The sequence below is a fragment of the Lemur catta genome, chromosome 14 (assembly GCF_020740605.2).
Source record: "Lemur catta isolate mLemCat1 chromosome 14, mLemCat1.pri, whole genome shotgun sequence".
NCBI classification, from domain to species: Eukaryota; Metazoa; Chordata; class Mammalia; order Primates; family Lemuridae; genus Lemur; species Lemur catta.
The window spans coordinates 25,408,130-25,694,132 of record NC_059141.1 but is presented as its reverse complement, the minus strand read 5'-3'; the positions used below and the strand labels follow the sequence as shown (position 1 = coordinate 25,694,132).

Here is a 286,003-nt window from a genome sequence, read left to right as displayed (position 1 = left end):
TCCCCCTCTTGCCCCTGCCTCACCGGCCCCACACAGCCCACTGCCTCTGTCCAGGGCCCTGCTCGGCCTCCTGCAGGCTGAAACGAGAACTCTCTCCTTCTGGAAGCTCCACACATCCTGGAATTCCCTCCTCTGTCCTGTCCTATTCCCTGCCCCCCTCGGCCTGGGGTCCTTGTTGGGTTCATGTCCATTTTATCTGCCCTAGCACCTAGCTCAGGGCTGTGACTAATAATGGTGTTAGCAGACATTTGTGTGTCGGGGCCCTGCTCTAAGTGCCTTATCATCTCATTTAACCCTCTTGACAATGCCGTGAGACACCTGCCATTATTATCATCCCGTTTACAGATGAGAATCAGAGGTAATTGAGTAACCTGCCCAAGGTCACACGGTGGAGGCCGTTCTGATCTGACCGGCCTCACACACACTGAGCACTGGGAGGGCAGCCAGCCCGTGCTCTGTCTGGGTTTTCACAATCGCCCCTGGGTGAGTCGGGCACGGTGCTGTTATCAGTGGTATTAATGAGAACCTGATAGGCTGGTCCCGGTGGCTCACGCCTGTAATCCTAGCCCTCTGGGAGGCCGAGGCGGGTGGATCCCTTGAGGTCCGGAGTTCGAGACCAGCCTGAGCGAGACCCCGTCTCTACTAAAAATAGAAAGAAATTATCTGGACAACTAAAAATATATATAAAAAAACTAGCCAGGCATGGTAGCGCATGCCTGTAGTCCCAGCTACTCGGGAGGCTGAGGCAGTAGGATCGTTTAAGCCGAGGAGTCTGAGGTTGCTGTGAGCTAGGCTGACGCCACGGCACTCATTCTAGCCTGGGCAACAAAGCGAGACTCTGTCTCAAAAAAAAAAAAAAAGAAAAGAAAAAATGAGAACCCGAGTCTTAAGTCCTCCCAGAAGTTCGCGCTTAAGGAAAGATCTGGGTCCTGGGGAGAATAACTCATCTTTACGGGGTGTTCGGGAGTCACAGCTGCTGTCTTGTTTCATCCTCACAGCAACCAGGGAGGCGTGCATGGACAGTCCCCATTTCACAGATGAGGAAACTGAGGCTCAGAGAGGTTGACTCGCTCAAGGTCTCCCAGGCAGTAAGTGATGGAGCTGGATTTGAACAAAGCTCTGACTCACCCGCTATCCCATGATTTTCCCATTGCCCCATGAGTCAAGATTGTGCCAAAGTCAAGAAAACTAAAAAAGCCTGCGATTTGCCACTCCCCAACCCTCCCTGGGGGGCTCTGAGGCCAGCTCAGGGTCTGATGGAGACAAAGAGGTCTGTGCCCTGTTGACCTAGTTCTGTGGCGAGGCTGCTGGGGTCAGGGAAAGGTGCATTCTTCCCTCGGCTCACATTACCCAGCCTCTGGCTTCCTGGAATTTTTGTGCAAATTCCAAATCACTTGGCAATAAGTTCTCTTCCCCACACTGTCTGCAAACAGGAACTGAGCACCCTTCCACTTCCAGACCACACACTTCCACACCCTTTTCTGCTTTAAACTGGTGCCAGGGCCCTACTGGGGGAAGGCAGATCTGATAGGAAACCGAGAGTCAGAGTGTGGGCAGAAGAGCCAGCCAAGCAGACAGGAGTTGGGTAACGCCGTCCCAGCCACACTCATCCCTGAGAAAGGACCTTGGACCCAGTGTAAGTCCCTGACCTGCCACTTCTTGTGCCACCGTGGGGTTGCATTTCCCCTTTCTGGGTCCCAATTTCTCCACCTCTTAAAGGAAAATGATAATGCCATCCTGGTGACAGGGTCAGGTGAGATAATGTATGTGAAGAGGTTTCATCACTATAATTATTTGACTACCTGGAGGTCAAGTGTGTCTGGCAGTGCTGTTTGGTAGAATCTCTGCGATGATGGAGAGGCTTCATATCTGTGCTCTCCACACGTGGCTACTGAGCACTTGAAATGTGCCTAGTGCTACCGAGGAACTGGATTTTAAATTTAACTTTGTTTAGTGAGGTGAAACTCATATAACATAAAATTAACCATCTAAGAGTGAACAGTTCAACGGCATTTAGTATATTCACAGTGTTATGCAAACATCACTTCTGTCTAGTTCTAAAGCATTTGTGTCAGCCCCCAAAGAGACCCTGAACACATTAAGCAGTTGTTCTCTAGTCCCCCCTTCCCCCAGCCCTTGGCAGCCACCACAATAGTTTCTGTCTCTATGGCTTTGTCTATTCTGGGCATTTCATATAAATGCAGTCATACAGTATATGACCTTTTGTGTCTGGCTTCTTTCACTTAACATAATGTTTTCTATGTTCTTCCATATTGTAGCAAGCATTCCCCCTTTTTTTTTCTTCTTAGAGACAGGGTCTCGCCTGGTTGCCCAGGCTGGAGTGCAGTGGCTTCATAGCTCACTGTAACTTTCAATTCTTGGGCTCAGGCAATCTTCCCACCTCAGCCTCCCAAGTAGCCGGGACTATAGGTGCACACCACCATGCCCAGATAATTTTTAAATTTTGTTTTATAGAGATGGGGTCTCACTATGTTACTCGGGCTGGTCTTGAACTTGTGGGCTCAAGGGATCCTTCCACCTTGGCCTCCCAAAGTGCTGGGATTATAGGCATGAGCCATTGTCCCTGGCCTGCATTATTTTTTAATTAAAAAAATTTTTTTGTAGAGATGGGGTCTCGCTACGTTGCCCAGGGCAGTCTCGAACTCCTGGCCTCAAGTAATTCTCCCACCTCGGCCTCCCAAAATTCTGGGATTACAGACATGAGCCACTGCATCTGGCCATGCATTCCTTTTTAATTGCTTCATTTTAGTTCATTTTAATTAATTTAAGTTTAAATAACCACGTGTGGCTGGTGGCTACTGTGCTGGACAACCAGGAAGCTCTGGTACCTTCTGGGTGTGAGGCCTCCCAACGTCTGCTTGTGCCCAGTTCCCCAAAGCAGCCCAAAGCTTTGGCCAATGACTGAGGCACATCTAGCACGTTCTGAGGCCACATGCACTTTATATGTCAACTCACTGAATCCTCGCAGCCACCCTGTCTGCTGTCATCCCTGATCTAGAGAGAGGGAGACGGAGGCCCAGAGTGATGAGGTAACTCACTCAAGGTCACACAGCCTGATCCCGGAGCTGGCCGGTGAAGGCAGACGAGGGCCCCAGCTGCACACACACAGCACACTTTGAGGAAGCACTTTCTAGTTGTGTCTCATGCTGGCCTTTCTCAGCTAAGGACTCCCTGGGACCTGGGTGCCTCTTTGAGTCAGGAAGGGGTGGCCGATAGGATCCCCGGAGCAGGATTAGGAGTAGCGCCCATCAATTCCCCATGGTTCGTAAATGAGTAACCCGGCCTGTCTGGGGTCCCGGTGCCCTCTGTAGTCCCCACTATTAATTGATCTGGGAAGGGGACTCTGTTAATTGCCGACCCAGAGTAAACAGGGCTGGTTAAAACGGGGCTGATAGCAGATAGCTTTCCTTGGCTGTGCTGCCCTTTGCCCTTGGGGAAGGGGCAGTGGCAAGGGGCCAGGGAGGGCAGAGGGGAAGGGGCGGTCCTAGGAATGTCTTTGCAGTGGGGGAGGGAAGATGGGCTCCTTGGGGCCCCGGGAATCAGTCTGTGTGGCCCCCTGGAAGCAGAGTCCTTGCTGGGCTCCCCGTTTGCTGTTCCCCACCAGAGGGATGGGGAAGGGGCCCGCAGGACTGACATCCAGCTCTCCTCATCCCTCCCTCCATCCATCTGTCCGTCCATCTCTTCATCCTCCTTTCAACATCCTTCCATCCCTCCTTTCTTCCATTCGCCCATCCTCCCCTTTTATCCATTCATGCATTTCTCCCTCCTCCCTCTCCCCTCCAATTCATCCATTCTTCTCTTATTTATTCATCTGAAAGTCCATGCCTCCCTGGTTCTTCCCTCCCTTTCTACCTCTTCCCACCCCGCCATGCCACACATTCCTCTTCCTGTCTTCCCTGTCCCTGTGTGGTGACCATACTTTACCAGAAAGCTAGGGAAGAGGGGGATAGGGGTTCTCTGGTCCCTCAGTGGCGACCAAGCCCAGCCGTGGGGCTCTGAGTCTGGGCCCCTGTGGCCCTGGCAGAGCTACCTGCCCGACCGCAGACATGCTGGCCACTCGCTCAAGGTCAGATGGAGTCCCACAGTCCCCGAGGGAAGCATAAAACCTTGTTCCTTCAACCTAGGGACCCTATAACTTATTGTCCAAACAGGGACACCTTGGAGAGTGAAAGTGACGCTATTAACACTGGGAGTTACCACACCTGGGCAAGAGGAGTAGCCTGGGACCGCCCAGGGCAAAGAGGGACATTGTGGCCTCCTTCAGCCCCGGCCTTGGGAGGACCTGTGACTCAGGCATCCCTACTCTCCCAGAGCTGACCCGTGAGTAGAAATACACAACATCAACCCCTTGGTCCGAGTTTGGTGTCTGACTCCTCTGGGATCCCGAAGCCCATGTTCCGGTATGACGTGGAATAGTCCCTAAATGGCTTTCCAGAAGTTATCTCACCCAACAACCCTGTGTGGAGGGCAGCGTGGAGATTATCACACCCCACAACAATGGGAATGGGAATGCTGAGGGTGAAGGGATTTGCTAAAGCCTCACAGACCCCTAAGCCCGCCCTCAGCTTCCTCAGTAAAATAACATAAAAGAAAACGAGACCTACAACCCCATGTCCAAGTCCCAAACGGGTGCCTGTTTTATAGAGGGGACACCTGAGGCAGGAGTGGGGAGGCGACTTCCTAGTTACACCCCACGGGCTGTGCAGGGATCTTGCCTTTGTCTAGCGAGTGAGACAGCTCAACCCCAGGGCAGCCTCTGGCCCAAGGACTCCAAGAACCAGTAATAGTGACAGCAGCTGCCATTTATTGAGCCACTTTAAGTACTGGACCTGTCCCAGTGCATTACATATTTTGCAGTGGCTCAGCCAGTTCAGGTGGGAGAGCAAGGTGGCGGCTGGAGAACAGCCCGATTTGGAACCCTCTCTTCCTGCTCCCCACCCTCCCGGGGAGCTCTCAGGTTGGTCTGGGGGGCAGAGTGTGTTCTGCCCGGGCCCTGCCACCTCCCATCAACCCCTAACCACTGCAGCTGGGAGATAAGATAGCACTGGCCCATTAATCAAGGCTGCCTGGCAGGGAGGGCTGGGGGTGGGGTGAGACAACACTGCATCCCAGGTGGAGATAAGCCCCCTCCTCGGGCCCCCTCGGGGGCTGGGCCAGTGGAGGTTGCTGGGAAGTTTGGCCCAGGTGCGGTTCCCAGGTACCTGGATCGGGTGGGTGGGGCCTATGGCGGGCACTGGGGCAGCCGGGGCGCTGGGAGGGCAGCAGGCAGGCTGAGGTGAGAGGAGCCAGGAGGCCTGGGCTCTGGCCTCAGTGCTCTTGCAGTCGCCCGTGTCCTTAGCTAACTCACTGCACCTCTCCTGGCCTCTGTTTTTACATCTGAAAAAAATGGGGAGGGGAGACAGGGATTGGACTAGATGACATGAAGGACCCTTATACTTTAAAGGTGCTCAGTGGCCAGCACTGGGGTAGGTGAGGGGCAGACTCACCTGTCAGTGGGGAGATGAACAGAGGGTGTGTGTGGGCAGAGGTGCCCCCTGACTAAGGGACAACAGGCTGGATGGGATTTGTCTCAGCACCTGTCTTAGTCACCCTCCCAGGAGAGCAAATGGGTGGTGGCGGTGGGAGAGCCTGGGGGGGCAGGAAGGGAATGGGCCCTGGAGCCACTGTGCACTTCAGGGGACCACGCCACACACTGGCTAAGCACCCAGGCACTGGAGTCATGGTGTTTAATTGAAATCCCAGCTCTGTTACTGCCATGTGTAATCTCAGGTGGGTTATGCAGCCTCTGGCATCTCAGTTTCCCCATCTGAACAATGGGCATGACGATAGCCTCTACCTTGTCATTTCTGGGAGGATTTGCTGGGAAGATGAATGCAGAGAGCTTAGCTCAATGCCTGGCAGATGGCAAGTGCTCTGTAAATATTAGTTCTCACTTCTTTCCTGTTCAGTGCACATTCTCCGTGGCCACAGCTGTGGCAGAGATGGGGCAGCTCAGCCTCAAAGCAATCGCCAGCCCAAGGATGCCGATTATGAAGTGTGTTACAGTTTTATAACTAATAAGTGACCCATTTAAAATGACCAACATTTATGATTTCACAATAATATAATACATAATTATAATAAATAATAAATAATTCCGTGGATCAGGAATTCGAGTGTCTTAGCTGGGTGGTTCTGACTCAGGGTCTCTCATGAGGTTGACATCAAGCATTGGCCGGGGCTGTCTGGTCCCACAGCCCGGCCATTCCCACCACACCAGGACCTCCAGCTCCTGCCACAGCCAAGCCAGCCTTGGCCTGGAAGCCACTCAGGACCAGCTGGGGTAAGGGACCTCCTTGGCTGTAGGATTACAAGTAATGTATGAGGCACAGGGCACGGGCAGAGCAAGGACTCTCAGAGCCACACAGACCTGGGTTCGAGCTCTGACTCCAACATTTGCTTTGTGCCTCAGTTTCCTCATCTGCATGTCAGAAGCAATGTGATCCACCGGCGGGACGGCTGCAAGGATCAGACGAGGGATGTATGCAGTAGGTGTCAGTGCTGGCTGTTACGATGGGATGGGCCAGGTGGCTCCAAGCTGGGCTGATAGAGGGCTGCCCTCCCTCTGAGCAAAATGTTCTCTTGCTGGGAGCAATGTCCCCCGTCCTGGTCTGGGGGCCCCAGTCCAGACCTTGCTCAGCAAAGACAACATCTGAGGCAGGTAGCTGCTTTGCCAGCCCCGTGAGCAGGCCGAGGCCAGGCCCGCACCCCTCGGCGCAGGAGCCCCTCGCTGCGGCAGGACTCAGGCCAGGCTACCAACTCCCCCCAGCCCTCCCCACCTGCCTCTTCGTAGGCTCAGGGGGTCGTGGCTGGGAGCTCCCCCAGCCCTTCCTTTCTGCCTTCCCAGCGCCTTCCCCTATTTCCAGCCCGGAGGGATCTGCGCGCACTTGTCTGCTTCCGCCAGCAGAGGGAGCACGTGCTGTGTCTGGGAACGCGGAGGCTCCAGGTGAGGAGACCGCGGGCAGGGGGTGCTCTTGTCCCGGACTCAGCCCAGAGGCTGGCTGGAGTGGGTGACTTGGAGCAGAGCCACGGTGGGGGCTGCATCCTAGACCTCCCCCCCAAAAGACCAGTCTCAATTCCTTAGAGACCTGGACAAGGAAGAGAAGGGATGGAGTTTCCTGGGCCTGAGGTCTCAGATCTCGCCTCTGCCTTGCTTGCGATCTAGGGGAAGAACAGAAGTCATCACGTTTTACTCCACGATCCGTTCTGCAAAGTCACTGAGTGCCTACTGTGTGCCAGGCATACAGAGGGGAACAAAGCAGGTGCCAGTGGATTCAGTGTGTACAGGAGGTAAACAGGAGGCTGAGGTAGGCAGTACCTGGGGGTCCCACTCGCTCACCTGGATTATCAGGTGGGATGGGGTGGAGCAAGTCTGTGAATGGGAACTGCCTTGTCTGCAATGCCCTTCTCAGCTTTGGGCTCCTACTGTCACCAGAAATCACCAAGCGTCCCCATAAGGACCTGGCAGTGAGAGCAGGGAGGGATTAGCCCACCAGACACCTGCAGGATCATCATGGAGCAAACCTGCTGGAGGCCCTGGCTCCTGGCCTGGCTCAGTCACTCACCAACTGTGTCACCTTGGCTAAGACACTTCACCTTTCTGTTCTGGCATCTGCAAAGCAGTGATAAGGATTCCTACATAGTGCAAGGACTGTGATGTGTTAATCCTGCCTATGCCCTTGCCAGTGTGAGACCTTAAACACCCGTGTATTGGTTTCTATTGCTGCTGTAACAAATGAGCACAAGTTCAGCGGTTTAAAACAACACAGATTTATTATCTCGCAGTTTCCATGGGCTGGGAGTCCAGGCACAGGTTAGCTGGGTCCTCTGCTCAGGGTCTCACAAAGCTGGAATTGAGGTGTTGGAGGGGGCAGGTAGGGTCATCTGAGCCTGGGAGGCTTCTTCCAAACTCATGTGGTTTTGGCAGAATTAATTTCCAGACAGCTGTAGAGCTCGTGGAGGCTGCATCTTCAAGGCCAGCTGGAGAGATCTCCCTGGCTCATCACCATCTTTAAAAGGGCCCACCTGGTTAGGCCACACCCTCTCAGGGTAACTAACCTCTCTTCTGATTAACTTAAAGTCAATGGATTGTAACATCCCATTTCACTCCCTGGTCCTGCCCACACCCAGGGAGAGGGGATTGTGCAGGGATGTACACACCAGGGGGCCAGAATCTTGGAGGCCATCTTAGAATGATCGATATGACAAAATGATTTTCACTAATAATCATGTAATAATCAGTAATTATTTTCATAACTTGTTCTTTAGTTTTGAAACAAACATAAAGGAAGTGTCAATTTTAAAGATATTGTCCAAATTCAGTAAAATATTTCATGTTTAAACAAAAGTTGCAGCTGGGCATGGTGGCTCATGCCTGTAGTCTCAGCACTTTGGGAGGCCGAGGTGGGAGGATCACTTGAGGCTGGGAGTTCAAGACCAGCCTGGGCAACAGAGTGAGACCCGTCTCTTAAAAGAAACAAAACAAAATTAAAAATTGCACTTACCAGGAAAATGCATTCTATTTTGCAGTTCTCACTCTACATCCCAGTTCTCCCATAAGCTTTTTCTTCCCTCCTTCTGGATCTTCTATTAAAAATATGATGAACCTTCTCTATATTCTAGGTCTTTTACTTTCGCTTCTATATTTTCCATCTTTAATTTCTCTGTGTTATATTCTGGATAATTTCTTCAGACTTAACTTCCAGTTCACTAATTCTCTCTTCAGCTGTATCTAATCTGCTATTAACCCCATCCCTTGAGATCCCAATTTCATTTTTTTTTCAGAGCTAGAATTTCTATTCAGTCCTTTTTTAAGTCTGCTATGTCATTTTTTTATAGTCTCTAGTTCCCTGTCAATTTTTTTTTTTTGAGACAGAGTCTCGCTTTGTTGCCTGGGCTAGAGTGAGTGCCGTGGCATCAGCCTAGCTCACAGCAACCTCAAACTCCTGGGCTTAAGCAATCCTCTGCCTCAGCCTCCCAAGTAGCTGGGACTACAGGCATGAGCCACCATGCCCGGCTAATTTTTTGTTTCTATTTTTAGTTGACTGGCTAATTTTTTTTTCTATTTTTTTTTTTTTTTTTTTTAGTAGAGATGGGGTCTCACTCTTGCTCAGGCTGGTTTTGAACTTCTGAGCTCAAGCGATCCTCCTGCCTAGGCCTCCCAGAATGCTAGGATTACAGGCGTGAGCCACCACGCCTAGCCACCTGTCAATTTTTTTTAAGCTTAGAATTTTATTTTTTTCAACACAGTAAGCATAGTTGTTTTTAGTTTGTGTCTGATAATACTAATATTTCATGTACTTTTGGGTCTGTCTCTGTTGTCTATTGTTTCTTTTATTTTAATCATGAATTGTGGAATAATATCTTGATGCCTAGGATTCAAAATCCAGAGAGTATTTTTATTTGCTTCAGCCAAATGCTTGGGAATGTTAACGTTCTGGGGCTGTCACAATTCAATTTCAAGACTTGCTATTTCCTGGGTGTAAGTCTGTGTGAGGGCTCATTTATATTAGTTTCCTTCCCTGCCTGCCGTGCACCCCATCCAGGGTGTGTAGCCTCAGTTTTGTGCAGAGCATGGGTTTCCAGCATTCCCACCTTCCACAAGCTCTGGGTTTTCACTTCTTCCCCTCCAGCCCTGAGAGGGATGCCCAAAGCACAGCCCTCCTCCTGTGTTTGTTTCTCCCAGGCAAGCAAATGTCGTTTGGACAAAAGCAGCCTTGCAGGCTGGGCTTATCTGTCTGGATTCTTGTCTTCTCCCAGATCTTAGCCCAGCAATTCCTCAGTACTATGTAATCCTTGGTGTTTTCAAGAATTTTTTTTGATCACTTCCCTTTCATTGTCCTCAGTGGAAAACTGGCCTGAATTACCAGGAACACCACAACCAAAAGCTTACACAAAGAATGAGTGACAGTGATTTTCCTCCCAGAGAAATAGCAACCATGGCCTTCTTCTCTAAAGGGGGCTTTGCTGCCTTCCTGGGCTTATTTTCATCACAAAAGTCCCCCATATTGGCAAAGATCACACCTGCCTTAGTCATGCAGGCTGGGTAGCACCGTCCTCACATAGTTATTCTCTCAGCCCAGATTCTTCTCTTGCAATAGCCCAGGAGTCCGAGATTTGGTTTCAGTGCTGGTTTGCCACTTATTCGTTCCTTGCCCTGGAGGAGAAAGTTACTTCCCCTTTTAGGCCTTTGGTTTTTTAAACAGTTTATCTGCAACGTGGGATGAAGCATCAGCTTTTCTAAGATAACACCTGTGAACATCCCCCTCATGCTGCTTGACACATCTAGATGCTCAAAAAGTGTTTGATGAATATTAACATGAACCAGTTACGTGACTATATCAATTTAGTTTCAAATACTAGAAAATCCCCCAAATAACAACGGCTTTCAACAGAGAGTTTATTTCTCTCTCTCTCTCGTGTCCCTGACATCTGAAGGCAGGGAGTCCGGGGCTGGGGTCACCGCCACTTGCCAGGGCCCCAGACGCCGGCCACCTTGCTGTCCCTCCGTCCTTAGTGCAGTGCCCCGTGGCTCAAGGTGCTGCTCAAGCTGCACCTGTGCTTTGGGCAGGGGGAGGAGGCAGGGCAGGAAAAGGGCACCCCCTCCCGCTCAAGGGGACTTCTTGGCAGTCCTGCACAGCACTCCTGCTTACTCTCACGGACCAGACCTGTGTACAGCTCGAATGGCACTGCCAGGGAAGTGGGGAAATGGAACCTCCGAGCTGGATGGCCCTGGGCTGATGGTGGAATTCTTTTTCTGAGGAAGACAAGGAAAAGGGGAATTTGTAGGCAACTGGCAATTTCTGCCACCATGACCTTGAGTGAATCATTTTTCCTCATTGGACTTCAGTTTATCTTCTATAGAAAGTGGTGGGGAGGCACTATGGGCATTTTGGGTGGCACAGTCCTTCACTGTGCAGAACTGTCCTTTGCCATTTAGTGTGTTTAGCATCCCTGGGCCCTGCCTAATTTTTTTTAATTTTAGAGATAGGGTCTCACTCTGTTACCCAGGCTGGAGTGCCGTGGTGAGATCACAGCTCACTGCAGCCTTGAACTCCTGGGCTTAAGGGGTCCTCCTGCCTCAGCCTCCTAAGTATCTAGGGCTACAAGCACCTGCACCATGACTGGCTAATTTTAAAATTTTTTGTAGATATAGGGTCTTACTATGTTGTCCAGGCTGGTCTCAAACTCCTGGCCTCAAGTGATTCTCCCGCCTCAGCCTCCCAAAGTGCTGGGTTTACAGGCGTGAGCCACCGCGCCTAGTGGCCCTGCCTGTTAAATGCCAGTAGCATGCCGAGGCATTGTCACACCAAAACAACCTCACTGTTTTCTAATTGCCCCTAGGGGACAATACTACTCTCTGTTGAGAACCTCAGGACAAGATGATTCTAAAGTCCTTCTAACTGTGGCATTCTGTGGGCCTGTGGTTCTGTAATGGTTGGGTCTCAGCAACGTCATCTGTCAAGTGCTCAAGGGAAGGGGAGAGGCTGGGAGTGCAGATGTCTGTCTCTTCAGCTCTCCCTGCCTTTGCGGGAGAAAGGAATCACTATGCAGCTAGAATCAAGGTCGCTGGTCTCCAGGTGGTCAGAGAAGGAGAAAGGACAGAAGGATAGAAGGGACCAGGACAGAACTTTCCAGGGAGTGAGAGGGAGGGGAGGCAGAAACCAGAACACCCAGTCCCAGCAGGGGCCCACTGCCCCTCCGCAAGGCCCTTCCCGTGTCCCTGCGTGAGGGATGGAGGGAGAGCCATCTCCCGAGACGCTGGCACACTGGCCTTCATCTGTCATGATGCCCTTATTAGTGGCTCCCACATCCATTGGCGGGACCTCATAAGTGGGGCCTGCCTGACCTTTGGGGCAGCAGATGCCACGTCTGGCCGGGCTGATCAAAGAACCCCGGGGCCAGGAGGCCTCAGGCCTGGGCTGGTGCCCAGGGCTCTGCCTTCTCTCCTGCAGGCTCTCAGCCCCTTCCTGCCGCTGGTCCTCGCCGTGGTGGGGGCAACTAGGTGGGTCATGTTGTGCTCACCCCAGTGGGTGCTGGTGGAGCCAGAGGGGAGGAGGTGGGTTCACGCTGCCTGGATGCCAAGCTGGTCCCCACACTTACTTGTATGACTCTGGACAAGCTGTTCAACCTTTCTGTCTCGTTTGTTCTCTCATCTGCAAAGTGAAGATATGACAACCCATCTCTCAGGGTTGCTGTGAGGCTTACATGAGGCAATCTGGGTAGAGCATGAAGAGTGCGTGCATACAGGAGGCGCTCAGTGAGTGGTAGTCCTTGCTATTCTGGGTGGAGCCCCACCTCGCCTTTTGTCCCTGGCCCTGGCGATCCTGGTGCCTACACTGTGGCTTGGAGGGTTCAAGCCGTTTGCTGCAGGTTCCACAGTGAGCCAGTGCGGGCAAGGGCCTGCCCGCCACCCTGCAGCGAAGAGAGGGGCTCCCTGGAGGGAAGGAGCAGCCTCAGCGTGCACCCTGAGCCCCAGCTGCCCCAGCGGAGTCCATGGTAGAGCTCAGAGAGCCCCTCCCTGCAGACACAGGTACAGACTCGTGCACTGTTAGGGCGTCGTCTTCGGCTATACCATGGAATGTGTGCTGGGAGCCGGGTAGAAGCATTGGCCCAACCCAAAGTGAGATGCCCTTGGGAACTGCCCAGCCTTAGGGAGGTGGGGGGAGTCTTCCCAGGCCCACGAGTGGCTCCCTGAGTCAGCCAGCAGCTCAGGAGCCCGCCCTGCTCCATGCTGGGGAAGGTCGCACACAGTGCGAATGCAGCGGGTCTCGGGCCACAGCTAGGCAAACAGAGCCACCACTGGGCCCCCTCACTTCCCCCCACAGGATCCACCGCTGCCTGCCCGGCTCACCGGCTTTGCTGGAGGGGGAGAGGGAGAGTGAGGACTGTGGCAGGGGGACAGAGGGGCTTCTGGCCAGTGTGCTGGGTCTGAGGTCAGAAGACCCACGTGCCAGTCCTGGTTTGGGCATTCATTATTATTGAGTATAATATTTAAGCTAACATTAGTTATGGTGCTCTCACTACAGATGCCAATGAATAATCAATATGAATTAATAATGAGAATAACTATTTTTTAAGTGCTCACCATGTGCCGGGCATTGTGCCAAGTGCTGTCTATGAACTATCTCCTTCAATCCTCTCAGGAATCTTATGAGGAATCTCCCTTTTCAAAGAGGAAACTTCACTGTGACAGCCGGTGACTTGTCACAGTCATGCAGTAGGCAAAGGGTGAAGGCTGGGACTGGATCCCGCGACGTCCACTCCACAGTCACCCTCTGCGTCAGGGACACATGTGCTGTCTATTATCTGTGAGCCACTCTACCTCTCTGAACTTCCTTTTGCTCATCAGCAAAATGCTTTTAAATACTTTTATCCTGGTTACGTCACAGGGTAGCAGTTAGAATCACTGAATGAGGCATGTCAGGAGTACTTGTAAGTCCATTCATTATTTAATCAGTGGTGACTTTTGGAGCCCCTATCTTGTGCCGGTGGCTATTCTAGGGCTCAGAGATACTGCTGTGGACAGGACAGGCAAGGTGCCTGCTCTCGGGGGATCTAAACTCTAGCATGAGGGTGGGAGATGTACGAGCAACAAATCAATGAATAAACAATATGGTGTTTCTTTCTCAGAGTGCTCCGTGCGCAGAATAAAATAAGAGGGTGATGGAACTCAATGTGTATCAGACGGACTGGCAGAGAGAGGCGGTCTGAGTGGTTACACTTGGAGTGGAAGCCTGTTGACACAAAGGGGCCAGCCATGGAAGGAGCCTTCCTGGGGAGCAGGGAGCGAGGGGTCTGCCCGGTGGCTGGAGCCCAGCAGGTGGAGGGACAGCAGCGCGAGAGGACAGCCAGGCAGGCGCTGGGCTGCAGGCACTGGCGGGGCGTTTGGATCTTGTTCTCAGGGCACTGGGAGCCGGGTTGTGTTGCAGTAAACTAGACCAACAGTGGCATAAACAAATAGGAGTTTATTTTTCTCACGCGAAAAGAAGACTGGAGCCAGATGGCTGTTGCTCCTGGCTCGGTGGCTTGACTGTGTTTGGGGTGACATTTCCGTGGCTCTCTGCGCTCTCCTCCTCCTGCTGTAAGTGGCCAGGGCAGCTCTAGGCGTCACAGCTACGTACAAGGCAGACTGGGCTGGCTTCTCCTTATTCAGAACTGCTCTTAGCTGCAAGGGAGGCTGGAAAATGGAGCCAAGTACAGGAATGAACTTTTCTGGCCCCAAGGTAGAGACAGGAAGGAGGGCTAGGCCGGAGGGTGGGAGAGGGTGAACCTTGGCATCTGCTGCACCAGCGCGTCTCAAACTTTCAGGACGCAGGATGTGTCGGTCCGGGCTGGAGCCTGAGATTCTGTGTTTTAGATACGCTTGCAGGCGATGCTGCTGGAAGAACACAGGTGGATGCCACTGGGGAGTTTAAAGTAAGGAAGTGCTCACCTGATGTCTGTGGCTCTGGGGAGAGTCCAGTGTAGGGACCTGGGGGAACGCCAGGAAACCAGTTAAGAGACCAGAAATCACTTGGTCACTTGGGTTAGGGTGGTGGCAGGGGAGATGGAGCTGGTGGTAGGTTTTTTTTTTCCTGAGACAGAGTCTCACTCTGTTGCCCGGGCTAGAGTGCAGTGGTGTCAGCCTAGCTCACTGCAACCTCAAACTCCTGGACTCAAGCAATCCTTCTGCCTCAGCCTCCCAAGTAGCTGGGACTACAGGCATATGCCACCATGCCCAGCTAATTTTTTCTATATGTTTTTAGTTGTCCAGCTAATTTATTTCTATTTTTTTTAGTAGAGATGGAGTCTCGCTCTTGCTAAGGCTGGTCTCAAACTCCTGACCTCGAGCGGTCCTCCTGCCTCGGCCTCCCAGAGTGCTAGGATTATAGGCGTGAGCCACTGCACCTGGCCAAGGGTTTTAAAAAATATATTTTTTAACTTTTTAATTTTTAAAATCATAAAATATGCATAACATAAAATTTACCATTTTAACCACTTTTAAGTGCATATAGTTCAATGGCATTAGGTACACTCACAATATTGTACAACCATCACCACTGTTCATTTCCAGAACTTTTTCATCACCCCAAACAGAAACTCTGGACCCAGTAAACAATAACTTCCTGTTCTCCCTCCCTTCAGTCCCTAGTCACCTCTGTTATACTTTCTGTATCTATCAATGTGACTACTCTTGGTGCCTCATGTATTAGAATCATACGATATTTGTCCTTCTTTTGTAACTGGCTTATTTTACTTAGCATAATGTCTTCAAGGTTCATCGTTTCCTTCCATGTTGAGCTGGGTGATATTCCAGTGTGTGGATACACCGCATGTCCTCTGTCGATGGACATGTGGGTTGTTTCCACCTTTTGGCCATCGTGAGTAATGCCGCTATGAACACTGGTGCACAAGGATTTGTTGCATCCGGTGGTTGGTTTTCAGCTGTGTTTTGGAGCAGGATCGTCAGGACTTGCTGACAGGAGGACGCAAGGGCAGGAGGAGAATTAAGAATGACTCCTGGGTTTCTGGCTTGGTAGTGATGGTGGCGTTTACTAAGTTTGAGAAGAAGCTGTAAAGTGCTCTGCAAACATTGGGTAGCAGTATTTTATTCAGAACTGTTTTAAGGATTTATCAGCCATGAAACTGCCTTAATAAAGGGACCAAAACCTCCCTTTAGTAAGTCACGCACCTGGGGCCTGGGCACTCGGGTTTCCATCCTCCTTCAATAATCACCCGATTTGAATCAGCAGTTGGCCAAGTGCGGCCCACGGAGCAAATCCAGCTCACCACCTGGTCTTGTGCTGCCCGAGCTAAGAACAGTTTTCACATTTTTAAATATAAAATGTGAAGAAAAAGACTGTGTAGCCCTTCAGCTAGAACAGCTGGTCAGTTTTGCCTCTTGGCTCTGCAGAGCCTGAAATATTGAGTCTCCGGCCTTTGGCAGGCAGCGTTTGCCGGCCCCTGGGCTACGTCAGCGGCCCTGGCTCCGACTGGCGAAGACAGTGAGCCCGAGTGGAAATAACAAGACGACAAAACCCCCTCACCACTGCTGACCTACTTCTGGAGAGGCTTCTGTTTGGATGAGCACTTGCTGGTTACAAGACACGGGAGCCCCACCACCCACCCCGGCCCTGCCGTACTGCCCACCCCGTACCGCCCACCCCGGCCGGGTCCTCAGTGAACGGCTTCAGCCAGCTGAGCCCACGGAACCGGTTCATGCCAGCACGGTGCTATTTCCCAGAACGAGTGATTTACTCAGCTTCTAAATTTCAAATGGTGCCTGTGTTTCCCAGGAAGCTGTCTGGTTTAGAAAATTGCCTATAATAAATCCATTTTTGAACCTAAAGAAAGGTGTTCAAGTCTTATAAGAGACAAGCAATTTCTCCTCATCCTCGCTAAATACGTGTTGTGTAAATAATTACAAATAACGATTTGAATGGGTGCTAAATTATCAACTCGCCACAATGTAATTGTGTCTCCTATTTTTCCAATTAATCATGCAAAAAATCCATTTGCTGGTTTCTCTCTCCCTGGTGAGGCCTCCTTCCCACTCCTAAACGACCCAGGAACCCGTGGTGCTCGCTCAGTGCCGGGGGCTCAGTCGTGCTTGGAAACGCGGAGCAGAAAGATATCTGGAAAGGGCAACCCCTCCACGCAGGGTTTGCAACTGCTGGGACCAGGCCCAGGCAGTCCTGTGATTCCTCACTTGCTGTTGCAGGGGTGCTCTGGTCTGGTTTTCATGCAGGTTGTGGGGCTGCCCGATTCTCAGGCTCTCAAAGTTCTAGTTCTTTAAGTTCGTGTTCACTCAGCTCTTGAGGGGCTGAGTCCTAAGAGGTCGTGAGCTTTGGTCCCAAGCCACACCCCCTCCCTGACACTTCAAGGCCAGGGATTAGGTCTAGACCAGGGCATCCACACCACCCCTCTGCTTGGAGCCTGTTGTGATTTCTATCAAATTGATCTCAGTCAGCATCAAACCGCTTCACTGGAGTGAAGCTTTTCAGACTTTCAGGATGTGGGATGCTATGTCCTGACATGTGGATGTCAGCTTATCCCCCTTTGAGTGCGGGAGTAGGGCAGGGCGCCCTTCCAAGTTTACTCACCTGGTCTGCAGTAATTACTTCTGTGTACCAAGGGAGATGGGGAGCAGAGGTCTTTGTGGGCCATAGGAGGTCTTGGGCCATGAATGTCCACTCGTCCCACCTTTGCATAACCAAGAGGGGTTCCTGGGAGTCTCTTCGCCCAGCTGAGAATATTGATTCCAGGGTGACTTGCTGGTTCACAGGGTGGCAGTGGCCAGCAGCCTCTGTCCTGTGAAGTCTATGCATTCCACAAGTGTTACCCAGCACCGCCCACGCACTGGCACTGTCCTAGGCACTTGGGGTACCCCAGTGAGCAAAACAGACCAAGCTCCCTGCCCCCGTGAGGCCGCAGGGCGGTGTGTTAAGTTCTGCTCTTGCATTCGGTGCAGTGCCGGGGGCCCAGAGAGCTGTGGGCGTGAGTCCAGGGCGCCGGGAAAGGCTTCCCACGAGAGGAGATGTTTGACGGGGGTCTTGAATGCTCGGTGGGATTCACCAAGACACACAGGGGCAGGGCAGGGGAGGGGCACACCTCTGCGAAGGTCTGGACATGAACAAGAGTTGGGCGAGTTCAGACTGGTAGGATCCACGCGGTGGGGGCCGGGATGCTTTGGGAGCACAGTTTACCCACAGAATTCCCAGAGTTTTGCAAATAAATCAGCTCCAGGAGGAGCCGCTCAGGGAAAAGGCATCTGCCTGTAGGGTGGCCCGGGGCCTGACTCTGAGGGGCTTTGAATGCTTCGCAGAGGGTTTGGACTGTGTGTGTGTCGCCCGGGTCTCAGGGTCCCCAGCAGTGAGCAACTTTACAGAGTGCCGTTCACAAAGACCTCAGGGCTAGTGGTGCCCCTGTGGTTGAGTCCTGCCCCCTTCACATCCACGGTTCCAGGTCTCCCCAAGTCTCCCTCCCAGGGCTGGCTCTGTGGGTGCCTGTCCCAGAGGAGCACCCTGACACGCTGGCTCATCCCCGACTGTTCAGGAGATCACATTGAATAACTTCTCTCCTTCCTAGGTGCTGCGTGCCACACCTCCTGATTTAGGTCCAAAATTCATTAGCACCTGCTTTGTTCTTGCTCTGGGCACCTCCAAGGGTGGGGATGGTACCCCCCTCCCCAGCTTCTAAGCTCAAAGTGGTTCTTTGTGTACAATGTTTCTAACTGTGGACTCAGCCCCAACCCTCGAGTCTCTGAAACAGCAGCAGGTGGGAGTTTAGGGCAGGGGTCCTCACGTTTGGTCCCAGTAGGTCTGAGCTGAGGGTGTGCATTTCCAACAGATGAGCAAATGCAGGTCCAAAGAGGTTGAGAAACTTCCCTAAGTTTACATGACTAGTTTGTGCCAGAGCTGGGATTTGAACCCAGGTCTGCTAGAACACCAAGGCCAGAGTGCTGGCATGACCCCCCACTTTATAGACAGAGGAACTGAGGCTCAGAGAAGTTAGGACTACCTGAATCACACCGCAGCAAGTGGGAGGGCTGGGACATGACCCCACAGCCTGCATTCTTAATCACGATGCCAAGTCCTGCCGCCCCATGTGGTGATCATGCCATGTCACAGGCTGTGCTGCTGGACACAGGGGCCGGCAGGCACGCAGTGAGCTTCACAGAGGAATGTCGGTTAATAGGATTATCGATATTATTCTCAGAGATTGACACTGCCCTCACCTGATATGACTTATATATGTACCTGTCACATCAAAGGGAATACATTTTTTAACTTGACATACTATAAGATGACTAAAATCGCTGTGGCTTGGTGGCAGAGAGGCTGCTTCAAACCATGCTTGGGAGTGACTGGTGCCACTCACTAAAAGCGGTGTTTACTGAGCAGCTAGTACATGCCCGGGTGCTGAGGGCCCCCGTGGCAGGTCCTGTGGCTGTCCGTTCACAGTCAGCCCCCTCCTTGCAGACGGAGCCGTGTTTTGTTCTGATGTCAGGCAGCCACGCGTTGCATGACCCTTCTCCAGCTCCAAAGGCCAAATATACATTAGCCCAAACCCGTCTTCCCTCTGGGTACACATACTTCCAGTCCCCTTGCGAGGGGTTGCCTTAGGTCTGGGCATGTGGTAGGTGCTCCGTGGCCCAGTGACTGGCCAGTGAGCCACCAGGAGAAGCGTGTGTGGGGAAGCACCCCAGACCAAGGCATCCACTCCTGTCTTTGGATGTTCTTGTGTGAGCATGAGATGTTTGTCACTGTCACAGGCCTCTGTGACCATGTTGGGCAAAGCCAAGAGAAGGCCAGAGGTAACCCAAAGCCCCGATTTTGTTGAACACTGAATTGACATCATCCAGAAGTCCTCTGCCTCTAGGTTTCTTGGATGAGATAATAAATGTCCTTATTACTGAGCCACTTTTATTTGGGCATTCTGTAACTTGCAGCCGAAAGCATAACCTACATTCTTACAGTCCCCAAAGAGCTTGCAGGGCTGCTGGGGAGACAAGGAACACTCTCAGGTGTCAGTAGGTCACCACGTGGCAGCAGTAAATCTTGGCACCAACCACTGTGTGGCAACCACCAACCACACGTGGCAGCAGTAAATACCAACCACCAACCACGCTGTGCACCATGACACGCTGGGAGGGAAGGGTGCGACCTGCATCTGGGAAGCACTTGCAGAGCAGGAGGAGGGGAGCTGACGAGTGGGTGGACTTGGGATTCAGAGTGATTCAGAGCTTGGGCTTTTGAAACCTGCCTCTACCACTCACCAGCAGTGAGACCTCAGGAAACAGACTTAAGTCAGTTTGGCCTCAGTTTCCTCATCTGTGAAGTGGGGATAATAAGAGGGCCTAAATCATGGGGCTTTGTGAGGATTTGAAAAGACATTTGGCATGGCGCTGGGCACACGGCAAGCTCTTAAGTGAAATCATTGTGATGATTGTTCCCAGGGTTTGAACCACTGTGAGGACCCTGGCTGCGGCCACACTCCTGCCACCTGTCCTGCACCAGCCAAAGTGCTTTCCTCCCTCTGTGGGTCTAGGCTCAGGCAGGTATGAAGAAACTTCTGGCAGAGATCTTTCTCCAGGATGCTTCTGTTGCATCTTGCTTGTGCTATGGTCTTGTTCTATGTGGTTCTAGATTTCAGGACTCAGCTCTGACCTGGAACCCAGACTTCTGGCTTCACATTGATCCCGAACTGGCCCCAGATTGGTGGCTTTTTTCTGGCCATGAATTTGGAATCCCTGGTCTTGAAGATCTTGAGTTACCTCTCTGACCTGCCCCTGTTGGATGCTCTGAGGATAGACGTCCTCGCTGATGAATTGGCTCATAGGCAGCGTGGATTGGTGCTTCTTTACCCTCTGCCTGCAGGCAACATGGACGCCAGAGGAGTGTGAACGCTGTTTGTGTCTGCCACAAGTGAGAAAAGTTTCTGAAGCCTCAGGTCTGATCTTTAATTCATGTGGCTGTTGCAGCTTACTTCCTGACTTGAACAAGTTATTATAACACAAGCAGTTTAAAATAACTTACCATCAGGAAGGAATACAAAAAGCTGCCATAGCTGCCCTGTTCATTAATGCACGGACGGCAGTTGCATTGAATCCAGCTATTTTTTAGTATCGGGTTGAATTGAAAAGAGATCGCCTTGCCTAGCAGATCAGTTTCTCTCTTCTGCCCAAGTTACAATATGATAAAGACCCAGATCCATGTAACTCTGTGGCTGTGAGGGGCAATGGCTCTTTGTGCGCTAGCTTTGGGTAATCACTGATGAGAGACTCCTGGAATATCGTCAGAGCAGTGGGCCATGGTTTGGCTTTTGTTGGCAGGCCAGACAGTCCAGGAAATGATGAGAATGCACTCCTTGGCCTGGTGATGCCACAGAGCTATGCCTCCTGCTGCCCTCCGGGCCTTTCTCTGGTCTGCCCCAGCTTCTTAACCTGGTCTCAATCATGTGACTTGAATCCTGCAGCCTGTGTCTGTCTGGCTCTGCTCTTTGAGTCAGATAGGATACAAGTAACAGAAGACCCAGGGGACAGTAGCTTAAATCATAATGACACTGAATTATCTTAGAAGTCTGATCCAGAGTTGAACAGATGAAAAATGTCAACAAGGACTCAGGCCCTTTTGATCTCTCTGCTTAGCCACTCTCATTGTGCTTGCTTTTCTTAAGCTTGTTACCTTTTGATGGCAATCTGGCTGCCATAGCTCCAGCCATCATGCCCTCACTCAACCACATTTAAGGCAGAAAGGAGGAGGAAGGGGCAGTTTCTTCCATTAAGTGTCTATCTCTTTCACCAGGAAGCAAGAAGCCCTACAGCAGATTTGTCCTTGTGTCTGATTGGCTAGAACTGTGTCCTGACTGCAAGGGCAAATGGGATAGTGAGGCTCTGGGAAAAGCAAAGGAGATGACAGTGTCAGCTTTAGCCCAGTCATGACTCATCTTCTGGGGCCTAGAACAAAAACCAGAGTCTGTAGCAATGAAGAGGAGGAAATGACTGCAGGGTGGGCACTCAACAGCGTCCACCACATCTTTCTAATTCCTGTGTCACCAAGCACCAAGCACCACCCCGTGCCTGTCTGAGGAGACCTCAGGTCCTGGCCAAGGGGTAGAACATCCCCTTCGTTGTCAGACCCTCCTTTGTAGCTGCTGATGCCCTCTTTGGGCCTTATTATAAAACCTGTCAAACGGAAGAGATGTCCTCTCTCCTCTGACCTTGCAGGGTTGCACTCTGGGCTGTCTGCAGGCTGCAAATGAACAAGACGGAGACAGCTCTCAACCCAGCACATCCCAAAGACTGCTGTCTCGGGAGAGCACAGGTTTTTCTGAAGAAAAGGCTGACCACAAGCCTCCCACACAACGTTATTCCCCAAAGCAAGTTTGGGTAAAATAACTGTCCCTCGTAATTGGCTATTGCTATAGACAAATAATTCCATGCATCTGCCTTGCTCTCAAATGCAGGGTGAACTAGGAGGGGCACGCTTTCTTCTGCAGGTAGAAGCAAGGGCACAGATTTGGAAAGCGAGGTTTGAGTTGCCAGCGTGACCTGGGGCAAGTCCTTGAACTCCCTGGGGCCTCTGTTTGTGCCCCTCTAAATGGTAGCCACCCTTTGGGGTTGCTGTGAGGATGATCCGGGGTGACTGAGGCTGAAGGACGTAGGGGAAAGGGCTGGAATGCTCTAAGTGCGGCGTTACTGCCTGCCTTCAAGTCTTCTTCCATGAGTACATTTTCAGTTATGTATTTGCACTTGAACTTGGGCCACCTGCTGGCCAACTAACTTTGTTAGAAATCAGGACTATGGCTTATTTGGGAGTGAGGTTCTTACACATCGCTGGCCTTTGTTCCTCTTTTTAAGCTTCCCCGCAGAGCAGGTAAGCAGGTCTCCAGCTTCTTGGTTTATGGGTGTCTGCGGGAGGCCTTTCCTCTTCTTTTTTCCATTGCTATTTTTTTTATTATTGAGGTGAAATTTACATAGAGTGGGGGGGAAGCGAAATTTACATACAGTCATGTCCATAAATATTTAAATGCACTGTATAGTTTACATATTTTTTCCTACATGTATACACCTGTGTAAGCAACAGCCAGAAAAAGGAACGTCTCCATCACTCCAGAGGCTTCCTTGGCCCCACTCATCAGCACCCTTCCCTGCCCCTTCCCCACCAATCCAGCTTGTCCTCAGGTGCCAGGCTGGCGCCTTAGGGAGGGAGTGGATGACACTGGTGGCCCCAGAGAGGTCTGCACCGTAGGGGGTGCTCACAGAACACCCAGGGGTGTTGGAAGCGGCAGGTACCAGGACTGGTGAGTTAGGCATCAGCCTGGCCCTCCACCGAGAGTGAGGGCACATGGGACTTTCAGACAGGACCCCACTATGCTGACTGGCAAGGCTGATCTCAGGTGTGGTAAGCCAGGAAGTCCCCCTTCTTCACAAAATATCCCTCTTGCCTGCCTGCCGACACCATGCTTTCACCTACTTGTTTGTGTGGTGGGCCTTTCCCGGGCCCCGGGTGTGCCGGGTAGCAGCTAGTGCCGGGTAGCAGCTAGTGCCGGGTAGCAGCGAGCGCCAGGTGCGAGGATGCCCTCAGGGCCTGTCGTCCTGAGGGGCTCGCTGTCCAGACAGGCTGCACGTGGGTGGCCGCAGGGCAGATCTGGCCCTCAGGTGTGCTCGTTTGGCTCCCATGGTTTACAAATGTGGAAATTGCCCACACAGATCAGATTTGTCTTCTCTCGACAAATCGGGAGATCTGGCAACCCCGGTCTACATTCCTCCCGGGCAGCAGATGGCGCCACTGTGGCCTTCCCAGGGGGGCATGCCTTCTCGAGTTCGCTACAGTCCCCACGACTCCTTCTGGCCTCAGCCCGCTGGCTCTGCAGGTATTTCAGCTCCTGGGATGGGTGGGGAGAGCGGTGCAGGTGCACAGGGGAGGGAATGCGAGGTGACCTCCTTAGAGGGTCCAAGTCTTCTCAGGCTCTCGGGGGGCAAGTGCATCCGATCCTCTCCCGAGAGAGGACTGACAGTGTGTGCTGGGGAGATGGAGGCAGAGCAAGATGCTGCAGTGGCGGCACCAAGGCCCAGGGAAGTGGTTCTCAAGGTATGGACCACCTGGGTCAGAACTCCCTGGGGTGCTGGTTCAAAACGCAGACCCCCTGCAGCAGCAGCATATGGAGGGCTGTCCCCCAGGTGGCGGCCAGCTGGCCTGTATGGAAACCACAAGAGGAGGAGGCTGGGGCTGAGAGGGCTGTGGGGTCAGACACGAATCTTGCGTTCTAGGGCAAAGCCGGGGACCTGACTCCACCTTTCAGTCCCCTCGGGGAGCCTTGTTCTGAGCGCCCCCATTCTGGGCACAGCTGATTCCCCACCAGGCTAAGGGCATGAGAAACATCTCCAGCTTTCTGGCTCCTGCACCTGGAGGAAAGGTCACGCTTGCCTTTGCCAAGTCTTGCCATTTCCCAGAATCTTTGAACTGTCCCCCTAGGCAGTGAGCCAACTGTGGGGCGTGGGATGGTGGCTGGCTGGCCTCTGAGGGCCACCTTGTGCCCGGTTCCCTTTGATGTGTGTACCTGGTTCTCGGCCAGGTGGCCTGACAGTCCCTGGGCTCTGTGCAGGGAAGAGGGGAGGCACACTGGGGGTGGCCGGGCAGGGAGTGGGGAGTATGGAAGGGGCGCTCATTCTCAGGTTCCTGGAGCGACCCGAGAGAGAGGGCTCTTTAGCAGTGCAGTGCCTGGGGAGCAACAGGTAACAGACCTTCATTCTCAGGGTGGGGACGTGCCCTCCTGCTGCTGCCAGAACCTGAGAATGGGGCCTCCTGAGTGTCGCCTCACCTGCCCCCTCCCCCTGCACCCTGGTTAGGGCACTCCGGGAGCCTGAGACGTGTGCCGGGACTGAGGTGGAGGACGGGGTGGGGCATGGGGAGCCTTCGGGACCCCTTGGACAAGACCACTGCTTCTCAACCTTGGCCACACATGGGAAGCTTCTGAGGAGCTTAAAAACTTCCTGACGTCAGGACCCCATCCCTCAAGATTCAGATTTAACCAATCTGGGGTACAGCCTAGATATTGGGGTTTTTAAACAACTCCCCAGGGGATTCTCATGTGTAGCAGAGTGTGAGAACCTCTGATCTAAGCAGAGTGGGGTGAATGTTTACTGGGTTTCCTTTCATTGGTTTTAGTTGTGAGCAACAGACTGACAAGCGGGACACAGGCTTCAAGGGCAATGCCAGAAAACACGCGGCCAAGTGCATGGAATACAAGGCGAGCGGAAAGAAGCCTGAGACCCAGGTTCCCAGCCTGTGCCAGATGCTTCATGTTTGTTACTTAACAACCAATCCCAGGAGGTCGGTATTCTCAGGCTCAGTTACAGACGAGGAGCCCGAGTCTTGGCTGGGTTAAGGACGCTGCTGTGCCCCACTGCCGTGGCATAGTAGAGCCTTGCATGAAACTGTCATGTGGCAAGATGCGGGGAGGAATGAGAGCCAGTACTGTTGCTCTCAGACTGATTTCCCAAACTAAGTATTTTTGGGGTCAGCTGGTGGAGGAGAGGACGGGAAGAACTGAGCTCCCACCTCCTCTCTGCTTGGGGAACAGAGGGTGGGGTGCCAAGGGTGCAGGGATCGGCTTCCCACGAAGGTACCCAGTAATCCACAATATGATGTAACCAGTTGGACATCTCCCCCATGTACTCTCCCATGAGTATCTTCTGGTTGAATCTAAGGAGGTGAAGGCCCTCCCCCCAGCAGATTCTGCTGGAGTCTGGCCTGAGCCAGCTGTCCCAAGTGATTTTAAGGAAAGGGGCCACTGTCTTTCTCTCTCTCATTAAAGCCAAATAGGTCCTTGAACCTAAAGCAAGTTGACTAGGGTGAGAAAGAGGGGACCCCCTTCTTATCTCCAAAACAACACACCCCCTGGTGCACACACACACATGTGCACACATGCGCATGCTCAGAGTTGTGCAAGTCCACCAGCTGGGTCATTAGATTCAGCCAGAAAACACTCACGGGAAATGAGTGGGTAAATGAGGGAGATGGTCCGATCAGTCACAACACATTGTGGATTCCTGAGTGTCTCTGTGGGGAGCCCATCCCAGCATCTGTGGCAGGTGGGTGCCTCCTGGCAGACAGCAAACACCACCACAGGGCATCTGAAGATGCAAAGAGAGCATTTAAGGTGAAGCTTGAAAGATGCAGAAAGTTTCTCTTTAATCGGTAACTTTATGCAAAAGAATTGTCATACTGGCTTCCAAAGCAGATGACAATGGTGTGAGCAGCTTTTTGCTGTGGTGGCAAAAGTCCGCTTGTCCTGCTGAGAGGGCTTTCTGCTTTCTCGGTGGTTCACGCAGGAGCCGTGGGGCAGGGAAGAGCACCAGGTCTGGCTGGAGTCCTGCCTGGCCGCTTACTAGCTACCTCACCTTGGGAAGGGCCTGGCCTCTGAGATCGGGCTTCCTCATAGACATAATGGGGACTGGAGTTACCTTCCCGCCTGAAACAATGAAGAAAACCCAGACAAAATGCATAAAGTAATTGTTTTCAAGACACTAGATATCAGGCCACAAGGTTCAGGGACCCCAGAGAGCTCTGTGATTGTCCCTGCTTATTGCCTTGAGAGCATTTCCAGGACACGGCACCGAGAGGGGAAACTGAGGCCAGGAGGGGAGAAATGGAAGTAACTGTTGTAAGATTCTTACACTTGATGGGAAGTGGTACAACATCACCTGTAGGTAGACTGTGAAAAGGTCAAGATGTATATCACAAATGCTAAAGCAACCACTAAAATAGCCAAGTGTTATAGCTACTAAGCCAACAAAGGAGATAAAATGGAATCATCAAACATAATCCAAAAGAAGACAGAAAGAGAGAATAAGAAACCAGATGGGACAAATAGAAAACAACCAGCAAAATGATAGACTCAAACCTAACCATATCAATAATCACATTGAATGTAAATGGTCTGAACCATTGAATTTACAGGTTGTCATACTGGATAAAGGAACAAGACTCAATTACGTGCTGCCTACAAGAAACCCACTTTAAATAGAAAGATATATATGTTCAAAGAAAAAAGGTGGAAAAGATATACCATACTAACACTAGTCAAAAGAAAGCTGGAATGGCTATATTAATGTCAGACAAAGTCAATTTCAGAACAAAAGCTATTACCTGGTAGATCTATTTTATATATCTGTATCTAATCTATGTTTATAATATGAGGAAACAATGATCTTTGCCACATTGGATTTTGGTAAGAACTGAGTGAGGTAATACCTGGCAAAGGGCTTCACAGGCTGTAAAATGTGATATGGTGTAACTGGACCTTAGTTCTTAGAAGTAGGACCATCTGAATCCTTGTAAAAACTCAGAGAGCCAGGTCTGAACTATTTGGGTCACATGAAAAAGGAAATCCTAGACAGCAGCAGCTTGGGGGAGGGCAGGGGAGGGCTGGCTGGAGTAGCCAGGGCCCAGAAACTCCACCAGCACTTCTTAGGTCCAGCAACTTTACCAGAATCTACGGTAGTAAGGAGGCTTCCTTCAGCTGCAGGAGGAAAGACGGGGCCGGCCTGAGCCTGAATCCCTAGGACCCCAGAAACTTTGGTAACCCCAGCAGATGTTTGGCTAAAAAGAAAAGTGAGACATTGAGCAGTCACTATGCTCAGTCTTTTCTGAGCGTTTTCTCATTCGTTAGTCCTACTTGGTGGGGACTGGCATCATCATCCCATTGAACAGATGGGGGCGTGGGAGCTCAGTGCCACAGGGCTGTCACACCACTGAGCTGGGACTGGGGCCCACGCAGTCTAGACCAGAGCCGGGGCCCTAGTGGCTCCCTAACCCTGAGATGAGGGATGGGGCCTCAGGCAGCCAGAGGATTGCATCCAGACTCCCACGCAGGGAAGGAGAGGGGCAGAGCTAGGCATCCTCCTTCGCCCTCCGCTCCAGGCAGGGCCTCCCTCCTCCCCATGCCCATGCCCCTTACCCACCTTGCAGGGGCCAGCAGGTGAGGAGCGGTGAAGCCAGCTGGGAGGAGCCCGTGCTGGGCAGCAGTGGGGAGCAGGCCTGGGGCTGTGCCAGGTCCCCTGACTGTCCTCCTCCTCGGAGTCAGGGGGCCCCAGCCCTGCCTTCGAGCCACACTGAACTTTGGTTTTCTCATCTGCAGAATGGGATCGAGGTACTGACCTCTCGGAGATGCCTGGGGGTCCATGGGAGTGCTGGCACCTGGCGCAGAACGGTGGCCGTGCCTCTCCTCTCTGCCCTGCCCCGCTACTGCCCTGCTTGCCGCTCTCTCACTCGCCATATTTGTTCTCCTCCCACCCTCCGTGGCCTTCTTGGAGCCGGCGGCTCTGCCCTGCTAGGGGCAGGTGGGAGGGTTCTACTCCTTGACGCTCTGGTTGTGAGGGGTAGGGACAGGGTGGAGGGGACATAAAGGCTGAGTGAGACTGATTTTTTCTTTTAGTATTTCAGTGGTCTTTTTTTTTTGAAGTGAAATTCACATAACATGCAATGAGCCATCTTAAAGTGTACAAATCAGTGGTATTGAGTATATTCCCAATGTTGTACATGCTCCAGGTTCAAAGCCACTAGTTTCAGAATTTTTTATCACCCCAGAAAAACACCCTATACCCATTAAGTAATCAGTCCCCATTCCCTCCCTCCCCAGCCCCTGGCAACCACTAATTTGCTTTTCCTCTTCATGGATTTGCCTGTTCTGGTCGTGTCACATAAAAGGAATCATATAATAGGTGGCCTTTGTGTCTGACTGCCTTCACGTCACATGTTTTCAAGTTTCATCCACGTGGTAGCACGTGTCCCTGCTTCATTTCTTTCCTCGGCTGAGTAATATTCCACTGCATGTATGTAACACGCTTTGTTTATCCATCCAGCCACTGGTGGCCCTGTGGGTTGTTCCCACATTGTGGCTATTGTGCATAGTGCTGCTACGAACATTTGTGAACAAGTATCTGTGTGAGTTGTGTTTTCAATTCTCTTGAACCAAAGGGTGGAATTCTTGGGTCATATGGTAATTCTATGTTTAACTTTTTGAGGAGCCACCAAACTGTTTTGCACAATGGCTGCACCTCCCTTTAGTTTTAAGATTATATTATTCTAAGTGCAGAGATAAGACATGTTAATTAAAAAAAATTAATTAGTGAGGTCTATACTTTGGAAAAAGGAGAGATTTGTTTCTCATAAAGGGTAGCAAACTGCTGGGTGGCCATTCCAGCAGGGTGGGAAGCCACACGTGCTTCAAAGAAGAGACAGAAGGGAACAGGATCTTATCCTGAGCAGGGTGGTGAAAGGGACATATTTAACAAGCAATAGGAGGAGTCATGAATATTTATGAAGGGAGATCATATGCATGTAGTGTGTTTCACCTCTCCGGCCCGGCATGCCTGGAAACTCAGTTTCAAGGTGTTTCTGGGGTCCCCTTGGCTGAGAGGGGCCCATTCAGTTAGCAAAAGGCTTAGGATTTTTCGTTTACAGACAATACCATAGAAAATTTGGAAATTACTTATTGAGCAATTAAAAGAAGTTTTAATTTAAAAAAATTATAAAATTATATGTAAATACATGCTTATTGTAATAATTCAAAGAAATTTCTACAACAAAAAAATCTCTTTTTCCGCTCTGCCACCCGAATCCTACTCCCTTCCTCTGGGCTGAGCAGTGTTAACCCTTGAGTGTATATCTTTCCAGACATTTTCTAGGCATGGAGAGAGCTTTAGATTTTTATTTTTTACACAAACAAGTCATACTATCCATATTATCTTGCTCTGAAATCTTTCTACCTGTTTCTTGGGAATTTCAATTGTTCCAGAGACCGTCCAAGGGCCAGGCTGAGGGTCCCAATCTGAGACCTGTCCTTGCTCTTTTAAAAAAAGTCTGGAAGTTTGGGCCTCAGGTATGGACAGAGCTGTCCCTGAATGGTTGGATAATGAGTGTATTGTAATTTTCCTTTTGTTATCTGCATATACAAATTCTTTGTAAAACGAATATGAATTGCTTTTATAATAAGAAAAAAAAGTAAAGAAGAAATTAAGGGTTTACAGGCTCAGCGCCCAGCTTATACCTTAATTTAGCACTTACTTCATTCTTCCTCGTTGCATAATGAGTTGTTTGTGCCCTTGAGGGCGGGACAGGCTTATTCATCTCCCTGCCCTCCCCACTGCCCCCCACAGAGCCCAGCCCTACGCCAGGCACACAGCGGGGTTTGGTGAACAAGCTGGTGGCCCCTCCAGGGTGGTGGTGGAGCCTGGAAGGAGAGGGCGGGTCCCAGAGATCCCCACGTGCTCTCAGCTCAGGCTCATAAAGGGATGTGCACGGCCTGGGGAGTCCAGGCCCTGGGACGGCCAGCTCTCTGCAGGGACATCTGGGCCCGGCCTCCGTGGGAAGCTGGGTGTAAGCGCAGGTGCATCTATTCCTGGTGGCCTCAGCCAGGGTGCCCATGGCAGGCGGCACCCAGCTGAGGAAGTAATTAGAGCGCTGCCAGGAGCAGGCAGTGGGTGGGGTGGGAGGCTTGGAGGCTCAGGCTCCCTTTCCGGAGTGATAGAAATAGCTGGTCTCTTGGTGGAGGTGGAGAGCCGTACACACAGGAGCAGAGGTGGGGGCAGCCAGCGCCTGGGGCACGGGGTGGGGTGTCTTCTTGGGCTGGTGAGTCAGTCTGGTCTGGGCAGGTGAAGGGGAGGGGCTTGTGGTCTGCGCCGGGAGGGTGCCTGGCCTAGAGCCTCCTTCCCCTGCCTGGGGCTCCCCCATCTGTCCCCACAAGCCTGGCCTGCCAAGGCGCCTGTTCCTGCTGCAGGCTCAGCCCACTCTGGGGGGCATCACAATGCCCCACAGCCCCTTGCCGGTCCCAGCTTCCTGCCTCTACCTTTCCACGGGGAGCAGGCTACTAGGGGTCGGGGTGGGGTTCCAGAGCTCAGGGTCATGATGGCATTTCTGTGGGCACAGTCCCTGAGGGTGCTGGGCAGCTCCGTGCCTGACTCATCTGCAAACACTTTATAAATAACCTGGCGGAGGGACGTGGGCTGTCCACCCCCATCCCCCACGTTCTCTGAGCAGGTGGTGGCACCGAGGTCCTGAGGGCTTCAGAGGCGTCCAGGGCAGAGTTCTGGTCGGGAGCCGGGGCCAGGGATGCTGCGGGGGAGTGTTACTGACCTCTGTCGCGTGGTGCTGCGGGGGCGCTGGGCCACCGGGAGTCCCCCATTCAGCTGTGACGTTGTCAGTGCCCCAGCCCTCCACGGGAGCACTGGGGATTTCTGGCTGGACAAACTGAGCCACTCTGGTCTAAACTTCCCTTCTCTGGGTCTCAGACCCTCGTTTGTAAAATGAGAGGGTTGCACTAGGTGAGTACTAAGGTCCTGTCCGGCTGTTACATTTTTGACTCTGCTCAGTGGGCACGAGTTGGCTTTCCTAAACTAACCACCACTGCTATTTACTGAGCCCCCATGTACCTGGCACTGTGCCAGGCACCCCGTGCTAACGTATTGCACTAAGGCTCGTGGCTGCTAGTTAGTCCGCTGGCCAGGGACCCGTGCAGGCCAGCCTACATCAGGGTCCTATGCCAGGGCGACAGCTGCGTATGTGTCACTTGTCCAAAGGACCAGCAAGGGGGTGTGGCAACGGGTCAGGCAAAGGCAGGAAACGCCTGGCACTGAGAGGGAAGGGCACTGTGGCCTCTGGTGCTTGTCTGAGTTTCTCCCCAGATGGGCCCAGTGACTTGCTCAAGGTCACAAAGCCAGAGTGGCGGAGGTCGTATGATAATCCAGGTGGTTTGACTTCAAGCCCAGTTTTCTTGGGAGGAGGGATCGTTGTTTCTATCTTCTCCATTTGGAAAGATCTAAAGTTGACAGGATCGTACCAGGAGCCAGATGGCAGAGAAGGCAGGGCCCTGCTTGTCCCTGATCAGGGCCTGCTCTGGTCTCAGGCTGGGGAGGACACAGTCTCCTGGCGCTCGCCACCGTGTCTGGCACGTCGTAAGTGTGACTGAGGGACTAGACGTTCCCACATGGCAACGTGGGCGTGTGTGGGGCTGGGGCAGACGGAGCCCGTGTGCTGGACAAGAGGTCTCCAGGCCAAGGACAGCACCGGGAGGCCAGGGGTCCAGAGGGTGTGCTCAGGCGGGGCCCGATCATTGTCCCTGAGGAAGAATGGCATGTCGTAAGAAGAGATGTTTGACTGGTTAGCCACAAGAAGGTGGGCTGATTTCAGCTTGGCACAGCCTGGGCACCCACTGCTGGGCATTTCTGACTTGTGAGGTAGTGAGCTCCTGGTCCCCGGATGAATGCTCTTCTGGAAGGGTGAGGAGGAGCAGGGCCCTTCCCGACGGGAGGGCGGAACTAGGCTGGGCCCAGTGTGCAGTGAGCCAGAGTCCCTGCGGCGGCTTGTTCATAATACGGTTCCCTGATCCTCCCCACCCAGCTGGCTGGGGCTGCCCAGGGCTGGGCGTCTCCGGCCCACACGGCTCCATGTCAGCCCCACGGTCCTGATGCTGTGGTGTGACCGCGAGGGGCTGGGGCTCACTGCGTCCCAGCCTCCCTTGCCGTCGCCCCTGCCTTACGCCACTGCTGTAGTAACCATCCACAGACAGAGAACACAAGCGCAGGGACCAGGAACGTGAGAAGCGCAGAGCCCGGACAAGGGGCTTCCTCAGAGGCCACGGAAGGGACTGATATCAGGCGTCGTGCTTTTTGGGATTGGGACTCGGGAGGGTTTTGGTATCTTCTGAGCCACAGGGCCTTCCACAAGCCTCTGTGCTCCTCTGGCCAGTCCGGTTCAAAGCCGGCAGCCTGGTGCAGCAGGAGCATTGTCACGGGCAAGTGCAATGCCCCATCAGACTCTGCTCCTCCTCACTTGCTGTGTGGCTTTGAGCTAGTCTCTCAGCCCCTCTGGGGCTCTCATTTGTAAAGTGAGGGAGCTGGACTTTCAAATCCTCCCTGACCTGACACGTTACAATATCTTGAAAGACCAGAGCTGGGGTATTTGCCAGTTCCTGGCACCAAACATTGTTCTGACCTCTTTCACTGCCGTGGAGTCTCCCCTCCTTACTTACTTCCCCAAAAGAAGCCCCATCCCTCTCCTTTTTTGTTTCCCACTGTCTGTCGGAAGTTGGCTGGCTTGGCCAATCTGGCAGGAAGGCCTGGTAGCAGCGGATACAGGGGAATTGGTGGGAGGGAGGGAGTGAGCATGTGGACAGGCTCAGGCAGTGGGGACAGGCCAGGGGCCCCTGTGAGGTGGGGGGGCTCTTCGGGAGGGACCAGAGCAGGGGAATCTTCCAGGAAGCTACAGGCCCTGCCTCGGAGCCAGGACTGGGGCCAGAAGGGGGGATTCTGGGTTATCACACAAGTCCCCGAGTGGTGTGAGGCCTCGCAGGAGCATAGTGGCCAAGTGTTAACGCACAGGACACTGGGGGGTTAGGAGCGGGTGGACAAGGGGGCATTAATGCCACCTCCTGAGGCTGTGCCCAGGGCTAGGCATTGCCTGTGCACTATTTCCAACTCTCACAAAGCTCACGGGAGAGGACATCATTTGCCCCAGTTTATAGGCAAAGACAGAAAGGCCCAGGTTGAATAATTTGCTCATAGCCACCTAGCTGGCGAGAGGCGGAGCAGGATCTGAACTTGGGTCTGGCTGATTCTAAAGCGCACAGGGCTCGCTCCGCACCAGGCACCTCCCCTTCTGTTACAAGCGTCATTCTCCTAAAGAGAATGTGGTGGTGGCACCGCTCACCCAAGGTTCTGCGTACATCTGTCCAAGGCCAGGGGTATGTGCACAGAAATGAACATGCGTGAAGGAATTGTGATTGAGACTAAGATTGCACTGGAGAAATTTGAGATGTCCTAGGATAACCCAACAGAGTGTTGGCAGGATTTGAACCTGATACTTACCTGGTTGCAAAGCTGATTGCTGGGGAAACGGAGGTGAATAAGCTCCGGCCCTTGGCCTTGAACTCATGCAATGTGTGGGAGGCCGGCTTCAGGATCACTGAAATGCCTCGTGTTTCCGGGGAAGAGGGCATGAACCACTGTGCTGGAAGCGATCAGGGAGGGGTCCCCCCAAAAGTCAGGACTCGAGTTGTCTATCAAATGATGGGTTGGAATTTATGTGGCAGGTGTGGGAGAAGAGAATTCCAGGCAGCTGGAGCAGCGTCTGCAAAACAATCAGAGGCCTGGAAGGACATGTGCAGTTGGGGACACTGGGAGCAGCATCCTGGAGCTGCAGGCCAGGGGCAGGACAGGCTGGACAGGGGAGCGTGGCCAGGCTCTGGAGAGAGTGTGTCGGTGTGACTTTCTGCCTTTGGCTGAGCCTCAGTTTCCTCAGCTGTAACATGGGAAAAATAAGCCCTTTCTCTGTGCGAGGTTGTTGTGAGAGTTAAACTAGGTAACAACGATAAAACTGGCAGCAATGAGCCCGACACAGGTGCAGTAACTGGTTGTAGCTGCTATTGGTGACGATGACAGCAGTAGTAACTGGGCTTCCTAGTTCCCTTTTAGTGTGTTCTCAACACAGCAGCAAGAGTGATTCTGTTAAGACATAAGGCACATCACAGTCTTCCTCTGCTCACAAGCCTCCAGGGACTCCCCTTTTGCTCATAGGAAAAGCCACAGTCCTTGTGACAGTCTTCGTGGCCTGACCTTCCCCTCTCCTCTCTCCCCTCTGTCTGATGCTGCTCCCCTTCTGTCACTCTGCTCTAGCCACACCAGTCTCTTTGCTGTGCCTGGAACTTGCTGGGTGACTCCTGCCCCAGGGCCTTTGCACTCGTGGCCCCTTGGCCTGGGATGCTCCTCCTCAGGTATCCAGGGGCTCACTCCCTAGCCTCCTTCAGGCCTTTACTACGACGTCACCTCCTTAGTGGGGTCTTTCGGGCATGCCATCTAAAACTGCAAACTGCCTCCTGCCCCGCGCCAGCACTCCCCAGCTGCCTTTCCTCCTTTGTAGCCCTTGTCAGCATTGATCACCTTCTAACCTATTATGCATCTGTATCGTGTTGCTTGTCACTCCCATTAGAATATAAGCCTCACGAGAGCAGAGATTTTGTCTGTTTTGTATCCTCAGTATCCTCAGCATCTAGCTGAGAACTGCTGCTCAGCAATATGCATTGTCACCTTCATGTTACCTCTGGAGGACAGGTGGGCCAGCCTTCCCTGCTGGGTGTGGCCAGGCCCATGCCCGGGGGCCTCCAAGCTTGCTCCTTCTTTGGAAAGGCTCCTGTCCTCAACAGGAGCTCGGGAGCTGCAGGCTCCCAGCTGACACCTCTCCCTCCCTGCAGACATCCCTGCTTATTTCAAAACACAGCCCCTCTGCTCTGGGCTCCCTCCCTGCTAGGGAACTCAGTGAGTACTGGTAGCCCATGTGCCATGTCATTCTGAAGGAATTTCCCCCGTTCCCAAGGCAGCCCAGGGCCTGGAGCCCTGGAGCCCAGTGGCCAGATTTAGATCCTGGGAGCAGGGCCCCAGCTGCAGGCTTCCCTGTCCAGCTGGAACCCGCTCTGCAGCCTTCCCTCCAAAGCCTCTCTGGCCTTATGCATCCCTGCCCCAGGGAGCTGCTCTTTCTAGATCACTGGGCTGCACCCGAGCATGGGAGTAAGGTACCGGGGTCCCTCTGTCACACTGCTGGGCCAGGCTCCTTTCTTTAGAAGCACCTCTTGGAGCCACCCTTGGGTGTCTGCAGGCCCCTTGTCCCCCAATCGCACACTGCTGTGGGCTGTGACGTCTGCTCTGGGGCCTCCCCAGCAAACCTTATGTGCCCACATCCCACTTGCTCATTGCCTGGCCTGTGGGAGTGGCTGGCAGTCCCATGCATTCCCCATTTCTTGTGTCCCTTCTGGGACCTTCAGGAGATGCGGTGCTTTAATTCTGAGGTGTGGCTAGTGGAACTGCAGGCTGGCAGGGGTGGGATTTTGGAATGGGCTGGTCTTCGGTCTCCGAACTCCCACCAGGGGAGTGGAGGCTTCCTGGAAAGAAGACAGTATCAGGTATCAGACAGACTGGGCTTGAAACCCTGACTTTACTGCTTAGCTGTGCCACCTTGGGCAGGTTGCTTGCACACCTGTGAAATGGGTGTAGCAAAGGTACCACCCCCTCCTGGGTGGCTGTGAGGATTAGGCGAGATGAGGTGCATGAGGCCCTTAGCTTAGAGCCCGGCCCCGAGTACGGGTTGGCCAAATGGCAGTGGCACTGCTGCACCGGGCTGCGGGTCAGGGCTTCTTCCTGCTGCGTGCTGAGCCATCGGCAGTGTCCAGCTACCCCAGGCCTGTCTGAAGCAATTCAGGAGACAGCTGGTCCCCTGGAACCTGCCCTGGGCGCGAGGCAAGGGCCCCTCTCCCTGGGGCCCAGTTTCTGCCTGGCCGCGGCTCTCTGTGCAAACCTGCTCCTCCCAATTGCTCTTTCTGCCTGACCAGGCGGGGACCTGAGGAAGTGGCCACCCTGGAGCCCGCGGGGGATCCCTGCCTGTTGTGTTTGGCAGACGCTCTGGCACGCAGGGACTTCAATTTCCCAGAGGCCTCTCGAGGATCCCAGTTTCTCGCTGCCTTGTGGATAAAGTGACTCTAATGATGGAGAGAAACCCAGACATAGGTGAGCAGCTAGAAGGCAGGAGAGTTTGCAAATCTCAGGGTGTCAGGCCTGGAAGAGCCCGTAGGGTCATGAGGTCTGCCCTCCTCTGTCAGTGATGGAGAATCTGAGGTCCAGAGAGGGCCTGTGACCTGTCACATGTCACACAGCTAGTAAGGGACCCAGCTGGGACTCAAACCTGGGTTTTCTGACTCCCCATCCAGTGCTTGGTCCATTGCACCCCACCAGCTAGGACAGCCAGCAAGCTGGTGAGCCCACGGGGAGCCCCACTTTCACTTCCTGCCTCTGCGTCTTGACCCGCACCCCTCTACTAGATCAAATTAGAAGGTTACAAGGAGCCATTGACACCACAGGGGGTGGCGAGGATTGGATGGTCTCTGATTCCAAAGGGGCCAATTACAGGAACTGGTCGGCTGCCTTCTGCCACACTCTGTCCGTGCACTTCGTGTAGCCTGGTGTGCTCTCTCTGGCTCTGCTGTCAAAACAGGCTCCGCACATCTCAAAATCTCACACCTCCCGGGAAGCTTTATCCCAGGCTCCCTGCCCTCCCCACCAGAAAGGAAGGATTGTGAACTATTCTTTTGTGTCCCATAGTACACTTCTTAAATGCTGCTTTGATGACACCGGCTTCTATGTGCTAATTGTTGGCTGCAGGCCACCCTGACTTTCAGGCTAAGAAGTTTGGGAGCCAAGTCAGTTTCAGAGGCCACAGACAGGGAACCAGGGATCGCCTGTGTCCCAACCAGAGCTGAGCCTTTGCTGGCCTGGCTTCATCCCACGCTGTCATCCCACTCAGCCACGCTCTCACCTTCCTTCCCCCAGCCCACCGGAGATGGACCCATGCAGCTCTGGAGTCTTAACAGGTACTTTACACTAGGGACTGGGTCCTGCTGCAGCCTGTTCTTGTGCAGATGCTCGCCGACAAACCCTCATCTCTGTCGTAGCAACCAGAGAGGACAAAGGCACAGGTCCTGGGGCCGGAGGGCCTGGTGCCCACTGTGCCAGCAAAAGGCTGGAGTTTGGTTCGTTTCTCCTGCCTCAAAAGTAAAGGAGAAGACGTGGCACCTGCCTCCCCAGGCCCTCCTGCCGAGAGGTTCCAGTTCTCAGAAACCTCACGCTGCTGTGGGCTGTGGGGTCTGCTTTGCATCCTGTCCCACCTCTGGGCGGCACTTCCTGAGTAGCTCCTGCGGGAAGTTGCGCCTCAGGGCCAATCAAGGCCTCTGCATCCCGGGAATCGGACCGTATCCTCCTCCCAGCATGGACCAGAGATCCCAGCAAAATCCGAGTGTCTCCACGCAGGGCTTGTGGTTGACACCTAGTGCGTTCTTTCTATTTACCTGGCCCTGTGACAAGAGGTTACCTCATGTAAGCACCCCGGTCAACTTTAGCACAGGTGGTGGTGTCACTATTTCAAAGATGCAGAAACCGAGGCCCTGGGCCGTTGAGCCACATGCCCAAGGTCACACGGCTGGAAGGCTGCCGGCTGGGACTGGAATCCAGCTCTCTGACCGCAGAGCCTGTGCAAATGACCACCACACCACCCTGCCATCAGGTCACCTCTGCCCCCCAACCCTGACCCCAGCCTTCTAGGATGAGGCCACCCTACTTGAAGAGTCTCCAGGTTTGGCTTAAGATGAGCTTAAATGCCACTGGGGTGGCATCTCACCCCTTCCGTTAGGAAACTGCTGCCCAACCTCAGGGCTTTTGCCGGGAGGAAATGGTTCCTGCCACTAAGCCTAAAATTCCCAGGGATTCATCTCACTCCATTTCACATAATTATACCCTCTCATGTCGTCCCCAATGCTTCCCCTCCCTCGAAGGCCTTCACGCCTCTTAGAGCCTTGCACACAATTACCTTATTCTGCTTCACCTGGCAAAGCCCAGAATGTGGGTCCTTTCCTGTGTTATAATTTTTCCACTTCCCCCATTCCTGCATTGTTTCAGCTATTTCATCTCTGAACATCCTCCAATTTCAGGGTATATTTCTGAGCGGTGGTTGCCAAGAACTCAGCGCTGCGACCGGGAAGGGCTCATTAGGAGCAGATGGAGGGAGGGGGCGTCCCCACTGGGCCCAGGTGTGCCCGGGCTGCCAGTGCGAGGCCATCTGGGAGGTCTTACCTCCGCCCTTCCTGAGCATCCAGGGCTGCCGGCAGAGGGGGCTTACCAAGTGCCCTCCCTGGCACAGAGGGGGTGGCTAGAGCCTTCTCTGAGCAGGGACCTGGGTCTGACTCTGTCTGCATGTCCCTCATCTCAGCCTCCTTTCACTACTGCGGTTCGGCTTTTTATTCATTCAACAAACATTTATTAAGCACCTGCCATATGCCAGACCTAGATCTGGCAGCGGTTGAAGCGCAAGGAGGGCAAGGGCCAGTATCTAGGGAAGGAGAGAGACAGAGGGGCCCCAGCTAGTGGCCACAGGGGACCTCTGTGCAGGTGGCACTGCAGCTGAGACCTGAAGGTGGGAAGGACCCTGCTGGGAAAGAAGTGGATGGGGGTTTCTGGGAGAGGCGGCAGGGTGTGCCAAGCCCTGGGCAGGAAAGGCTTGGCTGAGTGGAAGGGTGGATGGAAGGTCCGTGTGTGGGGGCTGAGGCTGGAGGGGAGGCGGCCCCGACTGGGAGGAGTTTACGTGTGGTTGCAAGTGCCTGGCTTCCCACGGACTCGCTGTGTGACACGCAAGTGACTTAACTTAGGTCAGCCTCTGTCTTCTCTTTGGTGAAAGACAGTAATTCCGCCTTCCTAAGGCACACCCTGTTGGATGTGCTGGGCCCAGGACAGTCAGGAGCCCTGGGTGTTGTGGCCTCGGTGAGGAGGGGGCGACACTTTTTAGCCCAGGAAGCTATAGGTCCAGGGGAGCATCAGGGGGCCCACAAGGAGGGGTAGATGACATGGAAGCAGGGCACGGTAAACAGCCAGTAGAACTCTGAGGACAACGGAAACGTTCCAATTGCTGGAACCTGCCCTGTGACCTGGCCAATGGTCAGATTCCAAAAGCTCTGTGGCGCTGAGCAGGAAGGGCATGGTAAGATAGAAGCCACAGAGAGGGGCACGGAAGGCCCTGTGTTTGGGGTGGGGTGTTGCACGAAAGGTATCTCAGCACTGAGGGACTTCAAGATGCACGTGCGAGGTGGGTCTCACAGTGCTGGGGTGGGTGGGGGTAGCATGGCGTTCTCTCCTTCCTGCCAGTGCCCCGCACAGTGCCTGGAACACAGCAGATGCTCAATTTCAGCCCATGGCTAAGGGCTTCTGGCCTGGGGGCCTCTGGTGGCCCAGTGACCCCTGGAGAAGGCACCTCTGCCTCTCCTTGCCACAGCAGGAGCTATCCTTGGGGGGGGGTTGGCAATGGCCACTTCCTTGACCTCCACTTCCTTCCCAAACTCTACCAGGCTAACGATTGGAGCATCTTGTCCAGACATGCAAAGCCAACACGTGGGTCTGAACTAAGGTCTTTATCTATTATGGCCCCACCTTCATTGTCCAGAGTAATTTTGTACCATCTGCAAAATGAAATTTTCATTTATACTCCTTCCCATAGAACAAATCAGATATAAAATGATTGATTCTAACAGTTATCTCAAAGAAGCACCCTTTCCAGAGAATTCTGCTTTAATTGATTCAACAAATATTTATTGAGTCAGACATTATTCTGGGCATTTGGGCTGCAGCCGTGAACATAATAAAGATCCCTACCCAAGATTACAATTTAGCAGGCAGGACAAACAGAAGACATAATAAGGAAATTACATAGTTTTCTAAGAAAAGGTGATGAATGGTATAGAGAAAGAATAAGAATGGAAACTAAACAGAGAGTCCTCTTCTGCACAAGCCGACCCACCTGAGTGGGAAGGAGGAAGGGAAGGGCAGGAGGGAAGGAAGAGATAAGACACAGCTTCCGTGTTATGGTGCCTAAGCCAGGTTTCCCAAACAAGACTGAAAAGTCCTTTGTGATTGGAACGTGCCTCTCCCAGTTGGAAGCTTAACACTGGGGGACTAAATGGAGATGTTCCCTTTCCCATAAGTCAACCCACCTGCCTGTACAAATATTAAGTGAGCATCTACTATGTTCCAGGTACTATTGTAGCTACTGGAAATGCAATTGAGGAGACAAAGTTCCTGCCCTCAAGGGGCTTATTGTCTAATAGGGAAGACAAAAACATTTAGAAAGGCTACCTGTATAAGCCTTTTGTCCTTGGCTGGAATCTGGAATTTTAAACCAATTGCATGTATCACTTTGATAAAAATAAAAATTAAGTTCCAATAGTGATGTGACTATATTGGGAGGTGAAGGCAGCAACGTGACCCAAGTTCTCTTCTGTCACTGCAGAAAACAGGACAAGGTTTCTAAACTTAATCAACCAAAAAATGGAAGTACAGGCATAATACTTAGCAACGTAAAGATAACTAATCAGAAGAATTTAAAGCAGAGACCACTAAAAGAGTGAGAAGTCATTTCTTCTAGAGGAAAATGACAGGGTGGGAAGATGCAGGACAGAGTTGGAGGTGGACTCTTGCCTTCTTTTTTAAATAATTCTGTGTATTTGAATTTTTAAAATCATAGGCATGTGTTATTTTGATGATTAAAAAAAATCCTAGGCTGGGCGTAGTGGTTCATACCTGTAATCCTAGCGCTCTGGGAGGCTGAGGTGAGAGGATCACTTGAGCTCAGGAGTTCAAAACCAGCCTGAGCAAGAGTGAGACCCCCGTCTCTACTAAAAATAGTGAAAAAATGAGCCGGGTGTGGTAGTGCACGACTGTAGTCCCAGCTACTCAGGAGGCTGAGGCAAGAGGGTCGCTTGAGCCCAGGAGTTTGAGGTTGCTGTGAGTTAGGCTGACGCCACGGCACTGTAGCCTGGGCGACAGAGTGAGACTCCCCGAGGATGCATAGTGAGGGGAGGTGCCTAGGGGGCTTCTGCAGGGGGCAAAGGGAAAGGGGAAGCCAAGCAAGCAAGTTCTGTTTCCCTCCATCCAAAGCCACTTTCTTTTATTTGTTTTATGTACCTGACTTCCACCTGAGATTTGTTTCAACAAAGGGTTCTGCAGCTGAAATTGGTTTGAACTCCGTGATCCCTTTTGGCTCTGATAATTAATGATGTGTTATAAGCACCTGTTACCCTTTGTGCTCATGCCTATTTACTTTGTGCTCAAGCCTATTTACTTCCTGAAGTCATTTCCCTAATTTAGCCAGAAGCCTTGCAGTCTCGCCCAGTTGGCTGTGGTTTGAAGGGATTGGTGAATTTGTTGCCAGTTTGCTTGGTGTGGAAGTGAGGCCCTGCGGTCAGTCATTGGTGACTGCTACTCCGTTAGGAGAGGGGTCCCTTGGGCGTTCTGTCTGGCCTCCAGCACAGTGGCTGTTGTAACAACAGGTAAACATTTTGGCCAATAGTCCCCTGATGTCATCTCAGTATCTGCAGTCTCTCCTGGGGTAGCTAGGAATCTATTTATAGAACCTTGCCTCCCACTCCACTTCCTGGAGAAAGAGACGAGAGAGAGAGAGAGAGAGAGAGAGAGAGAGAGAGAGAGAAAGAGAGAGAGAGAGAGAGAGAGAGAGAGAGAAACTGACTATGAATGAAGTTTAGAAAGGGAGGCAACCCTCCTCTGGCTTAGTCACCTCCTAGCGACTGCATTTCCAGACACGTGTCATGGTCTGCCTGCCCTGGTATTATTCTTAGGGCAGGTCCCCTCCATTCATTCATGTTTCTGGGGCCTCTGCAGTTGTCCCTATTTCTGCCTGGCAGCTGCTTTCTTGAGTTTGAGGCTGCAGAGGTTCTGTGTTTTTGGGCACCTTCGTGCCTCCCTGCCTTTGCATGCCATATCCCTTTATCCACCACCTGGGGACATGACACTAATCCTTGAAGTCCAAGCTCAAATGCCATGTAGTTTGTGAAACTCTTCTGGGTCCCTAACTCCAAAGAATCTGTCACCACTTTAGCACTTATCACAGACCCTGGTCATTACTCGATTACATACTGGCATCCTTGGAGGGTTGAAAACATCACATGGGCATCTTTCTGCAGCATACAGTGGGTGTTCAGTAACTGCTCACCGAGTGAAATGAAGCATGTTTGCTGATATCTCGTCTGTGTTTTAGGAAATCCTGCTGGGCCTGGAAGAAATGTCAGTGTGGGAAGATCTCCAGCAAGACATCTCCATAAATCTTTTCCTGTTTTCCGCTTGAAAGACCAGATTTGAAAGAGTCAGGTAACATCTAGAGGAAGGCTCCTATCTGGGGAGGGATCATTGCCACCATTTTACAGAGCAGAGCACTGAAGCTCAGAGAGATTGAGACTTGCTAACGATCACGTAGTAAATAGCGGAGCCAGAGGTGGGAGCCCATGTCATCTGACTCCAGAGACGCTGTTTCCTACCACACACTTCCTCGCAGTCTCCGCAACGTGCTGTGAGACGACACCATTTAAGACCTTCCAGACCACAGTTTCCCCCTGGAGCTTTCATGCAGCTGTTTTCCGTCCAGACCCGAGTGCTCAGAATCCCCTGTCTCCCCTGCTTCTGCTGCATTTCCCTGGGGGTTACTAGCTCTCTCCCAGGCTCCTCTGCAGCCGGCAGAAGTTCATTCTTCTCTCATCTCTTTCCAGATATCATGGTTTCCAAATCTTTCAGTTGGTTTCTTTTTCCGGCTGTGGTCCTTTTTTGGGATGCTTTCCAATGCCGCCGCAGATTGGAGGATGATAACAGTGAATTAGTTAGTGGATCTTCTTTGATGTTATTTTGTGGGTGAGCTCATTAATTTATGACAAAAAACATCAAAGAGCTAGGCTCTTCCCATAGGGCTGGGTTGTCCTGAGGCAACTGGAGAATGATGATTAGTCAGATGAAATCTCAAAGGCCTCTCTGCCTCAAATATAGGAGTTAGAGTCCGGAAGACTGAAGTGTGGGGACATCCCATCCCACAGCACCCGACACAGCCTTGAGTCAGCACAGCGTGAGACTGTCCCCATTGTGGATGTGGACCTCTCTCCATGGCTTCCACTTCGATGCCTTGGGGTCTGTCTGTCAAGACTGTTTTAACGACCCTGGAGACAACGTAGGGACAAAGGCTGAGGCTGTTAAGGTCTCTTTCCCATCTGAGGAACTGCATACTGAAAGGGATCATTTGTCCTTGCGTGGATGACCTCAGAGCCCTAAACCTGTAATGTCAGTGGGAACAACTCTCTCTGGGCTGCACGGGGAAGTGGCAGCACCATGCCTGGCACATAGCAACTTTCTGTACGTACGGGTTGAATGCACCTGTTGAGTAGTCATGATGCACAAAGTCTCTGGCTGGTTGAGGTGGAGCGGGGGGCGCTCAGGTTTGTGTTTATGGTACAAAATCTCCTACCCACTCACATCTGTGGCCATTTACCATGTTGCTTTCACCTCCATGTGGAAAATTGTGCTCCTCTGCAAAGCCATCCTCTCTGTGTTCACCCCGGCTCCCATTCCCTGCTGACCTACTAAGGGCTTGCTCTTGCAGCTAACCCTTTTTCCTGAACCATCAGTGTTTCCCTCTCTACTAGACTGTCCCCCTCAGCGTACAGACATCCCTAGTGTCTGCCAGCTTCAAAAGGACCTCCCTTCCTTCCATGTCTCCCTCAGACCACCACACTAGCCTTTGCCCCCTTTACAGTGAAGTGCCTCTAAAGGGTTGTCTACACGCTCCGTATCTCTACTTTCTGTCCTCCATTCGGACTCTCAAACGCACCTTAATCAGCATCTCATCTCTACCCACTGGAATAGCTCTCATCAGAGTCACGGGTGACCTTCTTGCTGCCAAGGCCAGTGGTGATTTCTGGGTCCTCCTCTTATTCTACCTGGGAGCAGCGTTCAGCACAGCGGGCAGGGCCCTCTTCCCAGCCTTCTTTGCTTGGTTCCAGGACACCACCTTTCTTGGGTCTCCTCCTACTGGCCGCTCTCCTCTGTCTCCCTTTGATAGAGTGACAAAGTGTCCCGAATCAGTTCTTGGGCAACTTTTCTAGCTGTGCCCATTCCCTAGATGATATCCTCTAGTCCCATTGTTTTAAATACCATCCACATAATGGTGGCTCCTGAAGTTTTATCTCCAGCCTCTTCTCTTCCCCTAAATCCCAACTGCCCACTCCACTGTGCTGCTTATAATATGTACATCAAACTTCAAACCTAAAGGTGGGAAGACCACCCAACCCTTAGTCTTTCCCCCTCAGTAAGTGGCAACTCCCTTCTTCCAGTGGCTCAGGTCTCAACACCTGGAATCATCTCTGAGTGTCTTGTTTCACACCGTACATCCAACCCATCAGCAGATCCGGTCAGCATTACTTTCAAATTATATCTAGAATCTGCCCACTTCTCACCACCCTCACTGCTACTACCCTGTTCTAAGCCACCAGCAGGCTTCTCAGCTGGATTGCTCTGACAGCCTCCTAATTGGTATCACAGCTTCCAGCCTTGCCTCCCCTCCAACACTAGCACCCAGAGTCATATTTTTAAAACTGCAATTAGATAATGTCACGTCTCTACTCTAAGCCTTCTGAGGCTTGCCATCTCATTTTATGAGTAGAACCTAAAGTCCTTATCATGGTGTACAAGACCCTATAAGACTTGATTCCTGCCTCCTTTCTGGTCTCAACTTCTACCTCTCTTCCCCTTGCTCACTCCAGTCTAGCTGCCCTGGTCTCCCAGCTTGCATGTCCCAAGCCCACTCCTGCCTTGGGGCCTTGGACTCTGTCCTCTCTGCCTCCTCGCACTTTCTCCAGGCATCTATGTATCTAGTTCGCTCTCTTCCTTCAGGCTTCTTCCCAAATCTCATCTTATTAAAGAGCTTTCCCCTGACTATTTGTTCTAAAATAACCCCCGTCTGTCAATCTCGATCTCCTTACCATGCCTCGTGTTCCTTCCTAACATAGTCACAACTTGACATATTTTATACGCATTTGCTTATGTTGTGGACCATTACCCCCATTTAATATGTGAGTTCAAGAAGAACAGAGTCTTTATGTTTTTAGTCCTTGCTGTATCCCAAGCCCCTAGAATAGTGCGCAATACACAGTGGGTGTTCAACAAATATACATTGAATGAATGGATCGTTGAATGGCCCCATCCAGGTCTCTAGTCATCAGGTGAAGAGAGCAGTTTCCAAATGGTTACCTAAGTAATATGATCAAAATCAAGTGGGAGGAACTGTGAGGTGTACACGGAGATCATCGGATTATGTGTTCACTTATAACCAGTGACCACCATGGGGTCACCCATGTTCTGTTTGCTACCTGGTGCCAAATCATATGCTGAACTATAAGGTGGAATGAAACATGAGATGTGGTTACTGCTCTGCCAGTTCATGGTCTACAAGGTGCTGGAGGGAGACAGTGCAGTTCAGAGGATCAGCCGCACCGGCTCCGGAGTTTGACTGCCCGGGTTTGAATCCTGCCTCCATTTCTCACAAGCCGTGTGACCTTGGGCCACTTACTCAGTCCTCTTGTTTGTAAAGTGGGAATAACAGAAAGATAACAATAGCATTTAACTCAAAGAGTAATAGTGTCAATTCCATAAATAATACATGTAAAATGTATAGTGTAGGGAATTGGCACATAGTAAGTCGTCAATAAATGTTAGCCACCATGAACAATTCTGGGGGAATTTCTGAGGGATTATTGCTATTAATGTGTTTTAGGGACAATAAACTACCCCAGAATATTAGATGACATGGATATTTTAAAGATGTGATAATGATATTGTGCTTATGGAGGAGAACGCTCCTATTGTTAGAAGATACATGGTAAAATACTCAAGGATAAAACCTAATGATGTCTGTCACTTTCTGATAATCTAGTAAAATACATCTCTGTTTCTATGTCAATAAAGCAAGCATGGCGTCATGTTAACATGAAGCTAGGTGGATAGTATAGTTTATTGTACTGTTCTTTCAACTTTTCAGTATGTTTAAAAATTTCAAAATAAAAGGTTTGAAGGAAAAAAGGAAGGACCCTAGAAGGAGTTTAGTAAGGTCCAGCCTCATATTTTACAGAGAGAGGGCCATAAGCTCAGAAAATGAGACATTTGCCCAAGGTCACACAGCTGGAGAAGCGGGGCCAGAACCCAGGCTCCTGTGCCCGGGAGTCCCTCAGGACAAGGCAGCCGTGAGCAGCAGAGGACCCACCCAAGGGGTATTATGCAGGTGTAAAGAGGTGCCTGTGTGGGTGTTTTCTTTTTGTTTATTAAGCAAATAGACAAGTCATTTGGTTGGAAGGAATGATGTCAAAAATATGCAGGCAGTACCAGGGCCAGTCCTGCCATCCCAGGAGGCTGAGCCATACTGGTTTAGCACCACCTGGTTGTGATTTATGAGCGGTGGTAGTGGGGGGTGGTGTGTGTGTAAACTCTGGGGTTGCAGAGGACAGCGGCATCAGTGAGTGGTGGGGCCAGAGCCAGGAGGAGCAGCAAGGAGAGACTGGCTTCAATTCCGGAGCTCCCTGAAAGAAGGGTCCCCAGTGTGGCTGGGAATGAAATGCGGACACGTAAAGAAAGGAAATGATTTTCTGCGGTCTGCAGGTCTGCAGCCGTCTTTGTCTGGCTAATGGGGTTCAAGGAAGTGCAAAGGAGAGAGAGGGAGAGCAGGACTGTCCGTGCAAGCCTGGCTGTGTGTGTGGGGAGCTCACGGAGAGGAAACGGGAGAGAAAGAGAAAAAATACTGAAGAGGCAGCCTGGAGTGGGGTGGGGGAGGGGCTAGCGCCGGGCTGTTGGGGTGGTTGGGAAGGTAAAGAGGCCGCACCTGCGGGCCTGCGAACAGGTCGGGGACCGTCTGCCCCCGCGGGCTGGAGTGTCTTGCCCCAGAAAATTCCTGCCCCTCTCTCTTTCGGGTCTGGAAGTCCCTGGGGCCACGGTAGCGAGCGCTTTTACTGGGGGTGGGGTGGGGAGGAAGGAGAGGCGGGGCCTCCGGGCGGGGCGGGAGCGGAGCGGGTGGCCCGGGCGGGGCTCCTCTCCGGCGGGCGCCGGAGTCCGGGGGCCGCGGCGTCCCCCTCCCCGCCCGCCCGCGGAGCGCCTGGCCCCTCCCCCCGCCGCCCCCACCCCCGCCGCTGCCGCTGTCACAGCTAAACTCGGCCGTTGCCCGCAGGAGCGGCGGCCGCGGGCGATCGGGCCGTGCGGAGCCCCGGGCGCGGCCTCGCCTCCCGGCCCGGCGCCCGCATCGGCACCGCCGGCAGCGCAGCGCCCCTGGCCGGGACGTGGCCGCCGCGCCGCAGCCCACCTGCGCCCGGCCCGCGGCGGCCGCATCAGCACCGCGGACAGCGCCCCGAGCCGCCCCGAGCCGCCGGCCCGCCCGCCTCGCGAGTCAGCACCGCGGACAGCCCCCCTAGCCGGGCCCGCGGCCGCCCCGGAGCCGCCGGCGCCCGAACATGGCCACCGAGGTAGGGGGCGAGCGCCCTGCCCGCGGCAGTGCCCGGCTGCTGGAGCAAATCCCAGGGGCCGGCTGGGCGGGAGGGGAGGGCAGGCCGAGGGCTGGGGTGGGGGGATCCCCTGGCTGGGTTGGAGGGAGGAGGTGGGGATGCAGCGGCAGGGTGGAAGAGAGGGGCTCTTGGTGCGGGCTCATCGCACCCCTGGCCGTCAGGCTTCCCCGTGTCCCACCTGAGCCCCCAGGCTGCCCACACCACTTGTTGGCACTAGCGCCAGGGTTGCTCCAGGGCCCCAGGCTGGGGTTTCCGCTTCCCCTGGACTACACAAGTCCCGAAGCCGCTTTCCTAGAGGATCGGAGGCGCGTGTACGCGCGTGTGTAAGGGGAGGGGAGGCGGCTGTCTGCTGTTGCTATGCAGTCATCCAGCTTCTGAACCCAAAAGCTGGGCTGAAGGATGACAGACTTACCTCTACATCCGCATTTCCTCTGGGGGAGGGAGGTGACAAAGACATCCTCAGGCAGAGAACCCAAAGGGTTGCTTTCAACGAGCTGCCTGCACCAGTCCCCACTTTTGCATATCACTCCTTCCCTTTTCTCCCCGTTCAAGTTTCCTGTCCCAGGATGTCCAAATTTCTCTTGTGTCTGATGGGAGGTGCTGCTTTCTTCAAGGTGTGCCTATAGGTGTGTCACCTTCAAGGACTTGAACACTGAACCAAGGGACTTGTTAGCTCACGGGGACTCGAGATCAGGGATTACCCTCTTTGCCCCTAGGGATTTCCCCTCCCCCTCATTCTGTGAGGGGGATGGGAGCCCTTTATGTTCCCTCTCTGCACCTGATGAAGCGAACGTGGGGGGGGCATGTGATACTCACACAGCATGTCAGCAGCAGAGCCGAAAGTTTCCTCCTTTGTATACTATATCTGGAGTGGAACCTGGACAACAGGGTCTCCCCAGTTCTGATGCTGACTTCCTTTGTGGTGTCTCCCTATTTCCAATTCAGCTGGAACACAACCAGGGGGAGAGCAGAGGCCTTTGAATAATTCTATTCAGTGCCTCCGGGCATCCTGGTGAGCAGTGTGACACCAATGCCAAGTGTTATTGTCGTTATTCTGCTGAAGTCTCTGCCACAGAATAAGGTACAGTTGCTTGGCATTGTTCTGCTTTCTGACAAGGCACGAGGTTAGCTAGGAGGAGGGTTTGCCCCCTAGGACCCGGTGTGGGGGCAAGCCCTCGGGAGACCCCTGGAGCTCGGTGTCTAGAGTGGAGGAATGCACAGTACTCAGAAAGTGCCAAAGATACCGAGCAGAGCCGAAAGAACAAAGGGAGAAGTGGCCAAGGAGCTGGTTCCCTTCCAGGCAGGGCTGCCAGACTGCAGCAGACGCTGCTGGTGTTGGGCACAAAGGGGGAACTTCAGCTACATGAGCTCAGCTGGGCCAGCAGTGTGGGCAGAAGGCAGCTGCCTCTGAGAAGTGATCTGACAGATTCCAACAGGCCCGTCTGTCCCAGTATATCTCCCTCCCAGGTCTGCTGTTGTCCCCAGATTCCAACTGGCAGCCTCACCTCTCTCGACTGAGGCGGTGTTTCCAGGAGGCTGCTGTTAGGCACACATGACTCTTCCCCTGGGAGAGGCTCTGCTCATAATGCCTCTGTGTACAAAGCACTATCACATGTGTGATCTCCTCTGAGCCTTAGAACAACCCTGTGAAGTGGGCAAGGATGGTGTCATTATCCCCAATTAACAGATGAGACAACTGAGGCTCAGAAGCTTGCCTCATCCCTGTGAAGGAGCCAAGGAAGCATCATTATCCCATTTTACAGATGATGCAACTGGAGTGTGTTATTCAAGAAAATATGGCTAAAAGGTGGCAGGGCCAGGATAAGAACTTGAGTCTTTTGCCTCTGTGGCCAGTGTTCTTTTTTTTGTTTTGTTTTGTTCTGCATCCAAGGTTAGTGTATCCAGTTAGCCAATCGTGTTGCCTAATAGAGAGGAGGTGCTCAGGGTCTTGACATGAGGCTTTGATGGGGAGAGGGATGCAAAGGAAGTCATGAGAGCTGGAGTGTGGGGACTCAGGCCCCGTGACTGGCCTGGCTCCGTTGGTTTGAGGGCAGAGGGACAGGAATGTCCAGAAGAGATGGGGAGCTGAGGACAAACATTTGCTGCTTCACAGTTTGGCCTTGGGTGGGCTCTGGTGGCAGTTCTGAGGGAGGAAGCTTCAGCTGTGCCAAGGCACAGGACGTGCACATTATCTGGGCTGTGGGGTGAATCATTCTCCCCAGGCTGTGTGTACTATGAGGATTGAGTTGCCATTACCAGGACAAACCTGTCGGGAGAAAGAAAACCCCACTCAGGTTCCCACGCCCATTCCCTTGGGATTCTGGAAAGGAAGTCCTCCCCGCCAGCAGGTGTACTGAGAGGAGAGAAGGGGGGAAAAGGGAAGAGAGAGAGAGAAAGAAAGAGAGAGCGAGCTATGAGAGATATCCCTGGATAGAAACTTGATCTTTTCTGCTCCCTAATTTCTGTTTAGGATTTAGCATTAGGGGAGGGTGTGTGCGAGGAGCTCAGAGGAGGGATGAAGCCTCCTGAGCGATACACTGACCTCATTAGGAAAGCTGTAATGAGCCCATTCCTGAGCAGCAAACCTCTGCGAATGTGTGTCACCGAGAGCAGGGTCTGCCCCAGGACACAGTCCAGATGGCCAAGGACAATGGGGAAGTGTCTGGCTGGGAGGGGCTTCTCTAAGTGGTGGAGTTTGGTTTCTAAGAGACATTTAAATACACCCAAGTAGCCTTATCCAAACAGGGCATTTGGAGGTTTGATCTTCAAGGCATGGAGTTAACAGCCAGCCCACAATGAGTCGGGCATGCGTGCTGCTATAGGCTGAGAAGAAGGACGGTCTTGTGCCCAGTTTTTCATCCTTAGGTGCAACCTGGCTGCCTGTGACTCACACACCCCTCCTCCACATGCTAGCCAGGGAGCAGAGTGCTGGCACATCAGTGGAACCCCCTGATTCCTGTGTAGAGTCTCACATGCATCCTATAGAATGAGGGGGCTTTTTAAAAGATTAATTTTTTTCTCACATGCCACTGGATTTCATGGAATGGGATGGTTTTTAAAGAGGATGGAGATGTGGGCCAGGTGGGACCTCTTGTTGGTCTTGGGCAGACTGGGTCTGGGAGCTCCTTTGCTCTCCAGTGTATGTTCCTCCCCAGCCCAGCCTGGTGACTGTCGGGTGGACAGGCTCTAAATGTGTGACCTGTGGTACCCAGCCTCCCCTTCCTTGTCATGCTGCAGTTTGAAAATTGGAGCCTGAGGGTCTCACCACCAATTTTCTTCCTCATGAAATGCCTCTTGGTCCTTACTCAGCTGCCAGCAGGCCAGGGGCTGGGGATGGGAGAGGGGCAGGATTGGGGAAGGTGAGAAGTGGGGAGAAGCTCAGGTCTCTGGGTCAGTTAAGAAACTCCTGGGGAGCTGCCCAGGGGAGGCACAGGAGCTGCAGCCACAGAGAGAGGTGGTCACAGACTTTGGGATCCCCCTAGAGGATTTCTGAGCATCATGGGTCCCTGCTGAGAATCCCCACCAGCTTCCTGAAAGCCAAGTGGCTGGCCAGTGACCTGGAGCCTGGCTTCTGGCTCTTGCCCAAGGGCCCCGGCCGTGGGATTCCTTATTCAGAGGTTCTGAACTAGCAGCTCTAGGGATGAGGCTGGTGTACAGGTGTGCCTTTTATGGTCTTCTTCGTGCTCATACATTTTTTAAATGTATTGGAAACATTTTAAAATGAGGATATTTGATGTTAAGATTTGTTGCTTCTTTTGAAAAATCAAAAGTGCTGGCACCTGGGCGCACATTCTCAAATGGCAGTGCCCAGCTGCTGCCTCGAGACAGGGCACGTTCTCTGATCAGCCTCAGGCCCCACCTGGCCCACTTAGTCCTTTGCCCCTGTGAATATATGTGTTCATAATCCCTGATAAAGCCTCTAGAATGTCAGAGCTGGAAGGGGCTCGAGTGATTACATAGTTCCAACTTCTTAGTTTCCAGTTGAATAAATGGAGGCCCAGAGAAGGGAAGACTTTCCCAGGGTCATGTGGCCCAGGGTAAGGTCCCCTGGGTCCAGGTCAGTGGCCATCTTTCCACCTGGGCTTCTTGGTACTTCACACCTGAGCCCCCACGGATGGAGAGAGCCAGGAGACCCTGCCTTGTCTTGAATCTTGCTCTTCACCAACTACAGATGAGTCTGTACTGTGTGTCCTTTACGTAGGTCTGGGAGACTCGGGCTCTGTCATATAAAATGTGTCTAATACCACCCTCTAGCATCTCAAGACCTCTACAAACACTCTCCAGGGAGAGGAGTGTCTCTCTAGTCACCCAGAATCTGAATTGTATTCTAAGGCTCCAAATATTGTTGAAGTTGGAAAGGGTGTTGGCCCTTCCCATTCTGACCATTTTAGAACCCATGGTTCAAAGCCAAGAGGACATGGGACTGTATTGTGTAAGGCAGCATCCTAAAATCTCGGTGGCTTAATACCATAGAAATTTGTTTCGTGCTCAGTAAAGTCCCAGACAGGTGTTCCTGATCAGTAGGTGAGTCTCTTCCAGGTGGTTGATTCAGGGACCCAGGCTCTTTCCAACCCGTGGTGCCTCTGTCTTCAACACATGGCTCCACTGGCTTCCATGGAAGGGGAAAGAGCAGGGAGGAGTGGCACAGTTCTATGAGTCAAGCCTAGACCTGGCCTTCATCACTTCCACTCACATTCCACTCGTTCAGGTGGCCACACCTAACTGCCAAGGAGGCTGGGAATTAGTCTAGCTTTGTGCCTAGGGGGAAGAAGAAACGGCTCTGGTCAGTAGCCAGCTGTACACTAGAGACACATGCCTTCATGACAGCACACGCGTGTGTATGCATGTGTACATTTGGGCACAGACCAAGGAGGATGCTGGAGGGAGGAAGCTGAGGCTGTGTCAGAATGGCTGAAGCACTGTTTCTTCCCTTTCTTTCCATCCTCACCACCTGTTTTCTTGATTTAGACCCACTTTAGTTTTCCCCTGGACTTCTCCAAAGACAATCATCCCTCTAACTGGCCCCTCACCCCAGTCTTGCCCACTTCCCACAAAACTGCCAGAATGATCCTTCTGGGACTAGGGAAGTCCATCCTCAGGATCAACTGGCTCTTGTAAGTTGGTTTTAGAAGGGCAGAGGAAGGCCATAGCCCCTTCCTTTTCCTTTGAAGATACAACATTACAAAACCTTAACCAGACAGAGCAGACACATTAATGATTAATGTGCTTGTATTACCAAAGCATTCTTCATTTCTAGATGTTACCATAGGATCCTACTAGGTGTCAAGGGGACTTCTTCCATGAAAACCTTGATTAGAGGAATCAAGGAATATTAAGCCTAGAGGGGCGCTTACACATGATTTAATCCAACCACAATACTTTGGAATCACATTTCTTACATGGATCAAGGTTCACCTGGATTTGGGAAAGTCATCTATAGTATTTTTGGATTCCCACCTTTTCAGGACCTTGATGCATCAATTATTTGCTCCTTCTATTTTTTTTTTTTTTTTTGAGACAGAGTCTCGCTCTGTTGCCCGGGCTAGAGTGAGTGCCGTGGCATCAGCCTAGCTCACAGCAACCTCAGACTCCTGGGCTCAAGCGATCCTACTACTGCCTCAGCCTCCCTAGTAGCTGGGACTACAGGCATGTGCCACCATGCCCGGCTAATTTTTTGTATATATATTTTTAGTTGGCCAGATAATTTCTTTCTATTTTTAGTAGAGACGGGGTCTCACTCTTGCTCAGGCTGGTCTCGAACTCCTGACCTTGAGCGATCCACCCGCCTCGGCCTCCCAGAGCTAGGATTACAGGCGTGAGCCACCGTGCCCGGCCTTGCTCCTTCTATCTTATTGTATTTTATTTTTTTTTGAAACAGGATCTCATTCTGTTGCCCTGGGTAGAGTGCAGTGGTGTCATCATAGCTTACTGCAGGCTTCAGCTCCTGGGCTTGAGTGATCCTCCAGCCTCAGCCTTCCGAGTAGCTGGGACTACAGGCGTGTGCCACCATGCCCAGCTAAGTTTTCTATTTTTTGTAGAGACGGGGTCTCACTCTTGCTCAGGCTGGTCTCAAACTCCTGGCCTCAAGCTATACTCCTGCCTTGGCCTCCCAGAGTGCTAGGATTACAGACGTGAGCCACCGTGCCTGGCCTCCTTCTACCTTATTGACAACCTTTCTCTCTCTCTTCTTTTCCCCAGCTTTTAAGCAAGTTTAAGTATCTTCCATCTTAAAGAGGCCTCCAGCTCCTTGGGATCTGACCCTGCCTCACTGCTCTTATGTAATCTGCAAACCAACTCCAGTCTGGCTGAAAGCTGCCTCAGGCCCTTGGCGTAGACCAAGTGCTCTTCTATCTTCCTCACTTTGCACAGCTGCTCTTTTTGTCTGGGCTACATTTTCCTCCGTCTCCCCACTCCCCGCCTGTCCCCTACCACTGTCTTCCTTCAGCACTCAACACAGGCCTTAGGAAGCCTTTCTGAGTAAGCATTTCTGGGTAAGATGCTACTTCTCTGTAGCATTTATCACTGTCCAATTCATTATATATTTACTTGTCTTCCTCCTGGAGCTCACAGGCTGTCTTTTGTCGGCCCCTCCAGAGCCTGGCAGTAGCAGGGACTTCATCAATGAGTGCCGAGTGACTGAATGGATTCAGCTTAATTACACGGGATGGCCTGGCTGTTCACTCTGCCTCTGCGGCCTGGGCTCCATGTGGCTCCAGCGTTGGGTGGGATGCTTGTCTCGAGTGCGGGTGACAGGCTGGAGAGGTGGAAGGAAGGGGCCTCGTCCTTCTGTGGATTTGAGTCCACAGCCCCAAATGCCGGAGTCTGTATCAATGTCAAGTCCAAAGGAGTGCACCAGGATGGAAATCACCCCAGGCTGTTTCTTCAGTTTCTGGCCTGAGTCCACTTCATCCACACTTCTCTCTGGGGAAGTTTGGACGCTCACGGGCCCTGTCTTTCCTGTGCTGAGGAGTGCTGGATGTGGGGAGCATCCGTGGTGCTCTCTGGCCGGTCTCTGAGTTCAGTGGCACGTCAGGTACTTCTCTGTCCCACCTGGTCCCCGCCCCCAACTGTGTCCTAAGATCCACTCAGCAGGGTCTGAGGGTTCCGTCTTGCTCAGCGCTGGGTTCCCTAAGCACGGGCCTCATGAGTTGAGAACACTTGGTTCTTGGTGAATGAATGAAAGCATGAAAGGTCCTGCCGTGTGTGTGTGTGTGTGTGTGTGTGTGTGTGTGTGTGTGAGAGAGAGAGAGAGAGAGAGAGAGAGAGAGAGAGAGAGAGAGAGAGAGAGAGAGAGATTGGGAGAAGAGTCTGGGTTGGCCACCAGGAGGTCTCATTCCTCTTGTTAAAATTTGTTTCTGGCTCTGTTGATGGACCTCTCATTTTGGCTCAGCTTTGGCCCTGCTTTAGGCTTTTAAAAGATCTTTCTGGGATAGCTCAGGGCAGCTTCTCGGGTAAACTCCGCAGTCTGCTCCCCACGGCCCTCTGGAGCACTTGCGGTGTGGCCAGATCATTCCTGTGTGCCAGCGACTTTCCTGGTTTTAGTGCTGAAAGACGCACATTCTGGGAAATCCCTCAGTTTCAGATAGACCGAGACGGATGGTCACCCTCCACGCGTGTCTCCTGTACATATCCTCAGGTCCACAATCTGCAGGAGCTCCGGCGAAGTGCCTCGCTGGCCACCAAGGTCTTTATCCAGAGGGACTACAGCGATGGGACCATCTGTCAGTTCCAGACCAAGTTCCCCCCGGAGCTGGACAGCCGGGTAAGGACGCCTTTTTCTAAGCTTGAAACCCAGGGCCATGACGGAGCTGAGGGTCTCATTGCATGTGTTTTTTTTTTGTACCAGGATCATATGACACATAATGTCATAGCACACATGAGTTGTTCAGCCACTTCAAATGGAAGGATAAATGGCTGTCTCCCCGTACAGAGTTAGAGCTGAAGAAGCCTCAGAGATTATTTTAGTCTAGCAGCTCTCAAATTTCAGCTGCGTGAGGATCATGTGGAGAGCTTGTTAAATAAATGGAAATTCCTGATGACACGTGTCATCGCGAGGTGCTGATGCAGTTGTTGGACTGAGATTCAGGAATCTCCATTTGTCAGCAGCTGACCTCAACCGTGGCTGCACATTAGAATTTCCTGGGGAGCTTAAAAAATCCTGATGCCCAGACCTCACCCTAAACCAAATAAGTCAGAATCTCTGGGGGTAGGGCCCCACATCAGCATTGTTTTAAATATTAATTTTAAAATTATTTTAAATCATAATTGTTTAAATCTTAGTGTTTACTGAGGAATCCCCAGGTGAATCGGAATTGCGTGATTCATAGAGCGCACTTGCAGACCTGCTGGGCTTCTAGCTTGGTGCTGCTTCTCACCCTGGGCTGCAGCTCAGAGGCACCGGCAGCTTTGAAAAAGGAGCCTTGCAGGGCATCGGCTTGGGGAGGGTCGGGCAGCGGTGGCCTTTGCTGCCCTGATCCATTCTCCCCTTCTCAGACCGTTTGACTCAGAATCTCTCTGCAGGGAGAATTGGGCGTCGCAGGCTTTAAAAGCTGCTCAGATGATTGTAGTGTGCAGCTGGAGTTACTCTAAGTGTGGTCTGTGGACTGACCATGCAGCATCACCTGAGAGCTTGTTAGAAATGCAGACTGTCAGTCCCCACCCTGGATCTACTGAATCCAAATATGCATATTTTTTAAGAGAAAGGATCTCGCTTTGTCACCCCAGCAAAGTGCAGTGGTGCCATCATAGCTCACTGTAGCCTCGAACTCGGGCTCAAATCATTCTTCCACCTCAGCCTCCTAAGTAGCTAGGACTATAGGCGTGCACCACCATGCCCGGCTAATTTTTAAATTTTTTGTAGAAACAAGGTCTCACCATGTTGCCCAGCCTGGTCTCGAACTCCTGGCCTTAAGTGATCCTCCTGTCTCGGCCTCCCAAAGTGCTGGGACTACAGGTGTGAGCCACCGCACCCAGCCCAAATCTGCATTTTTAACCAGATCTTCGGGTTATTCATATATGCATTAAAGTTTGAGAGGCACCGCACTTGTCCATCTCTCTCAGTTAGAAGAGGAACCGAGGGACAGAAAGAGGAAGTTACTTGTGGGAGTCAGGAAGCAGTAGAAGGGTCTCAGTGCCCGGCTTCTCTGCTTTTTCCCAGGACTCGTATTTTCTTACTGATGCAAGTGCATCCTTCATGGTACAGAGAAAACTAGATGCCTTGGTAACCAGAGTCTTGGCAGGGAAAGCATAGAGACCCAAAGGCAGAGCTAGAGGCTGCTTTCCCTCCTTCCCTGCCTTGGGCAAAGGGGAGAGCCCGACATTCCACCCTGGAGTCTGCCGGGTGTCATCACAGGTAGCCAGCCCAGGGCTCTGCCCATGGCCTCTGCCTCTAGGCTCAGCTACCTGGGTGACACACCGGGCACGGGTCCCCTGCGAGGCATCAGCTGCTCCTGGTTCTGAGGGTGCACTCAGCCCTTGTCCCAGGCTGCCCTGGATGGAGCTGGCCTGGGCTTGGGGAAGGCAGGGCAGATCCTGACCCTTCCATCCTGCAGCTCAGGCAGATCTGAGTGGGTCTGGGAAGGGGGGACAGGGCTGGCCTTTACTGATCTGACCCCCAACCAGCTTTTGGAGAGAATGTAGGTTCCTTTCTCATCTTAGCATGCCTGTCCTTTGGGGTGGATGACCCCCAGGTAGAGCAGCAAGGCTTGTGGCCTGGACCAGATGGGCCCTCAGAGGGCCTGGCGGGCACTGTAAGGGCTTCTTGAATTTTAATTGGAGAGAAATGGGAAGACTTTGGGAGCCCCTGGAGGAAGTTAGGGCAGGGGCAGGGCCAGGCAGGCCAGTGAAGAGGCCAGAAATGGTGGTGGCTGGGACCAGGGGGCACATGGTCCATGTGGTCTTAGAACCTCAGAGCAGTCCTCACCTGTAAAATGGGGATGACAGTATACTTTTCTGATAGAATTGTTATGAGGATTAAAATAAAGAGTATATAAAAATGCCTGGCACATAGAAAGTGCTTAATATACATTAGTTACTATTATGGGTACAGGCAGGACAGCTCCGTTGTCCAGGTACACGGGCTGTGGTGCTCTGGGTAACCTCTTAGCCAGGAAGAAGTGCCCCCGCTGGAGAGACACTCCTGCGCTCTCACCCAAGCAGTCTCATGCAGTTGGAGTCCCATCCAAACACAGAGAGCCTCTGTGAATTTGGTCCTGAGCTCTCGCACCACCGTCAAGATGGGAGGTGTCAAAGTCAGCAAAATACTTGTCTGTCTGCAGAAAACATCTAGGATATAATGGGAGTTTCCTGTTTCCAAGGGAGGCCAAGCAGCCATTGCAATTCCCGTGTTGTAGATGAGCAGACTGAGGCCGATGGTTAGGCCCAGGGTCACACAGCCAGTTGGGGGCCAAGCCTGGGCCGGCCCCAGGGCTCCTAACTCCCAGACCAGTGCTCTCTCTGCTCTGCCTGCAGCCTCTCTGCTCCTGTGTGCCAATATGTCATCTCCCCTGACCCACGCGACCCCACCACTGTCCCCTGAGCCCGGCCTGTGACTGTCCACACTCCAGGGGGGCTAACCTCAGCCTGGCTCTGGCCCTCTCTCCCTCAGATCGAGCGGCAGCTCTTCGAGGAGACCGTGAAGACCCTCAACGGCTTCTACGCGGAGGCTGAGAAGATCGGGGGCAGCTCCTACCTCGAGGGCTGCCTGGCCTGCGCCACGGCCTACTTCATCTTCCTCTGCATGGAGACCCACTACGAGAAGGTGGCCCCGCCTGACACGCTCTGCGTCCCCTTGCCCGGGGCTGCCCTGCTGCGTGCTCACCCTCCCCCCACCCTGCTTTTGCAGGTTCTCAAGAAGATTTCCCGCTACATCCAGGAGCAGAATGAGAAGATCTTTGCGCCTCGAGGCCTCCTGCTCACGGACCCCGTGGAGCGTGGGATGAGGGTTGTATCCTTCTGGGCTGTCCTGTGCGGGGGCACAGGGTTGACAACCAGTGGGGTCCCTGGGGAGGCTGCCAGGAAATGGGGGCTACCCTGGGGGCCTCCGCTCAGGGTTTTCCCAGGATTCCCCACATCAACGCGCCCCCTCCCCCATCATAAGTTATTGGGGCTTTGTGAGTTTCAGGGTTTGCACTTACCGAGCTGTGTGCAGCCGGTGCCTAGCGTGTGCCAGATACCACAGTAAGTACTCTGACATACGAATTCATCTACTTCTCACAACAGTCCTACAAGGTGGGTAGCTCTAGTGCCCTTTATAGATGGAGACGCTGATGTTAAATAACTGCCGCAGAGTCACGCAGCTGGGGAACATCAAGGCCAGGTTTTCAGCCCAGGCTCACTCTTAACTACAAGAACCCCTCCAGGAAGATGCAAATCACCACATTCGTTTACAGTCCACAATTTCGTGCCAACCTCATTTCATCTTGTGTCCCTTTTTACAGATGAGAAACATGAGATGTAGGATGAGGTGATGTCCCCAAGGTCTGAGTCCCAGTGGCAGTCAGGACCAAGGGTGGGCCATGATTCTGCTGACTTTACCTGGTGTAGTGTGACCAGGTGTGCACATCTCACACCTGGGGTAGTGTGGCCCCAGTGTGCACATATTCCCCTTGAATAGTGTGGCCTAGGTGTGCATGCCTCTTACATGGGGTAGTGTAGCCCAGGTGTGCACATCTCACACCTGGGGTAGTGTGGCCCAGGCGTGCATGCTTCTTATGTGGGGTAATGTGGCCCAGGTGTGCACACAATCCCACTAGAATAGTGTGGCCCATGTGTGCACACCCTCTCGCCTGGGGTAATGTGGCCTGGGTGTACACACATCCCACCTGGGGTAGTGTGGCCCAGGTGTGCACACCTCTCACTGGAACAGTGTGGCCCAGGTATGCACACATCCCACCTGGGGTAGTGTGGCCCAGGTATGCACACATCCCTTCCCCTATTCAACAGCAAGAAGAGTAGAATTGTTAAAATATAAATTTTGCTGGGAAACTGAGGAAAAGAGTAAAGAAAACAAACACCCAGAATCATGTTTACAAAGCCCAGTGATAGATGCTTCTTTTTATTGAGCCTTTACTATGTGCCAGGTATTGAGCTTGGTGCTTTACATACATTATTTTATCTAATCTACACTCTAACCCCAAGATTCTATTATTATCCCCATCTTACAGATGCCGTAGTTGTTGGCTAACAAGTTAAGTGATGGGCCTAAGGTCACTTAGGTGAGTGGGTGAGTCAGGATTTGAATTCAGGACACCAAAGTCCTCACACTTCCCACGCAGTGACACCACCTCCCTGGGCACATCGTGTCCTAACATATGGTCATTAGACCCACTAGAATGTAAGCTCTGTGAGGGCAGGGACTTCATCCCATGTGACCACGGCTGTGCACCCAGCACGGTGCCTGGCCCTGCAAATCTCCATAACTGTTAGCTGAGTAATGTGCACGGATGGGCTTGGGGAGCCCTGGGGCGTCCAGCTCCCAGGCCACCACATCCCTGTTGTCTAGGAACAGCCCAGCCCAGCCTCCCACACCCCTGCACCCCTGCACCCTCTGGTTCCTGGCTGACCCCTGGTCAGCAGCTGGGCGGCTTCAGTGCTCCTTGACCGCCGACCCCAGATTGAGATCTCCATCTACGAGGACCGGTGCAGCAGTGGCAGCTCCAGCAGCGGCAGCAGCAGTGGCAGTGGCAGCAGCAGCGGTGGGGGTGGTGGGGCTGGGGCCCGGTGACTGGCCGAGAGTCCCTGCAGGGAGGTGTATGGCCGGAGTGAGGGCCTTGCAGACCTGCGGCGGCTGCGCTACCAGAGCACCCGCTTCTGAGTCATTCTCTGGGCCTGCCCTGCTGCCCGGGGTGGGAGGGAGGGTGACTGGCCTAGTGTTTCCTGCAGGCCATCAACCCCCGTCCCCTGCCCCCCACCCCCTGGCAGGATCAGTCCACTTCCTGACCGGGGGGCTCTCCTTCCCTGATAGGGCTGGTCTGGGCCACAGGGAGCCAGCCCTTCCTAGGGAAGGCTGGGGTGGGGAGAACACGATCTAGACAGCCCCCCTCTTCTGCAGCCCCTCTCCCAGCCCTCCAAGGGGGTCCCAGTCTGTCACGCAGAGAATTCCCACCCTGCATGATTCCTTGTCCCAAAGCCCATGTCCACCCAGACTCTCTCCCCTCCGGCCCTGCTCCCCGCGGCTGTCTCCCAGAGTTTGCTCCCCCAGTGCCATGCAGGGCCCCTGCCTGTCTGTGATCCTGCCTCTGCCGTGTTCGAGGTCTGGGGAGACGGGTGCCCTGGTGGGGACCCCTTCAGCCCGCTCCTGACCTCTTCCAGACCTGTGGCTTTCCTGTCCTGCACCCAGAGCTGGAGGCCGTCTCACCTTGGCAAGAAGGGTCCAATTCTGAGACTCTGAAGGCCACCAGACACTGGTCGGGGAGCACATGCCCTGGGGCTCTGGGAGGTTATATGGGGCCTGGAGAGATGTAGCCTTGGGGGGTTTGACCCTCCTGAACCGGAGCCAGTTTCCTGAGATGAGAACCTGTGTGTTCGCGAGAATGAGTGTGTGAGTGCACGTGTGAGTGCCCCGTGTGCATGCATGTGGGTGCATTTGTGAGCACATCTGTGTGAGGGTATGCATATGTGTGTGTGTGAGTGCACGTGTGAATGTGTGTGTCTGTGTGTGTGAGAGCACCTGTATGTTCCCCTTGGCTGCTAGGCCAGTGACTGTCCCTCTGCATCCTGCGTTGTCTTTGCCACATGATGGTCTGTGGCTTCTTCCCTGCATAGGTCCAGCCTGGTCCCCTATACATAAATGTCCTAAAGCCCCTCGCCCCTTGCCTGGGGCTGCCAGCCTGGCTCTTCTTCCTGGGCTCTCCCCCACCTTCTGACTCTGCTGTGTACATTTCAGCAGAAGAGAAGCAGGGGTTCTAGGAGAACAGAGCCAAACTTGGGTGGCCTTCGGTGTCCCTCTCCCAGCCCCCTATGACAGGATAATGGGGCCACAGACGTTGCATATGCAGCCTGCCTAGGCTCTGGGGCTCTTTGAGTCTGTGTAGGTGAGGCTCCCTTGGACATTCAAAGGAGCTGGCAACCTGCAGGGGCAAAGGCAGACCCCCTCCTTGCAAGCAAAGAGGGGACGTCCAGCCAATGATGCCCTGGCTCCCAGGGCCCAGGGAGTCTGTGGGAAGGCAGCAGCTCTGGGCCTGGTGCCCTGCAGATGGACAGAAAGGGCTGCCTACCTCAGTCGGCAGGAGGTGCTAGAAGTGGCTATGCAAGACCAGCCACTGCAGGTAGCTTTCTGGAACCAAAGAGGGGCCAGGTTTTTTAGTGGACATGGGAGCAGTGTGTGGGAAGCAGAGCCTACCCTGAGAGCTGGAGAGGGTTGGCCCAGTCCCCGAGGCCTCAGGAAGTCCTGAGCCCAAGTGAGTCCTGGTTCAAGGATCCCCCTGGAGAGCTGCAGCCCCCTGGCCGTGGCCCGTGCCCACCCTGGCCCGCTGTGTGGCTGGGCATTGTGTCTGACCTGCGCACCTCCCATGGGAGGCCTGGGCACGGGCAATGCTGTGGCCTTTTATTATTTCTTTTTCCAATAAAAGGATTTGCCCAGCCGGAGGCTCTGTGCTGCTTTCTCTGCCCCATGGCGATGGGGGGCCAGCTCTGTGCCACAGGGTCATGTGAGGGGACACTCGGCTGCCTGAGCTGGACCTGGCACAGGGGCAGGGTGGACCCTGTCTTCTTGGAGCTTATCGTGCCCTGGGGAGGCAGACACTCCAGCGCCTCTAATCTGGACTCTCTGGGGCTCTTGCAGCCGTGGGTGGGGGAGCAGGTTGGGCTGAAAGGCAGGCCGGAAGGAACTGATTAGTTACAGATGCTCGTGTCTTGAGCTCTTCCCCTGGGTAGGGCCCTGTTAGGGGCTGGAGCACATGGGTCACTCAGTGCTAAAGTTGAGAAAGTGGTGGATATGGGAACCTTGCAGAGTTGTGTCTTGAATTTTATTATTTATTGAGCACCTACTGTGTGCCAGATACTTCGCTAAAATCATATGTCAGAGTGGGGAGGGGATTTAAAGATCACCCGAGTCCTCTTATAGGGGTGGAACAGAGGCCCAGAGAGGGTGAGCGACTTGCCCCAGGTCACACAGCTGGCTGTTGATGACAGTGCCCAAACTTGGAACCAAGGTGTCCTCTGACGCCATGGGGATGGCACCCAGCTGGGATGTTGCCTGAGGCTACCAGGAGGCTGGGGTCACACACTGAGGTCTGTGGGCCAAGGCTCCATTTCCAGGGAGGATCTCAGCAGACTATGGGAACAATGTCTCCAGTCCCTTCTGGGTGGTGCTAAATGGGACTCTGGGCGGCTGTCACGCTTGTGCTCACTGTCCCAAGAGGCAGCTTGGTGCTTGCCCGAGCCACGGGCAGCCTGGACTCACTACCTCTGCTCAACCCGGCTGTGTGTGGGTTGTCACAAGCAAGCTTGTTTTCTAACGTGCAGGCAGGTTCATTCTGTTTGGGGATAGGAAGTTTGTGCTATCCTGAGGCCACACATGAACCTGAGCCCAGCTGTCCTGGGGAGGGGGTGAGGATTTACCAAATGGGGAAAACCAGCTCTGAGTGCTTGTCTGGCTGACAGACACTTAGCCCTTGCACTTGCAAACAGTAGCAATAGTCACCACCATCATCAATAACAATTGTAGCTCCACTTATTTAGCACTTACTATATGCCAGGCAGTAGGCTAAGGCTACATAATTCACCATTCAATCTTCACAACATCCCTGTATGGTGTGGACTGTTATTATTCCCATTTTACAGATGAGGACACTGAGGCTCGGAGGAGTAAGTAACCTGCCCAGAGTTACACAGCTAGGAAGTGGCAGAGGTTGGCTCTGAGTCTAGGCATCTGGTCCCACTGCTGGGAGGAAGATAGATCCAGCTTCAGAGGCTGCCTCAGCCCCGTGAGGGCCAGACATCCTAGGCTTATGGTCTGATTCCCAGGGAAGGGCTTGGAGCTGTGCCTGGGCTCTGAGGCAGGGCTGGTACCTCCATGCCTAGGGCACCACAGGAGTGTGGGTGGGTTGTGTTCGTGGGCGTGTGGGACCCCCAGGGGAAGCCTGGTGAGGGACAGTGGGGGACCCGACTCACTGTGGTCGGGTGAGGTGTGGCTTCTCTCTGCCAGCTCAGTTATGGGGGAAGTGGCCTCTCTCCTGGGTCTGGTGGCAGCCATGTCCCTGTGTCCCCCTTGCCAGCCAGGGACAGGCCCCATCAGGACCCAGGGAGCAGAGGAACCTTGCTCCTGCTCAGCCAGGGGGTCCCCCAGGTCCCATCCGAATGTCCCAGCCTCACAGGCATGCCCGGGCAGCTCTTGCTGCGCTCTGTGCCCCTCCCTGCCGCCAGCCCTCTGCCGTCTGGCTTCCTTCAGCTGCAGGCAGGGCCTGTGTGAAACCACAGGTTTACAGAAGCTCGGGGTGCCACTGAGCGGAGGAATCGAGCACTGCACCCGGGAATCAAAGGTGGCGGGGGAGGTGGGGAGAACTAATCAGCTGTTGGGAAACTTGCCCCTGGATCCCACACTGGCAGCTGCTGCCATGTGCAAGGAGCTTTCTCTGCCTTCCAGAGGGGCGGGGCCAGGGCGGAGGCCAGCGTTGGCGGCTCTCTCCCCGTGGCCAGTCCCCGTGGCCCTGCCGTCTGGCACCACTAGCCTGGGAACCCCCACCTCCGTCTGCGAGGACTCCCAGCGAGGACGGCCAGCAGCAGATAGGGCATCCCCGCCTGGTGCTGGCTTCACTGTTCGCCCAGGGATAAGGCAAGGCAAGGACCACTCTGGGTCAGACCTGGATTTCAGCTCCGGCTTCATGACATTAGCACAGGGTGGGGACTCCTGGAGCCTCCGTTTCCTCAGCTGTAAAACAGGGATCCTGAGGGTTCAACCTTGGCTTTAATTGGTGTCACCTGGGAGGATGAAAACCAGCAATGCCTGAGCCTAGCCCCAGAGATTCTGATTTAATTGTTTGGGGGCACAGCCTGGGCTTCAGGATTTTAAAAAGCTCCCCTGGTGGTTCCAATGTGAAGGCAAGTTGAAAACTCCGGGTACCAACAATACCTACAGCTGTGAGCCTGTTACAGGCCTCTGAAAGTGCTGAGACCTGAATGAAAAGCTCACTGGCTCCACAAAGGCAGCCAGACACAAAACGAGTGTGAACTGTTTCATTCCGCCTGCAGCGAATTCACAGGCCACAGCAATCTTTGGTGTCAGAGGTCAGGGTCGAGATTGCGCTGGGTGGGGGCAGTGAACGGGGAGGGACAGAGGGGCTTCCTGACCAGAGTGCCAGTGACACAGGGGCGCTCACTCCTTGGAGTCTCACAGACTTAAGATCTGTGTATTTTTCTGTACTTGTGACATATTTCAGTAAAATTTACTAAAAAAGTGTATTGGCTCCAAAATAGGAAAAGAAAGTACAGAATTGAAATATCTGTACTGATATTCATTAAATATCTACAGAGATGACACGTTATGTCAAACAGACAACTACAGTTCTACGTGACTCTGTGTATTTACTGTGGGGTTGCGGATGTATCTGAAAATGTTTGATACGGTATACGGTGAGGGCAGGGCTGTCCCTGGTGCCCAAGAAAATCTGAAAATAGCCCAGGTTGCAACAGGAGTCCTTAACCTTGACCCCTGCACTTGTACACGTAATACGTACCTTTATCTGGAGGAAGAGAGTCCACACTTTCTGCGGATTCTCTAAGGGGTATGTAACCCCCCCAAAAGGTTAAGCACAACTGGTTTTGAGGAGTCAGTGAGAAGCTGGCCGAGAATGTGCTTGGTATGATATCGGTGCCACTGTCAGTTTATGTCCTTCCTTTCATAACCCAGCCCTCGGGGGTTTCCACATGACCCTTCTCGGGGACTTCTAGGAGGATTTATTCTCCGGCAAGCTCGAGGGCAGCCTGCACGGAGCTCATGGCTCTTCCTCCAAGAGGCCGTTCAAAGGGCCTGTCATTTCAGCCCCTGCCAGCCGGCAGAACTCAGCAAGCGGCGCCTGGCGCTGCACAGGGGCTTGCGTTTGGAATCGGGGGTGAGGGAGGAGGTGGGAAAGCGTGAGGGGAGTCGGAGGGCTGCACCAGCCGGGGGACCCCCAGTAATTCACTTAACTCTCCTGAGTCTCAGCTTTGTCATTTGCAAAATGAGAGCATTATGAGAATGCATAAATTTGTAAGTGACAATCTGTTTCTCCAATGTAAGGTGTTATTTCAGAAGTGACACCAGGACCTCATTACACGGTGGCCTCACGATATAGATTTATAGCAGGTTTCAGATTCTTACAGAGAATAAACAGATATTTATCTAAGGGTTCAATGACTTCCTAGGAAATGCCAGGAACATTCATGAACATTGTTATTCCACTGAGTTCTCTAGCACTCTGGTGGGTGGTTATATTTGAAATCTTATTTTATAGATGAGCAAACTGACTTTCCAGGAGGTTAGGTAGCTTGACAAGGGCCCACAGCTACTGTCAGAAGGGAGACTTGAACCTAAGTCTCTGACTGTCCCTCTGCCACACTGTGTCACAGTCAGATGAGAGACTCGCGGTACCTGGATTGACTCGTAAAGACAGATTCCAGACACAGAGAGAAGCACGTGGGCAAAAGCAAGACTCAGAAAAATTAGCTTTGCAGGGGCATGAAGGTGCTAGTTATTTTGGAGTAATTCACATTATCGATTTCTGTAATGGAAAAGTGATTGGGGACCAGCCACCACCTGAGTGCAGTGCTGTGCGAGGCCCGGGAAGGGGGGAACGCTACGCACAGCTTACAAGACCTCGCAGATGGTGACAGTCCTTTCCCTGCTGCCCCTAATTGACCGGTAACTCCTTGAGGGTGGGGGTCTTGTCTCACTCATTCTCGCCTTCTCCCTCCCCGACCCCAAGTGCTTGTCACAGGCCTCACCCTGGGCAAGTGAACAGAGATGCACTCATCGCAGCCTGGCGGGAGGAGGCGAGACTGTACAGACATGTCACCCGCAGACCCCGGGGCAACATGCCAGCAAGCAGCAGCTCAGACCAATGCACAGGCAGTGGTCACCGAATGACACAATTCACCTGCACACGGTCACCTTATAACTCAATAAAGTGACCCCAGGCCATGCCCTGTGCTGGGCAGCAGCTGCCAGTAGCATTGCTCTGGCCTTGTTACTGTGGCTCTGCTCATGGCCCCCACCTGCCCCGGGAGGGGAGGGGAGGAAGCGAGCACCCCTGCTCAGTGGCCCCTGAACACCACTGTGTTGAGGTGGGTGCTTTGCCTGGGAAGTGTGGGCCTGGGGCCCTAGGGGGTGAACTACTGTGGGTGGGTGGATAGATGGCTGGATAAGTGGATAGATGCAAAAAAGATGGGTGCAGGGAGATGACTGAGGGATCAGAGATGAACGAGAGGCCTGCCTGGCTTGAGACGGACGCCCACAGAGCCCGGGGAGGCGGGTGAATGGATGGGGACCCATCGGCCCTGGGCTCCCAGTGCAAATCTAAATACAGGCCAGAGCTCTTCAAAGGGGAGATGCTGTGTTAACCCAGTCCCAAAATGAGCTCCACACCTGTAACTCTGAGTGATGGATGGGTCTTGTTGGGAAGGATTCTTAGAAGTCTAATATCGCCCCAGTTAATGACTTACGGATTGGTGTAAAATCAGGCCCTGTTAGAAGTGAAACCAGGAGGTTAGCGGGCCTGGAACAGGTTTTGTGATAATCTCCGTATTTCGTCAACCCAGGCACTGCACTGGGTGCTCCATGGGCTGTATCTCCACGGAGACTTGCAATGACTCTGAGGGCTTTATTGCTGCCTCCATTTTGCAGATGAAGAAACTGAGGCTCAGAGATGAAGTAACTTGCTTAAGGCCACTTCAGAGTGCACGGGTAGGGTGTGTGGGATTCACGTCTGGCTGACCCAGAGTCTCTGGGCGAGGAAAACATTTTCAGCGTGGAAGGAAGGGAGGAGGGAGGGCCATAGGGTTTTTGCACCGGCTGAGGAAGAACAGGGCATTTTGGCATGTGTGAGATATTGCCTGCAGTGGGGTGAGGCACTAAGACTCCCCATTGACCGAGGGCCCTGGAGACAGCCCAGGTTTCCTTCTCCCTCTCTCCCCTCTGTGTCTGCCTTTGAGGGCTGGAAACCTTGAGCCTGGGGACCTCAAACTATAGAGAGAGTGTATATTTGGGTCACCTTCTTCCCTTTTGCCTAAACCTGTCCCTCCGCTGTGGTGCCCGCGAGCAGTTGGGGAACTGGAGAGTACTTTTCTGTTTCCCCAGGAGCTCTGCACCCAGGTCTGGGCTGGAGGGAGGAAAGTTAGCCCTTAGATTTGGGGGGATGCATTAAATGCCCCTGGCAGATAAGATCCTTCATGGCTGCTCTGCAGCTGACCTTGGAGAAGGAGCTACCTTTACAGGAGTTATTCTGGTCCCAGACGGCTTTCCTTCTGGCGGGCAGGGGCCATGAGGTTCTGGGAAGGGGCCACACAGGTTCTCCCTCTGCCCGGCCCTTATCTTCCCTGCTCCTGCCGCCTCTGTCCTCCGCTGGGCAGGCCCCTCCCTGCACCGGGTCTCTAATCACTCCCATCTCTACTCCCAGCTGCGTTCCAACAGCCCACGTGGCTCTTTTGTTACTTGGTGGGCAAGTACCCTGACTCAGTTTCCTCGTCAGCAAATGGGAAGAGCAGGCACTACGCCCTTATTGCTGAAACTGCTCGTACACTGCTGCTTCTGGAATACTTGGAGCTTTCTAGAGAAGGGGGCTGAGCTCTTCCGAGCAGCAGCGGGCAGAGTGGGCAGGGAGGAGGCAGATTCCTGGCTTGGCTGTGGTCCTCGGGAACGTCACAGCTCCTTTTTGGGCCTCGGTTTCCACATCTGAAAAGGATGGGGCAGGACCAGGTGGGTGCCTCTGGGTTTTATGCTTTAGAGTCCTGTGATTGTGAGGGCTGAACCCCCAGCTGGGTTCCCTAGTTCCCGGTGACCTCTGCTCTGTGGAGCCTGGTCGGTCCCACGCCACCTGCTCAGTTCCCTTACTTTGCGACGGTTCTCTCTGGGAACCGCACCGCGTGAGAACCAAGCTGCGCACAGACAGCCCGGGCCCCAGGAAGAGTGGCTCTGCCCTCTTGTGGCCATTTGTGGTCTTGCTGTCTCTTTCCTGCTCACTGTCGGCTCCTGGGTGTCCGGCCAGAGCAGGGTGTGCTCGGAAGCACAGGAGCTTTGGCATTGAATTAGGTCCAGGGCTCCATCTGAGCTTGCTACTTAATAATAATACTATCTCTTATTGGGCGCTTACTCTGTGCTAGGCACCATGTCGAGTTTAATACAATAGCCATGTGACGTATTATCCCATTTTACAGATGAGAAAACTGAGGTTCAAGGACACCCTGCCCACTCTGGATCTTTGCTCTGACCCGCCCTATTTAGAATGGTGTCCTGCCTCCCTCTCGGCACCCCCACATCGCCTCGCTGCTGCTCTTCTCCCAGCCCCACCGCACTGACCACCGTCTAGCATGAAGATGCTCGGGATGCTTATTGTTGGCTGCCACGTGTTGTGAGGGCAGGAGTCTTTGCCAGTATTGTTCGTGTACATCCCAGGCCACTAGAACAGCACTGAGCACACAGGGCATGTCCAATCAATGTATGTCGCGTGAACACCTGGTTAAACGACTTTCCCAGGTGTCAACTACCGGGACATTGCATAGCATAGGGCTTAAGAACCCAGGCTCTGGAGCCAGGCAGTTGTGGGTTTGAATTATAGCTTTTGCCACTTTAGCTAGCCGTGTGGCCTTGCGTAACGTATTGTTTCTGAGCCTCAGTTTCTTTGGTAATAAAATAGATTCATAACATTTATCTTGAAGGATGGGTGTGAGGATTCATGGAGACACGTATGTAAGTTCTTGGCATATGGCAGGCATCTTGTAAATGTTAGCTCCTTTCCCTGAGGATGTTTTTCTTCTCTTCTTGCCTCTCACCTTCCCTCTGCTGGCCTCCCCTTTGACCACGGCCCTGCCCTACAGCAGCTCCTTAAGAGGACGAGCCGCTGCAGGAGGTGCCAAGGCATTATCTGTAGTGTTAAGCAGCCCCTGCTCTCCTGCCTTCCCCTTCCTCCTTCCAGGATGTGCCTGTTGCTAAGGAGACACAACAGCAGTCCCTGGCGGGTTCCTGGCCCCTGTGGCTGGGTTCTGGCCATAGAAAAGGCTGAGCCTGGGGAGGTGGAGGAGGGGAGGGACTCTGCTTGGCTGCTGGGCCGGGAGTCTGGGTGGGGGTATCAGTATGGAATATGCTGGAAAAAATTCAGCTGGCTCTCTGAGAAAATGCAGTGTTCATTCTCCCGTCTCCATGTGGCTCTTGGAGGCTGGAGTGGAGTTCCTGCTTGGGCCAAGGTCCAGTGGCACTGGTCTGGGTGTGATGCCCAGACCCTGGGAGGGGGCCATAGCAGCCAGAGTGACACATAATCAAACTCCTGGCCCTCAGAATGGCACCTTCCCAGAGCAGGGCTGGTGACTGTGTAGATGCGTGCAGAGAACTCGAGGATGATTTGCCATTCTGCCTGGCAAGAACGCAGCCATCTCCCTATGAACACAGCCATCTCCTCTTGCAGGTTTGAACATGACCGTGGGGAGGACTGTCTCAGATCACTAGCCCTCTGGGGACTCCATTTTCCCCTCCCAAACCCAGCCCTGGACTCTGGGCAGCACGAGAGATTGGTTTTGCATAAGCCGGCCGGCCACCCCGAATGAAAGGAGTGTAGTTGGGAGGGCGGGCTGGGAGCCAGACTGTTGCAATCCAGTCCTGCCTTTGTCTGTCCCAGTGTGTGACCCCAGACGAACCCCTTAGCTTATCTGTAAACTTGGGATAATTATAGCACTTTTTTCTTCAGACTGTTCTGAGGATTAAACGAGCTGATTCTTGCAGAGTTTGGACCCGACCCAGACACACCGAGGTCACTAAACGTAAGCTATTATTGTCATCTTAAGGGGCACCTTCCTGCGAAGGGGGAATATTCTTGGCCAAAATAAAAATGTTGTTGTTGTTATTATTATTGTTATTATTATTGGGCTTTTTTTGAAAAAGGGAAATCTGGCAACACTGGCAGAGCTGTGGCTGCCTGGGTTGGGCCTGGCACCAGCTCCTGCATTTGCAGAATCCCTTCCGGGGCCCATTTCATTACTTGCCTGCTCCTGAAGGCATTTACTATTTTTGTTACAAATTCAAGCCCAGCATAAGCCAACAAAGATGTCAGAAGCCCGAGTGGGGGTAGGGGACAGAGAAAAGACAGACTTATACCAGCTTAGAAGGGGAAGACAAGGGTTCGAGCCCCCATGGCTCTCAGAGGAAGAGGAATTAGAAGAAAGAAGGGGGTGGGCATGCTGAGCCTGGTTAGCTTGGGGGTGCCCTGGCACCCACACATCTGTGCTGGTGTAGCACAGTCCGTACCTGCACTGAACTTGAGGCACCTGCTCCAAAAGCCTGGGAGGCTCTGGTTTTGGGGGCAGGTAATGTTGAGTTGCTCTAGTACCCACCTGTCCCCTGTATCTTTTAGCCTTGTGTTTCTTCCACCACAAGCATCTTGGTGGCAGGGGATCTGACCTTCTCCTGGGAGGGACCTAGTGCCTGCCATACAGGGAGTTCTCAATAAACGCTTGCTGAATGAATGTATGAGTGAATGAATGCATAGCCTTGCTTTCTGGAACAGCAACCCAAGTATTCAGCCAGACCTTTCAGAAAAGCCCCTTGGTGTGCCACTCCCATCCCACGTACGAGGCTAACTCCATCTGGCTGGAGGGAAGGCAGTATGGGGGCGGCAGCCACGTTTCCTTCACTCACCATTGTATGCCTAGAACCTAGCTCAGCACTTGGCTCACAGTAGGTGCTCAACCAATACTTGTTGAATGAATGAATGAATCAATTGGAAGCCTTCTTACCCTGGAGTCCAAATGCTGTAGCTGTGTTCTTAGCAGCTGAGGGTACTTGGAACTCCTCTTTGGTACTCACCTGACTCCACCCACCAAGTAGGGTAAAATATACTCTATCCACAGATATACCCTGTTAGAGAAAACTCAATGTACAAGGATTCATGGTTATCACTTATAAGGCATCCTCTGAAGTTTGTTGTCACCATGAACCTCCTAAAGTCCTTGGCAGGCTGTCTCGATAGTTGTCCTGTCCCTTACTTCTCATGCTGTTACGTATAGCCAGTCAACGGGCACTCCTATCTTGTCATCTACCACTGCATGTGGGACCATTCCTTGCAGGTTTGGGTCGTACCATCTCACTATCTTAGATCCATTTGCTCATTTTTAAAAAGGCAGCAACTTCCAGAGTGGCTGGGGAATAGTCTGAACCGCCGCAGAGCTGCCTGTTACCCCTCTGACGAGGAAGGTGTGCTGGGAAAGGGCTCCAGCCCTGGCCTGGGGACCAGCTGGCTCTGTGACCTTGGGCAGAGTGACCTGGATCACGTCATCTCTCTGAGCCTCACCTCTGGACCCCTTTCAGATCTTTAACTCTGCGTCGATACGCAGGAGTGGGCTTTCTTTAGAAGTGGAATGATTTTTAAGTTGGTATATGCTTTTCAGGGAAATTGTAGCTGTTTTCATTTTAAAACTTTTCATTTAAGCTCCTGTTCTGAGTATAAAAACAGCATTAGCTACAAGGAATTCATATTTTGTGATTTATTGAGAGTATTATTTTGATATCAGAAAATGGTAGTTTTTCTGTTAAATATGTTTTTAAAAGGCTTGCTGCATTCTTAAGTGTGATTTTATTATATCTTGGGGTGACTTTTTTCCCCATGAAGAATAGAGCTGTGTTTTATAACAAGCCTTTACTACCAAGGCTGGTCGTGAGCACATTCTGTGGCCTTACATCATCCCCAAAGGGTGCTCTGGCTATAGGAGCTTTCACTTTCCTAAGCATATTGCAGAGGCCAAGTTGCAAGGTTCTTTCTAGGAATCAGGGTAACCTGGGATGAGCCACGCCTATGTCCAGCCACACATTGAGGAGTCTTGCAAAGGACAAGGCCCTTAGGGATATACCAGCCCAACTCCCATGTCACTTAGATTAGGGAACCTGAGTCCCAGAGTGGACAAGTGACTTCCTCCAGGTAAAAGGCCCAGAGCACAGTCTCTGTGCCTGCCCCTCACTCATCTTACCTCCCTCACCTGGTCCCAAGCCTGGTCCCCCAAATGTGAACATTGCTGCACATACACAAACCACTGGAGGGGGTGCTGTTCCCATAGCATGATTCTCTTTCCAAGCACCCCAGATGTAAGGGCTGCTGCATTCCCACCAGCATCTACTTGCTCCAGGTACTTTTTCCCACCAGCTAGGTACTAATATCTAGCAGAGAGTTTATTGGCATAATTTCTCTAGAAAAGAGGCTGGAAGACTCAGCAAGTTCAAACTTTAACATTTTTATCAAGAGTCCCACAGGACCACCCTTTTCCCTCCCATCATCACCACTGACCCCAATAAGGCTTTCTCTAGCACAGGAAGTCGGGGCGCACAAAGCAGAAACAGCAGGCACATGATACATTATCGAATCCACCGGGCAAGCAATCACTTGGGAGCCATCTTTGTTAAGGGCAAAATAAGAAGCTCACAGGACACTGGAGGATGCAGTGCTATCTTGATTCTTCTGAAGGTGTGAGGGAGGCTGCATGGGGCATTGGGGAGACTTTCCTTTTCTGTTTTCTCAGAAAACATGCAAAGAAAGGCTTCGCAAACAATTAAAGTTGCACCAGTATCTCCCAAACTTCCCTTTTCAAAGATGGCCACCCTGCCGTCCACTCAGAGGGAGCAGGCGGCAGATTCTACCGGGCGTGGAGAGAGAGACAGGCAGCAGGAGAGAGATTTAGTTTTCCACAAAGGTTGTTAGTTTTGTTTTGTTTTTTCCTTTATTGATAGGATTTAAAGTGCATATAACTGAAGGCAAAGTCCAAGGCCTAGAGAAAGATATGAGGCCTGAGAGAGAGGCTCAGAGATTCTAAAGGCGGCAGAAGAATACCCACCTAAAAAGGCCACTTGAGCTGCAAAAAGGATGGGGCAGGGAGATAGAAAATGGGAAAGAGAGAAAGGGAATGGGGATGGGGTCGGGGTGGAGGAAGGAGTTTGGGAGGAAGAAGACAATTACCAGTTCAGAAATTCAGCCAAAGATGCTTAGCAGGCACTAGTTTCTATCCCAGCTACCAAAATACAGGCTGACTGCAAGGTAGGAACACTCGTTTTAGGAAATGAAAGAAGAGGGATAGCCGCAGGCCAGGACATAGCACCCCGGGGTCCTTTAGGTGATGGCTGCAGTGAGGGGGCGTCTCCAAGCCTCTGTCATGGTCTTCCCTGGAGACCCCGTGTGGGTCTAAGGAGACTCTATCCAGCCAGGAGAAGGCAGGGGCTGGGCCCTTGCTCTGGGGCCCACCCAGAGCTCCCCAGGGGAAGGCGCGTCCCTCTGCTGCGGGTCTGCACCTGGGCCCCACTCACCTACGCAGGCCGTGCCGTCCTCGTTGGGCTCGTAGCCCCGACTGCACTTCTTGTTGGTCCTGCACTTGTAGCTTCCGTAGGTGTTGACACACACGGGCTTGTCTCGAGGGCACACGAATGGGAACTGGATGCACTCGTTGGTGTCTGAAAGGTCAGGGCAGCCACTCACCATGGAGGTGTGGGGCGGTGGGGCGGGGGGTCCTAGCTCAGGCTCTGCCTGCCCACCCCCTGTGTGGCTCTGGGCATGTTCTCCCTTCTGGGCCTTGGTTTCCTTCAGTTCCTTGGCTGGCTCCTCCTGTACTTGGCCTCTACACGTCGGGGGGTGCCCAGGCTTGGTCCTGGGACCTCTCCTCTATCCACCACAACTTCTCCAGGTGATCTCTTCCAAGCTTCCTGCCTCCAGCCACAACCGCACACCGGCCCCTTCCTGCCCCTCGGCACCGAGCCCTAGTCCTGCCCCCTGCTCCTCGCTCTTCCCTCAGCTCCTTCTGGGCTGGGTCCTTTGCATCCTGCAGGTGTCGGCTCAGAGACCCCCCTTCCCAGAAGGCCTCCTTGACCCTTGTCTGACGGTCTCCGGAGAGCACGCTGCCTACTCGGCTCTTACACTGCCTTGTCCAGCTGTGTGCTCACGTGATTGGGGTTTGTCTCCCCCCATTAGCATGAAGGCCCCTCCAGGGGGGCGCTCGGCTGGCACCCCAGCCCCCAGCACGCTGCCTGGTGTGCGGGAGGCACAGAAACGTCTGTTGGATGATGAAGAGGCAGACGGACTGGGCCGGGGATCTCAGGGGGTCCCTTCCAGTGACCAGAGAAGACTCTGGAACTTGTCTGTGTCTGCACTGTTTGGAGTGGGGCCCGCGTGGGGACGCGGACCACGGAGGGGAGTCATTTCCTCTTCAAGCCGCCCTTAGCACCGCGCCCCCCACTTCCTCACCTGCGGTCCTCTGCCCAGGCAGCGCCTGCCACCAGCACACTGTCTCCCCTCTCTGTGCCTGTCCCACTCTTTGTCCTCCCTCAGGTCCCAGCTTAGAACTCCCTTTCCCTGGGGCACCTTCTAGGGCCCCCAGGCTGGTCTAGGGCCCCCGCTTCGTGCTCCCAAGCCCCTGCCCTCCCGCATCCCGGCCCTGATCACACGGTGGCCATCGGCCATTTCCTCGTGTGTCTCTCCGCAGCGGTCAGCTCCCTGAGGGCTGGGGTTGTGTGTCTTGTTTGTTCTCCTCTCTCAGCAGCCAAGTCCTCAGCCAGGCTAATGAGCAGCTGCAGGGTGGACTTGTACGCTGCCCGAGGGTCTAAGGAAGGAGGCATCCTTGGCCTGACCCCTCGTCACTGGCCACTGGGATGGAAGGCGTTGGGTTGAAGGTCGTCTGGACACGGAGCCTCTAGGCTGCCCCTTCCCATTCCAAGGAGGCCTCTGGACCCTCCTAGAGCTGCCGTCTTGGGAGTGCTGCAGCTGCCTGCCTGCCTGCCTGCCCCAGTACTGTGCCAGGCTGTGTTCTCCCTTCTGCACTGTGACACTCCGCACCCAGTTCTACCAATGCCCCGGAAATGCCCACCCTCGCCTGCCAGCCCCCTTGCTTGCTGCCCTGCGCCAGGGTGAAGCACGGCCACCCCAGCCACCACAGTCCCCAGCATCCAGGTGGCAGTGTGTCTCCCTCGGTATGCACGGCAGGGAAGCCCCGGCCAGTTCCCAGATCTGCAGTGATTCAGCCTGTGGTCACTGACGTCACTCCCTCCTTGGTGAGTCTTGGTTGTCTTGGCATCTGGAGTGCCAGGGACCAGCAACACCCTGCCCTCTCTGCCTTTCTGCCCCTGGGCTGCACCCTGGACCTGGCCATGGGTCAGGCTGACGTTGCCCAGGAGACCCGGCCTCTGCCCCATCCCCTGGTGCCTGCGGGCAACTCACCCATGCAATGGCCATTTTCCTGCTGGGAGAATCCTTGGCCGCACTGCAAGGTGGGCAGAAACAGAGACACTAGTGAGCCGAGAAGGTGTCGTCTCAGGTTCCCTCCTAGTTACAGCCACAGAGCGCTGTCATCTTAACACCAGTATGAGGGGTGCTCTTAGCTCTGGCCCGGCCACCCCCCTGCAGGACCCCTGAGAACAGAGACTGGGGAGAAGGCCACAAACGGATACAGTTCAAACTCCTGCTCATTTCCCTGTTCATGGGATCCACACGCCCGAGCTGGGACACCTAAAAGAACCTGTCCCTCCTTAGTCTCACCTAGACACACAGACTGGGTTTGTCAGGGCAAAGTGTAAGGAGGGCTGGGGTGCTTTTTGAGGGGTCTGCTCACTGCCCACCCCCTCTCTTCTGGGAGACCCTCCCCTTCACAGGGTGGGCACCTGCAAGCCATGTTTGTGTCCCATCTCCCCGGCCGGGCTGGAGGACGAGGGGCGGACACCTGGCGGGAGGCATGAAGCAGAGGCTTTGTGGCAAGAGCCTGAACTAACTGACACAGAGGCAGAGCTGGGAGCTGGCCGTGCCGGCTGGGGGCTCCACTCTGTCTCTGCGGAGGTCCCAGAGACAGCAGCCTGGTGGTGGGGTCGGGGGACTCGAAACATAACACTCACACGAGATGGGCAATGTCAGCCATCTGTACTGATGAATGGGGGGCAGGTGGGGGTTGCTGGGGAAGGGTAGCCCCCCAAAATCAGTGCACTAGTGACAAAAGTCCTTGTGCTCCTGGGGCTGAGGCCATCAAGCTGCCTCTGTTCCTACTCATCCTGAGCTTCCCCTTGGATTCTGTGAGCTACCCTAGGCCCTCCTTATAAGCCCCTGCCACTTGTGTGACTTTGGGTGGGTTCCTGTTACTTGCAACCGAGTGAACGCATCAGAGTTGGAAGGACACTCTGGATGTGGGTCCAGAGCTGCTCCTCTCAGAGCCCCCAGAGGCCCTGGTACCGGGTCCGCGCCCCACCCTCAGGGCAACAGGAAGCATCATCAGAGACTTAGAAAGAACTAGGAGGAGAGCGGGAGACCTGGGGTCAATTCCTAGCTCTGCTTGCAACTGGCTATGCAGCCTCGGCTGGCCTTGGTGGGTTCCCTCTCTTGGCCTCTGTTTTCCTCCTCTGTAAAATGGGTGCAAAAATACTTGCCCGGCCGATATGCTGGGTTTCTGTGAGAAGCACAAGAGATGTGGCTGTGATAATGTCATGCAAACTCCAAATGCAGGAATTGTTATGACGCCTTCCCTTTGCCAAGATTTCCACCATTCTAGAGGCTAAGTGTGCCTGGGAACCCAGCTTCAGCTTGTGGGGTTGAGAGTGGAGCCTGCTTTTCTGGCAGTGAGGCCCAGACACCCGTGCCCACCTCCAGTGGGGCTGCGTCCTGGAGTCCGACCTCATCCCGGGGGTAGAGGATCTCCAGCACCGAGTTCATCTCCCCACTGGCCACGTTCCGGCTCACCATCTTGCCGTCTGGCCACATCACCTCCACACTGCTGGCTTCATCCTTCCCTGTGGGACAGAAGGAGAGAGAGTCAGCAGCAGAGGAGAGCGGGAGGCCCTCAGCCACAGTATCGGCTTTAATGTATTCATCCATTTAATAAAAATATTAATTGAACACTGTTCTACGTGCTAGGGAAATGGTGAACGAGACAGATTTGAGGGCCCTCCCCTCCAGAGCAATGCTGTCCAATAGAACTCTCTGCAAGGACAGAAATGTTCTGAATCTGTGCTGTCCAGTACGGTAGCCTAGACTACCATATGTGGCTGTTGAGCACGTGAAGTGGGACCAGCGGGACTGAGGAACTGAATTTTAAGTTTTGTTTAATTCTAATTAATTTACATTTGAATAGCCACACATGGCTAGTGGCTACCACATTGGATAGTGCAGCTCTAGAACTTACATTCTAGCAGACTGGCCAAGCGGCATGAGGTTGCATGTGGGGAGAAGGTAAGGGCTGGTGGTAAGCAGGTTGACTTGGGCGTCCGGGGTTCAAATCTTGGCTCTCCCACTAACCTGGCACGTTGGAAAGAACGTGGCAGGGAGTGGGCTGCTGCGAGGCTTGGAAACAACTCCCAGCTCTGTAGCTGCTCACTTTGTCACTTTGTCATGCTTCCGATATTTACAGTTACTGAACTCTGCTAGGGGCTGGGCTGTCTTTTGTCACTGGGGATGTCCCTGTTCTCACAGAGCTTCCACTCTAGCGGGGAGATAGGCAAACAGACCAACAGGCAAGTCATGTCAGATATTGACAAGCTCTGTGAAGAAACCAAAAATAGGGCAATAGGTCAAGGGGAGCCTGGGGTTGGCCGGGTCTTTTTCTAGTCAGGGTGGTCAGGACAGCCTTCTGGGGAGGAGGCATTTGAGCTGAGCCCTAAATAAAGAGCCAGGTGTGTTGGTGTGCACCTGTAGTCCCAGCCACTTGTGGGGCTGCGGCAGGAGGATCACTTGAGCCCAGGAGTGCGAGGCCAGCCTGGGCAACATAGTGAGACCTCTTTCTCTAAAAAAAAAAAAAAATTAGAAAAACAACTTAGAAAAGATGTGGTGATGAAGAGCTGGCGGATGGGGGGCACAGGAGAAAGAGCGTTCTGCAAAGCTGGGATGTTTACAAAAGATAACGCGAAGCTCAGAGAATATTTACGGTGAGCCCGTTCACACACATCCCTAAAGCGACATGTTACAGCATGGGCAGAGAGCAGTTTGGAAAGATTTGTCGGGCGTTTAGGCACTGTCAGAGCCTGTCCCGGCTCCCTGCGTAAGAAACAGGCACTGTGGCCGGGTCAGGCTAACGGTGATGGATTGGGGGCTGGGCCTCACTGGCAGGAAGGAGGGCAGCGTCTCTGTATCAGCCACCAGGGTGATCAGCTGTGGGGGCACAGGGTCCTGCAGGGGCTCCTCAAATCCATATGCTCCCCCAAGCATCATTCCCGGGCTGCATAAACAATACACCCCCCATGTGTATGCACTGCTACCTTTCCTAATGTGTGTAGATACTGTTAGAAAACAAATTAAGCTTAAAAGTGCTATTGAATGTATATTAGCCTTTGGCCATTCCTATCTACCAGTGGATTTTACAGGGATTACTATAGGGGCAGAGGGTGGGCTACAAAATATTTTCATGTATAAACGGGGCTCCCATATTTTAGAAAAGGGGGTTGGAAGCCACATGCAGACCTTGAGGAGAATCTGTGTGTAGATGCCTGTGTGCTGCGGGGGTTGGGCGGCTCAGATGGCATCGTGGAGGGACAAGACGTCCATGGGGACTTCCAGAGGAAGTGACACCTCGGGGGCCGCACCACCCAGCTTCCTGATCCTCCCTGTGTTGGGCTCCCTTTTGCTCTTGCCCCCTGGCCTGCAGAGAAGTCTCGCTGGAATGTTCCAGCCTTGCTACTGCTGTGCTGTGAGTTAATGAGGGCAGGGACCAGCTGCCACACTCTGGAAGAGTGGCAGGGACAGCAGTCACTGCCGCCGTGGGCACGCAGGGCTGCAGTAGGGGCCAGGCTTGGAGGGCAGAGACTGTACTCACAGCCCGGTCTCTCCTCCCACAGAGACCCTCTCGCTACTGGCTCTGGGTTTTGCTTTACGAAGCAGAAATTGTTTCCCAGCAGTGCCTAGGCCTCCGCTACCTCCATCACAGCCAGCCCTCCTGCGGAACGGGGTGGAAACGGGCTGCCGACAACAGAGTTTTTTTCTGTTGTGAAGTAGAATCTTGAAGTGCAAGAGATTTGGCATTTTTAGGGTGTACAAGTGCCCCAGGTAAGTGGCACATGTAAAAAGTAAACATTTTCCGTTAAAAAAAAAAGAGAAAAAGAAAAGCAAATGTTTCTCACCTAAGACAACAGAACAGCGACACAAATACATTTTCCAGCCTGACTGAAGTGCCACAAATAGCTCAAAAGAGTTGCGAATATTCATCAACAACTGCAAATTTACATCTGGCATTTGCTGTACCCAGTTCTGAGTCCTGCTGCCTCTCGTCCTCCAGGCCCGGGGCTGGGGCTACGAGGTGGTCTCCCTCCTCTGCCGCTGAGGACAGTGCTGCCCTGGGCATCCTCTCTAGGCCTCAGTTTCTTCATCTGTAAGATGGGTGCTGGCCGAGAGCCCTAACGCTCCCGGGAAGCGCAGCCCTTCTTCATGGAGTAGGAGCGCCGATAATTCACGACCCTGAGCATCCCTGTAGCGTGGGCTCTCAGACACTGGGTCTCCTGTTGTTCCCGGGGGGCTTCCACTTGTTGGTAATGACAGCGAACACTTACAAGGTGCCCCACGCTGAACCAAGTGCTTTACGGTGCTAACCCATCAAATCCCCACATCTCCACGGGGAAGGAACTAGTTTTATAATTCCCATGTTGGCGATGAGACAGCTGAGACTTGGGGGGGTGAAGTGAATTGCCCGAAGTTACCCAGCTAAGGTCCGCCTGGTCCCAGAGCCCACCCCACCCCCACGCCCGGTGCCAAGCACTGCAACGCAGGGGTGTGGGGTTCAGCAGCGAATGGGACAGGCCCAGGCCCCATTCTGGAACCGCTGATCCCCGTGGGAGCAATGAACACAAGTGCCTGGGAAAGGGCAGCAGCAGCACTGGTACCACTCGTTGAGAGAGGTGGGTCATTTCATTTGGGTGTTGCAGGATGAATAAGAGTCTGTGAGGCAGAGAAGGGAAGGAAGGAGCATTCCAGCCAGAAGACACAGCAAGGGCAAAGGCACGGAGGTGTGAAGGGGCGTGGTGTGCTGGAAGGTCAGGGAGAAGTTCAAAGTGGGGGAAGCAGAGTGTGAGAATGTGTGTTAGGTGGGGTGGGCGGGAGACGAGACTGGGGAGGGACTTTAGAGCCTGTGCACCTACAAGGTGAGTGTTTTATCCCCATTCTCCAGATGTGGACATTGAGGCTGGACGAGGTGGAGTGACTTGCAGGTGTCTGGGCTAGGACTGGAACCCAGTCTCCTGTCCTCAGCTGACCCCTCTGCCCCAGGCTGCCTGTGAGACATCTGAAGTCTTCACGAGGCTGCAGGACCGAGGGGCCCGGCTCCCAGACACCACGCAGCAGCAGCCTCCCAGCCGGCCAGCGGGGCAGGGGCGCAGGGGACACCCCATGAACCAGCAGAGACGTGAGGTCAGGCGCTGCGGCGGGTTACCTCCGGCAGCCTTTAAGGGACAAAGGCCAAACAGGCACAGAGAATTGTGCTTTTCAGAACAATTACAGGCAACACAGATGGTGGGAATACAGTTGGTAGAATATTTTTGCACTTTAATAAAGCAGTTTTTATGTGGGCCACTGAATTTTCCTTCCTGAAACGAGCACCAGCCGGCTGGGAAGCAGCTCTGAGTCACCGGCAAACAATTAGCTGAGAGGAAGGTGGCTGCGGGGGTGGGGCTGGGGGCACGGCCACGCCTGCACCCAGCTGCTGAGCATTGACCCCTAGTGGGCTGGGAGGCACGCAGATTGGGGGTGTTTTTGTGGTCTGGTTTGCCAGCGAGCCGCCTCTGCCTGCTGCGGGCTAGGAAGTGGAGATGGGTGCGTGGGGCCTGCAGGGAGAGCCAGAGTTCAGACCAAGAACAAATCCCGTGGCCTGGCAAGGCAGCCAGGACTGGCACTCGGGAGGGCTCCCGACCAGGGGCAGCGCATACAGCCCTGAGCGTGGGGGGCAGACAGCCCAGAAGGGGTCGTCCCACCCTTGATCCCACCGAAGGCCCAGCCAATGCCGCCCAATTGAGGAGGCAGGTCTGTCCTCTGCAGGGACAGACTCTGGCCAGAGAAGGGACCCAGTGAGGCCCACAAAACACATCTTAAAATAGCAGAGGCTGCCGATGGGACGTGGGGAGGGAGAACCTCAGCCCGAGTCCTGGCCTCGCCATTGGTTTTCTACGTGCACCTCAACTTCCTTTTCTGTTCAGTGGGGTGGGGTTGATGGCCAACCAGACACCTGGATAGACGTTCCCCCCGTGATACTGTGCCATCACCTTGGTGCTTGGTTGGCATCACTGGGGTCACCTGGTAACTGAGGGGATGAGGACGTCCAGTAAGAAAGAAGCATCGCGAAGGGCCCTGCCTGGCTGCACGCACAGCAGCCACAGGACGTGGTGATGGCAGTGGTCACAACTCAGGCCACCGTGTCCAAGGAGGTGGGGTCCAAATCCAGCTCTGCCTGTTTTCTGGAGTGATTTGGGGCAAGTTACTTGACCTCAGCCTCAGTTTTCTGGATGCGGTCGTGATCCATCATGTGGGCAGTATGTGCCAGGCACTGGGCTCAGTGCTCTGCATAAGCCACACCTTGAGGAATGCCGGCCACTGCCACTCTGCAGGCGAGGACTATGTATTTAAAAGTCATCTTGTGCCTTTAAAGCCAGCAGAGCCAACGGCTGACTTGGGAGTGATAGATGCTCCAACCCCAGGCTGACCCATCAGGGTGAAATAGCCCGAGAACACAATCATATAACCAGGCCCTGGGTCCTCTAAATATTTATTGCTTCTTTTTCAGACTACACATAAATATTATGTGTTCCATATACTATAAAAACTGGAGTGCACACACACACACCAAAACACGTGGAAGAAAATAAAAATCACATACTGAAGGAGGCCTGGATTTGAATCCCAGCTCTGTCATTTAAGTGACTTTGGGCAGCAGGTTTCTTAATTGTTCTGATCCTCGGTTTTCCAGTTTATAAGACGGGATAACAACACCCATCTCACAAGTTAGTTGTGAGGATTAAATGAAGCACTAAGAGCAAGGTGCGTGGCACTGTGTCACTGTGTCTGGACGAGTGAGAGCTGCTATATTAGTCCAGACACTCAGAATGGTTGTTCTTACTTTTTGCATTGTTTTTCCAGTTTTTTCTGCACATACGATGTGTGTATAATATTAACATATCTATTTATTAATTTGAGACCATATTGCCTACTCTTTTTATACTAAAATTATAGCACCTCATGCAATGCTAACACATGGAGAAGGTGTCTGACTTTGAACCCAGCAATATTTGACTCAAATGCTTTCTTAACCATTGCATTTTAGTAAAGACCCTCCTGGCATCTCTGGTGTTTCTCAATGTTTTTTCCATTATTATAATCCTCCTCTCCTGCCAGAAGACTTTTCAGACTTTTTTTGCTAATCCCATCCCCCACCATGCATTTCTTTAAAAATATTTTATTTTGGAATAATTATATAATCACAGGATGTTGTAAAGATGTATACCTTTCACCCGGTTCCCCTCAATGGCCACAGCTCACATAACTACGGTCTGACATCAAAACCAGGGATCTGACCCTGTGTGTCACTGTGTGTAGAGTTCCACATCACATGTGTAGGTTCCTGTAACCACCACCGCAAGACACAGAACTGTCCCATCACCACAAAGATCCCCTCCGGCTGTCCCTTTAAAGTCACACCCATCCCTCTCCCCATCCCCTCTAACCCCTGGCAACCACCAATCTGTTTTCCACCTCTGCGATTTTGTCACTTCAAGAATGTTTTTTTTTTTTTTTTTTTGAGACAGAGTCTTGCTTTGTTGCTCGGGCTAGAGTGAGTGCAGTGGCATCAGCCTAGCCCACAGCAACCTCAAACTCCTGGGCTTAAGCAATCCTCCTGCCTCAGTCTCCCGAGCAGCTGGGACTACAGGCATGCGCCACCATGCCCAGCTAATTTTTTCTATATATATTTTAGTTGGCCAGATAATTTCTTTCTATTTTTAGTAGAGACGGGGGTCTCACTCTTGCTCAGCTGGTCTCGAACTCCTGACCTTGAGCGATCCACCTGCCTCGGCCTCCAAGAGTGCTAGGATTACAGGCGTGAGCCACCGCGCCCGGCCGACTTCAAGAATGTTTTGTAAACAGAATCATACAACCTGTGACCTTTGGAGATGAGCCCTGGAGACCTATCCAAGCTGTTGCGCGTATCAATAGTTTATTCCTATCACTGCTGAGTAATAGTCCACAGTCCTGATGTACCAGTTTGTGGAACCATTAACCTACTGAAGGACATCCAAGCTGTCTCTTGTTTTGGGACCCAACTCACCCAGGCCAAAGTGTGCCACGGGCTCCATCTCGCAGAGGTAGCCCGAGCCCCCGTCGATGATCCTCAGGTGGGCCCCGCTCTTCCTGGTGTAGAGCACGACCTTGGCCCCTCTGGCGAAGGCCCCAAACCGGGTCCGAGGCACCACTCGCAGCCAGTTGTTGCTGAAGCCCTGCAGGGAGGGAGACAGGAGGCGCGGGGGATCAGCGTGGTGGGGGAAGAGCAGGGAGGACGGGAGGACAGGCGGGCGGGAGGGTGGAGGAGAAAGAGGAAGAGGAAGAGGGCTAGGAAGGTGAAAGGGGGAAGACAGGTTGGCTGAAGGAAGGCGAGGCCCTGGGAAAACAGGAGGGAAAGCCAAGAGACCAGGGAAGCGAGTTTTTGGCTGGGAAGTGACAGCAGATGGCCAAGGGGCTGAGTGCTTGTCCCGGGAGGTGGCCCTTCTTGAGGTTTACTGCCCCGCCGGGAATTCATCCGCTTCCTCCCGGCCTAGGGATTCCGTTTCCCGCCACACAGGCCAAGCCAGACCCGCACCTTGCCCTCGCCCACGAAGACAGCACCCGGGCTGGGGTTTGTGGGTCCAGAGGCCCCTGCACACCTGATTGCCGCGGAAGACGGACAGCGGCTGAGCCATGGACTCTCCGTGGGACACGATGAGGTCCAGCATGCCGTCTCCATCGAAGTCGGTCACCACGCCCCCTGCAGGCAATGCAGATTCCACCTCTGGCCATTGGTCAGGAGACCCCAGGGGAGAGGGGCTCCCAACCAGGGCAGTGTCCGAGCCGGGCGTGGGAGGCGGAGAAGAGCACAGCGCTGGGGCTGGGGACCGGGGCTTCCAGCCTGTCTCCTCTCCTGCCCACGGGCTGGCTCGAGATCGGGACTCAACGGAACACAAGTTCCCCTCCTTCCCCCAGACCCACCATGGAGAGGGTGGGTGCAAATTACTCGGACCTTACAGACTTCTTTCTGGTCTTTCTATTACGGTTTGAATAATGCACACCTGTTATTTTTGCACAGCTTTTTGTGAATTTATCAAGTGTTTGCCTACACATGTTCTCCTTTTGGTCCTCATTATGACCAGAGAGGTGAGGAGGGCAGGTGTAATTTTCCCCATTTTATGTATGCGCAGGACAAGACCCTGAAGATAAAGGAGCTTTTCCAGGATGGCAGAGCAGGGCAGCGGCACAGCCAGGTCTTGGGACTCCTGGCCCAGTGCTCTCTGACACCTCGCTGGGTGCCAAGGGGAGGGCTCAGATGGTGGGGTCCCCTGCCTGCGAGCAGGGGGCGGCTCACTCCTCTCCTCTCCATCCCCACCAGCAAGGCTTGGCCAGAGAAGCTCCTGCCCACAGACCCCCAGATTCCCATGGCCCCGCCCCCACTCTAGCAGCCTGGGGTTGGGGGAATGGACCGTCCCCTCCTCTACTACCTGACTGCGGTCCCTGGGGCTCCCCGACCTCCACTCTCACCTCTGCCTTTGAAGCTCAGCCCTCAGGGATTGGCTGTGGGATCAGCTGCCCCCTACCCCCACCCCCATTCCTCCCGCCCTCACCCCAGGGTATGGGCGGCACAGGGGAGTGTGCGCTGGAGCCCCAGGTACCCCTCACCTGTGCCCCGGCCCTCAGGCTCCAAGGCGTCACCAGGATTGAGCTCCTCGATGAGGGGGTCTCCGTGCTCCCTACGGATGACGCTGCAGGAGAGCAGACGGGACGGTTCTGGTGGGTCCCAGCTGGCCCCCCGGGGCCTAAAGACCCACTCGCTCCATTCCGTTCCCCGAGTGTCCCCAGGTCCCCACGTGCATGGGCTGCCACCTGGATGCCCATGGAGCCACTCTCTGCTCCAGGCCCTGCCTGCACCCTGGCTGTTCAGGTTTTAATTTACGTTGGTAAATATTGATTTTCCCTTCTCTGATGGGTGAATTATAGACAGCCCGGGGAGGGCAGCTGATGGATGGAGAGGGGGCAGGGACGCGACTACCTTCAACCGACCTTTGCTTTCCCTCATGTGGCCCCTGGGCTTCCCAGTTCCGGATGCCGCCCAGGACCCAAACCCCAGCCACATGCTGCTCCTCCACGCCCTCCCTGGTTGTCCTTTGTCACTTGCTGCCCTGATTAAAAGCTCTGTAAGAACGTGTCTCGTCCCCCTGGTCAGAGGGCGCTCTGTGCAGGCTGGGCCCCTGCCTCTGTCGTCTTCGCATCGCTAACAGCATCTAACACAGCGTCCGGCTCTCAGAAAGCTCCAGGCACGTGTCTGTGGGACACGTGGGTGAATTCCAGGGGCGCAGCAGAGGCAAGGGGCCCCTGGGTCGCAGGGTTCTGTCTATTTTGAACTCTGAACCTTGAGAACGTCTGCTTCAGAAAGGCTGCTGCACAAGTCCCGCTCCTTCTCCACGCCAAGCTTAACTCTGGTGACGGTGGAGAGCTTTCCGCTCCAGTTGTCCTCACTCGTTATGCTCTCACAGCCCGGGGTGCTGTGGATGTGCGGGCCAAGGAGCGGAGGCGGGAGGTGGGGAGGACTGGCGTCACCCTCCCTACCGCGTTGCAGGTTGCACGTTGCTGCTGTCTGCCCAGATCACAGAGAAACACCCAGGCTGTGATGTGGCCAGTGCTTTCAGGAGGGGGTCGGGGTCCCCTGAGCTGGAGCCTTTGGCGGCTGGATGGCGGAGGGAGTTGGCAGAACTCACAGAAGCCCTGTGAGGTGGACTTGGGGGCAGGCGTGCGTGGGTGTGATGCCTCAGCTGCTGACAGCCACCGTCCCTTTGACCATTTGTGTGCTGCAGACTCTGCCACAGCTGGGCAGAGACACCTCTCGGTTCAGGCGACAAAGCAGTTAAGGATTCTTAAGGACAACATCCAGCAGTTCCCTGCATTCCTGTGTTCACTGAACACATCTTAGGCAGCAGCTACTGTGTGCCGGGCCCGGTGTGGGGGGCCGGGAGGCTGGGGGCCCCAGGAAAGACGGAGCTGAGTCCACGTGCACTGCAGGGTGCTGGAGGCCCGGGGAGGGGGGGATGTGGGCAGTGAGTGCAGGGCTGGGCATTCAGGGAGGGCTTCCGGAGGAAGGGCCAGCTAAGCGGAGACCAGGACCGTGAGTGCCCTTATGTCACTCCGATGAAGAGGGTCCGGGCCTGGCACAGCCCAGAACCGAAAGCTCGCTGTAAACAGGGACGTGGAGGGATCCCAGGGCAACGGGGAGCTTCTAGAGGGTGTTCAGTGGAAGAGGGGTGTGGCCAGACGTGCGTTTGCAACGGCTCACTCTGCAGGACTAGGGACAAGGAGGCCAGCTGGAGGGGCGGAGGAATCTTGAGGGTGCTGGGTGGAGGACAGATCCGAGGCATGTCTAGACATGTTAGCGGGGTGACCAGCCACACCCCAGTTGGCCTAGGAGAGTCCCGTGGTGATTATTAAGACGGCTCCCTTTCACTCTCAGTCACCGTCTGGGTGAATTCCCTGGTTGTCCTACTACGTATCATTAAAGGACTCGCAGCCTCAAGCACCCCAAAGCTCTGGGTCCCTAGCGCCTGACATGCCCCGGGAGAGCACCAGGGCCAAGGAGCCCACGGTGTTCCGTTCAGCAACAGGTGAAAATCCCATGCAGTATGGGACAGGCAGGGGTTAAACTTCCAGAGCTTCCAGCTGAGTGGCAGTCCCAGCTGTAGCCCCTCACAAGCTCTGCTGTGTGCTCAGGACCCAGCCATCTGCCACGGGGACTGGTGGCACAGCCACGCACCTGGGAAGTGGCTTCCGCTGCTGCTGCACAGAGGCAAACACACTCACCCACTGGGCGGCCACGTGGTGACTCACTGTCCACTCAGGCCAGCCCGCCCTGTCTTCCCTCCTAGCCCACCCTGGGAGGCTGGAGGGGAGGCTGGGGGTCTGAGGTAGGCTGGACAGGCAGGCAGACAGGGGAGATGCCTGGGTTCTCGGGCCGCAGAGACAGAAGCACTAGAGTCCCCAGTGCTCAGGGGCTCTGGCAAGTGACACTTGATTAGGCAGGGAAGGAAAGCAGTGTCTCTGTTAACTGGCAATTGATCTTCTGCAATTAATCTGGAAGTTGTGAATAAGCTCTTTGCAAGGCACCTAATTAGTAAATCTGGTGCCTTCGGGGGGTGATTACATCCAACCAGGATTGATGCTTTGTTAATAATTATATTTTAAAGCATGCTTAGTCACAGGTCACGCCTTTTATTAATAGCTGGGCCCTCCTGGGAGACAGGGCAGGAGGCTTTCGGGGCTGAGCAGGTGATCTGGCCCACCCTCCTCTCCCCTCTTGGTCCTGAGCCCCGTTAGAATGCTTTAGGCCAGGACCAGGGACATCTCAGGCCGCAGGAGTCCTGAGGTTTGTTCCTCAAAGTGGTTCTCAAACTTGAGAGTGATAAGAATCACCTGGCGCCTACTGCCCACGCGCTTCCTGGGCCTCAGCCCCTGAGATTCTAATCCCGAGGCCTGGCATGGGCTCTGGGATTCTGTGCTTAAGCACTCTAGGAAATGCTGATGCCAAGGGTCTCTGGAGGCCTTTAGACAAATGTTGCTTCAGAAAATTCCTCCCTAGACACGCTGCTCAGATGCCTGCAGATTCCTTCCATTTCTGAGACTTCCTTTTCCTCGTCTACCAGGGATGCTTGTCACCCGGCATTTCCCAAAGGATGGTTTACAGACCACCAGTCCCAAGAGAAAAATCTCTGAAGGAATTGTCCCATGGTCAAATCTATTTGGAATACTCCATCCATCATTTGGGACGTTAAAATATTCATGATTATTTTAAAGGCTCTGAGAAGTCCTGCAGTAAATAAACCTGTTTGTTTTGGCTTAACCTGGGTAACCCCCTTTTGTGGTGGTGTGCATTTATGGGCTCTGGGCACACTTGGGCCCTGTCCCTCTGCCATGTCCCTGCAATACCGGGAACAGGGTGGCCCAGTACTCTCCTTCCGTTCCCGCAGCCTCTTGCTCAGCCCCTGTCCTTTCTGTCTCTCCATCCTCAGCACCAACTCCCTGGCCCTTGAAACCCTCCCTTCCTGATTCCTAAGCCCTCCTCCCTGACCCCTCCTCCCCACCAGCCATTAAGGGTGAAGGACCACGAGCCAGGCTGGGGCATCTACCGGAAGAGGCGGTTGGCCGAGGAGCTGCGGTAGGCGATGTTGTTGAAGAAGATCTCCAGCTCCTGGTCATTGTCGAAGTCGGCGGCGATGACTGTGCGGACAGGGGAGGGCATGGAGAACTTGGGCGAGGCGATGTCCTGCAGGGGAGAGGCCTGCGGTCAGCGGACGGGACAGTGTGTGTGGAGCCATCTAAGGCAAGAGGCAGCCCACCCCTCGCCTCCCCGTAAGGGACCTGGGGTGGCTGCCTTCAAGACCACAAGAACCTCAGGTTGCTTGTAGGGGAACAAGGAGGGGAGAACAACAGCCACCACAGAGGCCAGCAAGGCGCCGAGCAGCTCCCCAGTCAGGACCACACCAAGCCCTCTCAGCAGGCCCTCGAGGCAGCACAGACATAAGCAGGCCCATGTTTCAGGGGAGGTAACTGAGTTCTGGAGAGGAAGGTGAATCACCCAAATCACAGCTAACGAGTGGGGGCAAAGCCAGGGCTTCTGATTCCAGATGCTGTGCGCTTTCTGCTACGCATCCTTCCTCCCGTGGGAAGCTGGGTGGGCACTGGGCTCTGTGCACTTGAATCCAGGCTCCAGCACTGACCGGCCGTGTGATCTTAGGCAAGTTACTAACCCCCTGGATCACAGTATCCTCATCAGTAACATGCCCAGGTTGTGAGGAGTGCATGTAAAACGCTTGGCCCAGAGCTGGCACGAGACAGATCTCCGGCAACCTGTCATGCCTTGTCCCGCCGTCAGCCTCACGGAGGGCGGAAGTGGCTGCCCGTGGCTCTGCTTTTTGCTGTCTCTACTACCTAATGTTTCTTGGGAACCTTTTGATTTTTTTTGTGACATTTGCTTTAAGGAGGCTGCAGTATCAGCTACACCTGTCCAGGACTCATGGGGAGACCCCAGACCCAGGGGAAGTCCAGCTGGGACTCCAAAGTGCTGGGAGGGCCCCGGGTGGCCCTGGCAAAGGGCCCTAGGTGTGGGCTTGCCTTTGAAATAGAAGCAGAGCTGTGCAGGGCGACCTTTTGTTTCTGAGCAGAACATCCCCATTATAGGTGGGTTTATCCCTTAAAGACCCAGGAGCCTATCCAAGTCCCAGGGTCCGTGGAGAGGGCTGGGAAGGGCACACTGGTGCCCCCTCCTGCTGGTAGGAGCCGGCTGGGTCAGCCGGTGAGCTGCCGGTTGTGGGCAGGCCAGGGAGGAGGTGGTCCCCATCAGCGCAGTAACGAGGTTGATTAAGAGCCTGGCCAGCTGGTTGGGATGGGCCGAGCAGGGCCTTAAGAGCTAGGGAACAAAGAGACCTCAGGCTCTCTCAGATGTCATTATTCTATTGATCCTGTAAAAATGGAAGCCTCCATAGCCCCCTTGGGTCACCCCCCCCCCCCCGAAGCCTGGGCTTCCAAGATAACGTGCTTTGGCTCTAGCACAGTTCCGGGCACACGGAAGGCACTTGACAAACGGGGCGTTTGCTGTCATCATTGCCATTGCTCTCATGAGCTGGGAGGAGCCGACAGAATGGTCAACCTGGTCTTCACCCTCGGCCCGTCCACATTGGGGTGGGTAATTCTCTGTCGTGGGGGGCTGTCCTGTGCACCGTAGGATGTTCAGCAGCATCCTTGGCCTCTGCATGCTAGATGCCAGCAGCACCCCCTTCCCTAGTTGTGACAGCCCCAAAGGTCCCCAGACATTGTCAAATGTCCTGGGGGAGGGCAGCAAAATTGTTCCTGTTGAGAATGGGAGCTGAGTGAGGATGGAAATCACCCACCTCAGTCTTCGCCAAGGTCCCAGAGGGATCAACTGCGCTGCGCTCTGGGCGTGCCCTCCCAATGCCTGAGAGCCGGGGCTCAGGCCTCAGCCGGGAGGCAGCACTGGGTCCCAGCACCCCAGGGTGGCGGCCTACGATGGGGGGGGTTGTGAGGTGGCCTCTCCATTGTCACACAGACATAAGGCAAACCCCGAGGTTTCATGGTCTCAGGGATGTCTCCAGGAATGTCCTCACTCACTCGGTTTTTTGGCAAGACCGAGGCACCTCCAGAACAATCCCTGAAATCAGCTTCGGGGACCCCATGCCTTCTGCTGCCCTCCCCGACGAAGCCCCAAGCCCGAGCCAATCATGCTGGTGGCACTTCCATGACTGTCACGAACAGTCCTCTCGAATTCTCAGCCTCAGTCTATTGACAGTTCAGGGAGGAGGCACAGAGAGGGTCTGAGGCCACCTTGCCCACCATTCGCTGTTTGTCCCTAGGGGTGGCTGTTGGGAATTCTGTGGCCTCAACCTTCCATTCTCTCCCACCATTTGCCTTTGGTTTGAATCTCAATTTGAAAAGCTCAGGCTGGCTGCAGGTGAGGTTTTTCAGGAGCCAACAGGAAAAGTGGCCTCGATCCAGAGAATGAAGCCCACCTCACAGGGGCCCAGCCCACCTCGGGAGGCTGCGCTTCCTCCCCTGCCCACCTGGCTCCCTCTGGGCACTGGTGTCTTCACCGAGCCTGGGCGGAGCCCGTCGTTCCCTAGCTGTTACCTTCACTGTCACCCCCATCCCCTCCAAGCCCCTTCTCAGCCTAGGGGGAGGCATAGGCCAGGGTGGCAGCTCCTATGACGTGCCAGGGCCACTGCAGTGCAGGCGGGGGGAGGGAGGGAGAGGCCCCTTCTTACCCGAAAGCGGACCTTCCCGTGGGCGCTCATCTGCAGATAGAGGCGGTGGGGGCCGTTCCAGTTGCCATAGACGATGTCCACTTTGCCGTCACCATTGAAGTCGGCCAGGGCGACACCTCGCCCATGCTGGTGGGGGTCGTCCACACCTGGGGGCAGAGGCAGAGACCCTCAGTGTGGCGACCCCACACCCCACACGTACTCACCTTGCTCGAGCTCTGTGACAAGGAACAAAGTATGGTGGCCCTAGAATTGTTCCTGCCCTCCCAGGAGTGGAAGGGGAGATACGGCAGCGGTCTCAGAAGTTGTCACAGGGGCAGGAGGTGGGAGGGCCACCCGGTTGCAAATAGACCGGAGACTTGTCCTCAAGTTGCGTCTGCCCGGCAGGCACGTTATTTCTGCTCAGTCTGGGGGCAGCAAGGGTGGGAGGAGGGAGACTGGGGGGATTCTGGAGGACCAGACCCCTCCCACCAGCCCCAACACTGCCACCGGGAGACAGCAGGCTGGTCACGCCACTCCTTTGCTTAAATCTCTCAGTGACTTGTCAGTACTCGTGGGTCAAGTTCAAACTCCTGCCTGGGGAACACGAGGCCCTGCCTGGCCGTGGCCCTGCCCAACTTCTCTGGTCTGGATCTGCTACCACTCTCCCCGCTATTTGCTGAGCTCTGGTCCTTTTACTCCTCAGATGACCCAGGCCTTTTTCAGCTTCTGGGCCTTTGCTCAAGCTGGTCTCCCCACCTGGCCCGCTCTCCCGTGCTCTAGGCTACCTGGCTCCTGGTTTTCCTGCTCTCAGCCACAACGTCACCTCCTCAGGGAAGCCCACCCTGACCATGAATCTCAGACAGCCACTCCACCCACCCCGTCACGGTCCCCGACAGCCTCCATCCTCCTGATCACCCTGTGTGGTCATGTTCCTGTGCGGTTTCCTTGCTCAGGGTCTGGTTTTCCCACTAGCTCTGACACTCTGTGAGGTTAGGACCGTCTTTTTGGTTCCTCTGGGTTTGCACACGCAGTGTCTATCTCAGGGCCTGCGGTGGCCCGGCAGTTGCCAGTAAATACTTGCTGAATGAATGGAGAGACATAAATAACGTGACAGAAAGCAAAGGTAGGTGACAGCAGAGGAAACGCCGCGGGCAGTGTGCCTGGTGCGATCTGGGAAGGGAAGCCTCTGTGCACAATGCCCACCCCCCACACCACCCACTGCTCGGTCCCGGGGGAGGATGGAGGGCGGCGTTGCCCAGGTGACGGCCTGACTGGCTGCCCCAGGCCAGTGCAGAGCTGAGAGACAGCGGCTCTAGGCGCCCACCCACACTGACCCTTGCCGAGGACAAACAGCTGTCAGTCATCAGGCCCCCTGGGATGTCAGGCAACAGGACAATATGATGGGTGGTGGGGATCCGAGACCCCGGGGCACACACAGAGAGCTCTTGCCAGCTGCAAACACAGAGATCTGAGGGTGGGAGCCAGGAGAGGGTGTGGGGGGGGGCCCTGAACACCTCAGAGGCTAAGTGTCGTCTTGGGGGAAGAGGACGCAAGGAGAGAGGGGAAGTGGGAGAAGAGGCAGTGAGACCCAGGCTGGAGGAAGAGGGTTTGCAAAGGACTGGGGGCAGCCTCCAATCCCTAGGATTGATACCCCATTAATTCTCTGCAAAACTCCTGGCCCGAGTGTCGGTGGCCTTCTGCGTCGGCCCATTTCTCTCCTATCTATGAGGCACCTTGACAAGGAGCTGGTTCCCTTTCACGGGAATAGTCGGTGCCAGGCTGCATTTCACAGCAGCATCTGTTTGGGTGATGAATGCCCTCTTGACATGTCTTGTTAAACCCCTGCAATCACTCTGACTTTCAATTACGGGCCTAGCACCTTGCCTCTCTCCTCCCGCCTCATACCTTCTCCCACTCCAACTTGTTCGCTCACCTCTGCTTCCATCTCTTTAACACCTTATCAAATCCTCTAGGTTTTCTCCCTTCGCTTTATGATTTCTCAGCAATGAGAAAATTTGCTGCCAGAGTACAGCACTGGGAGGGGTGAGCTGGTGGGAGGACAGGCCAGGGGAGCTGCCCCCATTTCGGCTTTGCCAGGGACGGAGAAGCGGTGAGGCAAGGATGAGGGCTGACGGGCGACAGCTGGGGCCGGGAGGGTGTCGTGGGCCAGGAGCTCCCCGAAATGGAGCCTCCCAGGCCGAAAGCCGGTACTCTTAATTCGGAGAGTGGACTGGCACACGCCCAGGGGTTTGATGCTGGCTGTTGGCAACAGCCAGAGCTTGCGGGACGTTTGATCTATGTGTCTAGATCCCAGTCACCTCTTCTTTTGGAGGCCACAGCTCCCCTCAATGCCTCCAGGAAGAAGGTGAAGTCAAACCTTCCATTATTCAGCAAGGCAGGGGTGGTGGGATGGCCGAGGGGAAGTAGCTGAAGGGCAGACGTGGGATGTGATCCCACATCTGTGGACTTTTCTGAAGTGCTCGCTCTGTCACACAGCAGAATTTACAGGATGGCCACCGGGTGGCAAGCATTGTGTCAAGAATGGATAGATCAGGGCCCCGGTCTGTGCAGAGCTCCTAGACAATCCACGATGGCCACGTAGAAGCCTGCGTGAGGGGTACGAGGGGTGGCGGGAACGTGGAGAAGGAAGGGCCAGTCTCCGCCAGGCGGCGCAGAGGGCGGCAGGAAGGGCCTTGCAGAGGAGGCATTTGAGCAGGGTGGGGAAGGGCACATGGAGGTTCTGCAGGCTGTGGGTGTGGGGGGCAGTCCAGGCAGAGGGAAGGGCAGGTGCAAAGGCTCTGAGGTTGATGAGGGATGAGCACAAAGCTGGGAGCCTGGGCACTGTCTCGAGTGGATTTTTGTCCTGCTCATTCTAGCTGTTTGTGTATACATCTGTTTCTAGAATGTCAGTGCCGTTCTGTGTGGGGGGTGGTCTTAGCTTTATTCGTGGCAGCATCCCCAGCTCCTAGCACCAGCCTGGCACTGTGCAGGGGCTCCGTGAATGGTTGCTGGACTGAACTGAATGTTTAAGATAAACGTGGGAGGGGGCCACGGCGGGAGAGGCAGCTCACAGGGGAAGTTGACGCTGAGAGACACAGCAGGACTCAGAGGACCGTGGGCCACTTCCGCTGTCAGAAAGTGACACTGGTCCGGAGTTCCAGACTCCCTCTCCCCAGCAGCAAACATTTCTTGTGTCCTGAGCCACATGGGGGATGTGGAATTGGAGTGACAAGCACTGTTCTCGGTGTGGTGCTGATGATGACTTGTCTCGCTCTCCCCGAGGCTGGAGGGGGCAGGGCGGCCCGGTGTTCCCCGTGGGTCTGGGGGCTCAGGGGGCTCAGGGCGTGCAGCGCGGCGGCTGCATCCACTTACCAACACTGGCCGCAACATCCACGAAGGTGCCGTCACCGCGGTTGTGGAAGAGGAAGTTGGGCCCGTTCTCGTTGTCGCAGAAGATATCTGAGGCGCTGCTGCTGAGGATGGGGCCCACGCTGACGCCCCGGCCTCCTAGGAGAGGACAGCGGCCCACAGTGAGTGGCGGAAGCAGAGCCCCAGGCCCAGAATTCCAGGAGGAATTCTGACCTTCGCATGTGTCCCTGAGCCTGGGCTCACCGTCCCCATGAACCGGTGTGCAGGGCGACAGCCTGAGGGAGCGGCCAGGGAGGAGCTAGAGCCAATCACTCTGTGGCAGAGGGTGATTCCATGCGCTAAGGAGCACAGACGGCACAGCCCCCCAGATGCCAACACCCTGCCCTGCCCTTCTGAGAGGGGTGGCTGAATTACGATAATCCTAAACCCGGCTCTGCCAGGCCACTTTGGTGAAGTCACAGACCTCCCGACAGCCTCCCCGACTCCCTCTCTGAGTCACACGTGTGCTGGTCAAGGCCACTGGGTATGCTCCTTTTAAGAACCTATAGGAAGAGGTTCCAGCCATAGGCACAAGGATGCTCACTTGGCTTTGTTTGACGTAGGAAACAATTACACACATCGATAGCGAACGGGTTGAACGGATTACGGTGCATCCATATGACGGACCATTCTGCAGCTACTAAAAAGATGGTGTAGATCCACAGGTACTGACTTGGAGGAGTGCCCGTGATACAGTGTTGAAAAATAAGCAATTCATCAAGTAACAGTATCCTGTGCTCTTACTTTTATATTAAAAAAACATAGGAAAATACATGATATTTCTGAGTATACATGTTTGTGCAAGCTTACTCTGTTTGAAGAAAAGTGGGAAAGGCCACACCCCAAGTGTCAGAAATACTAGGCAGGAAGCAGCCCCACCAGGGCCAGGCCACGGATTCTAGTCCCAGCGTGGCTTCTTGCAAACTGTGTGCCCTCGGGCAGTTTGCCTTACCCTTTGAGCTTCAGTTTCCTCATCTGTAAAAGGAGGATAGTCTGACCTGCCTTTTCCACTTCAGGGTTTCTGAGAGGACCAAATGAGGTGAGATATACCCGTTAGAATGGGTATTATCAAAAAGACAAAAGATTACGAATGTTGGTGAGGATGCAGAGAAAAGGGAACAAATGCACACGGCAGGTGGGAATGTACATTAGTAAACCCATTATGGAAAACAGTATGGAGGTTCTGAAAAAAGTTAAAAATAGAACGACCAAATGATCCAGCGATCCCACTGCTGGGTGTACATCCAACGGAAATGAAATCAGCGTGCCTGAGACGTATCTGTGCTCCCCGTTCACTGCAGCGCCACTCACAACACCCACGATACCAGATAAACCTGGGTGTCCATCAGTGGATGGATGGGTAAAGAAAATGTCCATCTATACATGATGGAGTGTTATTCAGCCTTAAGAAAGAAGGAAATCCTGTCGTTTCAACAACATGGATGAACCTGGAGGACACTATGCTCAGTGAAATAAGCCAGGCACAGAGAGACAGATACTGCATGATCTCACTTATATGTGGAATCTATAAAAGTTGAACTCACAGAAACAGAGACTAGAATGGGGGTTACCAGGAGCCGGGGCCAGGGGTGGGGGTTGGGAAGATGTTGGTCAAAGTATACAAAATATCAGTTTAACAGGAAGAATAAGAGATTATTGTACAACATGGTGACTATAGTTAATAATAATGCACTGTATACTTGAACTTGCTGAGAGAATAGATTTTAAGCATTCTCACTACAAAAAAAATGGTAAGTATGAGAGGTAATGCATGTGTTAACTGGCTTGAGTTAGCCATTCCACGATGTATACTTATTTCAAAACATCATGTTGGATACTACAAATTTATTCAAAATATCGTGCCGTACACCATAAATATATACATTTTATCAATTACAAAAATAAGGTGAGCTCCACATGAAAGGGCTTTGGGGACCCCCCAGCCTTGCTGCTCAGAGTCAGGCCTGTGGGCAGCTGCGGGAGGGGCACCTCGGAGTTTGTCAGAAATGCAGAATCTCCGTCCCCTACTGAACCAGACCCTGCATTCTAACAAGACCCCTGGGTGGTGTGTGTGCACTGTACAGTTTGAGAAGAACAGCCCTAAAGGGCTGTTCCGTATGATAAGAGTTATCAGAGCACTCCAGAAGAACTCAGTTTTTTTTTTTTTTAAATCAATGAGAGCTCAGGCAGAGCTGTGTCATGATGGGCCAGCCTCCCACCCCCACCACCGCCATCCGCAGGTCTCTGGGGCAGAGGTTTCCCCGAAGTGACTGTGCTAATTAGAGACAAGGGTTCTTTTGGTCTCTGGGCTCCTCCCACCCCCTGAGAGATGCCCCCAGAGGAAATCACGGGGCCTTTATCACCTGCCCACGGCCAGGGAGATGGGGGTGGGAGGAAGGTGGCACTGTCACTCTTATTGCCGTCATGGTTGGACTTCTTGTTAACACACTCTGGGCCCTATGCCTCCCGCTTCCTCCCAGATAATCTGATTAGCTCTCAAAGGGAGCTCAAGCCTCATGAAAATGGGGCCACTAACTTCACATCGTTCCCGTGGAGCATCCTCCAAGACGTGACATCTGCTTTTCATGAGAGCCGTGGGGTACAGTGGGGTGGCTTTCAGAGGCCTTTCCTGAAGCCAGCAGGAAAAGGTGCTGGGCTACAACCCGGGCCCTGCCTGTGCCCATGAAAAGAGGAGCCGTTAAGTGGCTGCTGGCAGCTGTCCCCGTCCTGGTCCTGCCAGACGCCAGCCGTGGAGCAGCTTCCCTGAGAAACCCTCCGCCTTGCCTAGGCCCCTGGAAATTCCAGGTGGGACCCAGGGGCCGGCCGCCATGCGGCTCCATCCTTCTTCCCCTGCTTCTGCATCCTCCAATTTCCTCTCTGCCTCTGGCTCCCAAGCTGTGACACATTCCCTTCATTTTCTACAAAGCAGGTTATTTCCTTTTTGGACAAATTTCTAAATCTTTCTAATTAACTAATTGGGTTGGGTTGAAGCCTTGTACCATTTGTAACCTGTAATTACTAGAAAATTGCCATGGTAACCACACTACTAATTAGCCACAATTTATTGCCATGGCAACCAGACCATAACAGAGATGTTACCCACAACTCCTTGGCAAGTTGGCTGCACAGTTGGGGAGCAGGTGAGTCGGCAGTCAGGGAGCTGGCCTCCTGGGCCCCAGCCCCAGCCCCTTACCCTGGGCGGCTGAAGGGGGGTCTGAGGCAGGGGTGGCCAGGTGTCTGCACCCCTTGCTGATGCCATGGGGGAAACTCTACTCGCAGGTCAACATGCAAGTCCTGTTCAAGCCAATAAAATCCACCCCTTATGAATGTAGGCTGCCCCTTCTATGCCCCTCCAGGACACTGACAAAGACCCCTCATTCAGTAGGTGTCTTCCACTAGGACCCTCCCCCTCCTCTTCTTTCTCTTGCCCACCCTCTTCCCCACCTCCTAAGGCTTAGCACACAGCATATGGGCTTCCCAGGGGGCAGGTAGGAACATCTTTATTTAGACTTGGAGAATGATGTTAACTCCACTTTATATCAATTAATTCTTTTACATCTGAGGCCAACACATTCTCTTGGGGACAAACAGTTCCCCAGGTGAGGCTGGAAAGGCAGCACTGGAGGTGGGAAACCACAGGACTGGAGATCAGAAAGTCCAAGTTTGAGCTGTGTGACCTTGGGCACATCACTGAACCTTTCTGGGCTTCTGTTTTCTCAGCTATAACATAAGACTGATCATATAATAATGGCTCCTTTTCAGGGCTGTCATAAATATTAAGTGAGCTGGTTTTTGGAAGGTACCTTGGAAAATGTCAGGTGCCACATAGTCATTAGCTGGGACAATTTGCCACCTGCTGGGTGAATAATATCCCTTTATTTTTCTCTGCACTTTCAAGCTTCAAAGGCCTCCTAGTTCTGCTGTTGGAGTGTGAATGCTCCTCCCTGCTCATCCCTCCCTGAAGGCTTCTCACTCTGCCCACCTGGCTGGGCAGAAAGGGTGGGGTTACAGGGGAAAATGCCCTTCCGTGGCCCCCATTTCCTCTGGCCACGTTCCAGCATTCCCTCTGACGCTCTGCTCATTGGGCCCAAGCCCCATAGGGCAGCTTTGGTTGTCCTCAAGAACAGCACTCCTTTGGCTGGGTGAGGTGGCTCATGCCTGTAATCCTAGCACTTTGGGAAGCTGAGGCAGGAGGATCTCTTGAGGCCAGTTCGAGACCGGCCCGAGCAACACAGTGAGACCCCATCTCTGCAAAAAATAAAAAAATTAGCCGGGCATAGTGGCACATGCCTGTAGCCCCAGCTACTGGGGAGGCTGAGGCAGAAGGATCGCTTGAGGCCAGGAGTTTGAGGTTGCTGTGGGCTTTGATCACACCACTGCACTCCAGCCTGGGTGACAGAGTGAGACCTTGTTTCTTAAAAAAAAAAACCGTACCTCTATACCTCTGAACCCCAGCACTTGGTGATATAGACTCAAGTACAATATTTCAGGTGCAGGTGACTCAGCTCTCAGGTAGCACCTGGGCCAGCCCTCAGGGACTGGGGAGTGGGTGGAAAAGGCTGCGGGGACGGGGTGCGCACGCTGCTGAGCTACTTCCAACTGAGGGCCCGGGGCCCAGGGACGAGGCAGCACGGGGTTCATGGTGCTAAGGAAAGACTTCGAGCTCTTGCCTGGCCTCTGCTCTCTGCACCTGCAGGATCTCGGGACATGCGCTGCCCAAGCCTCAGTCTCCATCCCTGTAAAGTGGGTGGGAGAATGAGAAGATCTCCAAGGCTCCTTCCTGCTATACTTCTCAATGAATGCATCCTCCAGCATGGGCCACAGGATAAGTGTGTTGGGAGCTGTTCCAGCGCCCGTCTAGACTCAGCACCTGTGAAGACTCTGAAGTGAGGCCTGCCAGCCAATGTGCTTGGGCCCGGGGGTTAATCTGCTGGGGCTTTGACAGAAGCAGGATTCTGGTAGAAGCCAAGGTCTGTAGGCTGCCAAGAACATCTGTGATGTAAAAGAGCAGGGCAAAGATGCTGGAGACCGTGGGATGGAGGAATGGGCGGTGTGTGTGTGCCCGAGTGCGTGTGTGTGCGTGTGTGCATGCGTGTGCATGTGTGTGTAAAGGGCAGGGTGGTAACAGGGGCTCCCATCCTAAATTTCCTGAAAAATGCTAAAGCAAAGTAACACTGTGTGGGTGCTGGCGTGGCCACTCCCAAGCCCTCTGGAGGCTTCCAGATGCCGGGCAGGGGTCCGGCTGTGTGGAGGGGAGGGCGTTAGACAAAGACAGCTGTTGCCCCCTCATTCCTGCCCTGTCTCTACTGAGAGTTAAGGGCAGGGAGGGGGAAGAAGGACAGGCCCCATCATTTGTTCCCTCGCAACAGAGGAAGGATGTGTACTGGCAAGCCTGGGCGTGTAGCCTGGAGTGGCCAGCCACAAGCTTGACATTTCTGTAAAATCTCTTGTGTTAGCTGAGAAAGATGCATACAAAAATTACATTTCTATTCTATAGCATATCTGTGTCTGTTTTAAAAGAAAAATGATGTTACCCACAACCCTGATTGAATGTGTCTGCCCCGGGCAAATGGTCCCTGTGTATCCTGGGCTTTGGGTACCCCTGAGAGGCCCGTGCTGCACTCCCTGGGGGTCCTGAGCCCTGGCTGAGGAGCCTGTCACTGCAGCTCTGCCTGGTCCCTGGCTCTCAGATCTGGTTTTGCTCCCGACAAAAGGCCAGCGCCTGCCTGGGTACCTGGGAGGCTCCCACTCTGCGGCCCCTGGTCAAGCCCGCTAGTGGGTATCTGCCAGGAGGCCTCAGCTGGGCTTTAGGCATCTCTGTCTCCTCCAATAATGACTTCCTATAAATCAGATCTGCCCTCTGCTTTGTTCCACACTGCTCCCAGCCAACAGCGAAGCTCCCCGCCCGACATCATAAATCCACCTTCACTTTCTTTCCAAATTTCTTTTAAGCCTTCTTTAATCACCACCTTGCAGCCTGGACAGATGCTCCCTCAAAGGGCGAGGCCAAAATGGCGAGTTCCTGGGAGGGGTGGAGGCCTGGGGGAGGCAGCATCGGGCGGGAAGGAGGGAAGAGAGATGGGGCGAGTAGGGAGGGGAGGAAGATGCCCCTGCCCTTGTCTGGGGCTGGAGATCAGGCTGGGGACACGCAGAGAATGCCTGCAGGGCAGGGGCCCCTCCTTGTGTGCGTCCCCCTGTGCCTAGCACAGCACTCCCTGCATCCAGGCGATGCCCAGCAGAGGGCCCTGGTGTCGCTCTGGCAGCGCCTCAGAGCAGGAGAGTGTTGGTGTTTGCTACGCTCCATGGGCACTGCCCATGTGCCAGGCATGTCCCGTGTGTGCCTCCTTTCTTCCTCACAATGCTCCCATTTTGAAGGCGAGAAAACCGAGGCTGGGAGAGGCTAATAGTTTGCCATTGCTGCCTGAACCGGAGCAGGATGTGCACCTGTGGCCTGGTTCCAGACCCTGTGCCCTCAGCCACTCCTAGACTGCAAGCTCAGGGTGCTCAGAGAAGCTGAGGGGCGTGCCCAGGGTCACAGGGCCCAGGGCCACACGGGCAGGGCAGGACTCTCGGCTTCCACCTACCCTGCGCTGGTTCTATGCCAGGCTCTGCCGTGGCCAGAACCCAGTTCCTAGGATTCCTAGGCAGGGCAGCTGCCCGCACTGTCCTGGCTCCAAGAGGTCTCGGGCAGCCTCTTGGAAATAGGGGCTTGGGATTTTCAGGGAACCAGGGGGTGGGGAAGTGGTCGTCCTACTGCCCCAATTTCTCTGTCTCTGGCTTCGCCGCCCTCCAGGGTCCTCAAGTCCCCTGAGAGCAGGCATGGTGGTCGCTAGATGGCACTGTGACCCAGCAGAGCGGAGGCGGCCGCCGGAATCGATAGTGTCTGGAGAGGAGGCCTCTCCTCCCCCTCCCGCAGAGCCCGACAGCCGGTGCACCAGCAGCGCCCTTGCCCGGCTTGCCCCGGGGTGCCCGGGCCTCTCCCTGCTGCCCGGAGCACCCCAGCCGGGCAGCTGCTTCCACCACGACAACCTGGGGCTGCAGTTCAAGGCCTGAGTGGCAACCTCGGGCTGCTTCCCAAGGGGTGCAGGGCTTCGCCTTCCCCAGCCCCTCCTGTCCTGCAGGCTGGAGCAGGATTCTCGAGCCGAAGCTCAGCAGAAAGGCCAGCTGGCTGTGGCAGCTTAGGCATCAGGAGATGGGGCTCTAAGTGATGGTTCCCTACAAACTCCTGTGTGACCTTGGAGGGTCCCTTGGGACCTCAGTTCTTCAGCAAGACGGGAGGTTCTCCCAGGTCACACAGCTGGCCAGCGGGTGGGTGCTGCGAGGCTTGGCTCCAGGGACCTTCAGCTCCCTGGCTGCACCCCCGGCGGTGGCCTGCTTCCCGCCTGCCTGCTCAGGGCCCTGGCACTGGCCTGCACTGAGCACTGGCCACGTGCCCAGAGCCTCAGCCATCAGGCGGGCTCAGCACGGTGGCCTCTATGGTTGGGGTCCATCCCTCGGGCTCAGGGGGGGACTCTGGGCTAGTTTTGCAGCCGGTTGTCCATGTGTTGTTAGCCGCGTGACAAGGGGAGCTGCAGGGTAGTGTTGGGGGGCTTGGCGGGCAGGGAAAGGGTGGGCTGGGGAAGGCAGGCAGACAGAATAGTAACATGGTGGGCCAAATGGGTTCTTGTCAGCCAAATGGCTCTTGGAAGTCTGCGGAGCTGCTCTAACGTGTCCTCTGGGCACGCCAGCTGCCCAGCCTCCCTCCATGCCTCTGCTGCCGCCTCCTTGAGCTGCCCATCCTTCCAGCCCAGCCGGCACAGTTGGCTGGGGCTCCCGTCCCCGCCGTGCTCCTCAGCTGCCTCCTCTGGGTCCCCGCCGTCCCCCTGCTCAGTTCCATGCCAGCCCAGCCAGTGTGAACAATGTCCCCTTCATGCTCACCCAGCCGCCACCTCTGAGTTCTTTTATTTCGTGTCTCAGCCGCTCTCCCAGTCGGAGGCTTCCTTCTATCTCATCATTTTCAAGGGATTCATTCCCCGCCCCAGCCCACCCGCCTTCCCCTGCAAGATCAAGGCACTTAATTGCCACGCTAACCCAGTGCACAGAACTGGGAACTATTCAGAAAAATTGACTGAACAAATCCAGGCTGAAGCGCCTGCATGTTTATTCCCTTTCCCAGGGAAACGTGGTTTATTACTGACACGGCCTTTCTGTGGCACATTCACGCACGGAGCTCTCAGGCACTCTGAGGGGGCTTGAGCTGTGCAAACTAGCTTATTGTCTAGTCATTTATTTCCACAAACTTTGCCAGACAGGTCAGCATTCATCTCCCCCGTTCTCTGGGGTGGAAAGTTGGTGAGAGGAAGGCATCATAAACTCAGGGGAGGCAGTGACAACCCTTTCTGGGCAGGACTTTGAGATTATGCCACCAGCCAGGTGTCTGGAGGCGAGGGGATGCCCCACGTGATCGCTCAAGGATGCTTTCGGCCCCAGCATTTGGACTCAGGCCGGCTGCCACTTTGGAAGTCTCTGTAAGAGCAAGAGAATCTCTACGTCCGAAGCACAGGTCGGGCGTGAGTGGGGCTGAGGTTCGCATGAGAAGTTGTTGTGCACAGCTCTGGCTTCCTGATTTTTGGCACCCAAAACAGGAACTGGATTGCTCTGCCATCAGCAGTCTATTGGCAGATTATCAGAGTTTAGTCAGCAGCCGTGCTGGAATTAGAAAAACAGCCTTCCCTAGAAAGATCTCCCTGTCAGAGACTCTGACAATAGGTCCTCCATCCAGAAAGATGAGGGGGGAGCGTGCCTTGAAAAAAAAGTGCTGGAGAGGTTTTGGAACAAGAACACAATTCTTTGAGCTCAGTTATCTGAGACAGGACCCAACTGAAGCTTAGGGATTTAGCACTCAATTCCTGGCTGCATATGTGTAAGTAAATAATTTCATCTGCTATTTGGCAATAAATAATGCTTTAAATCTCGGCTTTTGTGATTTGTCAGTTTTCTCCTATAGAACCTGCTCACCCATCGTTGGGGTTACAGCTGGGAATGGGGCAGGGGTTCCAGGGAGAGGTTGATGTTGTGTGTCCCCACACCCCACTTTCCCACAAGCCACTATGCCTGATGTCTCCCATTGGGCACCCCAAAACTCCCACCTGCCAGATGTCTCCATAACCCTTGGACAGGCAGGCAGCATGGGAGGAGCCTTCTGTGGGTGGTGGGATGGAATAGAGCCTCTATCCCCCTCCACAGGGACATAAGCCCACCCTCTCCTCATGGTAGTTGCTGAACTAGACTCAGCCTTGCCGGGTGCCAGACCCCAGCCCCAGACCCCATCCCCTCCGCTGCACAGCCTCCCAGGTGGCCCTGCATACCTGTGTATTTGCTGACCCCGGCCTCAGCAGCCACATCTCTGAGGGCCAGGATGCCCTGGGACAGGTCACTGGCCTCGGGGTCCATTTCGATGAGCGCATCGGGGCCCACGTTGCCGTAGGCGTAATTGGCAATGTAGATAGAGTAGCGTCCAGAGCCCTGAGGAAGAGGGAAGGAGGTGGGTGAGTAGGCCCCTCTTGGCTCATCCCAGTCTTTCCCCAGAAACCCCCCCTGCCCCCTGCAGGGCCACAGCTCTTCCAGGGGGTTGTGTTCTTCTCCCCAGGCCTGTTCAGATGGCCTTGCAGGCTGTGCACGGCACACCTCCAGAGGGGCTTTGCACAAAGGCTACCGTGTGAATGACACCTCCGGGAGTCGTACAGCAAAGCAGCCTGCTTCTCCTTCCATCCTGTTCCAAAAGAACACATCCCTCCCTCTCCCCCACAACCACCTTTTTATAGACAATTTTCTAATGTGCCTCCCTCCAGCTGAGCTCTCTCCAGCTGCCAGCCAGGGTAGCTGCTCAATAAATATTTGCTGATTGATTGATCTACCAATTCCCATTATTCTCAGTCTCTCTCTCTCTCTCATTCAGGCTCACTCCAGCCAAGATGACAAGCAAATTCCTGAGCCACCTCCCTCTCCCCCTTCCTGCCCTGCGCTTCTTCATGCCTCTATTTTGGTCGCACAAGAGGCGCAGATTCGCAGGGGTCCTCCCTCCCTCTTTCACTCCCTTCTTTTCCCCGTATTACCAGAAAGAAAGATTATATTGCTTCTGCCTTCATAACACTGTCTCAAATATTTTATTTTTCCTTTGCATCCAGTGGAGGCCCTGGGCATCGGCTTCTCTTTGCTACAGTCATTCTCTCCTCTAGTCCGAAACGCTGCTGATGAAAGATGCTTCTTTTCTGCCTGTTACTGGAGTGGTGTTATTTCTTCAATGGACGCCTTCTTCCCAGGAGACCCGCACAATTTCTAAATCAGTTGTCTAGCTTTCCTTTTCATCACTTCCCTCCAATTAATCAGGCGGTAAGTACTTCTTGAGCTCCCACTCTGTGCAAGGCGCTCTGCTATAAATGTACTTAAGACAAAGTCCCTGTCCTTAGGTTGCTTCTAGTCTAGTTTGAAAGGCAAGCCATGAGCACAAAAGGACACCAGAGAAACAGCTGAGCTCAAGGCAACAAAATTGTGCTGTCACCTCTTTCTCTCAGCCGGCTCTGCCTGCTTCTACTCCTTATCCAGTGGCCCAATGAGCAGAACCCTTGCCCCACCTAACTGGTCACTGACTTTGTGCCTGCTGAGGGACCCTCTTCTTTGAGGAAGCTGATTAGGAGCCACTTGAGTCTGCCTGACTGGGGGCTGGGGCCAAGGAAGGAGCTCAGGGTGTCCTGGGGGTGTGGATACACCAACAAGCATAGACGCACACGGCAGAGAGTACACACGGGATTTCCCGGGTGCGCAGAAGAGGGGCTCCTAGCCCAGAGGAAGGGCACCGAACTGTGGGGAGTTCAGAAAAGGTTTTCTAAGAGGAGTCTCAGCCGGGTGAAACGGAGGGGAAAGAACCTTCCGGGCAGAGATGAAAAAGGGAATGATGGATGTAGGGAAACCACAGCAGTCATGTTAACTGCATGTTGCTGGAATGTACGATGCAAGACAGTGTCAGGGGACAAAGCCAGAGAAGGTGGTAAAAGCTGTTTCCCTACAGACTTCTCCGCGCCTTCTCTTTTGGTCATCTGAGTCTGTCCCCTGCCACCTGGGAGTCCGTGCTTTACAAATCTTGTTACTCAAAGTGGTCCCTGGACCAGTGGCTTCGGTGACATCTCGGAGCATGTTAGAAAGACAGACTCCCAGGCCCCACCCCAGACCTGTTCAATCAGTCTGCATTTTCGCCAGACTCCCACATGGTTCCTGTGCAAACCTGCAGTTTGAGATGCTCTGCTTTTCAACACGGCTTCCTGATCAGGGGAGGACTTTGAGAGGTTCTCAGCCAACCCAGGAGCGTGGTGTATGTGTGTGGAACGACTGGCTGAGGAGTGAGTGAGGGGCCAAAGGGGAAAGTGTGCCATCAAGGACCCTTCCCGACCCCACCAGCTGGCAGCAATCACACCCACAAATGAGCAATTAAGCCCAATGGACTGAAATGCACTCTGCTAGAAATTGGGATGTTTATAAAATTCAGTTATACCTAGTACCTTACTTCAATTTATTGGGCTGATAAAACTGAGAAACATAGATGTGTTTCGGTTGTAGATTGCAGAAATTCACATGTACCCTTGACTATAAGGATTCTGGGCGGGTGACTTGATTCCAGGGGAAAGATGTTTCTGCAGTTTTGGGTCCAGGGCAGTGGTTCTCACCCTTTCCCTACATCAGGGCCACCTGGAGGGCTTGTGACAACACAGATCCTGGGCCCTCTCCCCGCAGTTTCTGAGTCAAGAGGTCTGGGGTGGGCCCTGGGAATTTGTATTTCTAACAAGTTCCTGGATGCTGTTGACACTCTTGGTCAACACACTTTGAGAACCGCTATTCTAGGGCTAGTCGCCTGGGTCCCAGTCCAAGGTCTGCCTCTAACTGGCTCCTTGTCCTTGGGCAACTCCCTCACAGCCTCCAAGCCGTGTCCCCTCATGTGTTAAATGGGGATCATGTTCCCCCTGCTTCCTGGCAGGGTTTTTGAGACGATGAAATGAGACAACGTATGTGAAAGGTCTTTGAAGAGATAAAAATGCTATATAAACATGAAGTATAATCATTATCGATCAGGGAACGCTTCTTGTAAGAGACCAGCTTTGAGCTGGATCCAGAAGGGTGGGTGACTGATGAGTCCGCTGAAGATAAAGGACAAGCAGGGGCTCCAGGTTTGGGGCAGAGAATGAGCGAGGGCAGAGGGAGAGGACGGTGCACGGCGGGGGCTGAGACATTCACCTGGCGTGACGGCTCTCCGAATTCACACGCATCAGCATCATCTGCAGGGCTGGCTGAACCCCGGATCGCTGGGTGGCCCCCGCGGTTCTGATTCAGGGGGGTCGGGGGGCCTGAGGATGTGCATTTCTAACAGCGCTGACGCTGCTGGTCTGGGGGCCACACTTTGAGAACCACTGACCAGGCGCACGGATTAAAAGGCCCCAGGTACAGGCTGTGGGGCTGAGTCAGGATGACTAGGGTGAACACATGGTTCACCCTAAAACATAAAACCTGTGGTTGGCAACTTGTGTCTGATACCGTTTCACCCAGAGGCAGGGTAGCCGAGGGGTAGGGAGGCATCTGCTTCCGTCCGTTTCTGGCAAGCAGACTCGATTCCTGGCTTTGCCTGCCACTTCGTGTGTGACCAAGGTCAAGTTGCCTAATTGCTGGAAGGCTTAGGCTCCGTATCTGTAAAATGGGATAATGATAGCACCTACCGCACGGGCTCATTATTACAAGGGTTCAGGAAGATGATGCATCTAAACTACTTAGCACAGGGCTTGGCATGTTGTAGTTTAATCAGCCTTAGCTGTTGTTTTGTTATTCTGCTCTTGTGTTTTCCTGCATCGTGCTGCACTCCTCTTGCTCAGCTCCCAGGCTGGCTGCAGCCTCTCTCTGTCCCTCCCCTCAGGGAGGGTTCTCAGGCCACAGGGACGGCAAAGGTGGTGGCTGGACGCAGAAAGTGACCCCACTCCTGGTGGCAGACCGAGGCTTGGGAGCTGAGTCTGGGGCTGAGCATGGGGAGCCCCGGCCTCTGATCGCCCGCCTCCGGGTGCAGTGCCAGTTCACATGGTGCCTTTGTCCTGTGGTTAAATGCGTGGGTGTGCAGATGACCTTGTGAGGACAAAGAGCACATCTCCTCGTGACTAACCTGCCCGCCCCTCCCTCCAGTTCCTGGCGAACTTCCCACCGCAGCTGGGCGTGGGGAGCCGGGGTCCTGGAGGAGAGAGACGGCTCCTGAAGGAGGAGGCTGGGCAAGGACCCGCAGGCGTGCCCAGGCCTGGCACCCCCACTCTCTGGGGCTGTTCACCGCGCACCTCCCTGTCCCCTCCCACCAGGCAGGAGTCCAGGTGGCACAGATTCAGGTCAGGGCTAAATGTGGCTTCACAGCCCAGCTTGGCTTCTCTTCCCAGCACCAGCTTGTTAAGAAATAAATATTTATACCTGGCACCTGCCTTCTCCCAAGGCCTGGAGGCCCCTGCTGTGAAGATTCACGCTGAATCCCCAATCCCCGGTGCCATCTCAATCCCAAAGTGAGCCCACCCCCTTGCCCCTGCCCCCAGAATGGACAGCAGCTGGGCCCCTGATTTAGAGATGACTGTTTACTCAGCCAAGAAGGTGGGCGGCAGGGGAGCAGGTGACAGGAGGGATAAATCACCTCCACAGCAAGCCTCCGGCTCTGGCTGGGTCTGCTGGGACCTGGGCCTGGGTGGGTGCCCCCCCCACACCCCCGGCCCCCAGGGCAGATGGCTGCAGCTGTTCCTGGCCCTCCCCACTCGGCCTTTCCTCCCGTCCACTTTGGGTGGGGCTACTGATACACTACAGTGCTTGTGTATTCAGGCACCCTCTGCCCACCCACTATGAAGCCCCCACTGTGCCTTCATTTGTCCCATAAGTATTTACGAACGGGCCCATGGCTCAATGCCTGGCACACAGGATACACTCTGTAAATGTTAGTTGAATGAGTGAATGAGCACAGGATTCAGAGCTAGAAGATTTTGACTCATGTCCTAACCACACCACTAATCCATTCCGTGTCCCCAGGCAAGTCACTGCTCCAAGCTGGGCCTCGGTCCCTCCAAACGTCCAGTGGACACAATGACCCCCCAGTTGGCTTCCTCACTGGTTGCTGGAGGGCTGCATGGGAGAAAGGATGTGAAAGGTCTACTGCAGCTCATCCTGCAAGGCTTAGTTGTTAGCATTTAGCAGCCACTCTGTGCAAGCCACTGCGAGCCACCATGCTGGTGAGAGCCACCATTCTGCTGGGGGATGTCTCCCTGGTGGCTCCTCTCCTAGCTGTCATTGCTGTGTGCCCTCTGCTTCTCCCTGGCCCCCCTCCTCGCGCCCCTGCACTCACCTTCCTGTCCACACAGGCCACAGAGCGTCCGGCAAAGAGGCTGGCCACGCCACGGGCCACATTGACCTCGTCACTCAGGATATCTTCCCACCGGTTATTGCGGAACTTGAACAACTTGTCTGTGTACGTAGCCACCCCTGGAGACAGGAAGAAAGGGAGGGAGGGCTGATGGACAGCGGACCAGGGTCCAGGTTCTGATCTCTGTGCATGTCTCGTAGCACCTGCCACGAGGTGGTTGGGCCAGAGGTGGATGGGCCATCTGCTGCAGGAGACCTCAAGCAGGTGAGGCTCCTCCCTGTATGGGGGACACTCAGATGTTTTTAGCTGTGAGAGACTGAAGCTTATGAAGGTGGCCAGCCCAGGCCTCAGGAGCTAGGGAAGAAATGCTACTGCTCTACGTGTCTGGGATGACCTTCAGCAGCTGGATTTCACGCCTCGCATCTTGTGCTCCTCCAACATCATGAAGAGCCTGGGACTGCCCATTTTCAACATCCAGACCCAACCCAGAGCAGCTGTCCCTGTGTCCTCTGCTGGATTGTAGGGCCTGGCTTGGGTCTCAGCAGAAATGGTCCTGGTTGGTGGGGAGGCCTTAGTCCACACTGAGGAAGGCACTGGAAGTTGAGCTCTGAGAGGGTGAGAGGTGAGGGGTGGTTCTGCCTGGGCTGTGATGAGGGCCTTGGGCAGCCCTGGGCGGCCCTGGTCTCAGGACTGGGGAGCCCTGGTGGGCAGCGGTCTCCACCTCTTTTGGATGACTGACCCCTTTGAGAACTGGATGGAGGCCAATGACCCTCAGCACCACACCATGTGCTGTATGTAATGTCAGGAGATCTGTGGCCTTCTGAAGCTCGTTCGTGACTAAGAAGCCTGTTCTGGGGAAGTGGGAAGAACCCCCAGTGGCTGGAGCCTCAAGCCTTTCCAAGCAACTGTGGAGGCAGAGCTCTCCCCTCCACCGTCACCCTTAGTTTATTTTCTACTAAAGCAAGACCCAGAGCATTGGTAGCTTAGGAGGGGCCATGTCCCACCCTCAGGGCCCAGCACAGGAAACACAAGGAGGGGAGCAGCTGGAGGAATCGGGGAAGGTGAGAGTGGGGAAGAGTGGACTTGGGGCCAGAACCCTGAACTTGACTGGCGGGCTGGCAGGGAAAAGGCAGTGAGTGTAGACTGAAGGGTGACCACATGGCCCAGGGGAGGAATTCCAGGCTTCCAGGAGATGGGCCGGAGTCCCAGTCCCAGGGCTCCCTAGATTCTCCGTCCAGTCTCTAGACTTCAGGCAAGGTGCTTAGCATCTCTGAGCCTCAGTTCTCTTATTCGTGAATGGGGATGACAAAAATAACTGCATTCAAATTTATCTTGAGGAGTAGATGATGCACATTAAAGGTTGGCTTCCCCCCTACCCCCAAAGTGGTAGCTATTATTAGGCAGAAATGAGTTTTCCTGTTTTATAGATGAGCTACTTTCTAAGGTCTTTTAGAGACATCAGCTCTGCACTGCAGGGGCTTGGTGAGAGTCGGTGATTCCGTGAGTGAGTGTGTGAGTGAGAGTGAGTGTGCACATGCAAGCGAGTGCATGGGAGAGGGTGAGCATGAGAATGAGTGTGAACTGGGTAACAGAGTGTGAGCATGACAATGAGTGAGAGTGTGTAAGAGTATGGGTGAGGATGTGTGAGAGTGAGTGAGAGAATCCATGAGTGAGAGTGTGGAAACGAGGGAGTGTGAGAAAGTGAGCGTCACGTGAGAACACGGGAGTGACTGTGTGAACACTGACTGCAGGTGTGTGTAGGTGGGAGCAGAGTAATGGCCCCTCAGGTGGCTCAGCCCAGGAGAGGGCAGAGGGTTTGGTCCCAGGGGCCTCCTGCTGGGCCTCCTGAGACCATGGGATGCCCAGGGGTGGGAGTGTCATTGTGGGCTCTGGAGTTGGCCTCAGGGATGCCCACCGGACACCAGGGAGCAGAGACCCCGACCCCGGGAGGAGGAAAAGGCCCTTCATGGGGAGGGGCGGGGGGAGGCAGACCCAGGAGACCTGCCGGTGTCTGGGTGGCAGCGTGAGCTCAGGCCCATCTCTGAGGAGCCCAGACCGGGATCTGTACAGAGCTGCCGTGCTTGGGGGGACGTCCACGGGGAGACGGAGGAGCTGGTTCCCTGGACAAAAACGCAGGTACCCGACCCAGTCAGCCCGAGTCTCCTCCTGTCAGCTGTGAGGTCTGGGGCAAGTCCCTGACCCTCTTCCCGTCTTGGTTGCCACTGAAAGTCGTGCATAACAGCTGTGCCTCCCTCCCAGCGTCGCGTGGGAATTACACGAGAAAACGCACGTCGAGAGTTGGCGACAGCCCCGTGAGACCCCAGGCCCACAGCCCCAGGCCCACCATCCCTGGGGTCCAGATGTGTTTAGAAAGTTGGATTTTTTCCTTCATGCTTTAGAACGTAACATGGCGCACTCCGGGTATTACATAACAGCCCCGGCAGGGACTGGGGCAGCACCCTGTAATTAAACACGTTAATATTTCTGCAGTAAAACATGAATATTCACACCAAATGGGATAAATAAAGCCTATAAATAGCTCATATCAGCGCAGGACAGGTTTTTCTATCAAATGAGTTTCCCCCAAACTTGAAAAAAGCACTTGAGGCTTTCAGACTGTTCTGGATTTCAGGACTGTGGTGAAGGGACTTGGACTTCGGCTGCTGTCTTCACGGCTGTCCCAGCGGCAGTGGCAGGCTTGTCATTGCTTCCAGATACCTGGGGGGCCTCCGAGGATGGCCCCCGCAGGCTTCTGGTTCCCCAGCCTTCCCCCACAGCAAGCAACTCTTGCCCATCTGTCCAACCAGGTCCCCTTGGCCCTGTACCTGCAGCCAGCCTAGTCCCTTCCTGAAATACCCCGGCTCCGCTGCTGCACAGCTTGGGCCACAGTGAGAAAGTGGCCATGGCAGCCAGGGCTCCGCAGAGCTCTGATGGGCACCTCTGGATTCAGTGGAAGAAATTTCTCAAGCCACTGAGCTCCTGCCTCAGCTAGGAAAGGGTGACCCGCTTTGTTCACTTCCTCACCTCCAACTCCCTCTGTCCACCCCAGACAGCCTTTCCCAAAGTGTGCTTTGTGGGACCCTGGTCTCTGTGAGCTGCCTGGAGAAAGGGTTCCATGATCATCTGCTTCTTGGAGATTCACAGTGACGTTGGTCTACCAAAACTTTGCAAAGTCCTGCAATAATTAACTGCTTAATTTTTTTAACCCAGTCCTACCCAAATGTTCCTTGGCCATGGAACCCCTTTTTGCAGACCACCTACTAGCACCCTGAGGAACCAGCACTATCCTTGGCAAATTGCTGTCCTATGGTGCTGATGTCCGGCCAGGCTCTGGCTTTTTGGTCAGAGGGGTTAGGGTGCCTTGTGCTCCTGGCACCACCCCTCTTCAGCCTCCTGGCCTCCGAGCTCACCAGGGACGCCCAGAAGAATAAACTAATTAAGGTAAAATGTGCAACAGCGATGCGGAGCCTTGTAGATCATAAATGGGAACGGCAAAATCAATGGCAGCCCTTCTGCAGGCAGAGGCCCGGAGGCCGGGGCGGCAGAAGCGATGGGAGCCCGTGATTTAGGAAGAGCAAACGCTCTGGCAGCTGCAACCTGGGTAATTAGGTGTGTCAGGAAGACAGATAAACAGCGAGCTGTGCAGGTCGATGGCACAGGCAATAAACACCCAGCACTGGCCCCCGGCCCGTGTCCGCGTGTAATCCTGCCTTCTGGCTCCTTGTAGCTGCATCCCGCCTGGGGTCCCTCACTGGGTCAGGGGGCAGCTGCTCTGCAGGAGGAGAGGCTGTCAGGGGCAGGAGAGAGGGACTCTTGAGTCCCTGGGGGAGACACTGGGAGGGTGGAGGCCTGGGAGAAACAGGGGGGGACTCGTGGGGAGGACAGGGGCTCTGGGGGTCACAGCCCCCGTGAGCGGCAAGTCTGGGAATTCCCATGCCCACCCTGACTCTGGCATCTTGGCACTAAAGGAGCCTCGGAGGTCTCAGAGTGCAGTGGAAGTGCCAGTTGCTGCCAGGCAGCCGGGGGAAGGTGCCACCCTGCTTGCTGCGGCCAGGCGCCATGCCAGGTGCCGTGGGAGGCCACGGGAAGCGCCAGCCTGGGTCCCTGCCTCGGGTGCTAACGGTCCATTCACAACCCAAGGAGTAAGTAAAGGAGAGGCCATGAGGTGGCAGGGACACTAAGGACACCTGCCACCTCCACAGCACTTTCACGTGCATTCCCTCGCCCTCACCACAGCCGCGAGGTGGGTGCTGTCTCATGCCTCCTTTACACACGAAGTGCCTGAGCCACGAGAGCGGCGGGGCCTTGCCTAGGAGCCCACAGCTAGCAGAGCCCAGCAGGTCAGGACGGGACCGTACATCCAGGAGACGCCATGAAATCAGGACAGAAGAGGTTGCTGGGATCAGGGAGGCCTTCCTGAGGGAGGAGGTACCTGACCTGGGATGCGAAGGGTCAGAGTAATAACAGCAATGACTCCCGTATGTATGGGGCACTAGCATGGCTAGGTTCTGCATGAAGCACTTTCTGGTTTTTACAACCATTGTCTCGTCTAAACCCTACAGACCCTGAGAGGTGGTATAGCCCCATTTTACAGATGGGGAAATTAAGGGGGGAGAGGTTAAGTCAATTACCCAAGGTCACAGATCTGGTAAGGGGTAGAGAGAGTCAAACCCAGGTCCTTCAACTCTGAAGCCTGCATCAGCGCTGCACTCCACAGCTCAGGCAGACGGGAGGAGTGGTGTCCTAGCAGTCAGGACGGCAAGAAAAAGGCACAGAGGGGACACTGAGCTGGCCTAGAGAGGAGGAGAAACATGGCGGGGCAGGGGAGACCCAGCAACCCCAGAACTGAGGGCAAAGGAGCCATTCACTGGTGGCTTCTGATCTGGGGAAAGTCAGGGGAAGACAGTGTTTCTAGGGGATTGAGCTGGCTGTGGAGTGAGCTAGCAGGGGAGAAAACGCAGTGAGCAGCCACTTTAGCAGGAGCTCGGGCTTGACTGGAGTGTTGACAGTGGGGGTGGGGAGGAAGCGCTCAGTGCAGGGGCCACAGCAGGAGGCCGGGAGGGACTGGCTGGGTGTGGCTGCAGAGCTGTCCACAGTGTGGGGACGGTGACCCAAGCAGGGACACTGGGCCAGCTGGGGCTGCGGAGCAGGAGCTTGGCTTCAGAGAGTTTGCATTTGAAGTGGTCAAGAGGTAGCCAAGAGGTCACTGGCCATTAGGGGTGGCAGCAGTGGGGCTGGAGCTGGGGAGGGAAAGGACCAGGCCAAAGACTGAGTCCCAGGGAGCAGCCACATTGGGGTAAAGGAGGGAGAAGGGGCAGAGCGGGAGTTATTAGACAAACAGGGAATTAGAACTAGAGGGCAGCCTGGGGCCACGGCAGGGCGAGGCTGGGTCACAAAGAGCTGCTCCTCAGGACCACTGGGGGGAGTGCCCCTCCCCAGGGGCTAGCCCCACCCGGGAGATGGCCTGACCCATGGTCTGACACTGATGACACAGGGAAGGGCGGGGAGGTGTGTCGGCAGGGCAGAGGCCTCAGCCTCCAACCTCACTCATGAGGCAAACAGCAGGGCTGGCGGGGTAGCCAGGAACATCCCTTCCTCTAGGCTGACCTTGGGCAAGTCATGAACTTGGCGCTTTTCTCATCTGGAAAATGGGATCATGAGAATGGGAACCTATTTACCAGATTGTTGTGAGGGTTAAATTAGATAACGTATGTAAAGCACTTAGAAAAATGCCCGGCACACGGTAACTCCAATAAATAATAGTGCCATCCTCATCCTCATCCAGGGAATTACAGGGCATGACCACAGCAGATCCTCAATGATCCACACCCCAGGACGCAACAGTGACATTAAGTATAAAAGGCTTTACAAGGCTCAGTCAATGGAAAACCAGCAAGGCAGCGATGGCTCCAGGGGAAGAAAGTAGCTCGGACAAAGGACACTTTAGCAGAGAAGGCCAGGCTCCCCTGGGTCCCCTATAATTGCTGGCCCCGGCCCTCATTCCTCCATGCCAGGGGGAAGAGGGAAACCCCTTTGGCTCCTGCCGGGAGCTCTGCCTACATTGGCTCCTTTAGTCCTGTCCTTGGTCACACCAGGAGCAGGGAGTCTTCCTTCAGCAGAGCGAAATCAGGGCTCAGCAGGTTCAATCATTTGCCTAAGGTTGCACAGCGGTGGTGAGGTGGCAATGCTGTGCTTCAGACAATGATCTGCATCCTGCAAAGCCCCCTCACGTGGCATGAGAGAGCTGGGGCCACTCGTGGGGGACAGTGCATTCTTCGTCAGGACCATGGACGTGGCCTCGGGCCCCGACTCCTCACTGCGCTGCGGTGGCCGCCTCCCTCCCTCCCTGCTGCTCGCTGGGCCACGTGTGTCGAGGAGCCCAAGCAGGTCCCCAGGCGCGGCTGTGCTGGGACAGCTGCAAGTCAGGATGCTGCATCCACGTGAAAGCTGGTTGGGAATCAGGAGACCCTAGAATCCGATTTAGGACCTAGAGGAGCCTAGGAAAAGAGGGCAGAGACTCAGGGCAGTACATCTCAGACTCTCCTGGGCACAGGAAGATTAAAATACAGATTCCGGCCTAGGCGCTCTGGGGGCCTGAGAGTCTGCATTTGTAGGAGCTTCGAGCTGGTCCCAGCACTGCGGGTCCGTGCATCATACTTTGAGTCGTGACGTGTATGGTACCTGGGCGTGGCTGGCACTGGCCGTGGGGGAAGGAGCCGCCGCACGAGGGATGCTTCTCTCCAGAGCAGACGGCTCATCTGCTGTGAAGGCACAAGAGGCTGGAAGTGCCACCACCCGAATCCCCCTCTAGCACAGTAACTGACGCAGCCTCTCTTCTCTAGGAGGTCACAAAAGCCCCTGCTGAAGGCCTCTCTAAGTATGACACAGAGCCCAGAGCCATAAAAGAAAATAGTGATAAATCCAAGTCCATAAAAATGAAAATTTTCCACATTACAAAACCCACCATGAGCAAAGACACAAGAAAAATGACAAACAAGGGAAAACTAACTATTTGCACCTTGTATTACAAAGGGCTGATTTCCCTAATTTATAAAGAGGTGTTACAAATCAATAGGAAAAAGACCAATAATCAATAGAAAAAATGGGCAAAGGCTAGGAGCAGACAAGAGATTCAAATATATAAAAATATTCTCAGCCTCACTCATTTTAAGAAACGTGAAAATTAAAATTATACTTGGATATCAATATTTTCCCATCAGATTGGCAAATACTAAAAAAACTGATGAAACATTGTGCTGGCGAGTGTTGGAAAGCGCCCGCTCGCATGTGTCCCTGTGCAGGGCAGTCTGGCAAGGCCTAGCCAAGCTGCACACTCCCAGTCCTTTGGTGCAGTAATTCCATTTCCAGGAGCGTATCTTACAAATACACCTGCCATTGTGGAAAATGGTGTGTTGGACACGCTTACTCATTTGGTGGCACTCTTTGTAAGGGCAAAAGATTACAAGTAATCTTTCATCAATACAGGACTGATCGAATTAATGGCAAATCTATATAGTGGAGTACTACACAGCCAGGAAAAGAATGAGGAAGCTCTCTGTGTACTGCTAGGAAATAACACCCAAAATATGTTATTAAATAAACAAAGAGCAAGGAGAGGAACTGTGAGTAGGACACGCCACTGTTTGTGCAGGAAGGAGGGAGGTACATGTATTCTTTTAACAGGGCCCTGGACATAGCAGATCTTCAATGACCATTTGCTGAATTGAGTGAAAATAAGGTAGTGGCGGGGATCAGGGTTCGAGCTGACCCATATGCTACCCACGCTCCCCTTCCCCAGGCCAGGCCACGTGGGCAGGGCAGCTTGGGCTGCCCAGTGGAGCAGCCGGCGTGGGCTGGAGCCCAGGGGATGGGCTCTGACCAGCAGTTGCAGGGGATCCTGGGGTCCCCTCTGCCCTGCACACTCTCTCACCTGGTTTTCACTGACTAGTGCCGCCTGAAGTACCGGGCTTGTATTTTTCCAGGTCAATTACACCATAAGCTGGTTTCCGGGCCCAGGCCTCCTTGGATGGTGGTCAAGCTTCCTCCTTTTCCTTCCCCTTCCCTACGTGCCAATTCCTAACCCTTGACCCAAGCTCACCTGGAGCCCTCGTCTGGGCAGTGTCTTGTTCATACATGGTCCTTTTCTCTCTCTGCTCCTAGGGCCTCTCTCCCAGGGGCCAGCAGGACGGCCAGGACACTTTTAGAAGCTCGGGCCTTCTTCATAGCCACAGAATGACAACGGCTTTTGTTCAGAGTGCATAAGTCTGAGGCACCATAAGTGCTTTTCATTCATTATCTCAAATGTTTATTCAACAATATGTATTTAGTGCTTGCTAAGGGACTAGCACTTGTTTGGGTCTGGAGCAGTGAGCAAGACAAAGTTCCTAGCCCTGTGCAGTTAAGATTGCAGCAGGGGAGACGGACGGCAAACAGCGTATTTTCAGATGAGTGCTGGGTGCAGTGAAGGAAAATCAGCCAGTTAAGGGCACGGGGAGGAATGGCGCTGTGACTTTAGATCAGGTGCTCAGGGAAGACCTCCTCTAAGCAAGGCCCTGAGTGAAGTGAGCCTTGAGGACATCAGGGGAAAAGCATTTTAGGCAAAGGGAACAGCAAGTACAAAGGCAGCAGGCAGGAATGTCATGAGCGAGAATGAATGGGGGGAAGGGGGCCAGAAAGGCAGGCTGGGTCACACCAGGAGCGACGGCAAAGACTTTGGACATAGTCTCCCGGGCCATTGCAGGGAGCTGGTGTATGAAGTCAGGATGTTTCCTGTCCTGCAGATGAGGGAGTGGAGACAGAGAGGTCAAGTATCTTGCCCATGGTCACCCAGTAAGGGGCAGACCCCAGGTTTGTACAAACTGACTCCCGCAGGACACTGCCGGGAGCAGGTTCTCAGTCCTCTTCTGGGGACTGCAATGCCAGCTTCCCTAAGGCTGGCTGAGGCAGGGGAGAGGGACTGTCCTTCCATAGGTCCCTCCAGCACCCTGGCGCGGGCTGCTGAAGCCCACAGCTGAATGCCACAGCTGTGCCTGGGCTGGCCGGGGCCTCCGGAGAGGCTCTCAGGTTCCCCACAGTGGGCAGAGTGTCAATGGCTGAGCGCCGTGCCAGGGACCGAAGGAAGTGCTGACGCGACACAAATGTCCCGGCTCCACACCCCACCCACTGTCGATGAGTCAATGGAACCACTCAGCTGAAAAATTAACTCAACCCACAGACATCCCTCAAACCCACAGAAGGGCAGCAGGAGGTGTGGGCCTGGGGCTGAGGCTGCCGGCCACTGTCACCCTTACCCTGGCCCCGGCCAGCTCCAGCCTGTCCAGATGTGCCCTCAATCCCAGGAAGCCCAGGGCCGAATGTCAGCTAGGGCCAAAGGGGACTACAAAATGAACAACACAGGGACTTTGCCCTCAAGGAGCTTAGAGTCCAGGGGCTTGGGAGAGAGGAGTCGGATACCTGGGGAGATGTAAGGGACAGAGAATTGGGGACAGAGAGTGAACTCCACGAGGGCAGGATCCTTGTGTTTTGTTCACTGAGGCTTCCTCCGTGCCTGTGATGGTGCCTGGCGCATACTAAGTGCTCCACACACGAGTCGGGCTATTGCTGGGCTGAGCGTGGAACTAACGTGATGCCGAGTTAGTGGCCTTTAACCTCAGCTGCACATGGGAATCACCTGGGGAGCTTTGCGATCCGGTGACAGGGTCTCGCCCCCAGGTTCTGAGGGGACTGACAGGAGTGCAGCTCAGCTGGGATGGTTGACACCTCCCAGGTGGCTCTGATGTGCGGCCTGGGTGGGGAACCGCTGCTCTCGGATCCCCAGTGGAGCACACTAAGAGCGTGGGAAGGGCTGGGCTTCGGAGACGCCTGGTGGGTCCTCTTGCCGGGGCCCCACGCTTGGTGAGAAGGGGCAAGTGTGCCCCTTCCTCTGGCATCCCGCCTGCCGGGCCACACTCAATGTCCCCCTTCCACGGTTCTCGTCTCTACTTCCCAGCCCTCCGGAGTCTTCCTTGGGACTCACCCCTTCTGTAGGCAGCCCTTGACACTGCTCCCTTCCTGACCTTGTCCCACATTAAAGAGTTTATCAGCCCATCAATTAATTGTGTCCTAATCCAATCTTGGCTTGGCTGGAGAGAGGGCAGTAAATCCAGCTGGGTAATCATGCCCTGATATTTGTGTGGGGATAATTACTATCGCTCGGGCCTCACTTGGTGGCACGATGAGATGAAAACCCATAAAACACCACTTGGGGCTGTGGCTCATTGTTTCTTGGCTGCACTGGGCTGGCCGCCCGCCAGCGTGTGGCCCCTGGCAGGGGCCCCAACCTCGTCCCCTCCCATTCATGCAGCTGGCAAGGCTCAACGTCACGACAGTTGAGGGGCTGGGTCCTGGCTGAGACTTGACACTGTGACCCAGGGGAGAGCCAGTGTGTGTGGTTGGAGGGCAGGGAAGGTGGTCCCACAGCCAGGCAGTCACTGGCTCCAGGAGGCTGGGAGGTCCCAGGCGGTGACTGCTCGGGTCTGAAGCGCAGGTCTCATCCAGAGCCAACACAAGAGGCTGCTGCCATCTGGAGGAGTCCAGTGCACGCCCGACCTGGCCCCACAGGGACACAGGGACCTCTGTCCTCCCGGGGGGTGCCATGGCCTGGGACTCCCGCATACGGCCCCACAGGAGTGGACTTCAATCTAGAGGGCCGAGATCCTGGGATCTGAGCCTGAGAAAACGTGAGCATCGGGGCAGGAACCACCTTCATCTGCAGCCCCAGGGACACGGCCCCCCATTCACGAGGCACTGAGCGAACACTGTGAGTCCAGCTCCTCACTGGGCTGAGGACACAGGATGGGGGAAAGCCACAGTGTCCTGACTACAAGGACGGTCTGGAATCAGACTCCTGGGTGTGAATTCTGGGACTTAACAAGCTGTGTGGCCTTGAGCCTCTTTGTGCCTCAGTTTCCTCAACCATGAAGTGGGATTTACCAGTTCCTCCCTAATCCAGGGAGTGAGACCTAAATGAAATAGTTAACGTCAACACTTAGAGCAGGGCCTGGCACAGAGTAGGTGCTTACGGATTAGTTGTCATCACACTGTTACTATCGTGTAGGCTTCTGGGCATCAGTTTCCCTCCTCCACTCCTCGTGTGCGGGACCTGGCTACTCAGAGTGTGGTCCCTGGCGCAGAGGCACCCTAGCCTGGGAGCGGGGCAGAAACGCAGGGCCTCGCCCCACCCCCCGGACCTGCCGAGTCAGTCCTGCATTTACACGAGACCCCAGGGGACTCGGGTGCACACTCCAGCGTGAGCAGCTCTGGGCTAGAACAGGCTCCATGAGCTCCCGGTCTGTCTTCCTCAAAGTTACATCCCCAGCGCCTCTAGTCAGGTACGGAGTGGGTGTTCGGCAAGAATTCGTGGGATGAATAAACGAGCTCAGCTGAAAGTAGTGGGGGGGCCTTGAAGGATTTCCAAGCATCTTAGAAAGCCCCCTGTGAGCCAGTGTGGGGTTCCAGGGCGGCTTCGGTTAGGGCATAACCCAGGGGACAGTGGTGAGCGCCCGCACCAGGGCGGGAGCAGCGGGGCGGAGGCGAGGGAGGGGTCACGAGGGCTGGGGGCTCGGCCTGGGAGGTGAGGAAGACAGTCTGGGAGAGCACTGGCCTCCTCTGGCCACTCCACCCATCTCCAGACCCCGGCCCTGGAGGTGAGAGCTATGAGCTCAGGCACAAGAGAAGGGGTCGTTCTGGGACCAGGGCAGGTCCCGGAGGCAGCAGGGACTGTGGCTGCGGCCAGGATCCCCAAGGCCCTCCCCCTAGTTGGTGCTGGGAGGGAGAAGGGGGGAAGCAGGAAGAGGCCTGAGGCCCAATCCCTACCTGAGAAGGCGTTGTTGGTGTTGAGGAAGTAGATCTCCTCACGGCCATCCCCGTCGATGTCGCAAGCTGTGACGCCGATGGCATTCCCCTGCCGGTCCCGCAGCGCGTAGTAGGGTGAGCTGCGCTCGTCCACCGCGATGTTCACCAGCCGCTTCTGGGCCCGGTCGTACTTCAGAACCAGGTTGGGGCCGTTGTACCTGGAGGGGAAGCCGGCAGCGCATGTTGGAGAGGAGCTGGGCCCACCCAGTCCCACCTGGCCAGAGCACTAGGCTCAGAGTCCTCCTGGACACACTGTGGGGCAATTCAGAACCAGAGTGTTCCTGGCGAACCCTCCCCAGCCTTACCTGGGGGGGTCCCTGAGTCCCTGAACCAGACACCGGCCCAGGCAAAGTGAGAGCCAGCTGTGCCTGTGTGGGACATGCTATAAGGAGCAGGGTGGTGGAGGGGAGTGGGCAGCTTGTGACAAGCCCTCACCACAGGCTTCACTGAAGAAAATAAAAACCTCCCTGACATTTACCTTGCCCACTTCAATATATAATAAAAATCACTTTCAACATTTGATCTTGTGAATTTAAATCTAACAATAACTAATGAGGTTCATCAGGGAAACTGAAGCTCAGAGAGGTTGAGTGCCCTTCCCAAGATAACACAGTAAGCAACAGGTGCTGGGACTTGAACCCAGGCCCTTCCTGCTATGCCAAGAACCCTTGTGTGAAAGAGCCACGGAGGAGCAGAAGGCTTTGCTGTTAAGGTTTGAACAACTCTTTTCTGCCACAAACTCCCAGCATTTAAACAGTAGCTTGGAGTTAGCATCTCAGATGGGTGAATACGAACACATCTGAAGTTATTAGATGGAGCTGCTGGATCTTTCTCCAAGGCACTCAGGACAAAAGATTACCGAGCCCGTCACTCCTCATGTCTCCTGTTATCTCCTGTGTCTATACCACCTCCTCGCTGCACTGAAGCCTCAGGTATGATCCTGCCTCAGGGACTTTGCACTTGCTGTTCCCTCTGCCCAGGATGCTGTCCCTCCAGATATGCCCAAGGCTGGCTCCCTGCTCCTCCTTCAGGCCCGTGTTCAGCTGTTCCTTCTCAGCGAGGCCTTACCTGCTCCTGCTCTCACAGTGTGCAAGCGCCACGCCACCCTGCACTCTTCGTCCCTCACCACTGCCCTCTTCCTGCAGCTTTGACCCCAGCTGGCAACTCTCTGTCCTCTTGTTCATCTCTTCCTTCTCTGTCTGGTCCCACAAGAATATCGGCTCCAGGAGGGCAGGACTTTTTGTCCATTTTGTTCCCCAGTGCCTGGCACACAACAGGTGCTCAGTAAATATTTGCTGGATGATTGAAAGAATGAAACCTCAGAGCTCACGTCTGAGTCATAAAAGCTTAGATATCCCACGGTCGACTTCTTCCCGTCACCTTTGCCTCTGGAGCACTGCAGGAAAGCAGTGTGCCCAAGGTCACCCCCGGGTAGCACAGTCACAAATGTCTGAGGCCTCCTCCTGTCTCCTGGGAGCATCAGCTTGCCAGGCTCTCCAAAGGAACCCGGCCAAATCCCATCCACGCAGTGCCCGACCTCTTGCCCACGGTTCAGCCTGAGTGTGCTCTTCCTCAGTGAAGCCCAGGTGCCGGCCGGCCCCTGCACCGCTCCCAGCTGGGAACACCTGGGCAGGGCAGAAAGAACTCTCCAAGGTCTTGGAGACAAATCGCTTCTTTCTTTCCTGAAACACATCCAACCTGCCCTTTCCTTCGTCCCCAGGATGCAGAAGCCGGTGAGGTTTGGGGGATGCTAAGCAGCTGGCCGGGTGCCTCCTGGCACCCTCAGGGTGTGACAGGAGAGAAGGAGCTCACCGGGCCGAGTCAGCGCCCACTGATGGAAGCCTGTGCCTTAGGCACTCTGACAGAGTGTCTGAGGGCTGCGCCTCGAGGGCGCGGCGTGACCTATGGAGACCTGTCTACGCCGCCCGCTGGGGAGACAGAAAGCTTGGGTTCCAGCACTGTCAGCAGCTGGCTCCAGCCCTCGGGGACAGGAAGTGCCTGGTGAGGGCTAAACACCAGGCCCGAAGCCTCGGGTCTTCTGTTCCTCCATCACTGCCGCCCCTCGTGAGACGGCTCTGTTCACAGAGAGCTTGGCCTTGTTAGGGGCACTTTCACGTGCATCGTCTCACTTAAGCCCCGCATAATCCCAGAAATAAGGTAGGGAAGGCGTTTTTCTAGAAAAGGAAACTAAAGTGAGGTCCAAGTTTACACAGCTCGTAAGTGGCAGCGCTGGGCCTCTGTCTCCAGGGCCCAAATCCTTTGTTCTTTCCACACTGCCTAAGACACCAACACTCAGTCCTGCGACCCTGAGAAATGCCCGAGAACTTCATGTAGATGTAGACGGTGGAGATAATGATAATCCTACATCTCCACAGCACTTTACAGTTTACAAATCACTTTCTCATCCTTGATCTCATTTGCTTCTGAAGGGTCCTAGCTCTGCCAGAGGTTGGGTTGGTGGCCTTGGGTGGGTCAGTTCCCCCCTCCCTCTAGGCTCTGGGTTTCTCTTCTGTGAAATGAGAGGGCTGGACTAAATCAGAGGGTCACAAAATGCATGCACAAATGCGGCCATCGGTGTGGCGCTGGGCCCTCCACTCTCAGTTTCAAGCAGGGCATTTCTGTGCTGACGCATTTTATTTTATGCATCACATTCCACAGCACTTGTTTGAGCAAAGGATTCCAGAGCCAGAGTTTAAAGGCTCTGTGGGTCCCTGAGTCTGTACCCTTCTGAGATGAGCAGAGCAGGTGTCCCCTCCCCCAGGCTAAGCTGGGGAGCTGCTGCATGAAGCCCAGCATCGACACCCCTCCTTTACACCCTCTGCCCCTTGGCTCTCCCTGAATGTCTTTACCACCCCTGAAGCCAGCTCCCAGCGGGAGGCGAGGGACACGGCCTCCCACATGTTGGAGGCCAGGCCTTTTGCCCTGCGTCTGGGGTGCTGGGCTACACACAAGGTTCCTGCATGTATGGCAGTGACCTTGGGGAAGCAGATGGCCCTGGCTCATCCCTTCTTGAAGAATGTGGGGGGTAGTTTCAGGGCACCCACTAAGGGGATCACAGGCTGGGTCAGATTCTTCAATCTGTTGCAGAGTGAGCACATGCCATAGAGGCCTCCCCAAATCTACATGGTGGCCTGGGATGAATCCTGACACTCGGGCCCTCCCCCGAACCCCTCAATCAACCCCTAGGGACTACAGACACAGAGCCAAACCAGCAGCTCCTAGGCTGGGGTCTCAACACCCCATGGTGCAAGGCCGGGGGCAGAGCATGGAGTTGCCACTCCCTGCACCCACCCAGGCCGCCCTTCACTGCGCCTGCTGGGCTGACAGCCGGAGCCCTCCCAGTCTTCTCCCCCAGGAGGAGCAGCCTCACTCCCTCCCCCTCTTCTGCAGGAGCTGACGCTCCAGTTTGCTTCCTCGCCTTCCGCTGAATACTCTGTCCTTTCGGGCTCTTGTGGCTTTGCTCAGCTGCAGCCGCCCTCTCCCGTGCAGAATGTTCTCCCACCCTCCCTCCCGTCCTCCCACGAAGCTGCCCCGGCTGCCCCGGCTGGCTGTGACCTTCTCTTCTCTGGATACCCACAGCGTTTTGCGCCGTGTTTATTCCTGCGAGGGCAGAGCTGTCTGTGTTCCAGCATCGCTTCCCTCATTAAAACATATGCTTCTTGCGCCCAGGAAAAGTGGCTGCATCTCTGCATTTGCCGTGCCTGAAGCCACGGTGGCACACAGCAGGTGCTCACCCAGCGTCTGCTTGATGCAAGAGTGAGTGAGCGAGCGAGTGAGTGAGTGAAGGAGTGAAAATAGCCGTGGGCAGCAGTAGGAGAGCAGTCGCCATGTGCCAAGCACTACTCTAAGCACTTTATACCCACTATCTCATTCCATCCTCACGACAGTCCCAGCACACGGGTTTTGTTGACATCCCCATTTTACAGATGTGGAGACTGAGGTGCGGAGGTTCGATGACTCGCCCACAATCACTGCAGCGTCAGTGCCCAGCTGACCAGCCTGGGGAGATGGAGCTTCCTGGGATTACAATTTCCTCTCCCTGACACCTGCCAGAGATTTGGGGCCACTTGTAGAAATCCAGGAGGCTTTGAGGCTCAGTTAAACAGAGCAAGGAAGCAGAACAAGGTCCCGCATTCCTGGAAAGCAGTTGTGGCTTCCTAATGTCAAAGGATGGGCCAGCAGGCAGAGGGACTGGCTTGGTGGCAACTGTAAAATCTGCTTGAGAGACACCATCAAGGGCACAACCGGTGCTGTGAGTGTCAGTTCACGGGGACAGCGCTGCTGCTGGGAGGATGGGGCCTGGGGCCGGGCCAAGGGCAGCTGGGGGTGGGGTCCTGGCCCTGCCACTGCCTGGCTCTGACCTTGAGCTCGTCACTCAATTCCTCTAAGCTCCAGCGTACTCACCTGTAACTGGGGCTGCCATACACCTCACAGGATGGGCGCAAGGACCAAGTGCAAGAGTGTGTGTGACAACACTTGGTAAACTGTGAAGAGTCGCACAATCCGAAGTTATCATCATTATTGGGAAAAAAAAAAGCAACCCCGAGGCACCATCTCTCACTGTCTGCTGATCATGCTGACAGTTTCCAAACACACTCTAGTATTTCTCCTCCTGAAGTACCCACCCTGATCACTCATCCTCCGCAGGTATCTTTCCTTAGTCCCTTTATAACCAAGCTTCTCAAAGCAGTTGTCTTCACGAGGCGTCTCCACTGTCCCACTGCCCCTGTCACTCTTCCTTTCCCCCAACTCTGCCAACGCCGCTCTTGCTACTGTCATGGGAGGCTTCTGTGTGGCCACATCTCAGGGCACTCTTTCTGTCCTTATCCCCCTGGCCCCTCAGCTGTATTCGGCTCATCCCTGCTCCCCATGCCTCTGCCCCGCTCTCCCCTCTGAGAGTACTGTCCTTGCCGGCTCTAGCGTGCCACCCTCTGGTTCCTGCCCTCTCCCGGCTTCTGTCCTTTCCCCTCTGCACCCTCGCACTGTTGGCATCCCCAGGCCTGGCCCTGGGCCCTCTTCTCTTCCCTCTGCTTTCACTAGGGGACAGCAGTCGTTCCCACGACAGACAACTCCCAAATTCATGTCTCCAACCCAGGTCCCAGTCCCAGCTCAGACCCACATATCCTACCGCCCGCCTGACGTCTCTCCTTGCACGGCCCACAGCCGTCGCTGCTGGGACATGTCCAGATGGGACTGTTGATGGCGCAACCCCTCCCTCCCCGACATGAGCACCCTAAGGCCGGGAGCCTGGCGTCAGCCTTGGTTCTCCCTCCCCCCACCCCGTGTTCACATTGAATCCGTCAGCTCATCCTGTCATTTCCACCTCCTAAGATATTTCAGACCCTTCTCTTCTTTCCTCCCTCACCACCACTGTGTCTGGAGAGCTTCCTTTTTCTGTTTCCTCCCTCACCTGCCCCTCCCCAAATCTAATTCCACCGTAGCCAGAGCCATCCTTTTAACACATAAATCAGATCATTCCATGCTCCTGCCTAAAACCCTTTGGTGGCTTCCCATTGTGTGGGAATGAAGCCCAGACCCGTTATCTCTCCTTGCCCCTCTCCTGGCCCGGGAGCCCAGCGTGGTCTGCTCCCGGCCTCCTCCAGCCATGCCTCTCCTTTCCGCTCCTGACAGCCCAGCGGGCACGTCCCCAGGTTCTTGCAGAACTGCCCCCTGCACCCGGCCCTCTGCCTCCACTGCCCTCCTGCTCGGTCCTTCTCGCCCTTAGGTCTCGCCCTCAACGCCCCCCGCCCCCAAGAGACCTTCTCCCTCATTGTATTCTCATCACTGCACCCATCCAGGCCCTGCTCTTGCTTGTTCTTGGATTCATTGCCCGTTTCTCCCAGTAAACTGTGGGCTTCGGGAGGGCTGGGGCTGTGACTGTTCTGTCCACTTTTCTCTCCCCAACCCCCTGCGAATGCTGAGCGCTCAGTAAACACTTGCAGGGAGAACAGAAGAGAAGCCTGTGGAAGGTGCAAGAAGCTGAACAGAAGGTTGACTGAGCCACCAGTCTCTCGTTTGGCCTTTGAACCTGCACTCTCATTAACTCCCGAAAGATATGCACGAACAGAGTAATGACGAAGAGCTGCCAGCACCAAGAATTGGTGTCCCGGGGGAGGGGAGAGAAATAACAAAATGTTAAGGATACGGAGGATCGACTTCTGTTCTGTTTAGAATCACTGACCCATGGCAAGGAGATCACACAGACGACCACATAAGGGGAAGCCAGATAAAAGGATGCAATAATTGAGTACCAACTTATATACCAGATGCTGTGCTAAGCAATTTACATATGATATCTCACTTATATAAATAGAAACTTTTTTTAGATTTGAAAGATATGTTAAATATGCCATTTTGAAAATTAAGAACAGGAATATTATTTTCATTAAAGCATTCTTTCATTAAAAAGTTAAAAAAAATTCAACATAGTAGTCAAGGGAGAGAGGCAGGGCAGAAGAAGAGCTAGATGTGTGTACACGAAGAATGCAAGATAGAAACACACGGAATACACAAAAAGGGGGAATAAACCCTATAAGCCAAGAGAGGAAAACAGACATAAACACAGATAAAGAGGCAGACCCACACAGAAACGGAGACCATGGAGAGGGGGTCTGCAGAGCTACAGAGGCAAATGCAGAGACCCCAGGAAGACTCAGTCTCGGACACAGCAACAGGACTCCAAGATGTTGTCACAGAGAAACAAACCCATCTTGTGGCCATTTGGGGCATTTCCTCTAAAGATTTTTTAAAGATGGGTTGCATTTTCACAACTAGGGCATAAAAGAGTTTTTTAAAACTTGGTCACTTTAATACTCTTATTTTATACATAAAGAGAGTTTTAGGCTGGGCTTGGTGGCTCACGCCTGTAATCCTAGCACTCTGGGAGGCCAAGGTGGGAGGATCGCTTGAGTCCAAGAGTTTGAGACCAGCCTGAGCAAGAGTGAGACCCTGGCTCCAAAACAAAAAAAAAGAAAGTGAGTTTCAGAGAAAAGCCGCTTTATAAAAGTCAAACATCTAATCATTAGATAAAATAAACTAAAAGACAAATTTATCCCTTGCTCTAAAGCAGAAACCAGCAAACTGTAGCCTGTGGACCAAATCTGGCCTGCTGCCTATTTTTGTAAATAAAGTTTTATTGGAACATAGACAGGCTCATTCATTTACATATTCTCTACGGCTGCATTGGCTAAACAACAGAGTTGAGTAGTTGCAACAGAGTGTATGGTCCCAAACCTGAAAATATTTACCATCTGGCTCTTTACGGAAAAAGATTGCCAACCCTGGTCTAAAGGGTTGTCAGCCTTATCTTTAAGAGTGTGTTGAAAGTTTTAAGTGATCATTATCGAGACAGAACAAAAAATCAGAATACAGTTTAGTAAAAATTAATTTGGGGCCAGTACTTAGGAATACACAGTTTCCTGAAACAAGTATTTCAGGGAGAAATGCTTGGATGTGTGGAAGATGTTAGGTCTTAGGATGGACATTGCGAGGTAAGATAACCTTCGGGGAGTAAAGGGACTGAGAAGAAAGAGTCACTTAAGATGAACAGTGTTCAATCGAAGGCTAAGAAATAAATAAGAACATGTGCACTCCAAGTGAGGTAAGTGGTAGATCGTCTCTAAAAATGGTCACTGCCATTTCCTTTCCTCTCTGTATGCATGTGTGTCTCCACCATCGAGAGGTGGAGTCTGTTTCTCCCCCTGTTGAATTTGGGCTGGCTTCGTGACTCGCCTTAACTGGCAGGATGTGGTGGGAGTGATGTTGGGCCATTCAGGCCTAGCAGTTTCCACTTTGTCTCTGGGGGAAGCCAGTAACCACGTAAGCAATTTGACTACCCCGGGGACTGCTCTGAAGAAGCCCAGACTAGCCCCGTGGAGAGGCACATGGTACAGCGCCGAGGCATCCGACGCATGAGCAAGGACTTCTCAGACCTTCGTTCTAGCCGGTCGACAGTCACACGCAGCTGCTAAGTGCAGCCAAGTGAGCGACACCAGCTCTTGTCACGTGCAGCAGAAGAGCCACCCGCAGGAGCTCTGCCCAGATTCCCGACCCACAGAACTGTGAGAAATAATAAATTGTTTTTAAGTCTTTAAGTTTTTAAAAGAGAAAGCAGATAATGATGACCTATCATCTCACACCTAAGGGGAAGAGGAATTTATACCTGGAAAGTAGGAAAAAGGATTATTCAAAAATCAATGGAACTCTCCAGACTACCATTTGACTTCACAGTGGACAGGTCGCCCTCGGGGAGGCCTGGACCCAGCTGGGTTGGTACTTGGATCTCAGGGTATCTGTGCAGAGCCTGCGGGAGGAAGGGTGGGAAGAAATACAGGCATTCCAGAAACTCCTATTTTCTACTCCTCCTTATCTTCCTTCTTTCCTTTCTAGCCATATCTAAATGTTTCCCATTTTGAATGCACACCCTTAAGCATAGATCATTTCTTTGGAAATGTGTATAATGCTCTTTTTTTCCTTTTTACACATTTCATTCTTTGAGAGCCATTGAAGTTAAATAGGACCAGAAAACATATGGGAAGACATTCAAACAGGAGAGTCACAGATTGTATCCTGGAATAGCATCTATCCAGAGGCCACATATTGGTTTAGAAAAATAGAGGCTTTGGTAATGGGAGGGCCCTGGGCACGATGAGGAATCTAGGGTGGGGATTCCATAGGGAATAAATTGGGTGAGGTTGGAAAAACAACAACAACAACCAGAGTTGATCCTGATTTAGGACCCGGCCAGGGTGGACAAGACCCCATAAACAGAGGGCTCTATTGAAAAAGGTAACTTTAAGAAAAAAGAGGAAAACCTTTTATCCTAAGGGGTAGGTGGTTTTTTCAAGAATGGGATGTTTGGCACCGAAAGGTCAGAATAATCTGCAGTGATTAGTGTCTGTGTTCTGTAAAAACTCCACGCAGACTGATTGATTTATGCCTTGTTCTAAAAAAGATCTGTGCTCAGCATGTGCTCTGTGCCCTTGGAATTTCTTATATTTTGATGATCATAGAAGCACCCAGAAGGCAGAGACTATCACATGCAGCTGTACCCGCCACCACACCTAGGACAATGCCAGGGAAGAGCAGGTGCTCAGTCGGGTGTGTTGATCACGATGCAGACGACCATTCCTCAACATGTGTTTCCAGGAAAAGAGGAAGACAGGGAGGCAGGAATTCCATAAACTGTCAAAGAAGTGATTCCGGTGACAGATGGAGGCTGTGTTAATCAGGATTCTTTGGTTGCAAGTGACAAACACTCAACCTGAACTAGTCGAGGAATTTATTGGCTCAGATGTCCATACTGCAGGAGCGGCCAGGGTGCAGCTAGGCCTCCGGGGTGACTGGGACCTGGAAGTGGTCAGGACTTCCTCTTCCTTCTCTCTCCACCTGTGGACCTCATTCTCTCACACCATCCTCCTTCCCAAGGTTTCCACGGAGGCAGCACTCCCAGCCTCACATCTCAGCTTCAGCACCAGTGGGGAAGATGCTTTCTCTCCTCAGTTGCAATGTGAAAAACCCCAGGGAAGAGATCTGATTGGCTCAGATTGGGGCACCTGTCCATCCCAGAGGTAAGAGCTGGGAGCCTGTGGTTGGCAGAGCCTTTGACTAGTAGCAGAGCCACTGAGCGGCATCTCAGGAGCCAAGTATCTTTAGGAAGAGAAGTGCCAGGAAGTCATGATGGATGTGTCTCTAGGTGCCAGTGACTCATCTGGGTATGTACAATCTGGAGACAACCTGACCAGGGCTCCTGATGGAAGGCAATGCTTTCTTGGCACCACTGGGTCCCTGTATCCTCCAGACACTTCTCAAAGTCCCCCCCATTCCCCTCTGGAATCTCCAGAAAGAGGTAAACACAGAAAGTAGAGCAACTGTTTGACCCAGTGGGTTCTGTAAATGGGCCTGGTTATTGGCTTCCTGCCTGGTCCTCAAGACTGTGTTCCAGGAGCAAGCTGGGCTGCAGGGAGGCAGGAGGGCACCGAGAGTTGACAGCAACGAGGCCAGCAAGTTGATCACAGCGTCTGGCCAGAGCTCATCCACCTGCTGTGGATCCAGGCCAATCACTAACTGCGTGGTCACAAAACTTTAAATCTCTGCTCAAACTTTCTTTCCTTCATGCTGTGACTACCTAGAAGCTTCTAGCTAATAAGCTGTTTGTCTTTGTCTCTCTTTCAGTTGAGGAGGTCGGCCAATTTAGGGCAGAAGCCAATAGATGCTTCATTCATTCATTCATTCATTCTTCTTCTTTTTTTTTTTTTTTTGAGACAGAGTCTCACTCTGTTGCCCAGGCTAGAGTGCCATAGTGTCATCATAGCTCACTGCAACCTCCAACTCCTGGGTTCAAGGGATCCTCCTGTCTCAGCCTCTCAAGTAGCTGGGACTACAGGTGTGTGCCACCATGCCCGGCTAATTTTTCCATTTTTTTTGTAGAGCCAGGGTCTTGCTCTTGGCCAGGATGGTCTTGAACTTCTAGCCTCAAGAGATCCTCCTGCCTCAGCCTCCCAGAGTGCTAGGATTACAGGCATGAGCCACCATGCCTGGCCTCATTCTTCTTTAAGAGTAAAAAAAGATAAGTCTATCATTAACTTCATTCCACCCTCTAGGATCCATTTCTAGGTTGGCACATGGCTAGGTACTATGAAGGATACACACAGTGGCGTATGTTACAATTCTTTGCTCAGGGAGTCTCCAGCCTAGTCCGGCAAATAAGGAGTGACCTCAATCCTAAGCTTTCAGAGGAGGGAGAGGTCACTTTTGCCAGGGTAAAGTCTTCATAAAGAAGGTTTATTTGATCTTGAGCTTGAAGGAAGTACAGGATTTCAGTAAAAGATGTACGGGTCAGGCATTAATAAAAGCAATGGTGTGAGGAGGGAACAGAAAAGTACGTTTAGGGAATGCATAGGGGGCAGCGTAGCCGGACAACATGGAAATGTGTGTTGGACAGAAGTGGGAAATAGTGGGAGGCAGACCGGGAGGGCACACGGCAGCTAGGACTGTGGGAGATGTGGCATGCAAACTAAGGCTGCAGAATGCATGTGTAGGAAGTGGGGGGCCACTGGCAGAATCTGAGCAGGGTGCACTATTGTATCGATGCACTGTTTTGGAGAGCGCTGTTGGCTGTGGGCATGAAGGACTGGCCAAGGAAGAGAACTGAAACAATCGTGCATAATAATGGAAATTGATTCTGTGACATTCCCCTGAGTGATTCCAAAAGGCTCTTCTGAGCTAACTCAAGCAGGTGTCTGTTCCTTACAAGCAAATGACTCCTAAGACGGAGTAGAGGCAAGAAAGCACAGAAATCAGGAAAGCAAGGGTTAGAAAGAGAGGCATGGTCAACTGTCAAACGCCTTTGAGGGGTCAGAAAGGCCAAGGGCTGGAGGCAGCAGGTGGATCTGGCAATGTGGAAGCCACTGATGACCTCCCAGGAGGCTGTCTCCTTAGAGAGGAGAGGGGAGCTAGACCCAGGCACGTGGGAGTGGACGGGGCCGCCATGTGGATGACTCGCTGAGGACGAAAAGGACTCAGAAAATTGGCCAGGGGACATGGGGTTAAGTGAGGGTTTCACCAAGCTCTGAGGCCCGTGCATGTTTGTGGGCGTGAGGAAAAGCCCAGCGGGGCAGTGGATTCTCAGGGCACCAGCAAGATGCATAGGGGGAACGGGGTGTCATGTACCAGCTGACAGGTTAGGCCTGGAATTAAGAGGACAGGAAGCCAGGATGGGCAAGAAGATAGGACGATGTGAAAGAGAGTGATTCGAAAATGATGCCCAGGGACCCGGGTCTCCCCAGAGGTAAGTAAGGGGTGAGGTTCTCAGCTGAGAGGGTACAGAGGTCACAGCTTGAGAAAGGAGAAGTTGGAATAGCAAGAGGCTTAACCATGGCCATCGACTATGAGAGGTGGGATATTCAGGATCAGCCACCTCAGAGGGTGAAGCCAGGACAACTCGAGGAATGTGAGCTGCAGTGAGCTGCAGAAGGCAGGTGCTGGGAGCCGGTCCCACGGAGGAGAAGGGCCCTGCACCAGGACGGGGTGACCTGTGCAGGAGGGCCAGGCAGCGACCTGGCCAACAGGACCAGGGCAGAGGTGGTGCACGGCAAGGCGGCCTCAGGGACCTGAACCCGGGTGGGGTGGGCAGCCCTGCAGGATCTGGGGCAGGAGTTTAGGGTCTTGGGACCCAGGACAGGGGTCATCTGCCCTCGTTCCTGGGAAGTGGCTGGGTAAAAGTGGCAGAAGCATCTGCTCTCCACAGTGAGGCAGGCTCTGCGGGGGCAACACGGAGTGGCAGAGAGAGCACTGGGCTTGGAGTCACAACGTGAAGGCTGAGAGGCAGTATAGCTCCGCGGTGAGGCTGTCTGCCCGGACTCAGATTGCCGGAGGGCACATTCCTGCCCTGCAGCTCTCTGGCTGTGTGTGGTGCCCTCGGACAGGTCAGCCAACTGGGCCAAGCCTCAGTTTCCTCACGTGTGAATGAGGATGCCAACATCTGTTCCCATGCCATGGGGGTGCCAAGGATTAAGACAGCAACTGCAAAGGAGTTAATACAGTGCTTGGCACAGAGCAAATGCTCAATAAACATGCACTAGCGTGTCTGTCCTCTCACAATGGGAACTCCATAAATATTTTTGAAAGAATGAATTATTATTATTACCTATGTAGCCTTGAGCACAGGAACCTGTGAGCTGCACGGAGTTCTGAACTATATTTTATTCTTCTAGCCCCTCACACGTTTGATAAAGGAACCTGCTTATATTTGCTAGGATTCAGTTTCCTCATCTATAAAGTGGGGCTAATACTATTTGCTCTACAAGATCAAATGAGATTAATATATGTAAACCGTGACCCAGCTATAGGTTTTGCGCTCTCTCTCTCTCTCTTTCGTACACACACACACACACACACACACACACACACACACACACACACACAGAGTACATGGCTGTTGTCTGCAGCAGAGGCAGCTGTCTGGGACCTCGGGGAGCTCTAGCTCCTCCACGCAACTCGACAGGAGCTGAATGATAGGCCCACTTACTTGCACGAATGCCCTGCCACAGGGAGAGGAGATGCATTTGTAGAGGGCCTGGTCACCAGGCAGCTGCGGTTTTCTCCAGCAGGGAGGAAGTCCAGGGTTGGACTGGAGATGTATAGGAGGCTGCTCTAAGCCAGCCTGGCCTGGGTGGGACAAGCAAGGAGACGCAGGTTGGTAGACACGGGTCACAGGCCCCGGTGAGGGGCTGAGAGCAGACAGAGCTGTCATGCAAAGACAAGGCCCAGGTAGGCTCCTGTGGTCACAGCTCACAGGGGAACAGAGAGGCCATCTTCAGATCAGAAAAGGCCGCTCTTCTAGCTCAGGGCTCTGTCCAACCAGACAGAGGGTTAGGCCTGGAATTAAGAGGACGGGAAGACAGGACGGGCAAGAAGATAGGATGAGGTGGAAGACAGTGACTTGAAAGTGATGCCCAGAGACCTGGGTCTCCTTGGAGGAAAATAAGGGGCGAGGTTCTCAGCCGAGAGGAGGGTGTGGAGGTCATGGTGTGAGGAAGGAGAAGTTGGAACAGCAACTGAGAGGTTAGCTGGGTGGCCCGGCCCTCCTCATAATGACCATCTGCTTGGAATTCCTAATACAAGTCAGTGTGCGAGTCCCCCAAGACTCGTGGCTGTGTGGTGTCGGACCCTGGCTCCCTTTGCTCCCCTGGGTCCCCACGTGCACTGTCCACACCTGGACACATGCACGTGCCACTACCTGCTCTCCCTGGCTGGCCCATTATAGTGGGGAAATCAAGTTCCTTCTAGTTTTCTCTCTCCTGCTGCAGCTAATGGGGTACACCTGATTGTGTCTCGAGAAATAATAGCTGGAGGAAGCAGCGAAAGCCCTCCAGTTGCTATGGAGTGTTAACTGATAGATTAAACTCTTCACTTTGATTTGAAGAAAACAGTCCTAGAAGAGACTCTTGCTTTAAGAAAATACAAAGCTGCCAACTACTAAAGGCGTCATTCAGAAGGGTCTTTGTTGCCGAGCTGGCTTGAGTTCCCTAAGCCAAGCATTAACACTCATCGGAATCCGGGTGTCGGAGCAAATGTGCATTAAAGTTTAGGAATCAAAAAACGTTGAGTGTTAAGTATTAGTGAGAAAGTAGCAAATTGTACCTAGATATTTATTTCTTTAAAGTGCTTGCTGTGTAAAAATTACCTACCTGACTGGCAGTTAAGATAAACAGTTATTTTAATTACAAATGAAAAGTACATGACTATAATCTAAGATATTAGGTAAGCAGACGTTTTATGGTTTGAATCATCCATCTAGAACAAAGCCCCTGCTAGAGCCGGTACATCCCGATTGCAGGAAAACAATAGCAGGTAGATTTCTGCTACTCAAAGTGTGGGGTGGAGACCTGTGGCAATGGCATCATTTGGGAGCATGTTTAAAAATGCAAAATTTTGGGCCCCAATCCAGACCCCTGAATCAGAATCTCCACTTTAACAAGGCACCCTGGGGATTCACATGCACATTAATGTTTCAGAAGGGCCAGTCTGGATCCGTGTGACTCAAAGAGTAGCCTGTAGACCACTTACAATGGAAACATCTGGCGAGCTTGTTAAAAATGCACATTCTGCAGCATCCCCCAGACCTACTGAATCAGAATTGCTAGAAGTGGAGCCCAGGAATCAGCATTCCAAACAAACTCCCAGGGGGGTTTGTGTTTGCCACAATGTGAGATCCATCCCTGGTCCTTCTAATCTCATCAAGATGCATTAAGGACCAGTTGACACAGGGTGTTCTGAGTCCAGTACAAAAAGACTTGGATAAATCTCATGCCTGCCATTTAGGGGTTTGTAACAACAGCACTGCAGTTGAACATGTAGAGAACAAGCTGTAGAATGAATGCCTAGAAGGATTATATTATTGATTAATTTACAATTCACAATGCATATAATTCTCCCTTCCACACTTGTGAATATACGTCCTCCCTGAGGGTGGAGAACAACAAACACGTTGTCCTCATCCTTTCCAGTTCTCTGGAGCTGGGTAGATTCCCACACCAAGGAACCAGGCATGCCTTTAAGCCACTGGGCTCAGCCATTCTAGTGTCCTGCTCAGAGCAGACAGGAAACCAGTGATTTATTTCATCAGCCTTTTCTACAGACCTTCCCCCTTCCTCCTTGCACCCACCACCCCTTCCAAGGGCCAGTCAGGCCCATCCCTCTGCAGCTCTGCCCAAGTCCAGTTCCCAAGACACAGGTCAGAACAGGGTCAGATCAGTCTAGGCATCTGCAAACACTCAGTCCTTTGGGAAGGCAGGACGAGCTTTCTTCTTTGCCTTTTGATGTGTGCATTTGGTTCTTTCAGAAAGAGAGACCCAAACCATAACGCTCACTTTTGGAGATAAGAGAAACCAGCCAGCATCTTTTGAAATTCAATGTACGACAAGCAGAGATGGAACAAGGTGCGACAGGAGTCTGGCTGGGGGTCTCTGTTGACGCACAGCCTGTATAAACGGCCAGGGGCCCTCGGGAGAGGGGCTTTAGTGGAACAGCATCTGTGTTGGGCTAACCCGGCCCCGACCTCAGGACTCAAAACACAGCAGCAAGGAGGGGCAAGGCATCCCCTCCCTGTCCCTGCGTACGTAGTCACATAGCACTTTATGGTTTACCCACATCGATGACTTAATCCTCTCTGCAACGCAGTGGAGTCGTTACTTATCCCCCCACTTTTAAATGAGAAACTAAGGCCAGAGATTAGTCCTGTGCCCAAGTCCCTCAGCTAGCAAGTGGCAGGCTGGGCTTTGAATTTGGTTCCCCTGATTCTAAATTCTAATTTCTTTTTACCCGACCATAATGCTTTATTTTTCTTCTATTCATGAGCTAACATATTATTTTAACTAGACCAGGGATTCCTTTTGGCAAAGCTTTCTCCAAATTATACCAGTGAGTGCAGAAATAGCATGTGATACCCCCTCAGCGGGTGGGATGGCCAAAAAAAAAAAAAAAAAAAGAGTTACTGCTTCTTTATTTTGTGGCTCTGGCAAATTCTCGGGAGGTGCAGCTGAAAAATCAATGCCAGATGGCTGTTGTGGAGAAGTCTCTATGGCTTGGCTGCTGCGGGGTCCACCTGGGGAGAACCTCTTTGCAGCTGAGGAATGTGGCAAGACCACGCTGGACCCCAGACCGCACAGGCCTCTCGGTCACTTGGCAGCAACATAGACCCAACTTTCCCGGGAAAGGCCAGTGTTGAAGTGAGATGAGGGGAGAGAACACACAGCAGGAACAGTACCTAGGAGGCATTATTGCTCGTCTCAAAAGCCCCCCCCCCCAGGTCTAAATGCAGATGATGATAAAGTGCCATACTGACAGCACAAATAAAGCTCCCGTCCTCGCGATCATTAGACTCAACAGATAAATGCAGGCCCGTTGTCAGAAGTGACAATCTGGGTATTACAAATAACCGGCTCGACATTGTGATCGCTGGAGCCCAGGTTCAGGAGGAAAGTGGAAACCGGAGCAGTGACCCAGATTCTGCCCTTTGAAGGGCCTTGAAGGGTGGAGAGGATTGCTGCCCGCGTGCAGGAGTGGGGCGGGCGCCTCTCAGGCATCACCCCAAGGATTCCTGCACCTGCCCCTGCCATCATCTTTGGGTGAAACAATTCCCAGATATGGGGCATGAGCTGGGGCCACACTGGGGTGACGATCCCCGTGTTAGTCCCTTAGGGCTGCCATGACAAAGTACCGCAAACTGGGTAGCCTAACACAGACATTTATCCTCTCATCGTACAGAGGCCAGAAGTCTGAAATCAAGGTTTCAACAAGGTCGTGCTCCCTTGGGGGCTTGGGGAAGATTGTGTTCCTTGTCTGCTGTTCTGGTAGCTCAGCCTTGCTTGGCTTGTGGCTGCTTCGCTTCAAGATAAACTCTTCTCAAGATCTTAAACTTTATCACAGCTTTTGTCATGTAAGGTGATGTTCACAGGTTCCAGGGATTAGGACATAGATATATCTTTTAGGAGGCCACCATTCAACCACCACAACCCCCTCTGGATTAACACGGATTCCCCCATAAAAGTTATCAGTTAGCATATTAACAGTAGCTGGAGAGTATCCTAGACACTTCCTATGCATTAACCCATTGAATCTTCCCAACAGCTCTGTAATTTACTGAGCTGATATTTACATTCTCTTTCACAAAGAGAGAACAGAAGCTCTGAAGTCCACTCTTCCTTCGGCTTCACCAGAGCTTCCCAAGGGCCCCGGAGGGAAGACAGGAGGATGAGAAGGGCACGGGCCCCAGCTCCCTTCAGCCCAGCAGTTCCACTCGGATCTGACTTCTGTGTTAGGGTGCTATGTAAGATTTCCTTTTTGTTCCAGAGGGTTACAGCTGAGAAGATACAGTCCGAAAGTCGGACTCTACCTGGCACTGCTTTTCATTGCTTGCACAGGAGCCCAGGTCAAGAGCCCCATCTCTGCAGTCAGACATACCTGGGCTCAAATCTCCTCTCTATCCTTTCTGCTGCGAATCCTTGGGCAAGTTACCTAACCTCTCTGAGCATCGTGCTTCTCATTCGTGCAATGGAAATAACAGTGTCTACCTTAAAGGGCTCTTGTGAGAACTGAATGAGATAATGCACAGATAATTGCCTAAAGAGGCTCAAGAAAGAAGAACTATCATTTTCATTGTTATCTTCTTTGGCTCATACATGCCCCTACTGCTCGGTCCCCTGGGTACTCAATCTGGGACTTCTTCAAAGTAAAAATGTTTATCCAAAACAGGTGGGTCCAGCTGTGTTTCTCTCACTAGAGCTTCTAGAGAAGATGGCCGGTCACTGTGGGGCAATGACATGCTCTTCCTGGCTCATATATGAGGCCACTGTCATCCACACTGTGCCCAAAGGGTCCACGTCACATGCATGCGTGCACGGTGATAAACTCCAAAGTGCAGCCACTGCCTCAGACAGGAGTCCCTGAGAGGCTGTGATGGTTAAAATTGCAAAGGCTGGGCCCCACAGGGAGATGGGGGAGCTCTCTTGATATTTTTGATAATTACAAAGATTTATTTACTGACATCTATTGGCTTCTAGATGACCTTGGAGTGGGCAAGTGACACCTAAGTGGCCAAGCACAACTCACGGTAAGGGGCCACCTAAGTGGCAAAGGGGAGCATACCTGCTTCTGTTAAGCACCTACGATTACATCTGATTGGATGAAACACTCGAGTTCCAGGAGGCAGACTGACCGACACCAAGCTCTTCCATAGATTCCGAAGCAGCTGCTTTGAGCACAGGTTCCGACTGCATTTTAGAATTCATCCCTTCAAAACGGCAGCTTGGCATGTAGTGGCTGCTTACCGCCTGCCAGGCACGGGCTAAGAACTTTATATGCATGCTCTCACGTTCCCCCAGATGAACCTATTATCCCTTTTCACAGATGAGGCATAGGAGCTCAAGTGACTCCCCGAAGGTCACTTGCTATAAAGCACTGGCGCATGGCTCAGACCGGGATCCGCCTTGGTTTCTGGAGGCTGTGCTCTCAATCCAGCTCATGATCCCACTCTTGGATCTGTTCTTCAGAACGCGCACTGCCTGCTCTTGGGCATCTTTATTTTTAACAGGATCTTATCCTTATCATTAAAAATAAGCTGTTATATTCACTGAGAGTGGCAATTTAGCAAAGCAAAGCAAAACAAAACAAACAACCAACCACCACCACCACCCAAACACAAACAAACAAATGAACTAAAGTTTCTTTGGACTTGTTCTCCTCTAAATCACAGATTTCTACGACCATAGGCTTGCCAGAGGAACAAACACTCATATAGACCTAGGCTGTTGCCCTCAAGGCATGGTGATGTGCCAGGGTGACAACAGGGATCTCGGATGGAGGTGTCAGGGGCAGGGAGAACTCTGGAACGTGCACAGTGAGAGGCTGGGCACTTATTCAGGAGAAGAGGTACCTCTTTGGAGAGGAGAAGATAAAGCTTCAAAAGGACATTGGGACAAGGGTGTGTCTGGCGTTGGCGTCTCTCTGGAGGGGGTGAAGGTAGACTTCCTAGAATGGGGAGAAACAGGTAACAGAACTGAGTGCTGAGGGGCGGCAGAGAAAGGGAATGAGTGATCATAAACGACCATGCTTTCCTTGTGCAGTTCAGCTGAACTGTCTCACTTACGCCTCACACTCTGTAAGGTAGGAACCATTGGTACTTCTGTTCTACTGATGAGAAAACAAAGGCTCAACAAGGTTCAGTAATTTGCCTGAGGTTGCACAGCTGGAAACCAGCAAAGCCCAATTCAAATTCAGGCCTGTGAGATCCTAGGTGTGTTCTTAACACGGTTTTCTTCTTGGCTGTTCCTTGCACTCTATCCTCTGAAGGTGGATGCATTTTGGATGCAGTGGGGACTGTCCCCTTGCATTGTCTGTGTTTATCCTATTAGGATGCAATGGCCCCTCCACCCCCAGGAGGTTGGGCTTAAAGTACATGTGATGCCACGAATACACTGAGTGGGAGCTGGGGGAGAGAAGATGGTGGGTGTTGGGCTTAGAAACAGGAGGCGGCAATGACATTCATTGTTGCATATCGCAACCTCTCGCCACTTCCTGTGTCACTCAGATGTAGGTTTGAATTTGGGGGTGGCTGGGCCAGGTCCTATGAGGTCCTCCTCCTCCTGTCCCTGGACCACCCCCAGGGCTGCAGAAGAGAACCGTTGCTGCCTTCTTTGCCTCCTCTAACCCCTGCCGGGGTCTTGTCGCAGCCCTGGCAGAAACGTGGGGGCTACTGGAAACAGGATACTCGTAAAAAGGGTAATTCCACGATAAACTGGTTCCTGCAGCCCCAGGGCTCCGTAGGTGAAGGAAGCCATTTAACAACAGAGAACTGGGTGTTCTGTGCCCTCTCAGGCTAGGGAGAGGATGGCGCATCACCTGCCAGTTGGCAAAAGAAAGGGACAATTTCTTCTCTCTCAAAGACATTTGAGGGCATTTAATGGAGACAGCAGTGGGGAATGTTAGAAATTAGTCACGCTTTTAAAAAAGTGGCCGTCTCTGGCTGCCCTAATCCGTACCCCGCACCACACTCGGAGAGCTATTGTGTGTCCTTGTTTTTTTGTTTTTTTGGGTGTTTTTTTTTTTTAAAGGTTCAAAGAAAAATTGAGCAGAAAGAACAGAGAGTCCCCACACCCTCTGCTCCCCACCCCTGCCATTGGCATCCCACACCTTGGCAGTACATTTGTCATCATGATGAACCCACACTGTCATCTCCTTGTCACCTGGCATCCATAGTGTACAGTGGGGTCCACTCTTGGTGGTGTGTTTTCTATGGGTTTTGGAGTGTGACCCTTTTCATGTGACAAAAAAAGGAAGGGGTGATTGGCTGGTGGCCACCCAGTGGGGTCAGGCTGCAGCCAGCATTAGTCCTCAACCCCCCGTTAGCCCGCACACCTCCTTTGCCAGAAATCACAGCCACCTGCTCTCCAGGGGGCAGAAAACAGGAAGGAAGGGCAGAGAGAATCCACGGGTGAAACTAACAGGGGTAAATTCCGTGGGACCTAAAAAGTAGAGGCTACTCCCTGCCCTGCTCTGTAAGGCCATCTGCTCGGTGGTTCATTCTCATCCCCGAAGACACTGAGACAAGACTGGGGGGTCCTGGAGATCTGAGGACTCTCCATTCAGGTGTCAGGCCAGCGTGGCAGCAAGTATTAAGGAGCCGCAGGCCACTGTGTGCCTCTGTGGGACAAGCCAGTCTTCAGAGTTAGAGCAGGGCTCAAGTCCTGGGTCCATGAGTTAGCAGTAATAAGTGCAGAATTGCTATAAGCAGTACATGATGTGATGAGTATCACACGCTGCAGATCAGGGGTCCTAAGACCACCCCTAGGCTCAGTGATTCACTGGGAGGACACGTAAGACCCAGCATATAATCATGGCTAAGCTTTATTCCTGTGAAAGGACATAAAGCACAATCAGCAAAGGGAAAAGGCACATGGGGGGAAGTTCAGAGCTAACTAGGCACAAGCTTCCATGGGTTCCCTCCCAGTTCAGTCACACAGTCAACCCCCCCAGCCACACATAGTGACAACATGTGTGAAATGTTGTCTGTCTACCAGGAAACCCCATTAGAGACTCAGTGCCCAGGGCTTTTATTGGGGGGCTGGCCTCGTGGGCTACCCTCTGCATAGCATGTACCAAAATTCCCATCTCCCAGAAGGAAAGCAGGTGTTCAGAATGAACATCAGTTCTGGGGACCCTCCCCAAGTCCAAGTTCCGAGACATTAGCCAGAGGCCGGCCTTGCGAGCAGGTCTCTCTGAGGCTAGCAGACTCAGGCCTGCTGTAACTCTTTTCTGAACAGCCTGCTTCACTGTTTGGCACATAGTAGATACTCACTAAATTGTGGCTCTTATTGTCAGCAGCATTGCATATTTGTACCTTCCTCTACAGCAAAGAGAGACCATCCTATAAATACTAGTCTCCTCTAAGTCAAACTGAGTACCACTTGGAAAACGAAGGACACGTGCCTACGTACATACATATGCATGTGTATATATATAGCACATGTTTCCATGATGGTCTCTCTGTACACACAAGTGTGTATCTAAGATAAAGTAACTGCTTACATAATAAATCTTTTTCTCTCCAAATGTCTCATCATTATTCTTCCATCTCTGGTCTTGGTTTGCCATTTACAATTCTGATTAGCTGCCTTCCAAGTCTTTAGTGGAGTGATTGATAAAAATGAGTTCGACGAGGCAGGGGCCCAGGACAGAGCCTCTCTTCCAGCTCTGGAATCAAACTTCGGGGCGTGATTCTAGCTAAGAGAATGATCATATGGCTCATGGGTCAACATATTCGTTGTGATACTGTGTGGGGAGACTGTTAACTGCTTTGCTAAAATAAAAATAAATGATGTCTACAGCATTCTGACAATCCACCAGCCAAATGCCTCCTTGCAAGGAAACGAGGGGTAGTTGTGTGTAGATTATTCTTAGGCAGCCAGAGCTCGTTCCTGATGGTCACCACACCAAGTCCTAAAATTGTATAAACCATTTGTTTGAACTTACTGTTCTTTAATTTTCAGATCCACCCTTTTTTGTTTTCATGTTCGAAATAATTTTCCTGTTTTCTTCCTTGACTGCACCATTTTCCGGATCACTGTGTGTCATTAAGAACATCACTGCACCTTGTCTTGTAATTTTATTTCAGACGCCCAGACACATAGTAGATACTCAATAAACATGCACCTCACCTGCCTTAGGCTGCAGTTCCCTTAGTAGGTTATTGGTTCTACCTGCTCAATTTTGAAGGCCCTGCATGGAGAAGGTGGAAGTCAACAGAAGTTGTAATTTCCGCCTTCTTTCTCTCCCTTGCAAGATTATATCCCATCTCCCAAAACAACCTGTCCTCTTTCTCCTCTGTTGTTACTTCAAACAGAAATATAATAGCATCGCACTCCAGGACATCAATAATTAGGGGGAAAAAGTCAAGAAAAACTCACCAAAATGACAGGGTGCTTATCACACTATTCTGCCTACTTTTGTATATCTTTATAATTTTCCAACATAATTTTTTTTTCAAAAATCAACCCAAAATATGTCAATGATATTAGGAAACATAAATTATCAGTCTGGATCTTGGGTCAGAGGCAAAGGGGCTTCACTCAGCAGGTGAACATGGAGGAGACCGAGTAAGACATAGGATTTTGGAGAAGTCATTAACTTCTCTAGGGCCTTAAAATCCTAAACCCTAAAGCCAAAATGCACCTTTCCTAGTACTTCCTCCCCTTAGGGTGGGGATGGCTAAGGAATAGAGTTCCGACTCCATTGAAGCACAGACACCCAATGTCCCAGGCATTGCTCTCACACCGTCCCCTATGATAAGCACCTACCCCAGGCTGGCATCTAATTTTAATGGTAACTGGTTAATTTCCATATATACTTGGTGTTTGTGTCATCTTTATGTCTACCCTCTTTGGTCGTGTCCCTTTTAGAACACAAGATCCCAAAAGACAGTTTCCATGTGTTTAACCTTCAGAAAGCCATGGAACATCACTGTGTTCAGGAGCCAAGAAAATCCCTGTTCCGGGATGCGCAGCCTCTGTGCTTACTGTTCTCCTTCTTCCCCCAGTGCCCGTCGGGGTACGGGCCTCGGGTCACATGGTTTGGGGCTGGGGCAGGCTGTCCAGGTGCTAACTCAACACTCCAGGCCAGGAGAAGGATTGCAGATCGTAAGCAGCCTTCCCGAACAAGACTACAAGGGGTGAGATCACAGCCAACTACCTGGGAGAAGTTTCTGATCCACAGAAAACAGGACACTCTGCATCAGTAAGAAACACTCAGAACCATTTTTCAAAACCAGCAGCTGTGAAGGAATCAACGCAGATCTCCGTTTAGTGCACACACACCCGTTCCTCCCTCCAAGAGCTTCACGGTCGTTATTAAAGAACACATTTCAGAACGTAATATTATTAGGCTATCGATTGTTGTTTGTTTCGATGTTTAATTCAGTAACAACTCGAGTTGTGGGGTGCTGTAAATGAAACAGATGCTCTGAGGACCTGCACAAACGTTCCAATTTTCCACCGGGTTTCACAGGAGCTTTGGCAATGCCGTGGGGACTAGGGCTCCCGATGCCACGAGGCCCTTGCAGGCGGGGAGTTCAGGGGCTGGCTGCTGAGTGAGGCTCTGCGGTCTTTCGGTACAGAAAATAGAAAAGGCAGAGAGTTCCACATGAATCCAAACGACATCCTCTCCCTCTGTCACCACGCATTAAATGATCTGGGACCGAAATTCAATACACACCTCGGGCACTCTTGCGGAACGGTACCCGCGCGTCTCAGTGGCATCAACATCCCGGGAGGAATAGAATAGCAAAAAAAGAAAAAAAAAATGCTCCTCCCTTGAACATACACTGACATGCACAGACATAAAAGAGACCGCACTGAGAAACCCAGCCTCAGCTGGGACGACAGGAGTAAAGGTTCCAAAGGGACAGCCAGGCCCACGCAACTGCAGCACCTGCTCTCCCCCGAAGTGGGTGGGTTGGCAGGACCCCAAAGGTGTATGGGACATCCAGGCATAAGCAAACGCTGAGGACAGACTTAGAGGCGGCCTGGCCCCAGTGTCCCTTGTGGTCATTGTTTCCTGTCCATTCCACCCCTAACATGTCGCCCTGGTGCGCTCCTTGGTGCCTGTGTCTCTTTTGCCTGCGAGCCCTCCTCTTTTGTCTGGACCATGGTTCTCAGTGTGGGCCCCACAACATCCGCAGCACTGCCTGGGAGCCTGTTAAAAATGCACATTCTCAGGCCTCACCCCAGACCTCTTGAATCAGAAACTCTGAGGATGAGGCCCAGCATCCTGTGCTTTCAACAAGGCCTCCAGATGATTCTGACACACGTTCAGTTTTGAGAACCATCAGCCCTGACCATTGCGACAGTTTGTAATGGTCTCCTGCCTCCAGTGCATCCCCCATCCTGCCTCCAGAGCCCCCTCAAACACAAACCCAAGCAGCTTCAGGGCCTGGCACAGCCTGGAACATAGTAAGTGCACAATAAATATTTATTGACTGACTAAATGCAATATGACATCTGCTCTAAAAACATTGATGGCTACTCGAGGCCTATAAAAAATAAAGTAGAAACTCCCCAGTTGAATAATATTTATCTGATTGTTACTGCTTGTTAGTACTATTTTTTTGTTCTTTTTCTTTAATGGATGCACAGATTCCACTGTTAGTACTAGTTTTATTAGTAGTTATAATTTGTGGAGCACCTACCTCGCTCCAGGCACTTCGGTAAACACTGTGTAGATATTTATTAATTTGTTTAACCTCTCAGCCCTGACAGGTGGATGTAGGTAGTTGGCCTTTACAGAAGAGGAAACCGAGGCTCAGAGAGGTTATAGAACTTGCCTAAGGACATATAGGTAGCAAGGGGTGAGCTGGAGTTCAAATTCAGGTTTGCTCGTCTCCAAGGCTCATGCCTTAAATGTATGCCTTGCAGAATCAGACCCCAGTGTCCTTTCTCCTCTTCCCACCACCAACCACACCTCCATGTTCTAGCGTGTGCTGTTCCCTCTTTCCAGCACACCCTTTCCCCCTTCTCCTACCTGGAGAGCTGACAGTTGTCTAAACCCTCTCTGATTCTAATGCAAGACAGAATGAACTACTTGCTGGTGATACTAGTAATCCAGTGCGTTATGCCAGGTGGCTTACGAGGGCCTAAAAGCCCTTCGCTGAGTATTTCCTGGGGTGTGGTGCTCAGATCACCTGCATCAGAATCACTCAGGGAGCATGCGAGAAAGGCAGAGCCCTGGGCCATGCACCCTCCCTGCAATTCTCACACAGTGGGCTTGGAACGGGGCCTCCTTCCCATGCACCCCACTCCCCCACGACTGTTCTGCACACTAATGTTTGAGGGCCGCTGCCCTGGAGCACGAGTCTGTCTTCATTCTCACGGGTCCCCTGCAGCAAGTGCGCAGGGGCTGCCTCTTGACAGGCCTTCAGAGAATGAATGAGTGAGCCCTTTTCTCTTACAAGGATTGAGGTGGTGGCGGGGGGGTGTCCCATAAAACACTCATAGGAGAAAAGAAGCTGCAGCAGAAACAGGCTTTCCAGATGTGGCACCAGCTGTTGGCATGTAAGAGACAAGCTTGAGTGTGAATAGAAGACACATGTTCCGAGCCACAAAAACTTGACGTATCGACTTTGGCAAGGCTTGCCGACCACACGGTGCTGATAACGTTATTAACGCTGAATGTATCTGCGTGACCTTATCAGGCTGTACAAAGAGCACAGGTGTCTAATTAAGTTCAAGTGCCAGCACCTCTAACTTCTTTTTCGATAGTTAGAGCCCATCATTTACCCTGAGGGTCCTGAAATGATCGGGCTTTAAAACCAAAGGAAGTTGGTCATTAACATGTGTAAGGCACTTGTCATGATTTGTGGGAAGACTAACCTGGTGCCCGGAGATGGAGGGTATTTCATTCTACTTGGCATGACACCAGCCCAGCTGGTCGGAGACCCGGCCTTATCACCCCATCACACTCGCCACCAGGCTCTGCCCTCTGTCCCCTTCTATTCAACATGCACACAGATGAATCCGAAGGCGACCCTGACAGGCTTACTGAGCAAATGAGCAGATGACATAAAATCGGGAGAGGATGCCAGAGGGCTGGGTGTCAGAGCTGGGGTCCAAAAGGGACCCGGGAGTCAGGAGTGATTTACCAGCAGCTGGTGAAAGTTCTTCTTCTTGGATTGTCTCTACCCTCAGAACAAATATTAAAATAGTAGCAAATGACAGCCAACATTTGCGTAGTATTATTGTGTGCCGGAAACTTGGTCCAACCACCTTTATACACACTAATTCACTTAATCCCCAACGCCGTATGAGGCAGGTTCTATCATTATTCTTGTTTTATTTTTCTTTTTAAATTTTCTTTTTAAATTTTTTGACAGTGCTTGGTTGGCTTCCGGATCATTATTCCCATCTTAAAGATGTGGAAACTGAGGCAAGAGCAGTTAAGTAACTTGTCCTGAGGAATGTAAACATTATTGGGTTGAACCTCCGTTTTCAGTTCTAACCACCAAATTTCCCTTTTCTTTGTAGCTGCCACTCCCAATCTTGGAACACTATCTCCAGAGGCAACCCTTTTCTTTCTTTTTTTTTCAGTAAGCTTGAACTTTGCAGAAAGTCATTCCTTATGTTGAGTGTTCTGGAGCTGTTTGAAAAAAAAAATTGGAAAGTTTCATTGGCGATATTAGTGTGAGCTGGCTGCTCCCCAAAGTAAGTCATGGAAGTCACTGTGGGCTATACTAATAGAGATATACGTGTATGAACTGAAGGAGGTGACAGGCCTGCTCTTCCCTGGGCCGCCACACACAAGCGTTATGTTCAGTTCCAGGCACCTCATTGAACTTGGGTGGGCAGTTGTCAAACTGAGCTGTGCCTGAAGAAGGGTGACCTGGTCAGCGAGAGAAGCTGAAACCAGGACCCAGAGGATCTTACGAAGGGGGTGGACATAACTGACTTGGAGATGAGACGATAGGGCAGGGGAGAGGGGAGTGTGATGACTGCCCCTGGGGAGTGGCCCGGAGGGACACAGGGTTGAACCGTTCTAGGTTGTTTCTGAGTTAATTCAAGCCAAGAACAGAGCCAAAGCCATTACATAGGTAGGGAAGGCTGATTTTCTTTTTTAAACACACATTTTAGTTTACAACAGTTTTAGGCTTACAGAAAAATTGCAAACACAGTACAGAGAGTTCCCCCCCACACCCACCATCTACCATCTACATCCTACATTAGTACGTTACACTGGTCACAGTCACTGAACCAATATCAACACGTGATTCTTAACTAACGGACATACTTTATTCACATTTCCTTAGTTTTCACCTAACGTCCTTTTTCTCTTCCAGAATCCCACCGGGATGCCACATTCCATTTAGCTGTCAGGACTCCTAAGCTCCTCTTGCTCGTGACAGTCGTTCACTCTCCTTGGTTCTGATGACCTGAACAGTTTTGAGGGGTTCTGGTCATGAATTTTGCAGAATGTCACTCAATTGGGATTTGTCTGATGTTGTTCTCGTGGTTAGACTGGGGTGATTGGGTTTTTGGGAGGAAGACCACAGAGGCAATATGCCACCTTCATCACATCACACTCCGAGGGCACACACGGTCAACGTGACTTATCTCTGTTGACGCTGGCCTTGATGGCCAGGCTGGGGCCGTGTTGGCCGAGTTTCTCCATTGTAAAGTCCCCCCCGCCCCCACCATACTGCATTCTTCAGAAAGTCACTCTGCAGAGCCTACACTTAATAGGCAGTTATGCTTCACTTCCTTGAGGATGGTGTATCTACATAAATTTTTAAGAATTACTCTACATGGGAGATTTGTCTGTTCTCCCTCATTTATTTATTTATGCAATCACTTATTTATATCGGTATAGATTCATTGATATTTATATTACACTTTAGGTTATAACCCAATACAACTTTATGTTGTTGCTTAAATTGGTCCAGTGTTGGCCACTGGGAGCTCTTTTAGTTGGCTCCTGTGTCTCTTCGACATACCTATTACGGTGGCATTTCTGAGCATTTCCTTACTGTATGGCCCTAGCAGATGCTCCTGGCTCATTTTATGTATTTCTTGTCCCAGTCCTAGAATCAGCTATTTCTCTGAGTCTGGGTTCTTTTAATTGGAGAATGGTATTAGAAACCAAGATCTGGGCACAAGGTGTGCTTGTTGCTATCGGGGTGTCAGTTGCTTCTAGGGCCCCTGAGGTGACAGATCGAGGAAATATATGTATGTATACCAACTCATGTATACACACATATCTATAAATATTTCTATATGTAACCATCTGTATCTATATTAAACTAAACATGAGTTCACACTGTTTCCAATTCCAATCCATTACCACATGAATCATCCTATCCTAGGGGAGGCTGATTTTTAAACAACATTAAAAAAGAAAATTCTGCAAAGTTGGAGCTGGTTGCTTCCGGAGGTAGTAAGTTCTTTGTCACCGAGTATATTCAAGCAGACTGAGCTATAAGGAAAGAGCAGATCTGGTGGACAGAATTGGAAGAGTTCAATTTAACTACGTTCAAGGTCCCTTCCAGCCCTGTGATTGTTGAAACAGAAGCGCCACATAAGGAAGTGCACGTATAAGGTATACATGGTTTCCCAGGGGATTCATCATCTTCTAGCTTTCAGGAGTCAAGGAGAAAGAGCTGGCATTTAGACAAATAAAGGGAGCACTATTCAACAGGTAGGAAATTTATGGGATTTGTAATCCAAAGAAGAGAAAACAGGCTTAAAATATAAATGAAGCTCAAAAAGGCTTTAAATTCACAGATGACAGAGACAGAATGCATTATGAAAGGGGAACGGATGCTTGTGGGAGGGACACTTGCCAGGGCATTGACATCTAGGAGTTAATCCTGATGTCCCTTTAAGAGCCAGAAGGACAATTCTTTATGTTTTACTGCAGTAGCCCAGGATCTAGTCAGGGACAACAGGGCAGCCCAGAGTCCAAGAGGAGGAAACAAGGAACTGACTGTCCTGAACACGCACAGGAGCTGAGTTCCCCAGCAAGGCAACACTGCCCCAGTTTCAGGACGTGTTAGAAATGGGACAGCCGGCCTACTGCGGGAAAGATGATCCCTCCTCACCCAGCAGTTCCTCCTTGTTAAAGCCTTGTCTGAAATGACCATGAATCATCTCTTGCGGAAGGAAGGAGATGATGGGACAAAGAGAGAAATCCTACATGGGGCTGGGGTGGGGGGGGTTACTAAAAATGCAGACCGTGGGTCCCATCCCGAAAGATTTTGAGCCAGTACATCTGGAGATGAGCTCAGAGGCTTATTTTTAAAATCATCTCTCTAGGTGATGCTGATACTGGAATTTCTCAACCACACTTGGAGCTCTGCTGGTGGGCTTAACACCAGAGTTTGCTTAGGGCAGTCCAAGTTTACACTTGCTGTGCTGGGTAATTATTAGTAGGTCCCCTTCCCCCCCCAGGTCAAAAGTGTCCTGGTTTGGGTGAAAAATTATATGATCACTCTTCATAATACTGATATGTCCCTGAGCAGCAGGTGAGAAGTCGTGCATTGGTGGGCATCCTCTCTGGCCAAGCACTGCGGATCCTCCCCAGCTCCCATCTCAGAATATTCACCATGAAAGTGAGGCAGGAGGGAGTTCTAGAATCTCCCGGGGTAGGAGAAAACTAGATTGACAAAGCTCCCTGGGTGTTTTGATGTTCCCGCCCCCTCCCCAGCCCCTTGACAATCACTATTTTAAAGAAGAAGCCAGCACATGGGACAGGCTGCTCTCCAGCCCAATTGCCCTCTGGGCCCTCGCCCTTTCCCTCTCTGCTCCCCAGTATGCATTGGCCCCATCAATATCGAAGGGCCACCAATGTGCTCTGCCCTGTTGATGATGACTCTTGAGATTAAAGAGGTCACTGATCTTTGGTCAAATGTAACCATGGAAATCTGAGACATTAAGCATTGCCTGCTGGGACCTCTGATGGGAAGCTCTCAGACTCTCCATGCCCAGAAGAGACGGGATGAACCACAGGCGGTCCTACAAAGCCACTGATCTGAAACACAGACCTGATCATGTCTTTTCTCCCCACCCATGCCCACTCCCTGGCCTGTAGCCCTCGGAGCGTCATAACTATGCCAAAGGGTCCAAGTCTCTCCTGACATGGGAGGCAGCCAGCTTAGTCACTGAGCATCTCCTCTCTCTTTTATCCGTTCTCACTCCTTGGTGACCTCACACAGGAGCAGGGCGTTAAATACCATCTATACGCTGACAACTCCCAGATTTATATCTCCATTCCAGACCTCCTCCCTGAACTCCAGACTCATATATCCAACTGCCTTCTCGACATTGCTCTTGAATGTTTAATAGACATTTCAAACTTAACTTGTCAAAAACTGAGCTCCCAATTGCCCGTCTAGATCTACTCCTGCTGTCTTTCTTTTCTCAACTTCTGAATTCCAGGTGCTTGGGCCAAAAGCTGGAAGTCTTACTGACTCTTCCTCCACCCCACATCGGATGCCTATGGCCACACACGTCTGCTAATCCCTGGTCTGAGCCCCATCGTCTTTCATTTGAATCACTGCAGTGACTTCTGAACAGATCTCTCCACTTCCCTTCTGTCCTTCCCCCAGTCTATCCTCAAAATGAAAATCAGAGCAATCCTTCTAAAGTGCCAGCCACATCACATCACGCTGGGCTCAAAATCCCTCTCCCAACTGCTTTCTTGTCACTCAGAGAATGAAGCCAAAGTCTGAGCAACCAGCCCTCAGGGCCAGCATGGTCTGCCACTCTGGTCACACTTACGTCTTGCCTGCGTCTTGCCTAAGACACTGTTCCCAGATTCCACTGGGGCTCCCACCTCCCCTCCCTCTGGCTTGCTGCAAACTCCTCAGAGAGGCCTTCCCTGACAGCCGGCCCCAACACTTCTAGTCCCTTCCCCATTTAAACTTTTCTCCCTAGCACCTATGCCATCTAACATGTTACATGTCTTGTTCAAAGTCTTTCTCCCTCACTAGGAGGTAAACTCTATGAGGGCAGGGACTTTTGTCTGATGCTCACAGCAGTCTCTCTAATGCCTGGATGGTGCGACACAGACGGGAGGCAGTACAAGAATAGTGTTTGAACTATTCATTCATCTATAAGGAGCGCATATAAAGTAATAAGTAAAACACTACATCTTTAATAGGAAAATGATCAGAGGACATAAAAAGACAATTTACAAAGAGGAAACATACCCTAGCTAATGAAGATATAAAAAAAGTTCATCTTCATTAGAAACGATTAAAAAAATGCATATTAAAACTGTGACATGCTATATTTCTAGTATCAAAGTAACAAAAATAGCCCGGTGCAGTGGCTCATGCCTGTAATCCCAGCACTTTGGGCAGAGGCAGGAGACTCATTTGAGGCCAGGAGTTCGAGACCAGCCTGGGTAACCTGGTGAGACCTCATCTCTACAAAAAATTTTAAAAAATTAGTCAGAGGTGGTGGCGCATGCCTGTAGTCCCAGCTACTTGGGGAGGCTAAGGCAGGAGGATCGCTTGAGCCCAGGAGTTTGAGGTTGCTGTGAGCTATGGTGATGCCACTGCACTCCAGCCTGGGTGACAGAGTAAGACCCTGTCTCTAAAAAGAATAATAATTTTAAAAAAGTAACAAAAATAAACAAAACAATAATATCCAATGCTGACATGCACACTTATACACTGACAGAAGTAGTGTAAATTTGTGAAAAGTTTTTGGAAAGCAATTTGGCAATATAAATAAAGAGCCTAAAATTTTTTAATCTTTTAAGTGATGACTAGGAATCTATTCTAGAGAAATGGTCTAAAATACAGACAAAAGCTTATGAATACTGATGGGTGAGTAGGTAAACAGGATGTGGTATATATGACAATGGAATATTATTAGGCCTTGAAAAGGAAGAAAATTCTGACACCTGCTACAACATGGATGAACCTTGAGAAAATTATACTAAATGAAAGAAGCCAGTCACAAAGTATATGATTCTACTTATATGTGGTATCTAAAGTAGTCAAATTCATAGACAGAAAGTAGAATGATGGCTGCCAGGAGCTGGGGAGAGGGGTAACAGGGAGTTAGTGTTTAATGGGTATAGAGTTCCAATTTCGAAAGATGAAAAGAGTTCGGATGGTGGTGGTGATGGTAGCGCAGCAATGTGAATGGGATTTAATGCCATTAAACTGTGCAGGCAAATGGTTAAGAAGGCAATTTTATGTTATGCGTATTTTACTAAAATTTAAAGAAAAAGCTACAGAGTTGCACGTGGAGCTGCAGCTAAGTTCACCAGTAGTTAATTTATATACCTTGGAGAGATAGAAAGGACATGTATGTTTTTCAAAGATAAGTCTTATTATACCGTATCAATGTTTAGCTGTGGTGTACATTTATCTATTTTGAGCGCCCCCAGCTAAATTGGGGTTCCAGTACCAGAGCAGCTAGTGACCCTGCCCTAACAGGAAGTGAAGGGGAGCTGGATGTGAGTGTTCACAGTGTACCTTTCACGGGGTACTTCCTTCCCTAGTGGGCAGCCTAATACCTAGTTGTCCAGCCCGAGACCAGAGCTCCTTTACACAGGAAGCTTGTTTATACTGACTGGCACACGCCCTTGGCTCTTGTCTGACCCACGCCCAGCTTATGCCTGCCTGACTCTGTGCCCGGGGAAAACCCAGCCTGGGGCAGCCCCTGGGTCTTCAGATGGAAGGCACGAAGTCAAAACACCACCACAATAGGAAACAAGTTCAAAGATTTTTACTTACAGACCCTGGGCAAGGAGGGTGCAATGAGTCAGAAGGGCAGCCTGTGTCTCGGGATCACACAGGGCAGGAAGGAAGAGTCAGGCAGAGAGAGAGAGCGTGTGACAACCAGCAGTATATATAAGGGAATAGGGCATGGGTCACTGCAAATTCTTGGGCAAATGCCTGAATGGTCCTTTTAAACGCAGCTGCAGGAAAGCAGGGAGCCCAGATGCCAGGCGGGAGAGATGCCCCTAAGCTCTTATCTCTGGCCACTGGCTTGACTGTGTGGAGATAGGGTAGAACTGGAAATTGTGTCTGTGTCAAGGTTGACTGGGCCCCGCTTCTGGTATGAGAAAGTTAAACTTGTGTTCAAAATGGATGCCAAGGTAACATAAAAATATAAGCATTCACTACATTATCTCTGAGTAAAATATTAAAAGCAAAAAACAAAATAAAAAAGGACATGCATACCATTTTTCACTGAGGTACTATATAACAGTAGTAAAAAATCAACATAGCACCTATTGATAGGGAAATGGTTGTGTAAATGGTGGAATATCCATGTAATGGAACATTATGCAGCTGTAAAAATTATTTGTACAAATACTTTTATAACCTGGAGAATTCTTGTGATGTAATTCTGAGTAAAGACGCAAGATACGAAATTGAAATATGATGAGAAATGAAAAATACACATAGCTTTATTTCATCCATTCCAAGCCCTTGATGGAATTCCAAGGATTCCCCCCCCCACATTTTAACCTATCTGAAATGGAATGTGACTCATTCTCTCTGATAAGAAGACATGCCAAGTGCAACTGCACGTTCTTAGTGGCAGAGAAAGTAATGATGTGCTCCCAAACGATAGTGTCTTAGATTTAATGAAACAGTGTGTAGAAAGAAGACTAAAAGACGTAATATGCCAAAATGTTAACAGTAATTATGAGTATGTGCTTCTTTATATTTTTTCATATTTTCAAGAAGTTTCTATAATGAGCTTGTATTACTTTTAGAATTGGAGAAAAAAAAAGGATGTGAAAAATCTCTCTTCAATGGCTGTTCATCATCTGACAGGGCAGCGCACAAACTCCTCAGCCCCTGCGCCCTCTGGCTCTGGCTTTCCTGTCCAGAGTCATCTCCCTCTAGCCCTCCCCTCACAGAATCCACACAGCAAATGATTCCTGGGCCTCCAAACACAGCAGGCCTTCCCAGCCGCCACCTCTGTGAAAATGCCCCCTTCCCACCTGGAATACTCTCCCCCAGCACCATTTCTGCCTGGTGAATTCCTCTTTATTTTTCAACAGTCTATCTCAAAAATTGACTCCTCTGAGAAGACTTCCTGTTTACTTCCCTCCCAGAAAGCACTTGTTGCCACTTGCCCTTCCCACCTAGATTTCTGTCCTTCCTGTCTCCACCATCTTGCCTCCAGGGCTCACCTTGAAAATCAAACTTCCTCCTCCTTCCCCACTGAAAATTTTGTCCTGGGTTACCACCACCAACTACCTGCTGATTTTTAATTCTAATGACCATTTCTCAGTCCTCTGAGCTTTCTGAGGCATCTGGTGGGTACCACTTCCTCCACCTGGAACCCTCTTTGGCCTACTCCTTCAGTGACAACTTTTCTAGAATGTTCTCCACCTAACTTCTTCCTGACCATTGTCACTGAGTCTTCTTTTTAGACAGTCACTGAAATGCCACTGTCCCCAGCCTTCCTTCCTTGGCCCCATGGTTCCTATTTGGAAGTCAGTGGGTCTGTGGATAGGCCCTAGGCGTTCATGGAACTGTTTGCAGAAGTCTATGATTATAAGAGTGTGCACATGGCTTGGAGAGACAGCCAGAGCATTCCTTGTCTCATAAAAGATCCCCTAACCAAAAAAAAAAAAAAAAAAAAGGTTAAAAATGACTGCCCTACACATTCTTTGGTGACCTCATCTACTTTTGATTTTAAGATGAAATACCACTTATATTTTTATCTCCCCTCAGAGAACTTCTAAAGGATGGGCGCTGCCTGCTGTGTTGTGTGCAGGAGATATTTTTGCATGGGGAGGAGGCGTTTTCTCTTAAGTCACAACTCAGCCTGCTCTGCCTACACACGTTAGGAGGAAGGGAAGCGCGTGCCGGTGTGTAGTAGGGAGGACGGTACTCGAGAAGCTGCCCTGGAACCGGACCCAGGAGGAGCCAGGCCCGCGGGCATGCCCCCGCCGCGAGACAGGCGGCTAACTTTGTCGTATTGTGCGTTTCGTGTCTAATCACAACACGAACCCTGGCGGTTCTCGTGCGCTCAGGCACCTCCGGTTACCGCTCGAGCAGCAAGGTCATCTGCTTACAAGTTAGAAAAAAATCAGAGACAACATTGCTCAGAGCATCTGAATAGAATTCCGTCTCCAGGACTGGCAAGTCAGCCTCTTTCAACACTTCCCAATTTCCTCCAAAATAAAGAAAAAAAATATTAATCTAGAGGGGGAGAAATAGCTTTGGTGGAGATTGCTTTCTGCTCGGAGTCTCCAGAGGTGTTTAACTCTTGCAGATATCAAATGGATTTCCTCTCCGGTGCCTCGGCGTCCCCTCCCCTGTCCCCTCCCGGCTCCCCGACCCCGCGCCTCCCCTCCGGCCACCCGCCGCCTCTGCAGGGGGCCCGGGAGCTGGGCTGGGGCCGGCGCCCCGTCCCGGTCGGATCAGGAGGACGAGCTCGGATCCTAAGGCCGGCATTCATGCTCCCTGCTCGGAGATAGGAAAAAAGACCCTTTTCTTCTGCTTGATATATTTAGTAACGACCTTAAAGAGTCTGCGAGGCTGAATGAATTGGTGCATCTCGCTGCATTGGAAGCAGCTGCCGCGGCGCAGACAGGAGGGGGAGAGACTGGCGGGAGCCGGCGGGGACGGAGCGGGAGGCGGGGACGGAGCGGGAGGCCGGCGGCGGGAGGCGGGAGGCCGCGGGGCGCTCGGGGCGCTCGGCCCGGGCCGCCCCGGCGGGCGGGATCGATCCCGGCGACTGCGAGGGTCAGCCCCGAGGGGGGCGGTGGGGACGGCGGCGGCCGGAGCCTACCGTTAAATCTGGCTAAATGGCAGCACTTAAGGGCCGTGTGGAGGAATCCAATTTGCGCACAAGGATCGCCTACGAATTTATATGTCGGCATTTAACACAAAATGCTCCCGGACCAATCCCAGGGCGGAGAGGGACCTGGGGCCTGGCTGCCGGATTCGGCTGGCCCCGGTCGCCTGGCAGGGGGCGCGGGGCGGGAGGCGGCAGCACCTGTCCCCGGCCTGCCTCCGGGCTGGAAGGTTCACAGGTCCAGCGTGCAGAGACGTCAGGGGGAGTGGGGCATGCGGGGAGGGGGTGAGGGGAGCCGGCAGGCCTCTTTCTCGGCCTCATCACTGGGCGTCCAAGAGGAGAAAGAGGATTAACCCTGTCGGTACTTTGGCCCAGGTCAGAAAGGAGCCCAGTCTTTTCTGCCTTCAGGATTTGGGGGATGTTGCCAGGTGGCACCATTTCCCTTAAAACTGTCAGCCACATCTCTTTTGCACAGTCCTACATGACCCCTTCCGTGAAGGACAAAAAGGTGCCCCTTCCTCCAAGCCTGCGCGGCCTCCCCTGTGGTAGGGCTGAGGGGCAGAGCCGAGGCTGGATTTCCTCCCACTCACGGAGGCCCTGTCTTAATGCCTCTTCTCCCGGGGCACCCACAGCCTCTCCCACCTGGGGGATGCCGGGTGCACTTGGCAGAGCTTGCTCCTCGGCCTGTGTGTGAACAGACCCAAGTCAGGAAGCCAGGGAAGAAAGAGGAACCATCTCCTGGTGTGTGGGTCCCCCTCCCCCAACTGCATCTTACATCGTAGGGCCCCTAAAGGGACCCAAAACCGCAGAGGTAGAGAGACAGGCTGGGCTGGCCTCTGCGGACTGTAAAGACTCCCAGGGTGGGGGAGCTGCAGGCCTGGAGAGCCCTCTCGGCTTTCTAGAGCTGGGAAAGGCAGGCTGCTGCAGCTCGCTGCCATCAAGGGTTTCCCTGATTAGGTGGCTCCAAAGCCCACAGTGAGGGATAAACAAACATCTTCAGTAGGTCCTCAGTGCTTACTCTACTTCTAACAAAGCTCAACAGAGTTGATTAGTGATTTAAAAATGACGGTAATAAAAAAGAAAACCAAGTCTCTTGTCCATAGAAGCAAAAGAGTTTCATAGTTAACAGCTTGGGCGCTGGTTCCAGGCTGCCTGGGTTCAAATCCCAGCTCCCCATGGACTTGTATTTGGCCTGGGGCAGGTTACCTGACCTTGCTGGACTTTACCTGTCTCACCAGTAAAATGGGGGTGACATAAGTACCCACCTCACGGGGTTAAGGAGATGATCAGATGAGCTAACACATGGAAAGCACTCAGAACCGCATCTGATCTGTGATAGGAGCTTAATACATGGTCGCAATGAATAGTTTCGCTAAAAATGCTCATCCCCCAGTTGAAAGTCTGTCGGTTCCGTGGGCAAACCAGAGCCATTGCTACCCCTTCCATGAGGTCTTTCCAGACTTTTCTAGTTAGAATTAATCTCCTCTCCCACCCGGCTCTGATCCTGCCACTAATCCAGAGTTTATCACATTCTATTTTGTGTACCAGGTATTTGTGGATGTGTCTGTCTGTGGGCTCAACTATAATAAATTCCAATTTTCTTGATTACAGGGCTGCACTTTATATATCTTTGTTTCTCCTCCAGTGATTGGCAAAGTTCCTTCATACAGCCCAATGAGTGTTTGTAGAATTCAATAAAATGTCAACAAATACAGGCTGGCTCAGTCATTTTTGTTCATTTAGGCCTGGTGGAAAGGTGTGAAGTAGATACTCCCTCAGAGTCTCAGAGTCTTTGCTGGACCTTCAAAATGTCACAGGAAAAGTGGGAGCATTTGCTGAGCATTTCTATGTAGTTGGCATTCACGTGCAGTTTGCCTGGAATGTGTAGGTAAGTTCTGAACAGCTGGGCCAGGCGGGCCCCCTGACAGCTAAGAGGGCCCAGGGTAATTGATAAAGGGGCCGCCACTCAGGCATCTTTTGTGACAGGTTCTATAAGTCCTTTGGCAAGCTGCTCGTCATGACAGAGCTAAATGTGACGTCTGGACTGTGGTTGGGATAGGAGAGCAGCAGCTCCAGGGACACTGGCACGTGAGCAGGATGGGAGCGAGGCCCAGGAGCTATAAGCACATCTTGGTGGGTTCTCTAGGACCGCCTCTGCTCACTCAGCGGGGCAGCGGCCCTGTGAAAGGTCCCCCCACATCAAGTCTTGTCAGTTCTTTCCCTCTCTGGGCAGCAGTGGCTAGTGCAATGACATTCCTGCTGTTAGAAAGCCAGCTGCTTACAATCTATGCTGATATTTTTTCTGGAATAATCTTAACAGATACTCTCCAGGGTACCAACCCAAATTTGAGCCTGGAGAGCCCTGGGGAGGGGTGTCAGCTCTGAGACCCTGGGAGGAGCGACTGGTTAGCAAGAAGCCAGAAGGCAGCTTAAATTTAACTAAGAAGAGAAATGTTGGCTTCATGGAGTTGGTTTTTGCTATCAAAACTGAAACCTGAAATAACTCAACAAGTTCCCTGTTGGAATTGATGAGCACCTCACCAGCGTAAATCAGAGTGGCAGGGAACCAACGTGCTGCAATCGGTATGTACAGCCTGGCCAGAGGCTGTGCCTAAGACAAAGGAGGGATTTGACACCAGCCTGGACTCCAGCCTCTCTGCTGTTCCTGAGCAGGAGGGCGGTCTCCACTGCTTCTTCCTAGGGTTTTAGATCAGTGCCTGAAAGGACATCAGCCTCTGATACTGGGCTGCTGAATAGGGTGTGGGCAGGTGACATAGTCCACCTGATCAAATGGCCAGAATAGGAAATAATCCAGAACCCCCTACCCCCAATGCTGAGCAAATGGCCACAGCTGGCATCCATGATGACCCAAAACTTTGCTACTGAAAGTGTGGTCCATGGACCAGTAGGACTGACATCACCTCGGAGCTTGCCAGCAATTCAGAATCTCAGGCCCTGCCCAGGCCTACCCAGTGAGAATCTGCATTTTAACAAGTTCCCCAGTGATTTGTGTGCACGTGCGTGTTTGAGAAGCACTGTCTTGGGCTCCATTTCTTACCTGCCTTGGCACCTGGTCCCTGCACTCTCTCCACCTCAGTTTTTTCATATAAAAAAACGGGGAGAAATACTCCTTTTCTTCTTATATCCTAGGGATGTTAAGAGGCTCCAATGAGACAACAGATGTAAAAAAGTTTCGGGTGCTAGGAAACGCAAGCGGCTGTCATGCACACATCAGCCTCGGCTTGCTTTCTGTTTCTCATGGGCATGGAGCTCACTCCTGCCCCAGGTGTTTTTGCACCAGCTGTTTGCTCTGCCTATGACACTCTGAGTCCGAGTCCATAGCTTTCTTGATAACTCCTTATTCTCAAGGGCCCATTCACAACAACTCCTTATTCTCAAGGGCCCATTCACAACGTTCTAGAACTTAGGGGCTCTTCTCCCAGGTCCTTGAGCTCCTTTTGTCATTCAAATCTCAGCTCCAATGTCCTCCCTTCAGAAACACCTTCTTGCTTCTCCAGTCTAGGGCTACGCTCACCTTGCCTTCTTCCTGTCACTTACCACTCTCTGAAATTATCTTGCTTATTTGTTACTTGCTTGGTGCTTCCCTACCAGAGCTCCATGGAGGTAAGACTCTGGTCTGACTTGCCTACCTTTCTTCTTTCCGCCACTAGAACACAGCCTAGATTCAGCAGGCACCACCTATATCTTGCTGAATGATGACTTCACACTGGTGTCTGGAAATGTGTGTAATAACCCGTGATGGAGGGAGGAGATGGGGGTGGCGCTGGTCCTTGACTCTGTGAGGATGCCCCAGTGGTGTCCCCTGCAAATGTTACAGTCAAAGCGTCTAAGACCCAACCTAAAAGCTCCCTCAGAGGAACTCCTGAGCCAAAGCCCAGTCCTGCACTGGCCCGTATGCATGCTTCTATGGCATGGGGTCAGTGACAGTGGTCTGCCACGGGTGTTCTCACCAGCAGCATTGTCGCCACCCTGGGGCTGCTACGTCATCGGCAACTACGTCCTGAAATTGGTTTCAACAAGCCCCCCGTGTGACTCTGACACACCTGCAGCTTGCCAACCACCGTGGTAAAGGAACAAGAGAACTCCCCTCATTGCCCGAGCTCTGGGCTATGCGGCGCTTTGAGGGCCTTGGGTGTGGGGGTCCAGTCAGGAGCGAGGGAGTGAACGGACGCCAGGACCGAGGTCACACCTGCTGGCTAGTTTGCTTTTCTTCTTTCCGCCCTTCCATGACTCCCTCTGATGCTGGGCTGGACGTGGGAAACAGTTGGTCCGCACTGAGCGATTCTTTTCCCAGTGTTTTTTTAGAGTAAGTCAGGCTGATTTAATTTTAATCAGCAGAGGCAGCAGAGCGGTTGTTCTCAGCCCTGGCTGCACTTTGGAATCACCCGGAGTGCTTTAAGATACTGAAGCCTGGGCCCACCCGAGTCCAGTTAAATCAGACTGTCTCTGGGGTGGAGCTGGGCACCAGGATTTTTTTTACAAGCTCCCAGGACGATTCTAACTTGTAGCCGCAGAGCTGAGAACCACTGCAGTGGTTCAAACACCATTCTCCCCCAGGCTCGCCTACGGTAAGGCTGACCAGGGACACTTGTTAAAACTCCCCACGTCCCACCCGAGGCCACCCAGTCAGAGAAGCTCCCAGGACCTGGGGACTGTCTCTTAGTAAATGCCCAGGCTCACTCTTCTGACCAAGCCTAGGACACACTGGAGCTATGGCCTGTGGAGCTCTGGGACTGAGTTCTAGCTTTGCAGCTTAAAGCAGCCTCAGTAAAGGTTTCTTATGCCTCTGTTTCCTCATTTGTAAAATGGAGGAAATAATAGTCTATCTCTGAAGACGGCCAAGGACTAGATGAGGAGATTCATGTACAGGGCTCGGCACCATGCCAGGCATACAGTAGGTGCTCAACCACGGCTACTTGCCACCACCACCCTCATATAAGGTGGGTTCTAGGAAGCTTTTTCTAGCAATGCACTTGCTTTTATTTCAGTTTGAGACAGATGTTTGGATCCTACCTCCCCTTTAAGTTAAGGACCACATCTACAATTTGCCTCTAAGCCTCCAGAGCCTTCAACACTAGATTCTACACTCTAAGAGGTCCACAGCTGCCAACCACAGGGTGGGTTTTAATCCACCATCGGTAGTGCCTGGGAGGAAGTCCTGGGATTCACCTCCACAAAATGTCACAATTGGGCTCTTGGGAATAAGGTGGGGATAGAGAAGTGACCAACTCCAAGTGTCATAGAAGCAATCCAGGTTGACGTTGAAGACATTAGATCAAATAGTCCAACTTCCTTGGGCCACAGCAAGGAGACAGAAGGCTTTTAATGTCTAACACACTGACACCAACTTAGAGGGAGAGAAACTGAGGCAGCCATACACCCGGGCAGAGGCTCAAAGAAGTCTGGCACAAAGAAGAGACAAAAAAGTGACCCATGAAGGTGTCTAGTATTCCTCCAATGTTTAAAAACACATGTAGATGTAAGTGCTACACACACACGGAGTAGTCACCAGCTCCCCTGCTATTCCTGGACTAAGAGCTGCTGAATAAGAATGAATCTGTCACTGAGCTCTGGAAAGAGCAACTCGGAAACCTTCTCAGTTAAGACAATTATTGAGGAACACGTTTCCAACTTCATCCTGCAACATCAGACAGAAGGATCTGGAGCGTCCCTGTGATTCCTGACAAGGTGCAGGAAATCATCAAGCAGCTAAAAAAACAAGGCAGCCGGAGCCAATGGAATTTATGCTCTAATTTTCCAAATTAGGTGAAGAGAAACACATAGTTGCTCTCCCTGTTCTCATCCTGAGGATCTGAAATGCTGCAAAAACTTCTTGGGCGACCTTATCTATGGATGCTGTGATTATGATCATTAAAAGTTTTTCCTGATTATTAAAAATAGTACTTTGTGCAAATTTTACAAAAATTGGAAAAACCAGAAAAGCATAAAGAAGAGAATAAAAATCACCTCTAAATCAACCACCTAGAATAACTTTTAATACTTTGGTGTATTTCCTTCTCATCATTTTTCTGTGCATATTTAAATATTTCACAGAGTTAGAATCGTACTGCATCAAGTTTTACACCAGGCTTCTTTCCCTTAGTTATGAGATCATGAATATTCTCTCATGTCCTTAAACATTCTTTGAAAATAATATTTAATGACCACATCATGTTGCTATTCCATAATTTACTTAACCATCTTATTATTAACAGATTTTTAAAGTTGCTTCATTTTCTTTCTGTTATAAGAAGGTACAACAAATATCCTTGCACATACATTTTTGACTATATTTTTCTGATTATTTCCCCAGGACAGAGGTATAGAAGTAGAATTATAGAGTCAAAAGGTCTGTGTATTTTTAAAGGTTCTTTGTGCCTCTTGGCAAATTTCTTTCCAGATTTTTGAACTCTCACTTGTAGTTCATGAAAATATCCATCTCATCACACCTTTGCCTACATTGAGTAGTATAATCTGCCTAATTTTGCCATTTTTGTTAGTGAAAACTATAGTCTGATCTTATGCAGCATCTTGAAAATTCTTAGTTCAAGTTGTATTTTTTTTTCATTTCTATTGGCCATTTGCATCTCTTCTTTTGTGAATTATTGGTTATGATTATTTTAAGAATTCATATACAAAGTGAAAGTGTACCTGTCACATTATAGGAAATCCCTGTGCATGAGCTGTCTCCTTCCAGCATCTCACTGTGGCTTTAAGTCATGTAGACTCAGACTCCTAAATGGCTACTTTTACCTCTTGCCAGTGGCAAGAAAAATTCAGAAACTATAATCCTATTTTTCTATACTTTATCTGATTTCATGAAAGCTTCTCACTCAAATGATAGCTACTATTGGAAGATGCTCCTCTATACAAACGTCCACCAAAACGTGCCAACATTTATTTTCCCTATGATGCTGTATGGGCAGAAATCTTTGATAATGTGTATAATTTCTGACCCTTCAAGGTCAACACAAAGTCAAACAAGGTTGAATTTTGTTCTAATGCTCCTTGACATTTCTTTTCTGATGGTAAGTTATGTCCCTAACCATCTCCTAGCATGAAGTTAAATCAGTCAGTGGACAGTAAATCTCTGCTGACTCTGAGGGAAAAGTAAAACCCACTCTGATCTAATCAAATCTAATCATCAAGCTCAAAAATGCTGCTGCTGCTGCTGCTTTAATTTCAGTAACAGATCTTCACACAACTGTCAACATCATTACCAAAACACATCGGAAAATTGGATGAAAGCGCAACACGTAGACAATCATAATCCCCCATCATCAATCTCTAGCGGCCCCCAGTTGACAATTCAGATTAGGGGGTGAGCCTCTAGGGGACAAACTTTGGAAATCAACTTCACAAAAGAGTAATATTAACCCCAGCAGCACCTCCACTGTGTGAATTCAGGCACGGGCCAACTGAAAAACAGGAATTAAAAGAGCATCGCAACATTCAAACAAAGTTTATGAGCTAGCCTGTTGTGAGATGACAGGACACAGACAACTAAGAGTTGAGGGAAGTGGGGAAGCTGTTGCTATCGGAAGAAGCAGACTAAATGAACAAATGACTTTCGACAAGCAACAGCCAAGAGCACCAGGCAGTGGTCAGTCAATAGCAGCTCTGCTGGGTGAAGCACGTGGACTCTTGAGATGAACCTCACATGCTAACACGGTGATTGAGCACACTCAGGGGAATGGCAAAACAATGTTTTTGAGAATAAGCACCAAACAAGTATGGAACATGCCAAGGGGCAACAGTGGTGTCCACCATGGGGAGGGAAGCCACCATCAGACTCCCCTCGATGACCAGGGAAGCCACAGACTTACAGATGAAAGGACCCTAGGAGTCATCCTACTCACCCCCAAATACTTATTGAGCACCTATTTTGTGCCAAGCACTGCGCTTACACTCAAGAAAACCAGTTCAGAGAGGTTAAATAATTTGTCCAAGGTCAGACAGATGGTTAAAGGCAAGGCATCCACCGAGAAACTAGCATTTCAATTTTTTATGACAAGAAATAGAAAAAGAATGTTTGACAGAAATGAGTTACAGAACAAATAAATAATCCAAGACTGTCTTCGAGCCTGCCAAAAGTAGAGATTCTTCTCTCCCTCCCCTCAATGGGCTGTGATCTTTTGATCACAAAGAGATAGAAATTGCAAAGACACCAAGAGACAGAAATCAATTCTGAAAGCTTCACTCTTCCTTTGTTTCCCCATCAAAAGACACATCAAGAACTACCACATTTCATCTGCCCCCTGCCCGAAAGTGGGATTCTTCAAATTGTTGAAATGGTCCAGGACCCTGGACCTGGCAGTGGCGCAGGGGTAGATGACAGAGAGTTTATCTGTTCCTCTTGCCTGATCGTATGTGGACACAGCCAGGTGATCATAACAAGATGGGGATGGAGTAGGGTGTGTTCCACCCACACCAATGGTTCAGTTTGGAGCCCAGAGTGTCATCCAAACATGTGTATGCACACAGTACATAACACACACACACACACACACACACACACACACACACACACACACACGCACACGCTCTTATTTTGGGAAACCTCATGGCAAGCCTTTCCCCAGTCTAAGAGAAAGTTTAAAAGCCAGGAAGCATGACACCTACAGAGGGGCTTTAAAGCAGGCATTTGCTGATGGATGTTACATGTTCTCTTATTTTAGATTTGTAGCCCATCCTTGGGCAGATGACACACATCTTGCTTAAGAGCAAGACACAATAGCCACTGCCTGTTAAACCTCATCTGCTTCCCATGTGAAGGGGAAAACCTTACATGGCTACATCTAGGGGGTGGGCAGGGGTCTCAGGCTGCATGCAGGGAATTTTCCAAAGGTCTTTAAAACAAAGTCTAATTCTTAGGCTTAAAAATACATCTCTACCATAGAGTATGACTTTTAGTTAATGAGATGGGCTTTAATAAATATACTGGAATACATGTACTCAAATGAATGCTCTCCCCCTTCTGAGCAGTCATCAGAGATGCCAGAATTTATCCCCAGGTTGCTGCCATTGTTCCAGACAGTTCGGGGGCTCCCTTGAAAATTTTCTTCAAATCGATGCCACATTATTTGGAATAAGCACAATGGTGGCAGATCCTCATCCTGTGAGGCTGGATTTTATTTCTGGAAACAGTCAAGAGGCTTTTTGGCATTTGTAGCCAAGCCCAGTGAATAACCAGCTGATTGAGCTGGTAATATTGTTTTAGGTCCAAATTGCAGCCTGGTTATATGGTCCCGTGTTCTTGTGTGGCATGGAAATGGGCTCCCAAGGTCATTTTAAATGAGGAGGTCCTGCACTGCTCGAGGGAAGGCGGCACCACTGAACCAGCTATATGACCTTCTGGAGTCCTCTGTGAAGAGGACAACACTAATTCGGGTGGGTGAGCTCAGTGGGATTCTTTGGTTGTAAGCAACAGAGACCGACTCTGCCTTACTTATGTGAAAAGGAAATTGACTGGCAGGCTACTGGGGAGTTCGCTGGTTCAAAGAGAAGGCTGACGGACCTGTGTTGGAACAGACAGCTCCAGTACGAGCCCAGGCCCTCTGACAGTCTTAGGCTTAGGTGCTGCAATGAAAATGACTGAATTCCATATCATTCTTCCATACTTGCATTGCTCTGCCCAAAAATGAAAGCCTCGGGGGAGATGCCAATTGGATGCATGTAGTACTCGTGCCCATCTCTTGGTTCTACCCCTTGGCATCTGATAGAAGAACCTCCAGGGAATCTTTTGGATCCTTCTGTAGAGTGAGGGCAGTATTCCTTGATTACCATTTCTCCAAACTTCCCACCAAAGGGAAGAAGCAATCTCTCACTAGGAAAGAAAGGTGTTTTTAGGAAGAGGGAGTAGATGCTGGGCACCAAAATCTGATAATCTGAATCACAGCCACATCCTGTTATTATTCTTACTATTACTGTATAATATTATGTATAAGTTTTGCTCTATGTGTCAACATTTTTCTCATGCTGCAAATTACATTGGCCTCATTAGCCATCTCCAGTTCCATGAGCTGATGGAGTCTTTCTCCTTTATCTGACAGCTCCTGAAAATAGGTTGGTCTATGGGCTGCTCCATCTTCTCCAGCCTGAGCCAGGACCTACCCCTTTCCCTCGAGTGCTCACGAGTCCAGGAGCCAGCTCAGTTCTTCTCCTCTTCCTAGTGAAGAGAACAGGTGCTCTTTCTGTTTGCAATAGCCTGCTATGGCCACCTTTGGCAGCCACGTGGAGGCCACCCATGCAGCTGTCCCTGTGGATGAGCTGGGCTATGAGTGACAATAGCCTTTCGTCAGCCCAGAGATGTGCTTGCCTCTGCAAAGTGCCAAGGCCCCTTGAGTAGACAGAATGTGCATTCACCCAAGAAAACTATCCACAGCCTGTGCAGAGGGAAACCATCTTTCAAGTCCTGCACACAGAGGGAAGGGCATGTACATGCACCAAGACCATTATTAACATGCAAGGCAGGCCCCCAGAGAGTAGCTGGCCCACCCATCCCGGCCTGCCGTACACTGCAATAAGAGATCTCTTTGTGAACTGCAGAGAGCTCTGGGGAACCCATTTGACTTCAGTGTCCCTGGTTAGCAAGGGACAGAAGCCCACAGCCCACAGGCTCCCTACTGAGCCTCTTTGGGAAGTTCTTCCAAGCCAGAGAACCAAAAGAAGGCCACGAAAGCTGGTCTCAGCCCTCTAAAATGCTGTTTATGGAGGCTCTCAGAGCAATCAAGGCTGCAGTATATGGAGGAAGGCGGAAGTGTGAAGGGACGATGAGGCCGTGTCCCCAGCAGGCCTGGGACTGGGTTGAGAGCTGCGTGGGGCTGAGGTGCATGGAGGGCAGGGACGCTCTGGGTTCACAAGCAGCTGCCGCCACCCAGGGGAGAGTGGAGGTGCAGGGTTTGAGCCCAGGACCCTCAGCAAGCACCCTCACCTCTCCGAGCCTGTTTCCTAATCTGTAAAACCAAGGCAAGATCTTCCTTCAGCGGTTTGATCTCTCATGAGACAGCACATGAAAACCCTCCAGCCTGGGCCCGGTGGGCACTTGGTGAAGGGCAGCGCTTCCTTTGGGAGATGCCAATGTTACCTAGGGCAGTGCTTTCCAAACTCTGAGATTTCATGGCATAGTGAATTTTCAAAACACAAACTTTGGAACACTCAGTGTAGGATTGCCAATGTTTTATTTTGCCAACTAAGGACAATACAAAAAACCAAACCAAACCAAACCCCTACCATCTACCATATAACCATAAAAATACTTTTTAGCACTGAAAAAAGGAAGAAGGACAAAAACTTAGAATTAAAAAACTTCAGTCCTTTAGATGGAATATTTTTAGCTTTATGAAACTATTATACCATCCTTATTTAATTTTTCTATAAAATGAAAACAATTTCATTCCAGACTGGTCCAGCCTAGGAATGGGCATTTGGGAACCAGGGCCAGGGAGGAAAGAGTTTGGGCCCAACAGACCACAGTCACCTCCAGGTTCTGCCCCTTACTAATGACGTGACCTTCAGCAACAGATCTGCCCTCTTGATCTCACTTTCCTCCTTTATAAATCAGAAATAACAGAACGTGCTTGACAAATGAGAATATGTGTGAAGGGCAAAGCACAGAGTTTGGTACACTGTAGGTGCTCATTAAATACTATGCCAGAGCCTTTTCAATGTGAGAGAGGACTGGGTCACTTCCGGTTTTTGAGACTCTCAGTATATTAAAAAATGAAGAAATGCCAAAACAGGGTTACAAAATCATTCACATCATTTTAAAATATCACATTAGAAGCAAATATTTGAAACACATCCATACACAAATACAATGGTTGTATATATCGCCTTATGAATCTCCATTTGTGAGAGTGAGGTTGGAGCCTGGGAGCCCCTCGGCCCCCAGGAACAGGGTCTGGTGGACTCCTTTCTAAGTCATCGTTCTCATCGATGACTCTGAGATGCTGTTTTTACTCATCTTTCTTCTCCTTTGTTCTTTTTCCCTGACTGGGGTTCATCCGGAATAATTTGCCAGGCCTCCCTACCTTTAGTTCATAATTCTGAGCATGCAAATTTCTTGGAAATCTAGCTGGTGTCTTCTTTGCATCACTGGATCTCAATAGGTTTCGAAAGGACTAAAATTGAGGGTTAGAAGGGAAGATAAATGGGTGCTGAAGTGGATGATTTAACCAGGGTTTAACCAGGGATTCCAGGGCAACCAGAGAAGGGGAAGGGGTGTGTGCTGGAGGGCTGGTGAGGAAGGCATGCCAGCACAAGGCACAGCGAGCTTTCCCCTGCGAGAGGCGTTCACGTGCACATGTGCGCACGCATCCATGTAACACTGTTTCTCTGCAGAAATCCAGCTTTCCTGTTTCTTTGTTTATTGCTGTCTCCCCCACTAGAATGTCAGCTCCGTGAGAGCACGGACCATGTATGTCTTGGCCACCACAGTGTTTCTAGTGCTGAATACAGGGTTGGGCACAAAGTCGGTGCTCAAAAAAGGTCTGCTGAATAAGGGACTGTACGGTGACCGTGTGTCTGCTCAGCACTCTTCCTTCTCGGATCCAGGAACAGACCCCCTTACGTTTGGAAGATCCATCCTTCCCCCTTTCCCAACCATATGGTTCATACGACTTCCTTGAACCGCGGGGACGGGCATGTGGCCACCCAGAATCCTTTGCTTGTAACTGAACTTTCTCTTTCGTGGTCCGGCTGGGAAGATATATGCCCTGGGTTGCTGGCAGCTTTGGTGCCAGAGTCACAGAGAAAGATGCTCTGAAATCATTAAGCAGACATGCCAAGACACAGACCCAGGGATGCGAGGCAGAGACACAGAGAGAGTGATGCCGACCCGACCCCGTGTGGTCTTTGGCTCCTGTCAGACCTGCTGCCCCCCTGCTGTCCCCGTGCCTGCTTTCTCCAGGATCAGTTGGCAGATTTTCTTTGAGTTATGTGAGTGGCCCCAGTACGCCTTTGCTAGATCCTTTGGTGGGGAGGTTGGGGGGGAGTTAGCAAAGGGTTAGTTTCCATTGCACTCAAAAGAGCTCTGATGAATCCGGTTTGTTAAAGACGAGAACTGGCCAGAAATAGCACTCAGGTATCCTCTGATAGGTAAGACTCTGAAAGATCTCGCAGGTAGATGCAAGGTGGGACAGGAAGAAATGATGGTCATGGTGGGGACAGCTAATATTTGAGCACTTTCCTTGTGTCAGACAAAGGACCAAGCATTTTGTGTGCATTATTTTAACTGCTGTGATGTTTAATGTTACGTGTCAATTTGAGTAGGTCACAGGGCACCCAGATTAAATATTGTTTCTGGGTGTGTCTGTGAAGGTGTTTCCAGATGAGATTAGCATTTGAACCTGTGGACTCAGTAAAGTAGACTGTCCTCCTCTGTGTGTTGTGGGTCTGAATAGAACAAAAGCCGGGAAGGGAGGAATTTGTCCCTTATTTCCTGCCTCACTGCTGAGCTGGGACATCTCATCTTCTCCTGCCCTGGAACTGGGTTTACATCATCAGCCCCTCTGGTTCTCAGACTGAATTACAGCACTGGCTATCCTGGGTCTCCAGCTTGTAGAGAAAGATCATGGGACTTTTCAGCCTCCACAATTGCATGCCAGTTCCTTATGATAAATCAATCTCTCTCTCTCTCTCTCTCTCTCTCTCTCTCTCTCTCTCTCTATATATATATATATATATATATATATATATATATACATACACATACATACACATATATACACACAATCACGCATCACTTAATAACTGGGAAACATTCTGAGAAATGTGTCATTAGGTGATTTCGTTGTCGTGGGAACATCAGAGTGTGTACTCAGGCAAAGCTAGATGTACCACCTACTACACAGCGAGGCTATGTGGTCTAGGCTATACTGCTCCTAGGCTATAAATCTGTACAGCACATAACTGTACTGAATACTGAAGGCAGCTATAACATGATGGTAAGTATTTGTGTATCTAAATATGCTAAACATAGACAAGGTACAAAAAGAATATGATATTATAATCTGTGGGACCACCCTTGTATATGCCGTCCGTCATCGACCTAAATGTCATCATGCAATACATGACATACCTTCTATTGGTTCTTTTCTCCTGGTGGAGAACCCGAATACAACATTCCCACAATGCTATGCAGTAGGCTATGAGTTATTATTGTCACTACTTTATAGATGAGGATCCCAAAACTCAGAGAGGTTAGGTAACTTGTTCTAAGCTCCCACAGCCAGCAAGAGAAGGAGCTGGAATTTCAACACAGATTTGTGTGACTCCATAATTCCCCACCCCCACATCTTATGTGTATTTCTTCTCTCTTCTTTTTCTTCTTTTTTCACTCCTCTGTTCTCTCATCCTTTCTCCGTGTCTTGTCTGAAATCTCTCTCTCTTCTTTCACTGACCCTTCTCAGGCTCCTTTTAATCCCATTTTCATGAGAGTACACAAGCATATGTTTTATGACCATGGCTTTCAACTCTTTTCAAGTACGAAGATACCTTTTAATGTTTAAAAAAATCTCCATCTATTGGTAGCTGGACTGGCACCTATTGATAAAATGCCTCTGCACAGATGGATTCTCAGATACCTCGTAATAACTCCGTGACCTCTAGGTTGGAATTCACTACTTTAAATATATGAGAGAATCCATATAATCATCCTTCCTACTGCCCCTTGCTTGGTTTGTTACAATATAGAAAAGGCTTATAAATGCTGCTGTAGAGCTCGATTTTGCTCACCCTCTGCCTTAAGGCCACTAATTTCTTCTGAAATGTGGTCTTTCTGTCCCTTCTTTAATGTGTTTAATTATTTAAGGCGGCATGAACTCTGATACTTGCATTTTATATATCACCTCTTGATTATTCAGGGGCTGATTAATTCATGGATTGCCTAAGTCGTGTCTTTCTCCTTTCTATCCCGGTTTTGTTTCATCATTCTGTTTCTTATTAGCGTCTTTTAGCAAGAATGGACAGTGGGGATGAGAAATGATTCTGGTTACAAATTAAGAATTCGGATAAAAGTCTTGGTGGGAGGAATCTGAAATTATTTCCCAAAGTAAGACTTTCTTTAATTCATCAGGCATATTGACTGTCTCGGAGCTCTGTGCAGGCAGGAGTTACTCTCGTTTACTGCTCACCTCCAGGGCTCAGCAAGGTGCCTAGCACGTGGCAGCTTAATAAAAAAAAAAAAATAAAATTGTAGAATGAATGAATAAGAGCTGACTAATAAAAGAGGGGTAAATAAACTTTCTCCTAGGTGGGACATGGACTTAGAGGAAACTAAGTAAAATGCAAGATAACTTATTTTAGGGTTGCATGTCTGCAGACAACAACAGGATTCAACAATGTTTAAGTGACTGTGTTAAAAATTAACAACAAAGGATACATAGTTCTAATTAAAAGATGAACAAACAAAAAAAAATGTTGTACAGTGCCTTGTTATCCCACTGGTGAAAGGAGGGATTAAGGGACACTGAGGTCTCTAAGATAAGGGTTGGTCCAGGAAGACCCTTCCTGTTATATCAGGCATTAAATAAACATGATTACCCTCAATACGGGCACTAACAATTGAGCACTTAGTATGTGTCAGGTGCTGTGCTGAGCAATTTACGTGCCTTATCGCATTCGTCTTCACCACAACTTAGGAAGTACTATTATCTCTGATAGGCATCAGAAACCTACCAGTGTTCCTTGAAAATTTCTTTAGCTCTCCAAGCTTTTTGAACCAAGAATAAACTTGTCTTCTTTTTTATTTCCTGGTTTTTAAATTAAAGATTTATTTTCCCATGAAATGTTGGGTGTGCTCGAAAGATTGATTTAGATTGTAGATACGCCCCTGGAAACTTTGAGGTATCTGTTATTTCGCTATCTCTTGCTTTTTGACATTAATGAATTGTCTGGAAAAGAAACTTGTATAATGAGACTTGCCATACTTTTCAAAGTCTTCCTCATTTGTGGAAGTAAAATGGGTTGCACGTGGAGTGCAGCTGAGGGAAGGCCAGGGTCTCTGGGCCTGTCCCGTGTGGTGCTGTCCAGGAATCAGGTGCTGGAATGGCTTTACCAAGGCCTTCTCAGGCCAGCCAGGTGCAGCAGTAGCCGAGTTGGGTTGGGAGAGTGCAGCCTGGTGCAGCCACAGTTTCCCAGGACAGGGAAGCAACTTTAAAAGATCCTGGAGGAACTGGAATTATAGCCCATCTTATTTGGACAGAGTTGAGGGAAATAGCTAGCTGTCTCCCTCCTCCTCCTTCTTCCATATTTTGCTTTAGCTTGGAGGGAAGGATATGGACAACAGGTTACTGATAGAAAAATATATGTTAAAAAAAACAAGGCTAATTATGGGAAACCGTATGGAAGTTCCTCAAAAAATTAAAAATAGAACTGCCATATGATCCAGAAATCCCACTCCTGGGTATACATCCAAAGGAAATGAAATCAGCGTATTGAAAAGATATCTGCACTCCCATGCTCACTGCAGCACTATCACAATGGCTAAAACATGGAATCATTCTAACTGTCCACTGATGGATGAATGGATAAAGAACATGTGGTGCATATATATGCAATGGAATATTATTCTGCCTTTAAAGACAATCCTGTCATTTGCAACAACATGGATGAACCTGGAGGACATTATGTCAAGTGAAATAAGCCCAGCACAGAAAGACATACAGCACACAATCTCACTTACATGTAGAACCTAAAAAAGTTGCATTTGTAGAAGCAGAGAGTAGAATGGTGGTTACCAGGGGTTGGGGGTGGGAGAGGGAGATGTTGGTCAAAGGATACAAATTTTCAGATAGGAAGAATAAGTTCAACAGATCTATGGTATAAATGGCGACTACAGTTAATAACAATGCATTGTATTCTTGAAAATGCCTGAGAGTACATTTTAAGTGTTCTCACCACAAGAAATAAATACGTGGGGTAATGTATATGTTAATTATCTCAATTTAGCCATTCCACAATGTATACATATTTCATAACATCATTTATACATGATAAATAGACACAACTTTTATTTGTCAATTAAAACAAAAACAAAAACAAGCCTGGCATTTGTACAATTGGTTAGTGGTGCGTTTTGGAGAACTTCACTGCCTCTCTGAGGTGTTAGACAGGAACCAGGAAGAGCCAGGACTGGAGGAGGCTCAGTGAGATTGTCAGTCCCTTGGGACTACTGGGCCAACAAACAATTATTGTGGTTTAATGGAAAGGCAATTAATGTAAGGACTTTGGCTTTAATAGTAAAAGATCAAACCCGTGAATATGACATCAGAGAAATTCCAGAGAAGGGAATAAAGCCATATTACTACTACCTCAGATGAAATTCAGTATTTATGAGAAACTGGAATATTCACTGGGGACGTGAACTTGACAAATGTGCTGAACAGGGAGGGTGCGTCTCCTCTCTGGCATATAGGACACTCTACTCTATTATTTCCAGATATGCCTTATGTCTTTTACGACTGAAATGGCTGAGAGGAAGAGATCATGTTCTTGTAGCTGCCTAAGCACCGAGCACACAGCTATGCACACGGTAGGGAGGCATGTGGAATGTGCTTATGGGGTTGATTAATGTTGCTCTCAAGGGTTAGGTCTGTGACTCAATCACTTCTGAGCATAGAAGTAACGTTTATTACTTTCATTAATCCCCTTATCTAAGATTCTCCATCCATCCATAAGACACTTGCCTATTTCATTTTATTGAACAGTGACTATGTGATAGGCACTGTAGGTGCACAGATGAAAAAGATAAAGTTCCTGCCTTTAAAAGTCTGTAATCTAATGGGAGAGGAGAAATTTTAAAAAGAATTATCGATCAATGTGTGTATAGAGAATGTTTACTGTTTAATTAAATAACATAAATAACATTGCGATAATGCTTTTGGTTTGAGGTTTGTTTTTGTTTGTTTGTTTGTTTGTTTTTTTGAGACAGAGTCTCTCTCTGTCGCCTAGGCTAGAGTGCAGTGGTGTTATCATAGCTCACAGCAACCTCAAACTCCTAGGCTCAAATGATCCTCCTGCCTCAGCCTCCTGAGTAGCTGGGACTACAGGTGCGCACCACAATACCCAGCTAATTTTTCTATTTTTAGTAGACATGAGGTCTTGCTCTTGCTCAGGCTGGTCTTGAAACTCCTGAGCTCAAGTGATCCTCCCACCTCAGCCTCCCAGAGTGCTAGGATTACAGGCGTGCCCGGCCTGAGTTTTTTTAAAAATCTGATCCAACCAGCAAAACTCCTTCAGAAACATAGGTTAACATCAATCACATACTGTCAAATGTTCTTAAATATTCTCAAGAATCTTCTCTCTGACTAGACAGCTACAGCATCTCCTTTGGGACTAGGGGTGGTTAAGCTCTGGTCTGCAACACAGCACCAGATAGGGTGCTTGCTCTGGTCTGCAAAGGAGCTTGCATGGCCGGATTTATAAGCCATGAGATCTGGTATTAGATGAGAAAAGTATCTGCAGAGAAAAGGAGGAGGAGGAGGATTTATTGGAGGTCTGCAAGGGTATTCCTAGAACTGAAGGAGAGCTGTGGGAGACCCATAGATCTGGGGACCTCGGGCACAAGAACCATGGCCTTGATCCCCCCAGGATTCTCTCTGGGTGTCATCATTCTCTCAGGTTCCTCCTCCATGAGATGGGGACTAGGAATGGTGGTAGTTGTGACATATTCATTCAACTCATGATCGAAGAGCAAAGGGAGAGCTTTCATTCTTAGATTCAAAATGGTAAATCCCAGATCAAGACCTAAGATTAGACGGTCTTAGGTCACAGGAAACCCTGGACTAATCCCTAGTGGCCAAAAGGCTACTTTGACTGGAAGCCCCACAGGATTCTGTGATTGACACAGTTCTACAAAGGAGGGGGTGCTCCTCCCAGAAGAAGGCATGGGGGTGCTGTGGAGGCACCTGTGGAAGGAGCCCACTAGTGCAATGCTGCTTTCCAGGACGGCTGCCAACACTTTTTGCACTACCCGTCTTTGCACTGCCCACTCCTGGACAGTGTACGGACTGACTACAACACTAAGGCACATCAAAGGATACTGCATAGTTGCTCATGACCTCATACGGCTGTAAGCATTTTATAAACAACATGAGAAGATGGCTGCTGAGAGGGAAGGGGTCCTTTTTGATGTGCACAGTCACATGTTTCCTTTGGCACAGCCAAACACCAGTGACCTCAGATGGTATCATCTATGCTGGCAACAGGCTCTGATCTGGAACTCCCGTGCTAGTCTAGGGAGGCACAATCCAAAGGTCTGGCCTGGTATCTGAGTGTATGGGGCTTACTGCACATGCTTCTCTCCCTGTACACACACACACACACACACCTCTCCTTGTCTATCTCATGCCCAAATCTCCCATGCTACAGAGCACTCCCTATTTTGCAAGAAGTGAGTTCAAGCATCTCTGAACAGCAAAGGGAGAGGACCTCTTAAATACTACTTCCTTTAGTCGCACATACCTTCTCATGTCTTCTTGGTAATAGAAAGAACATAAACTTCGGAGATGCTAAGTCTATTTTTCTGTTTCCATCTTTATGCAGACCTCTGAAGGACCCTACTACTACTGAACAAGTAGATCCCAGACAAAACATATTTTTTATGCATTACTGGGCTCACAAAGTTAAGGGAAATCTCCAAGCACCACCACATCACACAGAAAAGGGGGCTGAAATTTGACCTGGCAGCAGTTAGTGGTAAACAAATGGAAATAAGGGGCTCAGAGCACTGTGAAGTATACTACTAACCCTTGAACTGGCAGCAAGGTGGGGAAGCTGAACCCTAAAATCCCATATGAAGCCAGGACCCTTGGACAGAGCTAGGGTGATCCCAGGTCAGTAGCACCCCCTGGCCCTCAGTAGAGGCGGATACATATCCTCTTTGGTAAAAAGTGTCTTCAGTTTAGGCCCACAGAACTCCCACATTTTAAAACCAAACAAACATAATAAGGAGGCAAGGCACCCCAAATAAGGAGCAACAAAAACAACTAAGAACACATTTAACCCCCAAGGACTACAGATAATAGACTTGTCAAATACAGGATGTAACTATGTACAAAATGTTTAAAGAAAGAAAGGATGAACTCACAAAAGTGAGTAAGCAATAATAATACACTATCAGAAATTATTAGGGAGATTTGAAGAGGACCATATGAAACTCCTAAAAATGAAAAAATTTTTGAAATGAAAAAATCAGCAGTCTAGATGCAATTGAAGAAAGAATTAGTGAACTGGAAGATACAACTGGAAAATTACCCAGAATGCAACAGCACAGAGAGACAGAAGATGAAATAATGTGAGAAAGGTTAAGAGATTTGGAAGCTGGAATGAGAAAACTTGACATGTCTGAGTTCAGTTCCAGAAAGAGTGAGTAGAAAGAGAAAGACTTTTAAAAAGATGATGACTAACAATAATTCAGAACTGATGAGAGATATGAATCCTTAGGTTTGGGAACCACAGGCTGGGTTAAAAAAAAAAGAGAAGAGAGAGAGAGAGAGAGAGAGATCCCTGTCTATATACATGGTAGTAAAAATGCAAAATCCAAAAGATGAAAAAGAAACAGAGAAAAGAGACAGATCACCTGCAAAGGAACAACATGACTAATGACAGGCATCTGAAAAGCAACAATGGCAGCTAGAACACAGCGGAATAATAACCATCAACCTGAAATTTTGAATGCAGAAAAATGATCTTTCAAGAATAAAGATATAATAAAGATATTTTTAGATTAAACAAAAGCTAAGAGAGTTTACCAAGATGAGGCATTCAGCAAAGGAACATCTTTAGAAGAAAAATAATCCCAGGACTTTCTGGGATGCAAGAGGGAAAGATGAGCAAATTGGTAAAAACTGATGTACATAAAAAACACTATATTTATATAACAATAACAACAACAATGATAATAATTATAACTGGCAGCTTTAACAAAGGGCAAGACTAAAATATTCTGTGTATGCCAAGAAGGGGTGTTCAGAGTTAAAGTGTCCTAAAGTACTTCTATTGTTACAGAAAGGGGTTAAGATAATTTCAGTTTGTTATGTTAAAATGTATCATAAAATTTTGAAGTAAACCACTAAAAATACAGAAGTAGCATGTATAAACCCCAAATTAATAGAGGAAAAACTGGGATTTAGAAAACAAGAAGCTTCCCCCAGCCTTGATAAAAAAAAAAATACCTTCAATCAATTAAATTTTTGAAAAGCAAGAAAGAAAAAGGAAAGAAGTATTGAAAACATGGAAACTGAAAAAGATGAGATAAAAGGAACAGGTTAAAACACATCAGTGTTCCCACTAAATGTAAGTGGACTGGACTAATCAGTGAAAGGACAGACATGGTCAAATGGTTGAAAAAACTGAAGCTACATATATGCTGCATACAAGAAACACACATAAAACATAAGGACTTTGAAAAGTTCAAAGTAAAAGTATGGAAAAAGATATACCTGTAAACACTAACCCAAAGAAAGCTGGCATATCTATCATAACAGCAGACAAAAAGCATAATTAGGGATGGGTGAGGTCACTTCATAGTGATAACGGCTCCATTCACTAGGAAAATAGAAGAATTGTGAAATTGCATTTGATTTAGCCCCAACATACACAAAACAAAAATTGACAGAATCACAGAAAAAAATGGACTGCCACCATAGGCTATTATAAAACAAGCCTGTCAGTTATTAATAGGCCAGTAGAAAAAAATGTAATAAAGATTATGATTTGAGCAACACAATTAATAAACTTAATTTAGTGGGCATGTACAGAATAATAGTTCCACCTTTTACCATCTCTGTGACCCTAGGCACACCTCTGGACTCAGTTTCCTTATCTGCAAAGTGGGGACAGCACTATTTACAGTGTTTTCACCAAATTTAAGGTGTCATGGGCAATAAAACTCACTATTATTTTATTTATCTCTAGGAAAGGAAAAGTTCTGCCAATTAAATGCAAGCTTCCAATTGTAATTGCCATCTCAGTTTTAGAGATATTAAACTATAACCACAATGAGATATCACTTAACTCCAGTGAGAATGGCTTTTATCAAAAAGTCCCAAAACAACAAATGTTGGCGTGGATGTGGAGAGATAGGAACACTTGTACACTGCTGGTGGGACTGCAAACCAGTACAAACTCTATGGAAAGTAATATGGAGATAACTTAAAGAGCTACAAGTAGAACTACCATTTGATCCAGCAATCCCATTACTGGGCATTTACCCAAAGGAAAAAAAGACATCTACACATGAATGTTTATAGCAGCACAATCCACAATTGCAAAGATGTGGAAACAACCCAAGTGCCCAACACATGAGTGGATTAATAAAATGTGGTATATATACACCATGGAGTACTACTCAGCCACAAAACAATGGTGATCTAGCACCTCTTGTATTCTCCTGGATGGAGCTGGAGCCAATTCTCCTAAGTGAAGTATCCCAAGAATGGAAAAACAAGCACCACATGTACTCACCATCAAATTGGTACTAAGTGAACAACACTTATATGCACATATAGTAGCAACATTTATCTGGTGTCGGGCAGATAGGAGGGGGGAGGAACGGATGAGCATATTCACACCTAACAGGTGCGGTGCACATTGTCTGGGGGATGGCCACACTTGTAGCTCTGACTCGGGCGGGGCAAAGGCAATATATGTAACCTAAACATTTGTACTCCCTGTAATATTCTGAAATTTAAAAAACCACAAAAAAAAGAAGCTGCAATATAGGTAACTTGTCCAAGTCAGCTGATTAATTACAGTCAGGATTAATTGAACTCAGATTCCTTTTCCTCCCAACAAAGCCCTTTCCCCACAATAATTTCTTTGGACCAGAATGTAGTCATTCCTTGTAAGATTATTTCTATAACAAAATGTAGGTCAAAGTCTTGCCTCACAAATAAAATTCTGAAACAGAAAAAAAAAACGTGTAACTTAGAATCCATCAAATGGTGCATGTCACATGGGCTGCGTGATGGTTCAAATGAGAAGCTGGAAGTAAAATGCCAGACCTGAGTTGCGCCTGCTCCCCACCCCTTCGAAACTGCAGTCTGCACGCAGGTGAGGGTAAACCAGGGGCAAACACGGTAAAAACATGAAGTGCAAATGTTTGTTTTTAGCTTCCTCACATCCTTCTGTGTTTTGCTAGATACTCGCACCTCCAAAATAACTTCAAAAATTTCCTCAGAGGGAAAATTAAGTCAGAACCACAGCATCCTTGTGCAAAAGGGATGAGCCCACCTGCCGGCCAGGGCAGTAGGGTGAGGGAGGCGGAGGGGTGTGTTTAGCAAAGCACAAGAGGGGGAGGCTGGGCCACGCCCACCCCCAGAGCAGAAGGGATCCTGAGATTGAGAGCTGTGCATCCTCCAAAGAGCAGCCAAAGAGCAGCGGAGGGACGAGGAAGGCCTGCGCTGCAAGGCTCTGGCCTGAGCCTTTCCAGCCTGGAGTGGGGCCCCCCAGGGCTAAGAGGGCCCCTCGGCCAGCCCCGCACTTAGAGAAACAGAGAGAAGAAAGACTTCAAGGAAAGTGATTGGAGACAAGGCATACGTCTACTTTCTAAATGGATGAAAAATTCAGACTACTAAAAGTAGCTTTGCCGTTTTCAGCAGAGGCAATTTTAGTGTTTTAATTATATTACTATTTTTGAATGGCTTTTTATAAATACTCTTCACGGCTTTGTGAAAAATCAGGTTTTTTGTTAACATGCTTTTTTAAAAATAAATGTAAAAACAAATAAACAACAACAAACAAGCCTAAAATGATCTTTGACCTGGAGAGGCCTTTGTCCTCTTGCCGAACAGACCCTTGGGCTGCCTGTCCTCCCAAGGCCACCCAAATGCCACCCAGACCCTCCAGATTCCCAAGCACCAGAGATGCTTGCATGTCTCTGGTGGCGCTGGGCACTTGTGACCTCACCCAGCGTGAGCGCATTTGTCCCACCAAGGACAGTGAGGTCTTTAAAAGCTCTGAATTCCCTCTCCCTCCGCTAACAACCCCCAGTAGTGGGTGTCAAACAGTAAGCTGCAGAGTGAATTAATTCACCAAGGAATGGTCACCAAGGAACAAAGTGTGCTTTTAGGAAGTTTTTCCAAAACTACGCATGTTCCTTTGACAGAGGTGGATGCTGATTAGAAAGAATACATTTATTGGTGGTGTATTTCTTTTATTGTTGTGAAAGCATAAAAATAATTCTGTTAAAATCCCCTGAGGTCATGGCCATCACCTCTCTGAAAAGTGACCCCATGCACTCAAACTTTTACCTGCTGTATTAGTTTCCTGTGGCTGCCGTGACAAATTACCACAAACTTAATGGCTTAAAACAACACAAATGGATTATGTTAGAGTTTTATATGTTAGAAGTCTGACATTGGTCTCACTGGGCTGAAATCAAGATGTTACAGGGCTGCATCCCCTTCTAGAAGCTCTAGGAGTAAATCAATTTCCTTATCTTTTCCATTTTCTAGAGGCCACCCATATTCCTTGGCTCTCACCTCTCCCTCCATCCTCAACACTAGAAATAGTGGGTTGGATCCTTCTCACATGGAATCCCTCTGAGCTCCCCCTACTGCCTCATTGTTCCCACTTTAAAGGGCCTTGTGAGTACACTGGGCCTATTCAGATAATGCAGGATAAACTCCCCATCTCAAGGCCCTTAACTTAATCCCGTCTGCAAAGCCCCTTTTGCCACGTATGATATATTTATGGGTTCTGGGGATTTGAATGTGGGCATCTTGGGGAGGCCGTTATTCTACCTGCTATACCTACTGACACGTTTGCTCTGTGTGTGTGTGTGTGTGTGTGTGTGTGTGTGTGTATCTGGGGTGATTACAGGGGGCCTCAGACCTTTGAAGGGTCACGGGAGTCTGCAATTTGGGGGGAGGAGGCAGAGGTGGAATTTCTGCCCATTGCTTATGGCTGTCCAGGGCTGGGGAGAAGGAAGTGTGGACACAGCAAGGGATATCTCTGGCAAACTGCCATGAACTGCTGAGTAAACTTTTCAGAAAAGTTTTCAGAATGGGTTAAAAAGCCCTGGCTCCTGCTGCAACTCAGATTTTATTAGTATTCAAAATCAGGGGCAGTCCATGCAAAACCACAGCAGAAGAGCTAGCACCCCACAATCATTCTCCTGTGACACCAATGACAATGAAACTCAGGGCTAAGGATGACCCGTTTAAGAAATATATTTTTGCAGAGGAGGCTTCAGAGGAAGTCCTTTCATAGCAGTTTGAATCAGAAAGTATTGAAGTCCTCAATCCAGTTTTAACAGCAGCAGCTTCCTTTGCAGATGTAGAATAGGCCCCTTTTTCCTTCTTGGAATAGTTAAATCTAAATTGATAAAGTTCAGACCCTCAAACATATGTGGCTGTACACATACTAGGTGCTTGAATAGCTGGTGAACTGAATAGCCCTGAAGCTCACCTTTTATTTTTAGGCTACAAGTAGAAAAATATTGAGATGGGAAGCAATTTGGTGATATCTATTAAGATTTAAAATGTGCATATCCCTGACCCCACATTTCCACTCCTTGGTGTCCATCCTAGAGAAACATTTGCATATGTTTAGTGGAAGGATGTGTATGCAGCACAGTGGCGTTTGCAATGGTCAAAGATCAGAACAAGCTTAAATGTCGCTGAGGAATGGCGAAGTGAATATGGTACAGCCACATAAAGCAACTGAGAAAAAAAAAAGCTAGATCTATATGTTTGAACATATACAGTGAAAAAAAGTAAGTTTTGTAACATGTATCAGTGTGATTTCTCCAAAGATTATATATTTTGTAATATGTACATCATAAAAATGTATATAACATAGGATCTCTCTCTGTGTCTCTCATGCATGTGCCTTCTCTCTATATATACAAAACATAGAAATTTCTGGAAGTACAAACACCAAACTGAAAACAGCTGGGGGTGGGAGTGTGTTATCGTGGGAGGTGACTAGGATGAACTAGGAGCAAGAGTGGGAGATTGGTAAAGATGGATTTTTACCTTCATCTATGTTGTGTGGATTTTTTTGCAACATATTAAATGTAATAAAAGTAAAATATATTTTAAGTTTATAAAGAAAGAGAAACAGAATGAAATAATCTAACATTTTAAGATAATGACAAAACTGATGATCAAATCTATGAAAATTTTGTATTTTACAAAGCAACGGTTGACTTAAAGTTCAAAAATATTTATTCCTATTTTGTTAAAAGCTCATGTGTGTATATATATTTAGATATATAGTATATATCTATTGTATTTATCTATGCATACATATTATATATCTGTATACTACATGTATCTATCTATATATACTTATAATAAAATGCATAAATGCTGCTTTGGTTAAATCATGAATAAATTTCTTATTTTTTATCACTGCTCTTATTTATAATGGCAAAAATATCTCCCCTATAATTATGATTAATCTGGTAATTGAAAACAGTTTGCCTTTTAAATAATTCAATTAACTTTAGTAAATTAAAAAAGTTTCCTGTCATAGTTACAAAATTAAGAAAAAACTCAAACACCGCTTTACGATACATAGCATCCCTTTAAATGAAACCCTTCCAAGTGTGAAAAATGCGTTAAGGTTTTATCAAATGAATGATCTTTGGGTAGAAAAACTGATCTCAATTGTGATTTAAACTGTACAATCACTACAATCTTTCCATTTGAGCAAACTCCTGTTGGAAACTGAGAGGGTAGGGGAGTTATCTCAAACCTCTGGGGATATCCCAGGAAACAAAAGCTGCTCTAAAGGAGTTGTGTAAGATTGACACCAACAGGAATTCCTTCCAGACTCCATGAGACTGTAGATTGGGGGTTTGGTTCCACTGAGAAAAGGGGAAGCCACTGGGCTTTCTATTTCACCGGGGAAACCAGTGCTGAAGTTCCTCGATGGTCTGTGCGTGCATGGAAGTCTCCATTGGTGATCAAATCCTCCCCTGGCCACGCAGGGAGCAGACTGCAATCAGGCACCTGCCGCTTGACAGATAAGCCCTCCATATGCGGATGCACTCGCCCAGATGTGTTGGAGGAGACGAGCCGGCCCCTTCCCTCCCCCATCCCCACAGAACAAAGGGCGGTCATTCCCTGCTCCTCCCAGAGTCAGAGACACGCACAAGCCTTCCATCACAATTAACTCAACAATCTGAAACACAACACAAACCCACCGCAACATGCTCAAAATCAATGCTGTCAATACCAGGAACGAGGACACCAAAAAAGCAAAACAAAACAAACCTATTCAAAGAGTAAATACTCAAAGCAACAGGGCTCCAGTCAGACATACTACAAGGTCAACAAATCCAAGACAAGTTCACGGACCGAGCACTTTATGAACTGAAGAGCTGGCCATTCTCCCAGGAGTGGCAAAAGGAAATGTCTTCGGGGGCCAGGGAACGGAAAGGTGATGGAGAGTGGGCCTGTCGTGAGCTGGACCGCAGGCGCTCGAGGAAAGGCCTTCACATTCAATTTTTAAAAATTTCAGCTTCTGCTATGTGATTCTTAAACAGAGAGTCTACAATCAAGCCGGGAAGGAAGCAGAGTTAAATATGGATGTCGGGTGGGTGAAATGGAATAAGAGTCAAAATCAGAAATGTTGCCAAGGAGTCACATGGGATGGAAGGCAGGGCAGTGATCCTGCTTTCACTATCTGAAGGGATGGTGATCACTCAGTTTATATCTTCAAAGGCAATAGCAAAACAAAAGCTAAAAGAAACAGCTTATTGAGCTCTAATATAAGGGATCCAGATTAATCAGATCAGTTCTCGACATCAGTAAATATCGAGCAGGATTACAAAAAGACTGTACACTTTCCCTTGATGGCTCTAGGTAAATGGAGTCTCCAAATGCTATGGGTGTGGCCTTATTGTAAGGCAAGGGGTGGCCAAATGACCTCCCAAGGTCCTGATTTAAATATGTCTGTATAGTCAACTTTTGGTTATCCAGCCCAAAGAAGAAGACAGTGACAAATCATCCTAAGCTGAAGATAATAAAAAGTTATATTTGCCTTTGGAATGTATTTTGGTACTCAAATGAGAATGTGTCTTTCCGATGCTCTGAGAATTCACAATGCTTCACAACAGCCACAAAGAAAGCCTGAACCGGAGCTGGGAGGCTGCCCAATTTCACCATCCTGTCTTCTGCGTAACTCTTATTCTTTGCTGGGGGTGAGCAGTAAATACCATCTTTCAGAATAACACCCAGCAGTCCAAGCTTTCTCGGACAGAAGCTGCCTGGCTCAATCTTTCCCTGGGAGGAGAGAAAGGCTTCTTTCCAAATGGCTGGTCCAGGATCAACACCTAGGATGGTCTGGTTCTTATTTCTAAGGGATGACTCCAAAGTCCTGCAGGACCCATGGTAAGCAGCAAGCTAGGCAAGGATTAGACATAGACTCTAAATTGACTGCAAATGAGGGTCTAGCTTCTCTGCCACAGACCACACAAAAGCCAATTTCTTGAGTTTCTTGGATGAGAAACAGAAAAAGACTTCACTGGAGGGGAAGATGAAATGCATGCCCAGCACTTGGAAAGAAAGAAGCTGAACACTCAAGAGCTGCAGGATTGATCCCCTGCACATCAAAGGATGGGTGGGATAGAGACCTGCTCATGAAGCCCACGTTTAAACACAGGGCTCAGGTAACCGACCACAGCAGGTGGGTCTCTGGAAGCAGCTATCGCTCCCTTTGCTTTGGAAAGGGCACAGAGACTGAAGATTCTGCCACCAAACAGTTCTGCTTCTTCCCAAACAGACCCAGGCCAGGACCAGCCCCGGAGCCAAGACCTTCTGTTAGTCCTGTTGTCTGCGGCCAAAAGGTAAGTGGAGTCATGACCAGGGCAGTGCAGCCTGTGACCACCAGTTCAGCGTGCCTTTGAGAGAAGGGCCTTGGAAAGGCGCAAAACAATAACAAAAACATCAAAGTAAGCCGTAAGGGGCTCTTTGCTCAGCTCTTTCGCCCTTTCTCTCCCTCCATCTGGAACCTTGGAGGAGTTGGTGACAGAGCAGGAGAAAACCAAGGTCGGCTGCAATGGCCAGGGGAGACGGAGGGCCCTCCTGTGAGCCAACCATGGCTGCTCAGTGTGGGGGGAGCACAGTCCTGAAATCAGAGACACCCTCCCACGGAGACATGAGAGATTTTCCGTGTGCTGGGGCCTGGCTAGCTCCTGCCAGGTGTCCAGGTCCCAGAAGGGGAAGAAAATACATCTCAGGCCTTAATTTTTCCATATTAATTTGTGGAAATATAGATCATATCATCTTCCAGGATGAAAAGAGAGCATGTTTATAGCAGTAACTTGGTGGTGGGGGCGGCGGGGAGGACGAGAGAAGGATGGTGGCCGAGCTGTTCTCTGTCCTCTGTCAGGTCTACCTGGGGAGGCTGGGGTCACCCAGCAGGAGGCAGGGCCAATCAGAACATCTCGGAAATGCATCACAGTCCTTTAACCACAGACTCTGGCAGGGTGGCACGCAGCTCTGGGAGTCAGGTTGGCATGGATTTGGACAGGAGGGCTCCTCCCTGATTCAGAAAGCAACTGGACAGTCACAGAACTGATGGTGACGGGCGAGCTGCTTGGCCACAGCTCTGCTCAGGTCACCTCAGGTAGAGAGGGTCACTACAACCATCCCTATTTCTCCTTTTTCTGTCACACTCTGCTCTTTAGTTTTTCCTTTTAAAAGCTCAGAACTGTCCTGGCCAATTTAAATGTGGCTATTTAATCAAAATAAAATAAAAATTCAGTTCCTTGGTTGCTGTAGCCACCATTCCAGGTGCTCAGTGGCTCCATGTGGCTAGTGGCTACCACCCCGGACGGCACCAACACAGAACGTTTACATCATCATGGAAAGTTCAGCTGGATGGCACAGCAATCTAGACCGTCCAGAATGTAGAAGAAACGAGTAAGCGAAAGAAAAGCTGTGCTTCACTAAGTATCTTTCCTGTGCGTCATCACCACGGACCCTCACGACTGCCCTGGGAGGTAGGCAGGTAGATTTCAATATGCCCATCTTATAGATGAGGAAATGGGTCTTCATAAAGTAAACTGCAACCATTAGGTTAGGCATGGTTAGAATTAAAACTAAGTCTTCTAATTCCAAGGTCAATGCTTTCTACTGTTACATGCAACTGCTACAAATAATGTTACCTGCCAGTTATCTTTGTTTAGTGCTACCATAAAAGCTCGGGCCTCCCAGAATGAGGTCGACAGGCCCCTGTAGTGTTTTTATTGATTGGCTGATTTTTGAAGCGATAACTAAACTTTGTACAGTGTAGTTTGGCAGCTCCAGAGTCAGGAAGCCTTGGGGTTCAGATCCTGGCTCAACTACATACTATTTACTCGGCAGAGGGCAAGCTGCTTACCGTCTCTGAACCCCACTTTGCTTTCTCTGAATGGGGATGAGAGCAACTTACTTCACAGTGTTGTCAGGGGAGGAAATAAGACAATGCATGTAAAATAAGATTATGCACCATACTTGGCACATATTAGCGATCAACAAATAATAATTATGGTGACTGGCAGCATTTACAGTGCACTGTCATGTGCGGTAGCCTCACTGAGGCTTCAGGACAACAAGGCATTACAGCTTTTCCGCCTTTTTACAGATGGTGTATCCGAATCTCAGCGAGTAAGGGACTGACTCTGGGTCACACAGCTCAAAAGTTGTACATCCAGGGCATGAACTCGGGCTTTTTGGCCTCCCCCTTATGCTTTTCCTGCTATACAGTGTTGCTTTCCAGGACAGAAGGGAGCACCAAGGCATGGTTAGAGGAGGTTTAGCTCTCCCTCTTAACTTCCGTCTTCCTTTCTTCTTTGAAATGGTCAACTGATGTTTTCTTAGTCTTGTGTAAAGTGCTGTGCAAAGGAGGCTTTGAGCATCCCCTTCTACCATAATTGTCACCCTTAAGCCCCTCTTGTATAGAGATCCTAGAGCCCCACCAGTAAGGAAGTAACACTAGGAGGTAGAACCAAGGAGGCTTAAATATGAGAAGAGAGTACCTTAAGGCAGAGAGTTCCAATTTTCTCCCTGAAAAGCCTGTGGATCAAACACCCTTCTTCCAAACCTCCCTCCGTCCCAACTCACTGCTATAGCAAAAGGCAAAGCCACGGCATCCCAGAACTCCAGCTGAGCCCGGCTAAGCTACAGCTGAGCTGCAGATGACCACAGACCTGCCAGTAAAACTGCATGTTGTTGCAAGTCACTGGGTTTCGAGCTATTTGTTACACAGCCTCACCACAGCAAAAGCGGACGAATATATCTGTCACACTCAGGGTGGGAGCCACTTACCCTGCCACGACGATCTCAAAGTCCCCATCATGGTCCACATCAGTAACTGCCACACCATAGTTGAGTTGGGTGGGGTTGCTGTCATAGTCAGGGGGCAGCACCGAGCTGGTGACTGCAGTGAACATGGGTTCAGCCCGCTGGGATCCCTCAGTGAGGGGCAGGAACCACAGCAGCAGCAGAAACAGTAACATTCTGAACATCTGAAACCAAAAGTTACAAACGTTACTCAAAGAACCTGTAGGCAAAGCAGCCCGGGAAAGCTGAATCCCGGTAGGCCCAGAAGAGCCTTTCTGCCCCACTCACAAGGGCTTGGCCATTCCTAGGCTGCTGCTCCTCTGCAAGCCCTGCCCTGGCCACCCTCTTTCCAACTGCGGCCTGCACCCCTGTGCTGATGACCTCCCTCATCCTGCTCTGCTTTTCTCTTTCTGTGGTGCCTATCACTGCAGGACATGCAGTGCAATTTACTCATTACTTCCCTCTCCCTCGGCCAGAATGGAAGCTCCACTTGGGCAAGGATCCTTGTCTGTTTCCTTCACTGACGTACAACAAGCCAAGGACAGTGCACATCAAAGGCACTCTATTCATATTTATTGAATGAGAAAAAGAATGAAGGAAAGAAGGAAGGACGGAGGAGTAGAGTATAAATACACAGGCATCTCCCATACTATAGGAAAAGACTGGGAGGATAGAGACTATAACAGTTCTCAAACAGTGCAGCATTTGGGTGAGACCCTCAGAAGTGTCCGGATCTAGAATGACAGAGGCAGTGAAGGATTGTCCTCCTGTGGGATGTACCCCAGAGGCAGCCTGGGGGGAAGCTGCAACTTGGCAGGTTCCCCAAGCCAAGATCCCTCCCTGGGGCAGCCGGCCGTCACCTCCAGAGCAAGAAGCAGTTTAGTGAGGGGAGGCATTCCAGCAGGATCCGGCAGGTAGCACATCATTCACTTGGAGAAATTAAACCATTGCGTGTGTGTTTTATTATAAATTAATTATGTATAATGCATTGTATAATTCATTATTATATCTCTAACATAACTCAGGGTGTTGCCAAGCAGCCTGGGGCCATGGGAGCCGGTGGTACACACCCAGGAGACCGATGAGAATGGGCAAGGAGGTGGAAGGACTCCACCCCCTTTGAGCTTGAGCAAGGGAGACACTTGGAACACTACAGATGGCACCACCCTGAGATTCTGCCCACAGGCCTAGAATCAGAACTCACAGTGTTTTAAGAACTCCACTGGAATGAGTCCCAAAAAGCCTGCGTGGGTCTAGTCCCAGCAGGCAAAGCGGTACTTTCCTGCCTTCAGAAGGCAGCAAACCTCTTCTGGATGGAACTTTTCCTGCTGGCTTGTCAGTGCGCCTGGCAGCCGAGAGCACGGCTGAGTGAGGCTGATGTCTTAATGAAGAGAAGAGCAAGGAAGATCTGAAGACTGTCTCCCCATATGGAGACAGATGCTGCTGCCAGCAAATGAGCTTGCTCCTGTTCAAGGACCCAGAGACCAAAGCGAAGGGCCCAGGCATTGCCTTCGGAGCCAAACATGATTCGGAAGCCTCCCTAATGCTTTGCTGGAGAGGCTGCAGAGAGACACAGAGGCAAGGCTCCAATTGCAGGACAGAAAATGACCTCAGTCAGCTTTCCTGGAAAGGAGGTTCTTGTAGCGTGTTCATAGGGCACACGGTGGGTGTTGCGATACCACACTGAGGTCATTCTAAATTACAGAGACGTCTGAACAGGACAGCATCTTTTGCTGGGCTGTTTAATCACTAAAGACAAATGCATCACTACAAGAGCCTTGCAACTTGGCAGGAAGTTTGATTGGATAAAGGAAAGTCATAATTGGATTAATGAATAGCTGGGTGTCTGCAGGGGTGGATGAGAAACTAAAGAGTATTTAATAACTAATGTAGACATGCTGAAATGTAGCATGAATCTGAAGGTCACTGGACTTTTCAAGGTATGACCTCTATTGTAGTGAAGGCAAATGAATTTCAACTTGAGAGCCAAATCCAATTGATTGGCAGGGGCTGGAAAGAGTGCTGTGATCAGCTCACAACATCAGCAATAGGCACGGAAGAGAACACTGGCATTGGGTGTGCCTTCTAGAAGCTGGTTAGTTCCTTCCAGACACCACACCCGCAACTGGGGTCACTGCCAACAGGGAGGCAGGTCCTATTTAGGGTACTACAAGCTTAACTGGTAGAAAACTTCTAATGAAGGCCATGAGGGGTAAAAACCATGATCTAGCCTCTTGATTTTTACCTTTTCTCTGAAAAGTAGAACTTTTAATTAAAGGAGCCGTATGAAAGAAGTGGCTGCTCTGTGTTATCCACTTCTAGATAAACAACTCAAAGCAAGATGAAAAAGAAATAACGTACTTATGGGCTGACCTCTCTTTTGCTTGATGACCTTGAACAAGTCACAACCTCTTTGGGTCTCAGCTTTTTTCTCCAAAATGAAGGTTTGAGAGCAGTTCTCTAAAAGTCCTTTCTGACTCTAAAATTCTATGATGGATTAAAGGATTTTTTTTTAGAAGCAGATTTTCAGCAGTTTTTTTCCCCCTGAGCTTCTTCTATAAACTTCAGACCAACCTGTGTGGTTTTTCTTTCTGAGCATATTAAATATATTTTGAACAAAACAGCTTTTCGGCAGGGCTCTACAGTAGCTCTCTCACAGGGGCCAAGGCCAGAGAGGAGCGGGCCATCATTAGTGAGGATGTGAACTCACCCGGCATGGGCAGACCAGTGGAGGGCCTCCCCCTGAGGCCGGAGAGGGAGTGGGGGACAGGGAGAACACAACCTTTCCACTGCATTCCTCTGCCACGTGACAGGCACCCAGGGCACCCACCAGGACTGCTTAGTACCAGCAGAAAGTTGGAGAGCAAGCACTGGGCTATCTTGACGGTGGATTGGGAAACAGTTGTGGTGACAAAGCTTAGAAGAAAGGTCTGGTAAATATCTATCCTCTATTCTCAGGGCCTGCATGAAAGAGACCACTGAAATACTCTTCTACCTCCTGGGTACCCAGAGCGGTCTGCCAATCCGTAGCATCGGCATCATTTAGGAGGCGGTTAGAAATGCAGACACTTGGGTCCCACCCTCAACCTAACAAATAAGAATATGCATTTTAACAAGATTTTGGGTGATTTGAATGCCTATTGAAAGTTGAGAAACACTGCTCAATCTTGGCTGTACATTGAAATCACCTGGGAAAGCTTTCAAAAAATTCTCATCCCTGACAATAATTTCTTGGATAAGATACCAGAAGCACAGGCGACAACAGAAAAAAATAGATAAAATAGACTAAATCGAAATCAAAAATTTTTGTGCATCAAAGGACACTATGAAAAGAGGGAAAAGGCAACCCACAGAATGGGAGATACATTTGCAAATCATATATCTGGTAAGGTAGTAATATTCAGACTATATAAAGAAATCCTACAACTCAACAACAAAAACTAAACAACCTGATCCAAAATGGGCAAAGGACTTGAATAGCCATTTCTCTAAAGGTATATAAATGCCCAATAAGTACAAAAAGTATCATTAATCATTAGGGAAATGCAAATCAAAACCACAATGATATTTCACCATTTCACACCCATTAGAATGGCTATAATTTTAAAAAAGTAACAAGTGTTGGTGCAGATATGGAGAAATTGGAACACTTGTGCATTGCTGGTGGGAATGTAAAATGGCGCAGCTGCTGTGAAAAACAGTATGGCAGTTCCTCAGAAAATCCAAATTAGAATTGTCATATGCTCCTGCAATTCCACTTCTGGATATATACCCAAAAGAAGTGAAAAAAGAGACTCAAACAGACAGTTGTACATTCATGTTCATAGCAGCATTATTCACAATAGCCAAAAGGTGAAAGCAACCCAAATGTTCATCGATGGTTGAATGGATACACAAATGATTGAATAGATAAACAAAAATGTGGGATATATATATACATAATACATATATACAATACAATGGAATATTATTCAGCCTTTAAAAGGAAGGAAATTCTGATATATGCTACAAGGTAGATAAATTTTGAAGACATTGTGCTAAGTGAAATAAAAGTCACAAAAGGACAAATATTGTGTGATTCCACTTATATGAGGTATCCAGAGTATTCAAATTAATAGAGACAGAAAGAAGAATGAATGTTGGTTACTAGGGGCTGGGGGGACGGGTTTGGGGAGTTAGTGTTTAACAGGTACAGAGTTTCAGTTTCGAAAGATGAAAAGAGCTCTGTGGATGATGGTGGTGATGTTGCACAACCATGTAAATGTGCATAATGTCACTGAACTATACACTTAAACATCGTTAAAACGACAGGTTTTATGTTCTGTATATTTCATCACAATAAAAAAATACTAATACTTGGGTCTCATCCCAAGATAGTCTGACTTAATTGGCAAAGGATGCAGCCTGGGCATCAGATTTTTTAAAGCTCCCACGTGATTCTAACACGTTGCAAAATTTGAGAAGCACCGTTCTATTCCAGTGCTTTGGTGCTTCTTAAATGTGAACGTGTACATGAATCACCTGATGGTCTTGTTAAAATGCAGATTCTGATCCAATAACTCTGCACTAGAGCCCAAGATTCTATATTTCTAACAGGCTCCCAGGTGGTGTGGGTGATGCTGTTCCATAAACTACAGAACTACACGTCGACTACAGCAAGGTTCTATACTACAGCTCCCAGCCATGACACCAGGCAATATACTACAGTGAAGGTACAAGATTGGTTCACGAACATTCTCGTCTGCCTCTAGATCTAAGGAGCCGAAATCAATCCCAGGGCTATGCAATCCCCAGGGCTTCTCAGGCAAGGTTTATCTTCCACATTCAAAGTACCAGCTGTCTTCAGCTCAAGGTCAAATTACCACAGTGGGCAGGAGTGACAAGAGGGAGAAGGGTGGGAGCTGGAGGCTGGGTCAGGTCAAGGAGACAGGGACCATTGGGCAGAGCCTAGAGAGAATGGTACCAGCAGGAACTTGCAGGCGAAGATAGAGACGCATGTTCCCAGAAACCGTCATAGTATCTGGTACCTCGCAGGCACTCTATTAATATTTCTTAAATAAGAGAAAGGAAGGAATATGTCCAAATGATAATGCCAATCAGCAGAAACTGCTTGCAACTTGTCACAGTTGTTTAAAAACTGTTCTTTCTCTAAAGCAACGCTTCTCAAACCGTAATGTGCTTACCAATCACCTGAGCACCGTGTTAAAATGCAGATTCTGATTCAGTTGGTCTGGGGTGGCACCCGAGAGTCTGCATGCCCAAGAGGCTGTCAGGGGATGCCTGGGCAAGACTAGACCAGTGGCCCTGAACCCTCGCCGCCCCAAAGAGTCACCTGGCGCAGGGCATGTGTAGGGATATGCTGCTGCCCAGGTCCCTCACCTAGCTTCCTGGTTTAATTGGTCTGGCATGGGGTTTGGGCACTCTATATTTTTAGAAACTACCTAGATAATGTTAACGGACAGTCTGGGCTGAGAACCACTGCCCCAGACTCGTGGTCCCCAGATGGGAGTGTAAACTGCAATCTGATTTGAAGTGAAAAATGTCTCTGCTACCAAAATTCATCATCGGCTGGTTGAAGTATATAAAGAAAATCTATTTATCTAGGGAGTGTCAAAGGAGGAGGGGGGGATGAAGTTTGGGGAAGAAAGCAGAGCAGGATGATACTGCCTGAAGCACAGGGCAGCAGCACCCGGAGTGACCTCGCATTTTACATGGCTGACTCCGGAAGCCTCTTGTCACACCGCTGTGCACATTTGAATCCTTTGAGAGAACAGGTAGAAAGGTTAAAAATAGAATGAAAAAATAGGTTGAATGGAACTTTTTTGTTTTCTTGACTGCTTGTGTACCAAGCACCTACTGTGCATTAGAGCACTGTGAGTAGTACTCACCCTGCTCTTGTACCAAGCACCTACTGTGTATTAGAGCACTGTGGGTAGTACTCACCCTGCTTGTGTTCCAAGTACCTACTGTGCATTAGAGCACTGTGAGTAGTACTCACCCTGCCTGTGTACCAAGCACCTACTGTGCATTAGAGCACTGTGAGTAGTACTCACCCTGCTTGTGTACCAAGTACCTACTGTGCATTAGAGTACTATGAGTTGTACTCACCCTGCTCTTGTACCAAGCACCTACTGTGCATTAGAGTACTGTGGGTAGTACTCACCAGCACGAGTGGCACTAGAGTAGTACATAGTACACAGTACCCCATATTCATGCAAAGATGAATAAAACCTGGTCCTTGCCTTCAGGGAGCTCTCCCAGGAGGCAGTGTAGCAGCTGTGGAATCCTAGCTGTGACACCCCGAGTAAGGGCAATGGAAGGCTCCCCGGGGCACAGCAGTCCTGAGGAGGCTAATTATCAAGGCAGAGCTTGGGCAGAGGGGCACGGGGCCAGAGCACATGGCGCCCCTGCAAGGAACGTGAGCTCCTCCTGCAGGGGAGGGGTGGGGAAGGGGGGAAAAGAAGGGTCTTCATAAGGGCCAGAGACGGTAGGACTTGTGTTTCAGGCTATGAGAAGAATTGCTTTGTAATAATAATTTCTTAAAAAATGCTCTATAAGCAAACTTTTTCAACAATCCTCAGCAAGATGGAGAGCAGGGGAGAGTGAGAAAGAGAAAGAAGCCAAAGCTTGGAGTCAGTGACCTGGATTTGGGTCTCAACTCCACCACACAGTAGCCTTGGGGCTTTCCTTAATCCTTCTGATCTCTGGCGTCCTTATGTGTAACATGGGGATCATGTGACCTGCTGAGGTTTCAAGGGTTAAGCGAGCTATACAGGGAAGGCGTGGGGCCAGGCAGGAGGCAGCCTCCTTGCTCATTTCCCTTCCTTTTACACAGAGAACTTGAAGGTTAGATGGCCTTCAGACATGGCTGTGGGTCACATGGAGCCAAACGCCATTTTCTGTGTCCTCGGGACTTTCCTGAACTGGGTCTGAAAACCAGTAACCAGGCAACCTGGACTGTCTGACGTGGGGTCAGGCAGCTGTGGGGTGAGGCCTCCAGGGCAATTTTCAGGGCAAGCAACTCTTTCACAATTATTGAATGAGCCAAGGACACACCCCAAGTTCTTGCAAAAACATGAGGCCCAAATGATTCAGATGCTGGGAACAAGCAGAGAACACAGACCCTTTTCAGACACTTGTAGGGATGCTGAGACACGAGGGAGAGGAACGCTCTGCCCCTCATGGGCTGGGCCACCAGAGACCCACAAAACAGCTCCTGGAACTCAGGCAACGTTGGAAAAGAGCTAACAGAAGCTGCCCTGGCTCACTAACCCATAACTAACCCACACTTCCTGTGGCCCCTCAATGAGCCTGGCATCATGTTAGGTCCTGGGGTCACAGGAAGAAAGCTGTCAGTCCAACATCCCAACACGGGCAGTACAGGGCAAGGGGTGCTGGGAGGAGGGGCACAGAGCGATCTCTGTTAGCCAGTGGGGGGGGAGCTGGGAGCACTTCCGAGAGGAACAGTGCTGTGGCTGAACTTTGAGGATGCTACAGAGTTAGCTGGACAAGGAGAGGCAGGAGGAGGAGTGGGAAGGAAGAGCAAAGTAGACAGAGTGGACCCCTGCAAAGGTGGGGGGACCCTGCTGTTGCCATAGGTCCTGTGCCTGGGTCACACGTTGCGAGGGAGCCCTTGTTTCCCACCCCTCGTGTTTCCTGCTAGAGGACTTTTCCATCAGATCAGAGCAGTGGTTCCCAACCGGGACAATTTTGTTACCCTCTGTCCCTGGGGACATTTGGCAATATCTGGAGAGGGCTGGCCTGCCGATTCTCATCTCCATCTGCCCGTGCCCCACCCCTCTCCCCGTTCCTCCCTCTCAGTGGGTCCTGAATCTGAGTCAGGGAGTGGGATGCCAGTCACTGGGCCTGTCCAAACCCCAGCACTGCCCTTGAGGCTGGCGATCTGGTGTCAAACTCGCTGCTTCATCCTTCACAACCACTGGCTCACCGAGCCGATTCTGTTGCATAAACCTCTCAGAGCTGCCCAGTCTTTCTGTCCCTACTGCCAGGGATGTGACATGGGCCCAACAGGTCAGAGAATGCCCTGGCTGGAGGGGAGTGTTAGAAGGAATACTACAGCAGCACAACGTGGAGAAGGCCACAAGAGGGCTGGAAGGGAAGCAGAGAGGCCAGATAGGAGGCAAATATTGTGTGTGGCCCAAGTGAGCAAGAATGCTGCCATCCATCCATCCATCCATCCATTCATTCATTCATTATTTCTTGTGTACTTACTCTGTCCCCTGTCCTGGTCCTCTGCATGGCCAGCCTGGAACACAAACTCCAGACATCTGCACCTCCTCACCCTCCAGATGCATACATGTCCTATGCACCTTCCCCAGTGCCAAGAAAATATAAGGCTTCCTCTTCCTCTCCCTACCTGGAGAGAGCTCCAGGCACTGCTGGTGGCAGCACTCACAGACAGATAGGAGACTTGGTCCTGCTCCAGCAAAAGGCAGACAAAAGCTCAGGAGACCCAGGCTAGGAGGTGCCAGAGGCCAGTGGGCTAATGAAATGGTGTTTCGGAAAGGGAGAGGACAAATGGAGTCTCCTAGCCTTAGGCACAAGGCATAGTAGTTCTTAATAAGAATTATTAAGTGCTCAGACTTCCAGTTCTGTAAAATGGGAAGTAATGCTTATCAGGTTGCCGTGAGGATGACGTGAGTTGCCGGCTAAGTGATGATCGCAGTGCCCGGCACAGAGTAAGTCCATACACGGTAGGTAATGGTAGCAACAATCACACTATTACTACTACTCGTATCTCTTGAACTTACAAATGCATCTCAGGAGATGGAGTCTGGGCCTGCTAGGTGCTCCTCTTCCAGGAGTAGTTGACATAGGTTGAATGGAATACTCTGGAATTTGAGGAATGGGCTTGCCTCTGTTACTAATCTGTCTAGAGACCCTAGCAGAGTTCTTTGACTCCTTAAATACTGCTTTCCATATGCAGAACCCCTCAGCATACTACGCTATACACAATATACTTTTATTCCCCAAACATTTAGAAGATGCCTATGGGCCAGGTTAGAAATTATGAAGAAAGCATGGCCTCTGACCTCAAGGAGCTTCTGGTCTTTCAGGGGTGCGCTGCAATACAGTGGGGTAAGTTCAGAGTAGCAACAGGTACAAAGTCCATGTAGGCCGTGGGAGGGAGAGATTAACTAACAAGGTGGGTGGGACGGGGAGGCAGGACAGGCTCTCCGGAGAAGGTGAATTGGGGTTCCAGGTGTGGAGACCTGTGGACCAAAGGCATGGGTACGAGCCGGCTTGCTGCATGCTGCAAATGTAGTCGCTGCTGCTGGATGTGGTGTCTGGGACGTGGGGTGGAGGAGAGAGAAGAGGGGAGGGCAGGGAGAAGGGGGACACACAGTCTGGCACGCAGGCAGCCACTGTGCCAGCAGAGCCTGCTGTGCCAAGGTAAGAAGCCTGGAGTCACACCGTAGGGGAGGTTTTGGAAGTTGGGTGAAGACATGATCGACTTGCATTTTTGAAAGGGTGTTTTAGACTTTGGGCAGCAGTGTGCAGGCTGGATAGACTATGTTTCTGAAAAGCAAGTGACAGTATCATAGCGGAGACTTGAACACACTTGGGCGGGGGTGGGGCAGCGCCATTGGATGACCTCCGAAGTTCTTTTCCAGGCCTAATAGTCTATAGTCCAGGTTTTTTTTTTTTTTTCACTAAATCATTTAAAATGCATTAGTGGATCTTGCTATTTAAAAACATCCTCCCAGGAATCTTTTTGTGAAGCAATGATTCACTCTCTAGTTTGTCTTCAGTGGAAATCCAAATTTTCATCTATTCTATCGGCTTAAAGCGAGGTAAACATGCACCGAGCTTCCTTGCAGCGGGCTGGTGGGGAGGGGGGCAGTCAGAGCGTGGTGAAAAGGAGGAGAAACTTGGCCTTGCCCAAGGCTCAGAGCCGGCCACCATCTCATGGGGTGGGCCTCGCACGGGGCCCTCAAGCCCTGCTGGACCGGTGGGACCCTCAGAGGTCTGCACAGCCCCGGTGCCAAGTGCCAGCTCTGGGAAGTAGCTAGAAGGGAAGCAGGCATCCCTGTCTGAGGCCAGTTTGAAGAGCCACTTTATACCAAGGGCCACCTCTGCCCCAGAATGGCCACCTTCATCCACTTACTCATTTGTGCACCCACTGAGCCCCTCTACGTGCCGAGCGCCGTGCCAGGCACTGAATCTGCAGCTGAGAACAAATGGCAGTGTCTTCCCCGCACTGTTCACGAGGCAGCACTTCTCCTTCTGGGGGACTCTTACATCTCCAAGAGCCTCTTTAGACATACACAGCTTCTCAGATGAAAGGTGCATGATTATGATTTCTAAGAAAGAGGCTGTTCTTAGAGACCAGGGTGAGAGGGAATGACATCACTTAGAGGAAGAAACTGCTGGTGATGGAAAGGGCTTGTCACCCAACTCCTCTGACTACAGGGACTGACCTCCAGAAGCTAAGGGACCTGCCTCAGGACACACGGGAGAGGCATGGCCGGAATCTATGTAGTGATGCTCCCATGAGGGTAGGGAGGGATGTAACCTCAGTCCTCTAGGGGGGTCTCAAGTGACTTCCTATCTCCAATCCTGAGCACAAGGAGGACAAGACCAGGGCTATGCCTTGTGTGACAAACATCAACCGAGGCTGTTCTCACCACTCTTACATGATCTCCTCTGCCCATTCAGCAGGGGAAATTCGGGCTCACAGGCCTGGTCCCCCTCCTGAGAGCCATGTCAAGATTTGCATAACACGACGGTTCCTTTAAGATAGATATACACCAAAGGAGGGCTGGGGTGCCAATGCAGAAATCTCCACAGGGGTGGCTGCTCTCTAGGCAGGCAAAGGCTGATGTAAGGGAGAGAAGAAGTCCCTGCAGGCTCTCCTCCAGTCTCTGGTCTCCAGGACATTCCCAGAGCTCAGCAGTGATTCCCACAACCTTGTCACTGTACTTGTCAGGTGCAAACAAAGATAAGAGTAACTGGAAACAACAGAGAGGGTCATTTTATACTCTCTGCACTCTCGATTCTTCTATAGCTAATTAAAGTAATATGTCAAAATGTCCCTTGGAAGAGCTCTTCAAGAATATGTCTGTTAAGTAAACAAGGTTTTACTAATTAATGACACACCTTCCCATCCCTCATTGAAGTTCCTTGCAGAACTTCCCTGTGCCAAGAGGGCTGAGTAGGAAAGGGTGGCAGAGAACTCGAAGTTGCCATCTCCCTTTCTCACAGGGAGTGGGGACAAATCCAGTCTCTTGTCATTTGTGGAGCTATCAGTTTCTCCTCCGGATGTTGATCAGATTTCCTGGGCTGGAACCAACTCACAGGGCCACGGTACTGGAATTTTTCCAAGAAGTAAACGCTTTGCTTCTTACGAAGTCAACATGATTTCTTTCAAGGAAAATTTCTATTTTTTTTTAAGTGTCTAGGGTTTCTGAAGGGCAAATCTAAAGAGAATGATTATGATGTACTTATTTTTTGCTAAGACCACCCCCCACCACACACACACACTCATGGAGAGGCAAGGGCGTGGGGGAATGATGTGTCCAACATGATACAATGAGTCAGTGCCATACCCAGAAATAGAACTTGCCAAACTCCCCGATTCTTAATAACAGCAATATTAATATAGTCTCCTTATCATTTTCTAAGTGTTTTCACAGCTCACATTTAATTTTCACAACAACTTTGGGAGAGTCTGGGTAAGTCAGTCTCAGGGGAGAGCAGATCTGAATCCCAGACCAGCTCTGCCACTTGCTCTCTGTATGACCCTGGCTGGTCCCCTCTCCTCTCTGGACCTCAGTGTCCTCAGTGGCGAAATGGGAGAACTGGATGAATACTTGTAAAATCCCTCCCACTGCTCACGTGCTGTGATTCCAAGTTACAATGCTCTAGTCCATGGTTTCTCAAATCTTGGCACTATTGACATTTTGGGCCAGATAATTCCCTGTTGTGGATATGTCCTGTGCATTACAGGAGGTTTAGCATCCCTGGCCTCCACCCAGTAGGTACTAGTAGCACCCCTTACCTTAGTTCTAATAATAAAAAATGTCTCCAGACATTGACATATGTCAGTATGTGTGTGCGGGGTGCGGGGTGGGGGGTGTGTGTAACTCCTCTAGTCACTGCCCAAGGACTTCAATAAGGTCAAGATCATGAGTGGTTCAGTGGAAAAAAGGTTTTCCTGTCCCCTCCTTTTCCCCAACCCCTTCACACCTTTCTGCACTTTTCCAACACAACCTCTCAGTCCTTTGCTGCTTCTCGTTTCTTAAATGCCCTAAGTAGTCCAGGGTGTGTTTGGTGTGATAATGAACCAATTGATTTCATACTTTCTCCTAAACAGAGTTCACAGGTTTATGTCCCTTAAGCAACCAGCCAGGCTCTCCAGAAATTCCTAGCAGAGCCCAGGCTGGCCCGGAAGCCTGTATCTGCAGCCTGCAGGAGGTTCGGTGAGCACGGATTTGTCAGCACTCTTAAATCACTGGGCTCTGAGGAAGGCTTCTCCCAGCAGAAAGATCCTTCCTTAGGAATCAATAGCTCAGGGCCCTCCATCACATTCAGAATTATCCTGGGACCTGTAAAATTTCTTTTTCCCAAGCATGGTAGAACCCCAAAGTGAAAACCCTGAGGTGGGGGAGGGGAAAAGGCAAGGAGGGAGCCCTGCCAAGAAGGCCTTGTCCATCAACCCCGATGTTGCTGTGAGCAGAGGCTGATGTGCAAACCTGGACACTCAGCCTTACCTGCTGGGACAAAGACGACCCTGGGGGTTCCTGATGATTTAGCAGGAATATCCCTTTCCAACCAAATACGTCTTTACACCTTACCAAGGGCAGAGGCACACTATACCAAAGATTGTCTCCCTCAATCTTTGCTACCCTACCCCCATCACGTGGCTCTCAGCTTCACCATTTAGCAGAGGAGGAAACTGAGGCATGCAGAGGCTTAGTGGTCTATGCAAGGTCTCTAAGCCAGGAAGCAGGGAGCCAGATTCTAAGCGTATGTCCTTACCATTACTATGGGAGTGGGGTAAGGACCAACCACCTAGTGGGGTTCGAGAAAGGGACCACTCCTTGTTTTCTCAGTGTCTAACGCCACTTCTCAAACTCTATACCTCCTTCCCCGTTCAAACAACAATCCACTGGGCTCGTGTTATCACTGGATTTTACATGATTAAATTCTCTGGCCTTTTCTAGAACTAGACCAAGCCAAGCAGGCACATTTCTCCAGCCAGAGCTGGCAGTGGAGAAGATCTCAAGCACAGCCCCTTGGGACTCCACTTTAAAGAAGGTGGCTGTTGCTCTCTGGTGGCCCACATTATCCTGCCACCTCCCTTGTCCCCCTAAAGATGAAGACCCAACCTGTCTGTGAGTGTGAAGGAGATGAGAAGACTCGAGCATCTTCCCTGACAACAAGCATCCCTTTCGTGAGTCTTAGGGAGAGAAGAGGATTCTGCCTGTCAGAGTTCTGGCAGCAGTGGGTTCCCCACGAGGTTGGGCCACGCCAAGGTGTGCTGAGGCTGTGAGGGGAACCCAGAGGAAGTCCATACAGTATGCAAGGAAGCTAGCTGGGGAGAGGAAAACGAGGGGGCAGCCCACAGGCCACTCAGCAAACCTCATTCCCAGTGCCCAGCTCAGATGTCGACAGCCAGACTCATAGAAGAGAAGAAAAGGCAATGGAAATGGTAGAATCTTCCAGGTCACCCAAGAAGCTTGAACATAAGGATTTTGCAAAAATAGAACATCCTAGCTCTCTGACCTTGAGCTGGGAGCAGCAAGGATGGGGCAGATAGGCAAATACTCGTTGGAAACTCTCCAGTTCATCTAGGATCTGAGCATGAGAGGTCCCACTGGCAGTGGTGGGGCTGCAGGACAGACAGACCACACTCCAGCAGCCCTTAGTGGAGGAAAAGAAGAGCTCCAGGCCTCAGTCCCAAGACCACTGTGAGGGACTGGGCACTTCTGATTCCTAAATGTATGGACAGAAACCTGGAGTTGCATGGCTTTTGCCTAAAACACTACTGGGAATACTGAGACAAGACAGTGGAGGAGCGGTAAAGAACAATTAGGGATATCTATGACTTGTGCATATACATTACAAGAACTTTCTCTTCTCACCTCCTCACTCTAAATAACAGATTCAAAGGAAATCTCCCCAAATTTACTAGATTTATTGATTTATTAAGGTCTGGGCAGTCAGTAATTCCAAGTACCTACTGCATAGGGAAACTTCATAGTGAAGAGGAAGCAGGTCACTGAGGTGGAAAAAGCTCTGCAGAGAGCAGGAGTTCTAGGAACTAGGCCCATCTCTTCCACCAAATAGCCATGTGACCTTGGGCAATACACTTGCCTTTATTGGGCTTCAGTTTTCTCATCTGTAAACTAAGCGTGCATGCGAGCATTGGGGATGGGATGGGGTGGACTAGATGCTCTCCAAGGCTCCTTTCTTCTGGCTCTAATGTTCTTGGACTTTGAGCCCTTAAAGAACTCAAAGACTACACCAGTGCCAAGCACAAAGGAATGATCTCAGAGAGCCGGTGGGGCTGTGTACCAGCTCTGTCTCCTTGGAATGTTGTCCTTGCACCTGGCCCATTGCACCTAAGGTCATAGGACCACCTGAAGTCCAGGAAGCATGTGGTAGAAGGCCTCCAATTACAGCGGTGAGGGTTGAGGGCTGTGGCCTGAGCTGGTTTAAAGCATGAAGTTGCTATGGCCAGTGAAGGACAAGAAGTGAGAAAGTCAGTGGTCCTGAGCCAGGTACCTTTGGCGCCCCCTACTGGAAGCCAAAGAGCCTGCTCCACCTTTAAACTTCCACCACCTCAGCAGGCAGCAAGGAAGCCTGAGAACCGGAGGCTGTCACAAGCTGTTTAGTAGGACTGCCTTCCTGGTAGGTGGCCTGATCCCTACAAGAGTCTTACATTTCACTCCATAGCATTACACAGGCCATTGGTCCACACATTCCCAGGAGCACCCCCGTGCAGCCATAGGATGTCTTAACCAAACATCAAGGTGCCAAGAAATAAACATCAAGGTTCAGAACACCAGGTGCAGCCCAGATGGAGAGAAGGGAAGAAAGAGCAACAAGCAGGTATTTTGCTGCAGAAGTCCCCAGTGGTGAGAAGGTCTTTGGAAATGCAGCAGAAAAATGTAGACTGCAGGCAGAGGAAAGACTGGGGTTTGGGATATGGATTGATAGGCCCCATAAAAGATCTCCAGGCTGGAGCAGCTACCCTAGGAATTTGAACACCCATGTTCAGAGATCGGGTAAGGTGAAGGAGACAGCCCCAACTGAACAGCTGCAGAGAGGTAACCACCACCCCGTCTTTGACCTTCTCCAGAGTCCATTAGTACCAACTGGGATATTCTAGTTGGGGTCTTCTGTGTCAGCAACAAGACCCTAAACTCCCTGCGTTGCCTCTTAAATTGACTTTAGGACCAGTTGGCAGAAGGATGTTCTTAACCGAGTCAGAGAGAGAACACTTCTTCAAAAACCATATTGGAACAGCTGCCATGTCCCCCCTAGTCAGCCTCCATATCTCCCTCTCCGCGGCTGAGAGAGAGGTGCAGGCTGACTCCTGAATTCACTCTAATTCAGTCTTGGATATCTCCAGCCGCAAGTCATCAGGGTCTAAATTCTCCCATCAGGAGCTTTTCCCACATGAGTTTTTCATTGACTCAAGACAGCACCATAGAGCTGTCCTCTGTTGCCGGAACACTCTTCCCTTCTTTTCCACCTGGCTTCACTTAGGAAGTCCTGCACCCATCCCAGAAGATACCTCAAGTGTGACTCAAGAATGTGTCCTGCCAGGAGAATGAACGCACCTCCTGGGGCCCAGAGAAGTGCACCCACCACCAGCAGCAGCAATATTCATTAGTCATTCCCGGAGGAAGCTCCCCCTCCTCAGCCCTAGGAGCATTTCCCCGCCACTCTGGGAGGCTCCATCCAGGCTGGGATGACTTTGAATTCTTGAGTTGGTTTCTGCAGAAGCGGGACTAACAAGGACTCCCAACTACTGTACTGAACAGAAGGGCGCTGCATTGCTGGGCATGCCCCCAAGCCCGGCCTGCTGCCCCATCAAAGCCTCCAAGTGCTCCCACGGGGTCAAGGGGGACCCCCAGTTTCCCTGAAATGCCTGAAGCGAGCTTGTCTCAGACAGCCTGAAAGCAAGACCACACCTCGGTCCAGCAAAAGGCGGCTAGCAGCTACGTCGCGCGCGGGGCTGGCTCCCGGAGCTCTCTACCACCCAGCGCTGTGCCCGGGAGCTCGGCCTCCCCCGGGAAGAAGAGCCAGCCTCCCGGGGCTCTTCCCCAGCCCCGAAGCGCAGACACTCGGCCGACTCTTCCCCAGCCCGGAGCTCAGCTTGGCTGGCTGGGTGACTCCTCCATTCCCCCAGCACATCCCTCCTCACCTGCTCCGCCCCTCCCAGCCCCGGCGCCCCCTCCCCAAATAGCTGACATCCAGTGCGCCCCCAACACCTTCCCTGCCAGCTGCGTGCCGTCGCCCCCACACCTCGGCTCCCACCTCTCCGCCACCTCCAGCCCGGCGCCCGCCTCGCCCCCAGCCCGCGGGGGAGGCTCAGCGCGCCAACCGAGTCCACCGCCTCTCGGCAAGTTGGGAGCAAAGCCGCCGCCTTCGCGATTCGGTCTTCCCGGGTTCCCAGGCGGCATCCCCGCCAGCCCTGCGGGCGGATCCGGAGGGGCGAGGAGGCTGGAAAAACTTTCTCCGCCTGAGGGGTGGGGGCACGGGGAGCGGGTACTCACGCCGGGGTCCGCGCTCGCAGCCATCCTCTGGCTCTCTCAGCCCCGCCGCCTGGGGGCGTCGCAGCGCGAGCGCTCGCTGCCGCCTCTGCCGGCGCCTTCCAGCTCCCAGCCCCGGTCCCGGGCTGGCCTCGAGCCTCCCGCCCCGACGCCGCGCGCTCGCTTTATACAACTCCACTCGAGCGCGCCCCGGCTTATGTAAAGGCTGGCGGAGGCCCGCAGCCAATGGCGCGACAGCTGGAGCCGCGGGCCCGGGGAGGGGGGCGCCCGCGCGGCCAATCGCGTCCCGGGGAGCCGGGGGAGCCGGGTGGGGGGTGCGGGCGCCTCCCCGCGCTGATTTAGGAGCCGGGATTGCGGTGGCAGCAGCCGGCAGCCAGGCTGGCCCGGCGCGGCGGGCACTGGGGTGGGCGGCGGCGCAGGCGGCGGCGAGGGCGGGCGCCCCCCGCGCCCCGCCGCTGCGTCGCGTAACCTTCAGGAGGCAGCGGGGCCTGGCGAAGGGGGAGAGGGCGCCTGGCGGGGTGCGGGGCCCCGGGCCAGCGGGAAGCAGGTGTCCCTCGGGAGTAAGCGCCGGGAAGGAAGGGGGAGGGGAGGGCGGCCAGCCCCAGGACCCCTCAGCCGCCCCGCACGCAGGGCCGAGGGTGGCAGCGGGAGCAGCGGCGCTGCCTTCCCTTTCCCCCGATAGCGATCTGGCGTCGCCGGGCCCGGCCAGAGCGGCCGCGCGAGCCGCGCTGATGGCGAGATTTCGCGCTGCGGAGCGAGCGCCGAGCCGATCTTTATCCAGCCTGGGGACGTGTCCGAGCGCCTCCCGGGGACTGCTCAGTATGGAGAGCAGAGCTTCGCGACGGCCCGGCGGGCGGGGAGCGGGCGAGCACAGCTAGGAGATCCGGCGCAGAGGCCGGGGAGGCTGCGGGCAGCGCCTCTTCCACCCTCCCCCCGCTCCCCGCCCCCCGCCCCCCGCCGGCGGTGCCCCCACCCCGGCCTGCCCAGCCCCCTCCCCAGCAGTGCCCGGGCTGCGCCTGGCCCACCTGCTCTGGCCCCACGCGTCCTACCAGCCTCCCTCACCGCTTAGCTCACAGGTACTGCTTGCTCCTCCTCACCCCCTGCCCGCCGGGCTGAGTGGGATGGCTTGGGCCTCTCTGGACCAGGGGCCAAGGGAGTGGGGGGTGGGGTGCGAGGGGGGGCGGCTAAGCTCTCGAAGAACACGCTTGGTCAGCAATGCTCCAAATACCTGTGTCCAGGGCAGGAAACTGGCCTAGGTCCATAACGCTCTGAAGGCCAGTCCCTTATTTTGTGCCTAGAATAGAGCCTGACACATAGTAGGCGCTCAACAAGTATTTATTGAATGAATTTTGAGCTTCCATGAGCAAGGCCTTCGGGTTTCGGAAAGCTGGGGCACAGGGCTTTAAAGACCTGGGAATCTGCCATCAGAGAGGAAAGGAGCTAGGACTGTTTTCCCATATATTGATGCCATTGTGGTCATCACTCACTAGTCTGCCTTCTGGGCACTTGACTCTTAAAATGACTTAATGTGTTCTTTTATAGAGAGCTCGCTAGCCAGTCCCTGGCCCCAGATCTTGTTATGCTCAGATTTTGAGCAGAACTACCAGAATGTACTCTGGGCCCTGTTTTCAGGCCTCTGATCTTTCCCTGAAAAGAAGTAGCTTAGCATAAACAAACCTTCTAGCTTTCTGAGCCCCCATCAAACCTTTGAGGGCTGTGGACTCCTTTGAGAATCTGGCAAAAAATACTGAATCTTTTTTCCTAGAAAAATATACAAACAAATACACACACACACACACACACCTTTAGAATATAATTGCAGGATCATTGGATCCCAGGTCTCTTGGGGCTCTGTCTAATGTCAACCTGTTTATCCAGGGGTTTAGGACAGTGGTTTACAATCACCTTCCTTCTGAGGATCACAGACCCTTTTGAACCTTTCAAGAATCTGATAAATGTATGAATCCGTTTCTAAGAAAAATGCTCACGCACATAGTCACACGTTGACAGACAACTTGAGGGGGGTGCATGGATCATTAAAACTTAATCTAGGGCCCCAGACCAAGAGCCCTCACCTAGCAGCAAACAGACTGTGTCCCGAGGGCACAGCTGATCCCCAGCTCTCTCCATAAAGAGTCCAGTTGGCTCCGTATCCTGCTGGATCATGCCACCAGCCTGTTCTTATTATTTTTTAAATTTTTTATTATTTTTTGGAGACAGGGTCTCGCCCTGTTGCCTGGGCTGGAGTGCAGTGGCGCCATCATGGCTCACTGTAACCTCAAACTCCTGGCCTCAAGCTATCCTCCCACCTTGCCCTCCCAAAGGGTTGGAATTACAGGCGTGAGCCAGGGCGCCTGGCTGCCACCACCCTGTTCTGAGGGCATGTGAGTCACATCCACATGGGTCTGACACTTGGCACCTGAGAGACTGCCTCCACACTTTCGCTGCATCTTGGTCCCTGCCACCCTCGTCGTGTGGAAATAAGTTGCAGGTTGTCATATTCTGTCTGATCCATGAGCATTCCTTAGCCAGAAACTCCAACTCAGGGAGACAGCAAGTGACTGGTAATTAACCAGTTTCACTCAATCTCAAGCGTCTGAGCACACCTTTCTTGGTTTTTTTCTCACCTCTCTCCCTGCCAGCGAAGCTGTGAGCAGCAGCCCCAGCTGCAGAGCTCCACCTCACCAAAACCCGTCAGATTAAGTAACCAGCACGATAATTATGAGCATTAGCCATCCAGATGTGACTAGGTTCTCTGCACAAAACAATTCTATAATGATCTCACACTTTCCTACAGCTAGCCAGGTAAGGGGACAACATGCCAAAGGTGCCGGGGAAGGACAGAGAAACACAGGAAATGATGGGATGTTCTATCCAGAAAATTCTCCAGGGAATACAGTCTAGTTTCAGCATTTGAACTTGTGAGGGTTGAGCCCAATGGGCCAAGCAGTCCTGGCCCTAAAATTTTTTAATTCCGCTAATGTCCTTCATGTCCATTCACTCAGTTCATGTCAGTGTCCACTCACCGTTCCAGCCCTGCCCATCCCGTGGTAGACATCTTGTCCTCCCAAACTGCCCAGACACGCCTCTGCCACCAAATTCATATGTTGAAGCCCTAACCCGCAATGTGACTGCTTTTGGAGATGGGGCCTTTAAGGAGGTAATTACAGTTAAATAAAGGCATAAGGGTGGGGCCCTAATCCAATAGGACTAGTGTCCTCACAAGAAGAGAAAGAGACCCTGGAGATCTCCATCTCTGTCCACGTGCACGCAGAGGAAAGGCCACATGAGGACACAGAGGCCATCTGCAAGCCAGGGAGAGAGGCCTTGGAAGAAACCAAACCTACTAGCACCTCGATCTGGGACTTCCAGCCTCCAGAACTGTGAGGAAATGGATGTCTGTTGTGCAAGCCACCCAGTCTGGGGTGTTTGTTACGGCAGCCCGAGCCGACTCATACCCACACATTTTCAGCACTCTCCTTACCCAATCCATCGTGTTCAGTCTCTTTCCAGCACTTCCACTCCAAACTTCTCTACTCTAGTGACGTCTTTCTTCAGCGTGTCCCCCCACAAACTTTGACCATTCTTATGTGAGGAACTTGCTTAAAATGTTTCCTCATCTGCTGATACCCAAACTAAGTCTCTCCTCCTTCTGCACCTTCCCAGATGGCCCTGGCTAGCAGTTTTCAGCTTCCCCGCAGGCCTGCGACATCTTACCCTGCATCGCACACGTTGACTTCTTTTCTCTCTGACTGTTTTGTGTGCATAAAACCTGGCCTTCCTATCAGAACGTGAGCCCCTCCAAGTCCAGAGTTTGTGCCCTATATTTGACTACCTCAGAGGACCCAGCATGAGACCGGGCAAAGAGTGAGCACACAGTGTTTGCTGACTAATTATTCCAATTAAAGTCATTTACTTAAAAAAATGCTAGAAAGATTATGTAGTTCATTTTCTAAAAGCTCGAGACATGTGGTGTGTGTTAGTCATCTTCAAAGCCCACTGGAGCAGGGTTGTCAGGAACTGGCTCTCTCCTATAGCCCAGGCTCAGAGAGGTTACCCAAGCTGCTCACGGTCACACATCAAGTCAACAACAGAATAAAGACTGTAGAAAACACTGAAGACTACCCCCAGATCCCCCTCCCCTCCTTTCATTTATGACTTTGTTAATCCTTTCTGTACATCAGAAGATTTGCAATCCTTGGGTTCCTTGTGACCCTCACTGATGCACTGGGCTGTCTTCTCACTCTCCAGATGGAGGGGAAAGGTCAGGAAACCTTGGCTCTTCTAGATGTTTCTGTTCCAAGAGATCTGTCGCAGAAGAACAGAGAGGTTGGTACATTTCTTCAAGCCCTTGTCTGTGGCCCTTAAGCCAGAGGCGTTTAGAATTCAGAAAGGTACCACGCATTTGGAAACATCCCCAGTGAGGTCTTGGGCAGCATCTTGAAATCAGACACATTAATATTTCTGCAATGAAATATATGAAGTTTTACACTAAGTGGGTGTGAGGATAAAGTAACTTCACATCAGTTTAAGTCAGATTTTTGTCACCACAGCATCAAACTTGTCAAAACAAAACAAAACAAAACAAAACAAAACAAAATCTCTTGATTTTCGGAGATTCAGGAATTTGGAATCACAGATAAGGGATTGTAGAATGGTATCTCAGGCTTGATTATCCCAAAAGAAATGAATTTTTTGCTGTGTTTTCTTGTTTGTTTTTTGAGACAGAGTCTTACTCTGTCATCCGGGCTAGAGTGCCGTGGCATCAGACTAGCTCACAGCAACCTCAAACTCCTGGGCTCAAGTGATCCTCCTGTCTCGGCCTCTTGAGTAGCTGGGACTACAGGTGTGCACCACCACGGCCCAACTACTTTTTTCTATTTTTAGTAGAGATGGGGTCTCACTCTTGCTCAGGCTGGTCTTGAACTCCTGACCTCAAGCAATCCTCGTGCCTCAGCCTCCCATAGTGCTAGGATTTACAGGCATGAGCCACCTCGCCCCCGGCCGAAATGAATGTTTTTGTAAGGGTGTGGAAAAGCAGCAATAGTGGAAAACAGGAAACCACAAACTGTGGAAGAAGTGAAGAGTTTAAGAGTGTGAAGAAATAACCCTGTCTCAAACCAAGTTGTTTCAGGGTGTGGTCCCTTTTTTCCAAGGAGGTCACAGTGATCACATGGCTGGTGAGTTTCAGACGCAGTGGAGTTAGCGGTCACTGGTAAGAGGCAGATGTATAGAATGGGCTTTCGCGGGGAGGCGCATAGAGGTAAAAATGGACGGAAGCTCCTTTAGAGGAGCCACAATCCCTGGGGGATGGCTCGGTCCAGGGGCAGGGCTGTCACAGACACAGAAAGGAGTCTTCCAGATGGCCAGAGAGGATTAGTTCAGAAGAGCTGGAATTGGGAGTGCCCGCTACAGGCAAAGTCTTCCAGGTAGAGAGCAGCCCCGGGAAAGGGGTGCTGGGTAAAGGGGGGCGTGATGGAATGCTGGAAGCCTGGGAGGGCTGGGGAAGCGTGGGGCGATGTCTGCTCATCACGTTCATCTGTGCCAAGATGGCCTGGGTTGCAGGAACTTACCTGCCTGTGTGCGGAACATGCTTTGATGTTTTCCCACCCCGTAGTGGAGGTGGCTCTGCAATCCAAGGGGCTGGTTGAGAGTGTGACGCAGGGACAGAGACAGGAAAAGGGAGAGCCATGGTGGGCCTGGACCACACAGCTCTCTATCGCTGCTGAGATGCTCAGCCAGCAGTCTTCTCCATGGTAAGGGGGTCCCCGGAGCCCAAGGCCCACCACAGGGAAGCCTCACCTTGAATCTTAAGGTCGGCCTTCTTGCTGGCCTTGGTCCTGCTCTGCCTTTGTTCCCGGGTCCTAGTAGCTGACTCTTACCTTTTTCTTCTAACAGAGCTCTTTCTGGTACCCCAGCTCCAGTCATTGGGTCTCCATCCCATTCTCAATCTAGGTGCCCTACTCCATGACCCAGGACCTCAGGGACTAGGAATCTGGGGTCCAGATACTTTGCTTTCTTTGCTGTGGCTGGTCTTTACCTCCTGCCAGCTTCCTTTGACGTGCCTCCAACCTGGCCTCACTTCCTCCCACACCGGCTGCCAGGACCTCCCCAGATCCTGGCCCTGCCTTGGTGGGCAGGTCTTGTTCCAGGTTCCAGCCCTTCCTGGCCTGGCATATTCAGCTGCCAACCCAGCCATGGTTCTGACAGACATGAGTTTATGGTCATAGTTTAAAGAAGGGGGGGAAAAAAACCCTTTATCAGTTGAATAGTGGTAGCAGACATTTACTAGCAGCAAATGCCAGGGGGCTCTTGGTCTGGGGGTGTCCTTGCCAGTTTTATCCTGAGAGAAAAAAGAGAAATGGGTGAAAAGTGAACAGGAGAGGAAGGTGAACAGGAAGGAGAAAGTAAAAGGAGGGGAAGAATCAGAAGAACAGAGAAGAGGAAGCGAGGTGTTAGGAGAGGAAGCAAAGGATTGAGGGAGAATATTTGTAACGAACGTGTTTTCAACATCTAAACTGAGCATGAAGGTCTTGTCATCAACAGAGAGTCAAGCAGTGACACGAATGAAGATGGAAAGGGTAGTTGAGCCTCTGTGTGTGTGTAGGAGAAAGAGAGAGAGAGAGAGAGAGAGAGGAGGAGGACACAGGAAAAAGAGAGAAGGAGGAGGGAGGAGGGAGGACAGGGACTTCCCAGGAAGTAGGTAGGATAGACGTATAGAAGTGGAGGGCTAATGGGAATGGGTGGACAAAAACTGATGGCATCTGGAAAAAGAATCCATGTTTGAAATTTTAGTGACGGTACTTCTGATTACTTCCTCCTGATTTCATTAACCGGGGTTTGTCGAGGACTACTTCCCCCACCACCTAGCTCTGCACTTCTTGGTTCTTCCCTGGTTTTTTCTGAAACCCCACCCTCATTCTGACACCAAATTCCATTAAAGGTAGGACGGATCTCCCACAGGTTCCGCTTCAGGGTCCAGAGGTGTGTTACGACCTGTCAGACGCAGGGGTAAAATGAGAATAATAAAACCTTATTACAGGGCTTTTATTAGGAACACGTGAGGTAGTGTACACACAGCACTTAGCAGAGTGCCTGGCACTAGTGAGTGCTCCATGAATGATAACCATCATCCTTCCTCCCTTCTCTTTCCTCCATTCTCTGTGCCCAGCTGTCACCTTCTCCTGCCTGTCCTTCCTGTGAAATGCCACTCACTTGCATCCCTTTCTCTTCCTCCCGGCACTGGAGCAGGTCACATTTGTATTTCTCCCATGACAGATATGTATGTCGGCCCCTGCTTTCATAGTCTCCCCACCCCAATCTATGGTAATCTTTTAATCTGTGTAACACTTTGCAGCATAAAAAAATCTATTAACACTTGCCTCTATGAGGTAGACACATACACAGAGGTTCAGAGAGGTGATTTGGCTTGCCCAACACAGCACAGCTAATGAAAGGCAGAGCTGGGCCAAAATCATGCATTCCCCACTGTCCACAGAGTTGAGTCAGTAGGTGATTCTTTCACGGTGCTACTTTTGAGCATAGAGACCTTTATATCTCCCCTAGATCTGGCCCACAAGAGGCCCTCAATCAGTGGCAGTGGATTCACTTCCAGGCACCCAAAGGAGCTCGGGACCACCTTTGGCTCAGCCCTGCGCCCATGGTAGAAGGGTCCCCTCTGCTTCAGTCTTGCTCTGCTCACACCTCAGAGGCAGGAGCCCAGCTCTGACCCCGGGCTGCATAGATGAGGGCTGACCAGCAGCAAAACCAATATTCCATACTCTGATCAGGCTGGGTGAAAATCATGAGAAATGAGGCTTGTTTAAGTGTAGCTCAAACTAGTAGAGAAGGAAAGCAACTCCATGCTCGTTGCAACAGAAACGAATTGAGATTTCCTGAAAGGATGGCTTTTTTCTCCGTGAGAGTTGTGAGATGTTAGAACGAGATTCCTGCAGAGGTTGTAGAAACTGCTCCCCTGGAGGTCTTTAAGAGCTGGAATGCGATTCGCTTTCCAGCGGGATGTGGGTCTGATGGCTGTGAGTACGGGGCGGGAGCACTGGCAGCTGGAGGAGGGTTCCGGATGCTGCAGGCCTGACCGCCACTTCAGGAGGCAGGTAAGATCTCCAAGGCAGGGTGGGGGCTGGGCGGGGAGGAGCGAGCAGGCCCCAGGAAGGCAGGAGGTCAGAGGGTCAGACAGCAAGAACAGTCGCTACAGGCTGTTGTGTTCCTGGTTCCTGGTGGAGAGCCCGGCGGGTGTTGTCTGATCTGTCCGATTGCTGCCTGCTGGCGTGGGCAAGGCGTGGAGGTAAGGAGCGCATTCTGGACCCCGGGGTTGATTGGACCCAAATGCACAAAAGCCAAGTATTTTCTCTGAGTAAAGCAGGATACACAGGCTGGCCCATCAACATATTAAACACAAGTAACTAAATCTGAAAAGCAGTCTTACACAATTCTCCTTAAACAGGGATGCTTGGAAGTATTCCTTGAATAAAAAATACCCCCAAGATTAAAGTGCCACATCGTCCTGGAGTATCCATTTTAACTAAATATTTGCTAGGAGAAGGGGGCAAGAGAAGAAGTGGTAGCAAATTTAACTGGCAAGAAAACTATATAATTTTCATTTAACTAAATCTGGATGTATCACGGAGTTGAAACAAAATTGTGCAAGCCTATTTTAAACAAAGCATGAGCCTTGAAAAGACCTTCCAACCTTCCCATTAGGTGAGATTCCCAGACCCCCGGAGTGAAGGTATATGATAACCCTTTCTTCTGCTTTTGCAACACTTTGGTAAAAAAGTTTTAACAGGGCTGCTTTAGTATTTGCATAGCATCATCTTATGCAACATCTCATTGGGATATTCCACAAGCATTTAAGCACTTTCTGGATGCCCAGGCACCATGCATGGCCTTTGGGACAAAGAAGTGGGTATTTATATTTTCTCTGATGTGGAGATGAGGAAATAGCCTCAGAAAAGATGGAGCGACTCCCATCACCCCCCAAAGTTGTCATGTGGCAAAGCAGGGTTAGGAGTGTGAGTGTTCGTTTGTGGCATGCCACACCCTTCCATCGTGCCTGCTGTCCTTCCTTGTCTCTGCGATTCCTCCCACGCTCGTTCCTGCCATTAAGCAATTATACAGCACTCACTGCCACGTGCCACCCTCCCAAGAGACTTCCAGGCAGAGGGGACAGGTCATGGGCAAATGGGCAACCCAGGAAAGCCAGCTGGTGCCTGTGCCTTTTCTCCTTCTGCCTGTGGTTCTGACATGGTCCGCACACATTTACAGGTAAGGACATTAGCAGGGAGTAACCGGCACCCCCAGGTTGCAGGCAGAGCATGGAGCTGGTGCAGTTCCGGCTCAGTGCAGAGCCCCGGGTGGTCTGGCGTGTGATCACTCACTGAATGGCCCAGGATGGATTGCTCGCCAGCAAGCATTTACCCAGGGCTTGTTAGATGCGGGCTGTGTGTTAGGCTGGTGGGCAAACAAAGATGAATAAGACCTCCTCTGCCTTCAGGGAGCTTACAGTATAGCAGGAGATTGATGCCCGACTTGTGCTAAAAGAGATAAGGATTAGGGACTGGCTGGGGAGATGTGGCCACCGGGTGATGCCCCTCCCACCATGTCCTGCTAACTGCCCCCCACTCCCCATCTCCACGTGGAACTCTCTCCTCTCTCTGCTTGTTCTAGTTGTCTCATCTTCATCTTCAGTCACTTTCCTTCTTTCTCTACACTTTCCTAGCCGTCAACCAAACTCACCATAACCTGTGGTCACAAGCTGCTCCTCCTACATGGCGCTTTACAAATGATGACAGCACACCCTGAAGCTTAATTACCTGTGTTTGGAGCTGTTCAAGTGTTCACCTGCTTTAATCATCCCAACGAGCCTATGACTCTATTCTTATGCCCATTTTATAGATGAAAAAGCTGAGGTTAAGAAAACAGCAAATAAGTGGCAGTACTGGGACTGTCACTCAAGCATACTCTAGACAACTATTGTGCAGCCATGCCACACGCAGTGCCTCGCTAGGGCCTCACAGCAGCGCTGTGGTACAGGTAGCCGGGGACAGGGAGACCAGAGGATCAGAGGCTTTGCCGAGCCGAATGGGTCTGTAGGTAAAGCAGACACGAGGACCCAGGACTGACTCTTAGCGGCTGTTCTTTTTGTTACATTTTGTTGCTGAAACCAGAAAACATTCCCTCTATATTTCCAGTAATCCTGTACCCACCTAGTCTTCGGAGGATTGTTTTTTGCACTTTCCTATTGAGTGAAAACAAGGATGAAACAGTCTTGACCCGACTAAAACCAGAAAAGCTTGAAAGACCGCCACCTGGTGGCTTTCTTGGTGGCAGCGGTGGAAACTGGGCCCCGGCCTGCCAGCAGTGGCCTTGGCCGTCAGTGATCAGAAGTCTGTAACAGTAGAAGGTGGAGTTTATTGACGACCAACGATGCGCCAGGTGCTCTGCTAAGCACTTTAAGTGACTCCTCTCATTTATCACTCACATCAACCATGTGAGGCGGATCCTGTTACCATCATCCCCATTTCAAAGATGAGAAAGCTGAGGCTGAAGTTAAGTAACCTGCTCAAGGTCACGCTGCTAGTAAGCCTTGAAGCTGGGATTCAAACCCACGTTTGTCTGTCCTGGGCCCTGCTTCTGCCTGCCCAGACCTTGCACCATCAGACCACGTCCCACCTCTCCTATCTCATCCCACAGCCCGGCACACTGGGCTGCAGCCACTCTGACCTTCTCTCTCTTCTTCGAGCCCATCTTCACACAGGGCCTTTGCACTTGCTGTGCCCTTTGCCTGAAATGTTTTCTTATGTTTACCCAGCGCTGGCCACTCCTCATACAAGTCTTAGCTGTCATACAGGTCACCTTGCTTGCTATTCCAACCATCCATCCAAGTTGCCCCTGCCCAAGTGCAGTTCCGCACTATCCCATTAACTAACTGCATGTCCTTCTTAGGGCATAGGACTCTCTGAAAATATCTTATTTATTTGTTTGTTTGCTTGTCTGTTGTCTATATTCCCCACTGGGAATGTCGGCTCTGTGGCGGCAGGGACTGCTGCACCCGGAGCCTACTGCAGTGCTTGTGTAGTAGTTGCTCCATGAATGTTTACTGGATGGATGATTGGAAGGAGGCAGCCGGGAGAGAAAAGGCCCCACGACTGGTATTTTTTCCATTTAACTCAAAGGCCTTCTCATCCCTCCTGTGGTTGGCTGTCATCTTTGCCTCCTTCCTCTTTATATACCCAGCACCAGAAGTGAACTGAAGCCAGAGATAGGAGGCCCTGGTTCAATTCGACAGATATATGGCAAAAAATCAGATGCAGTAAATAAAACATGGCTTGCATTTCTGGTCCTCAGTATTTGATATAGTTGAAGTGTCTGGGTTTTCTCGATAGTGGTTGTTGTTAATTCTTGTAATTAGCTTGTATCTCACAGGTATTGCTCTTGGTCACTTAAAAAGAGGTTTAATTGGTCATTCCGGCTGGGAACCTATTCTTTTCTCCAACTTTATTACTTTCTCCACCACATTCAGAACCTGGCAAGGTAGATTAGCATCTCAGGATTATAAAGTGCCTGTTCTCACTCACCCACACTTGGACGTGCTCCAGAAAACAGACACTGGTTTGTGAATTTGAATTTAGAATCCTGCACTTGTAAGGAGAAGCTCAGACCCAGGCACAATACCTAAGACCTGCTGAAAATATGAGCAGAGTACAAATGCTTACACAGATGAGTTTATAGGCAAAGACAGGAGCGGCCTCAAAAAACGAAAACCATGGTAGCTAATGGTCATTAAAGCTTAGTTGATGTAATTTAAGAGAACAAGGAGAGCCACAATCCCAATGAAATAAAACCAGGAGAAGTTAGCTCTGAGCTGACAGCCCCACTGGTGTGACACGGTGGCACAGCAGTGTTGGGGGGAGAGCCTCAGATGAGGAATGGGGTGACCTGGCCTCTCATCTGGCTGGGCCTGCCACTGTCTCACTACATGTCCCTCTGGATCTGGAAAAATAAAACAGAGCTGGACGGGCTTTCAGATTCCCTGCAGCTCTGATGTCCTAGGCCTTTATTTGGGGGTGGGAGGCAGGAGAAAGGTCTGGAGGAAGGCAGGCTAATATTCACTGAATCCCACTCTGGGTCAGCTACTGAACTGGGCACAGTGGCAGCAAGGCCTCACAGCAGCCCTGCTAGTATGGTCTCTATTTTGTGGATGAGGGAAAAACAAAAAAAGGATGCTAGGTGACATGTCTGACACGTCTAAAATTACATTGGTGGACCGTGACGGGGCTGCACTCAAGCCAGCATACTTTCTAGTTTGCCCCAAGGCATCTGGTCGCTTAAAAACCATCTCTACCCAATGCTCCAGAATATCTGATTCCTAGAAGTAGCATTCATCTCTTAAGGGGCACACGCGGTGACGGGGAAAGGGAGGTCTCAGCTGGGTTGTCAGATTCCCTGGTTTATTTCAACGCCATTCTCTAGCTCCCAATTAGGCAGCTCGGGGGTGAAAGCTGACCTTGTCGTAAGTAATGAGCAGTAGACCTTGCATCATAGGCCGGCCCTCCAGGACACAGAGTGATTCTGTAATTACACCATTCAGTGTTTGCTGAGAGCCACGTATGTGCCAAGCACTCACCACAACAGCAGCAGCAGCAGCAGCAGCGACAACAGCAGTCAATGCCCTTTGTGGGGCTCACTCTGAGCTAGGCATAGTGATACATGCATAATACCTACCAGCGGGGTAAGATGGCTCTCCCTGTTTTCTGATGAAGGAGACTGGGTCTCCATCCCTGAGAGAGGAAACAAGTACCCTAAGGGTGAACCACTAGGATCAACATGTTTCTGCTTCTGTCAATACTTGGTGGAGAAGGTGTTAACTCACTACGTAAGCCAAGGGGCTGTATTTTCTGAATGAAAAATTGAGGCACATGGTCTGATGCATTGGCTGGTGATGGAGCAGAATCTGAAAAATCTGGGGGCGGTCGCAGTCAGTATGGTTCACAGCATACTTACCTACCTCCTGGTGCTCCCTCTGTTCCGTGTCCCCTGCACCACTTTCTGGTCGCCCACATCCCTCCCACAAACGCTTATCACTCTGGCCTCCTTCCTACAATTATGATTTCTTCTAATCTACAACCAAACTTACCATTCTGAGGTTAAACAATTCCCAAATCATTTGGTGGGGGGAGGGAATCTAGTAGCTGATGGGTGTAATTCACCCTAAGGTGTGAGTGACTGACAAGCTGCCCGATACTGGCAGGTGTCTGTCCTTTTAAAGAGAAGTTAGTTTATCCACCAGACTGCTCCCCCTCACAGGATCCTAGCTGCCTGGCAGTCTAGGCTCTATGGGGGCAGGCTGGAGGGGAAAGGTAGAGATAGACCACCCTCCCCAAGGGCCATTTTCCAGAGAGAGATGCTTTATCTCCTCTTTCCGGTCTTGGATCAGAGTGCAGTGACACAGGGAGCGCTCTTGGAAAACCCTACAGCACTTGTCCTATTGGCACCATCTCACCTTTCGAGACCCTCTCTTCAGTGAGAAACCATTTTAATAAGGCTGTAATTTCGTTACAGAATTTTGTAATTAAATATCCTTAAAAGAAATGAGGCTTCAGGTCCCTATCTCCCAATTTATCATAGACTTAATTCCCCAAGTTACACAGTGCTTAATCAAGAATGTATCCCCATTGTAACTGCATGCAGTTTCCTGGCCTCCGAGATAGGAAGTGCCTGGAATTTATCATGAAGGGTGCCCTCTGTTCTTGCGATGTTATTGTTTCCCAAGATAAAAAATAAATGGTGTCTTTTTAGTCGGAAACCACAGGCTCTTCCTCATCTCTGCTGTCCTCATCCCAGTCCCATACGGTGTAGCAGTTCAGAATGGGCGACTTCATTTAAGGAGCAAGTGTGCGCCCCCTGCTGGTCAAGGGCAGCCACTACATCGGTGTGCTGCAAAATCACGACCCTATCTTTGGCCTCCTTCCAAACCACAGGTGTGAGCACCTACTGTGTGCTAGGTGCAGTGCTCACAGATATAAAGATGAGAAGGGCCAGGTTCCTGCCCTCAAAGAGCATAGTCTGGGATGGAAGACAAAATGTGCATATATACTATACATAATCTATAAAACCATATGTTAACATCTATTAACTTTATAGATGGCATCACAGAGAAGGGAGAAATCACTTCTGCCCACAGAGATAAGGGAGGCTGCATGGTGAGGATAGCATTCTACCTGCACCCTGGAAAAGCAGTCAGATTTCAGAAAATGAAGAGAGAGAGAGAGCGGTTAATGTAAGGAGTCTTAGAACGCTAGGGGTAAAGACACCTGAAGAATCATGCACTTTAATGACCTCCTTTTATGAACCAGGAAAAGGAGCTCAGAGAGAACAAATGCCCTATAGGTGTAAGTGACGGAACAGAGACTGGAACCATGTCTTCAGCTCCAACGCCAGGCTCTCCAAGAATTCCAGGCGGAGGGAGGGTGAAAGGCAGGAGGAGGGGAAGTGCCGGATAAGCCAAGGAAATGGTGAATGGAGTCTGAGTCGCCGGGAGAAATTCAATCCCATTTACTGAGGAAGTGAAATGGTCTGGTTAATTTAATTTCCTAATTAGATAGAAGTTCTGCAGGAAGGCGGCTTTGTTAGAAATGTTTTTAAATTTTAAAAAACTTCCTAAAATGTTTTATTCCACTTTCCTGCCTTAGCAGGCAAAGTGAACACAACGGTTCAGCCCGTGGATAAGTCTGGATTTTGCAGTGTCTCACAATATTGTAGATGTGGAGAACACACAAACGTACAGATCCTTGAAGGGGTTCTTTAAATCTTTGACAGCAATGTATTTGCCTGTCATTTGTCATAGATTTATTTATTGATGAGGGGTAGTTGAGTCAAGAAATCTGATTAAGTGAGGGTACTGGCTCACTTTGCTCTGGTTAATTGAGGTTTTCCTGGGTGATTTAGGGTGGTCCCTGCTGAGCCCTCGGCAAACCTCTGCCCTTATTCATCCTTTGCAGGGCTGTACCAGGCATCGGGGCTTCAGCAAAGAGCCCTGCAGGATTCCTGGGCTTGCTTTGGAAAGGAGCAAGAAGGACATTCCACTGATGATACTGGCTGGCCCATGCACAAGCTCTCCCCACTAGGACACCACCCCCGAAGTTATGAACAGTGGCCCTATCTACATGGTTCTAGCCTGCATGTAGCAGCCAGCCTCCCAGATGGCCCCCAAGGACCCCACCTCCTGATAGTCCTGCCCTGTGTTTTCCCCTCCCACATGATACCAGGGTTGGTTTGCATAACCAAGAAAATACAACAGATGTGAAAGTACATCACTTCCTCAGTTACGGTTAAGCTTTCATCTCAGTGACCCTTTTTCTCAAATCACCAGCTGCCAAGTTGAGCATCACCGTGGAGAGTCTCAAGTGGCAAGGAGCTGAGGCCGACAGCCGACAGCCATGTGGGTGAGCCTGGAAGCGCAGGCTCCAGCCCCAGTCCAGCCTTCAGACCGCACAAGAGAGTCTGAGCCAGAACTACCCGGCTAAGCCACTCTCAGGTTACTGACCCTCAAAAACCATATGAGATAATAAATATTTATTGTTCTAAGCTGCTAAATTCGGGCCAATTTGTTATGCAACAACGGATGACTAATACACCAAGCTAAAGACCTCCCTGGGATGGGGAGCCCTTGGGCACTGCTCTTTGCAGCTCCCCATCTGAGGGGCCAGGGGTAGTCTTGACATCCTGGAATCCTAAATCCACAAGGGGCCTGGGAGCTCAGCTAGTGCAGTTCCCTCAGCTCACAGATGGAAGAAGAAAGGCCAGAAGAGGAAGAGGCTTTGTGTGCAGCCAAGCTGGGACTAAGACTCGCATCTCCTGATTGGGGGTCAGCCTTTCCTCCCCTATTTGCTCTCCCAGATCCTAGTCAGTTTCCCTAGTCACTATTGTTTCATTCATCAAGTATGTATAGAGTTCCTACTATGTGCTAGGTACCGTGGTAGGCCCTGGGTCACTGTAGCAGCTCTGGGCACAGGTGAGACCATGGTCCAAGGTTACCATTTGAACAGCAGGTATTAATTACAATGATATACTCTGAATGAGTGAATGAACGAATCAGAAGACACCACACGCTAGTCCCAGCTCAGACACTAATGTCCTGGGTTCCTTTGCCATTCTCTGTAAATGAAGCTTCCAGGCGGGTGTGCAGTACAAAGTGTTAGATTACAACATAGGATCTTAGAATTTTAGAACTAGAAAGGACCTCGCCAGGCAGATGATGTGAAATTTTAGCGGCAAAGTCATCCCTTTGAAAATCAAATGAGATCTATGGGCCCCTTTACCTACATACACAAAACACTTTGCTTACAATTTTGGGGGGATTCCTGAAACATCTGAAGCCCATTTGTGGATTTCCCAGGAATCCATAGGCCAAGAACTCCAGATCTGGCTAACCCCCCCATTATTTTAGGTGAGAAAATTGAGACCCAGAGAAGGGAGAAAACTTGCCCTACATCTCACAGCAAGTCGGTCACAAAGTCTGTGCTGGAACCAGGTCTCCTGAGGTCTGGTCCTGCGTGCCCGCCCCACAGAGCCCTGACTTACAGGAAGCACATGGAACACAAGGGAACTAGCCCAGGCTCCCGAAACACAGGGCTTCGGGAAGTCACACGCTGATATATATTTTCTGCTAATATCTCTCAGGGACAGACAGAGTGGCTCAGACAACCAACCGTGTCTCCAGTGCTAGGCTCCAAGGCATCACTGGATGCATCCTAAAATAGGCAGTTGGACAGCACCAGAGAGGGGACTGGCACACCCAGTGAGTGCTGAGGATGGAGGGAAGCGGAGGAGAGTCTGGCAGTGTGGGTGCTCAGTGGCCAAGCCTCAAGGACAGTTGGCTTGTCTCTGAGCACTGGCTGGTCCCAGGGGGTCAGGGGCTCTTTTGCCACAGGGTGTCCACACAGAGACAGAGGCCAGTCTCTCACTATCGTGTAAAGAACCAGCTTAGCACAGTGTCGAAGAGCAGGGGCTTTGGTGCCAGCCTGCTTGGGGTCCGAGTCATGTTGTTCTACTGACTGGCTGTGCCATCTTGGGCCACTAGCCAACCTCTCTTCCTGATCTGTAAAACATGGACCATGACAGCCTTTACACCATAGGCTTGTTGTGAGGATTAAATGAGTTTGTTTTTGCAAAGTGCTTAGAACAGAGCCTGACACACAATAAGTGTTATGTAAATGTGTGATATAATAATTAAGGGTATAAAATCCATACTTCTTCAGGCATCAGTTTTTCTCTGTTGGGTTCTTCAGAACAGGCCACTATGCTTTGAAAATTTGTTACACTAAAAAAACAACTTTACTGAAGTATAAGTTGCATGCAATCAAATGTGCCTATTGTAAATATACATTTAGAGGGATGAGTTTTTATAAATTTATATATTTGTGTAACCACCACCACAATCAGGATGTAGAATGTTTCCATCACCCCAAAAAGCTTCCTCGTTCCTCATCCCAGGCAGTCCTCCTTATCCCCAGCCTCAGGTGACCATGATTTTGCCACCACAAGTTATGTTGGCACATCTCTGTCAGTGTGCAGTTGTTAGGCTGCCAAAATACATGTACATATCCCAATATATATATGCATGTACTTCTATGACATCTATGTCTGGCTGCCAAACTGTGTCATACACACTAGGAAAGCTTAGTTTCTGTTTTATTTTTTAGATAAAAATAAATGCAAGAGGCCAGGCGCAGTCGCTCATGCCTATTGTCCAAGCTACTTGGGAGGCTGAGGCAGGAGGATCACTTGAGCCCAGGAGTTTGAGGTGGCAGTGAGCCACAGTGGTGTCACTGTACTCTAGCCCAGGTGACAGAGCAAGACCCTGTTTCAATAAAAAAAAAAAAGCAAGAAAATTATTAAGCAAATGGAAAAAACGTGACTTGTTGGTAAATCTGGGTGGGGGACCTTCTTGCTGTGTTCTGATGTGGCCTGTCTTCTGTGCCCACACGGAGAGAAAGAGATCTCTGGTGTCTCCCCTTTCCATGAGGCAGATCAGGGCTCCACCCTTATGACCTCATTTAACCTTAATTAATTCCATAAAGACCTTATCTCTAAATACAGTCATATTGGGGGTTTAGGGCTTCAGTGTGTGAATTTTGGGGGGACACATTCAGTCCATAACCACTCCATTCATTCCACTCACCACCATCATAATCGTAACCATGTCATAACCACCATCATAACTACGTCACCAGTCCCTTTCACTCCTGCTTCGGCTGTACCTGCCCCCTCTTGGGACGGCTCCCACCTGCACAGGCATTTCCCCGCCTTTGCTCCCTTCCCCTGCTTTCCGCCTTCCTCTGGCTCTTAGCAGGTCGCTGCTCCCCAGGAATGTTCCATGTCTTTGAACCTGCCTTCCCTTGGCTGCTTATCTGGGCCAAGGGAAAGCCAGGCTTTCAAAGGAGCTGGAACTGCGAGTCCAGAAAGGAATTCCCTAGAGCCCTCTCGTACTCACAGCTCCCCTCCATGCACCCACTCCCGGGTCCTCCCCTCTCCTGGGTTTGCAGTGACCACGCCCATCTCGGCAGTGGGAAGCTCCCAGCTGCATGGCCATGGGGGCTGGTGAAGGTTAACGAGGCTCAGGCTGCTGGTCCTCACGGAGGTCACTGTCACCCCGAGCCGTGCCCCAGAGCCTGTGATGGCCTCTTCCTGTCGCCGGGACATCATTAGAAATGTTAATTATTAATTATCACTAAAAGCCCTTTTTGCTGCATTGCTGTTCTCGATGGCTCTCACTATCTCTCTTTCCCCCCTTTCTTTCTGTAACTGGATTCTGGTTCCTGGGTCTTCTGTTTTTTTCAGTCCTTTTCTCTGCTTACCTCTTACCTGCAGGCTGAGGTAAAGGGCCGCCAGCGATAGGCACCTAGAAACGTCCTTTTGCTGTGTCATTCCTGCCAGAGTACCCATTTCCTTCTTTTAAAGCATTGAGGACTCGAGGACGCAGAAGCTGGGCAAGAACTAGGATCTGATGTTCTGAAGTATTTGGGGGGAACCTAAATCGCTTGGCAGACATGGGGAGCCACCTAAAAAGAAGCAATCTGAAGGCATCCTGGAAGGGTCTCCCTACGCAGAATGTCCCCTTCAACCTGTCACAGTGCCCTACTTCTACCCTTAGGGATGCAGCGTTGGGGGTAGGGGAGGAAGGGCCTTGGAGCAGGCAGGTGGCATCCCAAGGCCCAGGGTTGTCACTACCTGCTGGGAGAGCTTGAGTCACCTCTTTTCATCTCAGGCCACGTAGTGCAGTGAAAAGAGCAGGGTTCTGAAGTCAGGAGACGTGGGTTTGAATCCCTACTCTGCCATGTACCTGCTGTGTGGCCTTGGGCAAGTTAGTTGACCTCTCTGAGCTTCATCATTTAAACATGGCAATACTCTTTCCCTTTGTGGGATATTGGGGAGTTTAATGAGATCACGATCTGTAGCTCTGAGCCTGACACATTGCAGGTGCTTAAAAAATGTTCCTATCTTATCTACAAAAAAAGAGATGAAAACTCCTCTTCCTGCGGGACAGCTGAGGGGGTTGAATTTCTGCACAGTTGCTATGTGCCAGCCACTATTCTAAATGTTTTATACATACTAACTCATTTAATCCTCATAACAACTTTACAATGGAGACACTATTATCATTACTATTGATGAGAGAGCGGAGTCATATAAAGAAAAGTTAAATAACTTGCCTGAGGCCATGTGTTAGCAAGAAGAAAAGCCAGGACATTTTTAGGGTCGTTTAGGGTCTAGAACTATGTTGACCAAAAATGTAGCCCCTTGCCAGATATGGCTATTGAGCCCTTGAAATTTGGCTAGTCTGAATTGAGATGTGCTATTATTAATGTAAATTATACACTTGATTTCAAAGACTTAGTACAAAAATAGAGAGAATGTAAAAATAGCTCATTAATAATTTTTATATTGACATGTTAAAAGGATAATATTTTGGATATATATTGAGTCAAATAAAATGTTACTAAAATTAACTTCCTGTGTATCTTTGCCCTATTTTTAATGTGGCTACTAGAAAATTTTAAATGACACGTGGCTTGCATTATCTTTCCTCTGGATTGCACAGCCCAGACACCCCTCTCCCCTCGGCCACCTACTATACTGTCGCCAGCAGTGAGGATTTGTAAATACTGAAGTGCTAGGTTATGATACAATGGTGAAGTCACTGTTAGCTCCTAAATGTGGGTTCTTAGGGTTTTGTCAATATTAGGAGTTCTGTTTTTTTTTTTTTTTTGAGACAGTCTCACTCTGTCACCGTATCTAGAGTGCAGTGGTATCATCATAGCTCACAGCAACCTCAAATTCCTGGACTCAAGCGATCCTCCTGCGTCAGCCTCCTGAGTAGCTGGGACTACAGGTGTGTGCCAACACTGGCTAATTTTTCTGTTTTTAGTAGAGACAAGGTCTTACTCTTGTTCAGGCTGGTCTCGAACTCCTGAGCTCAAGGGATCCTCCCAACTTGGCCTCTCAGAGTGAGAGGATTACAGGCTTGAGCCACTGCGCCTGGCCAGGAGTTCTATTCTTAAGTTGGCAATACCTCTTTGAGAATGATGTTCCAAGCCTTTTCCAGGGCAGTCTGAGAATGACTTCACAGAGACTAAATCTTTGACCTTGAGTCTTGACCCATCTTCCTGCTGCCCAAATTGGGGGAAGCATCGAAAGTAAAGAGGCCTTGCCTAGGACAGATTTTTGCTTCTCGGTTCTGCCCCAGGGCAGGATGAGGTCTCTCATCTAGTTTAACTGACATCCCAACCAGCTGCTTAGAGACCCCAGCAGTGGGAGAGGGAGGCAAGCTCTCAGCCTGGAACTGGCTGTCCTCAGGGTAGCCACAGCCTGCTCTGCCTGTGGGTTCCCCGGCAGATCCTTGTGTGAGTACTTCCCCTGACAGAGAGCTCAATGCTCCTGTCTGCCCACTGTTGGATAGTTCTATTCTTTAGAAAACTCTTTTTTTTTTTTTTTAATTGAGCCACCCTTTTCAGGGAGCTTAAATTCCAAAAATAACTCCTAGTTCTATTTTCTGGAACTATGCTTCTCAAAGTTCTAGAAAATATGGCAAGGAGCTCAGTACCCCCTCAGACCTACTGAATAAAAATCTCCTGGAGTGAGGCCCAGGATTGTATCTTTCTTTCCCTCTGTCAGTCTGTTTCTCTTGCACACACATACACTCTGTTGTGAGAGCCAGACCCACAAGCAGAGGCTCTCAGTCTCGGTGTCACAGTGCTCAACAGTGTGATCAGTTGTGACATATGCTACCAGTAATCTTTGCTAAAAATAAAGTGGCTCGATTTTCAAATGACTTACTTCTTATATTAGTTTGCACAGACTCAAGGTTGCTCCTCTAGTAGTATTGCTTTTACTCACTTGCCTTCTGGGGCACCTTCTTGAGCAGAAGAGAAGGGTGTGGTGTTACTGCCACATGGTGGGCATTGTGCATACCCACAACTCATCTTACATCTGCCCAGGGATGCCAGTGTTCAAGGAGAGGATGGACAGGCCAGCAATTACATTATACTAATATTGAGGCTTACTATGTGCATTATCTCACATATTCCTCCCACTAATCCTTGGAGGGGGAACCATTATTGGCTTCCTTTTACAAATGAGGAAACTGAGAAGAGGTTAGGTAACTTGCCTGAGGTCACCCAGCTGGCAACAAACAAACAGATGAAACAGAGCAATGCCTTGAATAGGTAGCTAGGTCTGTGTCTCTTGTTGGACTGTAATTGCTCCATGACAATTAGAGATGACTGGGAAGATTTACATGATCCTTATCCAGGGACACAGATAAGGGAATCCTTCCATCTCTCCCTGGGAGGACCCCAGAGACATAGAACAGAGGGACCAAGGCATGGCAAAGGAGCACATTACTATTCTTGGGACTCAGGCCCCAATCCCCAGTGCAGGGTGCAGAGAGCCATGCTGGACCCCTTGGAGAACTCTTCTACTTCAATGAGGACAGCCTAGAATCAAAGCCAGCTGAAAGGGCTGCTGACTTCCATGCCAAAGTGTCTACTCAATTCTTGGCTTGTATCACTTCAACTTGAGGAATGCCATAGTTGCCAGCAAGAAGTAGATGTCCTGAGACCCAGGTGTGCTGCCTCTGTGCAGTGGGAGTTACTTGTTCCCCTCCCACTCAGGCTCCACCCCTGCTAGAGTGCCGGATGGCAGCAGGAAGAGAAGCTGTGACATTTTCTCAACTACCAGACTGCTGCTGGAGACCAACAAGTTACCATGATGAATGTGACTTTGATTGTTGTGACAATGACAAATTATTATAAGTTCTTTACTTTCCTGCAAATATAGGGAGGTCTGAAATTGGGGGTCTGCAATGGGAATGTGTTGGGCATGTGAATATCACCTGTCACGTGGGTTCTGGCAAATAAACACAGTTGGGAATGTCTGGTCTAGAGGAATGCACTCAGAAAGTCTAGTCCAGTCTCCACGTGACAACCTGTGGCATGTTTGAAACAGCACTTATATTCCCCTGAACTGCCCCTTCTCCTGGACCAAAGTTTCCCAGCCCCCTCAAGTCTTCCTTGCGGGCATGGCTTTCGGCTCCTGCACCATCTGGCTGCCATTCCCAGGACGTGCTCCAGTTTCTTAATGTCCTGCTTACCCTCTAATGCCAATGCTTAAGCATGGGGCTTCAGGCAGGCTGACCAGTTCTGAGCACATTGAGGCCACGTTATAGTCTAGACCAGAGACACTTTACTTCCCTTAATGTAGCCAGGATTGTGTTCACTTTATGTATCATGTATCAACCACATAACACAGTTGGACCCGGCTGAGCCAGTGGCCAACTTACAGAATAACAAACAAATAGGTCATTTTCACATGGACTGCTGCCAAACCAGGTCTACCCCATCCGGTACTTGTGCAATTAATTTTTAACCGAAATGCAGGACTTTGCATTTCTCTCTATTCCATTCCATCATGTTGGTTTCAGCCCTGTGTTCCTTCCTGTTGAGGTCATTTCTTATTTCCATTCTGTCATCTGTAGTGGTATCTATGTTTCCCAGCTTTGTGTCTGCTGCAAACTTGATTAGAACACCTCGTCTGTCGTCTTCTGAGTCACAGGTAACAATGCCAATGAGGTCAGCACCAAGGACAGAGCTCTATGGCATGCCACTAGAGACCTCCTTTGGGTTGACACAGAAAAACTAATCAACATTCTTCGACTGTGGTGCTCATCCAGCTATGACTCCACTTCCTGTCCTCTGACCCAATTCTCATTTCCCCATCAGGTCCTCAAGGGCACCAGGTAAGGCATTTGTCAAGTGCCTTGCCAGAATCAACATACATTGGGGCCATATCCTTGCTTTGATCTTCTGCCTGAACGAATTGCTGCTGACTCGTAATGGGCAAGATATTTACCTGACTGGGGAGTGGCGAAGAAAAGTAAGTGTGTAAATGACTGAGAAGATAGGGATTCACTGTGAAAATATAGAGAAGTCCAGAAAGTGTCATTTCACTCCCCAAATATTTATATTGTATTTCTTATAATAGTCTATCATGTATAGTAATTGTTGTATGCATTTTAATCTCCCCCACAAACCTCTGAATTTGTTTTCTTTTTCTTAAGCCAGCTCTATATCTCCTGTCACCAAATGTTTTAAAAAATACAAACTTTGGTGAGGCGTGGTGGCTCACATCTGTGATCCTAGCACTCTGGGAGGTCATGGTGGGAGGATCTCTTGAGCTCAGGAGTTCGAGGCCAGCCTGAGCAAGACTGAGACCCCATGTCTACTAAAAATTTAGACAGGCATGGTGGCATGCACCTGTAGTCAGGAGGCTGAGGCAGGAGGATCACTTGAGCCCAGGAGTTTGAGGTTGCAGTGAGCTATCATGACACCACTGTGCTCTAGCCTTGGTGACAGAATGAGACCCTGTCTCCAAAGGAAAAAAAAATATATAAACTTAAGTCAGGGACTGTGTCTTAATCATTGAATAAGAATGTATGAAAATTACCTAGCCCTGAGCTTGGAGTAATATAGGGGCTTAAAAGTATTTGTTCCTTTTGTGTGCCCACAGCATATAGCTCTGGCCTTATACTCAGTAGGTGCTCAATAAATGGAGGAATGAATGCATGCACACATGCCTGAATGACTGCAGCGAGTGTGGATATCTCATATACCCCTGGCATTCAGATTGCCGCAACAAAAGCATGGGAGCAATTATACCATGAGACCTGGCACTCGGCTTTATGGTTGAGCTGAGTCTAATAAGTACAAGTTTAATTCATGTCAACCAAACTAGCTTCACAAGAGGCTAAGTGTTAAGCCAGAATGCAACATATTAATTTGCTTTGAGAACTATTGTCTGGCCCCACTTGGAGGGAAGACAGCACAAACCTGGGTGGAGGATATAGACCAAACAGGCTTGATTAGGTGTGTGTGTGGGGAGGGGACATGGGAGTCCAGAGAGGGCAAGAGCAGGAGCAGAGGGTGAGCTCAAAGAGCATCCAAGAAAGAGGCCAGCGCTCCAAAAGAAGGAAAGTTCAGCTGGTCATCAGGTTCGAGAGATGGGCAGGGGACTCTGAGTGGGCAACAAGCCAAGAGGGCAGGTGCCAAGTAAGTGCTAGAAAAATCAAGGATCAAAGGTGGGAATGCTCTGAGAGGGCCCAGGACTTTTACCACAAATGTTCCTGGTATGCCCAGAGCTTGCTGTTATTGGAGCCAGCTGCATGGGGCCTGGGGTGGTTTGGGCAGATTGGAAGACCCGGATCTGGGTAGGCTGTTAAGACAGGTGCATCTGAATACACACTTTTTCTGCTCCATATTGGAGAAATGCCACTACATGCACACTAACCAAATGATCCTTTTAAACAAAATCTTTTCCTTTGTTAACCAAACAGCCTGTCATTACAAAAATACTTGCTTTATCCTCCAAGCCAGGATGGGCTTTGCACTAAGGCAGTCCTGGGTTCAAATCCCAGCTCTGTTGCTTTTTGCTGTGTGATCTTCGGTAAGTTACTTAGCTTTCACAAGCCTTAGTTTCCCCATCTGCAAACTGGGAGTAATAATAATGGCTGCCTTATGGTATTGTTGGGAAATTAGATTTAACACATCTAAAATGCCTGGCAGGTAGTTGTCGTAAACTGTAACCATCATTATTAACTGGGTGACTTTGGACAAAAGTCACTTAACTCCTCTGAGCCTCATTTTCATCATGAACAGAATGGCTATAAGAATTGTGAGGATGTGGAATGGAAAACATTTTGTAAAGTGTATGGTACTTAATAAATGTAAAAAAAAGTATTATTACTTACCGCTTGCTTAGATAGCTTGGGAAAGCCTCACTATTTTATATACCCACCAAACCCAAAGATGTGCCCTGAGTCAGGAATCCAGGGACAGACTTCAGGGGGGTCTGTGATGCCTGTGAAACTGTTTTCAAAGTGTTGTGAGCATCCACACACAACCTATCCTCCTGGCGAAAGAGTTGTTAGCTTTAGTTATGTTTTCAAAGGGGTCCATAGTCCCCAAAAGGTCAGGAAACACTGCCCTGCGGTAACGAAACTATAGGAAAACTGAGTTTCCCAATGTTGCTGTGAAATCTGGGTGTGTGGAGCTCCTCAAGATGTGGAAAGAGAATGGTCAGCACAGGGGACACCTGGACAATTCCAGCCATGGGTCCGTTTCACTGGAGCTTTCTGCAGCACCCAGGAACCCAAGGCCCTACCCTGGCAACCTGCTTGTTTCTAGAAGCACAGCATGTGAGCCTGAGCTAGCTGTTTATTCACTCTACGTATCTCTGCCCACTTGCAAAGGCCTCTCATGCCCTTCCCAGAGTGATCCCAAATAAGCCTGCGAGCTCATTTGGAGTTAGGGCCCAGTTTTGTCAGTAGTGGAAAGGGCTCAGCGATGGTCGGGACAGTGTCTGTGCAGAGTGGAGTTAGCACGGTGGGCAGGCAGGACAAGAGCTGGAGGATCTGCGTCAGAGACCAGCTCTTCCCCTCTCCAGCTATGTGGCCAATGGAACAGGCTAATTCAAGGACTCTGTTTGACCACTACAAAAACTTGGTGAAGAGGCAGAGGGCAGGTGGGGGTCCCTTGTTAGATGATGGTCTCTGATCCTGGCCACCTCGCTTTTTCACCCAGCCCTGAGGATGGTGAAGGGGTGGTGGTGTGATCCAGCAGCAATAACCCTTGTGAGAAGATGCCATTATCTCTTCCCCACCTTCATCTCCCCCCAAGGTGGTCACACGTGGGGTTACTGTCCATAGTTACAGAGCCCTGAGGAGGAGGCTTAGACCAGCTGCACCCTGAGCACTGGGACAAGCCCCTTCTCTTGCTCTCTCGTCTTTCCTTTGGCTTCGTGTGGCTGTGCATCCCATAGGAGCATAACGTTCTCATACCTGTTTGGTCTCTTTTGGTACAAGGAAAGATCACTCCTGAACCAACCAGCCTACTGGGACATGAGTTCAAAGCCACAGCCAATCATGGCACTAATAACTAACATTTATGTAGTTATGTAGTGCAGTAATAGATGTTTCACTGGCATTAAATACATTTAATTCTCCCAACAACCTATCAAATAAATACTATTAAAACACCTTTCTAAGAAAGAAGGGAATTGAGGCATGAGGAGAGGAAGCAAATGACCTCCCAAGGTCACACAGCAAGTACTGGCAGTGTCAGGATTCAAACCCAGTAAAGCTGGCTCAGTAAAGCCATGTGCTTAACCGCTGTGCCCCATCGCCTCTCTAGGAGGAAAGCTTCCTTTCCCCGACCCTGCCTCATTTGTGCACGTCTGTATCAGGGTCTTGCTGGGGGAGAGGAGGGGCGGGTGCTTGGGCCAAGGCAAAATCTATGTACTCCTGGTTTGAATGGTATATCTGGTCTCAGTTTCCTCACGTGTGAAGTGGGGACTGTTCCTGCCCTACTTTTTTACAGAATTACTGTGTGGATCAAATGAGCCTCTGGTATGAAGTCTTTGTAAACACTGAGCAGTGCCCCAAACAAGACATCACCATTATTGCTTGTTGAGCAGCACCAAGAGGCCCAGCTTCCTGGGGCCATGTGCAGCCTGTGATTCTGCTAGGGCTGGTGACTGGAGCCCTCTCCACCTGCTTCTCCAAGGCCCAGATCTTCCCCCACCCCTGGTTTTCCCTCAGAGGAGTTGAGAGAAGGGATTTTGTCCCCCAGCCCAGAACTCGACCCAAATCCCAAGAGACGAAAATGTGCCAAGACATTGACCTGTTTTGTCGATGCATTTGCCCAGGTGCCTGGCCAGCTCCCAACACTGGCAATCAATCCTCACCGGCCTCTTCCAGCCACTCGCTGCAGTTTCACCGTCTGTTTTCATTTGCCCTCTACCCCGTCCTGCCACACAGTAGGCGTGTCTGTTGTAAATAAATGGAGGCTACACCGCACTTCTGAGAAGGCCAGGCTCCAGGTCCTAAGGCGTGGGGTACAGGAAAAGAGTGAACAAAGAAAATGGGTCACCTACCTATGTCATGTCTCTAAGATGGCCCTTTCCTGCCCATCTCCCACTATTCGCAGCAACAGGTTTGATTGAGCCTGTTTAGCCAACAGCTGTCATGGCAACATGAAGGAAGACCCCGGCACTTGGGGAGACCTGCCCTCTCCCAGGCATTTCGCTCACTCTGCGGTGGGCTGCTTCCAGAGGGGGAAATGGTTCCTGGTTGGCCCGGTGGGTTTCCAGGCTGGAGAGGGGAAGTAGCTTCAGTGAAGGAGGGACGTGAAGGGGCATCAGGAGTCAGCAGGCTCAGACCGGGGAAGCCAGGGGTGAGATTGCTGGGCTCACTCTTTTCTGGTTGGTGGTCCGAGTTACCAAGAGGCGTGGAGTATCTCAGCAGCAGAAAGGGGGCCTGCTTGTATGGGAGTGAGACTTACTGGGTGGGTGCTGCGTAAACTCCTCATTTTATAGATGGGGAACCTGAGACCCAAACAGGCAAGAGGGTTTGGCCAGGGTCACATGGATTGGGGACAAAGCTATAACTATAACTGTATTTCGAGCCAGGCCTGGAATAACTCCCAATTCTGATACTTATGAACTGTGTGACCTCAGACACCTTCCAAGGTGTTGGAGCCTCCATGTTCCCCATCGGTAGAAAGGGGATGATAACGTTTACCTTGCAGGTTGTTCTGAGGACTGAAAGAGAATCCAGGCGGTGCTCCATCCTTGTCTTTTCCAGTGCACACATCCATCTTCCAGGCTGGGCAGCCTTACCATTTGAGGAATCCAAAGGCTCGAAATATTAATAATCTGGTTGTTTTGAGGGCAGAGTTTGCCAAGTATTTGGGTAGCAGAGCACATGCCGTGAACAGGGGACACAGATGGGCGAGAGAAGCAGGAGAGAAGGTGGACTGTCCCCCACTGCTGGCTGAACTTGCTCTCCCTGTTTGGTGTCTCCTTCTTGATGCTTTTCCTTCCTGTGTATCCTCCTGTGACCACTCTTACTTAGCCATAAATAGAAGTACATTCATCATTACTTTCTGTTTTTAATGAATAATACACTATAGCCCCTGATTTGAATTTTAAAGCCACATCTCTCTCTCTCTTTCTCTCTTTGTCAATTTATTCAATACTCATTCATTGGAGAAGTATTTATTGAGCACCCGCTATATGCCCGTCATCATGCTGTGAGTTGGGCATATAGCAGTGAACAGAGCCGCCTACATTCCCTGCCCGCATAGATCTTATCCTCTCATGGGATGATTACTTGCCTCCACTCATGTCCCTCATTTAACATATTTAGTTTCTATTCTTATCATTTTCTCCCTTGGGTGATATTTGTGTGTACGTGTGTGTGCGTGCGTGCATGTGTGTGAGTCAGTGGTCTTTCATGTAGAACAATCCCCACCATGGCTAAAATCCATTGTTTGGTGTAGCCAGACTTGGTTAAGCCTCAAAAGAAACCAGAATAAGTGGCAAAGTCAACGATCCCCTCCTCTCCAGGTTCCTGGAACGCCATGCTATTTTCCGGGACTTGACAACCATTCTGGTTTGCATAAACAAGAGGTGACAATTGGCTGTGTGTATGGCCCTCTCTCCTGTTGCTCTGCAGAGTCACTGGGGCAGGGCTATGTGTGCTCCACGGGGAACATAGTGCTGAGCATATGATAGGGGCTCAAAAAGATTTGGATAAATGTGGGTAGATGGGTAAACAGATAATCGGAGCCTCTTGGAACTGTCTGGGTGAGAGCAGGGCCAAGCAGTCCAGTGATCTGCTTTGATCGAGGCTGTCCGGCCATGGTGGGCTTTATCCTAGAGCAAACCTAATCCAGAGCCTTTACACGAGGGGACGGAGCATGGTGGCCCTTTGCCTCTTCCTGGTCTGCTTCCTCCTAGAAACCCAGTTGTTAGCTTTCCCTGTAGCAGCTGAGTTTACAAAGTCGGTGAGTGAGGCAGTGTCCTGCTTAATCCAGAAATGCTGTTCTCAAGAGCAAAGGCAGGCCAGGGAGAGGAAGGTTGGCTGTTGCTTGCTCAGTAAATGCCTATAATCTGCTCAGGGAGGTGGACCCGGGGCTTTAACCCTCAGAGCAAGAAATTAAAGGTCTGAACTTGTGATTGCTGCTCGGCTGGGGATCTCTGCCATACACCGACGGGGAGCCCCAGAGCACAGCTGCCGCTGGAGGAAGTCAGTGCGGGGGACCGCCAGTGGCAGGCTGTTGAAAACAAATGGGGCAAAGAAACGATTCCGATGCTATTGATTGGAGCTGATGTTTGCAGAACAGCCGGAAATGACTTACTTGGTTTCGAAACCAATAGGGAAACCAAAGTCAATGAGCCTAGGACAGACCTTGCAGGACCCTGCAAAGGGTTTTTGTGTCCCTAGTGCTTCTCCCCTCCCTCCCTCCCAGAAATACCCACGTGTTATTAGCTCACCCATCACACTACCACCGAAACCCTGGCCTGGGGGACGGGAGGGCTACTCCCAGCTGCCCCTGCGTCTCCCCCCCACTCTTACCTTGGATGGCCTCCAAAATTGCTGTTCCTCAGCCTCCCACCGGGCTGGCTGCTGCCACCGCCACATCTGGCCTCGATCCCCCTTGCCGCTGTCATCAAGACTTCCGCTGTGCTGGAGGTGGGGATGAGCGCCTTCGCCCCTTAGGTTAGCTGCGACAACACTGGAGCTTTTGTTGTTGCCGTCTACGTAGAAGGAGCTCCACTAGCCAATTACAAAAGCAAATCAGGAAAGCCAAGTACAAAAGCCTAGAAATGGATGAGTTTGCCGAGCAGGGATCTTTCAATCCAAGATAACTCAAGACAAGCTCAGTGAGCACAGCCTCCCAGAAACCCAGGCTCCTAATTTTTTCTTTTCTTTCTCTTTTCTTTCCTGTTTTTTGCCCCCTTCACCCAGTATTAGTCTCAGTCTTCCGAGAAGCAGATGCCAAGATGGGAGTAAAGGAGCGTGGGTGGTAGGAGGGGCAACACCTGTGTGAGAGGAAGTGTGGCGGCGCTGAGGCAGGCTGGAAGAGGCCATGTCAGACTGTGAGTGCAAGAGACAAAGGGAGGGCAGGGTGGGCAGGAGCGCGCTTGGCTCCCCTGCAGTCTGGGGAAGGCTCAGCAAGGCAGCTGTGTGGTTTTCGGGCCAAAGCTGGCTTTCAGAGGCGCCTGAGGTCTCCCAGCGAGGGGCCTGCTTTAGTATCCCGGCTGTGCTCAGCCTTCAGCTAGGAGCAGCCCTGGGAAGTGTGGCCTTGGTGCAAACCAGGCGATGGATTTCAGAGCCCAGCACGGGAGCCTGGTCAATTCTGCTCCCAGCAGCTGGGGTCTGCCAGGCACATTCTCACGGCCACCATAACCCCGTCTGCACTGGCTTGGCTGGAGCCGACTCAGACTCATTCTACCCTGCAAGGGACTCTGAGTCTCTCTCTAGTCTTCCTCTAGACAGCCGTGTGGCTTGCCCCCACTAGCCCCTGCTCTGCAAGGCCTTCCCTGGCCACTCCGTCTGCTCCTTTGCCTCCGTCCCTGCTTATGTTCCTCCCTAGCTGTCATCACTCTCTGACCTACCATATATATTTTCTCATTTCTTGTGTTTATTGTCTCCCCTACTGGGATACACATGTCATGAGGGCAGGGATTTTTATCTATCATGTTCAGTGTTGTATCCCCAAAGCCAAAACAGTGCCTGGCATTTGAGAGCTGTTTGGTGAATGAACAAAGGAATGACCATTGTTGAGAGTACGCTTTGGTCTCAGGATCTGCAGCAGCTGTGCGGACCACAGGAGCAGGGCTGCCTCCTTTAGAGCTGGAGAGAGTCACATCCCTTTCCAAGAGCTAGAGAAGTAGGTGCTGTGGTGGGAGGATTAATAGCACGGGGTTTGGCACTGGACAGGCTCAAGTACTGATGCCAACTGCACCGCTTACCAGCTGTGTGACCTTAAACAAGGCACTTAATCTCTCTGTGCTATAGCTCCCTCCTCAGTGAAATGAGGACAAAAATCTACCACTCTCAGAATGGTTTTAAGGTTGAGAGGGTTCTCATTACTCCAACTAAGACTTGATGAAGACTTTTCCTATTTAATAGTCAGCACTCACTCATGGTTTATCAACAAACTACTTTTTTTCTACTGAGGGAGAACTTCAGCCCTGCCCACTTCCCCAGATCCTTGGGGCCTTTTCCATGGTTCCTCACTGCCAGTCATCCCCTCTGCCGAAACAGCAGTAAGGTTTTAGAATTCCTTAACCCCAGATTTCCATCATAAACTAATAACCAGCACTGCCAGTGAGGCAATTATTCTGCATACAGTATTATATAACTTAAATAATTAGAGCTCTGTGATGACAGGGATGGTGTATCTAGTCCCCTGCTGTGCCCCCAGGGTCTGGTGCTAAGTAGGTACTCAGTAAATATTTGTTGAGTCATCACAGCCAACTGGAAGGTCAGTATTATCACCCCTGCTTTACAGATATGGAGACTGAGGCTTGCCCACAGTCACAGAGCAAATAAGCGGTGGAGCCAAGACTGAAACCCGGATCTGTCTGATCCCCAAACCTGAAAGTTTTCTATTCTATGAAGCTGCTCACGAGAGAGAGGTGGTTCTTTTGCATCATCTTCACCCAGGAGGAGAGCCCAGGATGCAGGCACAGACTCACGGTGGTCTCAGAACTCATCCAGTTCCTTCCTGGTTATAGGAAGTATCAGGGTGCTCCAGTTCAGTGGGGGGTGAGCATGGCCTTGTGAACGTCGTCCCTTTAGCCCATTGACTTTTATTGCCAGCACATTCTTTTCCAGGTTGGGTGAACCAGCCTTGGCTGGCAGGTAGACCTCTCTTAATGTTTTTTTTAGCTGTTCCTGAATTCTTGACAATGTCGAGTCATTCCTTGGGAAGACATTGCCAATGTTGTGGCAGTTGGGACAATTGATGTAAGCCAAATGGCTTAGTTATCTAACCTACAGTTTTTCTTTAAACATGGAACAGAGTTTAACCCTGTCCTAGGGAGTCTTTGAAAGAGCAGTGGAAGTCCTTTAGTCCACGCAGAAGGCTTTCAGAATCTCAAGGGTGGGTGGAGGTAGGCGGAAGACAGAGGGGGTATATTTGTAAACTGCAAATGATGAAGTCTTTTAATAATTCAAGCTGGGCTGTTGGTGCCTGAAATAAGACTCAGGCATGCACACAAGTACACAAACACCCTGTGATGAAAAACCTCAGTCTTTATTGTACAAACAGCTGTGTTTGGCTTTAAATGATGCAATTTAGGCCGGGCACGGTGGCTCATGCCTATAATCCTAGCACTCTGGGAGGCCAAGGTGGAAGGATCCCTTGAGCTCAGGAGTTTGAGACCAGCCTGAGCAAAAGTGAGCCCCTGTCTCTACTAAAAATAGAAAAAATTAGCCAAGTGTGGTGGTGCACGCCTGTAGTTCCAGCCACTCAGGAGGCTGAGGCAGGAGGAATCACTTGAGCCCAGGAGTATGAGGTTGCAGTGACCTATGATGATGCCACTGCACACTAACCAGGGCTACAGAGCACGATTCAGTCTCAAAAAAAAAAAAAAGATGTAATTAAAATAGTGTTACAGATAAGGAGAGTGTGACTTTAGCTAGGATCCTATTTGAGAGTCAGAGGAAGAGCCGCTGATGGGTACGGTTTATGAGAGATATCTCAAAGGCTGTTATTTCTCAAAATCCCCCCACCTTCATTCTGCTTTGGGGGTGGTGACTTTTTACCATCAGTCACTGATAGAAGACATGGCATTGGGCCTTTTATTAAAGATCAAGGGTACAAATATGGGTGGTGGCATATTAATGCACAGTAACACTTCAGTCCTTTTCAATGTCAGCCTAGCCAGCCAGTGCCCTAGAAAAGCTGGGAGAGCACAGGTGTAAGGTGTGGTTTGGTTGTGGGGTGGATACGTGTTGTTTTCACCCACCTAGCACATATTTTCTAGATGCAGGATCCCAATTTTTCTTTGGGGAACCATCCCTCCTCAAATCTAAGTCCATGGAATTTCAGTGGACATGTGACCTAGGCTTAGCCAATCAGAGCATTGCATTCTCTTGGCCACTGTAATTTGTTCAAGAATAGGCATGTGACTTGAATCAAGCCAATAGGAGCCTACCCTGGACTTGTCCTGTAACTACTGGGACAGAGTTATAGTCTCCAGGGTTGCTAAGCTAGTAGAATGTGAAGGTGGAATAGCTAGTTCGAGGTGGAGGACGAGATGGACAGAGAAACTCTCTGAGAATAAAGCCAAGGCAGAGGAAAGCAGAATGGACAAAGGACAGGGACACATTCCTCAGCACATTAGAAGTCCTGGATTTTGTCATGCTGGAAGCCAGTCTACCCTTTTAATTTTAAGTTATATGATATGATAAACTAAAAAATCAATCTCTCTCCACTACCCTTTTTTTTTCTTTTGCCTAAGTTTGTCTCCCAAAAGTGAATCTTGGCTGATATATTTTGTTTATTTACTGCTTTTTCTCTCCCACCAGACCATAAGCTTCGAGAAAGCAGGGACTTTTGTCTTCATCATCTTTGTATTCTTAGCATCTAGCAGAGTAGAACTTCAGAACTAAACTGCAGAATCCAGAGAGAAAAATCTGTCGAGAGAGTTCACTTTATGCAAAGTGGTCTTGAGCAAGAAGATGGTCTATCCTGCTTGCCTCGTGCAGAGGCAGGCTGAAGAGATGCGTCTCCTTTCTGGGCCATTGTGCAAAGGCCTTGGGGGGAAAATATCAGAATGGACTATGAGGAAGAGAGTGCAGACTGGTCCAGGGAAAGATATCCCCAATGATTATCTATAAGGAGTAGGTGAGTGCTGATGTTAGTTAGTGTCCAGAGATGAGATGAAGAACCAAATGGGGGTTGTAAAACCAGAAAAAGTGAGAATACATGTCCAGAGATCAAAACTGGCAAGTGGGAGGTGACTGTATGAATTTTGGAGACAGAAGTCAATATCTGCAGTTTGGCATTTGATAGAGAGGTCAGACCCATTCAAAAGTGGTGTCTTAGTTCATTTTATGTTATTATAACAGAATACCACAGACTGGGTAATTTATAAAGAACAGGAATTTATTTGGCTCATGGTTCTGGAGGCTGGAAAGTCCAAAATTGTGGCACCAGCGTCTGGTGAGAACCTTCTTGCTGATTATCCCATGACAGAAGGCAGAGGGCACAAGAGAGCCAAATTCACTTTTTAACAAACCCACTCACTGTAACTAACCCACTCCCACCATGATGACATTTAGCCACTCATAAAGACAGAACCCTAATCACTAATGGCCTAATCACCTCTTATTAAGCTCCACCTCCCAGCACTGTTGCTTTAGGATTATGTTTCTGACACATGAACTTTAGGGGACACATTCAAACCATAGCGTGGGGCAGGATGGGATGAGGAGGGATGAGACTATTGGGTGCCTTCCTAGGAGGCTGGACTCAGAAGGTAAAACAGAGACAACATATCCCACTTCATCATTCTCTTGGAACTTTTAAATTTTGTGACAGAAGTTGTTGGTATCCCTCTTTCAACTCTGCCTTTTATGGAGGTGAATTAGCTTGAGTGGGAGAGATGAGTAGTGGGCTTTGGAAGCATCTCAGTGTGTCCTGGATTGTCCCAGAATTATGCATGGCCTTGGGGAGCAGCCTCTGCCCAGGTGTTCTGTCTTCCAAAGTAAATCCAACTGTTTGAGTCATTGTGTCATTCCCGTCTACTGCCCAGAAGAGACCACGTTAAATTTCAAGCAGGCTCAGTTTACCTGGTATCCAAACACTTCTAAGCCAGGAGCCACTTCTTCCATCATCAGGCTTCTTGAATCTATTATCAAATCTCTATCTGTGGATGCAATGCTCCTGAATAGAGGCAGAGGAAAAATGTCTTCATGGCTGAAGTTGAACATTTAATAAGCCTGAGCCTGAAGCGTTGCTGGGAGTGATGGAACAGGGAACAGCAATCAATGGTTGCCTTATTTTGAATTCCTAACTGCACTCCATAAGAAAATTTGTTTAGCCTCCTTTCTTCCCCATTCTCTGACTCCCTCAAATCCTTACCCTGGCACAAATCAGGAGCTGCAAAGGAGAAGGGGACTGAGCATAGCTCTTTTTCTCCATGGCAGAGTCAGAGGGTGTAATTGATGAACCAGGAGACCTGGATATTAATCCTGGCTCTTCAAGACTTTCATACCTTGGCCTTGGGAAAGTATCTTCCCTTTCTGAGCTTCAGTGGCTTTTTGATTCTGTAATTCTGTATAAAATAATCCCCCACCCCTTCGTTTGTGTGTGTGTGGCGGGGGCACTGAGAAGGCTGAGCACTTGGCCTCAGGGTCTGGGTCTTGCCTTGTGAGATGCCTACGTTCTCTCTGGGCTGACCTTTGCTTTCCGTACGTGCCCTCTCAGCCACACCTCCCAGTAGAGGCCTGGATTTTTTAGTTGGGAAATCTAAAGTTGGCAAAAACTTTAAGAGGAGACCAGAATGTTGGGCCACCAGAGAACCACAGGGGTTTCAATAAATGGAACTTCAGCATTTAAAAGATTCAAGTCCAATTCCCTCAGAAAAGTTCCTGAAAATAAAGATTATTCACTTAGACACCCAAAGATAGCATTTACGAAAAAGGCACTTTGTGGGGAAATCAATCTTAATGTTGCCTTTCACGATTCCAAATCCCTATGTGCTATTAAGAAGTCGCCCCTTAACCTTTCCTTGGGTCTCTGTTCAGCCCTCCCCGGCTGGACCTGTTTTTGCCTCAGGGCTTCTCTGCTTTCTGTAATGATAGTTATGAGAAAATCAGAGGATGAGCAGTGGTACAGCCACCCTATACTGAACAATGATACCAGAAAGGGTCCTGGTCATTTGGTTCCCATCTATGAGCAATTACAAGGTAAGGAAAGATAGTGATAGGGAACAAACTTCAGCTCAAGTCCTTAACTTTGGGATTTTCTCACAAAACTCTTATGCTGAGAATCGTCCTTTAGAATACTTTGCCCACCACTCATGCAAATTGTCCTGAATCTCCCAAGGGAAAAATAAGCAAAACCTTCATGTTGTCTTTGGATTAATTTTTTGGTAGCTTAGAAGCTGGGACAATATCAAGCGATTAAAGTGAACAATGACATTTCTTTCTTGTCGTAGATCAGGTTTTTTTTTTTTTTTTTACCATTATAGTAGCATTTATATCTTTTTGAGTAATAGTATGGCATGTTATAAAAAGTATATTATGATTCATTCTATAGATTTTTCTTAGTTATCATGCAGAATTCGGGTTCCTTTGTAATAATTCTGCGGCCTCACTAAGTCTATTGTCTATTGATTGGAAACTTCTATAACAAAAAGTACTGATAGCATATATTGAGTGTTTCATACATGTTCGCCTCTATACTAAGTGCTTTATGCATACTATTCCACTTGATTCTCATGAAAACCTTGTAAAATAGATATCTGTATTATCTCTATTTTATATATGAGGAAACATAGGCTTAGGGAAGTAAAAGAACACATTTTACTTGTAAGTAGTAGTGAATGGCAGAGTGAACATTTAGACCCACATACTTCTGATTTCAAAACTCAAGTTCTTAATCACAGAACTGGCATTTGGTGTGTACTGTTATACATCTTTTGTAACTGGCTACTTCCAATTTAGTTCTTTGTACCTTCTGCAGATCTTGGCATGTGGATAAAGCTCAGTAAATGCTTCTTAATTTATTGATTAATGGTGAGGGTTTTTTCCTTGATTTGATTCCTATGATTTTATTATTTGTTTCCAAACAGTAGCATTTTAGCCTTCTTGAGTATAAGCCATTGAAGATCTTGGATGGCCTTTGTTGACCAGCATCATTTTAACTTCTGGATTCCAAATCAGGAATTAACAGATTGATGTCAGAAAAGGAACTAAAGTGAAGCTCCTGACTCTTGATCTAATAAGGGAGCTTGATGAAGATTATTTTATTTACAGACTATGAGTCATACATTTCATTTCCCAGGGCATTCAGCTAAACTTCTTCATTACCACCACCATCACTATAATAACCATCATCAGTATATATTTACAGAGCTCTATATGCTTATAACACACTGTTCTAGATTCTGGGAACAGATACAAAGAGGTATAATACAGGTCCTATTTTGATTAGCTTCCAATCCAATTGGGAACCTATGGAGGGTCTCAACATAAAGCCTTCAGGGGAGAGTTGTTTGGGAGAGGGGAAGAGCACTATTAGAAGTTACAATATTCCAGACAGAGGGAACAACATGAGCAAAGACAGAGAGATGTGGAAGTACATATTTTTAAAAATCCACATTTAAAGAAATGTTAGCAGTAAAATGGAAAGTATTTAAAAGTTATAACCCATCTGTAATATATTTTATGGGGTGTGAGGTAGGGATCTGGTTTTATATCATATCTTCTCTATATGTATGGTTAATTGTCTCAGTATCATGTAATGAATTGTCAATCCTCTCCCAACTAATTAAAAATAAGACCTTTTTCATACACTAAATTCCCTTAAAGACTTGGGTCTGTTTCTGGAGTCTGTTCTGTTTCATTGTCCTCTTTGTCTGTCCCCGAGCCAGTACCACATTATTTAAATTCACAGAGCTTTATAATATGTCTTGACACCTGGTACGACAAGACTCTCTCTTTGTTCTTTTTCAAAATAGTTATGGCTATTCTTGCACATTGACTCCTCTGTACGAATTTTAGAAGTTGATAATCAAATTCCCTGAAAAATCACAGGGGGCATGAAGAGAATGCCGCGAGGCATAGAGGAAGTGTAATGGGCCATGAGGCTGATAAAGTAGTTTGAAGGTCAAATAATGGAGGCTTTGATTGTCCAGCCAAGACCTGCAGAGCCCACAGCACTTCTGGGCATTTCTAAAGAAGCTAAGATAACTTCTGGCATTCAGGCCCCTCCCTTAAGAACCTTTGCCTGTAATGCCTTGCACGTAGATTGCTAGAGACTGGCCAGAACACCCATGTCCCCAGAGCCCTGCTTGGGGGACTAAAGAGAGAGTTCAGCCTGTGTGGAAAGAGCAAAGAAAGGCTTGTACATCTTGCCTATTCAGAACTCAGAAGTGACCTGATTTGGAAGTCCCAAGGCAGCTCCTTTCTTTCTGCCTTGGTCTTTTCACTGCCTCTGCCCCTTTTCACACACAGCCCTCCCTGGCTGCCATCTGTCACAGTTACAGATGATTGGACAAGGATAAGGAGAGAGAGTCAGCCGCCCATTGTGTCTTCCTCTGAGGACTAATGTCAGCCTTGGATCAGAAATCACAGGAAGCAACCCTGGCCTTTGGGTGAGGGGAGGGAAAATGTGGGCTCCTCAGACAAGTCTCCGAGGAAGGGCTGCCCTCTCATCCATCCCATTCCATTAGCTACAAGACAGAAACATGAGAGCAGAGAAGTGCCTCTCCTCTGCTTGCCTCTTTGGTTCTCTCTTCTTTGGTTTTTATGTATTTCTTTCATTCAATAATTATTAATTGAACACTTGCTATGTGCCAGATGCTGAGTAAACAACGTGGACAAAATAGACTTAGTTTCTGTCCTCATGGAGCTTATAGTCTAGTGGAGGAGACAGCTACCAGTAAGCTAACAAACATCCACATACTTCTTTTCTCCTCCAAGCACAGCTCTTCCCCAGGAAGCCTTTGCCAGAAATGGATGCAGGGATGTGGGGGTGACATGTACATAAAAAGAGAGGGCTCTAGGAATACGAGCTGGGGTGCTTGAGTGGGAGAATAATGGGTGGTTTCTATGTGTAAGGCACAATCTTGAAAATATTACCTGGGTTCTCATTTGCCTGACCCTACCAGGTGATTTCTGTCTCCCTTTTGAGGGTCAGATAAATGTCCTGTGTCTGAATAACATCCCTCACTGAATGGCATGAACTGTAGGGGGATGGAGGAGTTTTTATGTTATAAGCAAGGAGGAGAAGAATGGTGAATACATTCTATATCCAAAGGTGATGAGGAGGAGGATAGAATATTCTGGAGGAGGATCCTGACTTCCCAGAGGCAGTCTGTAAAACATCCTCCCCAGAGGGATTCTTGGGGCTGATGACCATGATGCAGTGTGTATGATTGAAATTCTGGGCCACCTCTGTAGCCAGACTAATCTGAGAGAACGGGAATAAATGAAAAAGGGAACCAGGTGGTGGTGTGGCCTTGAGCATAAGGCACAGGCAGTCTCACAGAGGGGAAGGGAGCATGCAGATCTTTGGCAAGAGGTGCAGAGGGTTCTTGACCAGAGGGAATTAGGAAGGACTTTGAGCTGCTCTCTGGAACGCCAAAGACGGAACCTGTTTTGGGCTGCTCTCCAGAATGCCAGAGATAGAATATAGGCACATGGAATTTGTTTAAAAACAAATAACACGGAGGGATAGGAAGAGATTTGTTAAAGGATACAAAATTACAGCTAGACAGAAGGAATAAGTTCTAGTGTTCATATCACTGTAGGATGACTACAGCTAACAATAATATACTATATAGTTTCCGATAGCTAAGGGAGGATATTAAACATTCCCAGCACAAAGAAATGATAAACCCTTGAGATGATGGGTATGCTAATTACCCTGATCTAATCACTATATATTATATATATTGCAGTATCACTATCTACCCCATGAATATGTACAATTATTATTTGTCAATTAAAAAAACAATATTAAAAAGAAAATAAAGTGAAAAGAACAAATACACGAGAGGTGTGGCTTTGAGAAAGGCATAAAGGCATGAGGCATCAGTTTGTGCATTTATAAACAAATAAATTGTGATGGGGAAGGTGGAATGGGTGCCGAGAGTGGCATTTAACTATTTATAATGGTTTTCCTACCTTTAATATCATGTGATTCTGTTTTTATTCCCATGGAATAGACTATGTACTTAGAAATGTGCTAGGATCTGCGGAAAAAAGTTGTTGTTGTTTCTTTTTAAGTTTTACTTTTGGGAGTCTATAGGCTCTTTGAGGACAAAAGCTATCTTCCTAGCATAAAGTTGCATAAAATTTTGTTGATAAACGAAGGAATGAGGAATAAATAAAACATATGAAAACAGCCTACTCCCAGGTTAGACAGATCAGAAAATGCTCTTGAAATAGTTAAAAAAAAAGTCTGCCAGACAATCCATATTTAAGTTCTAAATTTGGACTCAAGTCCTCAGTTCCAGAGAGTCCTGTGGACAGCTCCCCGGTGCTGAAGGTAGAACTATAATGAGGTGAATGCAACTTACTTTCCAATGCAGTGTTTGTCAATTCATTCATCTCACAAACATTCACTGAGAGACCATTACATGCAGATAGCATCTAGATACAGTAGGGAAGAAGAAATCTTTGAGTATTTTAAAGTTAAAGATAACCTTAGAGGAAATGACCAGAAACTATTACAACACAGGTTTCCAAGAAAAACAGGAGAGGGAACACAAAAGAAAGACAATTTTGGTTTAGAAAGTTGAATTCAGAAAGATTAGGAAACTTTATAACAGGTGCAATTCATTGAGGGCCTATTATAAACCAGGCCACGTACATACGTTATTTCTAAATAGTTGCATGAGACAGGGACCCACAGAGGTTATGGGTCCAAAATCACATGGCTTATAAATAGTGGATCAAGATCGAGGCCCATGTCTTTTTCTTTCCAAAGCCAGGGTTCTTTCTAAATCCTTGTGATTCCCCCATAAGGCCACCATAGGAGAAAAGAACATTCTAGTCTGCAAACAGCTTATAGAAGGAAAGATCAGCTCCTTTGCTCTTCTTCCTCCTCTGAGCGTCTTCTTGCCATCTTGGCCTGGGACCTCACCATCTGGGGGTGAGAGGAAGCAGAGAGGCTCTAGAACTATTTGAGACATGTCAGGTGCATTAGTCAGAGATTTTTCAGTAGGATTTCCCCAACTCAAATCAACCTACTCAAAAAGGTTATTAGCTCACACAACTAAGAAGTCTAGGTATAGATGTAGCTTCAGAGATGCTGAATATTGGGAGGGTTATGACATGCTGTCATCATGACTCTGTTGCTTTCTCCAGTCCTTGTTCTCTGCTTTGCTTTATTCTGAAGATAGGCTCCCATCACGTAAGACAAGAGGGCTGCCAGGAGTCCCAGAATCACACCCTCCCTAACTTGCAACACTGGCAGAAAAGTACCTTCTTTCTTGCAATTTCCAGACATCCATCACAGGTGAGATTCTGATTGGCCCTGCTCAGTCCTGTGCACACACTCTGATGGATCTACCTGTGTTGCGTGGCTTCACCTGTGGGGAGGGACGAGCACACAGGGCACGAGAATGATGGTCAAATCGTGTCCCCCAAGTGAGGAAGAACTCCCTAAAGAACCAGAAGAAAGACGATAGGGAATCAGACTAGGCAGATAAAAATGGTAAACACCCTGGTCCTATGGTAGAAATACACAGCTCCAGGCAGGTAGGTCAGGGATCCCTAGGAGGTTTTCATCTTCTGAGAGGGAAGGGGGCAGGCTGTAAGAAGCAGGGCATAGGAAAAGTGAGCAGCCCTGCTCGGTGAACTTTTGGGGACAAAAAGCAGTTCTGATCTGTGTTTTCACCCGCAGAGCTCACCTTTATAAGCACATCCACAAGAACACTAACCCCTCTCTTTATACAATTCTCCGTAGTTTACCGAAGGCTGTCTTACCATCTTCTGTTCAGGACTTTATAAATAACAACTCTGGCAGGTAGTAAGGGCAGGTGTTACTTCCCTATTTTACAGGTGAGGAAACTAAGGCTCTGAGATGCTAAGTGACCTGCTCAAGGTCACTGAGTTAGTTAAGTTCCAGAGCTGTCACCATCAACCAGCTCTCTAGCATACTGAATTAATTAAAGGCCTATAAAAAAAACTCCAACATGCACAAGATTGGTTAAGTGATGAAGGAGAAATCTCATTGGCCAGACAAAAAACTGCAGAGGGAACAGATCTGCCAGTTGGAAAGGCAAAAACAGGAAGCTTGGCCCGATTGCCCAAGAAGAGAACAAAGAAGTAGCTAGAATTTATAGGCGTGAGAAGAGAAAAATCAAAGAAAAAAATGAGACGCAACCTGCAAAACACATAAAAGGAAATAGAAAAACATTCTTTAAAATACACTGGGAACAAGAGAAAGATAAGGGGGAATGTTTCTTCCTAATGGATGATGAGGGAAAGCTGATAGTGGATGACAGCAGAAATGCATAGGTTTTTAATGCTTCATTCCTCCTGCAGCTGGAACAAACTGCATGCAGACTAGAACGCAAGGGACACAGCCAGACAGTGGAGGGTGGAGGGACGGTATCTGTATGGAGCAGAAGGTCTGGGATCACCTTTAGGGTCTGGAGGGACCCTAGATGTCATCTGGCCCTACACTCACTTTGCAGACAGTGAAACAGTATCAGCAATGGGGAGTGAGCTGCCCAAGGTCACGCAGTGTCAGCAGAGCCAGGACTAGATCCTAGGTCCTGGCTCTCAGTGCAGTGTGTTTTTCTGGCACACATGGGAGAGGGGGACACGGGAAGAGACAGTGATGGATAAACCAAGACATATATTAATGAAGTCTAGTGTGAGGATTAGGCAAGTGCAAACATAACCTTGGCTGAAGTCAGGGGAGGGTGTGGGCAGGGACAGGGATACAGGTAAAGAGGACTCTGCCCTGACATGAAGGTTTGAGTCTTGCTGTGGCTTTGGCCTCCAATATGCTACCAGTTTGATTTTTCAGGGTCTTAGGGTCTCAGACTCCCTCAGGTTCCATTGTCTCTGGGTCACACCAATTGTTGTCTAGGGCTTGGATGCTGCCTGTCTTGCTTTGTCTCTTGCATCAGTTTTCTGTTACCACAATAATGCTGTCTAGCAAACCGCCCCAATGCTCAGAGGCTTAAAACAATAAGTATTTATTTGGCTTGCTACGGGTCAATGATTGAGGCTGGACTCAGCTAGGAGAGTTTCCTATAAAGAAAGGCTAGATCCTTTCACACTTGGGAGGTTGGCTTGCTGTTGGGTGATCTGGGATGCCTGAACTGGATGGCTTGGATGACTGGGATGAATGAGATGACTCAGCTCTCTACCAAAGGTCCAGCAGGTGTATCCTCATGGCCTGGCAGAGGGGCACGGCCAAGAAGCCCAATCAGTTCGTACAAGGGATGGAAACACACAGGTACTTTTGAAGTTCCTGCTTGCAAATGTGTTTGCTAACATTTCACTGGCCAACGCAAATTACAGGGCCAAATCTAGGGTTAGGGTGGGCAGGACTACAGAATCACAGGGTAAAAGGCCACAATTCAGAGAAATCATTAACAACAGCCCCCCTCCAACACCTTGATCCCAGATGTGTGGCCTCCAGGACTGTGGGAAAATAGATTCCTGTTGTTTACGACACCCAGTCTGGGATGCTTTGTTATGGCAGCCCTAGAAAACTAGCACTGGCCTGGATGTTCGACTAAAGGCATCAGGATGCTTGGAGACAGTCCTCCCGTCAATACCAGAGCCTCAGACCCTGAGACAGGGAAGAACTCAGGGGCACCGCATCTGTGTGAAACTCCCTCCTGGTTTCCATTCTGAAGGCTGAGCATGTCCCAACCTCCCTTCGTGATGAGCCCTGGTCAGAGCTTAATGACTAGGGGACAGATCCTGCCGCTTGACTGCTGCTTCCCCAGGCAAGACTGAAGTTCTCTGGATTCTGGCTCCTTCACTCTCTCCTGCCTGGCCCTGCACCCCTTCTATACCTCCCTCCCCACCCCCATCGGGCCAGTTCAAACCTCCCTCCCCACCCCCATTGGGCCAGTTCAAACCTCCCTCCCCACCCCCATTGGGCCTGTTCAAACCTCCCTCCCCAGCCCCATTGGGCCTGTTCAAACCTCCCTCCCCAGCCCCATTGGACCTGTTCAAACCTCCCTCCCTAGCCCCATTGGGCCAGTCCAAGCAGTTCATCATTTCTTGGCGAGGAATTCTATTGCCAGGAGATCAGGTCTGGGTTTTCATGAATTTAAGATGTCAAAGCCCATTCTCTTCTTTCTATCACCCTCTAATACTATTCAATCTTTTTTAGGAAAGAAAAAAATTAATGCCCATATAATTTGAGAAGGGAGGGAAAGTAGGTTTCAAGTACAAGGCAATGAATAAGGACCCAGTTTAAGTTGTGAGGCAGAAGTCAGAGGAAGCATCTGTTGGACGCTGAAGCATAGATTAGATTGCGAGGGATGGGCTGGAGGCTGGGACACGAGCCAGGCAGCCGCTGCACTGGCAGGTGGGAAGAGCCCTGCGCTGGGAGCCAAAAGACCCAGCTCTGAGCCTGGCCTGTCAAGTGAGCCCTGTGCTTATTGAGTGTGATGCTGTGTGCTCCTTTGCCAGGTGCCCCGGTAGAGTGGCACATGGCAGGCACAGACCCTGCCCTCGTGGGGCAGTCACTGTCTCTGTGTGACTCTGGGAGGTTAGTTCACTTTGGAGCCTCAGTTGTTTCCCCATCTCTGAAGTGAGAAGTTTGGACTATGACTTCCCTTACTTAATGTCCCTTCCTGCTCTAGCATTCCATAGGCTCTGTCCCTTGGGTATGAGGTAATGAGGACCTCAGTCGTAGTGGTGGCAACTCTGCAAATGGAAAGGGAGGAATGAATCCAGGAACCTTTCCCCAGGGTGCAGAGGGAAGGAAGGAGTGGATCAGAAGAAGCAAAAATGCCTGGGTTTTTTAACCTGAAGGTGTCATTGATAAGGAAAAAGGAAAATTGGGAAAGGGAAGAAGATGAATGCTAGAACAGATTAGATTACTTCTTGGTAACTATACAGACAAGTGGGTCCAAACTACATGTTTTCCTCCAAAGAGGGAAAAATAAACTATATGAATTAAAAGCTATGTATGTACAGAGTGGAGGGGAGTGCTCAGTGGCTATTTTGCATATGGATGAAGAAGATCTAGAGGTCTTAGTAGAGGATAAGCTAACCCCAAAGCAGAAACGAGCACTGCTGTGAGAAAACTGTGGCAACACGGAGGTACAGGGACCAACGGGGATCGCACGCATGGGGGCTGTTCTCCATGTGCACTGGAGGCCACAGGTGTAGATAGGAAAATTGTCCAAATCCCTGGGGGATTGTGAACCTGAAGCGTTTTCCTTCTTAACACAATTTTTCATCTTCTAAGGGAGCTGAGTGCCTGGTAACCCAGGCAAACCATAAGTGCCCCCCATTAGTCAACTTGATAAACATTATTTTAGTCCCCTCCAGGTTCCAGATACAAGCTAGGTGCCAAGCGTGCAGAGACGAGTAAGGAAAGGCCTCTGCTCATAAGATCAGAGTGAGGGGTGGGGTGGGGAGGCAGACACACGACCGACTCAGGTCGGAAGCCTGTGACTTACAACAGCACTTACAACAGTGGTGAAGCAAAGTGCTGGCGAGTAATTCTGATGGCCGAGCTCTGGGAGGGCCTCATGGAGGAGGTGGCGTTTGGGCCTATGTGCAATCTATATTGGAAGGGGCAAGTGAAACATGGGGACTTATAGAAGCACCATCTGTGGACTTTGGCAGGAGGACAAGGGCAGAGGGTGGCATCGGGAGTGAAGAATGTTCTAGGCCAAGGGTGTCATTAAATTTGGAGGTGGCTTGGGCAGGGGTGTCTAAGTGCCCACACAGGACAGAACCAGCTCTTCTGATTTAATTCAAAACTATGTGGTGCCGTCGTCCAGAGTGGGGGAGAAGCTACTCCCGGTGTGTGTTAGGGGTGCGGGTGGGGGTGGGGGAGGCAAGGGAGGAGGCAGGTACAAGCAGGCAGCGGATGTGGGAGGTTTCAGACGATGCTGCTGTTTCAGAAGGGTGAGGCAGGCCGCTGCCGCCGCAAAGGCGTGGAAGGCTCCGGAGCCTAAGGGACAGCGTGCTGATGAGCTGCTTGGGCAGTGAAGCAGGGAAAGGAGCTGGGATGGCAGCTGTAGAGACACGTGGGGTCAGAGGAGGAGGGAGGCAGTAAGCAGCCCGGGAGATCTTAGCTCCTACCCACGCTGCCCTGCCTGAGGCCTGGGGCTGGAGGTGAGGGGGCCGCTGGGCTTGCCAGGAACTGCGTGGCTGGGTTGTGGATCAGCTCCTGGCCTCTGCGCAGGGCAGGGAGTGAGCAGACTATAATGCACACAGACAGGCTTCTGGGACAGCACAGCTGGCCGGTTGCAGCCTGTGTCCCTGGCAGGTACTGTAGAGCCCAGGCACCCCCACCCTGCACCCTGGCGCCCTGAGGGTCTGCCTTCCTTTTCCTCCCCTGCTCCCTCCTTCCCTCTCATCTTCCCTTCCTTCCATTCAACAAAAATTTATCAAGCATTCATTACATTGGTGCTTTCTTTTGCACAGAGGCTCAGAGATCCTTTTAAAGAGGGGAAATCCCAGTCCCGGTTGCAGTTACACTCAGCCTGGCTCCCAGCCCAGTCCTCGTGAGCCCCTGCCCGCCCCACGGAGGCTGGGCAGGATAGATCTTTCGGGCACTCTGTTCTCATACCCCCTGTCCCTTTCCACAGCTGCAGAAGGGACTTGAGGTAGGGCCCGTAAGTCCTTGGGCAAAGCCTGCTCCTCACACAAGCCGGGTTTCCTCCCAGTCATATTATCTTGCTAATGTGAGTCTTTCCTTCTTGTTTGCCATTTGCTTTGCTTTGATTCCTGCCTCCTCTCACCATTTGGAGAGAAAGCAGGAGGGTTCAACTGGGAGTGTTAATAATAATAATGGCTACCACTTAGCAGTTATAAAAATGCTGGGTATTATGTTAAGCAAGTAACTTTATTTAACCCTCACAATAACTCTGTAAGGTTTCAGATGAGTACACTGAGGCTCAGAGAGGTTAAGTTAACTTGCCAAGGTCACACAGCTGCTAAGTGACAGAACCCATATTAGATTCCAGGCCCACCTGATGATGGGCCGGTGCTAACACACACCACATTAGACTGACTCCCTTTAGTCTTTAAACAAAGATCCAGATGGGCCCCTTCCCTGCAGACCCATCTCCCCTCCCCCGCCAGTGCAGCCACCTTCAGTTCCAACACCCTCCATACTCTGGATACATTGAGGCATTTCGGTGTTACCAACATAGGGGGGTCATTTCACGGCCAGCTTTTCAGAGAGGGGCGGAAAAGGTAATTTGGCAGCACAAAGGACAGAGCTCAGACATAGACAACACCCGAGGACAAGGGCAAGGGAGGGAGTCGGCTCCATTTTTCAATCCTGGTGACTTTATTGGCAGAACAAGGTAACCAAGCGTTGCCAAAGCTAGTTCATCAACCGCCTGCACTTCCCTCTCTAGCGGGAGCCGAAGCTCCCAACCTGATCCAAGCAAGTTGGTGTCCCAGGGGCAGCTCCTGGCTCCCGTTAGGGTCTGTGTCTGCCACCTCTTCTTCCTCCAAAGTCCTCATCTCCTTCCTTGATAGTCCAGAGATCACGATAACCACGACGTGAACAGCAATCCACCCAGCATGATGCATTTTCACAGGCATTCCCTCATGTGCTACGTTTAATCCACTCCGCACCAGTGGGACCTTATTCCAGTGTGTGCTTTGTGGCCCCTGAAAGGTCTAGACCACATTCTGCAGTGCCGCTCCCTGTCTCCTCGCCTGGGCCCGAGCCTTCATCTGTCTCCTTGGCCGGGTGTCAGTCCCAAGCCCTAACTCTTTGCCCAGATAGGTAGACTGCACAGCTAGCGGGGAGGGAAATGGGGCTACCCCCATTTAAGACATGGACAGACTGAGGCGCTCAGAGGTTGCCTCTTGAGCAAGGTTAGACAGCTATTAAGTAGAGAAGCCGAGATTCAAGCCCAGGGCTCTCTCTGCTGCAGGGGTGTCATGGGGGCAATATTGAACCAGGCCATGATGGTTTTGATCGGCAAGGCTCTGATGGTGAGGGAGGGGCGTGTGAAGGGCATGAAGGTGGGACAGTGAGTGGCAAGTGGTTCTGCTGGAGGACAGACAGGGCAGGGGACATGACAGGGGAGGCTGGGGCCCCAATTCCAGGGCCTTCTCTGCCATGTTCACGGCTTTCAACCTCATTGTAGGCATGGCCAGTGGGGGAGCCCCCAGAAATTTGCAGAGGGATGTGGGATCATCTAACCCAGGATTTAAAGTAGGTGGGATTTCTGAAGGAAATATCTGACACTCCAGACTTTGTAGAATCAGAAAGAATTAAAGCCGAATCTAGAGTTTTTTTCCAGTGAGAATATCATTGGCACTGGTGCAAGCTGGAGGCTTCTTGATCAGCAGCAGGAGAGATGTCAGAAGACTCATGTGTCTCAAGAGGCACTAGAAGCTGGCTCTGGGATGCAGCTCTTGCCTGGGTCAGGGCAGGGGGCTTAGGGACTGTCTGTGGGGACAGGGAGAGAGGGGTTCACAGCTGAAAAAGCAAGTATTAGGACTTCAGGAAAGAGCCATGCAGGTTGAGAAAAATTACTTTCAGGCCTTGGGACCCACAGAGGCAGAGTGCCACGGAAACGGGGGCAGTGCTGAGTGGACTTACGGAGCTCAGGGAACTCAGGGCACCTGGCATCGAGTCTCCCATGATCCTTCAGGGGAAGGGGGAGGGGCTCTGTGTTTCAACATAGGAAGGAGGAGACTCCGCAGATCCCGAGGCTCCAGCTCCTTGGAAGCGGATGCGGCTGAGTCTCCCAGGCCAGGGCTGTGCGCCTGGGATCAGGCCCCTGGGCTGAGAAAGACAATCACCAACAAGCAGGTAGGTTCTCAGTCGGGGGAGCTGAAGGCAGTTTTGGATCCTCTCCAAAAGCCGACCCGTGCCTGCCTCCCCACCTCAGCTCAAATCACCCGGCACCAGGCTCACTGCCCCCCAGCCACAATGGCCTGCTGCGGCTCATTCGTGCCCTCTGCCCTTCCCTGCAGGGGAGTCACGCCGTCTCCCCCCACCCATCCCGCTTCCCTAGTCACCCTGCTCTAGTCTTTCAGGCTGCCGTAATGGAATACTACAGACTGATGGCTTATGGATAACAGAAATTTATTTCTCACAGTTCTGGATGGGGAGATTCAATATCAAGGTGCTGATAGATTTGGTGTCTGGTGAGGGCCCACTTCCTGGCTCATAGCTGGCACCTTCTCACTGTGCCCTCAAGAGGTGGAAGGGGCAAAGGAACTTCTGGGGGGGGTCTCTTTCATAAGGGCACTAATATCATTGATGAGGGCCCCACCCAATGACCTAATCACCCACCCCAAAGGCCCCACCTCCAAATACCCTCGCATTGGGGATTAGGTTTCGACTGATGAATTTTGGGGAGACAAATATTCAAACCATAGGAAACCATACTTGTCCTCTGGTCCTGTAGGTCTTGGCTTTGACCCTCTTCCTCGTGGGAGACTTGCCTGCCCCTCCAGCACTGAGCCAGTCCCCCTGCCGGGGTCTCGTAGCTTCCTCTTCTTCTTTACCATAGGATTTTCCCACCATTTGCAATGTATTTAAAAATTTCTGTGTGTGTTTCCTATCTGTCTCCTCCACTAGACTGCAGGCTCCCCGAGTGCAGCCTCTGCACCTGGTTGCTCACTAGGATCCCACAGGGACATAGTGGGCACCCAGTAGGGGCTACCTCTCCAGGGTCAGCACCTCCTGCCTCGGCACCAAGGCAGACACGGGAGTGCCCTGTGCCATCATATTAGCCTTGGATCTGTGAGTCCAGGGCTCAGGCATCAGTGGGTTGGCTGGGCCACCCAGCCCTTGGTGAAGAATAAAGAAGCCACAGAGCACTTCGGGGCCATTTCAGGGCATTCTAGGGGCATCTACTCAATCATTTAAGAGACCAATTCTTCTTAAGTGTACTGCTGCAGTTACCTTCCAACTGACCAAAATCATTTTTTCCCCCAGTTTTCTCCTATAACATCATCCAGTAATAACTGCTCTATAAGATGTTGTGTTTGCTATTAAGATTGTCCTCCTTCGATGAAAGAACCTACGAGGTAGGCAGGGCAAGTGTTATCATCCCTATATGACAGGAGGGGAAAGTGAGGCTCAGAGAGGAAAGTGACTTGCTCTGGTTACAGGTTCCTGAGGGAGAGCAGCCCCAGTTTTCTGACTGCTGGCACTGTGCCCTTTTCCCTTTGCCCATGATGCCATCACTGGAAGTGGGCATCATTGAGACATGCTTCTCCCTCATCCTTGGGTCCCAGCGTGGTTTCTCCTCGGAGTGCACGGCAGCCATGTTGTTCCTCAGAGTGGAAGAGTGAGACACAGGAAGAGGATATTCCACTTGCAATGTTTTGCACACGCAGGTGACACTAACATCCTGAAGGCACACCCTGTGTGCCATGCACCACGCTCCTTCTATCCTTTCACAATCCCATGAACGAGACCTGATGCTGGAATCCCATTTTGCAGATGCTGAAACTGAGGCCCAGAGAGCATCAGTGGCTTGCCCAAGGTCATGCTGTTGGCAGCACAGTTAGCATTCAACCCCCTGTGTATTTGACTCCAAAACCCATGGGCTTTCCACATCATCACATTGGGTCTCGTTACTACGTTCCCTGGGAAGAGCCCAAGTCAAGGACAGAGTGCAGAGGCCGGGTAATGGCTGTATTTCACCGGAGGCAGGAGTCAACCACTCCGGGAAACATGAGTCAGTCCCTCATCCTCTCAACAGGTTTGCAGATGAACTGAACTGGGAGGAATTCTTCCCCGATCTGTTACCTAACTCTTCCCTGTGCAGGGCAGGCTATACCTAGAGACCAAAAGTTTATTAGAAGCTTCTTCAAGAGTGTCTTTCCCCTGAAGAGATACGAGCAAGAGATGGAGGCATTTGTCAAAGGTAAAAAAAACAGTAGCGAAGAACAAAGAAGAGTCAATGGGAATTGAGGAGAGGAAAAAGGAGTCAAGGGGATGGTGGACGACAGAAAAAGACAGAATGACTCAGGAAGAGGGATGGGTGCCCTGGGGGAGGGCTTGGGAACAGGGCTGGAATGGCGTGCGGCAATTTGTGAAGTTTACAGATAAATCTTGGTCCTTTCAGCAAAGCTTATCTGTAATGGGCTCGGCTCGCTGAGGCCCCGTCTCCTGTAGACATAAATCATTTTCTAATTTATAACATGAATAATTGATTTTGCCTCTGTAGCCTCAACAATAAATCTCCCGATCACACATGCATAAGAAAATAATAATAATGAAAGCGATCAGGATATGCTGCCATCGATTAACTGTGAGAGGGGCCACTTGACTCGCAATTCATGTTTTAAGTATTCCAGGTGGCACTGTGCCCACAAGCCACTTCTGCCCTTGCCCCCCAAGCTCTGCGTGTCACAGTGGGGGGCAGGGCAGAGAGGGAGAGGGCCAAGGGGAAGGGAAGCTGGGTCTGGCTGTGACTGGCCGCACTTGGGATCAATGCAAATGTTTCCTCAGTAGTCATCATTCATTCCATTTAGCAGCTGTTTACTGAGTATCTCTTACCTGGAAGATCCCGGGGCAGGCACTGTCCGGGGTGAATCGAGACCTGGTATTTTGCTTCCAGGAGTTTATGACGCAATTGAAGGCAAAGCTCGGACACATGATTGGACGTTCAGATGGGACTAAAGGGGAAAGAAACTTTCACTATTCGATCATAGTCACCTCCAAGCTGTAGACCCTGGAGTCCTCCCTGACCCCATGGGGTCCTACAGATTCTGCCTTGCCGGAGCTCTGGAACCCAGCTGCAGCCTAGTTCAGGCCTCAGTCACCTTTCTCTCTCCTAAATGGCTGCCCCATATCCCTCTTACCCCACCATTACCCTCTCCTGCAGCCAGAGTGATCTTTATTTACTTAATTTATTTTGAGACAGGGTCTTGCTCTGTTGCTCAGGCTAGAGTGAAGTGGTGTCATCATAGTTCACTGTAACCTCAAACTCCTGGTCTCAAGGGAGCCTCTTGCCTCAGCCTCCCAAGTAGCTGAGACTACAGGCACATGCCACCATGCCTGGCTAATTTTTCTATTTTTTGGAGAGACGGGGTCTCGCTCTTGCTCAGGCTGGTCTTGACCTCCTGGCCTCAAGTGATCCTCCTGCCTTGGCCTCCCAAAGTGCTAGGATTATAGGCATGAGCCACTGTGCCTGGCCACGGAGTCATCTTTAAAATGTTAGGTGGGCTTTCCCAGAGGCCCTTGGGTTCCAGTACCCCCCTACTATCACATATTGCACTGTTCCTTCCTGTCACTCATCTCACTGGTAATTTCCTGTTGATGGCAAAATTCAGGAAGCACAGATCCACATCTTCCTTGCCACTGTCTCCTCAGGACCCCACACAGTGCCTGGCACATAGTAGGTGCTCAGTAAATGCATATTGAATGAATGCTGCCTCCAACTTCTTTCCTCTCTGGTTCATTCTATGTGAGATAACTTTTTTAAATGCCATGGCCAGGTTATTTTTCTGTACAGAAATCATCAGTCATCACTGGCTGCCAGTTCCTTTGCATGGAGCCCAGATATTCTAGGGTGGCCCTGACAGTGGGAGCCTGTGTTACTCAGTCATTCCAATTTCATATCTCAAGGGTCTTCTCAGTGGGCTCTCTGCTCACTTACTGAAATTCTGCACATCCTTCAAGACTTGGTTCAAATGCCAAGTCTATTACAGCACTTATTTCTTTGCTTAAAACCCGCCAATGGTCCCCCTTTGCTACTAGACGGAAATGGAGGCATTGAAGGGTTTTAGGAGAAAGAGTGATGTGGCCGGATTTGGGTTTGGGCTGAATGTTCCTGGAGCTTCATGTGGGGGTGGGTCTGAGAGAAAGGGGCTGGAGGGAGCCAGGCCTCTCTGAACACGACCCTGGCCCAGCGCCTGCATGTCCATAGGCTGGAGGCTTGCTCAGGGGCTTGCAGAGATTCATCGTTTAGACTTAGATTTATACCCAGCAGATGCCAAGACTGCTGCCGTTTTATCCACTCAGTTATGCTACTGATCCGGCCCCCGGGACTGTGGTTTCCCAGCTCCCTGGATCCCTGGCCTGAATCCCAGGGTCTCCCTTACAATGGAACCTAAAAATAGAAGCCACTTTTATAGTGTAGGGGAAAAGGCAAAGGACCCGGAGGACTCTCTGGGGAGCATGGGGACTGCCCCAGGAGCTCCAAGCACAAGGGACAGGCCTTCTGGCAGGAGACAAAGTGGCCCTGATTGCATTTGGGAAGACCTGGCTTCTCCTCCCTCCCTCCCTCACAATCTCTCTCCTTATGCCTTTCCTGGCACCGAACTCACACCTTGCTTTTGCTCTGTCCTCGTCCCCTGGAAGGGCCTTTGTAGCCATCTCATCAACACAGAGGCATTAGGGAGGGTGGGGCTGAAGAATGGAGAAGAAGATGGGATGCGGTGGGGGAGGGAAGGCCCTGGGTATCTGAAGTGACACCCTCCCCAGCCTGAGCGACACACAGCTCTTTCCGGCCGACAATCCCTGGACATTACTGTTCCTATTCACAGGTCACTGAGAATGCCCTTTATGGGCCCACGTGCTGGGAGGTCTCCATCACATGCAGCCCTGACAGCATGATCCTAGACTAGTTACCTAGTTACTAGATATCCTCATATCTATGATGATAATTTAAAAAAAATAATTTTTATTTAAAAAAAATAATAATAATTTTAATTTTTTAAAAATATTTTATTTTTTTTAAAAAATTTATTTAAAAATAAAAGCAAACTGAAGTATAAATCCATATAACAAATCACACAAACCATAAGTGTATAGCCCCATGAATTTTGATGTATGTGTGCACCCGCGTAACCATCAGCCAGACCAACGTATGACGTTGCCAGCATGCCCCAGGGCCCCCTCCAGCTCCCTCCCAGTCAGTACCACCCACCCCACCTCTCCCAGCCAAGGGTAACCACTATTTCTAATGTCTATTATAATAGATTAGGTGGATGTATTTTTGAAATTTATATGAAATCATGTTGTATGTGCTTTTTGGTGTCTGGATTCTTTTCCTCATAAGGTTTCGTAAGGGTGAAATGAAAAAGCCCATGTAAAAACACCTAGCACAGGACCTGGCATACAGTAGGCACTCCATGAATATCCAAGGAGTCATGGGGTTGTTTGAATGGGAGAGACCTGGCTTCAAAACCAGCTCCATGACATTCTGAGCCTCCAACTTCCCGTCTGTGAAAAGAGTAATAATTGCTGCTTCGTGGGGTTGTCATGGGGATTATATGAGATAAAAAGGTGTTACTGACAGTAAGTGCTCAATAAATGTCCATGCCATGGCCCTCCCTAAGATGGGGCTGAAGGCAAAGTCCCAGACTCTGTCCTAGAGAGCCAGGTACTCTGCTATCTTCCAGCGGTTTTCAAATTGCATTTCCTGGCGGCTCAGGACTCTGCAGTCAGGAATCAGAGGCCGAGGGGAAGGAGGAAGCTCAGCAGATGGGATTTGGGTTTCCTACCTGGCTCATCCAGAGCAGCTCTGCTTATACCTTTCTGGCAAATTAGGGGGACAGAGGAGAAGATAGCATTTGCAAAAAGAAGTTCTGCTTCTAAAACTGGTTTGAAAACCACTATTCTATTCCATAACGATAGCATATTGCCCAACATGTCAGGCAGATATTGCATACAGGGGAGAATGAATGAGAACATACCTGTGCTAGCTGGTTAGAACATCCCGAAAACCTTTCCAGACAAATGCCCTACACTTCAGGGCAAGGACATCATAAGACGTAGACGGGAATGAATGGAGCCATTTATTCTTTGAAAAAAAATTTTGCTCGAGTTATAAATTGCTTTTTAGGAACATCTACATTTCTGTTTATTGTATGAACTGTAATACAAGAATAAAGTAAAATTTTAAAAGAAAATCTTTCATGATTCTGTCACGTTAATGTGGCAACTATGAAACCCATTTTTTACAAAAGCCATAATGGATATCTGTTGTATTTGTCTGCCAACCATGCATGTGCCCTTCCTCTGGTGACAGAACCTCATTTTTCCTCTGTGGAGCCACCCGTATCCCACCCTTGGTTCATGTGGGATCAATCTGGTTCCCAGAGTGCAGACATGACCCAGGCTTGGTCACTCGGGAATTCTATCCCCCTGGCCATGGTGATAGTTCAGGGAAGGGCATCCCACCAGCCAGGCCAGTGAGATTCCATCTTGGGACCTTGGTCGAAACCAGTGGGAAAGTGGAGCTCTCTTGCCATTGGACCTGAGGACTGAGGGGGCCGCCATGTTTAGAGAGCTTGCTTGAGAGTAAAAAGTGAGCACAGAAAAGAGCCAACAGGCTAACAAAGGCCAGGTCCTGATCACATTATTTCAGCCCCTGGGTCCAGACATGCCTGAAACAAGTTTAACTGTGGAGTCTTCAATCACTGAGCCAAGAACTTATTTTTTTCTCTTTAAGTCAGTTTGAGTTGGATTTCTTTCACCTTCCATCCCAAAAGCCATGCCTAATATATAAGTAGATCAATGCTTAATCATGTAAGTGCATTTCCCTTCAAAGCTGTTACCTAGGGAATCAACACGTATTACAAAATATTTTTTAGAACTCTTCATCGAGATAAACCCTAGTACCAATTTAAAATAAAATCATCTCCTAACTTTTTATCTTTGGGAGAGAGGAGAAGATTACAGATACTCCTTGACTTATAATGGGGCTACGTCCCGATAAACCCATTGTAAGTTGAAAATATGGTAAGTCAAAAATGCATTTAATGCACCTAACTTATTGAATATCATAGCTTAGCCCAGCCTACCTTAAATGTGCTCAGAACACTAACCTTAGCCTAAAGTTGGGCAAAATCATCTAACGCAAAGCCTGTTTTATAACAAAGTGTTGAATATCTCATGCAATTTATTGAACACGGTGCACTGTAGAGTATGGGTTGTTTACCCTGTGACTGCAGGGCTGGCAGGGAGTTGTGACCTGCTGTCACTGCCTAGCATCACAAGAGAGTGTCGTATGGCATGTTGCTAGCCTGGGAAAAGGTCAAAATTCAAAATTTGAAGTATGGTTTCTACTAAATGCATTTCGCTTTCATACTATCATAAAGTAAAAACAATTATAGGCCAAACAATCATAACTTGTGGATCGTCTGTATTCTGTTTGATCAACTAGTTTGTTCACCAGGCTTAACTCTGATTGGACATTTCCCAGGCTCAAATCTACCCTCAGAGGATGGAGACTTGCTGATCAGGATGCCAGCTCCGAATGGGTTGCATCTTTGAATTGCTGTGTTGCTTTTCAATTGGAGAAAATTAATTTGCATTGATGACTTGTAGTGTGAAATATCAACCTCGTTATCTTTGGTCATACCTCAAAAAAAAAAAAAAAAAAAAAAGAAAAAAGAAAGCAGCAATGCTTGTTCCACTGGCCTCTTTTGCTCAGACAAAGAACCATATGGACTCCATGTCTCCTGATCTCAATGGGAGGACTCATGTTCCCATTTCACAAATAAGAAAGTCAAGGCAATCTGAAGTTCTGAATAAGGCTTTTTTGTGAAGTTGTTTATGTATTAGGACCCAGAATATTAAATGCAATCACTGAACAAAGACAGCAGCCAGGAGGCAGGGCCAGACGATTGACCTTGGAATCTGGGCAGACATGAGGGGCCAAGAGGAAGCAAGATGAAGGACACGCATACCTATAATCCTAGCACTTTGGGAGGTTGAGGTGGGAGGATTGCTTGAGGCCAGGAGTTCAAGACCAGCCTGAGCAAGAGCAAGAGCCCGTCTCTACTAAAAATAGAAAAATTAGCCAGATGTGGTGGTACATGCCTGTAGTCCCAGGTACTTGGGAGGCTGAGGCAGGAGGATTGCTTGAGCCCAGGAGTTTGAAGTTGCAGTGAGCTATGATGATTCCACTGTACTGTAGCGCAGGTGACAGAGTGAGACCCTGTCTCAAAAAAAAAAAAAAAAAAGGAAGGATGTGGTGGGAGGGGAGGATCGAGCGAATGCAGTTACACACCAGGAGCAGGCAAGGCAGCAGAGGGGCGAGGACCTGGCTCTGCTGGCATCTCCTCCTCCAGCAGGCAGTGGGCTGCAAGTGAGCCCCAGGTGCATAGTCTCTGCTCCCTGCAGGGTTCTTATCAGTATTTGCATGACCTGAGCAGTAAGCCCGGAAGGCTTCCAAGGCTCCCGGCTTCCAAGATCTGCTCAAGAAAAGGTGTCTCACCCTGTGGAGAGGTTTACTGCAGCCAGGCAATTTAATCCTCCCAAGCATTTGGGCAGGCCCTGGAGATAATAAAGAAAGAAGGTAACAGAGTGGATCTGCAAAGCCTTTAATACACAGCATTAAAGGGTAATGGGAAAATCGATGGGACTATACAACAGGGTCACCCCAACTGCCAGCAGTGCTGTCATTAATGGGACAGTTGGTGTTTCAGTCCCTACAAGGCTGCTGGGCAGGGCCCTAGCACTGGGGCCCCAGCCTAACCTGAAGAGCTCAAATGGCTTTGTGGACTCTTAGACTTCCTACTTGGATCAGAACACAAGGGAATGGCCTTTTTCTCCCCCTTGGGTATACCCCACGCTCCTAACCCTGGCCAAGTGACTTAATAATAGCTACCATTTATTGATCACTTTCTATGGGCCAGCTCTAGGCTAAGAGCTTTCTGAATTGTTGCATTTAATCCTTATAGCAACTCTATAAATTAGCTACTATTACTGTAGTTTCCATTTCACATGTAAGTAAAGTGAGGTCCAGAGAGACACATTTGCCCTTGATCATTGGCTAGGAGAGAGGGTGGATTGATTAGCCCAGATCACGGGATGTGGAAAAGCTGGGAAGGGTCTCACAGGACATCTGGCCCGACCCTTTAGGACAGAGAAGCAGAGTAACTTGCCCTGGATCACACAGCTGGACAGTAGAAAGCGTGGGACTATAAAGCAGGTGTCCTACCTTTTAGTACTGCATTCTCCATCCCCATTATATCATCTGATCATTTCCATCCACAAAGCACACACTCCACTGGCTTTGGACTTCGAAGTCATTCATTGTAATTAAAGGGATGGTCATTTAGGAATTGTTTCAATTTAATGCAAAGTTACTAAAGCCACTCACTGTGTTCTGGGAGAGTAGGTGCTGAAGAGCAAAAAGGTCTAGCATTGTTCATACAGCATCTGGCTGGGGAGAGGAAAACACACAGACCTGAAACAACCTTAGAATAATTCTGAGACAACAAATAAATAAGTGTGAGGGTGTGAAATGCCAACTGTGCATACAGAGCACAGGGACTTAAAAGGAAAGGAAGGTAGGCTTAGCCAGAGAAGGCTGTGTGGAGGCAAAGAATTTGGAACTGAGTGTTTAAAGGAATGAAGGGCTGGGATTAGAGAAAATGAGAGAGAATGGCAGGTCTGATGGCAGGAACTGCATAAGCAGAGGCCAAGTGGCTGGGAAGAACACAGTATAGTATGTTGGCCCTCTAGGAAAGGAGAATTCATTGTGCTGAAGCAGGGAGGCATGGGTTGAAGAGGCAGAGGTTTCAGACTCAGTGTGCATGGCAAGGCCGAGCCAATAGTTAAGTGGGGGCATGCAAGATGGCAGCAGTAAGCCAGGTGTGGTGGTGCCCACCTGCCGTCCCAGCTACTTGGGAGGCTGAGGCAGGAAGGTCGTTTGAATCCAGGAGTTTGAGGTCAGCCTGGGCAACACAGCAAGACCCCATCTCTAAATAAATAAATAAATAAATAAATAAACAAATAAAGATGACAGCAGAGGGTTTAGGAAGATGTAACTGACAGTACATAACCCAGAATATTGGAGTTCGGGGGACTGAATTCTAGCTAAGAAGGTAATGAGGGAACTCTTTCAGGCACAAAGCAGTGGTGGTAGTGGGGACCGGTGTGGAGGCCAGAAAGTAATCAAGGGATGAAGCCCAGAGGGTCACCAGGGTTTGGCGTAAGGACTGAAGGAGAGAGGGCATCAAATGGAATCTACATGTGACAGGCAGGAGCCCTGGAGAATGGCGGCCAACTGGGTAGTTTGCGAGTTGAATTTAGGGGTGTGAGGTGGTGGAGGGGGAGAGGGCATTATTTAGGAGGAGGAAGAGCAGGGCCCAGGGAAGGGAGACAATTGGGAAAACAGCCATTTTCTCTTGAGGATTGTTTTCCTTTGAACATCTCATGGGAGAAAGAAGTTTGCATAACAGTTCTCCCCACGTCTCCTCTCCTTTAACCTGCCTCCAATGTGCTTGTTCTGAGAGCAGTGTGGAGTGGGGTGGGGGCACGGGCTTGGCAAATGTCAGCTCAGGTCTCAGTCCCTGGAGTCCCTGGGGAAGTCACATGAGGGCAATGGAGGGGATAATAAGACCGACTTCACAGCATCACTGGGGGACGAAATGAGCAGCACGTAAAGCGCTTACCCAGGTGTCTCATACACGTATGCTCAATGTTACCTGCTGTTACTACAAAAGCAACTTCTGCACAGCACAGGATTCAAGTTCCCAAACCACTGAAATGGCTCAGGACTTGCACACGTGAACAGTTGAGAAAAAGGTGGAGGTGGAAGAAAGCCTACTGGATGGGGTTAGCAGGAGAATCTGAGGCCGGAACTTGTCCACCCTCACCTCTGGGTTTCTTGGAGTGGCTGACAGCCTCCTGCCTGGGTCTCCTGAGGGGCTTGTAGAAAATGCAATTTTGGGGGCTCTTTGCAGACCTAGAAAGCAGAAGTTCAGGCAGGGTTTGGAACTCTGTTTTTAATAAGCTCCACAGGTGACTCTAAGGCAAACTGAAGTCTGAGAACCACATTTTATCTGCCAATACCAATCTCCTTGGCAAGCTCTCTGGCCTGCCGGATCACCGCCAAAGTGACAAGGGGCTCACCCACTGCTGGCCCACCCATGCATCTCTTCGGACCAAGTTTCCTATCAATAAGGTCCCTCCCAGCCCATGACTCTCAGAGAAATGAGGAGCAAGGGAGAGAAGAAAAGGAAGGTGAGAGGGAATCCGACAGTAGGGCAGAGAAGGGGACCGAGGAAACAGGAGAGGACCAGAGCTGGGGACAGAGGGGCAGGTGGTGCGCCACTGGGGCGAGAAAGAGCCAGAGCCGGCCCCTCCACGGTGCAGCCGCGCCGGGTTATTAAAGGGAAGAAGAATGAGCCTCTGTATCTCAGTGGAGCAGGGCAGGCGTCATTGGCAGACGTTATTAAAATCCTTTCCTCACCGGTGAAAGACACTTATCGCTCTTCATCAGCAAAGCTCTTTCTGAAAAGGAAAGTCAACTGAACAGGTGGGGACTGTCCTTTCACTCCTCCCGTGAGAGAGACCAAGGCTGCCTCCTGTCAGCCCCAAACCGGTGCAGGGCCCACAGAGCACCCCCAAAATGATAGGCGAGGGACTTTGGACCCTCAGTGTCTTGGCACTGTGTGCCTGAGGGCCCTCTCCCGGCCGTGGCAGTAGCAGCTGGGTGCCCTGGGTCCCAGTGATGACTCACTGCTGCAGGGGGCCCTGGACCCCAGGCAAGAGATGGTTGGGGTGCAGTGCTGCTTCAGGGGGCAGGGCCTGGTCTCCCTGCACCTGCTGCGGCCCCTTCCTTCCATCCTTCCTCCCACTAGAGCCACCTCTCCTGCCAAACGCTGAGATATTGCCCACTGCAGCAGGAGCACATTTCTGCACACAGCCCAGCACTCGGGCCCTTCCCAGTCTGGCCCCAAACACCCCTCCAGACCCGCCCCCCTGCCCCCGCCAGGCTGCAGGCTGGCAGCATAGTCACTCGTCCCCTCTCGCGCTGCCCTTGCACGCTTCCCTGCGTCTGCTCAAGGTGGCTGCTCTGCCTGCAACGCTTCTCCCCTCTTCTCTGCCAGGTGATCCGTTTAATGGTCCAGCTCAAATGTCCCCTCCTCAGGGAAGCCTTCCTTGACCTCTACAGGCAGAACTAATTATTCGCTCCAAAGGGCTCCCACAGCAGGCGTGCTTCTGTTTTAACAACAACACACTGTGTTCTGGTTGGTTGTCATCCCTTGTTTGTATCTTTGTTTGCCCTCATTGCAGGGAGTTCTGGCAGGAAGGGAAGGAGAGCAGTATCCTCTTCCTCTTTGTATCCCCTCAGAACTAAGCATCATTCTAATAAAAATAATAGCTCGCCTGTCCTGAGGGTTTACTCAGCACTCTGGGGGTCCTTGCTACACATTGTGTAATCCTCACAATAACCCTTCCAGGTTACTATGCCCATTTCACAGATGAGGAAACTGAGGCTTGGAGAAGTGACGTGATCTATCTGTCCAAGGGCACATGGCTAGTATGTGGCAAAGCAAGAATCAGAAACCAGAACTGTCTGAGCCCAGTAAAGATTTGTTGATTGAATGAATGAACCCCCAGGCCTGTGGTGGCATTTAGTTCCTGGGCCAGTGCCATCAATCCATCCCTTCCCTGTCTCTGTGACTCCAGCTTTCTCTGCCTCCAGGGCAGCACACCACCCGCTCTGAGGTCTTTGGTCCATTTTCCTCTGGACACAGTGAGGAGGACCAAGAGAAATGTCTCTGTCACCTTCCTGAATTACCCTCCAAGACCCCCCTTCTCACTCTCCCCAATCCAGCAGCCCCTTCTGGCCGTTCCCTGCCGAGGCCTCCCCAGCCTGTTGTGCAGTCAGCACTCCAGCCTCCTCCTCTCCCACATCCCAGTTCGCCCTGTGCCTCCCGCCCCTGCCCGAGCCCTGGAAACCTGCACCGGAAGATGTTCCTCTTTCTTCCCCAGGTTTCAGATAACTCTGGTAGCGGAAAGAGCCCTGGGCCATTGTCATAGCTTCTTCCTCCACTGGGGGATTCAGGAGTCATTCTTCTCCTCCTAAGCCCCAGTTCTCAGGACCAACTCTGATTTTACAAGCACGTAAGCTTTCTGAGAATAGCAGCTGAGTTTTTCTCAACTCTACAGGCCCTCAAATCCCTAGTCAAGAGCCGTGCACCTAGGTAGATGCCTAGTAAATGGTGAATGAATGACCTCTAGGAAAACACCAAGAACATTCCATGAATACTTTCTCAAATACAACACGTCCCATCTTAATATATTCTATCCCTGCATCAATTTCTTGTTCTTCCATCTGGTTCTAGAAAGGATGGTACTGTGTCTCTTCTCCTCTGTGAACCCAGCCCCTCCATCTCTGCTGAACCCACCTCCTTGGGTAGCAAGTCTCCAACTGCTCTGACCCCTGGGCCAGGCCACTGGGCCCTATACCCTCCCCTCCACGTGCCCCCAGGGCCCTAGCATACTAAATGGACATAGAATCGTCTCATTTCTGCTTTCATTTAACAAAGGTAACCAAACACCAACCACATGCTAGGACCTGCAACAGAGAGGAAGTATGATGCAGGGCCCCCCAGTGGGACAAATCACACTGTCTGTTTTGTTCACTGTTGATTCCTTAGTGTCTAGAACAGTGCCTGGCACATAATAGGAGTTCAGTAAGTATTTGTTGGGTGAATAAATGAATGAATGGCCATTGTGTTTACTGTATTTTTCTGTTCATTCCAGACATGTTTACCTAATATCACTGTCTTTCAACCTCTTTTCCTCCAGGGACCTCTACCCACTCTCCCCCTTAACTACCCCTTCAGTTTGCCTCGTCAGCCCCAAGACCGCTGGCTTTGTAACAGCGCTCCCAGGAGCCCAAAGCTCCCACTCATTCACTTCCATTAGCACAACTCTCCAACTCTCTTGGGGTCTGCAGTCTCTCCCATCCTCCCAGTTTCCAGGGTCCCATTAGCTATTCTGTCCCTGCCCCCTCCCCATGAAGCCTGCAACATAATAAGCCATTTCAGCAAAGAACATGGTCATCTCTTGGTGACCCCTGCCTTCATGACTCACTGCCTTAACTGTCTTTGGCTCTGAATGTCCCCCACTCTTCCTTTCTTTCCCTGCAAAGGGAGCCGGCTGAGCGTCCTGCAGATCAGCATTACTACAAATGCGTGCTGACTGGCTTCAGCTGCTTGCCAACTCTTTAAAAAATGTGTATTTAAACAATTTTCTAAAGGGGAAAAAAATCCCTTCACCTCCTCACACCAACGATTTACACAATTCAGTGACCTTTTATAAACCATGCCATTGTATAAGCATCATTTTGCAGGATAGAAATCAACTTAGCCATCCTATTTCATACTCTACCTTGTTCACCTAACATTTTTCTGTATACATTTTCTTATATATTGACAGAGTACTCATATTTATCATTCGTAATGATTATATAATATTCCATCATATTAATGTTCCAGAATCTGCTTAACCATTCCCCAATCGTGGAGCATTTGGTTGTCTTCCAGGATTTTCCCTATTATGAACAGGGCAGCAATAAACATCTTTTTGCAAATAGCTTGTATTAATATTTCCTTTTCAGTTATTTTCATGGTATATATTCCCAGAAGAGGGATTATTGGGTCAAAGGCTAGAAACACTTTTATGGCTTCTGTTGTAAGGTGCCAGACTGCTCTTGGAAAGACTGTACTAATTTGCAATTCTCCAGTCTTCTTATTCATGTTTTCTAGCCTCCTAATGAATCCCCCAGGGGCTGTTCCAAATCTTCTGGGCCTGCTTGGTGCAACCAGCAACTCTCAGCTTCCAGAATTGATTTTACTGAGAAAGTTATAGGCACGTTCCTGAGTTTCCTCAACTCCCTTTCACATCAACATTTCTGTTTTCACCCTGGCTCCCCGCCTAGGCTGATCTCTGGGGAAGAGGGTCCAATTTGCTCTCCAAACAAACCTCCCTGCCTGAGTATCTGACCTCACTCCCTCCTCCTGTGTCCTCAACGCCATGCCGCCTTGGTTATCCCACTCTTCGTATCACCCATCTCTCCCCTCTTCTCCTGCTCTCTCACCTCAGCCTGCAAATACCCTCAAGTCTCCCTGCTAAAAGCAACAGGTGACATCTCCTTCTCCCTCTGAATTGCTCTCTCCCTCCATCACTGTCCATCTTTCTGAAACAAGAGTCTACACTTCACCTCGTCATCTTCCAGTTCCTTCTCAACCTTTTGCTCTCTTTCCCTGACGACCAACACCCAACTAAAGCTGTCATCTCAAGGCCACCAATAATTTTCTTAATCATCTAAACAAATGACCCTTTATCAGTCATCGTTGTCCCTATGGCTTTGTTGGTTATTGTGTTCTCATGGAAATATTTTCCCATCTGGGGTTCCATAGCAGTGCAATTTCCTTAGAGTCCCTGCCGATATCATACTTCTATAAGAATCTGGTTAGGGACCATTTAGTGAACTGTAACTGATCTCTAGCACCCATTGTGGAGCCATCAGGAGAACTGGGTGGAGCGGATCCTAGCGGTGAGCTGTGACTAATCTAAGCCTATTAGTATAAACCCATTCCTCCCACCAGAGTGGTGGCTCAGGGAAAACCAGAGCCATAACCATGTGACATGTACATGTGACCTTTAGTAAGCCAATTAGAGCAAAGTTCAAGGCTTTCGTTTGACAGTTGAAGGAAACTAGTTCTTTCTCTCCTCTTGGGTATAAATGACAAAGCATGTGAACCTAATTGCTCTTGGCTACCATTTTACAACCTTGAGGGAATCCAGCATGAAAATGAAGCCAAAACACAGAACAAAGCAGAGTTTAGAGAACTGAAGCATAATTGATCCAGATCATCAACTGAACCATGCCTGAAGCCCACTCCACTGGATTTTTCAGTTACATGAGCCAATAAATTCCTTGCTTTATTTCAACCATAATGTGCAGGGATTTCCGTTATTTGCAATTCAAATACATAACCATTATAACTGTCTTCACTCATCGCTCCTACCCATTCCAACAGCTTCCACGCTCACGTCTGTGATTCCTTTATACCCCTAGTTAACATGTGTCTCCTCACCTTCAACGCCAGCGCTGCTAGCTTCTTGCTGAGTGCCTGTACTTGGATGGTTTATGAAACTTTAATCTTAACATGTTTCTCACCAAAATTTTTGCCATCACCACCCAAGCCAAATCAACCCCACTTCCCAACTTCCCTCTATCTGATTATTCAGTCACCTAAGTTTGAAACTTCTGAGTTAGCCACATCCTTCTCTCCTTTAGACCCTTCAGCCACTCAGCTGCTGTGACCTCACACCTCTGCCTCTGGTGCATCCTCATCTTCCTTACCTGTCTCTCCAGTTGGCCATCCTCCCAGCTGGACTGCCTGTCTTCCACGCTCCCGGCTTCTGATCACCCTACACAATACCCTTCTCGGAAACATCTTTCTGAAACGTCAAACCAGTCAAACATTTTTGATGATTTCTCAGTAGGTTTTAGATTTAGCTCCAACTTTCCATTCTAAATCTAAGTCCTCCACCACAAGGTCTTTCCATTATCTTTCTGGTTTTATAATCCCATCACCCTCTCCCTGGGGCCCAAGCTGCAGCCAAACTGAACTACTGACCAGTTCTTCCACACCTTGCTGCCACCTGGACCAACTTCCCTTCACATTTCACCTGTTAAAATTCTACTCATCCTTCATGATCCATCTCAAAACCATCTCCATAAAGGATACTCTGATTTCCCCAAATAAGTATTTCCTTTTTTGAGTCCTATAATGTGTCACTCTCGTGTCACTCATCAGAACAGAAAAGCTAACTTTTATTTTTGTATCCCCTAAGCACAAATCATAGGCCTTGAGAATGGTAGGTGCTCATTAAATACTCATTCAATTAGCCTGAATCAAGGGCAAACTTATGAAGAGATGCCACAAGAAGGCAGCTGAGAAGAGTCTTATTCTTTTATCTGCAGATTCACTAGAACCTCCCTCTCTTTATTTTTTGCTTTTCGTAAGCGGCAACTAATCAAGTCAACAAATATTTATTTAGTGCTAACTATGTGTAAGTTAACACTAGAATCTGAGAGAAGCTATTTGAAATCTTGTACCCTTGGATGACTCAGAGGTATGGTTCCCAGAGCATGGTCCATGTGGATATTCCTACAATATCAATGTCAATATTTCGGCAGACTCTGAGTTGTGTAGCGATCAAGGCCAGTGGGAAAAAAAGCAATGGACCAAGAGTCCACAGGCCTGGATCTTTCACTAACTAGCTGTGCAACCTCAAACAAGTCTTAACCTCTCTGGGACGCCATTGCTTCTTCACCTGTGAAACAACTGGGTTAGGCTGCAGTGTTTCTCAAAGTGTGGTCCTCAGAACACTTGCAGCAAGGTCACCTGAGTGGCTTCAAAGCATGCAAATTCCTGGGACTCCAACCAGCACTGTTGAAAATGAATCTCTGGGGCCTAGAGGGTCTGCAGTTGAGCAAACTCCCAAAGTGTATTATTCCCACTGAAGTTAAAAACCTCTAGAATTTTATAATTACAAGGTTCCTTCTGTAAGATGTGGGGGTTACTGGATCAAGTAATAATTTGAGTTATTTTGAGGTGACAAGTAGAGTAGATGAGTGAATAATCCAGAGGATGTGTTGCCCTAACAGAGCATCTTTGGAGAGGAAGGTTAGAAGCTTCTAGTCCATGGGCTGCACCTCAGGACAAGGCTGCGGCTGCAGGCCTCTTTCTCATCCCTCCTTCCTTCTCTCCCTTTCTTTTCTCTTTTTCCTTCTTTTCTTTCTTCCCTTTCCTCCACTCTTCTCCCCTCTCCTCCCCTCCCTCATTCCCTGCTTTTTTCCCTCCTTCTTTCCTTTTTTCCTCTCTCTCTCTTTCTTTCTCTTCCTTCCTTCCCTCCCCCTTCCTTTTCTTTTTCACTCCTTCCAAAATCCTACAGGTGCATCATCATGAGCACATGTATACACGCTTACCTAATATACTTTTCTTCCTCGAAGTCTTTCTGGCTCCTTCAATCAGATGTAAACATTTCCTGCTTAGAACTCTCACAGCACTTTGAACTTCCTTGTGCCATTAATCATACTTTGCCATGAAATATTTCTAGATCTACTCTATTGGGTGCCCCTAGGAAAAAGGCTATTTTATTCATCTTTATGTCCCTCCTTCTGCAGCACCTAGTGTGGTGCCTGGCACATGTTGATAATATTTTACATTTATGTCGTGTATACTAGTTTAAAAATTATTGTCACAAATGTTAGTGAATAGCAGGCACTGAATAAGTATTTTCTGAATGGATCAAGGTACGAATTCTGGTCTTTTCCTTATCGTATTCTTAAGCTTGCCTTATCTCCCGTCTGGGATGCAGGATGGCGCAGTGGCGTGGACACTTACCTTGGAGATAGAAGCCTCAAGTTGAAGCCTTGTTCTACCTCTTGAGAGCTGGGTGGTCCTTGGGCATGTTGTTTAACCTCTCTGAACTATAATTTCATCTATAAAGTAGAAAAAACAATATCTTCTTTTTAGGTTCATGATAATTAATTGCAATTACTTGTGAAAACATCTGGCATATAGGAAATAATTTAAAAATACTCTTGAAATGGAATTCTTCCCTTCTCCCAACCCTTCACCTCCATTAGAATATCCCTTAAGGACAAACACTGGCTTTTCTAATTCTTTCTCTCCAGATTTTTATTCTGTGTCTTGGTGCACTGCATACAAAGATGTGCAGGATACATTTTGTGTACTCTTAAAAATAGTCAATGTCATAAGGTGAAACACATATGGAAAACATTCACACTGAAATGAACAGACTGTATTTGCCAGGATTCTTTGTTGCAAGGTCCATACACCCTATTCAAACAAGATTAAGGGAAAAAAAGAATTTGTTGACTTTTATAATTGAGAAGTTCTAGAGTAGATCTGGCTTTCAGCACAGCGACATCCAGGGTTAAAACACTGACAGCAGGATGCTGTCTCTTAGTCTTCAGCTCTGGCTGGGCCCTGCCTCCCTGGCTTCATTCTTAGGCAGGATCTCTCTAGCTGATGAGAAGGACGGCTGCTGGCTTGCGAGCTGGAGGGAGAGGCCCTTTCTCTCTTTGTGTCCACGTGCAAATCTCATGGAAGAATTCGTGTTGACCCTGCTTGGGTTCTTTGCTCACATCTGAACTAGACATGGGTACAAAGGATATAGTATTATGGCCGGCTCAGCCTCGGTCACATGCCCACCCCTGTGATCAGTGGGGATGTACACAGTGACTTGACAGCCTCTCAGACCACAAGAAATGAGGGAGAGGTAGTTCCTTCAAAAGAAAGGATACCAATAGGCAAAACCAACTTGTTCAGTGCACAAGCAGAACATAACACACTATTTCCTATAAGATGCTCTATGATTAAAACTGCCTACTTTGTGTTATTAAAGGGCTCAGCTTTATTTACTCATTGATTTATTCACTCACTGTCACTGGGAAAGATAAAACCGTTTTGAGTGTCTCCTAAGTCCCACACTGGTGCCAAGGGTTGGGGTAAAGCATGACAAAGTCAAACATGGGCTTCCTCTCACAGAGTTTACAGTCCTATGAGGGTTCAGAATCCTCCCTCTGCACGGACTACCACAGTTCCTAAAGTTCCCTCCACAAAATATGGTCTTTGGCTTCAAGGAATGATTTCCAGAAGATTCCAGTTATGGCGTATGAACTGGGAGGAGCATGAGTTTATTCCGTTGTCACCTGTTTGGCACCATTGGTTTGTTGTCTGGACTGGCCTCTGCTAGCAGAGCTCACAGAATCAGACTCTCTGACGAAAGGACTTGTAAGCCAGCTCCTGTCAGAAGCTTGTGCACAGTTCTAGAGAATAGTGCAAGAGTGAGATCAGGGATTTTTATTGTTGGTTGGTTGTTTTTGTATTTGTAATTTTAAAAGTTTCTTTAATTATGGAAAAATACATACAGCATAAAACTTACACTTTGAACCATTTAAGCACACAGTTCAATAGTGCTAAATATATTCACATTGTTGTGCAACAAATCTTCAGAACATTTGCATCTTGCAAAACTGAAACTGTACCCATTGAACAACTCTCCGTTCTTCCCTTTCCCCAGCCCCTGGTGGCCGTCATTCTACTTTCTGTCTCTGTGGATTTGACTACTCTAGGCATCGCATATAAATGGAATCATACAGTGTTTGTCCTTTTGTGATTGGCTTATTTCACTTAGCATAACGTCCTCAAAGTTCATCCATGTTGTAGCATGTGTCAGCATTTCTTTCCTTTTTAAGGCTGAATAATATACCATCGTATGTGTACACCACGTTTTGTGTGTCCGTTCATCTGTCGTTGGGTACTTGAGCTGCTTCCACCTTTTGGCTATTGAGAATAATGCTGCTATAGGCATGTGGGGAGGATCAGTTTTGGTGGCCGGAGCCCGCGTGTCTGGAGCTCTGCCAAATTCAGATGAGGTAGGGCCAAGCCCTGAGTTCCGAGGGGCAGCACAAGGGCTCAGGGCGCCCTCTGCTGGGGCAGGCTGTGGTTAGAGGAAGGGACCGTTTACAGGGCCTGAAGAAGTATCCAGGTATGAGGGAGAGAAATGCCAAACTTTATCTGCCTCACCATTTGTCCAGCGCTGGCCCTGATTTCACACTTTGTTGACCAATCTTAGGAACTTGTCAGGTCGTTAGGGGTGACTTTCAAACTATAACATTGTACTTGCTACTTTAGCAGAGGTCTTCACTCATTCAAGAAACTCCTCTCTCAGCAGAGCACCGCCAGCAGCTCCCCAGCCCCATCCCTCCCTCCCTCCTCCACCATCTCCCAGCCTCGGTTGCACTTTTCTGTGCCAGCATTGCCCATCCTGGACTTGCTGATTGGTCTGTTCATCTGTTGTCCACACCAGGCTGAGGTGAGGAGCCAGCCCTCTCTGAGTGCCCAGCGCTGAGGAGGTGGCTGTCCAGGGCAGCTTTGTTTGAAGGTGAGAAATGATGGTGACACAGAACAAATGGCGGGCTGGTCGCTGGTCCCCAGCACAAGACGTCTGTTAGCTGGAGGCTGAGCCAAACAGAAGCAGAGTGCCTGGGGAACTTTGAAATGGCTGCCGAAGACAAGGGAATTGCTTGTTGGAACTAGGCGACCCAGGAGCAGGTTTCACAGTGCAGTAGATCAATACTGTTCCTTCCAAGGAAACAAACAGAATCAATGCCGGCTGCCCCAGGTCTCTGAGCAGATCTGAAAGCCATGGCACCCATGGGTGGAGGCTCCACACTGATTTTGTAGAATACAATGATGTGTACCTGTTTGGAAGACTGGGAGACACTTTATTGAATCTCATGCCAACAACTGGACCTGGGCCACCAGAGGGCCAATATTCAATCATATTGCAACAGAGGAGCATGCAGTGGGGGGTTGAAAGAGTGCTTAGGTAGTGGGAATGGCATTCTTGTTGCCATTCTCTACTCCTCTACCCACAGCAGACATGGCTTATGGATATCCACGTGCTCCTCCTCTTTATAATTTCTCCAAGATTTTGACTGTGACTCTAAGATCTGCAAGTTCTTTCAGCTCTCTGGGAGATTTTCCACCTAGGAACCTAGACAAACTGCATGCACAGAGAATTCTCTTCTAGAATGAGGTTTCATTCTCAAGTCAGCATGGTAAGGTAACATTGACATATCGCTGGAATTTTCCTCGAACATCGCTATCGTCACAACAGATTACTGATTCTGTAGTTGTGTACCCAAGGAATTATTTGCATTAGCAGCTCTGTAGTATGAAAAATATGGATCTCTGAACACCTGAATCACTCTTATCCTGGTTAGGTGCTTTTCCTACAGAAGGTGTTTGAGAACAGAGGCTGACTGAGACAACAGCAGTTTTATATGCCCCAGTGTAGCCAAGTGGTTTTGAGCATGGGTGCCAGAGCCAGCCTGGCTAATTTTGAATCCTGGCTCTAACCCTTACTTATTTGCCATATGATTACAGGTAAGTTACTTAACCTCTCTATACGTCAGTTTCCTCATCTGTAAAGTGGGATAATTATAGCACCTGCCTCATAAGATTGTATTGAGGACCAAATTCATTAATGTATCTAAGGTCCTTAGAATAGCACCTAGTGCATAGTATTTCAATCACTATTAGCAATTATTTTATTATCTGCTATGTCATGTTCATACCGGGGCATACCTTCATGGGTGGAAAGGCAGGAAGAATGTACTAGACTATTTAAATTGTAATCGCTCGCTTGTTCTCTCTCTCCCTTTCTCTCTGTTTGATAGTAGAATTTGTATGATGTGACCTCGCTGTAAATTGCTCAGGTGCTTTCCCTCTGCTGGAATTCTACGCACTCTCATATTGATCACCATACAATTTCTAGTTTGAATACCTTTGTGAAGAGTAAGGAAGGTGAGAAAAAGCCAGACCCAGAATAGTTTGACCTCTTCCTCAGTCACATGCGCATTCTACTTTCCCACAAAAAGTGGAACAGTGGGTTTAGCCTTTTTTTGATGTTCTCCTCCAAACATAGTGATTGAGTCTCTTTTGTTGCTTTTACCTTTTCCTGGAACACTGGCTCACCCTCAGCTTCAGCTTTTTGGACACTTTTCTTATAGATCTTCCTTTCTTTGAGCACGGAGAAAGTAAAAAGTCAGGAAGAAAGGCAGCAATGCAGAAAATGCATGAAAAATAGCCAGCTGGGTTATTTCTTTAATGTGAAGAACAGAAAAGAGAGAGGCCCGAGGAGCTGGCAGGAAGAGAAAGGAGCATTTTCTGCTATACACGGCAGAAGCTACTGTCCTACCCGGGGTGATGAATTCCCTGAGGCCAAAGCTGCAGGAGACACATAGGGCTCTCTCCGGAGCAGCCAGCCTGGGATGCAGGCTAACTGCCAGAGTGTGCAAGCTAGTTTTGACCACATCTGGAAAGTGCAGTTATTATAGGCATTTGTTTTCCTTCTAAGCCCTGGGATAGAATCCCTTATTCCTGGGCTGATATTGAGAATAGGGCAGGAATATTTAAGAGCTCAGTGCCAGATAATATTAAATCATCCTTTGACTCTCATCCTGACTCATTTATTCGACACATATTTACTGAGTACTTATATTCTAGGCATCATGCAAAACACTGAGGATAAAAAGATGAAGTAGACACAGTCTCCTCCTGTAAGCAGCTTATGTCTAGTGAGCAAGAGGCACAGCAGGTAACTCCCACACAGCAGAGTGAGTTCGGTCTTAGCTCAGGTGCCCCAGAAGCAGTCCCAGGCAGTGATGCCAGGAAGTACCAGTAAAGGAACGAGAAGTTGAGACAGGGAGGAAAAGGAAACCAGTACAGGGTGTGTTAATGAGCAGGTTACTGCTGTGGGCAACTGGGGCTCAACCCCACTGCGGATCTCTCAGAGATGGTGTACAAGCTGTCTTAGTGTTGTCCCATCTGAGGGTGAGAATCTAGGGTGTTTGCCTATTAACTCCCACCTTCTGGCCTGCATATGCTTGGCCACAGGCGGTAGGAAGTCATGGGTGAGTAGGAAACGATGATGCCAAGAGAATGTGGGCGGAGCACTGAGAGTGTCTGTTACGTGCTCTTACAGGACGAGTGCAGAGCATTCAAGATGCCCCGAAGAGGAGTTCCTTGCTCAAACCAGTTGGGTCAAAGAAGTCTTCCTGGAAGAGGTGACAGCTGATCGATATCTGAAGGCATGCCTTTCTCCAGAGCTGCTCAGCGATGGCATGTGTAGGGAGTCCCTGATGTCTGGCCATGCTAAAGATTTTGGATTGAGAGTTCTGGCTAAGGTTAATGAAATATCTGCTAATCACCCTACCCATGAGAGTTGGGAGGTAAAGACAGGACAAGCACTCAGAAGGCCAACAGCCCCTCACAGTGTTTGCTGTCCTCCTCAGAACTGAGGAATGAGCGAGAGAGAGCAGCAGGCAGTGAGCTTGCGTTTGCTTTTTGTAAAGAAACCCAAGGACTTTTCTGGGTTTGCCCAAGACGCACCCCAGGTTTCTGTCTATTTGTGGATGAGGTGCTTCCTCAGGCATGCTTCCCTCCAGAGCTGCCACTCCGCGGCCCTGCCCAGCCCCCGGACGCTTGCTGCACTCACTCCTCATCAGCATCACCTTCCAATTAGACCAAGGATGTGGCGATCGGTCTGCCCAGAATTGCTCTCCCCACCTCCAGCTTGCCCTGAGCAGAGTTCAGATTGCACATTTCCCGACACTCAGAGAGACCCATTAATATTTAGCATGTTACATTTCCAAAGCACTTTGCTAGCACAAATTGATCTTTTCGGCACCCCCTCATGAGGCAGTGCAGTACTGCCAGCCCTACTGGGGACATAAGGCCTTGAGAAGATAAGCTACTTAGGCTAGGGCCGTGGCTGGTGAGCCATGGACCCAGAGGAGAACCAAAGGTCGATGACACCAGTTGTCTGAGCCTTCAGACAGAACCCCAGAGTGGCCACAACACCCTCTCCCTGCCCAGGATGTCCTGGAACCAATCCAGCCCTCTGAAGGCTTAAATAGAATGGGTTTGTCTTCTGTCAGGTTGGACTGTCTACAAGCCCGCTACTGTTTATGGAGTGCTTATCAGATGCCAGGAGCCGGGCACTTTACATAGATTGTATCACTTAGTTCTTGCAACCCTTGCCCACTTTCTGTGATGTCACTACTACTATCTGATGCATCAGAAAACTGAGGCAAAGAAAGATCAAATACCTTGCTTATATTTGCGCAGCTAGTAATTAGTACAGCTAGGATTTAAACCCGGCTATTCAGTTTCAGAAGTTTTAACTATTGTGAATCAGCCTGGAGGTGGGTAGAGGGATCAGGTCAAGAGGGACTTGCTCTTTGTGAAGTTCTGCCTACTCCTGGGCAATTCATCCTATGCTTTGCAAGATTACTTCTGGAGGTAAAGGAATGGGGAGGGGGAGGGGACGGGCTGTCTGCAAAAGTATTCTTGAGGAATGAGAGTGTGAACTATCAGTAAAGTGGTTGGTTACTTGGTTCCCTCTGATTTTTCCTTTGGCTCCCCATTCCCTGCTCTTCCTAAAAGGACAGACAGAGGACTAGTTCCTCCAATAAATAAGTGTGGGGGTCCCTGCACCACACATTGTGTTTATGATGCTGCTAGCTCTGGCAGGGTACAGACACACATGGATAATTACAGACTGGTGGGGAACATGGTCACCAAGCACTATGATAGCTCACTGGGAAGCGGGGTTGGGGAAGGAGACAGAAGTGACTTGCTAGTCCAGGGAAGTTGGGAAGTTTTGTAGAGATGACGTGAGTTGGATCTTGATGGAGATGGAGGAGGGAGAACAAAGACAACGTGTGCAAAGGAAGGGAACATGGCAGGTTTGGAAAGAAGCAGGATGTTCTGTCTGCCTGGAGCTGTGCTTCTTGCTTTCTTGAGGTAAGTGAGCCGATGTGGGGCCCTATGGCCCTGGATGAGGGATTGGGTTACAAATTTTAAGGTGTCCCTGAGAATGTAATGCTTTGTGACACGTCTAGTCAAATTCTTATTTGGTGTTGTTGAATAGAAAGGATAATTGTTTAACAAATATTTAGCTAATTTCTACTACAGTTGTCCCTCCATAACTGTTGGGGATTGGTTCCAGGATCCCTGCAGACACCCAAATCTGTAGATGCTCAACTCCCTTCTATAAAATGGCACATCACTTGCATATAAACTACGCACATCCTCCGTATACTTTAAATCATCTCTAGGTTACTTATAATACCTCATACAGTGTAAATGGTGATTGTTCAGGGAATAGTGACAGGAAAAAAGTCTGTAATGTTCAGTATAGACACAGCTATCATAGATCTAACTACATCTTCTATCCAAGGTCAGTTGAATCCATGGAAGAGGAACCCGTGGATATAAAAGGCCAACTGTACATGCCAGATACTAGGCGCTGTTAATTGGGATCGTGCTTTTTAAGCACTATGAGAAAGGGTCTGGGATTGAGGGATTGTGTCCTGGGAAGGAAACTTTGAGGAAGATACACTCTGCCCCTACCACTCTCCTAAGAGGAAAAAAGAATTAGCATTGCAACTTAAAAAATCTATTTGTCCCCTACTCTTATATGTCCCATAGGAGCAAAACTTTGTGTGATGTGTATACCCCTTTTTCCTTGTTAGCCCTTTATAGTTTACCAAACTTAATGTTCATGATTATCTGATGAGGTAGGTGGTCTTTGTGAGTCTCCATTTTACAGATGAGGAAACTGAGTTTTAGTGAATCATCTAAGGTTATATGCTTTATAATAGCAGAAATTTTCAGGGCCTATCTCAAGTTTGTTCCTTTACATGTACCACTTTGCCTTCCAGCTCCTGCTGGGTGCTCAGGCAGCCTCCCTGGCAGCATCCTGGGGTGAGAGCCGTGGTTTGCTGCACATCCTGAGGAAGGTGTCGAGGATGTCAAAATCAGGGCATAGGTGATGCCATGTTGGAACCTAAAAGTCCTGCTCTAAGTATCTGACTGGCTTAGTTGGAGCTGAGCCACAAGATTCTAAATGGAAGAAATTACTAGTCTATTTATCAATAACAGCTCTAGGGAGTAAAGTTGTTCTCAGATGGTATAGTCAGGGTGAATGTGGGCATAACATCGCCAAGCCCCTCCCTTCTAGCGGGCATTGTGGCATTGGATAGTTTAGCCGTACAAGCCTTGAGCTCAAGAGGACAGAACAGCCTCGGTGCAAGAAAGCTAATTGTGAGGGGGTCTGTGTGATTGGTGGTGGTGGTGGGAGCGCTGGTACGGATCATGGTTGAATAATAGGATCAGCTGCTGTGACATTACAGCCCAGAGATCCAGCCAAAATAAGTTGCTTCCATGCCCTTCTTAAGACGCTTGAGTTAGAGCTGAAGAGTACTCTGGGTTCCTAACTGTGGGGTCCGGAGTCATTGCTGCTTGTCAGAATTCTCCATACTGCTTTTCTGCAGGAATTCAATGGGAGCTACCTGCTGATGCCCTGCCCTCCTATGGTCCTAAAAAATCTTACCTTTCCTCCTTTCTCTGCAATTCTAGATAGCAGCACTTCCCAATGCTCGTCGTGAAGGGAGAATTCAGTGCCCAAAAACCCAGTAAAATTTGGATCTTCTGTGCTAATGAGTTGAAAGTCACAAAAGGAGAGAATCCTTAAGTTAGGAGGGCAGGGTCCCCATTTCCAAGGGGAAGGCTTATTTAGTCCTTCTGTTCTGATAACATTTAGTTCTCCGTCTTCCATGTCATATGGGTTATATGGTATCACACTGGGAGAATATTAAAACTCAGAGGAGACTGTGAAATGTCCCCCAGCAGGTTTGGGGTTTTCTCTTAAACATCTCTTTTCTCTTATATATGCCTTGTTCAAACTGTCCATTTTGAAGCTAGGCTGGAGCTAACCAAGCCCTAATCACCAAGCAGACAGGCAGCGTGGAATCCCTAAGAGTCTGAGAACCAGATATCCTGTATTAATCACAGGACTCCAAAGGGTCCCCCTGCTAAAACAGGGGACTGGGCACCGGGAACATCTGTATTAGAGCTGGTTATACTACAGTAGTTCAGAGCTCAGACTCTGGAGCCAGACTACCTTGGTTCAAACCTCAGGCTTATCACGCATCAGCTGCATAGCCTTGGGAACATTATGTAATCTCTCTGTGCCTCAGATTCCTCCAGTGTAAAATGACGGCATTTGTAAATCTTACCTGGCAGGGGTGTGTAAGTATTGATTTAGGTGGGGCATGTAAAGGGTTTAGCACAGCTCCAGGCACACATTAAACACTTGTTAACTGTTAAATGGTATTATTTATTAAGGAACAGTGCTTTTCTTCCTCCAGGGTGTTTCTTTCTCTTCCTTAGGTCCTTGAGCCCCACACCTGAACCTCTCCCCTAGTTTACATTACTGAAGCTGCTCCAATATCTTCTTGTCGGGGATGCAAAGGAAAAACAGCTTACACAAAAGCAATTTTTTTTAACTATTGCTTATAGCATCACCTTAAACCAATATACCACAGCTCATTGTAGCCAAGAGCTAAGGGCCCTTTAAACCAGTCATTTCTTATTTATTCTGTTAAAAAAAAATCAAGGTTCTTTGGTTTCATGTTCCTTTATTGTATTTTGTAAGGCACTGAGCACATATTGGATACTATGTAAATGTGAAATACTCTAACAATAGTAACTGAGACAGATGAGAAACTCAAGGAAGCAAAGTCACCATTTTGAATTTAGCTTTTTATCGATGGGCTGAGTGATTTGGGAGAGACAATGTGGCTCCGAGGCTAAAGAGCCCGCAGGGATTCAGAGGGCAAAGGTTTCAATCTCAGTCACAGCAGCAGCTCTGAGCAGCTCCGGTGACCCCAGCCAAGCAGCTTCCTTCCCGTGGACCTCAAATTCTCCCCTTGAACACTGGGCTTAATGCCACAAAACCATCTCCCAGGGATAAGTTAAGTCAGTGCTGCTGTATGCGGTTGTGCAGACTGTGCACTACACAAGGGCACCAGCTGAAGCAGTTAAGTGGGGGCTGAAATCTAGGCCACGCTCTATTCATCAATCTGTGTGCTGGTGATGGGCCATGTCCACCTGGAGGAAGGGGGCACTTTTTTCTAATTTTCTCAAAAGCACTATATGGCTACTAGAGGCCCCTCATTAAGCAATGTGACACTGATTGGAAACAGAGCTTAGTACACAGAACAGATAAATTCATTCAACACAGCTGCTGAATACCTACTATGTGCCAGGCCCAATTCTAAGGGCTGAAGATATGGAGATGGATATAACCAATTATTTCCCTTGGGTCCTCTCTTTCCTTTACTGGCCCATCTTCCCCTTTATTTAATCCATCAGCAAGTTCTATTGACTCAATGTGTCAAATTCACCCACTTCTCTCCATCCCAGTCCCAGCACCTTGTTGCATTATTTCTCACCTAGACTTCTCCAACAGATGGGCTCCCACTTCTATTCCACTCCTCCAAACAAAAGCAAAAGTGATTGTATTAAAAGGTGACTCAGATAACATCACCCCTTTGTTTAAACCCTTTGCTGGCTACAGTTTAATCTAGGGTCCTTACCATGGCCGCAGGGCTATCCTTACCTGGCCCTAAATACCTCTGTTAATGAAAGTTCCATGCTTGTCCCAGAGGCTGCATCAGAAGAATGAGGACAAATGGTTTGAGGAGAAGGAAAGAGAAGTTTATTAATTTGCTGGCAAATGAGGAGAATGGCTGACTCGTGCCTTAAAATACCATTATCTTATCTACAAGCAGAAATACAGAGCTTTTAAAGGGGAGGTTTCAACTTGGGGATAGTGCTGTTTAACTATAGTTGACGGTTCTGATCGACCCAACTCCAGCAAAGACAATCTTGTGACCTCTGCCCAGACAATTCTGTTGAGTCATCTCCTGTGGTATAAAAAAACAAAGAACACTCCTCTTCCCTTTGGAGTACTGGCCTTGGGCAGGGATGCAGGTTTTAATTCCCAAAAAGAGTTGGGGCGGGGGTATGGTTTAAAGAGACAGCTTGTAAAATATTTTACCCCTTTTCAGGCTGTTCCCTGTTACAGCTCACTATATCATCTAGACCACTGGTCCCCAACCATTCTGGCACCAGGGACTGTTTCACGGAAGACAGTTTTTCCACAGAAAGGGGGGATGGATTCAGGATGATTCAAGTGCATTACATTTATTGTGCAGTCAAACCTCTCTGCTAATGATAATCTATACTTGCAGCTGCTCCCCAGCGTTAGCATCATCACCTCCGCTCCACCTCAGATCATCAGGCATTAGATTCTCATAAGGAGGGTGCAACCTAGATCTCTTGCATGCACAGTTTACAGTAGGGTTCAAGCTCCTATGAGAATCTAATACTGCTGCTGATCTGACAGGAGGCAGAGTTTGTACGGTGATGCAAGTGATGGGGAGTGGCTATAAATACAGATGAAGCTTCACTTACATGCCCACTGCTCACTTCCTGCTGTGGAGCCCAGTTGCTAATAGGCCATGCACCAGTACTGCTCTGCAGCTCAGGGGGACTGAAGATCTAGACCACTCAATCCACATTTTCTCCACTCCAGCAAAACTGACCATTCTGTCCCTCAAACAGCCTACCTGTTTCTTTGTGTAGTCTGATCTTTTTGGCTGGAAGGCTGGAAGGCCGGAACACTCTTACCCTGGTTCTCCCCTTCACCATCTCTTTTTCATCCTTCAGTGTTTAGTGGAAAGATCACCTACTGGGAAAGGCCTTTCTGGACCACCTTGTTTAAAGTAGTATAGTATTGATACGTCTACCACTATTCATTGCCAGGATGTTCTATTGTGCAGCTAGAGTTCTTTTTTTTGAGATAAGGTCTCAGTCTGTTGCCCTGGCTAGAGTGCAGTGGCATCATCTTAACTCACTGCAACCTCAAACTCGTGGGCTGAGGTCCTCCTGCCTCAGCCTCCCAAGTAGCTGGGACTATAGGCATGTACCACCATGTCCCACTAATTTTTCTATTTTTTGTAGAGATGGGGTCTCACTCTTGCTCAGGCTTGAAGTTCTTTATTTCTTTTCTTATGTGATAGATTGTAAGCTCCATGACAGTAGGGACCATGCTTGTTCTTTGTCCAGTGTATGTTCTTTGCTAAGCCTGTGGTGCACAGTAATACCAATCAATCTTTGCTAAATGAAGTTGATACAAGGAATTCATCTAATATGGGAGTAGGCATTACAATACAATGTACATGAGTGGTATAACAAAGGCAGTGATGTTCTGGGAAACTGGTTCTCAAAAAAAAAAAAGCCCTAATTTGTCATTTGCTGATTTCCATGGTGTGTAAATACTCCCATCACAGCTGATTTCAAGCTACCAATGGTTTAAAATTGACTTACAAAATTCCTGAAAATCTAACAGTTGGCTCTTCAAAGCTGATATGAGCTGGCTCTAACATGTCACTGGAAGAGAGGTTGGCACGTGGGTGCGATGAGTGTACAAGAAAGGGAGACTAGTTCATCCTAATGGATTAGGAGGTTTCAACAAAGGCTTCCTGGAGGAGGTGACACTTCATCTACATTTTGAAGGATGGGTATATTGGCTCAGGCCCAATACCTTTAAACTGGCTAACGTAACCCTGCTCTGGGTAGCAGAGCTGTTCCTGGCTCCCCTACTCAGTCCATGGCTGCTTGCCTGAGGGTTATCACCCGACTCAGTCTAATCCTCAGAAAATCCTTCCATGTGGCTGGTGTTCTATGGATTTACTTTGAATCCAACAGAGGAGAATTACACAGTCAAAGAAGGGAGACAGGGTTTTCCAAACAGAGACAATTTATGCAAAGGTGGGAGAGCAATTGCATTACAACAGTTTGGTAAATCTGGGTCTATAGGGAAAGGAGTGAGAGCAGATTAGCTCCTGAAAGGCTTTGTTTGATAGGCTGAAGAACATAAACTGATTTCCACTCTTGGCTGGGGAAGGCGGGAGAGAGAAAGGGGGAAAGGACCAATCATTTTGCTTCCATAATTCTTATCATAGCTGGGAACTGTGGTTTTTTTGCTGGTTTTGTTTTTTGGTATGAGATCAATGTGATCAATTTCTGTCTCTTCCAAGAGAATGTCAACTCCATCAGGGCAGGTACTGTTCTGTTCATTCCCATTTTCTCAGTACCCAGCACTGGTGCTCAGTAAGCAACAAAATACATTCTTGTTGAATGAAGCACCTGGACTTTTAAAAATTGACCATGCCCACCTACTCTACAATAAGATTTGATATAAATCTTCCTTCTCTGACTGCCCAACCACAATATGGGATGGGAGGGAGAGTAGTGGGGC

General features: G+C 50.3%; 2 protein-coding genes and 1 long non-coding RNA gene across 4 annotated transcripts; 2 read left to right on the top strand and 1 right to left on the bottom strand.

Annotated features, from left to right (window-relative positions):
- The first annotated feature begins 24,615 nt into the window (after positions 1–24,615).
- Positions 24,616–47,189, top strand: LOC123650161. The gene is made up of 3 exons (XR_006739282.1): positions 24,616–24,878; positions 42,183–42,292; positions 47,175–47,189. It is a non-coding gene; the product is annotated as an uncharacterized LOC123650161 (long non-coding RNA).
- A 228-nt stretch (positions 47,190–47,417) lies between these two features.
- GOLGA7B (golgin A7 family member B) lies at positions 47,418–62,087 on the top strand. Its single transcript, XM_045568694.1, has 5 exons — positions 47,418–47,466; positions 55,142–55,267; positions 58,112–58,264; positions 58,349–58,450; positions 60,119–62,087. The coding sequence occupies exons 1-5, from the start codon at positions 47,455–47,457 to the stop codon at positions 60,227–60,229; spliced, it is 504 nt and encodes a 167-aa protein (XP_045424650.1). The 5' UTR covers positions 47,418–47,454; the 3' UTR covers positions 60,230–62,087.
- Positions 62,088–73,348: 11,261 nt separating this feature from the next.
- Positions 73,349–205,408, bottom strand: CRTAC1 (cartilage acidic protein 1). 2 transcript variants are annotated; one of them, XM_045568692.1, is made up of 15 exons: positions 205,212–205,408; positions 188,446–188,645; positions 121,302–121,498; positions 109,431–109,567; positions 104,398–104,554; positions 95,015–95,149; positions 91,664–91,809; positions 89,015–89,151; positions 85,524–85,606; positions 84,518–84,618; positions 83,926–84,094; positions 77,280–77,425; positions 75,873–75,915; positions 73,973–74,116; positions 73,349–73,524 (listed from the first exon to the last, which is right to left on the bottom strand). In XM_045568692.1, the coding sequence occupies exons 1-15, from the start codon at positions 205,233–205,235 to the stop codon at positions 73,406–73,408; spliced, it is 1,938 nt and encodes a 645-aa protein (XP_045424648.1). In that variant the 5' UTR covers positions 205,236–205,408; the 3' UTR covers positions 73,349–73,405. The 2 variants fall into 2 exon arrangements, with proteins under 2 accessions (XP_045424648.1, XP_045424649.1); XM_045568693.1 differs by having other exon boundaries at positions 73,349–73,506; positions 205,212–205,350.
- Positions 205,409–286,003: the final 80,595 nt, after the last annotated feature.

What these genes read in the sequence shown, in the direction of transcription:
- GOLGA7B (XM_045568694.1), top strand. An exon ending in TGGAGACCCACTACGAGAAG is followed by an intron (nt 58,265 to 58,348) that starts GTGGCCCCGCCT and finishes CTGCTTTTGCAG; the next exon opens with GTTCTCAAGAAGATTTCCCG. An exon ending in TGGAGCGTGGGATGAGGGTT is followed by an intron (nt 58,451 to 60,118) that starts GTATCCTTCTGG and finishes CGCCGACCCCAG; the next exon opens with ATTGAGATCTCCATCTACGA.
- CRTAC1 (XM_045568692.1), bottom strand. Translation starts at nt 205,235, where the DNA reads ATGGCTGCGAGCGCGGACCCCGGC. An exon ending in CACCAACAACGCCTTCTCAG is followed by an intron (nt 109,568 to 121,301) that starts GTAGGGATTGGG and finishes TCCTGTCTCCAG; the next exon opens with GGGTGGCTACGTACACAGAC. An exon ending in CGTGGCACACTTTGGCCTGG is followed by an intron (nt 77,426 to 83,925) that starts GTGAGTTGGGTC and finishes TCTGTCCCACAG; the next exon opens with GGAAGGATGAAGCCAGCAGT.